The sequence below is a fragment of the Perissodus microlepis genome, chromosome 7 (assembly GCF_051167445.1).
Source record: "Perissodus microlepis isolate ML-2025 ecotype Zambia chromosome 7, ASM5116744v1, whole genome shotgun sequence".
In the NCBI taxonomy this organism is placed as follows: Eukaryota; Metazoa; Chordata; class Actinopteri; order Cichliformes; family Cichlidae; genus Perissodus; species Perissodus microlepis.
The window spans coordinates 19,423,462-19,711,819 of NC_140467.1; the positions used below are offsets into that span (position 1 = coordinate 19,423,462).

General features: G+C 40.1%; 6 protein-coding genes across 10 annotated transcripts in view; all 6 read right to left on the bottom strand.

Moving 5' to 3' along the window:
- The window catches only part of LOC146382976 (catalase), a 9,175-nt gene extending 2,748 nt beyond the window's left edge, over window positions 1–6,427 (bottom strand). Inside the window, exons 1-9 of the mRNA XM_084934017.1 lie at window positions 6,246–6,427; window positions 5,193–5,364; window positions 3,765–3,875; window positions 1,858–1,988; window positions 1,441–1,545; window positions 1,091–1,216; window positions 810–1,001; window positions 471–623; window positions 244–382 (exon numbers count right to left, since the gene is read on the bottom strand). Coding sequence (XP_084790143.1) covers window positions 244–382; window positions 471–623; window positions 810–1,001; window positions 1,091–1,216; window positions 1,441–1,545; window positions 1,858–1,988; window positions 3,765–3,875; window positions 5,193–5,364; window positions 6,246–6,311 — 1,195 coding nt within the window. The 5' untranslated portion in view covers window positions 6,312–6,427. The remainder of the gene's footprint in view (window positions 1–243; window positions 383–470; window positions 624–809; window positions 1,002–1,090; window positions 1,217–1,440; window positions 1,546–1,857; window positions 1,989–3,764; window positions 3,876–5,192; window positions 5,365–6,245) is intronic.
- Window positions 6,428–11,263: 4,836 nt separating this feature from the next.
- Window positions 11,264–16,204, bottom strand: LOC146382977 (catalase-like). Its single transcript, XM_084934018.1, has 8 exons — window positions 16,093–16,204; window positions 15,819–16,010; window positions 15,480–15,632; window positions 15,253–15,391; window positions 14,637–14,767; window positions 14,108–14,215; window positions 13,795–13,878; window positions 11,264–12,777 (listed from the first exon to the last, which is right to left on the bottom strand). The coding sequence occupies exons 1-8, from the start codon at window positions 16,168–16,170 to the stop codon at window positions 12,712–12,714; spliced, it is 951 nt and encodes a 316-aa protein (XP_084790144.1). The 5' UTR covers window positions 16,171–16,204; the 3' UTR covers window positions 11,264–12,711.
- On the bottom strand, window positions 16,106–21,340 carry LOC146382978 (catalase-like). The gene is made up of 6 exons (XM_084934019.1): window positions 20,886–21,340; window positions 19,144–19,315; window positions 18,092–18,202; window positions 16,937–17,067; window positions 16,443–16,547; window positions 16,106–16,218 (listed from the first exon to the last, which is right to left on the bottom strand). Exons 1-5 carry the CDS (start codon window positions 20,955–20,957, stop codon window positions 16,509–16,511), a joined length of 525 nt encoding a protein of 174 aa, XP_084790145.1. The 5' UTR covers window positions 20,958–21,340; the 3' UTR covers window positions 16,106–16,218; window positions 16,443–16,508.
- Window positions 21,341–26,598: 5,258 nt separating this feature from the next.
- Window positions 26,599–61,808, bottom strand: syt12 (synaptotagmin XII). The gene is made up of 8 exons (XM_084934020.1): window positions 61,119–61,808; window positions 48,990–49,050; window positions 48,242–48,435; window positions 46,942–47,346; window positions 32,553–32,768; window positions 31,073–31,193; window positions 30,481–30,614; window positions 26,599–28,350 (listed from the first exon to the last, which is right to left on the bottom strand). Exons 2-8 carry the CDS (start codon window positions 49,033–49,035, stop codon window positions 28,177–28,179), a joined length of 1,290 nt encoding a protein of 429 aa, XP_084790146.1. The 5' UTR covers window positions 49,036–49,050; window positions 61,119–61,808; the 3' UTR covers window positions 26,599–28,176.
- A 3,114-nt stretch (window positions 61,809–64,922) lies between these two features.
- peak1 (pseudopodium-enriched atypical kinase 1) lies at window positions 64,923–169,459 on the bottom strand. Of its 3 annotated transcripts, XM_084934022.1 has the most exons (8): window positions 169,130–169,459; window positions 151,902–151,999; window positions 126,519–126,981; window positions 119,602–119,678; window positions 93,292–96,829; window positions 79,478–79,722; window positions 72,729–73,546; window positions 64,923–69,581 (listed from the first exon to the last, which is right to left on the bottom strand). In XM_084934022.1, exons 5-8 carry the CDS (start codon window positions 96,699–96,701, stop codon window positions 68,226–68,228), a joined length of 5,829 nt encoding a protein of 1,942 aa, XP_084790148.1. In that variant the 5' UTR covers window positions 96,702–96,829; window positions 119,602–119,678; window positions 126,519–126,981; window positions 151,902–151,999; window positions 169,130–169,459; the 3' UTR covers window positions 64,923–68,225. The 3 variants fall into 3 exon arrangements, with proteins under 3 accessions (XP_084790148.1, XP_084790147.1, XP_084790149.1); XM_084934021.1 differs by lacking the exon at window positions 126,519–126,981; XM_084934023.1 differs by lacking the exons at window positions 119,602–119,678; window positions 126,519–126,981.
- A 6,495-nt stretch (window positions 169,460–175,954) lies between these two features.
- hmg20a (high mobility group 20A) lies at window positions 175,955–185,851 on the bottom strand. Of its 3 annotated transcripts, none has more exons than XM_084934027.1 (9): window positions 185,732–185,851; window positions 183,699–183,788; window positions 183,328–183,537; window positions 182,067–182,199; window positions 180,755–180,792; window positions 179,642–179,714; window positions 179,149–179,364; window positions 176,667–176,799; window positions 175,955–176,483 (listed from the first exon to the last, which is right to left on the bottom strand). In XM_084934027.1, exons 2-9 carry the CDS (start codon window positions 183,762–183,764, stop codon window positions 176,480–176,482), a joined length of 873 nt encoding a protein of 290 aa, XP_084790153.1. In that variant the 5' UTR covers window positions 183,765–183,788; window positions 185,732–185,851; the 3' UTR covers window positions 175,955–176,479. The 3 variants fall into 3 exon arrangements, with proteins under 3 accessions (XP_084790153.1, XP_084790150.1, XP_084790151.1); XM_084934024.1 differs by having other exon boundaries at window positions 179,642–179,717; XM_084934025.1 differs by lacking the exon at window positions 175,955–176,483 and having other exon boundaries at window positions 176,663–176,799; window positions 179,642–179,717.
- Between the last annotated feature and the right edge of the window lie 102,507 nt (window positions 185,852–288,358).

Consider the following 288,358-nt stretch of genomic DNA (forward strand, 5'->3'; position numbering starts at 1 on the left):
TATTTCTAATTATTTTATATAATAAGGGTATTTTTGGATGACTAAGATTTTTTTAAAACACCCTCACTGATCGTCTACTTCAAAGGTTTTATGCACTTGTGTATATGTCACATGTATAATAACAGTTAAAAATAACGGTTAAGAACTCAGTATAAATAAACTGTAACACTACCTGGATTAAAATTACAGGATTACTCAAGATTCATTTCTGAGCCACAGGTACCAGACCTGATCACGTCTCACCTTGGTTGTCATGCATGCACATCGGACCATCACGCTGGTAGTTGGCCACACGAGCCCTGAAGGGGCAGTTGACAGGGATCTGCAGGTAGTTTGCTCCCAGCCGGTGACGATGCGTGTCTGGGTAGGAGAAGAGGCGACCCTAGACAAAGAACATGGAGGACAGAGCTCAATACCAACCTAGCTTTTCTTCATTCCCCCCTAGCTTGTCAAATCTGCCATAATGTCACCTGCAGCATCTTGTCAGGGCTGGGCTCGATGCCTGGTGGCATGTTGCTTGGGTCAAAGGCCGCCTGCTCCACCTCTGCAAAGTAGTTGACTGGGTTCCTGTTCAGAACCAGTTTGCCCACAGGGATCAGCGGGTATTCTTTATGTGACCAAACCTGCATCGTGAATAAAATTTACAAATCACAAAAGTCATCTGTGATTTTCAAATGAGCACGTCATTATTTAGAGACATCCTGTGACAATATGGACGTTTTTGGAAAACAAGTTACCAAGTCACTGCACATTTATGTCACGTATTACTTTATAACTCAGATGTTTTCTGTTGTGCAGAACTGCAGTACCTTTGTAAGATCAAACGGGTTGAACCGGAACTTCTCAGCCTGCTCAAAGGTCATGACCTGGATGTAAAAGGTCCAGGATGGGTAGTTTCCATTAGCAATAGCATTGAACAGGTCTGCAATTCCATAATCTGGGTTGGTGGCTGCCAGGCGGTCTGCCTCTTCCACCGTCAAATTCTTTATTCCTTGATCAGTCTAAAAAAATTAATTTAAAAAAAAAAAAATGAAGTCAGAGATGGCAGAACACACAACATAACAGCTAATAAAGCTGACCTCAGGCAGACCTTATAGTGGAATTTGCAGTAGACACGTTCACCATCGGCATTGACCAGTTTGAAGGTGTGAGAGCCGTAGCCATTCATGTGACGGTGGCCATCAGGCAAACCTCGATCGCTGAACAAGAAAGACACCTGCACAGGAGACAAGAGAAGACAAGACCATGAAAACAACTACAAGAGTTTCTGTGCCAATCACTGTCGATGATGACTACAAGTATAAAGACAGCGAGCAACAGTGCACAGAAAGACTTAATTACTTGAAAATATTCTTTATCCTAAATGTGTATTTTAGAAACACCTCAGGTGACATGACATAATATACTAGACTTTTCAGTATCAGGCTCAGCAGCATCTACCTGATGCAGACTCTCGGGCCTCAAACTCCAGAAGTCCCACACCATGTCAGGGTCTTTCATGTGGGTTTGGGGATTGCGCTTCTGGGAATGGATGAAGGATGGGAACTGCACGAGATTAACGAGATATCAATATAAAACAATGTACACTTGACTGATATTAGCACAAGTGTTGTGAGGAATGTGTCTCTGGTCTTAAATATCTTACATTAGGAATAACAAGCTTGGTTTATATCATACGCCTTCGGGTTAGATACTTAATGTTAAAAAAAGAGACACAAAACTGAAAAAGCATCCACACTTAACTATTTCCATGTTAGAAAAAAAATGTACTGCTGTAATACTGCAACTGATGCAAATTTTATACAAATCTGTAACATTACGGTCTGCCCAGACACATGCGTCCCTACACCCACTCACCAGCATGGCATCCCTGATGAAGAAAATTGGGGTATTGTTGCCCGTCAGGTCCCAGTTGCCATCTTCAGTGTAAAACTTGACTGCAAAACCTCGAGGGTCACGCACAGTGTCTGCAGACCCAGACTCTCCAGCTGGGAAAATAAAAAAAAGTTAAATTGATATTTTACCGACAAATCATGAATTAGTATCATTATCTACTAACTTAGTCTAAAAGACAATGTCCAGCATCTACAGCATACAAATCGACTGAAAGTTCACCGTTAATGTCCTTTCTAATGTCACCCAAGTCGAGATATTAAGAGCACCACTTCCCAACACAGGGCCAGCCTGCTTATAGGCATCAATCCTTTACCAAATACTCACATTTCCATTTTCAAGGGATGGTTTATGACTCATACAAGCACCAGAATGTCTAATACAGTCACACTTTCATGAAACACTCAATATAATGTTTTAATTGTCCATATTATTCTCCTATGACAGCATTTCAAAACTGTTTAGCACACAAGCATTTTCTCCCCATATTTTCACAAGCTCGTTATCTGTCTTCAGCAGACATGAACATGCTGTGAGAAGATTAAGGCTTCATATAATTGAGGGGGTAATTTTTTTTATATATATTCCTGTCAGTTGAAATATAAAAAATAAACAGGATGTTTTTAAGTCAAGTCCAAGTTCTGAGGCAAATTCCATCCTATGCAAAATTCAAAATAATAAATGCAAATTATTATTATTTTTTTTTAAAAATATGAAATATGCTAAAGGAAGATGGGAAGAGGCTGAATGGTTTTGTGATGTAGCAGCTGCTCAGTGCAGTCCAGAGGTGCCACTACAGATGTTAAAAGCAATAGATTATGTGCACGTTAGCATATGCTACTTCCGGTGTGGAAACTCCTGTGGGAAGCTTTGTTTCCGGTGTCCTATTCGCACCTTGTTTACGGTCCAAAACAAGTTAAGCAAATGAATGAATCAAGCGGCGATTTACATTTCTATAGATGTCTTGGGCATTTACCCAATAGATCTGTAAAGGATGTTCATCGACTTGTTTATATATTTTCCCCCGCACCTCAGAGCAAAAAAAAAAAAAAAAAAAAAAAAAAAAGCATGCAAACTTGCACTAAAAAAAAAAAAAAAAAAAAATCTGTGAAACAGCGAGGTGAAAGGTGAACCGCGTTATAGCAAGGGACCACTGTAATTTTGAAGGTAAGTCACAACATACCCTTCGTAAATACTAATGTATAGAAACCCTTACCAGCAATCATTCATTTTTTTGTGTGGCTTTTTTCACGGTTTGTTAACATGCTGTGTACCTGACTAGCTGATATCGACATAACGGGGGAAACGTCTGGTTGGACTATTCTTCACCTGTAGTTTGAATGCTGAACATTTGCCTGTTTAAATCATAAGACCAGTCACTATACAGAGATGTGCTTCTGAATGTGGACGATGTGTCTTCTGCTGCAGTAATGCAGTTCTGCTTGTGTTGAGTGATGTAAACAACTGATCGATCTAAACTCTTTAAACGTCAAAATTGATCATTAGATTTTTTATGACACAACAGTGGTGAGTGTTCCCACCTTCTGCTCTTTGTAACTTAACGCGATCTTTCCGTTTTCGAGTTTTGGACATGATTTTGGAGTATATCCTCGCAGTAGCGATTGACCGCAAAGTAAAGCTACCGGAAATGTACAACCCTACATCCGGTCTCAAACCAGGAAGTTAGCATTTTCTCGTGCACAGGGTCTATAGTCCAAACAATCACACCAAAACTGTAAACAAGAAAAAAAAAAAACAAAAAAAAAACCCACACAACACACCACCAACAACAACAAAGACAGCCCCCCCAATAAGCAAATCTGTAACCATTAACAAGGCGAACCCATGAAATCCTTTATGGTCGTTCTTACCCACAGTGGAGAAGCGGACAGCAATTGGTGTAGTCTTGCCGACATGCTCAAACACTTTGGCTTTGCAGTAGCGAGTGATGTCATGAGTGACCTCAAAGTAGCCAAACGCCCCTGAATAATGGAGAAAAAAATGAAAATAAATACAAATTTTAAAAGACATGTCTGCTAATATAAGCGTCACAAATTTTGAGTTCTAGTTTTTACTGCATTTATCATGGGAACAAATCTAAGACTCTTGAAAGTAGGCCAACAAATAACTCGTTCAATGTCTGTCCAAAGTCTGAAGCCCTGATCTGTAAAGCCTGTAAAGATTAACAATTGTTTGGAGTTAATCCACAAATAAGCTGGATCCACATTTCCTTTTATACTTATTTTTTGATTGTCTTGTTTAACTTTGTAATTTAATGCAGTCATTTGTAGCCATCTGCCTGCACCAGAATACAATTCTTTACTAAATTTGCGCATAAATTTGAACACTTTCCAATGTTAAGGATCAGGCCACTGCTTTATCTCAGACATAAGTGCACCACATGCCTGCTGTTAAGACCTTTTAAACACTGGGAGTCTTTGGTGCCAGGTGCTGAATATGTACCTTAGTAACTCTGTATCTGTGGCATTCTAGTGCATGTTAAATGGCCAGTGTTGAGAATACACTGCACAGTGTACAAAGTGTTGTCACCAACAAATTGAAAAGTTGTCCTATCCATTAAACTTTATCATTTTGAATAATGCATTGTCGATGTCTAGATCGCAAGCTATGGTTTACCTACTACTTCAGGCATTAGAACTGAGAAATGATTAATGTCTGAAGACTTTATAAATAGAGCTAATCCCACAGTGAGTCATTTAACATTGTATTTGTGGAATGTTACACCTGATCTAGGTGGAAATAACCAAAAGGCACAAGACTAACAATATTGTGTAACAAAAAGCATGGCAGCAGTCATAACTGCTACAAAAACAATGATGTCAGAAATTACACAAACATTTTGAATGATGTTGACCATAGATAATGAATAAATTAATTGAAGCCTTTAATTTTTTTACTGCCAGCAGGAAGACTTAAAAGAGTGTTACTTACCAAAACTGTGTGCGAGAACCATTGAGGGGCTCAAAATGAAATATAGTGGGACATCATTTCTGGCCATACTGCTTAGCCCTAAGTGTTGGCATAAAATGTCTAGCCATCCTATTGACCTGAATGGCAGCAATTTTTACGTTTGGCTTTCTTTACTTAATTACAAATATTCCTTTAAGAACGCAAAGCGTGTTTGTTAGCCTGTTAGTCAGCGAATACAAATAACCATTTTTTTTTTAACCTTTTCTTACACACGATCAGCAGTAGTTTGTGTGCACTTTTGTACTGCTATAACAAAGGGACAGCAAATCAGATAAAAAGAGCATCATGACTACAGCACAATGCCTTACCTGCCCCTTTGGCATGGACCACTCTCTCTGGGATTCGCTCACGGTCAAAGTGGGCCATCTCGTCTGTGAAGACAACATCTTGAACCAGCAGCGGCCCTCTTGGCCCTGCAGTCTGCAAGTTCAATTTGTCTCCCACTGGATGGCCACCGCCTGTGGTCAGCACATCTGGTTTCTGATAACAGACGGATAATAAAAAAACAAAACAAAACGACAAAAAAAACCCCCCCACAAAAACAGAAAGCATTAAATAGATCTTGATGTAAGACTAAAAAAAGACTAATGCAATACAGCTGGTCTTTCTTTAATGCAATTTTAACCTTATGATTACAATGAAGAAACAAAATCAGTGCAAAATACTAAGTTGCTTAATATATTAATCAATGAAATCATCTTCAGTGTTTGACATTCCTCCTGCACGAGCCTTAAACTGTTATAATAACTCATTGTCTAAACGAATGCCCTTAAAACTGGCACTTTTGAAAGCAAGTATCTATGAAACTAACAAAGATATTGACAATGTAGCACAAGCAGTTAAAAAAGGCAGCCTGCGGTAAGCATAAAAAAGTGACACGTGTATACAATGGTGCAGTTTCGCAGGTGTACTATCATAACAATAACGCTGAAACTTGAAGCTGCTATGACGGCATGCTTTTTGTCTTTACATGACTCTCAAACATGCTCAAAACAGCACGAATAAAAAACATTCTGCGACATGAACTTGGTTACTTTACAACGGCAATTTGCTCTAATATGCCCTAGTTATATATAGATAGGAGGGTTGAAGTTCAAACAAATGCCCCTGGACCCACTTCTTATCTTCATGGTTAAAGTCTCTTTCACGGCTGTGAAAAAGTATAAAGGACTAAATACGACTGTATGATAAATACTTAAGACTAAAACTACACTAAAAACATTAATGTAGAGACTACAGGACATGAGCTACAAGCTAGCTCTTAGTTAGCCTGTTACCCCTGGACGACCTTTCACCCATTTCCAACTGTGGTAGCCACCGCGGAGTAAAATCACTTGATATAACCCAATGCATATACAGACCTGAAAACCTCGATTCGCCTTCCATGTCTTCATTTGGTCAGTAGCTTTATCTCTGTCGTCAGCCATCTTCACAATTCGGTGTTTAGACCACACACTGTGCAGAATATGTTGCGCACAAAACACTGCTATCGTTTTATACCTACGCCAGAATTTCTTCCTGGACAGTGCCCGACGTTGCTCCGCCCCCCTGCGCCCCTATATTCTGATTGGCTCATGTACGAATCCTGACCCACTTATGAGACTGAAGAGAAAGCACCAAACCAAAAACAGGCTGCTGATCATACATAAATCTTTATGCAATGTTTAAGTGTGAAAAACCTTTATCTTTCTAACCTACTCACTAAATATTCACTTTTAAACTCAAAATGCCGTCCTTTATTTGTAAGACAAAAACAAAATAGCATGCATAAAATAGATACCTTATCTGAGGACACGCCTTAATGTTTACCGTTAACGCAAGCAAATCACCGAACAGCATATTTCCTTATTAACCTTATTATTATTATTATAATACTGCAGCATAACTAAATTGTAAAAGAGTAGAGGAAAAAGGTGGAAAATGGCAAAAAAACAAAAAAACAAAACAAAACAATTTCTGATCTTTGAATTAATGTCAAAATTATTGAAATGTTCACTTGCACTGTACTGTTTATTGTACTTTCATTGTAGTTTACATGTTAGTACTTTTGCTTTTAGCATCTCACAACCTCAGTTAAGAAATTATTGCAATGATTTACAAATCTTAAACACATATTTTATTCACACATAGAATAATATATATTTGCCATTTTAAGAAATATACGTAACACATCTGAAACAAACAAGCAAAGCAAGAGCAGGGCCATGTTCCACGCTGTAGCTTCCCCTTTTTTTTAACAACAGTCCATAACAGGGCTTTGCAGAGATGTTTGAAGGGGCGGGTGCTGAAAGTTAGAAAGGGGCACATAGAACCAGACAGAATAACAACAACCCACGTTCATCAAGAATCCAATGTGGAATCGAGTCATACTGTATCACTGTCATCAGGTGGGGACAATGCAAAACGTAGCCTATGTTTACCTGATAGGGTACAATGCTGTGAATGATTTGCTGCAGCTCCAGCTGCTGATAGAGCTGGGGAGCAGGGTTATGTTGATCTGAGGCTGTAGACATTAAAAAGTCCATAGGAGAGATGGTAGCTGATTAAACAAGTGTTATGAGATAATCATAAAATGTAAAGATTGATGACAGTGCTCGGAACCATAAGGCACCATTAAAAAAAACTGTGGGAAATAAAGTGACACTGAAATATTAGTAAGGCAAAAGACAGGGGTTGTTCTGGTCGGGTAAGAATGCAACAATACAAAAAATGTAACAGAATAATTTGGCCATAATTTGCTAGAATATGTTTTTGTCATATTTGAAATATAAATCTAATACGATCTGTTTTTAAATGTATTTTCTTTAAAACAAAGTGTGTGTTTTGAATATCGTAATCCATAATTATGTGGATATGCATATTAGATAGTTTTTAGTGAAATATAAGCCCCCTATAAAGGCAGGGAAAAGCCCTGTTACTCACTTTAAAACAAAATTTGTTCCCTAAAATGGTGGACAATGCTACAGACACATGACCTCTTTACCCAGTTATCTAGTGGCTAATTACCACCACCACTTGTGCAATTAATGAAAGGACAGGTCATGTTTTGTTGTGCAAAACAGGACAAAAAGACAGGGCAGGAGAGGAAGAAGAGAGGTTAGAGTTAAAGGTAAGGACTGCTCATTTAAAACTTACATGTGAGTCCTAATGTTTTTAAGTTAGATATTTGGTTTGTACATGTGATATTATGTTTTTTCATATTGTGAAATCTGCTGCAAATCAAACTGAGGTAGACTAACTATGCTATTTAAAGGCTGCATGTCAACGTCTCCCCAGACACCAAAGAAAACATTAAATAATCCAGCTGTGATACCTGTGACTGTTCTTGGTCAGTTGTTTTTATAGTCACTATCTAAACTTTTGTTTCTATATGAGGTCATCACATTTTTTATTTCACTATTTTTTTATATCTTATAAGCACAAAAGAGCACCGTTTTAATTTCAATTGTTATATTTTGTGTAGTGAATTCTTGCTTGATATATCTTTTTTGTTGCTATGTTCTTTTGTTTGTTAAAGGTCTAGCATTGACCACAGAAAGAGGCTTCTGTCACAGTACTGTCATTTTATGAAAAACCTCTGTGTGCAACTGCGGCTTCACACATTTACTTTGTGGGTGTAGAGCTCTTTGTTTGTTTGGGTCTCCTAAGCGAAGCAGAGATACACGGCAGCCGTTTTAAACTCAAACCTCTGATTGCTTGAATAAAGAAAAGATAAAGTTGTAGTTTGAGTTTGGAATGTCTTCTCTTATAAAAGAACCCAACAAATGTTGTTTTATTTTCTGGCACTCAAAGAGCAGCCTGAAACACTGATACAAGGCCACATCACGCTTTGCCTCTACAAAACCTGAAATGGACATACATGCAGAAGTTTTAGTAACTTGCAAACATCTGCAACAACGGTAGAGGGAGATATTTTATTGAAATTCAACATGAAAATAATCACAGGAAAGCGTTTTAAAGAGAGATTTACACATTTATATGTATATACACATTAGCAACCTAGTTTAATCGTTTCTGATTACTAAGGACCTTGAAATGTACTTTATGTTTTTGTGGTCACTACCGACCGATGAACTCCTGCATGCGTATTCCTTTCAGTTTGGAGAGGCAAAGCATAAAATGCAAAGAGTGGGCCAGAGTGTCTATTATATGTTTTGCCATGATATCAGGTTGAACTGGTGGTTATTTGCAATACCTTACTGTTGCCTTTCTATCAGCTTAAAGCAGTCTTGGCCATTCTCCTCTCACCTCTGACATGAACAAGGCTGTTTCACCCAGACAACAGCTGCTAACAGGATGTTTTACCTTTTTAAGGTAAGATCTGTGCACCCCACAGATGGTTGTATTGGGAAATGTCAATAGATCCGCAGTTTCTAAAATAAACAGACCAGAGTTCAGAGTCCTTTGAATCACCTTTTTTCCCCCATTCTGATGCTCAGTTTGAACTTCAGCAGGACATCTTGTATATGTGTCTAAATGCACTGATTGGCTGATTAGATACAGTTAAACATCTACCGTTTAAACTGGCTGGTAAGTGTATGTTACACTTCAACAGAAGTTGTGTACTCCATTAAATGACAAAAAAGTTATTTGAGAAAAAGAAAACAGTGCAGAATGTGTCATCGTATTATCTTGCTCATCAAATGACACAATGACTTTAAAGCACTATTCTTAAGAGTGAGATAATTATTGTACATCTGTTGTGGTAACTGCTTGTTTAAAAAAACACTTGCCCATTGGAGACACTAAAGACAGTAAAAGATGTGAAATCAACCTTCCGACTGCAGCTCTCAGGGGACTCTCCATTTAAGCACATGAAAGGGGCTCTTCCGACGGACAGGAAAGAACTGGTTTGTCAAGCTGCAGGATCGAGTGTCTCCTCTGGAGGGGCGTATCACTGTCTCGGTCTAAAATTCATACAGGTCTGAGATCTTAAAAACATTTCAAGTAATCCAAACCTGCCCTCACTGAGCAGGAAGGCTTCCAATGCCACGTTATTCCTTCTTGAAAATAAGCAACTTTTATCTTAAGTTCAGCCATCTCAGCACTAAGTGCTAATTAGCCATCTGACTAGCTGTGCTTTCATGTTTCGTTTAGTTTCAGTCCTCCAGCTAACTCGCTCTTTTAGCAGTCAAAAAGCATGAATCAAAAAAGACCCCATCACACGGTTACACTTTATAGCCAGCTAATGAGGAACATCTCAGCTTTCATGATACAGTAAAAAAAAAACAAAAAACAAAACAACAACGTGTTCTCTACATTACATTAACACAGCTATGGCTGCTGCTTGCTTTGTCATCTGTATACACAAGATCCTCACATCTGTCCTGTCTTTCCACTTTTGCATCTGATGTTTCACATCCCACTGTCCACTATGACCAAGCCAGATTTTTGCTTCGAGCTTTGGATCATTTTTTTTTCTAGTTTTGCTCCTGCCTGCTTTTGGCCTTTCACAAAAACCTGAATTCTGCTCCCTTTTGCTTTGCTTGTTTGCCTAATTCGTTTTTTAGGAAAAGTCTTTTAGATGACTAATAAGTCAAAATTATTTTCTCAAAATTTCGACTTATCAACTCAAAATCTTGAGGAAAAGTAACTTGAAATTTTGAGTTAGCGCTGCCAATCTACGTGAATGACATCATTTCCTTGTTACCCAGAAGCTGAAGCCCTCAGCTACAAATGCTACAGCTAAGCTACCAGTCATGAATGCACAGATTGCTGAGTATTTTCAGCGTGACTTCAAAAATGATGAAATCCTTGTGTTATTAGCTGAATCCCATGGCGTTACTATCAGCAAACGTACTCGCGAAAGCGCCAATTTGTTGATCGGTTTTGAGTTATTAACTAGAAATTTTGAGAAAAGTAACTTGAAATTTTGAGTTATGTTTCTCCAAATGTCGAGTTAATAAGTCAAAATTTCAAAAAAAAACATAACTCGAACATAACTCACTCCACCTAAGTTACTACTTCACACCCTCACACACTGTTTTAAGTTGGAATCTCAAACAGCTTACAGGTCTTGTCAATTTACACCAAGTAGTGGCTTTGGGAGACAGTGGTAACCAAATCTGACAAAGATATGAGAGCCAAATTGAAATGCCAGTTTGGATTAAATGCTACAGCATCTCATGCACTGCCTTGTATAAAGGGATTGGAAGCCTGCACTAAGTTGTCTAATTGAAAAATTGAATTGAAATTTGTTATTGACTTTTCCAGCTTTATCTGTACAGAACAATGTAATTTACCTTCTAACATCACAACCTCCATGTGAGATAATGTAAAATAATGAGTCTGAACATAACTGTTTCCAACTAAAGGTTGTACATAGCATGGAAATCAAATGATCACTTGCCATTTCTTTAAAGAATGGAAAACAAAAGTAGAAAAATGATAAACTTTTAATTACAAATTCCTTACTACAGGCACAGAATAGATTTCAGATAAAGTTCAACTCCATTGTTAGTTGTAGGCTTTGCATATGAAAGCCACAAAAGACTGTCTTAGTTAATATTACTTCTTGGTTGCATATTGCCACATACCACAATAACATTCACCAGTGGTTCAGCCAAATATGAGGAAGTAGTAACTAGGGCTGTTCAATATAACGATATATATTGGATGACGATATAAAAACGTCTATCATTTCCTATTACGCTATCGTTTGTTTCGTGGTGTCGTAAAATAAACTGTTTACAGCAATATTTTTCATCGTTTTGATGGTGACTGTAGTGGCTATATTCATTTCTTAAAGTTCTCTCTTTCTCTTATATTTAATATAACCACACTATGGACGGACAAGAGCCTGTTTTTACATGTTGTCGTTAGCAACAATGACGGTAAAACCATCGCGTGGCTCCGCTGTCCGCTTGTTTGTTTTCCACATAAACCTTTCACAATAAAGCTCAACATCCTGTTGAGACTTTTCAAAATAAACTGAATCACGGGAAAGAGTCTGCAGATAGTTTACGGATGAAAAGCAAAAAAGAGCCGTCAAGCGCTAAAAACTAAACCTTAGACTCAAACTATGAAAGAAAATGGTGGCTGTTACAACTTATGTCTAAAAATGTATAGTTTCATATGTCGGTTAAAACACTCGACTCCATTTGGAAACACTTCATGCAAGATGAGTTGCCCGAGATTCACAGAATTTACAAAAAATGTTACATTTTTGTGATTTATATCGTTATCAGGACGATAAATGTCTTATATCGGGATATGAGATTTTGGTCATATCGAACAGCCCTACTAGTAACCACAACAGATCATTGCTCATTCTGGGAAATAAAGCAGCAGCAAACCTGTGGTTCATAAAAAATCCAGATGTTTTACCAGCTTAAACTGAGATTTGACATTAAAGCAGATACCAAACACAATTTTTAACAAGTGAACAGATTTATTTTATTTTAAGTTACAATGCTTTTTACATTTTCAAGCATTGTAGTTTAGTAGTATACACACTCCGAGGAATTAGCTAAGACGGGTTTAGTAAATTAACTTAATGCAATCAAATCAAAATTAAATGGAATAAAATGCTCTTAAATGTATATTAAACTTGACTGATCTAACAATAACAATTCAAAGCTCAAAAACACTGCAGTAGAATCATGGCGACTTTATCTCAACCTTGTTGTGTTGTAGATAACAAGAAAAATGCAAGTGCTGCTGAGAATTATTAGAAATAAACTGCCTGGAAAAACTAAATTAAAAACCAATTAGCCAAAACATTTAAAAACTGGACTGCTAGTATTCTGAACCTTTTCTGATGGCTCGAATAATGGTCCATTTTAGTTAACAGTTATCACACAGGTGCATCTTTTGAAATTTAAGGCATCACATCTTAGATGAGGCAGTGATGGCTGAGGCTCCAGGACGGCTGTAAACGTGCAAAGTGGCATCCTGAAAAGGGACAGAGTAAATGAGATCAGATACAAAAAAAAACAAACAAAAAAAACAACAGGAGAAGGACACAACACATAACAACAATGCTCAGTAGCCAGTGTATCTAAGAGCAGACTAGAGCAACCTCCCTGAACAGGGTCCAGTATTCATTGCAGTGGTAGACATCCAAGAAAGAGACTCCAGTATGAAAAGTTGGACAGCACCAAGCCCTGACACGATTCATGCCTACTGGCTAAAGAAGCCGACTACATGAGTGTCTAGCAGCACAAATGAACCAGCTACTATACTAGTCAATGAGAGAGACCCAGAATAGCTAACGAAGGCTGGACAGTGCTGATCCCCAAGGACCTCCAGAAGGTAACAGTCCCATACAACTACCAACTAATAACCAGGCTCAGTACCACATGGAAGCTCCTGTCAGGCATCATCGCAGCTAACATGAAAAGGCACATGGGTTAGAGCGTCAAGCAAGTCATGAGGAGTCAGCTGAACGTTAAGAACAACACCTATGCCCTGTCCGTGATCAGGTACCCTGCTGGGATAATAAGAGTTAAAGCACTTTATTGTCATTGTAGTTATACAACGAAATTTGTTTGGTGGCTCACAGAGGCCAGCAGCAATAAAACAAGATGAAGAATAGTAACATAATAACCAAGTAAACGTAGTAAAAGAATAAAATATAAAGTAAAAAGAAGACACTTAGCACAGTAAGTAAAAAAGAAAAAAAAAATACTAGTAGCTGGCCAAAGGAGGAGATAGAAGCCACTGACATCAAGACCAGGAAGCTCCTGACCATGCATGGAGGGTTTCACCCCAAGTCCAGCACCCTGATACTGTATGCTAAGCGGAGGAGGCCGGGGACTAGTGACTGCCATCACCATAGTCCAGGATGAACACGAGAAGCTCGAGAAATACCAAGGGCTCAGAGAAGAGCTCGAGAAAATGTGAAGGGTGAAGATAACAGTGGTCCCAGTGGTAATCGGAGCACATGTATACAAACATATACACACATACCTTCTTGGCCTCCGCATTGTACTTCTTGAGAAGAGTCTCAACTCTGTTTCCATAGTCTGGATGCACAGCCTTCAAATTCTCGACCTGCAAGACACAGAAGAAAAATATTACAGTCCTGGAGGATAGCAGGTTCTTTAAAAACACATTCTCTCCATCTCCTATAAGCCATGAAAAATAAACATTCAGTAAATGCTATTGTAGCGTTTTAGATTACATTTATCAATAAGCACAACATGTTTCCTGAAACCTCATATTCCAAAAAGCACAAACTATGAGCAACAGCTAAGTGAGAGACTGTAGTGCTTGGACTCACCATGCGTTTCTGGATGAAGAGCTGGGCTCCTTTTAGAAACCCTGCCATGTTCTGGCAAAGTCTCTGTCGCTCCTCCTCATTCAGGACCTGAGTGTAGAAGGTGCGAACCTGCAAGAAACACACAAGTTTATTCTCCAGAGGAAAAAGGAACTAATCTGAAACAGATTTTGACTCAGAAGCATCAACTTGATTTCAAGTCTTTTAAAAAAAAAAAAAAAAAAAAAAACCCATCCTATTACACTTTCTGTTTATTACTAGTAAGAATTAGCTTTGACTATAGTTCCTTCCAAGATGAGGCCGAATAAACCAGAAACCAGAGTGCAGTAACAGGAAGAAAAAGCCACTAAAACTAAATCTACATATTTCCATTACCCTTTAAAAAATGAGCAACAATTTCATCTTATCATTCGATCCACTGTTCATATTAAATACAGATTTATGCAGCTTTTTAATATGATCAAATCTGAAAATGCCTGGGCCTCAGACACTCTGTGTCACACGCCTACAGATCCTGTTAAATCATCATTACCTGTGTGACATTGTCTTCATCTGAGCTGTTGTAACGAGCAACATCTGCAGACACTTGGAACTTGGACTCCATAAACTGAGGCTGAGTCTCTGGGGCACTGAAGCTGTTAGGGTAGTAGTTTGGAGCGCCACCTGGTGGTCAAACAAAAACACTGGTGAGGCAGTGAAGGAAAGAAAGAAAAAAATGAACAAAGACGAGATGTTTGTGGAAAACCATAATCAGTGACTATAGTGATGACATACGTTATTCACACATCTACCACTGTACAATACATGAAATGTAGCGATAAAATTAATGTTTTATCGCTAGTTTTTACATTTTGTGCACAATGTAGATGACTGTGGTTATGCATGTAATGTCCATGTTATAAAATTATTTCTAATTATTTTATATAATAAGGGTATTTTTGGATGACTAAGATTTTTTTAAAACACCCTCACTGATCGTCTACTTCAAAGGTTTTATGCACTTGTGTATATGTCACATGTATAATAACAGTTAAAAATAACGGTTAAGAACTCAGTATAAATAAACTGTAACACTACCTGGATTAAAATTACAGGATTACTCAAGATTCATTTCTGAGCCACAGGTACCAGACCTGATCACGTCTCACCTTGGTTGTCATGCATGCACATCGGACCATCACGCTGGTAGTTGGCCACACGAGCCCTGAAGGGGCAGTTGACAGGGATCTGCAGGTAGTTTGCTCCCAGCCGGTGACGATGCGTGTCTGGGTAGGAGAAGAGGCGACCCTAGACAAAGAACATGGAGGACAGAGCTCAATACCAACCTAGCTTTTCTTCATTCCCCCCTAGCTTGTCAAATCTGCCATAATGTCACCTGCAGCATCTTGTCAGGGCTGGGCTCGATGCCTGGTGGCATGTTGCTTGGGTCAAAGGCCGCCTGCTCCACCTCTGCAAAGTAGTTGACTGGGTTCCTGTTCAGAACCAGTTTGCCCACAGGGATCAGTGGGTATTCTTTATGTGACCAAACCTGCATCGTGAATAAAATTTACAAATCACAAAAGTCATCTGTGATTTTCAAATGAGCACGTCATTATTTAGAGACATCCTGTGACAATATGGACGTTTTTGGAAAACAAGTTACCAAGTCACTGCACATTTATGTCACGTATTACTTTATAACTCAGATGTTTTCTGTTGTGCAGAACTGCAGTACCTTTGTAAGATCAAACGGGTTGAACCGGAACTTCTCAGCCTGCTCAAAGGTCATGACCTGGATGTAAAAGGTCCAGGATGGGTAGTTTCCATTAGCAATAGCATTGAACAGGTCTGCAATTCCATAATCTGGGTTGGTGGCTGCCAGGCGGTCTGCCTCTTCCACCGTCAAATTCTTTATTCCTTGATCCGTCTAAAAAATTAATTTAAAAAAATGAAGTCAGAGATGGCAGAACACACAACATAACAGCTAATAAAGCTGACCTCAGGCAGACCTTATAGTGGAATTTGCAGTAGACACGTTCACCATCGGCATTGACCAGTCTGAAGGTGTGAGAGCCGTAGCCATTCATGTGACGGTGGCCATCAGGCAAACCTCGATCGCTGAACAAGAAAGACACCTGCACAGGAGACAAGAGAAGACAAGACCATGAAAACAACTACAAGAGTTTCTGTGCCAACCACTGTCAATGATGACTACAAGTATAAAGACAGCGAGCAACAGTGCACAGAAAGACTTAATTACTTGTAAATATTCTTTATCCTAAATGTGTATTTTAGAAAAACCTCAGGTGACATGACATAATATACTAGACTTTTCAGTATCAGGCTCAGCAGCATCTACCTGATGCAGACTCTCGGGCCTCAAACTCCAGAAGTCCCACACCATGTCAGGGTCTTTCATGTGGGTTTAGGGATTGCGCTTCTGGGAATGGACGAAGGATGGGAACTGCACGAGATTAACGAGATACCAATATAAAACAATGTACACTTGACTGATATTAGCACAAGTGTTGTGAGGAATGTGTCGCTGGTCTTAAATATCTTACATTAGGAATAACAAGCTTGGCTTTCATAAACTTTGAGTTAAACTAAGAGTGTAAACACCCCCATGTTAGATATTTAATGTAAAAACAAAAAAAACAAGATGCAAAACTGAAAAATCATCCACTTATGAAACTAGATCTACAATCTGTTCCTGGAGGAATTATTTACATGTTAAAAAATAAATAAATTTAAAAAAATAAAGTACTGCTGTAACACTACAACTCTCTGACACATAATTATACAAATCTGAACCATTACGGTCTGCCCAGACACATCCCTACACCCACTCACCAGCATGGCATCCCTGATGAAGAAAATTGGGGTATTGTTGCCCGTCAGGTCCCAGTTGCCATCTTCAGTGTAGAACTTGACTGCAAAACCTCGAGGGTCACGCACAGTGTCTGCAGATCCAGCTTCTCCAGCTGGGATATTAAAAAACAAACAAACAAACCAAAAGACAGCAACTCCTCAAAAATCAATGATGTAATATGGTTAACTATTTTAAACTAAATTTGGAGGCAGTGTGTACCATCTGCACCTTACAGCCAATAGCATTGTTGAAAGTTACCTTTAATGTCCCTTCCGGTGTCACACAAATCAAGATGTTAAGTACACCACTTACCATCACATGGCCAGCTTCTTACAATGAACACTCCTTTAACAAATAACCACTTTTACTCACACTTTGCATTTAAAAGTTTGTTTTGCAACTCATACCAAAAACATTTTCAGCAGTAAATCATTATCATCATCTTCTATTGTTGCATCTTTCTGAAACATTCAATATAATGTTTTAATTGTCCATATTATTTTCCTATGAAAGCATTTCATAACTGTCTTCAGCAGACACGAACATGTTGTGAGAAGATTAAGGGCTCATATAATCCAGGAGTATATTTTTAAACATTCTGTCCTGACAGTTTAAATATAAGTACAGTCAAAGTTCTGAGGCAAACTCCATCCCATGCACAATTCTGAATAATATATATTGTTTTTTTAATTGAAATATAAAATATGCTGAAAGCAGATTGAGGACTGTGAAGAAGTGGTGTACATTTGTGATGTAGCAAATCCTCGGTGATCCCCAGGCCACAAAAACATGGAAAGCAACACAATCTTTAGGCCACTATGTCAGAGCTCTGTGGATATGGAACATTTTTTCCCCCTTAAGAATCGCCTGAAAGCCACTGATGGTCCTTAGTTACATCAATTTAAGCTGCTAGCTAAAACCCCAGCACTGTCCGAAACTGAGCTGTCCCTCTCCTGCTACCTGCAAATATCAATGAGTCATACGAGTGTAAGGACCTAGAGTGCAGTCCAGTGGTGCTACTATAGATTTCAATAGCAAGTCCAAACTATCACATCAAAAACTGTGTAAAAAGGGAAGAATAAACCCCCCCCCCCCTCCAAGCAAATGTGTAACCAAGGCGAACAAGGCGTTCTTACCCACAGTGGAGAAGCAGACAGCAATTGGTGTAGTCTTGCCAACATGCTCAAACACTTTGGCTTTGCAGTAGCGAGTGATGTCATGAGTGACCTCAAAGTAGCCAAACGCCCCTGAATAATGGAGAAAAAATGAAAATAAATACAGATTTTAAAAGACATGTCTGCTAATATAAGCTTCACAAATTTCGAGTTCTTGTATTTACTTTATTATCATGAGGACAAATCTAAGACCCAAGTTGTTTGGGTCTTAGTTTGCTCGTAGGCCAACAAACAACTCGTTCAATGTCTGTCCGAAGTCTGAAGCCCTGATCTGTAAAGCCTGTAAAGATTAACAATTGTTCAGAGTTAATCCACAAATAAGCAGGATCCACATTTCCTTTTAGACCACTTTATTGGTTGTTTTGTTTAACTTTGTACTTTAATGCAGTCATTTGTAGCCATCTGCCTGCACCAGAATACAATTCTTGACTAAATTTGCACATAAATTTGAACACTTTCCAATGTTAAGGATCAGGCCCTTGCTTTGTCTCAGACATAAGTGCACCACATAGCTGCTGTTAATACCTTTTAAACACTGACAATCTTTGGTGTCAGGAGCTGAATACACAACTTAGTAACTCTGTATTTGTGGCATTCTAGTTCATGTTAAATGTCCAAATACTCAAAACTCGTGACCATAGGTGCGGGTGACAACGCAGATCAACGGGTACGCACAGCTCTCTCTTCACCACGACGAATGGGTACAGTGTCTGCTTTACTGCAGCCGCAGCACCAATCTGTCTGCTTAGCTCTTGCTCCCTTCTCCCCTCACTAATGAACAAGACCCCAAGATACTTAAACTCGTCCACTTGAGGCAGGTACACGCCCTGACACGGGCACTCCACCGTTTTCCATATTTGAGTATTATTATTGGATCAAAATTAAATAAATATATTGTGATTGTATATCTGGCCACAATCCTTAGTTCTAAGTGTGGGCATGAAATGTCTTGCTGTCTTACTGACCTCAAAGCAAAAAGATGTTGAGTGCATGATTGCAGCATAATGCCTTACCTGCCCCTTTGGCATGGACCACTCTCTCTGGGATTTGCTCACGGTCAAAGTGGGCCATCTCGTCTGTGAAGACAACATCTTGAACCAGCAGCGGCCCTCTTGGCCCTGCAGTCTGCAAGTTCAATTTGTCTCCCACTGGATGGCCACCGCCTGTGGTCAGCACATCTGGTTTCTAATAATAGACACATTAAAAACAAAACAAACAAAAAACACAACACACATACAAAAAAACAGAAAAAGCATTAAATATATACATCTTGAAGAAAGACTACAAGAACACTAATACACGACAGGACAACTGTCCTTTTCTGCTACTTTAACCTGATGATTGGTTAATTACTAAATTAATCAAACTAACACCACATGATGGCGATTTTGAATGAGGAGTTAAAAAATGCAAACTGTGTTAAGCATAAAAAAATAAGACGTGTATACAACGGTGCAGTTTGGCATGTGTCTATCTTACTATTATCTTACTATCATAACAATTACTATGTGCTGTTCAGACGACATCTCTTTCACAGCTGGTTCGCGTGTTTGTTTTTTTTAGTGCCTAAAAGGTCTCAGATGTGTAGTCACCTACTCGATTTCTTTGAAGGATGTTGGCTAAAAACAATTAAACAGTAATGCTAGCAAGTAAGCCCTTTACGAAACAAAGTTATATGTCTGAATATAATCGTCTACTGAACGATAGGTCTCTCGAAAAACTAGCTTAAATCGCCCAAATCGAATCAAACCGAATGCATAGACCTGAGAGCCTCTATTCGCCTTCCATGTCTTCATTTGGTCGGTAGCTTTATCTCTGTTGTCAGTACTGATTTGCTCACGGAGTAGCAAACAAAGTTGGTCAGGGGTATGTTTACTAGTGATGGGCAAATGAAGCTTCATAAAGCACTGAAGCTTTTCATCCAATTGGTTCACCCCAGCGCAAAGCGTCTTGAAGCTTCATTTGCTCTAGTAGGACATCTACTGGACGGAAAAATATTAGTTGGCATGAATTTGAAGAGTGTGGCATTTTGCACACAGCCTGTAAATGTCAACAACAAAAGGAGCGTGTAAAACATGTATATTGTAGTGATGGCAGTATACTGTGTATATTTATACTGGCAGTATGGAAAATGATTATTTGGAAATGCTTAAAATGGAAATGATCATTTACTGTGAGGTGAGGTGTGGTTGGGGTATGGACAGCTACACACTGAGGCTTTGAGCCTCAGTCCTGCCTGTTCACATTTTATTCTGTAAAAACTAAATTTTCACTTCTTTTATGACCTTTTTAGTGGGGAGAACATAGCTAGGATTTAATGATTTAACAAATCTTTTAAATCCTTTGTCCTCCACAATGCTAAATGGCTGGGAGTCCTCAATCACCATGCTAACCAGGTCTTCATCTATTTGAGATTGTTCTCTTGAGGAAAGACAATAAAAACAAAGCACAAATATAAATATCACACGTAACTTATTACAGTTGTATAATATTGTTATATCATTTAGTAACATTACAGCATGCTATATTATCATGGCATTTGATGGCTCCCCTGGTCTTGCTCCACAATCGGTGTTCCCCTTATTCTCATGCAAAGCTCTGTAGTGCCTAAGCATGGATGAGGTGTTGTTGTTATATCCCAGCTCCCTGGCACATAGCAAACACTTCACCTTGTACAAAAGTCAAGACAGCTTAACATAAATTGTATTGCACCATCAGTATTATGAAAATACATCTTCCGTAGAAATTTACATACCTTGTTGGGAGGAATAAGATCAAAATGTTCCCACACAGGGGTGGACATCCTCCTCTTCTTAGCTGGCTCCATTCTCTCCTGACTTTCTCTCCTCACTCTCCTAAACCTTCAAACTCTCTCCAAACTCTCACTAACCGCAACTCTCCACCAAACACCCACATTTTGAATGAAGTCTGAGGGGTTTATATTGCTGTCATAGCTCGCGGCAAAGTTCGAACCACTTCCTGAACCAGTCACGTGGTACAGCCGGGCAGCGAGGCTTCGGACGTCATCATTTTCAGCTCCTCCCATAAATGAAGCAAGCCTCGTTACGCGCATCGCGGAAACGCCCCCTCAATTACTCGACACAAGCTTTGAAGCCTCGATACAGAACGTCACATCACTAATGTTTACCACCAACCACTGTAGAAATCATAAACGACATAACAGAGACCCCAAAATAAAGCCAAAACGTCTCTATCGCCCCCTGGTGTGTGGCTGCAGTACAGATAATAAACCCTACCTCCTCCACCTAGCGGACGTACGGGACTGGGCCAGACTAAAATAAATATTTTTTCCCCAAAGATGCTTCCCCCCCCCCCCCCCCCCCCCCCCCCCTCATTTCTCATAATTTGATTCTTATAACTATCATAATAGAGTTAAATTACACGTCATCATAACGGCTTTGACAATTCAGCTGAAGTCAAGGAGAAATTGCGCATCTCTGTTCGGGAATGGCAAAGAGAGGCGGACGCTGAGAGGAGATGCAGCGTTTACGTTCCAAAACCAAACTGATTGTAAAGTGCAGACACTACCCGACATAAGGACCCCAAGCCCTGCCGCATTTGTGATGTGTGTTGATGATGTGTGTTTGTAAGGTAACCCGTAAATAACGTCCTTAGGGGATAAATAAAGTCTTTCTGATTAGCTAGTGTATCACTTAGCTAGCTAGCTAAGTGAGACAGTAGCGAGTAGTGATGGGATTTCCGGCTCTTTTTAGAGACCCGGCTCTTTCGGCTCGGCTCACTAAAAAGAGCCGGCTCTTTCGGCTCCGAACCGGCTCTTCAGGTTGTTTTGTTTTTTAATTAATTTATCATTAACAATAATATAAAATTATGCAGAAAAGGAATTACTAATGTAAAAAAAGTGGTTTTATTTATATATGTTTATATATGGCCCCTAGAGACAAAGCACGTACAAACTCTAAAGCATATACAAACTCCAAAACACATTTCTAGCGTTAACTGAACTTCCAAAACAGAGCTACCCAGATCACTTAAATTACACAATTGAAAGCATGTGTGTATTGTTTGTGTATTTATAGACAAGCACTCATATGTATTCAAATAATTTAAAAAAAAGTTCATTTACCTGTTACTACCACACACCAAATCCGGTTGTTGATACTTCCTGGCTTGTGTAGCCACTAGGTAACAAAAGCTCAACACTGCGCCTAGCATTCTGGAACACTTCTGTTGTCTTTTGTACGTGATTCTGAGTTTGTACGTGCTTCTGAGTTTTTACGTGTTTTGGAGTTTGTATGTGTTTTGGAGTTCGTACGTGTTTTGGAGTTTTTACGTGCTTCAGGGTTTGTACATGCTTAGGAGTTTGTATGTGTTTTGGAGTTCGTACGTGTTTTGGAGTTTGTACGTGCTTTGTCTCTAAGGGCCACCATAAATATACTTTATTTATTCACTCCACATAAAATGTAATAGATAAATCATATAATACAAAAAACAACTATTTACATTTTAAACTTTTAACTATTTAAATTTTCAGCTTTTTCCTTTTAAACAAATTTAACGTGAAACAACACAAAACACTGCAAACCACAACACAATTAAATATAAATTAAAATATTAAAACAAAAAGAAGATGCACATTCTCTGTCATATGGGCCTGCATGATTTCTGAATCCTTTATCATCTGCAACTGAAAATAGTGGATGATTACTATACCTTTCTAATGTGACATTGTTGTCCCTCGCTCTCTTTCTCTCTGGCTCTGTTCCTGTGCTACTGCGAGTGTAACTAACGCCCCTCCCCCCTCTTCCCAGCGCAAAGTACAGGCCGCGCGAGCGGATTTAGCCGAAAAAAGGGCGAGACAGAGGGTGAGAGAAAAAAAACAAACCTCACGGCTCTCAATAAGGAGCCGGCTCGCGTCGTTCACTTCAAAGAGTCGGCTCTAAGAGCCGTTTCGTTCGCGAACGACACATCACTAGTAGCGAGTTTCAACACCTTTATTTGCAAGGAGGCAAAAGCATACACAATGAACATACATTTCCTCAGCTTACTGTAAAGAGTTGCGTAGCTTTACTTTCAGAACGTGTTGCATAACTTTAATAATTTTTCTATCAAATCCCTTGTGTTTATGCTACACTCTAATATAATATTTAAAAAAAAAATAGTGTACTGTTTTTCTCCTAATATATCAGGCTTATGTCTCGCCTGTCTAGGTTTTCAACATAGTCATTATTGTATTTAACTTAAGTACTGTCCGTAGAGTCATCATGGGCTGTAGGTCGTCTTGTTAGGTGTTCTCTTTCTGCTCTATTTAGCGATACAGATAGATGGTCCTGGACAGAGCAGTGTAAAAAATTTTCTCATGCATGCAATGAAGCAGCATCCACAGACAGTCAGGAAGGCCACTGCAACATGATTAAAAGAAAAGACACACTACCACTCCATCTACCAAATCACTGTTCCATGAAAGGTTTGAATGGATCACTTGCCCCTGAGTGCTAGGCCAATTCGTCAGCAAGGGTGATGAGCTACTTTAATGCTTGAATCACAGTGCCATCAGGTGCAGTGTTGTTAGGGATAAACATGAAAGAACTAGCCTCAAATATCAGTAGAAATCAGGGGCAGGAGCAGTGAAGTGCTTCTAAACAACTTCAGCATACATGCTAAGCTGCTTACCTGATGTCAGTTGAAATGGTGATGTGGCCCGAGTTGGCATAGCAGGTGCCTACGCCACACACCTAGAAACATTAGCTTGGGAGAGAGACCAAAACACACACAGTTTATTTTTGTAACACAAGGGCTGCCACGATAAGTCAACTAGTCACGATTACGTCGAGATCGTCGACGACTAATTTAATAGTCCACGCATCTTTCAGGACGCAGAATAAGTACTAGGATTTAAGGGTGTAATAACGGACTGAAACAGAAGATGGCAGTAATGCATGTACAAGGATGCCAGCTGCTGTTAAACACCAAAGAATGGTAAATGGCCTGTATTTGTATAGCGCTTTACTTAGTCCCTAAGGACCCCAAAGCGCTTTACACTACATTCAGTCATTCACCCATTCTCACATACATTCACACACTGGTGATGGCAAGCTACACTGTAGCCACAGCTGCCCTGGAGCGCACTGACTGAAGAAGAAGAAGAAGCAGCAGCAGCAATCTCAGGTATCGTGTCCAAATTTAGGGGCCACATCCTTCGGAGGTCGCATTTGTAGGCAGATTACGTTACAGCGACGCAACGCAGGCTGTCCAAATTCGAAGACTCCTCCAAATGCGGCTGGACAAATGTGTCCTCCTTTTCCCTAGATGTGAAGGATGGGTTGGGTGTATCCAGAATTCATAGCACGACCCAGCCAATTCCAGTTTACAACAATGGCGGCAGCTACTTAGTTTTAATATTACTCTTTCTGGGTCAGAAAATAAACTTTTAAGATATTTTCAGGCGAGAATGTAACTGTGTAACCTTAAAATATCTGCTCGATTTATCAAGACGTCCCATATTTGCAAAAGTGCTCTGACGTTTTTGGAGATGTCTGTTACCCACCAGCTTGAAAGCTAGTCGGGGGTTCAAGGCTCACTAGAGCAGGTGAGAACAGCGAACTCCCGGCACATCGTTTTCAGACCCCCGCGGTCTTTCGCTACATGATAAACATGATATGTAGGTCACTTAGATAACTTAAAAATGTTATTGTTTGGCTTTTTTCAGTATTTTATTTGTTTGTGAGTAAATCATTTTGGCTGAGAATAAAGTTATAGTTTCCACACAGCTGAATAAACGTCAAACAGAAAACTGATTAAGCGAAAGTGTGAGATGGTAAAGAATTTACTCAAGTGTCCTGTTATATTTTAGATAGCAAGGAGCAGACGGCTGAGTTTATTAAACTCCACCGGGACAATCTGCTAATTTCATTAAAAGTTTAATAAACTATCATCTTGTCTTTATTTTTAGTTAGCACATACCTTAAACACTAGCTGTAAGCTAATGATAGTTAAATAAGAGCAGATGCATGCTAGTGCAATAAGCTGTACGTTTTACGTCCAATGGATGGATGATCTGATTAGTCGAACAATCACACAAATAATCTGTGAGTAGTCGACTATCAAAATAACAATTTGTGGCAGCCCCTGTATCGTGTCTCCATCTTTTCAGCATTATTATGTTTAAGGTCATTACTTTTGTGATGTTTGTGCTATGCGTTCGAGTGTTAGCTTGGTGTGCAGATGGAGAGGCTGTGTCAGTGAATAGTATTTTAAATGAAAGAATGAAAATGGGTCATTGCCTGATGTCCACATGCATCCCACCCTGTGTCCTTTATTTCAGAAATTTGCCACACTGCTATCAAACCTAATGTTATAGTCAGTAGCATCGCTACTCATTTCTTGATACCTTCCTTTTCCCTCCCTAATGTGGACAGCCTTCAATAGAAAACTTTGCCATCTTCGCCAACATTTTCAGGGTTTTCCATTAGGTCATGGTACGTGGGTCCTTACTATGCAGATTACAGATTTTTGACCCTTTTCAGTCTGCTTTTCAAAAGCAGCACTCCACTGAGACCGCTCTCTTAAGGTTCTATAAGGATCTGTTAATGGCCTCTGATGCAGGAAATTGTTCTGTGATCATTTTGCTTGATCTTAGCGCAGCCTTCGATACCATCCATCCATTCGCTACCGCTTAGCCTTTTTCAAGGATATATATATATATATATATATATATATATATATTCCAGCTGTCTTAGGGCGATAGGCAGGGTACACCCTGGACAGGTTGCCAGCCTGTCGCAGGGCTAACACATAGAGACAGACAACCATTCGCACTCACACCTTTTCACAATTCAGAGTTAACCTAACCCCATTAACTGCATGTCTTTGGACTATGGGAGGAAACCAGAGTACCCGGAGAGAACCCACACAAACTCCAAACACGAAGACCCCAGTCTGATGGTGGATTTGAACTCAGGGCCTTCTTGCTGTGAGGCAACAGTGCTAACCACCGTGACACCATGCTGCCTTATAAAAAAACAAAACAAAAATTATGTGTGAAAAATTATATTGGTGCAGACCAGTCTTGCGCCTCAGAATCCTAGTAGATGCACCTGTGGTATGAATTTAAAAATCCAGTTTTGATTGTTTCTCAAATCACCAAATTAGAATATTCTAGATGACATGTTTCTTGCATTCAGTCTAGATATAGATTTTTTAGATGCACCAATGGGATCACTTTTTACCAATCAACTCATCACTGTAACCAGTAAAACAAATAGAAATTGTGTTTTCTTAATCTCATTAAACCTGTTCTCGGAAGTACTCAGAAAAACACAAGAACAGCAATGGCATCTCAATCTCCTGATGAAGAACAGGATACTGATACAATTCTATAGCCAAGATGAGCATATTAAGATGCAACTTCTACAGATGCATTATAGAGGTTTCTCACAAAAATTTGCAATTTAAAGTCATGACGATAAAGTGGTCAAGTGGCTCATGAGTAACTGTTGAATCACTTTTTATTTCAAACGGCATTCACACAATACATTTTATTAATGAGGCACATTCACATCAAATGCTAAATAACTTCATGCATGGCTGAATGTTAGTTACAACTTCATCAAACTGAATGCCAATGTTGACTGTAAATGAAAATATTGCTTCATTATTTGGCACAGTAGGAAACTTTTGCCCATTACATGACCACAGGTGTGTTCAAAGTGAGGTTATAAATCATAATTTGACCTAAAACGTGTCTGAAAAAAGAAAGAAATCCAAAAGATTGTTAGCGGCTATGTCACATGATAATTCACATTCAGAAGCACTGTTGCACAATGTTGTAGAGAATGTCTGAGACTGATCAAAAGCCATCTTGACATCCTGACCTTCACGAGGTTCTTGTCACGCTGTCTTCATTTGAATGTTTCGGCATTATTTCCACTTAACACCCAGCCCCACCCACCACCACCACCTGCTTTTGGCCAGGGATGTTTCTGGGCAGTTTTAACAACAACAGCTACAATGAATGTAACAAGTGGCCAGTGAAAACCACGCAGGATATCAAGATGTTTCCTCTAATGTAAAAGAAACTTTAAACCCATTTCAGGGGGTTAGTACACTCCACATCAAAGGTTAAATTCCCAGAGGTGTTTTAATAACAATAATTCATCAATCACCAATGACATGGGTGTTTAATATAGAGTTGTACAAATGGTGTTCAGCATTTTATTAGTAGTCATAATATGAAAAACATGTCTTTTACACCCAGAAGAGAAAAAGTTTAAATGAAAACAATGTTATACTGCAGTATTTACACCTCCTAATATGCTTATACAACTAGTATTGCGTTAATCGTGGTAAAAGTAGAACAACATAGCATGATATTTATATGCTGATTACCTCTGATTTTACCACCCTGTAACCACTGCTACAAATTACAGTTATTTCACCTGGATAAGAGTACCTGGATTTAAGCATGATTAATACAGAACATACCAAAACCGCTAATGTTAATCAACCACACTATTAACAAATATAAGATAATCAAATCCAAGAGCGCTAACCCATCTCAATTCTAGAACCGATTCAATTAAGAAGGTACAATCAGTGAATGATGGGAAAAGACAAATGGGTCCTTTTCCTGAAAGAGAAACAAGTTCACCTCTCATCCAGTAGCTCATTCTCCAAACATTTACAATCGGCTTCTACCAGCGCACGCACCATGCAGAGGGAGGGAGTGCATCTGCCAAGGCCGGGCTCCTTTTCAAATTTGAAAATAAAACATTTGATCACGACTTTTAAGGCAGCAATATATACATCCACATACTCGAGTCCTCTCACTGGAGGAGAGTCGGATTTCAGACCAATTCCCTTTCGAGGTGAGAGAATGAAGACAAAATAATGAAAGTGAGAGGTGACTAAACTCATTTATAATATACACAACCCAGGGTGATAATGTCTCTGTTACAGAGACATATAACTTATGCAATGTAAAAATGGCAACAAACAAAGGGAGAGTTCAAAGGAATTTGAAGAAGTGAGTGTTGTACTCGAATCGGGTCAGGTATGTTCTGAGGTGACTAGATCCTGCGCAGAGGGTGCCACATGGACACAGGCTTCCTCAGAGTTGCCAGCATCTGGTTCCAGTGAGTGATTCCCATCCCGCTGGCCTCAGGGCCGATGATCACATGACCAAGGTTCTCACCCCGGCCATCGTCTGTGGCCTCTGCCACCGTCACCCTCAGAGAGAGCTCCTGCAGAGCACAAACGTGGTTACATAACCTTCTCTCTAAGCAGGATTCAGCTGGGTTTTTTTTCTTCATCTAAATCTTTATGGAATTAGTTAAATACATGTGTCACAACAACAATTTTGACCATATCTCGATACGCTTTTGCACTTTTTCTAACAGATTATTTTTGTGGGGGTTGAATGATCCATGCATTTTAAAGGCATAGTTTCCACTACAGGATTTCAATTATGTCACCATCATATATATAGACCATTTAACAATGTACCTTTCAGTTTGTTGGTTATTCCAGCACTTGAGAACCAACGACTGAAAGATTTAAAGAACCACACCAACATACAGTAATGTGCAAAAGTCTAAAGCCACCCTTCATGGTTTTATTGTTTGCTAGTAAAATTGGAAATGGATGCAAAGATTTATTAAAACTAGTGCTGTCAGCGTTAATCTTGTTAAAATGACGTTAACGGCATAACCGCAATAACGGCATAACCGCAATAACGCTGCAGATCCCCGTTAGCGAGTTAGCGCCGATCGCCCCGTGCGTAGGGCTGCACGGCATCAACGCGTTATGGCGTTATGACAGCGCTAATTAAAACATATACAAACAACAATATTTGGTATGACAACCTTTATTCTTCAAAACATTCTGAACACTCTAAGGCAAGCTTTCCTTTAATTTAAGGAGTCTTCAGGTGTTGGAGTCTGCTTAGGATCACTGCCAATCAGACGCTTCAATAAATGGTCAGCTGGGATAACTATATTTACTCAGGGTTTTTTTGATGTGATGTTCTTCTGCTTCCCTGGCCCTAGTCAAACCTTAAATACTGATCTGTATGGGTAGGTTTACGGTACACATCAACTTTTAAATGCCCACCATTAGCGATAGAAATCTCACAGTCTAAGAAGGCTAACCTGCCACTTTTCATTTGCTCCCTGGTGAATTTGATGTGTTGGTCCACCAAGGAAATGTGAATTGTGGTACATCCTGAGATTACATTTTCACCCAGGTGTCATCCACATACCTGAATAGGTGGAATTAAGACACAGTTCCAAAAGCAAACACACTTGGTGGGTGCTGAAAGTGGTGCTGTTGCTGAGGTTGGGGTCATCCTGTAATCTCTTATGAACTACCTCTAATGCTTCAGTGACTTGAACACAAGTGATGCTAGTGCCTTCCTCTCCTCCACGCTGATGTTGGATGCTGGGGTATTTGCATTGCTGAGACAGGCCGAAACCTTCGTCTGTAGTTGCCCTGCTGCTACGTCTGCAATTTTGTTGTTTCAATTTGCTGTTTCTGTGGCTGCGATCAGTTCCACTTGCTGGATTTGTCTCTGCGTCAACCCTTTTGAAGCGCAACCCTTTTGAAAGGATATTTTTCTCTGCTTGGGTGAGTTGTCTGTCAGGCAGATTTTTAACCCACTTGTCCACATGCCCGGTGTGGCATCCTTTTCTCTTCTGGCCGCTGAGGACACTCTCCGTATTTTGCTGTGGTTTCCCATGCACAACAAGTAAGTCAAACTTCCTTTGTTGCCTGGTCTTAGACTTCTCATACTGTACGAATGAGCCTTCTCAGTGAATTTAAACACGTTTTTAAGAGTATTCTCATCTAGAATCATTGTAAGGTTGGGGAAACCTGCAGTCAGCTGAGACTGAAGAAGTCACTTGGATGACTGATGAAACGTTTCTCCCTCTGAAAACACTATTTCCTGATGAACAGAATTAGCTTTTGGGATTTACTAACGTGAATGATTGAGCATGCATCAAGATAAGTCAACATCGTAGCCATCGGCCTCAAGTTAGCATGCTAATATTTCCCTTGTGAGTGTGTTAGTAAGCTAATAATAATGGCCTTTCTAGACTTGCTACCACCTTTGCATATACATATTAACTTTTGCTTTATTTTATTTGTATACTTATAATTTATTGCACATTTACTTGAAAGCCCTTATCACTTTTACAAGAGGGCACATACAGGATCATAAAACACAGATTGAGATAGATAATAGTGTAACGCCAAAAAGAAGTCTAAGTCCTGCAAAACTTGTGGGGCTTTTTTTATTTTCCCTCCTAGTAATTTATGTTTCCTATTAGCATTTTCTTATTCTGGAAAAGAATAAATCATGGTCTGAAACATACCTGCAGAACGATCGACGGCACAGAGAAGATCATGGCTTCATTGAAAATGGGGTTTGTGTCATCCCTCTTGGTGGAAGTCTTCTTCTTACTGATTTTCCTGCCATCTTGCAGCAGATAGACTTTGACAAATGGATCTGATGAAGGAGAAGGAGTGAAGGTAGAGTGAATAGTTTGTAGAACATCCACTAAATTCCTCATTGGAGACTAATCAGGTAGACTCACAGCTCTGTACACAGAATTAGCTCTGGAGGCGGTGTTTCAGTGTGGTTCGCTGTCTCAGGCAGTGTGACCATTATCAGTTGACACACTATTTAAAGAAATTCCATAAAGTTTCTGGGCTGCCTTTCCTCATAACAGCCATCCCTCAAGATTTTCTTCATTTAAAGCAATGCATTATCAGGGACTATAACATCTAGTCCTTTTACTGAATAAAAATAGACAGGCTGCTGTTATTAAATCAATAAGCATTTTGTTCATTCGCAAGATGCACTGCACAGCTGACACGAAAAAAAAAACGCCCATGCACACATTTCAGGTTAACTTCTAATGATGGAAAGGAAACACAACCCTGCAGACAAAAAGCATCCCTGACCTGCGGTGTTCTTGCCATTGGTCCACACCAGGTTCTTGCACTTAGCCACAACCACAGTGAGACGCTCTGCTGTTGGCAAATAGCTGAGAGACAACAAGATCTCCCCGACTGCATCCACTGCCTGTGGGGTCAAACCAGAGCATGGCAGCCATTAAATACAACATCATACATTTCCAGTCAAGGCGATGCGCCGACAGAATGACTGTAACGTGTTGACTGGAGTATGGCGAATCAGAACTCCTACTACTGTGGATTTTATTTAATTTTAAGGAGCTACACAGAATCTTTAAATTCATTTCTAGTTCAATTAAGAATATATGAAAATGAAAGTCTAAATTACTAAAATTATATATTTATTGCATAGTGTTAGTGCATAATGTATAGAGTTTTGAAACATTTAATTTTTAATTCATCATTTTGTCAAAATGAGTAAATCACGTTTAACAGTCAGTCATGCGTTTATTCCTTCTAAGCTGAACTATTGTAATTTCTTTGTAATCGGATTGTTGTAAAGGTTTCCTGAATACCTTTCGTTTGATCCAAAACACCCCGAGATAGTGCTGACTAGAAAGAGAGATCATATTTCTCTCATGCTGACTTCTCTCTGTTGGCTGAATTGAATTTAAAATCTTTCTCCTCAAATAAAAAGCATTAAATAATCAACCGGAGCCCCTCCCTGAACCTGGTTCTGCTGCATGCCTCTTCCTTTAAAGGGGAGTTTGTCGTTCCCCCAGTCGCCAAGTGCTTGCTCATAGCAGATCATCGCATAGTTGGGATTTTCTATCAAATATTGTAGGGTCTTTATCTTGCAATGCGAAGCTACTGGAGGTGACTGCTGTTATGAATAGTTTTATAAATAAAACAGAAATGAAGTGTACTCAACTGAATATTAATTATTCATAATTAAATATCTTTAATATATGTGATTATTGCAGCGCCTCACTCCAGGCTCTGTGGATACTGTTCATCGTTTTTTTCCACAGCATGAGGCTTCTCTGATCATCTCACTGAGGACACAGTTTTGCTGAGAATAAATTATATAATATATGTGCTTTACATCACATTTGTTTTTAAATGTTATTGAAAAATATTACACATGTTGAATTCTAAATAAAAAAAATAACGCTGTTAGATTTAGTTTTAGACAAGATTTGATCCAGTGATGAGGTAACAATGATTCTCCCATCCCGTTAAACTGTCGCCACTTAACCTATCATGGTAAATTATATCTATTAGTTTTATGTTGATATTGTCACATAGTTTTCACAATAGAATAAAAAAAAAATCTGTACGCTTCTTCCATTTAGGAAGCACCCTCACTGACCTGACCTTGATTCTGTTTGGATCTGACATGTAGTTTTGTTAAATGTCCAGCAGATGGTGTCAGACACCGCTGTGCTTCCTGAAACGTTGCAAGGACAGAACTTAGATGTTCCAGTTCCAGCATTATTTTTCTGTCTCTCTCTCTGTATCAACACACCTTATTGACATCCTGAAGATAGAGCCAGGCGTTGAATGGTCTGATGGTCAGGTCCAAGTCTGACAGCTTGAGCTCTGCTACGCCTGCGCTGATATTTCTCTCGTCAGCATCGATACCAAAAGCTGCAAAGCGAAGACTGTACTCCTCCAGGCTGGAAGAATCCATGGGGATGGAGAAGCGCTCATCGAAGATCACGGTGAATGCATTTGTCTGGACCTGTAGGAGGCGGTGGACAATTTGCAGGATTGTATATTCCAATCTCAAAACACACAATGATGCAACAACAATGGAAAATAAACCAAACAGAATGTGCAACTGCACCATACTTCTCAGAGGAATGTGTAATATGTTTGACTAGTCTTAAATACCACTTTTGTAATCTACTTGAGCACTCAATGTGCTTTCTACATCTTCATGCCTCATTCAAACAAGCAGCTTTTTCTACACTAAGTGCTTTCTATCTAATATTCACGCTTGGATAGACACATCAGGGAGCAACTTGAAGTTCAGCATCTTGCCCAAGGATCTGATGACATGCAAACTGGAGCAGGCAGGAATCAAACCCCCAACCTTGCAATTGGTAGATGACATGCTCTACCACCTGAGCTACAGCTACCTGTAGTGTTGCTGTTAAAGAAGCTTACGTGATGAGAACACAAGGTCTGTTTTTTGTTGATATACCAGAAAGAAATGCTACAAAACCACTATTTATTTCCTTTTCTTGTCATCCAGAGCACATTTTAATGTGGAAAACAGCCTCTGACAAGCAAACCACACCATGACTACTTAAGATCAAAGACAGAGGCTGCCAGAGCTACAGTTGTAATGGTAATTTCAAGTCATCAGGCCTTGAGGGGATGTGTGGAAACCGATGCGGTCAGAAGTTACCAGGCAACTAGTAACATAGCAGATTTAATAATAGCTAACCCCAACTCTCTCACACACACACACACACACACACACACACACACACACACACACACACACACACACACACCAGTGTTTGTTCTCGAAGTATGAGATCCAGCATGAATATTTTTGCTAAATGTGTCTGAAATAAAAACACTGCAGCTTTCTCACAAACACATCGTAACCGAGATCGCGAGGTCACCTGGGGTTTCCAGTGATGAACAGCAAAACGACAACGCGCTGCGGCGTGGAGGACATGTGAATTTAGAGCAGAGCAAATGGTCTACAAATCAGCTTGTGCGGCTTGACCTTGGATTGTGCTTCATATCAACCAACTGAATAGCATCATAACTGCTCAGCACCTGCGGGATCCAGAGAAAAAAGTAGCAACATACAACATACAAAGCATCTTGAGCAGCCTTCCACCACCGTGTGAGACTGCCTGCTTGCAGTATTAGCTTTATCACTTTTGGGGGCTTACAATGGAGATGTAAGCCCCCAATAAAAAGAGAGAAAGAAAGAGAGGCGTGTGTGCACGTTGTTACATGCAACACGACAGGCAAGAAGAACTGACAGCAAATAAATGAGAGGAAAAGAGGGAGAAAACGGGGGATTTGGGTGGGTGGGTGCTTGGAGGTTTTGACAGAAGGCAAAACAAAAGTAGTAACAGCATAGAGAGGCACTGGAGAAGAAAAAAAAGCAAAAGGAAGCATAGATGCAAGGGGTGGGGGGAGGCCTGCGTGGCCATTGGAGCGAGTAAAGCTGATGTCAGCATTTCCTTTGGTCTTCCCTTGACATTAAAGAGGGAGACACTAAAGCTGCTGCAATCGGCGGCTGCTCCCGTTATGATCACCGTCAGATCAAACCCCTCCGAACGGCACGGCAACTAAAACTGGGGCACCGACGAGTCCCCGCGGCATCCCGTGTAAGCCTGCACAAAACCACAGCCCCACAATGGAGCGATGACTCACAGCAAGGAAGAAATGTGTGAATATTCTGGCAGCGTTAGTGCCAAGAGCAGAAGGCGAGCGCCAGGTGTAGCAGATGGCGGGAACGACGCCTTGTTTCTTCTCTTGTCAGAACAGTTGCTTCTTACTAAGAGCGTGATGAAATTGTTCTAGTGGTGAATTTAAAGGAAAGCTAAAAATGAAGTAGATTATCAGCAAGCAAATGCACCACAAAAGCTATAATGGAATGCAGTACAAGTAAATGTTTTGTTAATGCTCTTAATGAAGCAAGTGAGCAGCTGAAATGATTTAACTTGATTTACTCAGACTGTTTTGGGTTAAGATCTAGTGACTGTGGAGGCTATTTGACTACAGCAGGCTCACTGTCATGTTCTACAAACCAATTTGAGATGATTCTTTGTAACACAGCACATTATCTTTATGAAAGCAGCTATCATATGATGTTTGAACTGCGACTGCGGTGTTTAAATTTTATTGATAATATTAATAATATTGATTATATTTGTTCTAAGGACATTTTTATTTCTGACCATTATTGTGTCTTTTTTAATATGTCTTTTTATGAGCCTATGTCTCCTGTTCATCGGACAGTTATTTCCCGCACCTTAAACTCCTCCTCAGCACAGAAGTTCTCTGATGCTTTTAATTTAACATTATCCCCACAAAACGATGTTGATTTTTCTATAGATCTATTCAATTATCATTGTCTTTCGATCTTAGATGAAATCTGTCCGATTAAAATGAGACCTGTGCCTGTTTCCAAGTCTGTACCCTGGTTAAATGACAACATTCGTCTTATAAAACGTAATTGTCGTAAAGCTGAGCGGTTATGGAGGAAAACCCACTTAAATGTTCATCTCCTTTATTTAAAGGATCTTTTAGCCTCCTTTAACAATGCTATTAGAGTTGCGAGGGCTGCTTACTTTTCTCAGTTGGTTGCAAAGAGCAGAGGTAATCCTAAAGTTTTATTTGATACTATTACTAATATTATTACTCCTGCTCCACCTGCTGCCATTATTTCTTCTGTTGAAGATTGTGAAACTTTTCTTGCTTTCTTTTTAGAAAAAATTAACAACATAAGGAAAAACTTGTCTTTTTCAGCGTCTGCGCTGTCAGTTCCCACTCCAGCTCGGCCTGTTGTTTTAGAAGGTTTTTCACCTGTTTCACTACCAGAGCTGGGAAAAATAGTTAGTGCAACAAAATTATCCTCTTGCTCTCTTGATTTCTTACCTGCATCATTATTCAAAAATGTCTTTTACTCTACTGGTCCCTGTATTCTTACTATAATTAATACCTCCTTGGCCTCGGGCATAGTCCCTGCCTTTTTTAAAACTGCTGTTATACATCCCTTGTTAAGAAAGCCTATGCTGGACCCATCTCTCACTAGCAATTATAGACCGATCTCAAAAATTCCGTTAATTGCTAAGATTCTAGAGAAGATCGTGGCTAAGCAGCTTACAGCAGTTTTAGATAAATATAGTATTTTCGACAAATTTCAATCTGGCTTTCGTAAAGTTCATTCCACTGAAACAGCCCTTCTTAGAGTTTCTAATGACATTTTGTTACAAAGTGATGCAGGTAAATGTTCTGTTCTCTTAATGTTGGATCTTACGTCGGCCTTTGATACTGTTGACCACCATATTTTACTTAACAGGCTGAAATACTGGGTTGGTGTCTCTGGGACTGCATTGAAATGGTTCTCCTCTTATCTCTCTGAACGATATTCTTCTGTGGCAGTTTCTAAGTATAGGTCATCTTCTGTGTCCTTGTCTTTTGGTGTGCCACAAGGCTCTGTGCTGGGGCCTTTATTATTTCTAGTTTATTTACTCCCTCTCCAGCACATTTTGAGCCCTTTTGAGGATATTTGTTACCATTGTTATGCGGACGATATCCAACTCTATATATCTTTTAAACCGGAAGAGGCTTCTAAGCTGCGGCTTTTAAATGTGTGCTTGGAAACCATTAAAGGCTGGATGGCTGAAAACTTCCTCCAACTAAATGAAAATAAAACCGAAGTCCTCTTATGTGCCCCAGATAGACATATACCCAGTATAATAAATGCTCTTGGTCCTTTTTCAATGTTTGTAAAACCATCTGTCAGGAACTTAGGGATTATCCTTGATCCTGCTCTTACGTTAGATAGTCATGTTAAATCTCTTGTTCGGTCTTGCTTTTATCATTTAAGAAATATTTCTAAATTGAGCTCTATAATATCCTATACCGAACTGGAGATTGTTATTCATGCTTTTATCTCATCACGACTGGACTATTGCAATTCCCTGTTTACTTGTTTAAACAAAGGTTCTTTGGAGCGTCTGCAGATCGTTCAGAATGCTGCAGCAAGACTTTTGACGAAAGCTTCTAAATTTTCACATATAACACCGTTGCTTATGCAGTTACATTGGCTTCCTGTCGAATTTAGAGTCCATTTTAAGATTTTGGTTTTAACTTTTAAGGCTCTTCAACAACAAGCACCACCATATATTATTGAACTTTTACAGCCCTATGCCCCTAGTAGGTCTCTGAGGTCGAGTAGTCAGGGCCTACTTGTCACTCAGTATATGAGACTGAAAACTAGGGGTGATAGAGCTTTTGCTACTGTGGCCGCCAGACTGTGGAATTCCCTTCCTCAGGACTTACGATCCGCTGATTCATTGATTACTTTTAAAAAACAGCTAAAAACACATCTTTTTAAAATTGCTTTTTGCTAACTTTGTTTGTATCTTGTTTGTTTTTGTTTTTTTCTTTTTATAATCTGTTATATCTTGTGAAGCACTTTGTGATTTCTATCTAGAAATGTGCTATATAAATAAAATTTTACTTACTTACTTACTTTAGATTATGCTCAGTTGGTACTAAGAAGCCCAAAGTATGCCATATCATCAAACCACCAACAACAGCCTGAAACACTGATACAAGATAGGACGGGTTCATGCTTTCCTCTTGTTTATGCTGACTTCTGACTTGCAGCAGCAATCGAGGCAACGTTTTGCTAACCCTCTGTTGTCTAATTTGTCTGTGAATGTGCCAACTGTAACCTCAGTTTTCTGTTCTTAGCTGGCAGGATTTGCACCTGGTCTGGTCTTCTGCTTCTGTAGCCCATCTGCTTCAAGGTTCAGCGTGTTGTCCATTCAGATGCTCTTCTGCATAACTTGGGTGTAGCGACTGGTTATTTGCATCACTGTTGGCTTTCTATCAGCTCAAAGCAGTCTGGCCATTCTCGTCTGACCTCTGACATCAACGAGCCATTTCCACCTAGACAACAGCTGCTCACAGGATATTTTCTCTTTTTCAGAACATCTGTAAAGCGTACAGATGGTTGTGCTGGGAAATGTCAGTAGATCAGCAGTTTCTAAAATACACAGACCAGCACTTCTGGGTCACAAGCATGCCACGTTTAGAGTCACTTGAATCACCGTTCTTCCCCATTCTGATGCTCAGTTTGAACTTCAGCGGGTCATCTTGTCTTGTCTAAATGCACTAATTGACTGATTAAACAATAGATGTTCAACTGTATCTAAACTGGCTGGTAAGTGTTCCACTCCAATAGAAGTCATTATGTACTCCATTAAATGACAAAATGAAAAGTTAATTGAGAAAAAAGAAAACACTGCAGAATGTGCCATCGCATTGTCTTGCTCATCAAATTACAGTGTCTTTAAAGCACTATTCTTCCGAGTGAGATAATTAATGTACTTTTATAATTGTTGGGGTTACTGCTCGTTGTAAGAAAGGCTTGCCCATTGGAGAAATTAAAGGCATCCTTGATCCAGTAAAAGATGTGAAATAACCCTCCTGCAGCTCTCGGGGGATTGTCCACTCAAGCAAATGAAATGGGCTCTTCTGACGGACAGGAAAGAACTGGCTTGTCGAGCTGCAGGATCGAGCATCTCCTCCTGAGGGACGTATCACTGTCTCTGTCTAAAATTCAGCCAGGTCTGAAATCCAGCCCAAACTGCCCTCACTGAGCAGGAAGGCTTTCAATGCCACGTTATTCCTCCACGAATTTATCAGAAGCAACTTTTATCTTAAGTTCAGTCATCTCAGCACTAAGTGCTAATTAGCCATCCGACTAGCTGTGCTTTCATGTTTCGTTTAGTTTCAGCCCTCCAGCATCACAAACCCGCTCTTTTAGCAGTCAAAAGCATGAATAAAAAAAGGCCCCCATCACATTTTTACACTTTATAGCAAGCTAACGAGGAACACCGCAGCTGTCATGATACATGTGTTCGCTACATTACATTAACACAGCTATGTATGATGCTTGCTTTCACGCTTTGATTAACTTGTTAATAAATAATGTTTTTATCTCAAATTTAAGGTTTGGCTGTTATTGTCCTTTTTTATATCTGTGAAACATTATATTACTTGTAATGGTCATTTTTAGCCATGGCAGCCGGTTTGTTCTAAGGATCTTCATCAACTTTGCCACCGTGTAAAATATCTCACCAGTGAGTCATGGTTTTACTTATATCATTCATCTGTGGGTCATCTGCCTCCTCTGCTGTAACTCTGTCATCACACAAGGTCCTCACATCTGTCCTGCCTCCCCACCTGCTGCATCACTTGATGTTCCACATCCCTGTTCCCACTCTGCTCATTAGTTCTTCAGTACTCCTGCTCCACCCTGAACAACTTGACAGATTTTCGCTTTGGAGCCTTTTTGCCTGTTTGTACTCTGCCTGCTTTTGGCCTTGCACAAAAACCTGAATTCTGTTTTTGTCTGCTTTATTTAGCTTTGTTTGCTTGCCTTGTTCCTTTGTAGGAAAACTCTTCTTGATTTTTCCAGATTTTCCTGACTTGCCTAATTTAAACTTGTTTTAAATTTTAGATGCTGAATTTTTGTGTCATGTGTTGCGGGAATTGCCGTCTTGTGTGTGACTGGGTGCAGTAAGGAGTGTATGTGATGTGTGTGAGCATGCGCGTGAAGAAAACGCGGGGAGCAAAAAAGGAAAAAGAGAGAGAGAGTGTGTCATGGGTAGAGAAGGCGACCGGGAGCAGCGTTCTAACGGGCTACAGCCTAGGCAGTGTGTTTTTCGAAGTGTGCAGTACTGTTATTAAAGCCTCATCTCTTCAGTACTCTCCGGTGCCTCGGCTGATTTCTGTCTGCCTCACTACTCCACAAAAGTGAAGGGAGTTAACCCCGAAGGAGGACAAACTTCGGCCCTGGAGGAAGCATCTCCCCTCGCGTCTCCCGACCACGGTCAGGGGACTGACGGCGAGGAATGGTTAACACTGGCGACCACGAAGGGACCCTCTCACGTTGTTAAAGGAGTGGTGAGCACTGAGAAAAACCGACAGGCTAAAGCGGCTAACGATAAAGCCGAGTGACCGTAATTACAAGTGTATTAGCCCGTAGCTAAGCTAACTCGCGATGGCTGCTGCTCGCCATTCACGTGAAAACTACGGACTCGAGACCAATTATTTCAACCCGTTCATGTCGCTGACCAGTGTCTCCGAGGGTGCCGCGAGCATTAGGGAAGCTAACAGAGACAGAGCTGTGACTAAATGTGAACATATGAACCCATTCCTGTGTGGCGAAAGTTGTGCTAACACACACGCTAATGGAGAGGGTGTATTCGCGCCGCCCGATGGTCCTGCCCAGCCGCAGTTTTCCCGCACGAATCCCTTCGTTGATGCTGAATGCCGCAGCTACGGCCGTGAGAGAAACACAGGCAGCAGCATGAACTATTATCCAGCTCCTACTCCCCAAATGAAAATCCACTATCCAGACTCAAACCCATTTTCCTCCGCTCACATGGACAGTTTTGTACACAGCACACCGGCTCAATTTAACGCAATGTTAAATACACCCATGCAATGTATGCCTTCCAGTAGCCTTAATGAAGCCATAAGCTATGGGCGAACCACTGCACAGCATAAACCCCGCTCCAAACCAGGCAAGACCCGCTGTGTGCCCCGTCAGCCCCCATCTGACAGTGAAGAGGACGGTGATCCTAGAGAGAGAGTCCCCACCCTACGTCCGGGCCAATATGACGGCACCACACCGTGGAAGGAATTTCTGCACAGGTTTGAGAGCTGCGCTGAAGCCAACTATTGGTCAGAAAAAACAATGACAACTCAGCTTAAATTCTGCCTAGTTGGAGCAGCAGGGGCCATTATCCACAGAAATCCCCGCTCATCCAAATGGGATTACCGCCGCCTGGTGGACGAACTGGAAACTGCATATGGCCCTTCTTCTGACCATGCAGCCGCTGTTGCTGTAGAACTGAGGCAGCGAGTGCGTAAACCTGGTGAGCCCCTGCATGTTTTCAGAGATGACATTTATGGGAAAGTGGCTGTTGCATATGGTGATAGAGCAGAGATTGAACAAGACTCTATAGCTGTTGAAGTTTTCACCAATGGGCTGGGTGATGCAGAAATAGTACAGAAGTTGCTAGAGAGGCACCCAGCCACACTTGCCTGTGCATACGAAATAGCTCACCGACACGAAACCACTAAAAGGGCTGCATCTTATGTAACCAGTGCCATGCAGCAAGGAGCCCGTAACGCAGCTGAACGCCGGCCCCGAGCTGCCGTCGTCAGAGAAAAAGACAAAGATGAGACTGTTGCTGAGCATGCACCTGCAGCTAGCCCCTCACCGAATCGTTTTGTCCCACACACACCCTCAACTACACCGAACAATCACCGAAACTTTAAAAGGAGTGGGGTTCGCTGCCATAACTGTCAAGGTTGGGGCCATGTCCAAAAGCAGTGCCCTTCCCCTCACAAAACCACCAAGGCCTTAACATTGAACAGTAGCCCTTGGGACAGCCCAAAACCCACCGTGCTCCACCTTAAGTGCCAAAGCCAAGAAATGAGTATCCCCATGCGCCTCTACGAAGTGGAGGTATGTGCTGTTTTGGACAGTGGGGCCCGGAGGAGCGTGCTGCCGCTGCCCTACTACAACTCCATCCACCCAGACGTGAGGCCACCACTACAGCCCTCAGTTGTTGAGACCTTGCTTGGTGTGGGACCTGGGGACGTGCCGGTGCTAGGTGAAGCCCAGATACCTGTCAATATCAACAATCGACAGGTGGATGTTGACTTCCTGGTGGCAGATATAGCAGGAAATGAGGTGCTGCTTGGGCATCCCTTCCTCACTCAAGCTGAAGCACGTCTTGATTTCGGCAAACGCCGCATCATTCTGTTCGGTGAAGAGGTGCTCTACTACCAAACCGAAGCCAGTACAAAGTCACACGCAGTGAGAATAGCTAGAACTGTGGTGGTGGAACCGGGGCAAGAGTATATGGTGAAAGGCAATGTGCATCCTGGTGCAGCAGCTCGAGGTGACATGATGCTTAGTCCCACCAAAGGTTTTGTTGAGAAGCATAAAGTACTTATCGCCAGAGTCCTAGTCAACACACAGCCTTCCAAAGCTGTCCCACTTTGCCTTTTTAACCTTGGCAATAAAGCAGTAACAATTAAGGACGGATCCATTGCCGGGCTCCTCCAGCCAGCTGAGGCCGTGGAACCCTCCATGGTCTCCCCAGCTGCAGACTCTCTGACCAGCCCTCCTGTGGTTCCTCTGCATCTGCAGGAGCTCTATGCCCAGAGCTCCACAGACCTCAATGACTATGAACAGCTCCAACTGAAACGCTTGCTTTGCACTTATGGACATGTGTTTTCTACAGGGCCTGCTGACCTGGGCCGAACCAGCCTTGTGCAGCATGACATCATAACCCGTCCTGGTGCCCCAGTCAAACAAAATCCACGAAGAATGGCAGGGGAAAAGCAGCAAAATGCTGATCAGCAGATCTACGACAGTCTACAGAGCGGTCTCGCCCAACGCAGCTGCAGCAGTTGGGCCTCGCCCATCGTTATGGTGCGTAAGAAAGATGGGACATACCGCCTCTGCATTGACTACAGGGCTCTCAACGACCGCACCATAACAGACGCCTACCCGCTGCCCCGCATCCAGGACACGCTGGACACACTCTCAACTGCCACATGGTTCAGCACATTAGACCTCGCATCAGGCTACTGGCAGGTTGAGCTGACGCCTAGAGCACGCAGGGCCGCCGCTTTCTGCACTAGGACAGGCCTCTTTGAGTGGAACGTCATGCCATTTGGACTATGCAATGCCCCGGCGACGTTCCAGCGGCTGATGGACCGCGTCCTGGCTGGCATGCAGTGGGAGACCTGCCTGGTCTACTTGGACGACATCATCGTGCTGGCTAAGGACGTGTCGGGGATGCTGCAACGGCTTGGCCAGGTATTTTATAGACTTCAACAAGCTAACTTGAAACTGAAACCTGGCAAATGCTGCCTCTTTCGCCGCGAAGTTGCTTATCTTGGCCATGTGGTATCCGAGCATGGTGTGGCTACCGACCCCAGCAAAGTTCAAAAAGTTCAGATGTGGCCCACACCTACGTCCATCCAGGAGGTCAGACGCTTCATCGGCCTGGCCTCATATTATCGCCGGTTCGTGAAAGATTTTGCCTCTATAGCCGAACCCCTGCACAACCTGACCAAGAAGAACGCACATTTTCAGTGGCATGCTGAGCACCAAGCAGCTTTCGACAAGCTGAAGTGTCGACTCACCTCTGCCCCTGTTCTTGGCTATCCACTTGACCATGGAGAAATGACACTAGACACTGATGCCAGCAACACTGGCATCGGCGCGGTGCTGTCACAGATGCAACAGGGCGTGGAACGTGTGCTGGCATATGGCAGTCGTAAGCTATCAAGAACTGAACAAAACTACTGCACCACACGACGTGAACTACTAGCCGTCGTGGATTTCACGTCCCATTTTCGCCAGTACCTCCTCGGACGGCCTTTCAAAGTGCGCACAGACCACAGCAGCCTGCGCTGGCTAACAAAAATGAAAGAGCCAGAAGGACAGTTAGCGCGATGGCTCGAGAAGCTTGCCGAGTACAACTTTGAGATCATCCACCGTCCAGGTCGAGTGCACACCAATGCTGATAGCCTCTCCAGAAGACCCTGTCGCCAGTCCTGTCCATGCAGAGTGCAGGACCCCCCCAAGCATCTCGGGGGGACCAGTCATCGGGCAGTCCAATGCGAGTTGGACTCTGACACCAGCTCCCTGTTGCTGAGTCCGGTGAGGGTGGAGGGACAACCGGCTACTACAGCGGTGTGTCTAGTGGGGGTAAGTCATAACACCACTACACCAGAAACAAAGACTTTAGACCAAACTGCTCTTACAAAGTCAGACATTTTATGTCAAAACACTCCTACCAACACAGACATCTCAGAACAGATAATTCACACTAGAACAGACATATCACACCAGAACATTTCCACTAATACACACACTGTAAAGCTGACTGAGAAAGTATATGTGGCTAAAATCCTTGATACTGCTTCTCTGTTTCACGGCTGGACCATGGGGGAGCTGAGCCAAGCCCAGGACGCTGATGCAGACATTGCACCCATACGCGCCTGGATGGAGGCCAGCAGTGAGCGCCCCCCATGGACTATTGTTTCACCATGCAGCCCAGCCACTAAGACATACTGGGCTCAATGGAAACGGCTCTACTTCAGAGATGGAGTTCTGGTCCGTCGCTTCTACTGCCTTGACGAGACCCAATTCTATCCCCAAATCGTACTGCCACGCAAGCTACAACCAGAAGTGATGGGCCAGATGCACGAAGGGCCAGTGGGTGGACATTTTGGTGTCGAGAGGACTGTGGCCAGACTACGAACCCGATTCTATTGGTATCACATGAGGGAAGACGTCGCTCTTTGGTGCCGTACTTGTACCAGCTGTGCATCCAGGGCCCGACCCCAGAAGACACCGCAAGCTCCGATGGGAACTGTCCGGGTAGGAGCCCCAATGGAGCGCGTTGCGCTGGACATTATGGGACCACTGAATGAGACGGAGCGCAGAAACCGATATGTGCTTGTGATACAAGACTATTTTACAAAGTGGACTGAAGCCTTTCCTATCCCAGATGAACGGGCTGCAACCGTTGCCGAGGTCGTTGCATCTGAGTGGGTGTGCCGCTACGGGATACCTCAAGCACTGCACAGTGACCAGGGACGCAATTTTGAATCTGATGTGTTCCAGGGGGTGTGCAGTTTGTTTGGCATAGACAAGACTCATACAACGCCATTCTGACCCCAGTCAGATGGCCAGGTTGAACGTTTCAATGCCACTCTCCAGAAGATCCTGGCCTCCACAGCAGAGCGTTGCCATTGGGACTGGGACCTGATGATCCCGTACGCTGTTATGGCCTACAGGGCGACCAAACACAGTGCTACAGGTTTCACCCCAAACTTCATGATGTTTGGCCGAGAACTGAGTGAGCCGGTGGACCTTATCGCAGGTCTACCTCCTGATCCAGACAACCAACCCTCAGCTCCAGAGTATGTGCAGCAAATGCGTGAGCGGCTGGAGCTGGCCCACCTCATCGCCAGGGAAGCCCTGGGTGAGTCAGTCAAGCGCGCAAAAAGGCAATATGACAAGAACTGTTGCCACACACAGTATAAGACTGGAGATCCTGTGTGGTATCTCATCAAAGGAACACGTCACATCAAGAACAAGGTCAGAAAGTTCCTCCCATCGTATGAAGGACCATTCTTTGTCCTGGGGCAATTGGATGACCTAGTTTATCGGATCCAGAAAAACCCAAGGTCTAAAGTGAAAGTTGTCCACCATGACCAGCTAAAGCATTATTGCTGCCGCGAACCACTGGACAATACCTGGGTCCTTGATCAAGCTCATCAGTGGTCACCTACAGAGGTCCCACCACCAGCTTTAGAGGATGACCCAGCAGACCGTGATCTGGGTCTGCACAGTCTGTTCTCTACTGCAACTGGCAATGGCCCCAGCTCCTCTCAGCCTTCCGTCTCAGTTGCAGCTGATCCCGCTCTGGTTGTGGTTGTCCCATCGTCCCCTTCCCATGTAGACCATGAGAATGGTGGGGGTGTGGTGGGTGAGCCAGACCACCTGGGCCAGCAGTTTCAGCGACCAACTCGTCGGCGCAGAGCTCCAGACCGGTATGGAGTGTGGATCACTTAGCTTGGTTTACCTACCATGGACAGTTCCAAGTAGGACTGAAGATTCAGTTCAAGTTTAAATCGTTTCAGCCTCCTACACTGTTAGCTACAATGGTTTAAGAGAGCTATATTTTTCATTGTTCCAGTGTTTACATTTAAAAAAAAAAAGTGAGTAAAGTATCTGAAGGACCTACGGGGTTATCTACATGCACTTATCCATTTGTATTTGTGCCTTCCTAGATGCTAGGATAAGTTAATTATTCCCGGTCGCCATGTAATAGTTACAATTGTGTAATTTCTTTTCTACTTAACAACCCTTGAAATGCTTTATTTTGCACATGTATGTACACCTTACTAGAGTCAACGTCTTTGTCACTGAAGTGCACTAGTTGATACTATACCTCACCTTATATGCAGTAATGGCTAACACTTTTATCTCCTGTAGGCTCCAAGTGGTAAAGGGGATTGTGTACCAGTTTTATGCATTACAATGCTGGAGTGGAATTATTGTTTAATTGCCATCCAGAGTGGGGGTAGTGTTGCGGGAATTGCCGTCTTGTGTGTGACTGGGTGCAGTAAGGAGTGTATGTGATGTGTGTGAGCATGCGCGTGAAGAAAACGCGGGGAGCAAAAAAGGAAAAAGAGAGAGAGAGTGTGTCATGGGTAGAGAAGGCGACCGGGAGCAGCGTTCTAACGGGCTACAGCCTAGGCAGTGTGTTTTTCGAAGTGTGCAGTACTGTTATTAAAGCCTCATCTCTTCAGTACTCTCCGGTGCCTCGGCTGATTTCTGTCTGCCTCACTACTCCACAAAAGTGAAGGGAGTTAACCCCGAAGGAGGACAAACTTCGGCCCTGGAGGAAGCATCTCCCCTCGCGTCTCCCGACCACGGTCAGGGGACTGACGGCGAGGAATGGTTAACACATGTTTCTTAAGCATTAGGAGTTTAAGCATTCATGTTGCCTTCCAAACTGCAAAAACCCACCATGAGTATTGATGAGGTTAATCATGAGGGTGGGGTTTTTGTCCTGTATTTGAGTAAAGACTAAATACTATAGTCCCAAAACAGGGGAAATGCCAGGCATCCTTAGCTACTACTTTCTGTTTAATGCTAATTAGCAAATGCAAAAAAGTAAGTATTTAGAAAACATTAAAAAAAAAACCATAACAGGGAAAGCCATTCCCCTTAAAAAACAGAGTCCCACTTGAATTATAATTATGAGGTACTGAAAAACAAAAATAACCATTAGTACCTTCTACAAGTGAAACTCCATTGAAAGCCATTATTATTTATTATATAAAACAAGTACTGTGAAGACCTTTACTGTCCTTTTTTGACATTTTTACATTCTAGATGAATTAAACACAGCATCTTCAGGTCTGTCATATTTTTCCTCAAACCTTTTGCAAAGCAAATTACCTTGAAATGAAACCTACATTTTGTATTCATTTATTTAAACATAAGAAATTCTAAAATTTATCTTTCTACCACACAGATTCCATGAGGTCTCCCATAGTATGAAAATACCAGAAGGCAGAGGTTTCCTTACCCTTGTCACTCCCACATTAATCTCCTCTGGCCCCAGTGAGACTCTGATGAAGCAGCCAGGGAAGTCGCCTTCCTCCTTCTCCAGCAGGTCTTTGCCCTGGTGCAGGGTGATGTGGAGCAATCCCATCCCCTGGCCCGGGTGCTTGGATGGTTCAAATTCCAGGGTCACCTCCAGCTGGCCAACAGTGAAGTCATTACCGAAGTTGTTGGCAATAGAGGAGATTGAGCTGAGTGAGTCGGTAGAGATGGATCGGTTGAGCTGAGCTATGCCTGACGGGTCCAACTCTCTACTCATTAGCTCCAAATGGCCCAGGTCCCTGAAGCCATCTGGGGTGTCGCCAAGGGCCAGACTAGGCTTACGGCTGGATGTGGTGGAGGTTCGCCGGTGGTTATTGGCTGCCACTCTCTTTGAGTAGAGGATAAAGAAATTGACAAAACAACATTTTAAAACCTCAAGGATTTTTTTCACTTGAGAAACAGGACATGGAAACATCTGATGGCAACTTTTAGGTTGACAACATGAACTTGTCAGCAAAGAATGGATTCAGGGAGCGGCTATACTTGTATTAATTCTAATAATTCATCTGTTATGGTCTTTTAGCTCTGTTACTGGTCTCTACCAACTCTTCAGAGGAATAGCTCGCTGTTTAGCAACTTTAATGCACTTTTGTTTGTATGCTAGTTGTTACATATGCATCATGAATAAATTAGTTTTTCCACAAAACTGCGTTTAAGAAAAAAACTAACGAGTATTGGACATAACCTTTGTTGACATCAGCTGCTACAGAAGAACAAAGTTTATTTGATAGTTAGCTAGTGAGATAGCTATATAGGTAGCTAGCTATCTAATAAACTTTGTTCTAGCAATTAGATACATAGTAGTGGTCCTGATTTTAAAAAAGTGATGAAAAACAAAGAAAATAAAAAATAAGGTAAAGTTAGATTAAAAAGTAGACTGAGACTGGGCAAATTAATTCAAATTGTATTCATTTTCACAGAGTTACACTATAATGCTAAGAAACAACTGCAAAAAGTTGTAACACAGAAATATGTGTGTGTTACTGTTGATAAAACTAATATTATTAGTGTATTATTCTTAGTTTTGTCAAGTGAAATAATTTATCTTTAATAATCACTGCAGAATGTACCTGTAATAGAAACTGACATTCAGCTTTTTTTATGCTCAGTTATATAACTAATCTCAAAAAATCAGATTCTTACTTGTAATTGACACCAAAGTTGCCTCTGCTTCGGCGTGAATCTGCAGGTATTTTTTCTAGTTTTTGATATTGTACGGGTACCTTTTGTCTGACTTCCGAGAAGGAGGTTCCATATTTTTCTTGCAGATATCGATAATCAAAATTGGGGAAAGGAGACGGCGTTGGAAAAGTTCCAGATTTCCACAGCTTCCAGATATTAAGCCCAGCCAGGCCCAGCAGTACGAAAAAGCCCACCAGGTAGATCCCAACCTCCCAGCCCGGCGGGTTACGCACCACTAAAACAGATACAAAAAACAAATGCTTAAAGAATTCCTTATAAACTTCTGTTTCATCTGTAGTTACATAAAGTCATAGTTTGATCATGGCAAACAGACTGGGAGAACACCAGGTTGAGTAGGAATCTTGAACAGCTCCCAGTGACTGAGCACAGTCACCACTGTTACAGGTCTTGTCATTTAATGCCAAGTGGTGGCTTTGGGAGTCAGTCGGAGCACATAAAGTTTTATGTAAATCAGATGGTTGGGAACCAAATCTCACAAAAATCTGACAAACAAATTGAAATGCCGGTTTGAATTAAATGCTACAACATCTATAAAGGCACTGGAAGCCTGCACAGAGCTGGACTCCTAAAAATTGAATTGAAACTTCTTGAGGATTTTGCCAGCGTTATCTCTACTTGTGGTAAGCCAGTTACAGAACAATGTAAACTGCTTTCTAACAGCACTACCTCCATGTGAGATCAGGTCTGTGCAAATATAACAGTGCGGTTGTCAAACACTAATCCACACAAAGGTATTCAAACAAAGTAAGTATAGAAGCAATTACTCACCACTCAGATGGTAGCCTGATATATCTCCACTCTGAGCCGAGGACATGGTGCTGCAGCCAGCCTGCAAGAAACCAACCAAACAATAAGTTCCTTTTTTTTCTTTTTCTTTTTTTTTTTTTTTTACATCTAATATGATTTCGCAAACTGTAACTTAAATGACCTTTTTACCGTGATGGCAATAACCGTCAAGCAAATGTGGTTACATAAACCTGATTTGTGCCACAAGAAACACTACACTATTTATCCTTAATAACTCTTGACATCTGCTGCCATTTCAAAATGCATAAACAGGGTGCATGCTTGGTAACACTGGTGCATAACTAGGTTTGGTGTTCATGACCAATGATATATTGCAAAAATTCTACAGTGTTTTCTCATCTGGTCATCAGCAGGAAAACATCCCTTCACAAGTGCCTTCCGGATCCAACACAATAACAAAACAAACAAAAAAAAAAGATGAAAGGGGATTATTTTCTGATGAGCTGAAGGGAAATGAAGTGACTTGGTTACAGTTTGGTTGGAGTATGGGACATCTCGTGCTGTTAGTGGTTAGCTTTAAGCCACTAGCCTCAAGGAGAGAAGATGGTAGGCTGCAGAGGTCTGGCAATTTTATATCATTTCAATCAACATTTCCAGACCTGGATTTTTTTTCAGCCTGTTATCAGGTTTAAATTCTCCCTGAAATTACAGCACTTGACACTCCTCTCACAACATAGGAAAACCTTTGTATAACAATGTTCATATATATATATTATTTGCAGTACTCAGAAGAAAATGCTTGAACTATGAGACATAAATCTGTGACTTTTGTTGTTGTGTGAAACGTGGGAATTTCAAAAAATAAAAAAATAAACACATGTTCTTTTCAAATGAATGGCAAAAACCTCAGGGCTCAGACTTCTGAATGTTAGTGCACTATAATTGTATGTGCACACAGGGAAGTTTCTTTAACTCTTCTTGTTCTGCTTTCTGCTGCACCATTTATCCATTATTTTCTGTCATGCCAAACCTCTGCATGTCCTCTTTCACTATGTCCATGAATCTTCTCTGATATCTTCCAATTTTCCTCCTGCCCAGAGCTGCCAGACAGGAGGAAAAATCCTTTGTCCAGTTAACAATAAAAATATATTACATTTAAATGCTTTTGTTTTTCCTCTAAATAGCAGTAGGCGTTGTTGTCAAAGGACAAAACAACATTTTCTTGCACCCCTCTCTTCCTCTGCAAACTGAAAAAAACCCCAACATTGTCACTGGTGCGTGACTCATCCCCCCCCCCCTCCTCCTTCCGAGTTTGTTGGAATCTCCCCCATATCTGAGCAGCACTGGGGAAATGGGAGCATTACACTAATGATATAGAAAAAAGGCCTGGAGGGGGTGGGGCTGCAGGATGTGTGTGTGTGTGTGTGTGTGTCAGTTCTGCTGAGCGCTTTGCAGACCACAGTCATGCTGGCTGACGCAGTGCAGGGTCCACTGACAGCTGCTGATGTGCCATTAGCAAAGCACACGGAATCTCTGGCTGAGAAGGAAGCTCCAAGCACCACCTCCCTATCAGGGCCCAGCATGATTCAGATCAGCTCAGCTCTGCTTAAGGTAACGTGTGAGTGTAGAAGAGGTCCAGAAGCAGCATAAAAGAGGAAGAAGGGTCAGAGAGTGTGGAAGGGAATAAGAGCGAGAGCAAGACAAGGTCTCAGACAGATTTCGTAAATAACAATAAGGCAGCGTTGGCGTTCCGACGCCTCAGTGGGCTTAAGGCGGCAGAATACCAACAATGATGTCCAGCTTCCTGGGAACAGAAATAGACTACAAAACATGCTCACTGCATTTCTGTGGCGTACGTTCACAGGATAAAGTCCAATTATCATCCAACACAGTGGCTCAAAGTTGTTTTTAACCTTTATACACTTAGTAGTCTTTCCTCCTTACCCTAAGGTAAGTAATATCCTTATTATATAAATACCCAAACTGGGGACAGCTAGTGAGCGATGTGAATGTGAAATGACTCAAAAGTTAAACAGCAAGAGAGCACAGTGGCAGAAACTAGAGAAAAACTTTCCAAACCAAAGTCCCCCAGAGTTTTACGCTGAGGTCTCTCTTCACCACAACAAACAGATGCAGTATCCGCATCACTGCATCCAGGACCCCAATCCGTCTGTCAATCTCCCACTCATCTCTGCCCTCATTCATGAACAACACCGTAAGATACTTAAACTTCTCCACTCGGGGAAGCAGCTTCTCCCTGACCCTGGAGTAGGCACTCCACGCTTTTCTAACTGAGGACCACGGCCTCAGACTTTGAGGTGCTGATTTTCATTCCCGCCACTTCACCCTATTATGGTGATAAGCTCTTGGTAGTGATCGAAAGAATGACACTGCGGATACAAGGGTGAAAATGAGTTTTCTCCAAAGGCTGGCTGGCCTCTCCCTTAGAGATAGGATGAGGAGTTCAGTCATCTGAGAGGGGCTCAGAGTAGAGTTGCTACTCCTCCACATCAAAAGGAGCCAGCGGCGGTCACCTGGGTGAGGTGTTTGAAGCATGTCCCACCAGGAGGAATCCCCGTGGTAGATATGCTGGAGAGATTAAGCTGGAGGAGATAGCTGGGGAGAGGGACATCTTGCTTGGGCTGCTTCCCTGCAAAAATTGATGTGTGGATGAACGGAAGGATGGATGGAAGCTAAAAGGGAAAAAAAGTTTTTAACTGAGCCAATGTGTTTCTTCAATAAGTACAAAACAAATAGTATTGCACTGATCACCAAATGTTCCTGCAACTGGCAGTTCAAGTCTTTGAATTGTGCTTCCTCAGATGTGCACAGACAGGACTGAGTCATGAGTAGCAATAGATTAAGGAGGACCACAGAGGAGCTACAGCACACTGTGCAACTATATGTCTGATACTATATCTTGCTGGAAGGTAGGTTTGAACCCATGTCCTAAAAAGTATGAAAGAAATAATCTGTGCCCATGCGCATTCATTGATACGTGTCTACCACAGAAGCAGTCTTCAGCTCAAAGGTGGAATTCACATGCATCGTCCTCAACAGAAGAGAATATATTCTGGCTTGCGACATTTGTTGCTTTTAAAACCACTCATTCCCGGTTTCCTTGTCTCTGTTCCAGCACATAAAATCAAGGACGACGATCTGATGAGGAAGGAATCTATGCGATAAAGCTGAGTAGCTAGAAAGAGGAAAACAGAAGAAGAGATGGCAGCATATTTTAAAATTGCAGCCTGAACCACGATGTCTTCTTCTCGTTATCAGATGTGCTGCTGTTTCCTCTTTTCGATTTGAGCTGACAGCTTATTAGCACACGGCTGTGAAGGGAAAGGTGAAAGTGTGCATTACAGCTTTCCCGCCGATGTGTCATCTTCATGCCCACATAATCTCGATTCTCCCACTTGTTAAGATTTATTTCACCACTGCTGCAGAGATTTTGCAATCTCATAACTTTCCTCAAACAGCCAAAAGCCATATTCTCTTTCTTTACTGCACACAGAGCACAGCTGCTCTGCTCTGCTGAGAGGACTTTAATTACTACAAAAGGCATGGAATGAGTATCTTGTCATAATGTCAGCTTGCAAAAAAATAATTGTTAAGCGGCACGAGACTAATGCGATGGAACAGTGAAAAATTGCGAAATATAATTTACTGAAACAGTAATGAGGTTGTAATGAGAAGAATTAAAACAAGCAGAAGTTTGGAGTTAAGCATAATGCATGCTTGTCACTATAACAACATATTATTAAGCTTCATATCTCACAGTGTTTGGATTTCTTAGGAAAGAGTGAAGATTTGATTTTCCTCCAGGCACTAAGACTGCAGTCCTGATCGGACCCTTATCATTTGTGACAAGAGAATTTGTGCACATGGTCTTGTCACCCACATATTATTGCTCAGGCTGTATGTGATTGAAACTCACAGCAGTATAACAGCTTTTTGTCAGCCTGGTTACAGTGCTTAAGAAAAACATAGGGTTACTCTTATTTTCCTCAATCAGTGATGAAAGGCTTTTTTATAAAGCAGCAAACCAGGCTAAATGATGACCTTCTAAATTGGCGAGATGCCATTTCCTCCCTAGCTTGCGAGTTATCTGCTTTAAGTTGCACATTTGAGAGTTATACCAGGGAGTCAACCTCTTCTGATTTGAGGCTTTCTTTTCCAGTGGAGCTACTGTTTCCAGAATCGTACACAGTGGAGATGTAAAATTATTGACAAGATAATCGACCTCTGTGGGAGTAGCATTCAGGCAGCTGCTCTGCGCTGTGTCGGCATCTGGCACTGAAGAAGATTCAGTGCCAGATGAATTCTTTTTTTTGATTGATCTTTCTGAGTTAACTTAAGTAATTACATCATCCAAATCATTAACATGTATTTTAGACCCCACTCCTACAAGACTGTTCAAAGAAATCCTACCATTAATTAATGCTTCAATCTTAAATTTGATCAACCTATCTCAGTCACATACCACAGGCCTTCCAGCTGGCAGTAGTAATTTGGAGACTTTCAGTCAGGTTTCAGTGCAGTGGTTTGTATCATAGCTCTCTATCATAGCAGTTTGTTTAAATAAATACAGAGTCCTCTTTGAAAACTAAAGTTAATTATGGAGTTCCACAGATATATTTTCACTCCTATGCAGATGACACCCAACTTTATTTCTTCATGAAGGTAACACACACCAATTAGTTAAACTGTCTAAAGACATAAAGACCTGGATGACCTCTAATATTCTGCTTCTAAATTCACTTAAATTTTAGGTTATTGTACTCTCTCCTAAAAGTCTTAGAAATATGGTATCTATCCATTTCTTCTTGTTAAAATGGAGTTTTTCCTTCTCACTGTCACCAAAGTGCTTTCTCATAGTGGTTCGTATGATTGTTGGGGTTTTCTCTGTTTTCTTTGCATTATTGTATGATAGTTACTTTACAGTATAAAGTGCCTTAAGGCAACTCTTGTTGTGATTTGGTGCTATATAAATAAAACTGAATTGAATTGAATTATATTTAATAAAAACTAGGCCTACAGGTCATTGGCGCTTGTTAGCTTCAGTAATGAAAACACTTATTTAAAGATATGCATGACAATGCCTTCCAGTGACCCCTGAAGTGCCACTAAAGACTAAACTAAAACATATTCACAAAAAACAACGTACACAAAACATCAACATCACACATGTACATCTAGCGTAGACGCTATGTTAACAACATAAACGTACAAATAATTTAGACGTAATGTCAACAATGTACACATGCATGTAACTTAGACGTAATGTCGCCATTCGTCTTCAGATCAGCTACTACACATAATATATATAATTTGCAGGATTTTAGTGTTATAAAACTTATTCCCAAAAGCGATATAGATGTTAATAATCGCGGTACCCTAAGTACTTTATATAGTAAGTTTTATCCAAGTTAATAAATGCATCTAGGAAGAGCTAGGAAACAAAGATATATAGATATGCTACGACCATTGTAGTAACATAGTGTTTATAATAATAAAATAAAAATAATAATAATAATTTTTGATTTCTTATGTTATATTGGAAGTATTTTAGGTTCTTGTGTACAATTTGGTTGAGTTTTATTCTAGTTTTGTTTCCCACGTCTCCTGAGTCATGTCCTTTCCTGTCCTCTATGTCATCTGTCTTGTCCTCGGTGTTTTACTTTCAGTTCTGCCTGTGCGTTAGTCTCTCCCCATTCCATGTTTTAATTGTCAAGCTTGTGTTGTCATGTCTGCGTCTCTCCATGTTTCCTGCTTTATTTTGAAGAGTCTAGTGTTTCCATGTTCAGTGTGTTTTGTTTTACTTCCCTTTGTGGTGTCATGTTCATTTGTGTCAGCTGTGTCTCTCCAGGTGTTTCCACTTCCTTCATTACCCTCCTGTGTATTTAAGTCCTCTGTCTCTTACTCTTCTTTGTCGGGTCGTCTGTTGTCTTCATGTTAAGTCTCGTCAGGTTCTGCTTCTGCGCAGGTTCATGCTCACCCATCTCTTTTTTTTGGATCCGTTCCATAAATACACCTGTGTGTCCCACTGTGACAAAATCACTATGTAGTTTGTAATTTACATTTTTGGGGGCTTGAAAAACACACAATTACGGTCCTCAAAACAAAAACAAAAAAAATTATAGCACATCCTAGAAACTGTAAAACATACATGAACCGATATCATGAAGCTTACCTACAATAAGAAAAATACTCAGTTACGAATAATTTCCATAAGAGTGCCCACACTTTAAAAGCATGAAAACCTCACTTTGTTATTTTGGTTTCTTTGCGGTCTGACCTAGAGCCAGAAACACACACTGTAGCTGCTGCATACAAACCAGGCAGCCTCTTCTATATCTGTATCTGACCCACAAATTCAGCACAGACACAAAGAAGTAACACACCTGCTCACAGAGATGAAGAATTTACACACTGGATATAACTACGGCACAGCTGCTGCTGCTGCAAACAACAAGGAAGAAAGGAAATGATGGCTTCTCTTAGACGCATATTAAAACAGGCGTGATCAATAAGAACATGGATTTATGATCTCCCTCTCCCACACAGGAACACACACACAGAGGAATACAAAAAAAGAAGAGGCGAGAGTATAGATAAACAGTGAAGTAAGATAACTGGGTAAAACAATGAGATAACAGAAGAGGTGATGCTTCAACATAACGAATGAATGTCTGGTTGGAGAAACCAATAGGAAACAGATGAGCATTGGAAGGGATAAAAGAAGAAGGGGGAGGGGATCGCAGGCCTGTCAGACTCTCCGGTACTCTCTCACTCCCTGGCTCTCCCAATAACTGATCAATCAATTCTGCTTTTAATCTTGCCCAGTGGCTCATAATCAAATTAACTTCCTCCCTGCCGCTTTCTGTGAAACAGTGTGATGTAACCCAACACAGCAGCCTGTGTGGAGTCAGCAAAGTAATATTTGTCCATTCAGTTCCTTCTGTCCTGCCTCCTCGCATCAGTCTGCTTCCAAGCTGGCTGCACTTTGACTTTCTGGTTTGGACGGCACAGTAAAGTAAAAGTAGCCGGTGCCACTTTTTAAAAGTCAGCACTGGCCGTTGCCAGTGGAGGCAAGAAGACTCTGCGTGTTGGAGCCAGTCAACTCCATCACTCACTGAGTTTAAAGAACAAAACACCAAACTCAAAACTTTTACAGTACAAAAGCACAGGAGGTCATGGTCATCATACTGCAGATTTATTATGTGAAAAGTGGAGCTGCATAGGAATTTAAACTTGATCTTGTGAGGGATACTTCTTTTTTTTCCCCAAAGTAGCTTTTTAAAAATGATAATGCTACTTAAGTAGCTTAATAGGTCACAAGTTGTATAGTCAAATATATAAAAGTATCCAAACTCAATGTACTCATGTGTAATTATGCTTCAGAATCATATACATATTATTGGAGGTACATCAAACATTACATCAAACATAAGGCCCGGGGGCTAGAATCAGCCCAGCAAAGACTCCAATCCGGCCCATTGGACATTATTAGAAAATATGAAGGAGTGCATAGATTTTGAACTTTTAACTGTACTTTCATAATTTGTACAGTTTTTCCTATTGATAAAGACGGCCCGCACATGTTACCATTTATACTACATCAAAATAATTAACTCATAGATAAACGATTGACAGGAAAGTTCTTATTTTTCTACAGTTAGTGAGTCCAAAGTAAATTAACAAAATCTTTATATTTTATAATTACGAAGTCCAATAATGGCATTCAGAATATACATGTAGTAGAGTGAAATCAAAAAGCAACATAGTACTAGTACAAGTACTCTTGTGGATTAAAAAAAATGATGTATCTCTAGTCAAATGACTTTTGTGAGGTGGCACCAGGAATGGGGGTCAATCATATTTTAGATGGGGCTGGTGTCACCCCATGCCCCCCTTCTTGACACGCCCTTTTTTTTATGTCTATCGTCATCCAGTTAGACATACTCAGACTCCATTGTCTTGGACTGTAACTGGTGACAGTGGTCATTGTTGTTCTTCAGGTGCAAACTTGGGGCTCACACTAACAGACCCTGCAGCAAGCACTACTAACAGTTTGCCTGCATGTATTCTCTCCAGGTACTCAGACTTCCCCCAACAATCCAAAGTTAATCATGTTAGGTTATTTGGGGATTCTAAATTCACAAATTCAAGCATGAATGGATGGATGTCTCTTCTGTGCTGGGCCTGAGATGGACTGGCAATCTGTCAAATGAGTATGCTGTGTGCCATGATGTCCCAGTGACTGATCAAGAGAGTGTCAAGATGTCTGCAAATCAATTTTAATCCAAAATATGATGATGGGAGGGAGAAGAAAATTTTTTTTTTGCAAAAGTAGAATGCAGAGAGCTGTTTGCTTTTCATCTAATGTGATTACCCAGCGGAGAGCTGCTTAAACAACTCTCACAACCGGAATTTGATTTGTCCCCAGAAATTTGGAGGTTAAATATTTTCTCTCACTCTTTGCCAGAGAGAGAAAAAGCTGTGGCTGTTTTGCGATGAAGAACAATCCTGCAGTCAAATGTCCAAAAGGCCGATATACAGCACAGAGTGGATAAACAGAAGCACTACTCCTGTTTGGTTGAGTTAATGATGGAGTAACGTTTGTTAGGATTTTGCCTTCTGTCACAGGACGACAGAACATGCTGTTATTACAGAATCAGCTCAATCATGGACGCATCACAACATAACCACGGCCCTTAAAATTATAGCCTGTTAGAATTTGCTGACTGTTTGCATTTATTCCTGCACCTGAAATTAGTTTTTCCATGCCAACAGTTTTTCATCAGTTTTGTAATCAAACCTGCTGCCCTCAGATTAAAACAGAAAAGCTAATGTGCTTATGTGTGATGTTTTGCTCTCTGTCCCTGTAATTAATTATACCCACTACTTATGAGATTAACCACTTCACAATTTGACTAATAAGGACAGGGAAAGCACTTAGAAAGTGTCTGCTGGACCTGCCTTAATGTCTCGGATAAAGGTTTGCTTCATTTCAGTAATGTGAAAGTGGGTGGAAGCTTAAATTCTCCAAAGAGGTTAAAGGCTTTGAGCACAGATTTATTGATTAACTCTTAAGGAACTGCACTCAAGTGCAAAATTATTTGGGCAGAAATAGGTACTTACTTTGAACACCTTTAGCTTTAAACCTAAAGAATAGCCCAATGCTGGACTTCCTGTTTATTAGCATCAATGTTGTATCGCTTCAAGATAACAGTGAAGTTAAGCAGCCACTTTTATACTGTGTCAACACTGCTCACTGCTCTTAGAGCTGAAGTCTCCTAAATGTGATTCATCTCGGGACACTTTATGATTCTCTCTGTAGCCTTGCTGCCTTTTGAGGCATCTCTGGGAGAGGTGAGCTCTAGTTACATTTGGCAGCAAAACTGCTCTGACCACAGGCATTCGCCATAAAAAACGAGTCAATCCATTACACGGTCTGGTCTGAAAATATTAGATGTGATACATTAAGGGAAACCCAGTCCTTGTTGTTAAGAAATACCATTTTGATAATGGCTGTGGGCCTCGGGTGTTACCGTAGCCTCGCAGAGCCGGTGTTCGTCTGAGTGCTCTCAGTTTCCTTAATGTAATAACACTTTTTTCCCGAGGAGTTCAACACGGACAACGGGGGGTGAAGAGAGTGTGTTAAGGCTGAAAGAGAGAGAGAGTGTGTGTATGTGAGAGAGAGAGAGAGAGAGAGAGACAGGGAAAGCCCATGACAGAGAGGGAGAAAGAGGAGTAGGTGTTAAACGAATGGCTGAGATGATTGCGAGTGCTGGTGGAGGAATCAAATTCTGAGGATCTCATATTTCAACTCAGTGACGGGGCAAAACTCCCAGCGACACACACGTCGCTTCGCACAGACTTTCGGCACGATTAGAAAAGTGCAGGAAAACACTCATGGAGGAAGCCAGACTAACGAGATGAATCCCCTCATTTCAAATGTCAAAATAAAAGTAAAAAAGAAAACAGGTATTTTAAATCCTCTTTAGATGTTAAGTTCATTTCGTCTTTACTAAAAACACCTCTGAAGTACAGAGAGTCTGCTCCTACACATCCTTTGACTGATACAAAAAGGTTCCCAGGGAGACGGTACAAACAGTCCTCTTAAGAGTAAAAGCGAGGCCCCTAAAGTCACAAATATCACTGCAGAAAACACCGAGCAGGAAGGAGCATTAACTAAATTACTATCTTTAAGGCATAATTATCTACATCATTTAATAGCGTTATGGTGGAAAACATTCAAATTAAAAGCTCAACTTGTATAATTTTCCTCTCTGTGAGATCCTGACATTGTTTCCCAGCCTTTAGTGTGTATCTGTTACCTCCGTGTTTCCCTAAGGATGGGTAATGTTTAAGCTGCTGCCACTTTAGCCAAGTGGTGACATCATGTTTCATTTGAACTACACTATCTGTTTTTTCATGATAATAATTAAAAAAAAACATTTGGAGGAAAACCTGAAAGATTAAAGAAAAAATAAACTGTATATAGAAGATGGACATGGCCACTACGACATCACCCACTGGTTTGTAAAGTCCTCGTTTGAATTCTTGGTTTCAGCTTTAGCTGTTTCCATGTTATTGTTTTTTGGGCCAAAAGTGACTCTACTAGCCTGAGATGGTTGAGTGCAAGGTTATCAGCTAACACTTGGCAGCATGAGGAGAATCCATACAGTATGGCTGCATCACAAACAGGTACCTGCTAATGACTTTCATGAAAAAATTTAATGAACACAAATAAAATTACAAAATTTCACTCACCAACAATAGAAGCTAAGATGTCTTGTATGCGTTCTTTGTCAGACAGTTGTATTACAAAATGTTCTAAACTGAAAAACAATAAATGAAAATTCATAGGAAACAGTGAAAAAAGAGCATTTTCTTTGATTTAAATGTTTATGTAACACTATGAGTGACCATGGGGACGATTTTTCTTAGTAGGAAAAGCTAATATCATAGAAAATACAATTAGAAGTCCAAACTCTATGTGTTCCTTCAAAGGTTATTGTAGTTAACTAAACTAAAAACTAGACGTGAAAAAATAAAAATGAACTGAAAACTATTTTGTGAACTTGGAAAATGAACCAAAAGAAAATAAAAATATCCTTAGCTTACGTAATGAGTCACTGATGTATGTGTGAAGTGCTGTATTGAGACAAAACTGTGAGTCCTGCCTCTTACATACGGCCCCATACAATAACAATAAAAGGACTAAAACACTGAGACTAATAACAAATAAAACATAAACCAACATAAGAAAATCTACCTTGGAAACTAAACTGAATTTTTTAAAAAGTCAAAATGAAATACAAATTTAAAACTAATATGAAAATTAAAAACTACAATAAACTCTTGTTCCTTCACATTTTCCAGTGGGCCATATTGGAGTCCTGGGCGGGTGATTCTGGACCCCGAACCTTATATTTGACACCCCTGCTATAGAGTAGTAAAATTAAACACAAACTGTCAGCCTACTAAGTAAAAAGGTTACTTACTAGGTTAATAACTTTAATCCACCTCTGTGAAAGTGAGCTAGAAGGTTTTACAACAATACTCAACTCCAAAGTATCCCGAACTTTCCAATGATGCCAACGTTTTTATCCCTGCTTTAAATCCTTAACAACAAACGTCTGTCTTAAAGCAACTTTTAGCCGTCTCCATATTTCCACAGCATCCTCACTGCTGCCCTTCAGACCTGCACCTGTTTTGTTTTTTATTTGACTCAGATGGAGTTCGGCAAAAGTGGTGCTGCACGGACAGCTCCCGCTTCTCGCAGTGCCGTTTCTTATTAATTTTAATCTGTGCAGCCGTGAGCATCTAACCAGTCTCACGTGCCCTGCGCCTGCACTTCAGTCGACTTGCAACGCAAATCAATATTTGGATCAAAAAGCCAGGCAGAGACACACACGCACACACACACACAGAGAAGCGAAGCATATCCCGCCATCCCGTCTGCTGGAATGTATTCACAGGCGTTTCTAATGAATTTAAATGAATCCCCTCATGCCAGCAAGGAAGCCCGGGAGCAAGGTCCCGGGTCTGGGTTGCATGTTTATGCTCAGCGGGAGCGCACGGAGCTGCTGGCAGGTGGTTGACCGAGCCAGCCGGCCGGAGTTAGCATGCATTTCTTACCGGGAGTTTTCTTTTGGCGCAGTGGAGAGGAAGGAGGAAGAGGAGGTGGGGGGTAGACCAACTCCACCGCTCTCCCTTCTTCAGGCGACTCTCTCCATCCGATGACAGCGGTGCCGGTCGGGTTTATCTACCCCGGGGAGGTGGAGGGAGGGACACGGCGTTCACGCTGATGATGGTGCTGATGGTGGAGGAGCTGCTGCTGGGTCAGCGCATCCGGAAGCGTTCAGACACGGCCAACCGGAGGAGGAAGAAGAGGGAGGAGAAGAAGAAGAGGAGGAGGGTTTGATGTTTAACTCAGAGGGGTCCGTGTGTTTCCGTCACTGAGGTCTGCAGAAAGCTGCAGCCAGAGCCGCAGATGAACCTCCGACCGACTGCACAAATAAAGTCCCACCCCTGCAGCGCAACTTCTACCTTCGGGCTGCTCGATAGACTCGACCACCGCCTCCTCCTCCTTCAAGGCTTCACAACAGCAGCAGTGGGGAGGACCTGCCTGCTCTACGTGCACACACTGTTGTTACACAACCCCGCGCACGAGGAGGAGGTGTGTGTGTGTTTGAGAGAGAGAGGTACACAGGTACACCCAAACTTTTGAAGTCACCCTCAGCATCCCTCCACAAATCTGACGCCTGTGAAAACTCTCCTGCACCCCCCACCTCAAATGATCAAAATCTGTCTGCTGAACAAACCTCCACCACCACCACCCTGATTCATCTGAGATTTGGGCTGTTAGGGATGATTCAGTGTGAAATTGCATAACTGTCTGTGCTGGAGGCTGGCATGGTGCAGTAATGAAACCTCTGATAAGAAAAACATGCATCAGTCCTCATTTCCCCCAAATAATTCTAATTAAACTATTTCTAACTAGTGTGCACTCACTACATGCTGCAGTCGGTTTTAATGAGTGAAATGCTGCAAAGACACAGCTCATATTATATGTGATTTTTTTTTTTTTTTTTTAAATGTTACTTTACAAGCCCAACATTGTAATTACAAACCATCAGCTGGTCTTTAAAACATTATTAGACACAAATAAAAGTAATTTTAATAACTGAGCTGAAAACTAACACAGACAGTTCTTGCTGGAAATAGTTTTCATTCATCTCAGGAGGGCATACTGTTGACAACAGTTTTGCATATAAAATGCTTGAAATATGAAATAAGATCAAAGTCTGAATCTTAAAGGGGACATGCTTCACTCAATCCCAAATCCTTGAGTCCCATGCTCCACAGTTCAGACTACATTTTACTCATACTGGGCCTTGGCAAAGCTGTATATCTACTGTCAGCATTCCAAAAAAATAATTTTAGTCTTTTAAGCAAGCTTTATTCTGATTGGCTGCCCCTCACAGCAGTTGCCCAGAGCTGTGTGTGCTAAAACCAACACATAAGGTGTGAAATTAAATGTTTTTGTTTTACATGTGTTAAAGTGTGTAACAACACATTCTTTTCATTTTTTTTTAAAGATTCTAAGAGTGCGGGATATTAAGGCTCTCTGTTCTAATCAACATCATAGAGCGCCACAATTAGAAAACTATGTTTAAAGCAGCTTGAAGCCATGACATCCAGCTTATGCGAGTTACTATGCTCATGGCCACGTTTAATATGAACATCCATCACTGGAACACACGTGACAAAAAGAGAATAGCATAAAAGATCCTTTTTAATGCACACACGATCACCTCGAGGACCTTCTATTTGCAAAAAGTTGCAAAATCCACTTTTGAATTTGCAAAAAGTTGTGGAAAAACTGTGCAAATTCCAGCTAACATCGTATAAAATAATAGCTATAAAACCTTTAAACAAATAACAAAACCCATAAAGGACAATTTAGGTGTTTATTCAGCAGTTTGGACAGCTACACTTTCCCAATCGTATAATAACTCTCAATTCTGGAGGTGTTGTCATAGCTCACCTGAATGATCGACCAAACGCATGCCAAAGGCCATCGCCGCAGGATCCTCTGAGCACCAGACTGACCTCTTTGATCTCATTCAACTTGATTCAAATGAGCCAAAACTGTGGTTCAAAAATCAGGCGGAAATGCTATGTTTTGATTTGACCACCCACAGGACACACAAACACATGCACCCACATCTTTTGTGATTATTCACTGATACAGATTAGACACTGTGAGGGACCAAGCAGCCAAGGCATAGAGGACACAGGCAAAATCTTCAAAAAAGTTTTCTTTATTTTAACCCTCAAAAAGTTCAAAAATGACAAAATTCAAAAACATAATTAGCAGGCCCATAAAAGAGGTCAACTAAATATAACTCTACAAAAAGTAATTTCCAGAAACTTAAACAAACAAAGTGGACACAACTTAACTCACAAACTGACCTAATTACAAAGACACATGAAGGTAGCTTTTATAATGTAAACCTAAAACACCCCTGTTCCTGATAAGCACATGGTTGGTCCTGCTGAGCAGGCATTTTGTTCTCAGAGTCCTCAGCCAGGCCTTTTGCCCAGACCAGGAAACAGCCACCGCCCAAAACCAGGTAACTCAAAGAAAGAGAAACATAATTAATATAACAAAACATTTTTAGTAAAACCACACAATATTATGTGCGCGCCTCATAATATCAGTTGGTTTAACCAAATGATTAATGAATTATATTAATGAAGAAAACTGCAAACCAAACTCATAAAGTGAACAAATGGACTGATTTACCCATGTGTGGCTGATGCCATCACAGACACTCAGCGGTGTGTTGATGAAGAACTGCAAAGTTGTTATTTTGGCCCAAAGAGGTGATTTAATTTGTTTATGTAATATAAATACATGTACTTGCAGGTATTTACTCCTTTTCACAGATGCTTGAATGTGGTACACACTACTAAACAGAGTCAGCCAGTAAAGAGATTTTGAAAACAGGAGAGCGGTGCATGTTGTTTTTCTTTAGCATGCCGCCATCTGGTGGCGAACATTGGCAGAGAACTACATCTTTTTATCAGCTGGTTCCTTCAGGGGTCGCCATAGCAGATCATCTTGCTCCGTCACACCAACCCTCTGCATGTCAATACAATCTTCACTCCATCCATCAATCTACTCTGAGGTCTTCCACCTTACTTCCTGCATCCTTCCAAACATCCACCATCCCTGCTCTGCACGTGTCCAACCATCTCAGCCTTGCCTCTTTAACTTTGTCTCCAAGCTGCTCGACCTCAGTTGTCCCTCTGATGTCCATTGGAAAAACTTAGCATCTTTAACTCTGAAACTTCGAGCTCGCCCTTCTGTCTGTGTTTGTCGGTTTCACATTCTTTACACTATACATCATAGCAGGTCTCACTGCCATGTTACACACCTTCCCAGTCACTCTTGTTATATCATATTACAATAAAAGCAAAAATTGGAGGGGATTTTGCTTTAATTTATTCTGAAAGCTATCACGGAGGCAAGCAGACAGTACCAATACAGGCATTTGGGATAAACAGAAACTTGTTTAAAAAGAAATGTGTTTATTCCTTAAAACCACTTTCAATGTGGTTTTTAAGTATCAAAAACCTCATTTAAACAGAAACTGCTGAGTACTTTACAAAGTTAAAAAAAACCCAAAAAAACCATGTTTCCAGTTTTATAATGCCCACTGTAAATAATTTAAAGGCTCCTTATCAGCATTGAGCTTGAGGGCAATTCTTATTTTGCTGATGTGGCTGTATCAGTTCAGGTCAAGAATGACCTGAAATAACTATTCTGATTTCCAAGAAAAAAAAAAGTAATAAAAACTTTAGCAAAACGGACTGAAATCCTTCCTTTTCTAAACAGTTAAATCAAGCAAAAATGACACAGAGCACAAAGAGTATATATAAAAAACATATATTTATTGTTCTGTTACTGTTGGTTAAATTGAACAACAATAAATGGCTGCAGGCCAGGAGACATACTGTACACATACTTAGAAAGCCCTGGAGAGCTTCCGTTTTTAGATTCAGTGGCAGTTAACAACGCAAAAGAGAAAGCCAGAGCAGAAAGAGGAACAGAAAACAACATCTGCCGTATTCCAAACGGCGGATGAATATTATGGTTCAGCGGTGCGTTCAAAAGTCATCCTTCAGCCAAAGTGGTTTTTCTCCTACGCAGGTAACTTTACAAGAGGGGTAAAAATACTGTACATTGTTCTTTGCGTGGATGCACTGAATGATTGGGATCTTTTACAATTGATTCTTTGTGTAGGACAGTGATAACTACTCACCTTGTTCTTCCTCCAAAACATGCAAGGTGGAAGAAAATCAAGTAAAGCTTTTAAAAGATAAAATGATTATTAGACTCTTGTGACAGAAATAGAAGTGCTCCGTACGCCACAAAATAGAGTGTGGATTAAAATAGATAAAGGTTATATATATATATTTATACTATATTTAATATATAAAGGCTTAACTCTGAATATGAGGACAGCCACCAGTGCTGTCCCACACACATCAGTACACAAACCCTTGAACACAGTAACAAACTTTAAACCTGCTTTGTCTCGTTTTTTGCTCCAAGGACCACTAAGTTTTTGCACATCTGAAATAAAGTAAATTTGCAGCACCAGTCCTCCAAGTATTACATTCTGGGATAAAGATATCATTCGGGGTGTTTTGTTCGACACATTAAATTCAATGGTAACACTTTATAATACAGCCGCCGACTGTCATTGTAATTGAATGGAATTGTAATGTATTTATTTGAAATGACAATGTAATTATATTTAGATACAAATACTTCAAGATAGGTGTACTGGAATAATGCTGTAACAAGTTAGGTTTTTATAGGAAACAAGGAAATAATTACACTCTAAGTACTGCATAATTTCTTGGTACTTTAATAGCAAAACATTATCTTACATTGTAAGTACACTGCACTTTCTGGGTCATGGGAGTGGCTTAACCACGCCCAACTTCTAAGTATTTTACAGCGAAGGAGATACATGTTTTACTGTAATTAGAGTCATTTTAAGTAAAACGCTGAATAACTGGACAATCAACATGCACGTCGGCATAATGAACATTAAATAAGGGTGTAAAAGGCGAGGTTAAGTCACTCCATAATACAGATACACACCGAGAAGTAGAGCATACTTATGATGTAGAAAAAGAAAATATTGTTTGTCTGCAAAATTCACAGTTAATTACATATTGCCTAAAATTGTTTCTCCTGTCCTGTAAAAATATCTGGAAATTAAGCAAGGTCAAGGCACTCCATAATTGGGCCATGCCCTGAAAAGTACAGAGCACCTACGGTGTAAGAAAGAGAAATATTGTTTGTTTTTACAATTACTTACAGTATGAATACTTCTTTGTTTCCAGTAAAAATCAAACTTTTTACCCCGTTATTCTATTATACGACCTTTTAAATATTTGTATGTGGATATAATTACATTGCAATTTCAAATAAAATATGTTAAAATTCCACTTAATTACAGGAGAATTACAGTCTTAGTTATGGACTGTGTTATAAAGTGTTACTAGTTGAGGCTTCTGTACATGTCTTGGTTTTACTGACTCCAGACTGGAAAGTCAATAACACAGAGCTCGTTTAATTCAGAGTGACAAGCTGGAAGCATCAATACAGGATTTACTCTCCTACTGGTAGAGCAAAGGGGGAAAAGAGAAGAGGGGAAACAAACAATATAGGAGGAATGGAAGCAAGTGTCAGTGGTTGTGTAATTAGTTTCTCTCCAAGATAGAATTTATATATGAAACTAAGTGGTTGAACTAAAAAAAGCACATTTGTAGAGCAGATGAGAACAAATGTCCGTTTCAGTCCACGCAAACGTTTACATTCCACACGCTGCAAAACACATCAGATCCAGCTCCTCAGATTCACAGGAACTTTATTCAGCCTCACCGTGTGCTCCGGGCTCCACCGAGGGGCACCAGCGTTCCAAATGTAAATGTGCAAATGTCATCCGTAACGCAGAACCGTTCAAAAACAACTCGACAAAAAGATAAAACGATCGACAAAGAATAACTTTTTTGCAGTCCCTGAAATATCCCATCCACTATAAGAAGTACTTTCCACTGAACTTTACCTTGCTTCTTAAGTTGCAGGATTGAAATGAAACTGATCAGTTTATGTGCCACAAAACAAAAACAAAGGAAGAGAGTATTAGTAAAAGACTGCATAATGCTGTTACCTCAAAAAGAAATAACAAAAGACAGGTATTAATTGCACATACGCCGACAAGAACCCAAACCAGCAGCCAGGGCGGTCGAGCCTTTTCCAACTTCGAAGCGTAAAAAAAACATTAAATGAAAAGCCAAGTTTAGCTCAGTGTTCGTCACCCACCTCTACAAAGCTCTGTGCAGAAATGTGTTTTGATAATTATTTAGTTTCTAAGTTTTTTTTGTTAATTTCAACTTCATACTGGCTTTTGAATTTCTAAAAGCACAATGAGTAAATGGATAAGTCTCAGCTGTGCAAATGTCAAGACTAAAATATATTAAATTCAATGTTCAGCCATGTCCTCATGTCTGGCAAAAGCTTGTTTTTCCTCCACTCCCTTCATTTCAAATCCTCCCTACACTCCACTTTTTTCTGATTCAAATAAAACTTGCTTATAATACAACACTGCGTAAAAAAAAAAAAAAAAGAGTCAAATTATTGGGATGAAACTCCAAATTCTCAGTTTCCTTTCTAAATTCTGACCGTGGTGTCCCTTTAGATGTCAGACAAAACTTGCAGAATATCAATATGCATCACCGTAGAAGCTTAGTTATTTCATTTCACACTCCCTCAAACCCTGTAGACAGATGGCGTGAAAATGATATCTAACACGGAGTACTCACAACTCTCCAAGTCTGGAGACTTGTCTCAGAAACACAAAATCTTAAAATAATTCCTCACACGTTTGGTAAAATCCTCAGTTTAGTACTGGTGGAGTGATAAACTCATGATATGTGAAGACGCGGGGCATTGATGACGAGAGCCAAAATGATTTCAATTAGCACGGCCGATTCAGTCCAAGAAGAAAACACAGACACAGCACAAGCAGTTGTTTTGTTTTAGGTGAGCACTGTGGAGCTGACTATTAGCTTACATCACACTTTTAACATCAGCAGAGGGACCACACAGGGGGATATGTTGGCTCTGTTGCCATAGTAACAGTTGGGCAGAGAAACTCAGAGTGGCTGCGAAGGAGTCAAGTGAAAGGTGTGTGCTGGATGTATTTGAGTTTGGTTCTGTGCTGGGTGCACTGGCTGGTTCTCATTCGGAGATGGGGGATGCTGTTGGGGCTGCTGCAGGATGTGCACCACCCGGCCGAGGGTCTCTGTGGTGGCGAACGCCAGGTACTGGCAGCACAGCCAGTCCTCCAGGCTCACGCCACAGGCGTTGTCCAGCGAGCGCTCTGCGAACTTGATCATCATCAGTGTCCGCTTGAGGTCCAGCCAGTTCTGCAGGGTGGCCTCGCGCTGGCTCGAAGTGGCCCCGGACATAGGCCCGGTGCTGCTGCAGCCCAGCGCCTGAAACAAGTCCTCCCGAGGTCCCCAGAGGAGGCACTGGAGGCAGGCCCGCGCCTCGGCCATCCGGATTCTTTCGGAGGGGTTAACGGTGAGCAGCAAGCGCGCCAGCTGCTGCAGCCCCTGTGAGTAAAGCGATCTCACGGGCAGCGGTGGAAGGTCGGCCCAGGTGTACTCCCGCTCCTTCAACTCCGGCGTCTCCTCAAAGGGGTTGGGTCTGTGCAGCATCTCATAGATCAGAATCCCGGTCTGGAACTCATCACACTTGCGGTACTGGGTGGCTGTGATGATTTCGGGTGCCAGCCTCGACTGGTCGCGCAGCGTGCCGGGGTCAGTGGCCATGAGAGTAGTCTTTTGTTTCGCTTGGGAGAAGTTGCTGATGATGAGGCGTGCGGGGCAGGTGGAGTTGGCGGCAGCAGTGGCTGCGGCGCTTGCCCCCGAGCTGCTGCCGTTGCTGTTATTGTTGGGCTCAAGTAAGTCCAGATTCCAGGGGTTGCCAGGTTGGCATTGGACCAGCAGCAGGTTTTCGAGTCGCAGGTCACAGTGGGTCACGTGGAAAGGTTTCATGTGCTCCAGCCCGGAGCAAAGCTGCAGCAGCAGCAGACAGACCTGACGCTCATACAGCTCCGGGTTTTGAGTGTGCCGGCTCATGCCTTCCCTGACAAAGTCGGCCACTGTCTGGAAGGGCACCTCACGTGTGATCACCACCACTCGGCTCCTCAAGCGGCCAGCTGTGTTCATGTGACCCGCAGCCGGGACTTCATCTAGCTTCCCATTTGGAGAAGGCGATTTTGAATCTGCCATCTTAGCCTCTTTGTCCTTTACTATCGGCCCCCCTTCCTCCTTATCTGCTTCTTCCTCCTCTTCTTCCTCTTCCCAGGGCAGCAGGCGGGCAGGAACATCAGCCAGGAAGTGTCCACAGTCCTGCTGGATGTTGAAGTGCACTGGCAGGCTCTGCCTCACTGCGAGGCTGTGGAAAAACTGCTGCTGGGTCTCCTTCACCTGGCTCCGGCAGATCTGAAGAAGTACAAATAAATGTCAGAGAAAAATCACCGTCAGTCCAATGTCTTGAGCTGAAGATGAAAATTCAATCACCCTAAAGCCATTTTCTGATCTTATTTGTCCATTTACCAGCAATGAAACATCGGGGAAACTTTAATGATATTCTAGTTTTCTTACTGTCACGAAACAACCCGACAATTCTGTGACACACAGCAGAAACGACACAAATGAGCCACACTGTTACCCTTAGTGTCGGCAAAAACGTCGGCATCGTTCCTTTATTTTGAGTCTCTGTCACATACACTGTCCTGCTGTCAGAAACGCTTACAGAAGCATCGGATGTGTATCGATCCATGGCTAAAAATACACCTCGAAATGCACCCTTACCCCTGTCAGTGCACAGTTTGGTTAAAAAAAACAAGATGCTTAGCTGCTTTAGGAAATAACTTCGAGGTTTTAAACATGAACCCTGTCACAGGCGGGGACAGGGTTGTATATTTTAAGAACAAACACTTGGTTGGTTTCAGTCTTTTCATGAGATGGTTTTACTGGGATTTATTTTTAAAGTAAATCCGTCAATACCTGACCTTTTACCCATCTTCCTGTAATTCCTATATACTGTGTTTTCATATGGTCGCTGGTAACTAAATTAGATTCATCTCAATGAAATAAAGCGGGGTCTACTGGCAGCAGAATTGGCCTTTTGGCTGCTGTGGGCGACCTCCAAACAAACAGCGAACTTCTGCAACACCAGGAAAAAACACAGAACATTTCAGTGGAGAACTCAAAAACATTTTCTGTTTCTTTCGAAACTCTCTGTCCTGCTCGGTTTCTCTCAAACAATGCAGCTAATGATACACAGCTGAAAGGGCAGAAAGCCGAGCTGAGGCTGTTACAGACAGCACTGAGAGTGTGTCTCTGTCTCCTAAAGCAGTTACAGCCTCCATAGCTCTCATTCTCAATCTTTGATCACAGCACAGTGAGAGGTGAAGCCGAGTCAGAGACAGAATCAGTCTGTGCAGAAAGCATGATGTATTAGATGTCTGGGGTTGAACAACATTCTGTCCCCTTGAAAATGAATAGTGTGGTTTCATTAATAATGATCGAATTTAACCTGTTTGTCTTCACTGATGTGCAACGTTTGCAGAAATTACTGTCAGAAATTTAATAAATGTCCCCAAAATACAAAATGACTTAAAGATGTTGTGAGGACAAAAATCACAAAGTGAGTTTGCTGTAATGCATAAGACTAAACAGTGAGTTGTAAAGATGCTGTAATGAGAAACCTCTGGCAGGTGTCTAACATTATGAAGTGTTGTTTACTATTGTAGAATCTGATTGTAGTGTATGTATGGATATATATGTCTGTATAAATCTCCTCCTCAACGGGAGGGCAAACCTGGATGAGATTTGTATGAACACCATCAGACATACAGCGATTAACATATATATATTAATATCTTTAAAAATATATACTATAAATCCCAATTGTTTTCATTTTCCTCCAATATATTATGCAAATTTCATCATCCCCCTGTGATTGTGACATAAGTTCTTTGTTTGTGTTTCCTGTGTCACTTTCAATGTATGTTTTAAACAATAAAAACAATAAAAATCTACATGTAAAGACGAGATGCTGATTTCTCAAAGTGGCCAAATAGTAACACTCTAACGTTGCTGTAAGATGGAGCTTGAAAAGTTTTTCATCTTGATAAAGAATATGTAAAAATATTGCAGCCTTTTATTAACTGTATATAGCTGCAAAGTAGCTAATAATTATAGTACTTAGCAACTGAGTCACCCTTGATATAAATCAAGACATGGATTATGAATTAAAACCTGAACATGTTTTTATAACAACGACAACCTCAGTCATTTCACTTTATTACTTCTATTAAAAGTTTAAAGTGTTTGTTGTGATTTATGTAGATTTGATTAAACTCTCATACAGCATGAATAACCGCATCAGTGCACTCCTTTCAGACGCACCCTGTAATTGTTCAGGAATGTGCAGCTTCACTTGATGTTTGTTTGAGCATGATGGCTCATGATGACTAGACCTGCCTACTTCACTTTCTTTGAAGACATCTGCAGATTTTCAAAACTCTGACACCGTACTCGTGTTTCTGGTTGTAACATAATCCTGCAAGTTAGCAGAAACTCACTGCTTTTATTACCACCTCTTGTCTCCTTAATGTCGACTCTTCAGTGATACGGTAGAGCTTTAAAGCACAGTGAGGCGCTCACTGAATTCTTTGGAGAGCTAAAGTGAGTAATTAGCACAGAAGTAAAATATGAAAGGGTTAAAGGAAGGCAGGGGCATAGCTGGGCTGCATTCAGACAGAGTTGGGGAAGGTTTAATTGGGAAGTCGGGGCTTGTTTCTACTGCTTCTGGTTGCCTTATTTATAGATGAGCGTCTTTAAAAAAAACAAGAGTTTCTCTTAAGCCTGCTGCTAATACGAAGGCAAGGCTTTGAAGTGGTGTGGTGCACAGTGTTTCATATCCTGTGAATAATTTAACCTTCATCCATATCTGCTTTGTGTTTAGCGTCAGAACTCTTTCGGCAAGCTGTGCCCTCAAACCACCACATGCATCTCCATACACACTGAAGACAAAGCTGCTCCTCTCGCACAATCGCACAGAGGGGAAGAAAAAAAACAAACACAACAACGCTCTGGTTTTTATTGCACAAGGTCATGCCCTAAGGGATCAAAGTTTAAGTGCCAATATTTCACAGCACTTCAGGAAAAGAGCGGAGGAGATTCGTCGGCATAAACACAAGGATTTTATGAATCTACTGCAAAGACAGCAGCTACCGGAGAAAAATATCTACAATACTTTTGATGTAGCAAGAAATCAAACCAATCCCCCACAACAAATAAACACACTAATTAAGAGAAAACTAAGAACAAGCTGAACAAAGAGATGCTGAAATATTTTACTGAGATCAGAAAACATCACTTCTTTTGGGGGGGGGGGGGGGGGGGGGGGGGGGAGAAACAGCTTTGACTGTAAAATAGGACAAACCTTGTTTTTCTCTTTTTTCCCACAAGTCAATGCTTAAGGTTCTTTCGAGGTTTTAGGGTTTAAATATTCAACAGAATATGTAACACAAAAGAAGCTGTATTCATTTAACACCAAACTAAAAGAAAGAATCTCACCTTGATGGCATAATTGACCAGTGGGTCCTTGGCATAAGATGCAGTGTAGTAAACGGCGTCCCCCGCCTCACAGCAGGGTTTCCCAGTGGTCAGCCTGAAGTGGGACCAGCTTTCAGTGCCAAACCTCAAATGATCTTTCTGGCCAGCCATGAAACGGTCCTCGCATTTTGCTGCCAGTTTCCGTAGAGTGTCTGTGTGGAGCCCGCGGATCCTCCCCACCACCTCATCCCAGCTGTCCAACCCCCTGTAAAGAGCAGGTCTCTGGGGTTTGGAGGCTGCGCCGCCCCCGGCAGCTCCGCGACCCGCTGTCCGACCCCTTCCAGCCAGGGATTCTGAACTTGGGTAGACTCTCTTCTCTTTGCCGGGGGTTGCGCTGGATGTAGCAGGTGAAGGCTGAGGGACCAGAGAGGACACGCTATTGGTCATGCGGGCCTTGTTGGTAGCTGTGGCAGCTGATGACCTCTCTAAGGAGTCACCGCTCTCATGGTCGTGGCCTCGATGCGGTTCGGAGCTCAGAGAGGAGCTCTGACTAGCTGTTTCCCAGGTGGAGTCCAAGTCATAAAGAGGGTTGGCTACACTAAGGTTGGTGCCCCCCGGTTTAGCTTCAGCTCGAGGCCTAAGGCCTCCCACTGGCTCTTTGCCTCCCAGGATGGGTTCAGTACTGGAACGAGGAACTGCTTTTTTGGGTAATGGCGGTGGTGTGGCTTTAGGGGCTGGCTGCTCAGCGAGGTCTTCGATTTCGATGGAGGCCAGTGTGTCATTGGATGCTTTCATGTTTCTTGGCTGTTTAAGTGGAATCATGCTGGCTCGAGATTTACCTGAAGGAAAGAAAACAGAAAACATTCATACTGCATAAAAAAGATCCAGTGAAACTAAAAGACTGTTGGGACCCTTCAAATTGAACGGAGGGCGTAATGATATCCAGTTCAATAAGCAGGAAGAACAGCTCCTTCAATTTCCTTGAATTAAATTCACACAATAATCTAATGTTAGTATACAACAGACTTTATATGAAAAAATTAGCCCGTTAACTCCACAACAATGATTTGACAGCACAGTTATTACCTTAAATAACCTGCAGACTGAAATTTTATAACCAAAACCTAATCACAGTCAATGAAAGCATTTGCACAGATTCAATATTTCACGTATATGTATACCTTTAAATACTCATCCAAATACATTCGATAGTTTGTCGACACCGTTTCTGTGTTGTTGTTTTTTTAACTCCACACTCTGATCAGTTAAAACACCAAAAGAAACATCGCTCTCAAGTTGTTTTGGTTTGGAAGGGAGGTGGGGAATCTTTGCCGTGGAAAAAAAACGAATAACTTAAAGACCCAGATATCAGTAAAGGATACATGAAAAAAATAAAACGACACAAAAGCTGCAATTCGATAAAACTAACGAAAAATCCCTCGCCACAAAAACATCGACACACCCTTACAGCTAGGGCTTGCCCTTTTCTCTCTGGCGTTTCCAGAGAACCACTAGCTTGTTGCTTCTCTTGAGGACAAAATGATGACATGATGATGTGTGCAACAGCACGTGATAGAGCTGGTGGCCCTGAGGCCACAAGCTGTTTCTCCAACCATCCAGCTGCCCGACTCAATCTGCAGTCCTGTTCTGTAGTGAGGCTTAAAGAGGCAGCATGGAGAGCAAATTTAGAAGTGGCTTGATGTGACCTTATTTTTTTTTGCTTGGATGGTGGAAGGAAGAATCCAGAAGGTTGGGAGGCTGATTGGATTCCCTCAACGTTCTGTGAGGTTAATGACCACCGAGGCACACGGGTCAGAGGCAAGTGTGATAAAAGGAAAAGGCGGCAGGGGTCGTGCTGTTTGCATGATGGGAACAAAGCTCCCTGGTTTTTCTAACAAAGTGTGCACGTAGGGTTACGGATAACTTAACGTCACGGCTTTAACTCACCAGGGAGATCTGAGTTCATGTCTTTCAAAGTCACCTCCTTCTACCAAATTACTTTGACCGTCCCTGAGGCAAATGCATGTTCGTGAACAAATCATTCCTCTTTGTGCAGCACAAATACTACTGATTATACATCGTTAAAAAGTATGGGCGACTCCCCATGTGCAAGTCACGCTGACATCATCCTAAGAATGCAGGAAAAGCCTTAAGATAGAGCAGTCAGGATGAAGTAAATGAGTCTTGGTAATCCTCCGTAGAGCGAATATATTAAATGTGTTCCTCCACCAATCTGCAGTAATCCATCCAAGAAAGCAGCCGTCTCCCACTTCCAGTCGTAGGGATCTTTTATTGCAGTGTGGCTGTGACTTAACTCAATTACATAAGACTGGGATTTTTTTTTTTTTTGCATGTGTATGATTAAGAAAATAAATCTTTAAAACTACATAAAAACAATAAAAAACACACTGTTATGACACAGTTAATGTTTGCAGCTATTAGCAAAGTAGCAACTCTAAATCCCAGAATGTCGTACACCTACTGTAAAGGAACAGGGTAAATAGTTATTTGTGCATTGCAATTCAATTAAACCAAGGCCTGTTACAGTGCTCAACAGCATGCTTGAAGCAAAACCACAATTTGAAAAAAAGGGGGAACAGAAAAAAGCTGTGCACAAACATGACAACAAAGTTGATTTTTAATCATTTAAAGTCCACTGCTGTTAAACTAAACTTCTTTTACAGCAACACAAAGAACCTGATGTGTCTGAGCCAACTGCTCTGTTACTGCTCTCAGTCCAAATCTGAGTACCAGCAGATGTCAGTTCAGAGTCTCTGCTGCATCACATCACACTGTCAACAATCAGTCTGAAAACAGCTCAACAAGTGATAAATATATACACGCAAATTAGAGCAATAAAGCTAACAGTTAATATTTGTAATATAATGTGAAAACTCACAAATGCAGCGACTGATCCAACCGTTGTTCTTAAAATATCATGTCAGAGCCATGCAGTCAAATTTCCAGGGAACAGCATTCGTCAACATTTTATTCTGACTGGTTGAGGGAACTTGTTGCCATAGCAGAGCGATTGCTGCTCAGCTGCCTCCGAACTAACTCTGACACGTTAACAAGAGGCAAGCGATGGATGGAGGAGGTGGGTAGAATAAAGTAGAATAAAGAGGACCGGGGGGGTGGAATGGAGTGAGAGCGGTGGAGTAGGCGGTTAGAGGTGGTAGAAGTGGCGGTTGGGGTGGGGGGAGAATTTCAAAAAAATAAATAAATAAATGAATAGGTGAGGGGGCTGATGAACAGAGAAAAATAAATATATGACAGAGATAAACACTGAGGAAAACGAATGAAACAAGCTTACCTCAATTCCACTAACACCTCAAAGTTTTTAGAGAAACGTGGTGCAGTTGCAGCAGCAGCAGCAGCAGCAGCGCCCGGAGGCAGAATAAAACGCTGTTCTCTGCTTCCATCCCTGAGAGTCTGTGAGGAGTCGCTGGTGCCAACAGACAGGCTCAGCGCTCCCACCAATAATGGAGATTTCTCACTTAAAGGCAGCGAGCACTCTGCCTCCTACCGCCTGATGCTCTGATTAAAACCCGAGCGAGACTATACTACATGACAGTGAGTGAGTGAGAGAGCGAGAGCACGCGAGAGAGAGACACTTTCATTTAAAAAGTGAACCTGATTCCTCACAAAAAAAAAGAAACGTGTGAACAGTAAATGTAGCCCACAGTAGTGAAAAGCAAAGCGATGCTACGGTAACAGCAGGAAAAACAGGAAACTCAAAGCAGGCGTTACACTGAGCGGCTGTGTGTCTTAGGTCAACACTTGTTTGTGTGTGTCTCAGTGTGTGGAAGGCCACACACCTCCTCCTCCCAAACAGAAACGACACGCTGTTCTGTGCGATGTTTGACAACACGGATACACAAACTTCTATCTAGCCCCTCATTAGCAGTATGCAGCAAAGTTAAATTAGGCTGCAGGCAGCTCGCTGCGTGCGTCATCTAGGGAGCTTTTAACACAACCCATCCACAGGGCCCGTGTGCATTTCAAGCTTCACAAACAAACGCGTGCAAATGCTGCATTCCCAGTTTGCACATGCCTTCTGAAAAGAGAGGAAAAAAAGGCCTAATTAGTACAACAGTGCCAGAGCAACACAAATATTTTGTCACTGCTGAATCCTTAAACAGGAAGTTGTATAGTTTAATTCTCTTAAACATCACACGTCCACATGTGCGACGACGCAGCGAGGCACCTCAGTTGCACAGCTGCTCTGCAAACCCACACTCTCTAACCCTTTCGCTTTGTGTTTCTATTTCTTGTTCTCTCACATGCCACTTGATCACGGACAGATCCGTTTCCCACACAGAGAGCTTCGTGTGTTAAGTGCCCCGACAGTGCTCGACAGCTGTGCCTACCTCTCTGCTATAGAAGCCTGGTTGTATGCGCTTATTGTCAAAGTGAGAGAAAACCTGTAAAGCGGAGCAGCTAGCAAAGTTGAAATGAAACCTGTCCATCAGCAAGACACTTTATTATCATGGAGTTACAGGAATGTGATGGACAAAGAACCTATTCAACTTCCTGTTAACACAGATATCAGCCAATCACATAGCAGCAACTGAGTACATTTAGGCATGCAGACAGGGTCAAGATGACCTGGTGAAGTTTAAACTAAGTAACAGAATGGAGAAAACAGTCCTGAGAACCTCAGAGATGGTTGATGTCGTGGGATTTTCCCACACAAGCATCTCTGAGGTTTACAGAGAACCTTCTGAGGTCACAGAAGAATGGCCAGGCTGCTTCGAGGTGATAGGAAGGCAAAAGTAACTCAAACAGCTGCTTGTTACAACCAAGCTACGCAGAAGAGCATCTCTGAATCTACAGCAGCAGAAGGCCACACCGAGTGCCACTCCTGTCTGCCAAGAACAAGAAACTGAGGCTACAATTCACACAGGCTCACCAAAATTGAGCAACAGAAGATTGGAAAAGTGTTGCATGGTCTGAATTTCTACTGCAGCATTCAGATGGTCAAAATTCTGAAACATTACAACTTGAAAGCAGGGATTCAGTCTGCACCACTGATACAATAGCTCAGGCTGGGGGATATTTTTCCTTGGAAGATTTTGGGGTCCTTAATACCAACAGCATCGTTTAAACGCCACAGCCGACCTGAGAATTGCTGCTGCTGATCAAGAACGACCATTTCTGATGCACAGAGTGTGTGTATCTAATATGTCAAAATAAAAAATTAGTAATCAATATTCTTTTCTTTTTACATTTTTTCTTTTTTAAATTTGAATTTTCTGGCACTTATTTCATGGTTCGGGCTTTAAAGGGTTTATGCCCACAGTGTGCCCATCCTCTGATGGCTTCTTCCAGCAGGATAATGCTCCATGGCACAAATCTCAAACTGATTTCTTGAATATCACAGTGAGTTCATTACACTCATTACACTGTGGCGTCCACAGGCAGTCTGCAGCAACTGTGTGATGCTTCAAGTCAATATGGATTTAAAAGTGGAATCTATGCTACCAAGAATTAAAGCAGTTCTGGAGGTAAAAGTTCAAAACAGTACTAGAAAGGAGTACCTAAGTGAATGTATGTTGTCTTGTTCATGCAGAATAACTTTATTTATTTATTTTTAAGTATCAGGGAGCAAATCTGCAATGTGCTGGCTGAATTTTTTTTCTGCGAAAAGAACATCAAGGCCTCAAAGAATTTGTTCTTGTGCCTCCCAATTGTTTACCAATGTCTTTCTGTTTCTAGGAAATGGGACAATTTTCAGAGAAAAAATATCCAAAGATATTTTTATGCCGTTTCTTGGCTACAAGAAATGCGATTTAAAAAAGAAAACATAAAAACTCCCCACAATATTTATCCTATTAACAGTACTGTGGTTAGCCATGTAGTCTATGCTCTTATACTGTGTGAAAGCAGCAAGGCAGGTAAGCCCTATTACAATCTTATCAGTCACTCATGATATAGTTTCAAGACAGAGACACAGGATATGAGAAAAGAAAACAAAGAGGAGGATTGTGATTAAAATGGGATTTATGCAGGTCCTCAGGGTTCTTAGTTTTGATCACCATCAGGAACTGAACCAGCTTCATGAGTAGGATCAATAACCCCAGGGCAAAGATTCTTCCACCTCCAACGAAAAAAAAAAACATATTTTTTTGTAATATGTTATTTTAGGCACCGAGCTGCGGGCTGTGTGTGAAAAGATGTGTCAAGATTTCGGGCTCCAGCTGTTTTTGCAGAGAATAAATTATGCCCTGTCACATGAGAAAGTGTGCTGATACAGGAAGAAAGTAAAATCAGCCACTCAGGAGTGAAAGAACTGCCAAAACTGCCAAAAAACCCAACTTCACCGGTTTGGCAAGCTTACAGCGACAGCAAAGGAGGGTCTTATACACTGACATGTCATACTTTCCTGTTTTTGTATTTTTTTATATATACTAATTAGTGCAAACAATGTTGAATTCAATAATTTTGGTGTATAATCCATATTTTATTTGCAGATTATCTTTCCTCATTACGTTATCTTCAGTTTTTGTGAGCATTGTGATGTGACAAATCCAGAATAAAAATCAGTTGAAGAATGCAATAGATGGATGTGTCTTAAGACATCAGGCAGAAAAATCTGTCACACACAGTCAAAACCTACTTATGTAGACAATTCAACCATCCTGACTAAGCCTACGCACCACAGAAGGCATCATCTTAAATTTCAGGTTTCTCCAGCACTAATATAAACACGAGATAAAAAAACCAAAACAAAAATCCTTCTCTATCCATCTTTCATATTTCCCTCTTACCCAGATTGCTGTAGGTGGCACTGCACTGGCTGGAGGCAGGAGAGTGAGAATAATGAGAGTGAATCCCGTCGTCCTCAGGCTCTCCCAGGCTGGCGCTGCCCTCACTGGCCGCGGCTGTACTAGTAACCTGGTTGGCATGGCCCTCCGCGGCCTCCCCAAGCACCAGCCCCAGATTCACTTTGGCAGGCAAGGAGGTCGCGCTGGGCAGCTCCCGATCCCTGGCGCTGGCACTGACTGGTACCTGGCTGCACATGACAGAGAGAGGCATGGCTCATTTAGTTTCTTCATCTACTGGTCTGCCTACACGTGGCTGCACTTGCTGACAGTATTTTTCCCAGTGCTTCCATTGCCAGACTCGACAGAGTAGCTGGTATTGTTTTAACCTTGTAAGTCTGTAAGTGCTTTTGTGTGAGCTCATGGCGCGCTCTGGTTCTTTCACATTATGCTGTAACAGTGGATCAAAATGGAGCCCAAAGTCCTGAGATGGAGGTGTACTCAGTTATAACTCTGTTATAAAAATACCAGAATAAATACGATGATGAAGTTTAAAACAAAAAAATCTTAAAATTAGTTTTACTGTCACAACAAGTGGAGGATCACTCTGTTTGAATCAGCTGGTTGTGTTTGGGGTGTTCCGAACACACATGTTGCCAACAGGGAAGCTACAGAGCGCCCTCTGCAGGACGAGCAAAGCAACATTAACACTGGCTGAAGGGCGTTTCTCCCTCCTTACTTTTTACATTTTTATTTATCGACAGTTACAAATAATTATATCAATACACTAACAATATATCAGAAAATAGCTTAAATCAGGCGAGATATTGGCTGCACTAATAAAGCTGTATTACAGAGTACTGATAGCATGACTATATTAACTCCTACTGAGTACTAAAGGGTTGAGACATCAATATGTTGATGGGTGTGGCAGCTGATCTGATCCTGTTGCCAGACTGCCTCGACTTTTATTAATCTTTTCATGACAAGCTTTTGCTCTTCAAAGAAATATCAGCAAAACAACTCATAAAAGAAGCAATATAATAATAGAAGGCTCATATTGGAAAGACACTAGTGCTGCAGAATGATGAATGAGTTGCTTATGATAGGGACTTTAATCTGTCATTCATTCCGTCTATGAAACTGTATCTAACATCTCAGGATATAAACAAAAACACATACGACATTGGTTTTATCTGGTCAGTCTTTTTGTCCATCTCTGATATCAGTATGTGCCTCACTCTATCAGCAAACTTCATCTTCCTCAGCAAGTGATAAATTGGAGCCAGTGCAGCTGTCAGTGGGAGGCTTTTGAAGCTTGATGCGTTTTATATGTAGCTACACATACGGCGCCTAAGGGAAGGTGTAAGAAAAAGGCAAAGCAAGTCACAGCACAGTATGATGACATGTTTTGAAGAACCATTCATTAGTAGGTGGCTCTGATTTGAGGTGTTTAAGGAGGTGAGATCAGAATATTTTGCAGATATAAATGCCATTATTAACCTTTTTCATTATTATTATTATTACTAAATTATTAAATTATTATTTTTTTTTTTAGCTTTTTTTCTTTAAACATGTCTTCACTAGGACTGTAACATTCGAATGTGTTGAAAAATACGCTAATGAATCCATCCTTCAATTTAAAAAAAAAACAACTTTCTGGAACATATCCCAGCTGACATGGAGCTAGAAGCGAGTTATACCCTGGACAGGCCTTTGGTTCATCAGGCACACAGGGAGAGACAAGTACGCACTCTCACATCAACACTTACAGGTCATTTAACACCAATTAACCTGTCGAAGGAAACAGAAGGAAACTCACGCAGGCACAGGAAAAACACGCAAATTTCACAAAGAGTTAAGGTAAAAGGTAAAAAAGGTAAGACTAAAGAATTGCAAAAAAAGGTAACGCTCAAGCTCAAGAACTTTAAAGATACGGTGTGCAAACTCAATGTCAGTAGATTGCAGTTTGCAGTCGACTGAGTTTTGTTATAGGGCTGTTACAGGAAAAACAACTCTGAGTGCTGTTCATCTCCAGTGAGTATAGGCTGTCAGTTTGCTGTTTACCTCAGCTGTCAATATGTATCCTCATCTATTTACTCTCAAGGAGGCTGTAAAATTCAGATGTGAGTGGATGAGTCAGTGAAGCTCACTTCTGACCGATCACAGTGATACTGAGGTGAGCTGCTGAGGATATCCTGAACTTTTCTGTCAGTAATCACTGCTGTTCCTGCTGCTGTTAGTGAAACTGTGTTACTGTCTTTGAAGTGGATCTAACATCGTAGTACTCGGACTGAAGCATATGAAGCTTGAGGGAGGAAGAAGAGAAAAGGTGGAAGTGAGGGAAAAGAGAGCAGTGGTGACATAATGAGAAAGAGATGATGAAAATGTACCTGTTCAAATGCTTTTTGCGATTTGTAAATGAAAATTCACTTATAATCCTTACTGGGGAAGTGGCTGGGCTCTTGCCACGTACACAAAACACGATTAGGTTTAACAACGATGTCCATCTATCACACTTGTACTTTTAATGGATTAATTTTAAGTTTATAACAATGAATTTGTTGGAAGGCTTATTTACACACTAATCAAAGTATATTTCTTGGCACAACATTTTTTTTTTTATTCATTCAAAAGAAATGACTGTATCTTTGAGCACAACGGCTTTCCTTGTAATGGTGTGTTGCTGTGTGCTTTAACACTATGTAATAGTCTTCATTACAACACCAGACAATGACTTCATCATGTGCTAACCCCATTGAACTGCGGGTGTGAGAATTCTGGGCCACATCTGAAATTCACCCATACTGTGTAATAACTGTGATAACTCCACTCACCAAAGCATATTTGGAAGCATACTAGTGCATGTTGTTGACAAAGATGCAAGTTGTACAGGCAATGTGCCGTGTATGTGTCTTCTTAAGAAGAAGAAGAAGAAGAAAACTTTATTTGTCAATTTCTTCAAATGTACTTGCCACACAACGGAATTGAAATTACGTTTCACACTGTCCCATGCGTAGACATTGACAACAATAAGTGCAGATGCACAACAAAAACAGCCCTAACAATAAGGTAATATTAAATAGGTAACAGGATAGACTAAAAATAAATAAAATAAAGTGTTCCAACAGTGTTCCCTGGAAAATAGTATACTAGTCTACTTGAGGTAGTCCCAGGTTGTGGTTGGTAGGGGTTTTTGTTTTAATGCAGCATAAGACTATAGCAGCAGTAATAGTAATATAATAATATAAATAGTGCTAAAAGAAATACTAAAAATATATAGCAGCAGGTGTGTGCAATTGCAATGCAGAGGTAGTTGTTTCCAGTCAGGAATGTTTTCCAGTTCTTGGTTCAGAGAGTGTTTTCTTGTTGGAGAGTGTGGGGGGGTGGGAGGGGTAGAGTCCAGTCTGTCTTCCTATACTTCTGCCAATCTGGTGATTCTGCTGGCTGGGAGCCGGGAGGGAAGAGAGTTCAGCAGTCTCACAGCCTGGTGGATGAAGCTGTTGGTGAGCCTGGTAGTGCGGGAGCGGAGACTTCTGTATCTCTTTCCAGAGGGCAGGAGGCTGAACAGACAGTGCGCGGGGTGGGTTGCATCGTTGACAATTGTGATGGCTTTGCGGGTGAGGCGAGTGGTGTAAATGTCTTGCAGGGAGGGGAGTGGTACACCAACTATCCTCTCAGCTGTTCTCACAATGCGTTGTAGAGCTTTCCTGTTATAGTCAGTGCAGCTACCGCCCCACACAGTGATGCAGCTGGAGAGGATACTTTCAATAGTTCCTCTGTAGAATGTGGTCAGGATGGGTGGTGGAGCACTTGCCCGCTTGAGTTTGCGCAGGAAGTAGAGGCTTTCTTAAGTAAATAACAACACAGTACTGGGTACTACGGACAGTATTGCCTTTTCTGGCATAGCAGACAGAAACCAGAAACCATTTGAATGAATTAAAATGTTTTATTTAAACTTCATGAACCCAAGAGTTAAAAGGACTTATATTATTAACCAGTTAATAGATTAATGAGTAGCAATAGTTTTCCTTCTTCTGATTGGAAATTACGGTGTCAAATATTTACAGCTGCTTGACATACTATCATCGTATTTATCACTTTACAAGAGAGGAAGAGGAATAACGGCTTTTTTTTTTGGGGGGGGGGGGGGGGGGGGGTAGTAGTGCACACTGAAATAATTAGTTTCACTACAGCCGAAATCAGTACGTTAGCTATATCTATAAAGTAGATCAGCAACCAACCCAAACAGGTTTATGACACTTTTTCGTGCAATAAGGAACTGCAATAACCATGCACAAAACAAGGCTTGTACAATGCTTTGCATTTTAGATATTATGGTGGTGGGGGTATATGTCAAATTTGATCTTGCGTTTAAATGTAATGCATGAAAAAGATCCACTGTCAAAAACTATTTAAAAAAAAACTTTAAAGGTCATGAAAAGTTCACACTTGTTTTCACAGCCGCGGGCAATGTCATGGGTGGGACCGGCTGGCAGTAATGTTTGTATTATGCTAAATCAGATGTGTCATTTCCTTTAACTGTAATGTTGATTGCACACTGGCATGACTAATGATTTGTGTGATCATGAGCAAAAGTCCCTAAAGTACAGCTCAAGGGACAAAGCTCATCATGGGATTTGAGCTGCTTGATACACTGTAGGACACTTTTTCCTGAAACTAAAACAAACTTCAAGAGAACAAGTTGAAATCGTTCTGTCAACAACTAGCCAGCCACTTACTCACAGCTGCTCACAGTTACTCATATTCTTTGTGTGTGCGAAAGTATAGCATGACTTAAGGCCCATGTGTGGCAGGAATAATAAATTAGCTTTAAATTACACAAAACCACACTATGTAGTTTTATATTTAACAAATGTAAAAACAAAAAAATCAAGATAAAAACAAAGGTTTCATTTCAAAGAAGACAGTAATAATTGTAAAAGTTAAATGCTTTCATGAAATGGGTAAGAAGGAAAAAAAAAAAGCAAATGAGTGAAGCAAAGTCTGACACGCTTTTCACCGGGCTGATCAATTAAATTTTAGGTCTAAAATAAAACATATAAAACAAAATTGCCATGGCAGTCCAAGGTCAACCACCTTAACATTAAAAATATTTGATATTTTGAGGGAAAAAAAGGAATTAAACTATTACATGATTTCCTAACAGAATGGCATGCTGTGTTATCTTGCATCTCGCTACAGCCAAATGCACTGGACATTAGTCTGTTTCTTTCTAATTGCCATTCCCCTTGTGTTTTGGTGCAGACTCATTGTTCATTTGGAAAACTATTGCAATAGCTGACCGTTACATGAAAGAAAAGAGTCATCAAGACAACACCTAGCGGCTCGCGTTTCTGTCTCCACCCTGGAGCGCTGTGTTGAGGAAAACATCAGACGTGACACATTTATGATCTGTCTCAGCTGTCTCTTAAGGCTATAAACCGTCCATGTCTCTTTTAAGAGTTGATCGATAGTTCCCAAGGTACTATCGTGCATTACTTCTGCACTTACCAGCGGCTGACAGTTAAAATAAAAACATAACACAATGTTGTCGGCTAACAAGGAATCAAAAAGTAAATAAACTGTGAAAAGATGAAGCAATCAAAACTGCACCCTGAAAACTGAGTAAGCCAAGACAGCATATAGAACATTGTCGAGGCAAAAAATCTTCTGTTCTGCCTGTACACGCCAGCGTATTCTTATTCTTCCCCGTTTTTTGCTTTGCACAAAGCTGACACTGATTTCACTCAGATCCGGTCTATTATTAGCTAACAACTAGCTATAATGCTGCTCAAAAGAGCACTAAATCACAAAGAGCCCAATCTCCACTTCAAAATCCCGTATGAACAAAACATCCAGGGTAAACTTTGAGAGGCCTTGATACAAATACCTTTATGGCTGCTACATGTTCCAGCGGTCAGGACCTGACTTGTTTAGACATCGCAAAACTGCCTGGGTGCATTTTCACTCCTCTGCTGCGAGAGAAGAATAACGCCTCATCCAAAATGCAAATCAAATTAAATTCAAACCTCTCTTCCCGCTGTGTCAATGTGACTTCAAATGACCAGGCTGGTCGTAGGTTACAAAGGTGTGCGGCAGAAGAGAGTTTAAAGTTCTTACCCGCTGTACTGGCTCACACAGCTTCCCATCTAGAAACCCTGAACACAAACGTGTAGATGGAATCACATTCTAGGTACAGCAAACCGCGCTGTTGAGAAGAATAAAGAAAGTCTTTTTCTGCATGTGTTCTTTCCTCGTTCTCTCGCCTGCTGCTTCCTCTTTGAACGCTGTTACCTGTCTAAGGTAATGTGTGTTTGCCAAAGCTGAAGAGCACACCCACTGTTCACCAATAAAACTGATTCAAAACCCTTCCAGGCTTAACCCCTCATCTGCCAAGCAATATGAAAGCTGTTAAAATGAACTCTGGAACTGGTTCATAATATGTGAGTTTGTTTGTGTATGTGTTGTATAGGTTTATAAGAAGACTACAAAAACATGTTACACCTTTTCTGTCAAATGGGTCTTGTGTTTCTAGGTAAGTAATTAGTAAGTGATTAGTCGCAAAGGTTGCTGTTTTTAAAACCAAACATTAAATTTGGTGTTGGGTGTCTGTATACAAGACTTTTAAATCTATTACCCTGCAGAAGCAATCATTTAAACAATAAAATTGAACTGGGATCTTTATGAATACTTCCCATCCTTTTATTATCCGTCACTAAAACACGGTGACACATTTTTATTATTTTTTTTTTACACATTTTCACAACATGAAAGTAATCTCAGGCGCTTATTGAACCATTAAATGCTGACCTAGGTTGTGTTGTGTCTACACACAACGAGAACCAATTAATCAGAATCAGAATACTTTATTGATCCATAGAGGAAATTATTTTTCGTTACAGTGCTCCATTATAAACAAACATTAACAGAGACAGACAATACACTAGCTAAGAATAGTAATATTGCTATTCTTAGAATAGCAATTATTAAAGCAGTGTGGGATCATCTTGATGTAGAAAGGAACAACACTAGCCAACACCAAAGAAAGAGCATTGGGATGCCCGTCAAGACCCCTGGAGAACTATTCCTGAGAACTACTTCAAGAAATTACGAGAAAGCTTGCCAAAAGGAGTTCTGGCTGTGTTAAAGAATAGAGGTGATCAGACCAAATACTGACTTTCAAACTTGTTAGAATTATTTTTGCCTTATATACTGTATTGCCATGACAAGTGTTTCAATAAAACACTGCAGTTATTTTCCATTTTCCTACAAAAATATAAAGAAATGGGGGATAGCTCAAAACCTTTGCACTGTACTGTAATAATAAGTATATCGTCTGGATTTCTGGACTTATTATCTGGACACTCATTGTAGGGAGCAGGAGTGGAAAGCCTTCTCACTTCATTTGAGTAATCCTTTGTGCTCTGTGCAAGCTTTGCTTGGACTAATTACTAGTAGGTATTGGCAACATGTACTGGGTGCTCTCAGTGGGTATATAGAGCACACCCCAATATAGCCCACTGCTGTAAAGCACTCCGCAGACGTGCAATAATATTATCAGAAGCAGTGCACATTTGATTCTTGCACATGTTGTTATAAGGTTAGGCGAGAGATAGGAGCTTGAGCAGCAGAAAGAAAAGAGACAGAATGGGGCTGAGCTTTTGACAAGATGGAGGAGTGAAATCTTTAGGAGTTCACAGTGCTTCGGGCTCGAAAGAGAAGATTTTTGAAAGGAAAGCATAGAAGAGGAGTGAAAAACTACACTAAACAGAGAAAAGAATGGTGGGAAAACATTTTCTTTTCTTGGAGGAAAAGAAAAACAAAACAGGACATGGACAATATGAGGGTGGCACAGATATAAAGGGACTAAGCAGGAGGTGAGAGATAAGGTGAGAAAAAGATATAAACTGTGTCTAGATGTGATGCATCTTCGGTAACACTTATGGGAAGTTATTCCTAATAATGTGGGTAGCTGTGGGTTACAGTACATGAAACATATCAAAATGCTCAGAAAGTACAGTAAACAGGAGAGGGAACAGTGCTGTTGTCAGTAAGTCTCCAGTAACAGGTCCAATCCAATTAACCATCCATTCTCTGGACCCTATCTCAGCCACCATAGAGCCCTATGGACCCTATGGTAGCAGGTCCAATTATGCAAAATAATTTTGAATGTGCTTTTTTTTACTCAGTATTTAAACACAGAAGAAAGCAACCTTGGGAAGCAAGGAGGTCATTCAAATCAATTCAAGAGTATTTTCTACTATATTACAAAACATTTTTATAAAATATTTTCTAATATATGGTGTTTGATAGGTTGAAAAAAAGAAAGAAAAACAAATCATAGACAAATCACTGTAGCTGGTGAACTTCAAGCTCAAAAGCATTTTCATTTTCCGTCTGTCAACAAATAGTAAAGAAATATGAAACTTTGACATAATTGCTTTTTAATATCTCCAAAGTCCAAGCCACATTTAGCTGATTTGACTATTTATCATCCCTACATTAAATGTAAAATTATACAATGCTTCAATTCTGAGTCACAAACAAGCTCACAGTTTAGTGCAGAACATACGATGCATCTGATAATATCTGGGTTATCATTTTTCAGCACCATTAGTCACACTGCAGGAAAATTGCCTCAAGATATACTGAGGGCAATGGCAGGTCAAAGAAAAATCGTGAAATTAGAATACAAGAACACCGCACCTACACTGCGAGGGCTAATTAGTGTGAAAGAGTGCATATAAATGTGGTTGAAGCTTTGATACAGCCGCAGCTTTAACTAGCTGCAGGGAAAACTCAGTCTAAAGTTGGGTTTAATAAATGTGTTATTGAACGACTTGTAGGAAACGGAGGGCTACTCTTAAAGAATGCACTGTGCGCAAAGCCTGCTGTGCAGGTAATAGAGGATATTACAGAAGAGATCACACCACAGTGGGCTGGGTAAGTAGGAAAGTAGACATGCCCGATTGAGATCAAATACCTCTCAAATCTGTGATGACTGATATGTATGACGGGGAGAGTAGCAACTATGACACTTGAAGCAGCAGCTGATAAAGGCTGAGCATGTTCATATTAAGCTGGCTCCCATGAGTACAATGAAGGAAACCTGTGTAGGTAATGGTAATACTGGCATAGCACTGCAAAATCATTCATTAATTCGCTGGAGGTAACAGAGGAAAAACGTGTGAACATGAGTGATAGATTCCTAGTAGTTCTACTCTGAGTCTTACACAAAAATGGACATCTACAACTAATTGGGTAAAAAATATTAATTTTGCTTTTAATATTTTTATTTTTATTTTCTTTTTTTTTGTTTCACACATGGTACAGCAGTAATGCATTCCCATACACAACCTTCCTTTCAATTAAAGTAACACTGTTTCCATGCATGAAAAGGAGCAGGAAGAAGAATAAATTCTTATTGATACCTGCCCCCTATCTGTGATAATACAAGTAGGCAACCAAAATTACACTATGACAATTTTCTGCACATAACAAAACAAAACAAAGCAAACAGAACAATATACTCAACAATGAGCAATACCACTAAATATCAAACTAAAAGGATCATTTTTCTACAATTAAATTCTATTCTTTTCAACTTCTTCATATTGGTTTATCATTTTATTCTTATAGCAGATTTTAAATTGAGAAACATTTATACAACACTTAAGATGATCACTGAGAGAATTCCAGTTTCTTATGCCTATGACTGTTGGACACATTTGCCTTTGTGTGGTTCGAGCAAACCGGTGCTTAAAATAAAACTTCCTTCTGCCGTCCCCATTTTCTGAACACAGTATAAATAAACTTTGTAACTTAAGAGGTAGTGTTTTATTTTTCGCCCTAAACATAATAGTTAAAGTCTGTAATTTCACTATGTCTTCTAGTTTTAACAATTTCGATTTTATAAACAAATTATTGGTGTGTTCTCTATATTTAACATTATGCATAATTCGAAGCGCTCTCTTCTGTAATAAATATAATGGTTTCATATTAGTCACGTATGTATTCCCCCATACTTCAACACAATAGCTCAGATAGGGTAGAAACAATGAAAAATATAATATTCTCATTGTCTTGTAATCTAATATATATCTAACATTACCCAGGATATAAATACTTTTAGCCAACTTTTTTTTAACATGTTCAATATGTGATTTCCATGTTAACTTGTCATCCACTATTACACCCAGAAAACGGAATTCTGTCACTCTTTCAATTAATACTCCCTCTATAGATAATACTATCTCTTCCTCCTTTACACGGTTTCCGAATATCATAAACTTTGTTTTTTCCAAATTCAGTGATAACTCATTTACATCAAACCATTTTTTAATTTTTTCCATTTCAATAACCATAATTTTAGCCAATTCTTTCAAGTTCTCTCCGGAACAATAAAAATTTGTATCGTCTGCAAACAAAACAAAATTCAACATTTTTGACACATCACAAATGTCATTTATATATAAATTAAAAAGTTTTGGTCCTAAAACAGAACCTTGAGGGACCCCACATTCTATTTTCATTCTATCAGATGAATGGCCTAAACACTGCACATACTGAAACCTATTATCTAAATAGCTGCTTAACCAGTTCAATACTATTCCTCTCACACCATAAGTTCTTAACTTAGAAATCAAGATGGAGTGTTGCAGAGTGTCAAAAGCTTTTCTTAAATCAATGAATACCCCTATAGTATATTTATTATGATGTGTTGCTGATGAAATGTCTTCAATAGTATTCATTAATGCTATTGCTGTTGATCTGTTCCGTCGAAATCCGTACTGACTTTCGCTTAGCAGTTGATGTTTTTCAATGAAACTATCAAATCTTTGTGCAAAGAGTTTTTCAAGCACTTTAGAAAACTGTGATAGCAATGACACTGGTCTATAATTATTAAAACTATGTCTGTCTCCCGATTTATAAAGAGGGATAACTTTTGCCACTTTCATTCGGTCAGGAAATACACCCGAATAAAATGAAAGATTAAAAATATAACAGAGAGGTTTGATTATACAATCCAAGGTCTTTTTTACAATGACCATGTCTAACCCATCACAGTCAGTGGATGTCTTGTTTTTAGATTCTGCTACAATAGCTATGATTTCTTTTTCAGTGATTTCCCCTAAAAACATAGACTGTACCACTCTGCTATCTCCTTTCCATTCTGAATCATCCTGTTTTCTAATTAAGTTTGCCAGGTTAGGCCCAATATTTACAAAAAAAGAATTAAATTCATTTACCACTTCATTCATATCACGTACAACCTTATTTTTCTTATTAAAGTAAGTAGGTACATTTAAAGATGTATATTTATTACCCAATACGTTTTTTAAGATATTCCACGTACCCTTAACATTATTTTTGTTTTTGTAAAATAATTTATTATAATACTCTTTCTTAGCCTTTCTGATAATTAATACTAACTTATTTTTATAAACTTTATATTTCATTTCAGCAGGCTTTGTTCTAAGTTTTATATAATCTCTATACAATTTATTTTTCTTTTTACATGCATTTTCTAATCCTTTTGTTATCCATGGTTTACCAGTAGTTTTCTTTTTCTTTTGCTTATATAATACCAGTGGACAGTGATTTTCATACAAAACCAAATAAGTTTTTAAGAATGCCTCGTATGCAGCATTGACGTCATTTACATAAACCTCATTCCAATCTTCTTTCATAAGATCTTGCCTGAACTCATTTATTGCATCATCATTTCTAATTCTTATATATCTGTCCACACACACTTCCTCCTTTCGTGTCATTTTATAATCTAAAGTAACAAAAACAGGTAAATGATCACTTATGTCATTTATGACAAGACCACTTATAATGCTGCTATCCAAGCAATTAATGAAAATATGATCAATTGAAGTAGCTGACTTTTCAGTTATTCTACTAGGTTTAGTAATCAGAGGGTAGAACCCTCTTCCAAATAATAACTCAAAAAAATCTGATGATGCCTTATGATTGGACATTTTTAAAAAATCAATATTATAATCACCGCAAATACAGAATGTCTTATTTCCCTTTACCTTGCTCAATAAATCTTCTACTACATCTGTGAATGTTTCTATCAGTGTTCCAGGCCTTCTATACATACAAGTAACAATTATATTACTCTTTCTTTCCCTTTCTATTTCTACTGTCACACACTCCATTAAATCATCAATAGCCACAGACATATATTCAACCTGTTTACATTTCAAATCACTATCAACAAAAAGTGCCACACCTCCTGCCTTCTTATTAGATCTATTTATATGATGTAATTCATACCCATCAATGTGAAAGTCCCAACCCCTTTCCTCATCTATCCATGTTTCTGATAGTGCTATCACTTTAAACTTGCCTTTCAGATTATTCAAAAAAATCATAGATCAGAACAAAACTTTTATAGAGGCTTCTACAGTTGAAATGAATTAATGAAAATGTATTGCCTAAGTCAACATTATCCCTAAATTGTTTCTCAGTATAATACTCGCATGTAACATTAATTGCATTAAGCACATTCCTTTCTGGATCGATATTATTTTCAAAATCATGTAATTTGTAATCCGAATCTTCAGTCATTATGATTGAGTATTCTTTAAATGTCTGTTATCCTTATGACATACCCAAGTATTTCACAACATATTTTGAAAAACCACTCATAGCTATACAGTTCTTTCCGATCCATAAATAACTGCGGCTCAGATCTATATCTCGTCTTCGCGCATAATTGTAACACCGTCGGTCCCAGTTCCATATCCACCTGCAGCTTCACAGTAATACTCTTCCAGTCTACTGTCTCATACCTTGCCATTTTCCCCCTCCTACAGTCGGAAATAGTGTCTTTCATTGAATAAGTTCGGCTAGTTGTTAGCAAACACATCATAACAGACCTTCTGCCGTCCGACCGCAACAGTGTAATATGTCCCAAGGGTTGAAATCTGTTTGTTTTCTGGTGGAACAATTTATCCTATATTGTTATCCTGTATTAAAAAATCCCACATTCTGTCATAACCCCCACAATGCTGGTATTATTTCTGTTTTTGTACTTTAAGTAAAGAATATACTGTACACCACAACTGTATTAGTTTTTGGTTTTGAAATTATCACATATTGTATAACAGTTGTTAGCAACACAATTCAACTCAAGGTTTAGTTTAGCTTAAAGTTAAAAAGGTACAATCAGTAGGTTTTTTTAGGTTATTTAGTACAAAAAAAGGATATTGCACTCAGCTAAACAATGACAGCATGTTATAAGCTAACATTATCCAAGCTAATTTTAGGCCTGAGTGTCCTAAAAAAAATTCACATTCCCTCTGACAGTTTAAACTCTCATACAATGTGAAAATGCAATTATTTGCTATGTGTAAAGGTCTAACAATGTTAGATCCACTTCAAAGAAAGTTTCATTAACACTGGCTAACAGCAGCTAACTGTGCCTAACAGCAGCAAAAACAACTGATCTTACTGACAGAAAGGGTCAGGATATTCATCACAACTCACCTCAGTATTGCTGTCATCGGTCAGAAGTGAGCTTCACTGACTCATATCGACATGTATCGGGCTCATTTGACAAAGTTTTAAAGCTGTTTGTCAGCACGCACCGTAGCTAGGATTATGCAGCTGAATTGAGAGGGGTAAGACAATAGAACTCAACACTGCAATCTGCAAACCTACTAAAATCTAGTGGTGAGATTTTATAGAACATGTTTCATGTTCTGACAGTATTCTTATTGAAAACCGAAACTACAATTAAATAACTGCATTTTTTAGGGCATTTTCTGGCTTCGGAAGACTAAACAAAAATTTTAAAATACCTTAAATCCTTGCAATTTTCTCCTCCAGCCTTGGGTGAGGATGTTGTTTTGCCTGGACTCAAAGGCCTAGGATCTTTGTTTCCGTCAGGTTTCAGTAGTGTAGTTTCTCTGCACTCCTCTACCCGTAGTTCTCCTTCATCACCGTGGCTACTGCCAGTGTCTGGTTTATAGGTGAAGATAATGGTTGGTTTCTGGGTGGGATCTTCTGCTTTTGCCTCAGTGAACCAGTGCTGATTTTGAGCTGGTGGTGGTGGAAGCATGTGAATGACTGTTCCATCAAGCCCGACAAGCTTGCCCTTCTCCTTCTCTCTCTCCAGCTTCTCCCTCTGCTCATCCTCGTCTTTCCGCCTACGAAAAAAGCTCTTGAAGGAGATCCAGCGTTTAGGTTTGGAGCTTTCTGCTAAACTACGTCTCCCTTCCCCTCCAGGACTCGCTTCACCTTCGCCAGGTCGCACTGGTGAACTGGAGGCAGAGCTCTTGGTCCAGTTTCCAAAATGTCTCTGGAGTATGTTAGAAGCATGATAAGGAGAGGATGTAGATCTTGGAGGAGGGAAGGGGGCAGTGGGCTCAGGCTGGGGGCTTGAGAGTGGGGCAGCAGCAGAGGCACTCTGAGACTTAGACAAAACTTTTGAGGGTGTGTCTTTCTTTGACTTGGAAAGACAGCCATCAGTTGGGGAAAAGAGAGACTTGGGCCGAAGAAGGGTCTCCTTAATGGCATCAGGTGGGAGGGCATATAACTCCTCGGAATTAAAAGATTTGGTTTGTGCTGATGGGGACTCCGGAGGAGATTGAGGAGGCTGGATGGAGGCCACAATCTGTGAAAGCACAGCACTGGCTTCCTCCCTATGGCTTACAGCTGTCCCAGCAGATAAAGCTAAGCTTGTATTATCATCTTTATTGCAAGCAGCATCTCCACTTGTCTTATAAGTGTGTGTAACAATACTGGCAGTAGTGCTGGCTGCAGGTACGTTTGCATTTGCAGTAATGGCAGGATTGGCGGGAGAATTTGTTGATGTAGTGGGTGAGAATGCCCCACTTGTGGAGCCCATTACAGTGCTTGTCACAGTGCAAGAGTCTGTAGTGGTTCTAGGTTGTAGATTTGGTGCTTTTGACACTGCTTCAAGTGGAACCTTTGTCTCCTCAAAGGAGGCTCGCTCTGATGTTCCTCTACCAGAGAGAGTTTTCTCTGTTGAGGCGGACTGGACACTCTCAGAGGATCCAATCTCTTCATAAGTATGGCTGGCTACCCTATTACCCATCCCTTTTGTCTGTGGTAGCTCCCCACTGAGTCCCAGAAAGCTCTTATACACAGCTAGGTTATCATATGCACTTGGATTAATAACAATAGGTACCTTGACAGCATTCTTGGCACTGCGGGCATAAGCAGGCTCATCTCGGATAATAATGGGAAAAGGAGGCATGCCTGCATTATTGAAACTGTTAAATTTGATCTCTGATAAATTGGGGGATTTCACAGGTACAGTTCGAGAAGAAGATAGCCCAGCAATGGGAGAAGTGGGAGCTGACTTGTGACTGCAGTGCTGAGTGGTCAGGGCAGGGACAGGATTATTCCCAACCCCTGAATCTATTTTAGGTATTTTTTGGCGAGGGCTTGTGCTTGATGTCCACACTTCTTGGTAACGTATGCTGCTAATCTTTTTTTGGGATGAACCTGACAGAGCAAAAGAAGTAGGTGATGTTGGCATCACAGGAGAAGACACAGATATTGGGGACGTTGGAGCTACGGCCTGGGCTGAAGGAGTGCTACTAGATGTTGTAGGGCTTGAAGGCATCGATTGGTTTTTGGGTTTTTGAGAATCTGGAATCTGTTCATCTTTATTGGCCATGGATGCTGAGACATCTACTACAGTGTAAGGCTTACAGATCAATGACTTTTCCAAATTTACTACACGGTAAGGTTTAGCTTGCTCCTCTGTGGGACTAAAACTTATAGTGACTGGCTGACCAGGAAGCGCTTGGGGCATTGGCATCCCTTCTCTGCCATCCTGATCCTCTAATCTGATAGCCAGGACAGCCTTGTGTGTTTCAGCTACCTTTAGTGGACTCAGTGCCCTGTTGACAGATTCCTTCTTAGGAGGAGAAGTGCAGGTGATAGGTGGCTTACAAAATGTGGGAGAATGCAAGCCATTTCGAAGGACACAGTTAGCACTGCTACCGCTGCTGGATGTTGTTCGAGAATCCTCCGGTATTGATGACGATGATTCAGGAGAAGTGGCAGACTCAGAATTTGACAGGAAGCCGCTGCCTAGCATATCGTGAGGTCCGTAGGAAATCAGCCCTCCATTGGAATCCATGGAAGGATAGCCATTTAAGATCTCATCATAGCTATCATCATAGTCCACCGCACAAATTCGCTGTAGTGAGCGGTTGCGAAGCGGCACAGTATTCCACTTTTTCCCCGCAGCAAAGGGAACGGGAGACAACGTGGCAGCACGGAAATTAGCAAATCGTGGTTGTCCTCGCATACGGATTTCCATGGCTACCAACTCTTCATCGCTTTCATCCCAGCTCTCATGCTCTTCATCATCATCCCTTTCAGTGTCTTCCTCATCATCATCATCTTCATCCTCCTCATCTTCACTTTCACTTGTAAAGTCCGGATAACAAAAGCGACCACCTTCTGTGCTGATGATCTTGGTACTATCGCTCAGGGATACCCGTTTTTGAGCAGTGCTCCCAACCCCACCACCACCACCACCACTACTACTACTTCCCATAGCCAGACAGCTTGAAGCTGGTATGCCTCTTTCTAAGGATCGTCGGTATGAACTACTGATCCGACCCCAAAACAAGTCCTTTGAGCCAGAAAGTTGCGTGGGACTAGAACCAGGGCCCAACCCAGCAATCTCTTTAAGTACATCTGTCAATCCACTGTTGTTGTTATTTCCACTAGGTGTCCTCGGGCTAAGTGGTCCATAACCCTCAATCTCATCATTGTCATCCTCTCCTTCATTGTTGTTGCTGGGCCCACCAGGTCTTTTGCGGTTCAGTCCATTGCGATTCCAGACTGTGAAGGCTGATGTTTTCCCCTGCTCTATTACATTTGGTGGTTGCTGGAGATTGCCATCTGAATCAAGTCCTGCAGAGGAGCAGGGCAGCATCATAGTGGGCTTAACAGCGATGGTTGGCTTCTTGGCCACAGGTGGACGAAAGTGTCCTGAGCGAGCAGATCCACTGCCAGTCCGCTGGGAGTTGGTGGTGGTATGGTTAGGATTGGCTCTGGCACCAGCAGCTGGAAGGTTCTGTTGCTGGGATGTTTGAGGTCTTTGCTCAGAAGGAGGCTTCCCTCCACTACTCTGAGCTAGACAGTGCAAACTCTTTGGTTTAAAGCAGTTCTTGCACTCGCCTGGTTTCCACACGTGCTCTGTGAAGGTGCTGCAGGCCGACATGGCTGCGGGTCCAGTAAGTCAGCCCTTTAGGTCAGTGGACAGGAAATCCCTCCATGAAGCTCCAAACTACAGTGAGTATCTGTAGATGAATAATGACTGAAACAATTCAAACGTGGAGGACCTCAGACCTGAAAAACACAACAGGAGAGAAAAGAATACATTAAACTTAGTTCAGTTAGTTGTACATTTAGATTTATTCATGCAACACTTGTAACATTGACTTAACTAAGGCAAAGAGTAGGATGAGGCAGAAAGGCAGAAGCAAAAACACAACAAAAAATAATCATCTGTGGGAGGGAGAGAATGATTCAGAAAGGCAGTATTTCAATTTCTCCATTAGGTGGCAAACTTTCTCTACTACCTCAGTCCATCCTACAGGGAGCTGATCTGTTTTCTAACCCAAAATGGTCCTACAAGACTCAGAAAGGCAAGGGGCAGAAGCAGTGGGAACTGAAACAGGTTATTTCTGTATTATTATGGACTGTTTGAGTCAAGCTTAAGTAAAATGAAGTCACTGATGTTGTTACTGAATCAAAATCCAAAATCCTGTGAACTTTTACTCAGATGGAAAATGTGATTCAGCAGAGTTCACACATGATCGGTGTGACCAGTGGCTCTTGTGATACATCCATCCTTCCATTTTCTTCTGCTTATCCAATTCAGGGGTGCAGGGGGGGGGGGGGGGGGGGGGGGCTATCCCAGCTTCACAAAGTGAGCGGTGGAGTACACCCTGGAGAGGTTGCCTATCTGTCACGGGGCCAACACAAGAGACAGACAACCATTCACTCTCACATTCACACCTATTCACAATTTAGGTTTACCAACTAACTGAACCTCATGCATGTTTTTGGACTGTGGGATGAAGTCCGAGTGTGCAGAAAGAACCCAAGCAGGAAAAACGGGGAAAACATGCAAACTCCACACAGAAAAGCCCCAGACTGGACTTTACCAGGACCTTTTTGCTGTGAGGGAACAGTTCTAACCACTTTACTATGTGCAGGGCTTCTTCCAATACATATTCACATAAAATTTGATGACAATGAGGGAAGACTGAAGGCTATGGAAAATGCGTTATCAGGCCAGTGAGTGATTTGCTCTTAACTGTCAACATTTGATGTTTCACTGCTGGAAATTAGACTGAAATCCACAAAATATCAAAGTGTACAGCCTCAAGGCAAAACCAAGTAAAAATAAAACTATACAAGAAACCCAAGAACATACATAGTTCACAGACTTTGGGGTGTGACTGAAACTTATTTTCAAAATCAGCATTCAATAAGACACCTCAGTCTGTTCAATATTAAATCACCTGTTGAAATTGGGTCATTTAATATTCTCTTCCTGCTGGACTGAATGCAAACAACCAAAGACCTGAAAACTGGCACCCAACCACACAGTTACTGTTTTAAGTAAAATAAACTCTAAAAACAATGGCACCTATTAAAAAACACAACCCACTTAAAAAAAAAAAGATCAGTGGTGAAAAATCCACACCATTCAATCTGTAAAATGACAAAGGCTGACATTTAAAACTCTGGTTATCAGCACCAGTCCAATTATCCGGTCATATTTATGTACTTCTGTAATTATACAACGCTAACAAAAAGTACCAGAGTGATAAAGGCCCTACCCTAGTTGTTTACTAAATACATTCAAAGAAGGAAAGATGGGATTAAACATTTTTCTGGAACCCTTCTTATATCCGGTTAAGCCCCACTTCAATGCAAATCATGAATCTAATGGAGGAAGAAGAAGAAAGACAAAGAAAAAGCCATTAGCATTTAGATGTGCTTTATCCTGATTGACCAGTCCAGCTTCTCACAGCCAATTATAACAAGCTCTGAAATACCACATTAACATCAAATCCATGGATAATAAGTGAAGTGTAACTCAAATAGCCAATTAAATTCAAGCTCAGTCCATGTTTAAATATTACACAGGAATGGTAGGTTACATAATCTGACACAGTTTATGCACCATTTCTAAAACTAGCCTGCCATCAACAGATTATTTTCAAGGAAAAAATAAAATACAATAAAACAGTTAACTACAAGAGAAGGTGCATAAAAAAAAAAAATCAATAAAAGGCAATGAATTTAGTTTTGAACTTTTGAACTTACTACCCTTACTTAACAGTGTAAGTAGGTAGCATGATTTATCTGACATGGTCTGCGAGTTGACAATGTGAAACCTTAAAAAATATGTTATTAAGACACACTTGAGCATGACCTAAGAAAAAACTATTTGAGTTTTGGCTTTCATATCCACATTGATGTACATTTGTGTTTAAAATACAGCTATTACTAATGCTATGGATTAGTTCCACAGCCTGCTTCACCTTAGCACTGCTGATATAAACAGGATTGTGTGTCTTTGCAAAAATGTTTGCAGGAAATAACATGCAGACCTGCAACTGGTCTTCACTACAGTCCTTGATGATGATAATATTGATGATGATGATAATGGGGAATCTTTTGTATTTTTAACCATGGAAATCAATCAATATAGTTTGAAGCCCCCTCAGCCAGCAACACCTGAGTAAGTGTCGTTTTCTAAACCAATATTATGTCTTTGGCTGGGATTTAAGAGCTTATTCAGCTTTGCTTGACATATAGGGTCCACCAATGGACTATTTTAAAACACTTGGGCTGGTCTCACAAGTGAATATGCTTTATAGGTAAAAAGACATCCAAACACAGATTTTCAGATGCCTTTTGTTTGGGACAGAATGTTTTTTTAAGGCAACCAAATAACAATCATGCAGACATTCTACAATGACCACCTGTGCAACTTAAAATGCAATATTAACAGAACAATGTTAAGAGAACCTTGGCTTTTCTTCTCTTCTGACAGTTTATCACAAAAGCATTAGCAAATTAATATTTACCTAATTAAATATTTGAGTATTTTGCACTTTTATGACTGAACTTAGCAGTTAACCAAATAAAGCTGTGGGATGACTCATAGCAGAGCTGATATCAGCAGGGTTAGGTGAATCATGGACGTCAGGTCCCGTACGGAAGGATGTTACAATGACAACACCCCGCCCAGGGCCAGACACAATAAAAGAGGAACTCCTGAATCAAACTCTGCTGACCGAGTCACATTGGGCGGGAGAAGATTTATGCTGTTACACCGAACAGGCTGCATCCACACAGGAAACAGTGGCTGCAATTCACACAATATTATTCCAAAGCTGTCACAGTGTGACACGTAGGCACTGTGGCAGACTTTCAAAAAGTAACTTTCTAAAGCCCAAGAAAGCCCAGTGTGTCTGTGAAAGGACCATAACAGTATTTCTGCTCGTTTACAGTGACGGCACGTATCATTGTTTTGTCCAATTCTGACCCTTACAGGACAACATTATTAGGACTTTGTTTTTTCACATGTGCTTAAAAATCGAAAGGACGCCCACCTTATCTTTAAAGGAGAGCCCAAACACCCCACACAGGAAGGTTATTCATGCCACTGGCATTCAGTACCCACAGGTTGTTGCCATACATGAGGGTGGGAATGTAGATCGATCAGTAAATCAACAGCTTCACTTTCATACTTAGACCAGTACAGCATCCGCAATACTGCAGATACTGCACCAATCCGCCTGCCACTCTTCCACTCCCTTCTTCCCTCACTTGTGAACAAAACCCTGAGGCACTTGAGATCCTCCAGCAACTCATTCCCAACCCTGATTTAGCATGCCACTCTTTTCAGACTCAGAACCATGGCCTCAGACTCAGAGGTGCCACTTCTCATCCTAGCTGCTTTACAACTGGCTGCAAACTACCCCAGCGCAAACTGTAGGTCATTGCTCCATGAACATCCACGAGATCCTGAGACTTAAGGATCTCACTTTTTTCAACAATGCTTTGCACACTAAGAAAATGGAGCTGTTTTTAATAAGATGTAGACCTGGCAGACTTTGTAAGTGCATTATTTCTTCCCTGACAGACAGCAGATGGAGGGGAGGAAGTGAGCAGTTTTCTGTGGAAATCAGGAAAAAAAGACTCCTTATTGTGTTTATTGACTCCAAATCAGTTTGATGGAATTATGAGCAGCAGCTATCAGGGTGCTTTCTAATAAGATACTTCACTTTTCATTGTTGCCATAATTCTGATCACACTTGTGAGAATTGGGAAATATCAGATATTTAATGTGTCACATCCACAAATCCACCAGTAGAAACCACCCGTGATGGATGTGACAACATATTTTACTTTTCTCTTCTCCCTCATTAAAATTCTGCTGCTGTTTGATTTTATTTTCAAATCCTGTCACAGTGGGAGCTAATATGACACTGCACCCAGCAACAAGTAAAACATATTTGTATATTATAGATTTTTTCTGAGCAAAACTAGTTCCATGATGTAACTTACAAGACCTCCCACCACCTGTTCTTGCATGACTGCAGCACACTGCAACACTTTTGGTCAAAACCCTTAAGATTTACTATAAATGTAACACTAACAATCACAGATTATTTACATTTAATGATCAGAGCATCTACAATAATAAATCAAACTGCTTGGAAAGAAGCATTTCTCTAAACTGTTCGCTCATTTTCATCATAAATAAAAGCTGATGCACAAGAACAAAAATTATAATGAAAAGTATTGACTCCTTCATCAACGAGTAAAAACGAGATGAAAATATTCTAGAGAGATGAGATCCAATCAGAACTGAATAAGTTTTGTAGAAAGGTGGGAAGAGTTTGATCCAATCAGAATTAATCTCCTTGTTTAGTAAAGTTGGAGGAACACATTTCAGGAGCCCTCGGGGAACAGTACAGCTAGCTCCCACACTTGTTTCTCATGAATACGTAACATGTTAACACTTAGGAAGAAAAGAAGAGTCAAGGGAAAATAATATTTAACCCATTAGAGCAACGTTCTCCAGTAAAAACACGATTGTTGTCGGCCAAACCGATTGTTGTCGGTTTGGCCGACAACAATCTTATATTCTATAATGTTTAGTTGACTAAAACCAAAAGAACCTAGATGCCAAAACTAAATGACATTTTAGTCAAAAGTCAAATTTAAAATTTGCTTTTAGAATTAACACTGGGAAAAAAAGAAAGACTGGACCGATAACACCAAGAATACATAATAAGTATTAACAAGTCTTTGCAGATATTTGAGAAAAGGGGATGAAATAATCAAATATGTAGATACCAGGACAATCTAGGACAACCCAGGACAAATGAAGCCCCGGATGACTTCTCTTATACCAATTAATCTTTTCGTAAACCACGAAAAGCAGCTCACACAGCTCAACATGAGGGACACAGTCATTAAACTATAATACATCCGACTTGATGCAGAAAGAAAGAGAAAACCATCGTGACACAAGAAATCCCTCTGGCTTATGCCATCGACTTTGTTTCAACATTAACATGATCCTAAATGCAGTTCTCCTTTTTTTGCAATAAAAGTGTTCCTACTTATGGCCATCAGCCAAATTATAGACATCTATTTTTGTGATGCTTTCATTATGTAACAGATATTACGCAACACAGCGGAAATGTGATGAATAACAATACAGCAAATTGGATCCAATACTAATAAAAACAATGATAAACAGACATTTTGCTCACTAACACAGGAATGCTTTTTCCCCCTCGCTTTGTTTGGGATTATTTTATCATAGACATTGCTTTATTGATCCCGTCTTTGTGCGTTTCTACTCTCTGAATCTGCAGCATTTCCATTAGTGTGGACAGTCGTATTTTCTCTTTCTTAGAAGCTGCTTTTCCATTTATCCAGAATAAAGGAAATAACCACCTTTTCTACCAAACATAAATACTGATTAATAAACGCATAATTTATCTACAGTCTACTGCTGTCTACTCAGTTATTCTCCCCCATCTTGTGTTTTTGTTTATCACCGACTATCCTTTCATGCATATTTGATGAGGCCAAGGCATTAGTGACAATTTAAACGGATCCCTTTATGTCAGTAAAGACAGATAATACAGGTAATGAAATGCTCTTCATCAAAATTGTAATGGCATCCTAGAAAATTGGATTTTTTTGTGCCTAGAAAGATAAGTGAATAATCAACATAAAGTTGAGACATCTTCTATCTCTAACAAATTGCCACGAGGACACGGGACATCCCTCACTGCTTGTTCGAAATTAGGTTACAGCATTACGAAAATGTTGCCATTTAATGAAGTAGCAATGAATGAAGGAAATCTGGCTAATCTATAGGATGGCTTCATGACTATTTTCATTAGCATAGTTATCAAACAGAACCAAGCATTTCATTAGGAATTTTAACCCAGCAACTCAAACTGGAATTGGAGCACGGTGTGGGTGGGAACAAGCTAACGCCGGGTGTTATGTGCTGTCTCAGCTCAGCAGAAAACTTTGTCAGCTGTACGACTGTTATTTTGTTTTGGAAACGGTCACTTACATGTATCAGCTTACTGTTCCCTGCTTCACAAATTATCTATTGGCACCACATATTGCAGCCACTATTGCTATGACTGTAATCTACCAGTTGCCTGCCACTTCCAATGAAACTCAGAAGCGCACTCGGGTCACCTTTTCAAAGAATTTAGGATTCACTGTGAACTGCACATCAGCTTAGATTGCAATGATTTGGAAATCACTTAAATCTTATTTCCACTTCTAAATGGCACAGATGCAACATCACATGTTGAAACTGTTTTTTTTTTATATTGTTTTAGCAAAAATATATGAATTCACTTTTTATCTACATTTCACACAGTGTCCCAAATTTTCTGGAAAGGATTTGAGGTTGTGTTACATGTAAATAAAGAATAGATTATTACATAATTACATAGGGAAATATGTGTTTGAGCCAAATCCCCAAATCAAACTCAGATAATGCTCTTTGTGTCTTATAATTATCTTATAATTATGTTGCATCTCATAAGAATTATAATGTTTGTTGTGCACGAGCAGCTGCCCCAAAGTCTCCTCTCCACTCATTTCGAAAAGCTCTTCTGTCTCATCTGCATTTCTTCCTCCTCCATTCTTTTCCCTCGCAAAGTTTTTTTTCTTTGTTGTTTTGTCTTTTTCCCTGTGGCTCAAAAATTTCCCACTCTTTCTCCCTACCCACTCTCTTCTTATTCAGGCCGTTTACTGAAGGCTTTCTTTTTTTCCCACTGTTGCTTTGTCTTCTGAGATATGCAAATCTGTCTCTCTCCTGCCCCGCTTTATTTCAAACAGCACTTCAAGCAGAAGCTGTGAGACTTAAATTATGCAAACCACCACCACCAAACACCAGAGCTACAAGGTGTCCCACACGCAATCACACCATCCAACCCATTGCCAACAAAGACACCTTTACACTTTTACTGTGAACACCAACAACATACCATGACTTGCATGTGAACCCCAAATCTGTGACAAAATGATTATGCATTCACTTGGTAAACTACATCTGTGATTACATAACATGTTTTGATCCTCGACTCCACCTGTCTACATGTCTGGAACCAGATGCTGAACACCAAATTGCTCCAACTGGGAAGGCCACCAACTTGCTAAAGAGCTGCAATGAGCTTTTGAACCTATGTGTTAATGTTAGGTCATTGTTTTAAAGTGGTCTTTCTGAAAGCCTTTCAAAGTTTTTGTTTGGACATTGGCTGCTTTTTCACTCACTTTCAGTCCAGACCTTGTGCCTAGACTGAGAGATGCATCTGGCTCTGCAGATGAATCCACCGTCTTCTGAAGCCTCATCAAAAATTGTCCCCATGGAAGGGTGGCTGTCAAGAAGCCATTCTAAAAGAAGGGAAAAACGAGGTATCCCAATTTACATATGAACAGGACTGAAAATCCGTGGTGACAGGTTTTATGGAGTGACAAATCCAAACTTAGAAATTTCTAGTTCAAATTGTTGTTAACGCAAGGGCAGGAGAGAGCTGCAATAGTGAGTATCTACAATCATCAGTAAAACAGGATGTGTCATGGCTTAGGGATGTATTTCAGCCAGCGGTGTTGGGGATCTCAGCAAAACTGATAGAATTATGAAGACAGAAAAACACAGTCTGATTTGGACCCACCATGCAATACCATCTGCAAAGTGTCTGGTAAAGTGATCTCAACCACACTGCCAATGCAAACAAAACAAGACTGCCTCCAACACACAACGAAACACTACCAGTCATGGGTTGGCCTCTCCAGAACCTGGACCTCAACGTTATTCAGGTAGTGTGGGATCATCCTGAGTGGAACGAAAGGCAGCCAACATCCAAAGAAAAGCTTTAAATGTCCTTCAAGAAGCCTGGAGAACTATTCCTGAAGATTAAAGAAATGGTAAGAAATCTTGCCTGAGAGAGTTCTCACACTGTGTTGAATACTAAAGGTGGTCATCCCAAATATTGACTTTCAAGGTCATTAGAATTGTACAAACTCTGTGTTTGCCTTATATACTATATCAACAATAAATATGTTTGCAAACGACTCATTAAATTCCTGCAGCCAACAAAATATAAAGAAACTGGGGAGACTCAAGACTTTTTTCACAGTACTGTAACATGATGCGACTCCCCTATTCTTCTTGCTCAAAAATAAAAGGTTGCAGAGTGAATCATGGCTAAGAGCAACATATAAACAACAAACAAAAGCCTAATTATCAAGCCTATTGTCCAGTGAAAATAACGCCAAACAAACAAATGATATTTAAGAGTATTAGTTCACAACAATGAAGATTTAAAATTTCCACAGCTTACTCTACACTATGAAGATCTCTGAAGACAACACACAATGTAGAAGTCAGCTGGATTTCTGGAAAAACAAAACAAAAACAACAACAACAAAAATGGTCCAATGCAGAAGCAACTAGGATGAACAAGGATTCACTTGCATCAGCTCACCTACACACACTCTGAAGGATAAGACAGGGATTCACAAACACCCCCACAAACAATCAAAAAGGAGTAGAGGGACAGCTGCCAAAAAATGTAAGCAAATATGATCCAAGGTCACAGCAATTTTAGTTTCTTTATAAAAGAAATGTTTTTTATACAGCCTGTCAGAAAATGTAAAAGCTACATAAGGAAATGCATTGTGGGGTTTTTTGTTAAGTTTTTTGTGGTACACAATCCAAATCTTAGCCTAATTAAGACTCGTGTGTGTTTCTTTTAATTGTTATTATTTTGTCCACCATATAAAGTTGACTTCATCTCAAAGGGACTTGTGCTGTCAGTGATTCCTGTCAGCGAGTAGGCCGCAAGACAGTATATCAAAATCTGACAGCTCTATGAAGACAACCGTGGCTGCTGTCATAATGAGCATTCACAAGACAAAAAAAAAAAACACACACAAACACACACACACACACCCACACACACACACACACACACACACACACACCCATGCCTAAATGCATAATTCAATCCCATATTCCCACAAAAATGTAGAAACTTTGGTGGTGCCACTTGTGGCTTTCCCTCAATGACAAAAATCTGAAAACAACAAACTACTCATACCGATGATAAACATCACACAAACCAACAAAGCTTTGTCTCATTAAAAACAAAGACAGTCAAATAAGATGAGGACTTTGAGGGCAGGTTTCTGCTTTACCCTTCATTTTTTTTATTTTTTCCCCCCAATCAAATCAGTGCAAGGTAGTCGTTCATATGAGATGCAGTGCTGACCGATGATCTGTGACCATCTGCTCCTCATTTGATAGCAGCAAACACTGTCTGGTTTTGTGCCAGGCGAGATATCACACAGCACCTGCTGCTTGGTGCCACTACCACCAAGTCACAAGCCCCCGTGGGACTGCCAAGTGAGACCCAGATTTGTACTGGGATAAGAATAACTTCTCTAGAGGGTCTGGTGGGATAGAACTTTATTTACTGAAATCTACTCTAGGAATGCCTAAAACAGTCATCTCAATGTGTGGCCTTTTAAAAAAACAAAAACAAAAAAGCAATAGTTCAAGGAGTCAGTTAAATGTGCAGCAAACCAACACAGATGTTAGCAAAAAGATGAAAACTGATTAGAAAGAAAACCTCTCTCTGGGACTCCTACTTCTTACACTTGAAAGCCCATTTTTTAAACTCCTATCTCACCACATCTCCCCGTATTTATTTATTTATTTTTTATTCACCCAATACACCTGAGGCTTCCTCATCATTGCCCTCCATCAGTCACAGCTGAGTGAACTGACGCACCAGAGATATACTCATTCTAAAGAAGATAAAGCATGTGGGACCTGTCGGAGGCAGTCTGCAAGGATGTCACTATGTGTTTAGCAACCAGTACATCTAAACCAGAGCGGAGCCCAACCGGCCCAACCTCATCGCTCTTCCTGTTACCACCTGCTTGAGACTGACTCAGGTAGACACTGGTGTCTAGTTGTGTGGCTGGGCTAGCTGAAGAGAAGAGGATGCAACAATTCTGTCTGTCTGAATGTGAGACACTAAGATAGAAAACCTACTGTTTGTTAGAAGAACAGTTTAGTTTGATAACATTTATGTTGAACAGTCTGTAGGCAAAAGTACACAGGCTCTGGGCTCTGGTTAGAATCAGTGATTTGTTTGATTCATGACAAGATAAAATACTGCCAGAGGTCTTTCAACAAAAACCCTTGTGGGTGGAGAATGTAGAGAATCCATTTTCTTAAAGATATTTTGCCTCAATTTAAAATGTATTTCTTGCCATTTTCTTCACTGCTTATTCAATATATGCTTTTGATAACACATCATTACATCATCCTGTACTGGAGGCAATAATGCTGTTGCTTTTTACTCCTCAAACAGAGGTTTGAGGAACTCCGACGTCTGTTCATACCTGGGCTGACGACCAAATATCAAACTAAGGGTAGATGATTTATAAAAACGGAAACAGAATCCACCCATTCAAAGGCTGAGCAAGGCATTCCAGACATCTTTCTACCCAGTAACACTTTCCACTTCCTCCTGGGGGATCCTGAGGCGTTCGAAGGCCAGATGAGATATATAATCTCTCCAGTGAGTTCTGGGTGTACCCTGGGGTCTCCTTCCAGTTGGACGACTGAGACCTTTCAACACCGAGCAGCAGCTCTACTCCGATATCCTTTTAGACATCCAAGCTCCTCACCCTATCTCTAAGGCAGAGCCTAGCCACGTTATGGAGGGAACTCATTTCAGTCCCTTGTATTTGTGCCCTTGATGTCTCAGTCATTACCCAGATCTCACAACCAGGGGTAAAAGCTGGTACATAGATGCATTGGCAAATCAAGTTTTTCATGCCTTTCAGCTTGGTTCTTTCTTCATCACAAGAGTGGATGAGATGTCTGCATTAATGCTGACACTGCATCAATCAAATAAACACATAGCAGGAGAATTTTTAACTTCCAGGTAAGAAACAATATGACTGTAAACAAGACACAAGAATTTACCACCAACACAAATGTAAAGATCTACCTCATATTGTTATATCGTTCACATGAAAAGTCTTCACACATTTAAAGAATATCATGTACATATAGGGCAATCTGTTGAGTCAAAAAGGCTTAATTGGGGGATATGGAGACACAGAGAGCCACAGCATAGTAGTGAGACTGTTAAAAAACAGACAAACCAGTCAAACATGTGAAACCGTGACCAATGAATGGGAGATGAGCGCTTGAGATGTAGAGAAGCAAGGCACCAGAACCACAAGCAGGAAACTCGTGTTAAATTTCTAAATCAGATTCTGCTACACTTACCTCTCCACAGAGAGGCAATGTTTTTCCCTTGAGAAAAATCAGAATACTGAGGACAGGAGCTCATTTCCCACCCAGAGCACGTTTATTGAGAGGGAGTGGAAGCTCGCTGAGCCTGGTACATAATAGCAGAATAACCAAGGCTGAAAGCTGAAGCCATGAGGAGATGGGATATGGGATTTTCTGCTGCTTTATGGCAGAGGGCTTGAATGATAAGACAGCCGTAGCAGTGGGATAGACAAGAGCAGAATAGATATGAAATAGGGATGGAACTGCAGAGCTCGATGCCAGGAAGTGTGAGAAAGCAGGGCACGCTGTTGTTTGTTAAGCCGAGAAAAAGTCGTTGTCTTCTACCACAAGTTCATTAGAGAAGAAAACCACTGTCATATATTCTTTGAGTGCAACATCAAAAGCTTTCAAGATGTTATTTTGGAGGGAAGGAAAATAGGCCACGAAGCACACAGAGCATTACTGTTAGTGATGCTGCAGTGAGCCAATGTCACTTTTTACCAGGCTTCATGTTTTCGAGGGCCCATCAACCAGCCAGCTGCAAGGACAAAAAGCTTTATAATATGACTTATTTCTTGAGGTCAGAGATGGCTGACAAATGAAAGAAAAAATGTGAAACTTGTGGGAATCAGGTGACTCAGTTTTGCTGTGTTTGTCTCCTGCTGGGAGTGGTTTGTTCATTCACAGGGCCCAGAGTCACTGAATGTTTTGATAAGAAATGACGATGAAAATGACATCATACGTTATGTTTTGAGGAAATGATCAGCCAAAACACAACTGCATGTCTATGGGAAATTTTAGGCCACCATGTTAGACACCACTCTCACAACATAAATGATCAAATAAAAGAATATTTCTTTTGGAGGAAGGGTGTTTTATCACTCCCTTAGAGCTCTAGAGACTTAAGGAGTCATCACTAAGGATCACTGAAGCAGAACTTGATGGATCAACACTTTATATTGATTTTCTTTTTCTTCGAGATCCATCGGAGATGAGTCCCTGGAACTCTACTGGACGGATAATCACTTCTCCAACATTAGTAGTTGGCTCTTCGGCTGCCTTTTGCCAGATGTTGAAGTTTTTAAGTTTATGAGTTCAAAACAAGTTGGTTTTTCATGACACTTTAATTGCACTAGCCTGGCAACTGCTAGACTGTTGGAGCTGCACCAATATTATTTTTTCTCTCTGACAAGCGTACACATCCATTTGCTTTGTTTCAGTCTTTGCTTCAACCAGTGTAAAGCTAACCTGCCTAAAGTGTTTTGCTGTATTGTACTGAAATCTGCTATTATTAGGCAGCTAACATATAAACTGACATATTCAGTCCTACAGTCCTGCAAATCGGAAACTTTATTGGTTGGTTCTTGTATAAATAATTTTGACAGCGTGTCATAAGCTATATTAAACATGTCCGTTTGGTGTACAGATAGTGAAAGTAATGGTTCTGAGCAGCAGTTTCAGCACATTGATGAAGTGCTTTCAAAGAGCAGCAAATGAAGTTCAGGCTTCACTTATTGCCTCCTTTCCTCAGATTTTCTCTGCTCATCCAGGGATTTAAAGTGATGCCCTTCAAGCATTTCTCAGAGTTATCTAAGTACTGGCTCCTTAAATAACAGTAGTATCCAAGACTAATTTATTCACTTAGTCAAGGGTCCTGCTGCTATGTAACAAGTTTCTCTACAATTATCTTTGGTTAAAAAAATAGAACAAAAATATTTACATTGCAGGCCCACTAATATGGACTCATGTTACTTCTGTGCCAACAGTGGTTTAAGCCGTGTCCTGTAGATGTAGATGAGCGTGCACACAAGTGTTGGTACACGGCAGCCTTGTTTCAATTTCTCAAGCAAGTCCACTCCAAGTTATGGCTGACTCGCTCCCCAGTTCTGACCAAATTTCAGCTCGTTTTCAGCAATGCGATGCTGCCAAAATGACTTCACAGTCCGTATCTCCAGTTTTAAGGAGTTTTTCCAGGAAGCATGCCTCTCATTAGCTGCCCAATTGAACTTGTGTCCTAAGTACAGTCAACCATTCATTTTACTGCACAACTGAGATGCAATTTTTCACCTCTCTTTGTTAACTTAAAAATCAGCTTCAGTCCCCATTACATCTCCTCTGGCATTAATGAGCTGAAATAAACATTAATGATCTCATTGGAAATGGAGGAGTTCCAAAGAAGCATTAGCAATATCACTAGCTGGATCTTACAGTGTCTTTATGAGGGATGTTTATGTTCACAAGTGCTGACTCCAAGAAGGCAGGTCGAACAAAAAGATGGATTTTCACAGCAACTGGTGAATCCCATTAAAAAGACACAAGTTTCACATAAAAGGATGAATGGCCGAACATTAAAAGCAACCAGTTTAGGATTTATTAGCTAAAAAGATTTGTGTGTCTTAAGTGCACTAATTTGGTTACACACCAGTAAGAGATAAATCATTCAACTGATGTTGACATGACCTGCAGAGCAGGCAACAGGGAGAAAACAGCCACTAAGAAAATACAACTCAGACACAGCTAAGTAAAAAACAAAGCTCAATTACAGGCTTAACTATAAGAGTTATGTTCCAACAAATGAGCAGTACTGAGAGACATGGTATGTAACCTACAGAATGTTCAATAGTCACTTTCACAATCCAAACAAGTTACAGAGCCAACAATATGCAGACCACCAAGGAAGCCAGACAACAGAAAGGAGCAGAGAGGAAGCACAGGCCTCAGTTTATCCACATAATTTCAACCGCAGCTTTATCACAACTGATCCGGAATACCAGCAAATTTAACATCCCGTGACTGCCTTTCATCCTTTATGATTTACTGCAGCATTGAAGATGAACATTAATGAATGTAAATATAAATTTGACAGTCAAGAAATAACATTATTCTAGCTAACTGCAGACAACGGAAGTGTTAACATAAATCATAACATAAAACATTAAAAAAAAAAACCCTTGCATGAAAAAAGGCTGATATTGCCTTTCATCCAACCCTCGCATAAGAGAGAGAACGAAACAGCAACATGGAAAAGATCACAAACAGGAAGACGCAAAAAACATTTACGTCTAACAGCATTACATCGTTGTTGAATATATGAAAACCCCGTTTTTTTCACATGTGGCAACTGCAAAAACACTTTAACAGGCAAAACACTAAGACTCACTGGCTGACAAACAACCGTACTGAACTCTACATAAAAATATTGTGTACGGTGCAATGATTAAAGTTTAAAGGGAAATGAATGGCTTTTACTGTGCATCTCCTTTATGGGATTCACGATGCATCAAGGCCCCATTCATGTGGATGTAACTCAAGATGGACTGAGTGTAATGGACTGAGTCCACTTGTAATGTACTAAGCGGCCAGACGGCTCACTCTCTCTGTGAGTTTTGCAGCTGCTACTCTGTGTTTGTGTGAAACTGTCTGCTGCAGCTGGTCTGCTCGCATGAAGACAAGTCGAGTTGGTGAGGCACTCGCACAGCTTTGAAAGAGTGACAATAACAATGTGTATAAATAACACAGATACTGATCCAGAAGCTGCAACCTCCAGGGATGTGTATGTGTGTGTGGGGAGGATGATAATAATAAAAATGTAAAAAAAGAAATTCCAGTTTCTCTTATGGCCACTTGAAGCTGAATGACCAACTTCAACAATGTAAAATAACATGTTTACTGCCTTGTACAGAAAACTGTTTTGGTCTTTACAGCCAATAATAACTCCATAACAACTCATTCAAAGCCACAACTCATCCACCTGGTTACTGTTAAGACCTAAAATTAGGGGCGTGGCTACTTTGAGTGACGGCTGACAATTTACGAGCTCATCCATGAAGTAGCAAAGCTGTGGATTTAGTGTACTAGTATTATTTCACCCACAATCTCTTATTAGCAACTATCTGTGAGTGGTTAGCTTGTTAGTTTTGATACCTTAGCACTCCACACTTTGATTCAAACATTGGCTTTACGTTCAGCTTTTAGATACAGTCTGTGTGTGATCCTACACTAGACTGCGACAGTGCCATGCCTCTAGTCTAATGAGTTGTGGCATCGGCAACAATTCAAGCTTCCACTGGGATTTGTTGTTTTTTTGTTTTATGCTGGAAAAACAGACAGTTGTGGCCATGTTTCACAGATGCATCTAAGCTTTAAATAAATGGCAGGACACAATCAGGTATTTTCATGTGTTCTTTGACATAATAAACATAATGCAAGCAGGAGAAAAACTGCAACAAGAACTGCATTTTCAAATCATTAATTGTGAAAAGTCAATCTCTAAGAACATGATTTACTTGGAACATGAGCACACATTTTATTTGAAAATTTACTCAGGAGTTTCTTCAAGGCTAAAGTCTTCACCAGACAGTAAACATGGGCCACATGAGCCCTTTAGTGGTAGGTGCTGACAAATAGATATGAGCAGTGTGACAAGTTCACCTCATTATGAGCTCACCTCCCATTGCTTACTTAGTGACAGATTTGACTAGGAACAGTCGATGCAAAACGAAATGACAGTGTCAAAACAAAGTCCTCACTGCAAGTAGCAAGGCTCAGTCATTATCTCTTAGCAGTTCCAACTGTCTCAAGTCTCAGTTGCTGTTGTTTACCTTCAATATAGCCACTGGTGACAGGACTAAAGTATTCCAAGTTAGCTGTCAATGTCAGCAGGTTGCTTTTCTATAACAAACGTTTGAGTGTTCCCCCCCAAATAAAGCACAATTTTTTCTGATTCTTGTATAACTATTTTTATGTTTTTAATTCATAACTACTAATGATATTTTTGTATTTTTTTTTGGTTCCTATGGGAAAAAGTCAAAACACTGGCAATGAAAATTGTAAATCAGTGCATTAATTACACTGGAATATTAGTCAACTGAAATCTGTAGAAAACTGAAACAAACAGAATAAATTCAGGAGAGAAAAGTAATATAAAAAAAACAAGCAAACAAGCCAAAAAAGCAAAAGCACAAGACAAAAACACAGAAAAGGAGACAAAAAACAAAAGGGGAGAAGGAAAAAAATGAAGCCAACAACATTCCAGTGCAGTGTTTGGTATTGTGCAAGCTCTGGGAGAGTAGCTGCAGTCTGGCCTGGGAAAGAGCCACTGCAGGTCCCCTTGGGAGACCAACCCACTGGCCTCCAGACAAACACCAGTGGAGTGGCAGAGCAGACATAGCCAGATGTGTGGGAGTGCACAATACAAACAAAAAGAACACATGCATTTAATGGCACGCACACACACACAAATATACACCCACGTCCACTCACATCCACTAAATTCTATTGTAAATAAATAAAGCTGAGGGTTTTTTTTTTCTTTTAAAATAAAAAAGGGAATCATAAAAAAAATATGGCGATGATTAGCTATTTGGAAATTGTTAAACAGAAGTAAAATTAATTGTGCAAGAAAGCTGCTGATTATCATAAAAGCTGTGAAAAAACAAATAATGACTCAGAACAGCCAGACCAGCAGGAAGCTGCTATGTACATACAGCACATGAAGCTTACATAGAAGACTGTAACTGTTTTACTCTAATGCACTAGGGCCAAATAAATATTAATTAATGTTGTTAAATATTATGTGTTCATGTCATGTGCTTCAAGTAGAATACAGAAAAGATACACGCCCCTAACCATCTAAAACTAATAGCAATAACTTCAATAGGTCATTGAACATTGTTAATATAGATACGGCTGCTTCTGTATCACTAATTGACTGCTTTCACATAGTTGTACTTCCAGAACTTCTACCTGATCACATGAATTCTGAACTGGAAAAATTCTTCTTAGCTTATGAAAAAATTCAGCAGTATGAATTCTGTATGCAAGTTCCATATGAGATTCATACTATTTCTCTGTATAATCCCAGTGGAGGCAAAACAATAGAGGACAATGAAAAATAAGTTTATCTCATTGACTTTTCACTTGTGCTCATCAACAATTAAATATGTTTTTATATTTATCTTTGTTTAATCAATGTCTAAGTGCCAGCTGAGACTGAAAAGGTACAAAAATGTAAACTTACATTTCACATAGTGCTTCTACAAAAAATACACAAAAAATGACAGCCTGAATCAGTTGCACACAAGCGTAACACTGCAGCTGATTTCTATTAACACAAAAATCCACTGTAGGTCTATAAATAACAAGCGTCGCATTGGATGATTTCTCCGTTTCACCCACACTGCCACACCAACACGCACATATTCTCTCATACTCACTCACACTCTCCACACTCTGGTGTAAAACTGATACAGTTATTAGCCAGGGGCAGGCTGGTGATAACTGTGGAGAGCTCATGAAGGCTTTCTTTCCCCCTCTGACTAAAATGCTCCGCCTGCTTCCACTACCTCCACCGTGTGAAACAGAGGCTTGTTGGCACCAGGAAGCAGTGAGGGTAGTATCGTGCTGAGAGCTGGATATCCCTCGGGTGCTAGTGGGGGGGTGAACAGCAATCTGTTAGGATCACAGCAAATTCTTTTGGCTTCAAGACTGTAACATCACACTTACACATGCTTGCTAAAAGTGCCTTCAATAGTTGCAGCATTTTGTGGCAAGGCGAGTAGTGAGAGGCAGACAGGCAGCCACACAGCCCCTCCCTGGCTAGCAGGTGAACTCATTTGCAGTAGCACAACTATGGAGTCTTATTTGTGTCGAAATAGGCGCAGAAGACAAAACACAATAATGAGCAATTCATTTCACAGCTGCACGTATTCAAATTCAACAATCTGCACGCGTACAACTCAGCACAGCTCAGCACAAAGATGCATCACACATTCGAGGGGGTGCTGTGGCAGATTCACACTCACGCAGGCGGCTCTAATCTCAAAGATGAATTCTGCTTGCTCGACTCAATCTGACTTTTGGTAGCTTGGAGGGCAGAGCCCAAAGGAAGAAGGGCTTAATGTGATTGGTGGCTTTCAAAGCAGTGACACTGCAAGTTCTGTGATTGACAGGTTCAATTAACAGTGTTAAACCAAGTTACACTGTGGAAGTAAATTCAGTGCTATTTTAACCCGTATAAGAATCTGCCGAAATAGCTATCATCAGATATTACCACTGCTACATAGCAACTATCACTGGATTACCTTGGTGCTGCAAAAACCTTGAGGATTCAAAGCCAAGTCATGCAGCCTCTTCCCTCCTGTCCTATTACTCTGCTACAAAATTCTGAAACTAGTAAGAAACTTTGAAACCAGGTCAGTAAAGCTTTCATTTCAATAGCCACTTCTGAGGCTGCATTGAACAGCAGCTGGCTTTTTTAGGCCTGGCACTTCTGCTCTCCACTTGTCCAGTTTCCTAAGTTTAAAAAAAACCAAACTACACACTGCACAGTATGCCGAGATATACCAAGTTTTCGATAGTTTCAGTAAATCTTTGGCACCTTGTTGGCAAAAAAAGGCTGTGTTATACCTGTCAAACTATGTTCTCTGACATTTTTCATAGATTAAACAGCAGGAATGGGAATTAATCTATTTTAGTGACAGGCTGGTAGTAACAAAGGATACAAACTGGTTCTTTCTGAAGTTGCCTGTTATGTGTAGACAAAACACTGAACAGTCAGGTGCTATTGCTCAAGACCACTTTCAAAAATTATAAAAACGACTGAATCATTGGAAGAGAAATATAAAGAAATGAGGGATGCCATCAAAGCTTCTAGAGAGTACTGTATGTCCTTTTCAACTGCTTTCAAAAGCAGCTAGATGTTATACGCAATACATCTGTTAAACTCTTTCTGTGGCGTCCCCATTAAAAAACAGTAATTAATAATAACTACTAAATATTCTGGTGATACAATTGTGTGAGACAAATAATGTATATACAGCAAAATACTAACAAAAAAGGAGGAAGATATAAAAAAGCTTACATAAAGTACATATACATTACATGTATGTAAAATACAGCACTGATTAAAAATGGTTACTCTTGCACAACTTGCCTATCCAGGCTTTAGTCTTTCTGGAGGACAAGCATTTCCATGTATAGGCTGAATATATAGGAAGCTCCAAGAGACAGAAACAGCCTCAAGACAGAACTGAAGCTCCTGGAAAAAATGTGTCCTACTTTCTTCAAAGAACAATCGCCTGTTTCTTCTACAGTGCTCAACTCTGGGAGAAATGAGAAGTGGGGGACAGATTTGATAACAGCTCCCAATTACCATCAATAAAAAGAAACTGTGTTTCTTTGAGTGAAGAAATTCTCCCTCTCTCTTCCCATGGTGGTTTTGGACTGTGTTAGGCTGATGGTAATGGGGGCCAGGCTTATTTCACTAATGATTTAACCATGCCTTTGTCTGTTTCTCTGCCTGCTAACTGTGTCCTCTGGAGAACGGCTATGCTAATCCAAAAATCTGGCTTCAGTTTAGAAAGCACTCACAGCTGTTTTCATGTGTTGTGTGAAATCCAGGAGTATTTTTGACAGACATTGGTGCAGAAAATAAATTAATTTAAAAAAAAATCAGGAAAGTAAAAGTTAGAGAAGGAAAAGAGAAAATATATCTCTTTTCAACATTTTTCAACATTTTCTAGCTTTTGAGGGACAGAGACCTTCGTTTTTTGCAATGTGAGCAATAATCTCTTTCTGTAGCTTTGAGGATGGTGATAAGGCACGGGCCAAGAAATGACGCTGGCATCTAGAGCTTGGAAGAGAATACCACATCATCCAATTAAACTGAACATAACACCATCCCAGCTCTCAACTGCCAAGTGCAAAACAAACTAACAGCAGCAGAAACTAATGGACGCTGGAGAAGGCGGAGGCATCAAGAGAGGGCTAATGCCATCCTGGGCCACTAGCTTGTCCAGGTAAAATGCACACAGGAAAAAGACAAGAAGATCCCTATGGGTGGAAAGTTTTGAAAGAGACAGTCTGTGTTTGCTTTGTACAACACCTTTGCCTTCGCCTGAACAAGCATTTCCTCCCCCTTGCTTCCTCCGACCAGCCACGAATAGTTTGAATTGGTGCAGTGTGTGAAATTAAGCCTGACGGGTCTCATTAACAAAAGCCAGTCAGTATTTTTTCCCCCTTGACATAGCTGAGATTTGGAAAAAGTGTCATTTCAGCAGCAATACTGGAATTTTTGCATTTGCCACATGATTCACTTTTTCTAAGCAGATTTAGGAATTAAGGTCAACAGCAAAAATTATGAGAATTTTTTTTACTGCGATTTCTTTTTCTGCTAAAACATGGGGAGGATATTTGTTATTTTACTTGGCTTCAAGCCCACGCCTCGTTTCAAGAAAAGTGACCCAACACAGTGCACAGCCTTAAGGTCTCAGTACAATGCACCAAATAAAAGCAAGTGTTGCAGAGAAGATAGGACTAGTGGTTCTTTGTGAAAGGTCAAGTACAGCACATGAAGTATCTATTGTCATTATCCACACAAACAGTAACATCTGTGGTGGGAGCTGTGGAGATGGAGGCACATGCAAACAGACCAGGACCTAAACCTGCTGAGACACAGCAGCACAGATGGCTTCTTTTTATCCAGCTGGCACTGAGACATATGGAAACAGAGATCATTAGTGAGGTAATAAGTGCATGACAGTGTTAGCAAAGGTAAGTTAGTCATCAACAAAAGGCTTTTAACTAGCAGAAAAAAATTGGATCAGCATGGATTACTAAGAAAAACGCTGTTTCTGAATTTAAGCACTTCCCTGATCAGTCCCGTCCCTTTGATATTTGCAGTTGGTCAAAAGACTCTGTGTGTTTTACCATCTTTAAGCTCACGTAACAGTTGTTATGAATAGATTTTTATGAGACCTTACTAAGATAATATTTTTATTGCCACAAGTCATAGATTACTCAGTTACTCTGACTCTGCTCGGATCACCTGGTTGTCGTGTTTATGGCTTTCCAAACACATGTTGCAGGGAAGTTCTCTCTGGTGGGCAAAATACACAACATCAACAGTAGCAACATGAGCTCCTAATTTTTCTGTTTAGGTGTTCATTCATCTGCTGTACTGGCACTTGTCAGCAAATAGCTAAAATTGGCTGATCTATCGGATGAGCTCTAGTGCCAAGCACAGGAAATACATACCCATGTGTTTGCAAAGGTACAGCTGTGAAAAATATGTTGAGACCAAATGAATGAATGAAAGAGAGGGTGAATCAGGAATTAACATTTAACATATATAACCCCTATAAAATCTAATGTTTACTTTGTAGGAAATCTAGTTTTCATTGTTCTTTTTCAAAACATATGTGCAAAACATAATGTCACAGAGCTGTCGGATAATCACTATTTAATTTTTACTGCAAGTATCAAACTCATCCTAAACAATATACACATTAAATACAATCAATTTACTATCAAATCAATTCAAAACTATCACAATGTTCCTCCATTTAAAAGGTAATCGGATGCATGAATGCAAAAACGAGTGGTACTGAAAGGAAAAAGTAAGCTCATCTCCCATCCAACACCGGACTAATTGAAAAAGTGTGTCTAGCATAAAAAAATACTGCTGCATTCATGGCTTCTGAATTTATATAGGCGGAGGAGGTGATGGCTATATTTTAAGTACTATATACTAGGAGATTTAATTTACCACAGGGAGGAAAAACAGCATACATGAGTTATTAAAGCAGAGTATTTGCATCTTCAAGTATGCCCAGAGACGATCTATATGCCTTCACTTCCTATACATGATTCCAATAATCTAATATTCCACTGCGCGCATTGGCTGCTGCTTCAGTTATTCAGGTCAGTTTTCACAAAGCCAGTTATGAAAGGAAAAAGTGCTACAGTAGCTGTTATAGATATCTTACATGCCATAATATGGATAGAGTATTGCACTAATAGGCAAACTGCAATGCTAGGAGCTGTAATATGACAACCAGTAAGTCATCAAGTTGTGAACAGTGGCAGTGTGTATACAGTTTCTGCTTTGAAGAGAGACAGTATTTCAGTACAAATGCAGCACAGGGAACAGAAATAGCAAAACGGTGAAAGAAAAGTAACAGACTAATCACAGAAAGACTTCAATCCGTGGGGAGAAATCAGACTCCTTGGATATCGACTTGAAGAAGTGACAAAACAGAACCGTAAATAAAACACTGGAGAGGCACACACTACAAAGGACAAGTCGAGACTTTGGCTTTTGATGAGTTAAAGTGTATTATTCTGTATGGACTCACCTAACAACCAAGAAAAGTGCATGAGAAAAACACAGAGAGACAAACAGACCAACACACGCAGTCATTCTCAGACAAACCAGAAGCAAACTCACAGTGCAATGAATCAAGCAGCACCACTGCCAGCCATGGAGTCCCAGTTGGTGAAGCAGAGAACAGCTACTGCTGGAACCTGCAGATGACAGAGACACAGAAGGCAGAGAAGGACAAGATAAACAAAATGCACGACAGTGTGACGAAGGGAATAATAAGGGGTGGGCGACGGGAAGGGAAGACAGACAAAGTCAAACAAAGATGGAGGAAAAGAAGGGGAGAGAGCATTTTGTTGCTTTGCCTAAAGCAGATCTCTAAACATTGAGGCTCATTTTCGGAGCAAGTCATTGTTCTGGCACAGTGTTACAGAGCAGATATCAGATTTACTGGTACACTGATCACCCAGGCAAAGTCATCCAAAAGCCATAGACGACAATCTATTAAACAAATGAAGAAAACACAGTGAATATCAACTCATTTGAGTTTCAAGTCGCCCCGATGGCTTGTTCTTAGCATCAGTCTCTCGTGTTCATCCTACAGTTGGATAAACACTTTTTAATTAATCTTCTTGTTAAACAGTACATAAAAGTATGCTGTTGGCATTAAGCTAACCTGTTTTACTGGGGTTTTACAGATATACTGTATGTACTTGACTTTGTAAGCGCTTCAACATGCATGTACAAGTTCATCAAAATATTAAAACTGTGGAATCATTTCACTGTTTTTTTCTGTTATGATTATTTATGTAGTTTACAATAAAGCTCTTACATACTTTTTCCTTTCTCCACGCACCTTGAACTGAATATGATACCTCCATTTCTTCATTCTAACGCCCCTATTTAACTGTACAATCTGTTCAAGGTGTTGTATTAGGTGCAATATATGTGGCTGTACTATTTGTTGCTATGCGACTAAGGAAAATTTAGGAAAATAATGCAAAAGCATCCCCCCGTATTAAGAATTCAATCACTATAAACCGCTCTGCACCAATGCATCCGAGGACAATGCGTCTCTTTTAGGAGGATAAAAATAACAGCAGTCATCTCAGGGGCTCCGCTTTTTTTGTTCATTTATTCACTTTACAACGGAAAAAAAAGATCTGTCAAAAATTGAATGAGGAGACAAGATGGAGAAAATATCCTCAGATGTTATGCTGTGAAAAAACAGCTAGCATACATGTTTGGTATCAGAGGCAAACCTTTGAGGTCACACTACTTTGAACTTAGATGTTTTTCCAGAATCGTAACTGCAGAAACCTCTGAATTGTTTCTACTATGAGGTCCAGTACAACTAAAGACACTGGCAAACTTCAGTATGCTCACTTGTTAGAAAAAAAAAAGCCCAAAAGTTACGACCCAAACTGCTGCATGGGTCTGGGAGTTGAAATGTGGTTCACATATTTCTGCCCATTACCAGAGTCAGGATGTCAAATTAAATAATCCAGCAGACTCATTTCTATGGTTTTAGAAAAGACTTGGTCACAACTACTGTTGTTTGTTTACTACTACTTGTTTACTATTTTTGTGGTCTTTCTCTCCCTTGTGTTACGCTGTCTCTGGTACTGACTGCATTACTGGAGATAGACCAGATGACTGCAATTAGTCTGGTAAGTAAAATAGAAAAACAAAACAGATGGAATTTGCAGGGATTCAACTTTCAGTCAATCCCATGAATTTTGGGTCAGCCAGCAGCCAATCAGTTATGTCATGTGTGCATGTAAAACAGCTAGAGACAGTCCAGTAAAAGAAGAAATTTCAATAAATCTCCAGGCTTTCGGAAAGACATTTAAAGCTCTTCTTTGGATGTTGGCTGCCTTTTGTTCTGTTCTCTATCCACACGATCCCGCACGTCTTCAATAATATTGACGTCCGGGCTCTGGGGAGCCCAATCCATGACCGATAGTGTTCCACTGTGAGTTTTTCTATCCAGATAGTGTTTTACTGCATTGGCAGCGTGTTTGGCTTGTCAAGATATGCCAAGGTTATAGTTAATAGCTGCTTGGGAATTCATCTGTTTGGGAATTCATTTAGTAATTTTTGTCATTTTAACAAAAGAAACGGGAACAAATTGTTGGTTTTTGTAACAGGCAGTCGGTAACAAAGTGTCTAAACATACAACACTGGTTGATGCCTTGAAGTCTGGGTCTCTTTTATATTTCAATGACTCACAGGAAAGTAGCGGAAGATGGCCCTGGAGAACTACTGCTCAAAACCACCTTAAAAATTACATGAAATCTGGTTAATTAATTGAAAGCAAAATATAAAGAAAACGGGTGACTCTAGATTTTTGCATAGTAGTACATATTGAGCATCTCATATGCTCATATGACCCTTGCTTGTTTTTATATCCAACATGCTGTTAAACTTCTCCTGTGTCACCACTGAACAAACGCATCAACAAATTATTTGCTGACAGGTCAAAAGATTCTCAGTTAATCAGACTCGGATATATCTGGCACAGAACATAGTGTTTTATTACCTGACCGCCCAGATCCCCTTCACCCTTTTTGAGCCTACAATCAAGTTCTGAAAGCACAGTTTGCTGACTCACTCTCATTAACACTGTCTGCAGCGAGGCTGGGCTACAGGTCCCAACTGAACCACTAAAAATCAGCAGGACAACAATATATATGTTGGTAGCAAGATTAAAAAAAAATCTCGAGTAAACAATATAGTGCTTAAGTTATTTAATCTCAACTGTGCCATGAAGCTGGGATTAAGGTGTAAGAGGGTAATCAATGTCGGCACAACATGATGACAACTGTCAACTCTTCTGTCTTGCTCAATCACATTACAACAGAGCCTTATGAACCAGCGCACTCGTTTTGTTAAGAAAATATCCCAAACAACAACACTAGAAACTAAAGTACAAAACTGCTAGGTTTGATGGTTATGCTCCACTTAATTTAAGGGATTGCGACATAAGCCTGCATTAAAATGTAAGGCCTGTGTTTTTCTTAAATATGGTGTGTTCAATATAGTATAAGTCTGTGGTTGAGTACAAAGAAACACAGGAAGCTTTTACACAACAACATGGCTCAGTGGAACACCACAGACAAGTCGCCACTTAAATCCTGAGCTTAGCGGCACAGTTGACGCCACACGGGCTGAGAAATTTGCAACTGACACTAAACACGCAGGTCAGTCCGGCTAGCAGATTCAGTCATGTGAACAGTCAGTATAAAGCATTGTATGGTCCCCGGTATCATCTTTACTCTTTTGTTCTGTCATCCGGCTCTATGTTGCCTATATTTCCATAACAACTATCCACAAGTTACTCTGCATCTTGAGCGACAGGGCTGACTGGTCTTGAGCAGATCCCCACAGTGAACAGCCAGTGCTATTCCCTATTTAGGTGAATGGTAACAAGTGAGCTAGAGCTGAAAAAAAATTAAGAGTTCTCATATCAATCATGTAAGAAAACCCAACGGTATTTGTGTTTTTCCTCAAATGTTTTCACAGATTTTATTACAATGTCAAAGACACACCAAATAATTAGTGCAACCAGTGTACAAGCAATTACTGAAACCTGTCAGAACAGTTTCTGGTTACATTCACAGATCTTTCTTGTAAGATGTCTGCTACTGACTGGCCTTTAACCGTTGAATAAGTAACAAAAAGTATTTCTAAAGACTGCAGCTTGAAGAAAGGAAGGTCTGAAACTCTCAATATGACAGTTTCTGTGAAAAATCCTAATCTTTTCAGACTGGCTCCCTTTCAAAAGTTGTCTAAAAAGAATCGCTCAAGATAAACATGTGGATTTTATGAATAAAACCTCAGTGTTTAGAGGTCATTATGCAGCTGAGCTGTTCTCCTGAAGATAATGACTGATTTTCTGCCATCAGCCGATGCTCAAAGAATTTCTGATCTGGTCTTCTTAAAGAGCATGGCAGCACTTGACACAGCAGAAAGAAAGAAAAAACCCTCCTTGTTGGCTAGCGCTCACTGAAAAGCACTGGCACAGCTCGAGATGGCTCAAGGCAAGACTTTGGGTGGGAGTTAAAATCACTGAAGTTTGTTTTTTTGAGTCTAAAATCATTCTGTATGATTTTTTTACAAATAAAAATAAGTATTTAGACTGTTTTTGCTCTGAATGTGCGCATATCAAGATGACCTCAAAACTGGAAGGCTTATCAGGTCAAAGACTACTAGATTTATTTCACAGTCCAGATCCAGCAAGCAGGATAATGTGTTCATCATCAATTTCTCAATATTGTAGCAGTCCATGTGCAAACCATTACTCACGTCGATTATACGTGCAGTGTTTTAGCACATAACTATCAAAACGCAACTTGAGTATTTGTGGAAATCTCCACATACAGAAAAGGGTCACCCGGAACATTTTACTACTCTTTGTTCCCCCAAGTAAACTTTGTCTTCTGTAGTTTTATTCATCAAATGACTTGCAAATTGAGTAGAAAATATAGTTAATACAAAGCAAAGTTTGTGAATGACTGATTTTCTCCTTTAAGCTTTGGTGTCCCCAAATTGCTCATTTGGAGCAATTACAGACTTGCAGACCTTTGGCATTCCAGCTGTCAATTCACCCCTGAGAAAGTTTCTCCTACACTTCCTGCAGCGCCTCCAGCCAGTTGGATTGGTTGGATGGGCTGTTCTAATGTACCATAGCATAGAGCTGTTCCCACAGCAGCTCAGCTAATGTCAAACTACAGGTCAGTGCTAGCAATTTTATTACAGGCATAATACCAGCTAACTGTTTCTTCTCAGAACAGTTTGTGTACAGTTTAAAGACACGCTGTGGGCCACAGTCCTGATGTAAGCGCCAACCAAAGGACATGGGAGTGTATTACAAAATGCCTTTGCTGTTTGAGGTCAATTTAATCTCATACAAATTTCTCACTTTACCACCACCCAAAGTCAACACGTCAACATCACCATCACCATATTTTTTTTCTGTTTCTTTAATGTTTATAAATTCACCAGATAACAGGACATTGGACCCTTTTCTCTGCTTTTCACTCATCTCTATGATTTTCCTCCTAACGTCTGAGATCCTTTGCTCAAACCATGGCTGTGGCTGGCCCTGAGCTCTGGATAGCTTTAGTTTTAGCCACTTTGCCTTTGTTAGCCTCTTTAAAATGAGTTATTTAGGTGTCGGTTTAGGTCTGTTGTTAGAGGCTAAAGTAAACCCCCCCCCCCCCCACACACACTGACAACATGTTAACGTGTGGCTGGAGAACACTGGAAATCATCCGATTCCAGTCAATGGCCATTAAGTCAGGCATTTCTGTACTGATTAGGGACTTGTGAGAAACATTGCTGCCCTTGCTAGTTGGCACAAGAATTCTTAGTTGATTAATAAAATAAGAAAAATTAAATTAAAGTGCAACAATTGGAGGTTATTTTAAAAATATTACAATGCCACCAGACAGTAACCCAGCCATGACAAACAACTGAACTTTTCTCTGGCAGGAAGCTGTAAATAACTTTGATGGAAAAGTATGCAGATGACAGTTATGCAAGAAGAAAGAAGGGCTGCTGGTGCTAGCACTGCTAAGGTTAGCTCCACACTCCAAACTAATCTGACACTGTGCATGCAATGCAATACATGATGTGAAGAAATGCAAATTTCAGCACCTTTTAAAACACCTCTTGGTTATTAAGGAATATTAATCATGTTCCTTAATAATCCTTAATAATAATCTTAAGCACACATGCAGTATTACTATGAGCAGTGTTTAATGTTCTTATTATACTGGCTTCAATTTGCAATACTTCTTTTTGATTCGTCCTTTTACTGGTGACAAAATGAGTTTGACAGTAAATTTCCATCTTGTGCACATAAGATGCTTTCATGTTATAAAATAAAGGAAGCTTCCTCTGCTCAATCTTGACAGTCACATCAGGTAAAACATTAGCCTTTAATTCACCTGCGAGCCAGATGAAAATTTTGAGGTTGAATAACTTGTAATGTAAAGGGATGTGGACTGAATTATAAACAAAATTACATTTCTTTGGGGTCAGGCTGTGCAACATCAGCTAAGACACAGATTTCTTCCTTAATAGAAAGAAATCTGCTAGAGGAGGACTGTGATTATCCAATACACATAGAGCAGAAATAGTGACCAATAAACCACCAAACAAACATCAATCAGACAGAATTAGCAGCATGACTCTCCTCCAAACACAGCTGAGCAAGTACTTTTATTCTTCACATTTGAGCAAATGGTTATTGAATCAGTCATTTCTCCACTTGGCTTTTTATTTAAAGTTTCATTAAAACTTCATTCATGCTAAAGAAAAAAAACAAAACTTTTACTACAGATGCCACTCCCAAGCAGACAGCAGAGCACTCTGATAAATAAAGAGGAGGGGACCCAAGGAGCAAAAAGCTCATGCACTTTAATTTGAATTATTTAATGAATTACTGAAATTTGTTTTCAATCAGTATATTGGCACTAATATTAAAATCAATTTTACAAGATAAATTCAACACTCATACGGATCAGAAAAAAAAAATATCAGGAAGCAGAATATCAACCTTAATTTTTGACTTGTAAAGCTTACGTTACATGAACAGAAAAATGTAAAGCAGAACAGCAATGAGACACTGAAACTGTGTCTCATTGTGCAACTAAGAAGGCTGCAGCTATTCCAGTGTATAAAGAGCTCTCATTAAAATGTGACCCAGCTTGTCCAAAGCCACACTTCCTTGCTTAATTAGAGGGTGTCCCGTCAAGCACCCAAACTCTCTTTTTTTCCAAAAGCTTGACACTCAAGACGGGAGACGGTAATGATGCGTGCTCTGGCTCCCTGCCTTTACTTCATCCGATCTGTCCCTTTGCTCACCCTCCTCTGTGGATCACCCTGTCCATCTGTGTTTCTGAGCACATCAGCATGCTAGCAAGCCTCTGCCATGCTGAGCAGACAGCAACAGTTGCTGAAGCCTTGGAGGATATGAAGAGGAGAGAGTTGGGAGTGAACAACACCAACAACAAGAAAAACTGAGAACTACTTACAAAGCAGTGGTGTTTATCCGGTCAGTGGATGGGCAGACGAGTGAGAGGGAGAGAGAGAGAGAGCTGCATAGCTAATGGAGCAGAGATGAAGCCAGTGTATGAATGAGAGAGAAGGGAGGGACGCAGAGAGGAAAAGCTGGAGCGTAATGTGAGGAGCGAGGGAGGGAAGAGGTATGGGGGGTTATGATGTGGGAGCCAAAACAGAACAGAAGAGAGGCAGAGAAAAGGAGACTGGTAGAGGAAAAAGAGAGGACACATATATGACAGTGAGAATGTAATCAGCTTGGCTTTTTACATTTAAAGAAGAGAAGGTGGAAAATAGAAAAAATGTGTAGGGTAAAAAAAAAAAATGAAGAGGATGACAGCTAGAGGCAAGATAGACTCGGCCTTTCCCCCTTTTCTTTGAAGAAGTAATTCATATTCAGTCCCCAACGGTCCCGTTTTCCAGGCCAGCAAAGAACTCCTCGTGTTGTTCAGGAAGATGAAAAAAAAAGGGAAGAAATTAGAGAATGAGGCTGAGCTGGATCCTCCCAGCAGAGTTGAATTCCCAAAGAGGCCTATCAAATTCATGATGCCTCTTAACCTTTACATTTTGCAGGCAGGGACAGAGTCGAGCAGCTGTCATCTTCCCCCCCCCACATTGATATTGATTCCTTCATAGGCAACCTCTGGTCTGTTTTACAAATGTAATAGATGTTTCAGTAGCCAAACGGTTTGTAAAGTGAATGAGTCTAGACTGTGAAAGTGATCTCCCCACTCTAAACAAGTACTATAAAATATTAAAAGGCATGAACCAGTGAAGGAAATCAGTAACGCAGAAGAGTACGACAGTTTCCTGAGAATTTGGCGACCTCCAGTCGCCTCAGTTTCTATAAAATGTATTAATAGGTCAGTTAAATAAGCCATATTGAAACAAAATAACAACGAACAAAAAGAACTTAGGACAAAAAGTGAGGGAATCGGTGTTTGACTATTTCTTTAGTGTTTGGAGCCTGAAGAAACACTGGCAATTTATAGTTTATGTATTTAACAAACGCAAGCCTCAGCAGCATGTGGAAGAACCATACATAGCCACAACAGCCTGGCACCACCTCCTCATGCTGGTCACCAGCTTGGTCAACACACGATCACGCTGCCTCCACCAAAAACTGTCACCCTATCAGTGCAGGAATGAGTATAATGATCTCTGCGTCTTCTCTACACTTTGATCCTATGATCCGGCTGCTGTAGGCAGAGTCTGGACTCATTGCTGAGCATAACTTTCCTTCATGTTTTCAGTTTGCCGACACCACCGCAAATGGGACTGACAGTGAAGGGCAGTTGTGGCAGATTCCTACATGCTGACAGGGTGAGGAAACTGTCCTTTTCTGATGTCTCATTCTTAGGACATGCACTTTGTCTGACAGGATCCTATATGGAACTTGGAGACGGTACTAGGACTTACTCCAACAAAACAACTTGGTTTTGCAGATAATCAGCTTGAAGTTTTCCTGTGGCACAGGCCCTGTCTGGATCATAGCATGACATGCCTGGAGCAGACACCAACTGACAGCTGTAGTACGGCCCATGCTCACAGGCACCTGATTAGCAGCACCTGGGGCACCAGGAGCTCAGAACAAGAGTCGGTAGCATAATAAGCTGTTTGGGATTGGCAGAGAAGATTTGGCAAGTTTTTCATGAGTGCTACCCACATACTCAACTCTGCTGCTCAACCCATAAATGCATTTTCGTTCCAAATATGGCACAATTTAAGGGGAAAAAAGGCTTTGCAACAGGATAAGATTTATTTTCTTACCAAGTTTATATTTCATCGGTGGATTAGAGTACAGAGGACAGCAAATGTGTCCCAAGGTTTCAGAAGCCTACTAAAAATGTTCTGCCAAAGTATGAGCAACTTTTTTTTTTGTTATATTACTTGCAATAAAACTATAGCAAACTGTCTTCCTTACATTGACTAAAAATAAAATAACTTCTGATGATTCAGCAAAGCTATGGATAATTATTCGATGTCAAACTTGAAACCCATTTCCTCACAAGCAGTAGCCTTAAGTACATCAGGCCCTTTGGCCAAGACCTCAAACTTGATATATACATGACATACAATATCTGCCTGCTTTTATTCGAAAATTCATTTCTAGGTCCAGAAAAGCGATTATCCACCCGACAGCTATGACAGGGGTGTCAAACTCATTTTAGTTTACAGGCTACATACAGTGCAATTCAATTTCAAGTGGGTTAAACCAGCACACCATTGCATAACATTTAAAAATAATATCTATATTTTTAAAGAAACTCTCTTTATAGTGTATAAAGCAGGTGATAAACAGTCTGAGAAGCTTTAAGAAAAATAAATGCTAAGAACATGTTTCAGTTTTTCTCACATTCAATCATAATAAAGAAAATCTGTCATAACTCAAAGAAATGCATCAGCATGGCTCCTCGGCCTAACAACGTTCCTCCAAAGTACCATGGCATGTCTTGAGTAATGGAAAACTGTAAAACTGAACATGTGTCAGACCTCTGGCTGATGAAATTAACCAATGCACCCACTGCAAAATACAGCAAAAAGTAAAAAAAAAAAATTATGCCTCAACTTTGCAAGGCCATAACCACTGACCCTGCCTCAGCGCAGTGAACTCCCCTCAATCTTCAAGTAATACACAAAATGTCTACTCAATCAGCAAAAAGCAAACACCCACGCTAAGATCATGTTACCACTGGTTTCTCTTTAGGGGTTGTGACAAGGTAACCAGTTGCTTTTACTTCAACATTCCTTGCCAAGTCAAATATTGTCAAAAGAATGGGAAGTCTTCAGCACGGCCATCAACACGTCAGCGACTCAAGAGTCCCAACCCATCAGTATATTCCATCGCCCAAATCCCTAGTTTGCAGTGCTGCCTCCACAGTAACTCATTTTTGTGAGACTTGCAAGACAGTTTAAATAAAATGGACGCTATGACTGTTTTAAAAGCAAAAACAGCTGAGAATTCTGACTGAACGTCCCTCACCATTTATACGATGTTTGTAAGAGACAGTTTCCTACCAGCTTTTTCCAGTGTTTAGTCTCAATGGCACAGCGCTACTAATTTAGCTTAAAGAGGCCATTTCCCATTGACCACAAAAGGTACTCTGCATGCAGATGTCAGTGAAGTTGGCAGCTGATGTGGTGAGGTCTACAGGGACCCATCATCTGTGCTCACATCTGGACTTTATGCCTTTTATATTCAAGGGCCAGGGTGAATTTTTAGATCAATCTAAGGACCAACAAGGGCATTGTTTGTAAAGAGAGACAAAAACTGGAACGTATTTTATGAAATTAGAACAGCTGTAGACATTTTTACAATGGGTTACAGTGTGGATGGGATTTAAGCTGTCACTGAAATATGTACTTTATGGCATGCACTTTATCATGAGATTAATAATCCGTAAATATTAAAACTGAAAGTGGAAAGGAGGAAACCCAAGTGAAACTCAGCCTTGGCAATTCTTAGGCTTTATTTCAAAGGTTGATCGCTGAAGTAATGGTGTGCAGAGAAGGCAAATAAAAAACAAAATGATAAATCCAGGAATGGAGCCAGTAGGACAGAAGATTATAAATGAAATTGAGCCACAGAGTTGTCAGTAATTAACCACTCTCACAAAAAAAAGAAGAAAAAGAGAAAAAAAGAAAAAAATCTGAATCGAGCAGGAGGCCTTTGAAGCCTTTAAGGTCACTGATGCTCCTCTATCTCATGCATTAGATTAAAGATATCTCTAAGAAAGTATTGCTGATCTAAGAACTAAAATATGACTAAGAAAACACTTGGTGATATTTTGTTTTTCAATTGCTCTTCATTGTAGCCGATAAAGTCACTCATTATCCCTTGAAAGCCTACTAGGACTAACTTTTGAAGGTTTCTTCTGAACCAAGTGTTCAAACACCGAGTGCTTCTATCACATTTCAGGCCTGTTTACTAAATAAAATGACTGAGTTTCCATCAGAAGTTGTCTTTGGCCATTTCATCATTATAGGTACAAGGGAGGTCATCAAATGTCATCCTGACGAATGCTTGTTCGATTAATACTTATAAGGGAATCTGACCTGCCTTTACATTTACTTTATAAAGCTTCCAATGACCTCCTTTTTTCTTTTCTTTCAAATGTTACAGAAACTAAAACAACAAAGTTCTAATATGCTGGATTTTTTTGTTTCTATATTTTAAAGCAGATGTACTCCCAAGTTCAGAATATCAAGTGACTCTTGAATTTCACTGTTATACTCTAAAATACTTTATAGTATAAGTTTTAAGGAACACCTCATTTCTTTACATTTTCCTTCCAAGGAGGCAGACTTTGTCATTTGCTAAAGTGCTTCTGAGCAATAGTTCTCGAGGCTTTCTGAAAGTCTATTTTTCTTTGGACATTGACTGCTTCTTCTCTCTTTTTCCATGTTTTTTTTTTAATATTTTGAGCAACTTAACCTTACCCTATGAATCATTCAAACATAAAAAAGGCACCTTATTCTCGGGATGAAACCAGTGTTGTCTCTATGTATAACAGGCAACTCGGTAATGAACCATTTTTAAATGGTATCTTTAGGCACTTTGTTTCTAGCAGGTAGCAGTTACTAGCATTGTGGGATCATCTCGACAGGGAGCCGCACAAACGGGAGCCAACATCCAAAGAAGAGCTCTGGGATATCCTTCAAGAAGTCTGAAAAACTTTTCCTGAAGACACTAGAAACTACAAGAAAGCTTGTCAAAGAGAGTTTGGAGTGTATTGAAGAATAAGGGTGGTTCTACCAAATATTGATTTTTCAAGCATGTTTGAATTGTACAAAGTCTGTTTCACCTTATATGCTGCATTTCCATTTTTGTTTGCACGTTTCAGTAAATCCTATTTTCAAATTGAAACATTAAGAAAGAAGGAGTGGTTCAAGACTTTTGCAAAGTCCTGTAAACCAGCCTGTGAGCATATTTGATGTTAAACGGTTTCCAAGAAAAATGCCTGTGGTTAGACACCATTATATGTATGGCCAACCTGCCATTAAGGTTTACCGCCTTTCATCTGCGAACATTGTGTTTGTATGTGAGGAGCTGCTACTTGCATAAATATTGCTGTCATGTGTGTATTCACACGCAAACACCGTCCTCCCCTAACAGCTGTTTTTCATCACCACCCTCGCAAGTTTGCACATCTCCCGCTTCGTCATCCTCATATATCTTCGTGTTTGTGTGCGTTTATCAGAGAGACTGAAGGGGGGGGGGGGGGGGGGGGGGGGGGGGCAAAACTGGATCATCCATCGCTCTGTCCTTCACCATCAGCTGCCCAGTTTCCAGACACGAAGACTAAAGCGATCACAGATTTGTCACTATAATGACTTCATTTTTACATGTTGTGTTGCAGCAATAAAAGAGGTGATGGATGTGTGCCATGACCCATTCTTTTTTCTCAATGGCAACTTACCCACCACCTGAATAAATCAGTTTTTTTTTTTTTTATTGAGTTGTTGGATCATAAAGTCTATTTTAACGGCACAGTGAATAACAAGGTTTAGCTATCAATCAATAATTTCAGGGAAAAAAGAGGAAGGGGCTAAGGCATGGCTCGGCTCTGTTAGTTATGTGTACAAGTTTCTCTTGAGGGTATAGAAGGAAGGGTGGACTGAATCTCATAATCTCTCTTATTTATTTTTTTGGCAATTTCTGACATTCCAGAGTCATGATTTGATGGGATTTGGTGAGGCAGTGATGTATTCCCAGGCCTGCTGAAAATTCACATCTCCATCCAATGGAGTGTGAGATGCTGTTATAGATTAGTGTGTCCCACTGCATTACAGTCTCGTCAATCAACAGTGGCAGCGAGGGGAATCTGTGGGGGTACCCACTCTGTGAATAACAGGTTCAGCTCTTTGTCTTATTGTGGTGTATTTCACCAAAGAATTCCTGTATAAAATAATTCTGTCTCAGTAAAAACATGAAGACCTTTAGTTTTTTTTCCAATCATGGCCCCAGTAAAGGTTTGAGGAATACTAAAAAAATATAAAAGGGGGGCCAGAGTCGACTTCCTCTACTGAGAAGGCTAGAACCTTCAACCCCAGCAGGATCATGTTGCATATGATGTATTACTCCGTGGAGACGAGTGTGGCCTTTCATGCAGCTGTGTGCTCAGACAGGGGGCCGTAAGTATTTGATGCCAACAGACTTTAACACATCAGGAAGGCTGGTTCTTTTCTTGGAGCTTAACTAGAGACTCTGGTGGATGTGTCTGAGGGGAGCATACTCAAGAGACTTCTCAGCATCAGGCACAGTTCCTCTCATCCTATTCATGGCTCCCTGGTAAGACACAATGAACACGAGGAAAAAGACTCATCACCCTAACACTACAGGAGATGTTTTCTCCCTGTGGCTAACAGGCTCTATAATCCCTCCAATTTCTGTAGGGGGGGATTTTATAATATAACATCAGGACAGAAATAGCACTACTTTCTTGTAGTACTATAGACTAAAAAAAAAGCACAGCAGTCTTGTAGTTTATAGTATTTTAACCATCTTTTTTATTATTATTTAAAGTATCAGATTAATTGTACTGTATCCTTGCACTGAGCATGATATGGCACAGGAACTACACGCTGAAGTGATGTTATAAGATACAAATGAGTATCAACAGTCTGGTATGAATTGCAGTAACTATGGAGGAATGGAAAAATGTTCCAACCCCAGTAGAGCGAGAAGGACGAAGAAACAGTTGAGCTTCTTGGCTTGCTCTCACCCCCCTGTGCTTTCCTTTCTCACTGCTGCCAGTAGGCCAGTAGGGATCTTCATTCCAGTTCTGTTCTGAGCCCATCCAGAGCCACTCCAGATAGGGAACCAGCCCAGGAGGCAAACATCTTCCAACAATGATGGACGGCGTGGATGAGATAAAGCAAGGCCACTAAGAATTCATCCAAAAACAACATGAGCGATAGGAGAATATGTATGGTACGGAGGGCGTATTTAAGCATCAGCAACAGTATTCTTTTTTCTACACTGTATGTGAAAACAGGAAAAATATGTTTCAAGTTCCACAGCTGTTTATCTGTGGCAGGAATGTCACCCTTTGGCATAGGATCACGTCAGATGACGTCTTTGAGCCGTTCTCTGCTTTTTCATAATCGCTGAAAATGTCTGCGAAAGGAAAACGCAGGGCTGAAACTCCAATCCCTGAAAACATTCCCAGCCTCACCCACCCCCTCCCGAAACCCTCGTATGTGCCTATCAGTTTGCAACATTCTTTGCTCTTCCATTCTGCTTTTCTTCTTCAGCTCCATGGCTAATAATTATTAACAGGATCAAAGCATATGAAAGGGCTTCTGCATCAGAGAGGTTGAGCTCGGGGAGCTGGGTGACTAAAAGCGATAGCAGCAAAGCACTGAATTGTTTTTGCCACTATATGCAACCCTGAAAGATTTCATTAATACTTGTTTAAGTCAGAAATGGTTTAGATTTTTCTAAGGAAAATCAATTCCTACTTGTGCTTTGATTCTCATAATTTGAATTACCACACCATGTCTCATATAAAATTATCTGATAATCTTAGGGAAGACGATTTTTTTTTTCTGAACTGAGAAAATTATTATATTGCATTACATTTCATATAGGCCACTAGTACATCATTTTTGAGGTAATTCAACTCCACACAAGCCACTGTACAGTAGTACTGAAAAGTAGTAAGAGTACTGAAAATTAATTGAAATGAATATTTCACATGGCCATTGGCAACAAAACCCACTGAATCCCTCGTGCTTTAAGGGGGAAGGACAGTGTTAGAAGGCAACGACTACAGATTAGCTCAGATGACACATTTCCCTGAGCAAGAGGAAGGCATCGTGTCATAAAATATTCAAGACAGGGGGATATTTGATAGCCTAACCTGAGTACAGAACATAAAGCTCTAAGAGTGATTAAATGGTGCAATACAAATCTGTGACCATAAAGTCAGAGTTTAAGTACGCATAAATGGGAAACAGCTTAAAACCCCATTATCTTTCAAGGAAACAATGAGAGCCTATGAGAAAAGGAGGGGGAATCCAAAGGGTACAGAGTAACTTTGAAAAGATTAAGCTAGAGGAGAGATTGTTTCAAAAATATAAATTCAATATTGTCTTAATGCATGCTCAATCATCCAGGTAAGGAAATCCCCAAAAGTTGATTCTGTTCATCTGGATGCAGCGTTTTCAGTGGGAGAAACGTTTCGTCACTCATCCAGGTGACTTCTTCAGTCTCAGCTGACTGCAGGTTTCCCAACCTTATGAACAGTACCTTGACACAATTACTGAAACTAACACCACTGACGAACAACATGCTGTGAGGTCAGTTTCTTGATCATTAAATATGCTAATTGTCAGTGCATTGATCAACAACCACTGTTCATAGACCTTTGATCATTGGCCATGAGTAGCATTAACAGAGAGATTGGAAATGGCAACAATAACAGCATTATAAGATATTGAAAGATTTAAACTTAGGCCCTCTCTGCAATTCAGAGATGGTCTCTGTACGCTGTTAAGTTCAAGAAGGATTGGCGTGATTTATACATCAGCGAAACCAAACAACCTTGGGTAATCGGATGGCACAACTCAGAAGAGCTAACTCGTCAGGCCAGGACTCTGCAGTCTATTTACACCTACAGGCCAGTGGACACTCTTTCAATGATGAGGATGTGCACATCCTGGACAGGGAGGAACGCTGGTTTGAGCGCGGAGTCAAGGAGGCCATTTACGTGAAAAGGTAAGACAATTTCTGAAGTCTTGGATGAGTGATGAAAAATTTCTCCCACTGAAAACGCTACGTCCAGATAACCAGAATCAACTTTTTGGTAAATTGAATATTAAGCATTTTGTGAAGCTTGTCTCCTCTGTCATATTACCATTGTTTACTGGAATTTGATCAATTATCTGGTTAGAAAAAAATCTATACCCTCCTCTCTCATGGAATACAATATAGAACCTGCCAAATGCAATCCAATAAACATGGAAACAGTCTATCATGTCACTGCACATTCTGCAAAACACCCAAAAGTAAGTCTTGAGTGAAGGTTTATTCAAATTTTATTTAGTATATTTTTATCTCCATGTCTGGTTATAATTCACTTTCCAAAATAGTGCAGGACAAAACATTTTCCAAATCTGCGAGGTGAAGTCTGTCTGTCTGCTATTCAAGATCTCATCTGTTCTGTGTGGAAAGAAACTTGTGAAGTGTGTTAGAGCTGACTCTCAATCAAAGAGTCAGCTCAACTGCTAGAAACAGAATAGCATTAGAAATGGATATTAGCACTGATCTCCCAATCTGATTTAATATGCATTTAAAAAGTGCAGAATCCGTACAATCCAATGCAATTCAATTACATAAAATAAATGACAATAAATAACAATGTTGCATAAAGTATTTACATGTAGAATCAATTTCTTCCACAGGTGACAATGTTCACTAAACTTCCACAGCCTTATATCTTAAAAACAGAAGTAATATCTTTCAATCAAAGACACTCTGATCAGTGACCAGAGCCTTTTTTTTTTGGTGTATCTCTCAACAGTAATTGCAATATCTGGACCGGCTGTGAGAAAGCGAATCATCTTGGACCAGGACAATTATAGTCAGATACTAGATACAAGTCTACCCATCAAGACTGACTGACAAACTGAAAAAGTGACGGAGAAGTAGGCACCCAGGAAAATGGAAGCAAGTGGCCTGGTCTGAAAAAGCACTATGTGGAAGGTGGGAAACATTTGCATAGCTTAGGCTGGGAAAAGATCACATCGTTATTCACTGTGGGGAAAAAGGCAAGTCAGTGACACGCTTAGCAGTATTTTTACCTTAGTTCATGACATTCATGTGGATTTTACTTTACCATGCAGGATCTTACATTTTTGGACATCACATACAGTACACTCCTTTTATGGCACCAGCATTACCTGATTGCAGCAGCAACCTCTTTTAGCAAGATAATACACCCCGTCACACCATAAAAACTGTTCACGAAGGGCTGGAGGAGCATGACAAAAAGTGCAAAGTGTTGACTTCACCTTAAAATTCCCCTGATCATTGACATCTGCGGGATAGGTTTGAATAACAAGTCAGATCCATGCAGAATCCACCTTGCAAACTTCAGGACTTGTAGCATCTGCTGCTAATGACTTGGTACAAGATAATGGACAAAGAGAGACAGAGACGGACCTACAAAATACAAGGATGGTAGGCCTATTGTTGTGACAATAACAGAGGCTTTGAAACCCATGTTATCATCATAGTCATGTGACATTATTCAGTGTTACAAAAAGCCAGCAACATGCTGTCACAAAAAAACAGCACATGCTTTGTTGTCTGTACTTGCTGACAAGCCCATGCTAAAGATGCACATGCACAGAGTATTGTTATTCACAAAAAACTTCAGAACAGAAAAGTGTAAACGAGCTGTCATTATCTGAAGTCAAACCCTCCTGATTTGTTTAGATCTCCCTCCCACAGAATTTCTCATTTCTGCGCATTAGTAAAACACTTTGTTTTCCTACATGCCGTTACTTTTCAGAGAAATCAGTCACTGGAAATGCATCCTTCTTCTCAACTTCCACAACAAGGGCACATTTCACACTGATACTAACACTCAAAGCAACAACAGTCGGGAGAGGTGAACGAGAGGAAGAGGGGAGGGAGGGATAACAGGAAAGGGGAAGAATAGGTCATGATTGTTAAGTGCAGAATAATGCTCTCTGCAGAGCAGGCTCATGTTGGCTTCCTGCTCTAGCTGATTGCAGCAGGTCTCTGAGGACCTGTGTTAGACCAAATACGTGATAAGAACTTCTGAAGGGCCCACTAAGATAGACAAACGCACACATGGAGCAAGAGATTCAAAAAAGGCAGACAGACATAGGGCAGAAAGCTAATCGACATAAAGATTAGAAAAATACAAAGAAATGGCAAACGGGGGAATGAAGAAACGAGGGGGGAGTAGTAAAACATAGCACAGTACAGTGCAGACATTTAAGAACAAGAGCCTTGTTTCATATTATTTAGCCTGTATTGCACCATGTGTCTTCTTCAATTTCCTAATTACACATAGTCTTCCCTCTGGAACTTGAGGATGGGTGGCAGTGAACCTCCATAGTTTCACTGCAAGGCTTTGTTAGGTACACCTTGCTGCTTCTGAGCTATTTCAGAAGTGTCTTAATTCTTTGCGGCACAGACTCAACAACGTGCTGGAAGCATTCCTCAGAGATTTTGATACCATTTCACACGATAGCATCACACAGTTGCTGCAGATTTCCTGGCTGCACGTCCATCAGGCGAATCTCCCGTTCCACCACATCCTGGATATTTTTTTTGTTTCTGACCATTCTCTGTGAACCCTAGAGATGGGTCTGTGGGAAAATCCCAGAAGATCAGCAGTTTCTGAAATACTTAGACCAGCCCGTCTGGAACCAACAATGAAAAAAAAAGTAAACAAAAAACCCCCAAACCTAAAAATGTCCCCTAAATCTCTTTTCTTGCCCATTCTGATGCTCGGTTTAAACTTCAGCACATCATCTTGACCATGCCTAAATGCACTGAGTTACAGTCATGTGATTGGCTAATTTTTTACTTGAGTTAACAAGCAGTTGAACAGATGTACTGAAAGTGGAACTGTTATATGCGCCATAAAAGACATATTGTCCTAGATGTGCAGATCTTTGGCCTCTATTATAAAACTGGTTGTAGGATCCATATTAAAGTAACACATGGCAAAAAGAAAATGAAATGAAATCTGCATCAATAAACTACTCAATGCAAATTTTGTGATGGTTTAGCAAATTGTACCTGGCACACCTGCACAACTGACCGCAAATGCTCAATTCAAACTCCTCAGAAGTGCTGGAGTGCATATTTTCCCAGTAGGAGAAAAGAAAATTCCACTTTAATTCCACCATGCAGTGTAATGGTGTTTCACTTTTAGGTGGCTAGAAAAGGCAGAGACACCACAACACACCTGTAGCCTCTGGAAAATGCCATGTTCTGTCAAAAGTTCTTCTAAAAACTGCTTCAAATTACAGTGAGAGAAATATTCATATTCACGAAAGTTACCACTAACGACTATTATTTATTACTCTTAAGAAACTGACACAGATTGAACATCACAGTATCAGTTTGTGTTTGATCAAAAATGATTCGGGACATTTAAGTTTCATAACTGGAGAAAGGTAAGCCAGACTTCCCTCATGTCATCATTTGGCCAGACTTCCTCCTCTGAGTGTCTGGAAATGTGGGGTTGAGACAACACTTTCACAATAGTCAAATATTCATCCATCCATCCATTCTCTTCCGCTTATGCTTATCAGGGTCGTGGGGGGGTGCTTGAGCCTATCCCAGCTACCATTGGGCAGGAGGGCAGGATGCAGCCTGGACAGGTTGCCAATCTGACGCAGGGCTAACACAGAGACTCAGACAACCATTTGCACTCACATTCACACCTATGGGAAATTTAGAATCACTGGTTCCACAATAGTCAAATAATGAATCACAAAAATAAATGGTTAAGATTAGAGCGGGTCTGCTAAAACAGAGAGGTAATTGTGGAAATACAAATGTTCCAAAGCACAAACAAACTCAAACTAATCTTGCTGAAAAGTGCCAAGTCTGCAGTGTGAGTTTAATAAATGGAGTAATGCATAATCTCTGCTATCACTCTGAATTTTTCATACCATAAAAACTCGGTCTGCCTGTGACATTTAAACAGGAATGGATATTTATTCCATAAAAGGGAGAAGGACGACAGCTGAGGTAAAAAGCACTGAGAAGGCGCGTCATTATGTCACTTTCTGAATGCTCATTAAAAAGTCACATGGCTGCCTTCAAGCAGAATACTTCACCCTTATGATGAGCGCTAGAAATGTGATGACTGAGCCCTCACAAGAAGCAGCAAGACATCAAAATCCATCAGTGCTGCTTCCAATGCATAGAAATGAAGTCATTATAAGAGTGAGCAAAGGCAAGCCCTGCTGTGTTTTTATAGCCCTGTGCTGCTCACTTCTATTTTTAGGATGTCAGGCCCAAATTAGCTCTTTGAAGTGTAATTCGTAACACTCACAAGGTACCAAATAACGAGACAAGTAAGTAGTAGTTATGCTGCTGATCAGCAAGAGCAGGATCATGAATTTGAGCCGTGCTGTAGGCAAACAGAGTAAAAGAAAATCGCATTACATGTGTTTACGTCAAGACGGTAGACAGGCTAGCTAAGAACGCTGTCTTCTCATTCATTTTTAGTATTACATTAGTATAAAAAGGATAAGAACTTTAAAAATACTGCCTCAGATCATTATATTATCCAACTTATAAGTCTAAAGTTGGATAAGTTGCAAACAACTTATACCACTACCTTTGTGAGAACATTGCTAAAGCCCCTGTATATGCTCATTCTGAGCCTGGAGTGATGCACTCTGATGCTGCTCACACATGAATGCCAGTCTGCAGAGAAAATATTTCAACTCTACCAGCCTTGCATTCCATCAACAGCTGAGCTTGTAAGAAACATGCAGCAACAGGACGCCACAGCCTGAACCACGGATCAGGCGATGAAGGCTTTAAAAGCCAGATCACATTGCAACCTGACAGGTTTTTGGTGGGGGGATTCATAACAACGCCGCCGTGGACTGCGGTAAATTTTTACCCATTTAAAAGTCATGATGAGTTTAAGAGCTGTCATATGACCATAATCGTTTGAAATCGACTCTTTAATAGGTGAGTCACACTTTTAGATGCCGCATTGGCACTTTACTCCTGACAAAAATGTGAGAAAATACAGCAAAGCGCTACAAGCCACAAATACTAAGTCAAATGCGTATCTGCGTGAAGAAAACAAAGCTGGCGAGTGAGCTGCTGCTTCTACATTTAGCACAGAACTGCGACTAATGATCCTTGAACTGAATTAATGAGGAAATTAGGCATGCCCCATGCACCACGACATCTCTCAAATATAAGCCTGCCGCTATTTTTGATGTTAGTTTTCCCATTTAGTCTTCCTTGTTAAACCCTCAAAATACTGATCCTTACGGTATGGTGTTCTTGACAAGTTCAACCTGGGCTATCCAAACAGTAGCAGGTGGGTAAACGGAGTGGGAGTAGGGGGTATTTCTATTAAACTAGGACAGGGTGAAGAAAAAGTTGGTAAATAGGGGAGGAAAGCTTGTCACAGTCATGCTTATTTACTGTTCTACTTACTAGATGTAATATCACCATCAAAATCAGACTTGCATTAATCTATATCATAGACACAATCTATGGCAGTATCATTTGTGTAAGCTACTTTTCTTTATGCCTCATCTTCCTTCATGAAAGCGTTCTCCATGAATACAACAGCAATCATTCCTGCTCTGCTCTATAGACTGGTCATAGTTCTGAAATCACTTTCACTTTTTTGTAACGCTTACTCTAGACTATATCTTATTTCACTCAAAGTTATTTATATTTATATCAAAGTTATAGTTATTTTTTTCACCTTGATGGGATACTGAATGAGATATTATATTTCTGGTCAATTTTTTTAACCCTGTCCCACTTTTCTCTTCTAAAATAGTTTCTCCCCTGCATCCCTGCCAAGCTCTAAAATCTAATTTCACTTTGGCCATTTGGCATGAGAAGACAGATTTGGCTCTGTGGGCCTCCTGGCAAGAGGTAACACACACCATTTCTAAAGAAAGGGGACAGACTATCAATCCACGGAGGGAAAGTTATTACCTTGTGACACGCGAAGGAAACAATCATAATATTAGCATTTATGAGGTGCAACAGAGGAATTTACTTCTTTCACAGCAGACGTGGAACCTTCTTTCACGATCAATGAGAATTTGTGATCAATGCAGCAGCTTTTATCACTCTGACAAAAGTTTCATATTCATTTAAATACTTTAGTTTGCCTCTGGCTATTCACTTAAATTGCCAGCGTGGCCTGCAGTTACAAATCTTAACACTGACAGTTAACTTTGCAGAGAGAATCAATGATCTCCAAACTATCTGCTTTGTGTAAATCTCTTTAATAAAGATTTTTCGACTGGAAGCATTAATGGTGGAGGTCGACCCTCAGTCAATATTATTTCGATGGCAATCATTATTATGACAACAATGTTGCTTTCCCTCGTCAGTTGGAGATCAAAGAAGTTTGCAGTTATTGATCTTAAAGAGACAGGCCTATATTTTACATCACTTTAAACTGACTTCATGCCTAAGCTGCATCTCAACCAAAATATAAAACACACTGTATGTATTTGACATCAAGACGTTTATATTTTTTCTCACAGATCAGGGATAACATCATGATCATTGACAGGTGAAGTGAATAACACTGATACATCAGGGAGCAAATAAACATTTTGTTCTCACAGTTGATGTGTTAGAAGGAGGAAAAATGGACATATGAAGGATTTGTTCAAGTTTAAAAAGAGTCAAACTGTGATGGCTAGTTGACTGGGTCAGAACATCTTCAAAGCTGCAGCTCTTGTGAGGTGTTCCTAGTCTGTAGTGGTTAGTATCTATCAAAAGTGCTCTAAGGAAGGAATAGTGTTGAACCAGGGACAGGGTCATGGGCAGGCAAGAAAAACAGACGCATTTTGGGAGTAAAGGCTGGCCCATGTGGTCCGATCCAAAAAAACGAGCTACTGTACCTCAAATTGATAAAAAAAAGTTCATGCTGGTTCTGACAGAAAGGTGTCAGAATTCACAGAGCATCACATTTTGTTGTGTGTGGGGCCGCAGACCAGTCGGGGTTCCCATGTTGGGCCCTGTGTACCGCTGAAACCACCAACAATGGCAGGTGAGTATTAGTGCTAAACCATGGAACAACAGAAGAAGATGGCTTGGTCTGATGAATCTCATTTTCTTTTACATCACATGGATGGCACCAGGTAGTTAGATGCTTTGGGGAATGTTCTGCTGGGAAACCTTGGATTCTGCCATCCATGTGGATGTTACACATACCACCTGCCAAAGAATCTTGCAGAGCATGGGAATAAGTATTCCCTGATGGCTGAGGACAATGGACCCTGCCACACAGCATTAGTGGTTTGAGAACCACAACAAGAACTTTGAGGTGTTGACTTGGCCCCCAAATTCCCCAGATCTCAATCCAGTCGAGCATCTGTGGGATGTGCTGGACAAACAAGTCTCATTCATGGAGGCCCCACCTCACAACTTAAAGGACCTATTGCTAAACTCTTGGTGCCAGATACCATCTAGTGCCTAGCATGCTGCAACGTGTTATGGCTGTTTTGGCCGCAAAAAGGTGGACCAACACACTATTGAACCACATTATTGAGGGATGATTATGTTATCTGGGTAAAACGGGTGTCTTAAAACAAAAAAATCAAAACAAAAAAAGCGTTACAGAAGCAAAATATGTAGACTTGTAACAAAAAAAAAAATCTATTTGGCTAATCCTCCTGTCTCAATCATCTTTCATTGTTTCCCAGTGACACAGCTTGACTGCTAACATCTTGATGACTACATTACCCATCTGGTCCCCGTCTTTGTCAGCGACATCAGCGACACTCATTTTTCACAGCTGTCCCTCTTTATTATACAAATAACTGGCCATGTCATAATTGCTTAATCGAAATGGCTGTACTAAACTATGATTGATGAACAGAATTTACCTGATGTGATATTCTTTTATCAGTTCTTCCACCCAAGCTAATCACTCTACGTATTCCATTAGCTTGCTTTAAACACTGCCTCTAGCTTATTGAATTGCTAATGCATTGCAGTACATCCAATTAATATTCAGAACAGCTCCTCAATGACTGCATTACTCCACGCAGAGCTGAAATTTCAATCTAAATGAAACTACAGTGACTAAATGCCTAATGAATCTCTGCAACAGTCTGCTACTTTTATTGACAAACAATATAAGTAGTAATTAAATTATACAGTGAACAGTGTGACAGAAAAAAAATTATACTGAGGCAAAATTTACATTTCAACCCATACACACATAAAGGTACTGTCAGTTTTTTTTTTGTTTTGTTTTTTGAGTATGAAGAGAGAAAAATTGTCTCCCAATAAACTGAAGCATTCTCATAAACAAAAGATTTAAATGATTAAAAGTACTTGGGAGCTGGTGCTGGTCTGTGGAAGCTGCCATGTTGCCTAGCCATCTTGAATACATCGGCTTAGATGGACATTGCCGCCAAATCCCAATTTTTTGTATGTGGAATTACCCATGAAACACATTTACAGAGAAAAGCTGCACTTTAACATAAATGTGTCTCTAATGTTTAAATCAGCTTAAGACCAGCTTTTGTAGACTATGTAGAAGCTATGTGAGGTTGATTCTGAAGTCAGGACATATGCAAAAAGTCATGTACAGAGAAAGGCATTCACCCCTCACTTTCAATTTTCACAGAGCTGTCATGCAATCACAGCTGAAAAAACATGCGACAGAGGATGGGATCACTAGGATCTGGCTGCCTGTAGGGCAACTACAGCAACACAAGCAAATATAGAGAAAGTCCTGTTTCTTCACTCTCAGCACTGCCCATGACAATAACAGTCAGAAGTTACAGCCGCTGATATGAACCAGTATTTTAGTCTTTGTAGTCTGAAAAGAAATGCCTATAAAGTGTGAGAGAGCTTGCCTCTTCCTTTTTCTGAAAATCCATGCAAGCTCTCGTTTGCCAGGTTTACGTCTTATAGACCAATTTAGCAAAGCCGCTAGCATCTCAGAACAATGTTCCCGGAAAACAAGATTATATGCTTTTAGCAATTTAACTTGATTGCATAACTCTTGGTTGTCAAACTTTGTGTGCCATAACATGCGTTTAGGTCCCACTTAGAGAAATACTGTGTTACTAATAGCTGCTAAATCCCTTCAGACCTGACAGGATGATAGAACACCCTTGAAGGCAGTGCTGTAGCCATAACCTTGCACATCAATCCCAGTACAGAGTAAATATCAATCATGTATAAGTTTACGTGTGCACACCAGTCCTATGGTAAAATTACGATTCTGTTAACATGTCTTTCAATAATAGCTGGGGGAAATAATTTGAAAAGTGCATGCTGAAAAATTCAAAAGGCAAACTTTTAAAGTTGTTCTGCACTGCATGCTTCAAAGTTTGCTTTTATTGGCAGTCTTTCTAAACTTTGCCAAAGGCAAATAAAATGTGTGAGTCTCAAAGGCCCAGGAGTAAGAAAGAGATGTTAGCTTGAATCCAACAGATTTAACACTTGGGCAGGTTGCACAGCAAGAACACATCTAAAGTGTTGAAAACAAGGTTAAGCAGGCCTTTACAAAATGTCAAAATGCCCTCATGTTGAAAGTCTGAATGTGTTAAAATCTCTACAAATTTCAAGTAGTGTAGTGCAGTGTTTTTTGATTAATACCACCTTATATAGTCATACAATGAAATGCTGCTCAGGTACACTCAAAGGTATGTTTTAGTTTATAAGCAGTAAGACTCCAAGAGAAATTCAATGCTGGTATTTGATAGGAAGGGATTTTGAGAACAGTGATTATTTTATCTTTTTCTACTTTACGTTTGGTATGAACTTGTCAGTCCAGAGTACAGTTTCCCCATCTTTAAAACACAAACCAGAAAAAGAGGACAAACAGCTGAAACCTCAGCCTACGTAAAAAGCCATGCGAGACAAGCTTGACTAAACAGTGAAACAATAGGTGGCCAGACTAAAGCCTTCAAACAGATCAAGTTAAAAGTCTTTGGGTAGATTAGAGGATAATAAATCTGAAATATAGATGCCATAACAACACGTGCAGTAACTAGATATGTATGCAATAGTCAGGGGCTTCCTTAGTTTATAAAGCAATTTTCATGGCAGATGAGTTTTCAATGTTAATTCTAATAATTTGAATGTTACTTTGTGAGTATATTTTATCCGACCCTGTAAACATGATCAATAAATCTAACCACACAGCTTGTTGTAATAATTAGAGAAATAAGCTGTCAACTGGAGAGTTGGCATTTGAAGTCCCTTAACTGTGAGTATTAAAAACAAGTCACGTATAGAGCTGAGGTTTTCTAGCTGACCCTGTACTTTGGCTTTTCAGAGTTTCCAGCAGAAATGTTGGAGCCATGCAATGAGGTGGTCATACTGTGTGGCACAGATGGAATAACAGAATGAACACTGTCCAGTTCCTGCTACTTCAGCTGATGGTGATAGTGCAGCAAGGCGACAGTTTATAAGATGAGTTTACTTTCCAATGCCAACATAAAATGAAAACATGACTGTTAATGAATATGAATGTTGATTAGCAATAAAAATTTTAGCTTGGGGTAATTGGTGAATATTGGCAGACCAAAAATAAGATTCACTATATTTAAATAGCATTAATTATATGCCAGATTATTTTTTTCTTACATTTTTATTCTACATTTCCGAGCTGTTTTTATGTCTGCAAAATGGTTCACAGGGACAGTAAGCTAATGACACATTTCTTGATATTACCAAAAAACTCATGTTGCCAGCACTTAGGTGGATCAGCTTGCTTACTGATGGATTTATTAATCACTTTCTTTGGTTTACTTTCAGGTGCAAAAATTAGCATGTAATACAAACAGAAACGCAGAGTAGCCAAAATAACATTATCTTTGTGGGTATACCCTACTGCCTCTTTATGCATTAGCATAACTTACTCTTTCCATTAAAAAGACGCATAAAAGGTCAGGCGTCAGTCTTTAAACTGCTTTGATTCCACCTACTCTTTGATTTTACATCGTGGCAGCCAAACATTTGACAGCAACCTATTTACTGGTTAAGATGTGGACAAATCAATGTATCTGGGAAAAAATGTGACTTGTTAAGGGTAAACTAATAACAGTGTGGCTCATAGAAATGAAACAAGTTTATTTATGATATCTAAAAAAAACCAAAACGTGATTAGTAGTTTCATTGTGTCTGCACATGATCCAGGTTTGAAATCCTGAGTGAATCATGCTATTCAGTTGGTTTCATATTCGTCAAGGTTTAGCACCCAATTTGTTCATTTTTTACTTGTGTGTACTAAACTATTCTACTACAGAATATCTAAGAAAAGACATGTTTGATTGTGAAATGGTTAGGAGATCAAGTAACACTTTCTGCAGACAAAGAAAAGTGGGGAGCAGACTAAGAACCCAAAACAAGCATTGAAGCAATGAGATACAAGTCTTCACTTCTGGCCAAACTGGCCACTTCTAAACTGATGTAGAGATTGATTCAGAAATTGGACTGAATTTGCAAGTAGAACTTTGAGGATATTAATGAGCACCAGTATCTGGACAGAGCAAAGTTAAGATCACTAGATAAGAATTATTTAAGTTTTTCATTGATGAAAGGGAATGTGATTCAGTGTGTGGGAAAACCTGTTTAAGATCTTGGCAACCTTGACTAAGAACTGCGGAGAGCCGTGGCAGGCCGTGAGGAATGATGACCTGTTCTCATGCAATGGCACATTCCTGCCATAACTAAGCTGGAACAGGCCTGGGATAACTATAGCAGGCAGCTTGGAGTAACAGCTTAGTGGAATTTATGGGAACCTACCACCCACTCCTCTTTGACCAGCCCAGTCCATCTAAATGAATCAAAGTGTCACTGGGACTTAAAGGTTCAAAAGCCAATCTGACGTCATTTCAAGGTGAGGAAGAAAGATTTCACAACACGTGGCAAGTTTACTTGGAATGCCAATTAATGGACTGATTTATTAGCTGAGAGATCACTATGTTTTGTGCTTTATTACTGTAGGAATTTAACTCCGGTTGACAATTTCAAGATCCCAAAAACTACTAAAAAAAACCCCCCAAAACAAGCAAAAAAAGACAATAATGAGCGACTTAAGAGAAAAAGGCAAAAAAAATGGTTTAGGATTTGGTTATCCCTTTGTTATCAGTTTTTACAGATTATTGATAATGATGACATAAACTCGACAATGAAATTGTTTGACAAAAAATTCGATCCCACTGTACAATGGACAATACTGTTATACTGTTTTAATATAAATGTGAAACAGCTTTTAACTTTGAGTATGTGATTTATTTCTTACTCAAATGTGCAAACAAATGGAGTTAAAACACTGTGTGGTAGAATTATATCTGCATTTTCAAGTTTACTTTACATTCTTAATATTGACCCTCAAAAGACTTTCATACTCACTTAATAATAGATAAAGAAATGGAGTAGAGAGCTGACCCACAGATCATTTAATATTAATGTTTCAGACATCTGTGAATCCCTTTGTGAAATTCATTCGTGCTCCCTTTTGTGCACTGATGGGAACTCCAACAGCTGCCTGCTTCCAAGGTCTACTTAGTGAGGTAGAGTGAGGGACTGAAAGAGAGGCAGGGAGGAGTGTGATGGGAATAAATGTTCTAGAGGCCTATTAATTTATTGATCTCTGTTGACCTCGACTCCAGTGACATGGTGGACTTAAAGGACAGAATAGCTTTAGCTTCTTCGCCTCTGCTTCCTCAATACATTTCCTGGAAGTTAGATCATTTTGGTGGCTTAATGGATTTAAACCTTATCAAGGAAGACCTAATGGGAAAACTTGACATTGTTTACTTTGAAAGATGGTGGAAGGGCACTTTAGTGAATATTGTTGAGTGGTAAGTCCAGAGTAAAAAAAGTGCAGAATACATTCTAATCCATTTATCAAGAAACCTCAGTGCGGAAATGCAACAATCAATAAGGCGAGCAACTTGAGAGCATCCACGACTCAGCCACTGGATCTATACATGTGTACTCCAAGCCAATGTAGATTTACTTTCAGAGAGCTCAGAAACTCCTCAGGGACTCAAAACGACACTTGGCCTCTGTTCACTACAGGATAATCGAACATTCAAAAGTGTTAGCATGAACCCAAATCTTTTTTTTTTTCAGGTCAGCACTGATACCAGTCATGTCTTCAGATGGAGATACTGTATGCAATTTCATAAGCGTTATGCAACAGATAGAGCTAAAATTAATCTCACATAGTTAATTGACTTACCAACTAAAAACGGGATCTAACTTCTTTTAATTTGTAGCTGTCTTATTTATATATTTGCTTGATTTGGGTTTACAATTTGTTTCTTAAAGCTTTAATGTCTTTTTAATTAACTAATTTTAACTGCTGCCAGGATAGGCATAAAAACAAAATACCTATCCTCTGGATAGCAGGTCTTGTTGGGGGAAAACTAAAGAATTTCAAAGATTACATCTATGGAGAGTTTGTATCAAGATGCCATTACAAAATCTGTATTATAATTCACCTGTGTTCACAGCTTCTGAGACCATACTTTATACTTGTGTATACTTGTTTTCATTTCTTTAAACTTTTAAACTTTAAAAAGTTGAACATTTTTATATTTTTCATGCCCAGTTCCTACTACTGAGCACGCTTTATTAATTGGAAATAAACATTATCTCCAGCAGCTCTGCCAACGCTCAGAGAATAACAAATCTGTAGAACCCCAGAAAAATCACGTTAGCGTGCAATTCCCAGTTAACTCCTCTGCTATAGCTAGACTAGGAAAAGCTTTCACTCTTTGGGGAACTAACAAAACTTCACAAGGAATATTATAGCTATAGCTTTTTTTTAATTGTACTTGTGGCACACACAAACCTCTTGGAGATGAGAAATTGAGGCAAGTAAGCCAGCAGGATGGAGTCAAAGTCAGATTGAGGGTGTTGCAGTTGATTTTTCACTAAATGTTGAAGTTCTGAATCTACAAGAGTATACCTTGTACCTGGCTATTTTCAAAGGAATGTTTTTTTTAATTTGTTGTATTACTTAACACTGTCCTATGAATTGTTCAAGCATAAAAAAGGCATTTATCTCAATAGATGAACCAGTGTTGTGTCTACACATAAGAGACAACTGAGTAAAGAACCAGTTGTCTCCTTAGGCACCTTATTACTAGCAGCCTGTTGCAAAAAACACATTTACCCCCCATCTTTAGTTGAATGCATTAAAAATATAAAATAAATTTGTTTGACAGAAATAGCACTGACAAGGTGATCCTTGTTGAGCTGTTAGCCAAAAATGTTGAATTGTGTGGAGTGTGTCCTTAAAAATATGGACAAAAAGAAGTGAGAGGCCTAAAAAGCCATTTACAGCAGATGCAGACCTAACACAGACCTGAGAGATACATCTCATTATATACTGTATTTCCATGCATGTTTGCACATCTTTCAATAAATCACTGCTTCTATTTTTCCCAGCAAAATGACCAAGTGGCGATTCAGACATGCATAAATGCATAAGTTGTAATATCCAGCAGACTTATCTGTTGCTACATATTCATGGATAATCATTATCGTACACAACCCCCCATTTTCCTCAAAAACTACTAATGAAGTTCCCCACAGGAAGTCCAGTGTGTGTCCCTCATTTAGATACTTCATTCAGATTAATGGCCACATTATCAGCGAATCAGCGTTTAGAAGACAATTATGTAAAATCCAAGCCTCTCAACTTTCCCCTCCCTAAAGATTCTCTGATCCTCTGTTAGACTAGATGATTTGGGATCTACTGATGAGATCCTGAGTCGTGACTAGCCTAGACAGAGACAAAGGACTGTCAAGACATTTCAAAATGGACACTAATCTTCTGCAAAAAAATAAATAAATCTAAATTCAAAACAAATGTAGAATTTTGCTAAGGCATCCATTAAGACCTGGCACTATGGCAGGACATTTTAGATTCATTTACTATAACAGGTGAACAAAAAGTACCCTGATTTTCTAAAATCTGCCACCATTAAACAATGAAACACTCAGTTTCAAAAATAATGGTGCAAAGAGAAAACTGAACTGCTGTTGCAGTTAACGGAAGAATTTATGTTTGTAAGACACACCAGACAATTTGTATCAAATCACAAAGCTCAGAAAAAAAGGACATGGAAAAATATATATGGCTAATGTGGAAATCCAAAACAGAAAGAACAAGTAAGAGCCTTATTATGACAACACAACAATAGTCCAAGTTGTCAAAGTAGAGATGGCAATAGGTACCAAAGAACAAAAACACAATGTCCAAAAATAGCTGCCAGAGCTTTGTTGATGATGTGAAGCTACAATTTTGAAATACCAACACTCATGAAGTCATGAAGTCAGGAAGGATGAAATCACTTCCCAAAAAAAGGAAAATGAGCCAATGCTGAAAGGAATGGCTGTATATCAATTGAATAACTTGGACACAGCTCGAATTAAACTCCAAGGGAGACAATCTTTAACACATAGGTCAACTACTAATAAAAATTTTCCAAAACTTCTTGAACTTGAAAACTTCGTCACCGTCACACTCAAAATAACACCGATTTTCAGTGTAGCCCTGGGAATCGGTGGGAAAAAAAAAGAAATATGCCCGGACATGTTCTTGACCTTTTCCCTTGGTCATGTGTACAATCACAGTGTGATGCATGCCGGGCCTCTCAGTAAGACTTGGGATGGGCGTGTTTCACTCAAATACAGCTGTGTTGTGGATAGACTTACACCAAGCTACACATAAGCACACCCATACTCATAGGAGCCGAGTTACCAGGGTCAGAATGTTACACAGTTTGAAAAATTTGTGTTTTATGTGGCACTTCTGTGTCAGCATGAGAATACTGGCCACAGAAGAGACGTTTTATGGTGGGGCCACACACAAAGACACTATTAAACATCAGCCCAGGCACTGAGTGCAAAAACTGAAGCACACAATATGGCGTACCTGTTTGAGCACGTCTAACCCCACTTATAATGATCCACGTTTGCTCGAGATCAGGGATGTCAAACCCATTTGATATTGTGGGCTACACACAGTCTACTTTGATCTTAAGTGGGTCGGACCAGTGAAACTCCCCTTTCTGTCAGGGTAAGGAAGTTTAACTACACATTTAATCCGTGAGATATCCTAATATAAGCAAAAGAGTTACAGTATCAACATTATGTCTCAGTTTTTGAACATGATAAAGAAATGCTGTTGTAGTAAATGAAAGAAATCTGTTAGCACGACTACAGAGAAAAGTCCTGGCATGCTTTTGCCCAGACTGTCCTTCAATTGTAAAACAGGAAGTTTTGTTTTTATTTTCCCAAAGCCACCCAGTGGGCTGGATTGGTGTCTGTTTCAGGCCGATTCTGGCCCTGAGGCCTTATGTTTGACCCCCCTGCTCTAGATACAGTGTTGAGTCAGAGCTATCAGAAAGATTATTACATCAATACAACTCTCTCCAGGTGGGCTGGAGATGATAATTCTAAGTCAATAAGGAATTCTTACCAGACTTGGTGATATTTAAGCTCTACTCTTGCTACATTGATCTGCTACAATTTATTTGTACAGCCCAACATAATGCATGTATAAATGGTATTTACAGTTCCAATATAATCAATAATGGAGTCCAGCAGATGACAGTAAGTAAAAAAAACAACAACTTAAGACTTAGCTTACCTGCCGCGCTATGTGGCTCCGCGTGGGCTGAATGTTCTGAGGCTGACAAAAGCAGTGGTGTTTCAGAAAAAGGCAAAGGTCGTCTGGAAGCAATTTTCCTGCACAAAGGAAAAGCAAGAGAAAAGAAGACAGGTGTCAGCTTAATGTCATCATCACGCAGCCCAGTAAGCTCCTTTGACAAGTCAGATCCTGTATATAGGCTCGTGAAATTGATTTCTGTTTCAAAATGACAAAAAACTAAGGGGAAAAAAACCACAAGTTGACAACAAAAACTTTATTTTGATAAAGTCTGAGTTCCACTAGAAAGAAACGACAATTGTGCAGTTTGAAAAGTTTGGAAATCAAGAGTTCACAGACAATTTTTTCTCTTCAAGAGAACGGTACGGCGCTGAGCGACGGCACGGTTAATAATGCTGGGGGAGGGAACGCGGAGCGCGAGCTGCTCCATCATCTTAACTACAGATAAAACTAACCTAAAAAAATCTCTTAAGAGGAGGCAGGACTCTCGCCGCTATCCTGCTTTTTCACTAAAAGCACCAACACACAATCTAAGGCAAGAAATAAAGAAGTGCTCTACTCAACAAGGGAAAATATAATTAATAACAGCAATAGTAGGAGCAATCAGACATAGTAATAAAATATCTTCTTTGTGCTTTGTGGTCAGTGCCTGTCCACAAAGCACCAAGCTTGGAATGAGGCTGGCAAAACACCGCTCCCTCTTGGTGTGTCATAATCTCCATATGCATTCATATCAACCAGTCACAAACCTCAGCTCGCATTAATTATGCCAACAGACTAAGCCAATCCAAACCCATTCTCCACAACACATCACGTCCTGATTTCTCTTTAAAAGCCATGACTCAACAGAAATTAGACATGAACCACTCCCCTGCCCTAAATTCATCCCTGTAGGCATGGCATTCTGGATTTGCCCACTTATAATGTAGTCTGCTCAGGCAAGAAACCAAGCTATATAAGGAATTGTTAGGGCAGACCTCTGCTAGTGGCTCTAAACTGTTAGAGTCGGGGGCTGGGGAGTCTACACTGAAAGCTTTTTTTTGTTTGTTTTGTTTTGTTTTAAGAGGGCCAACTTGCTAAACATGACTAGGCTCTTAATGTATAATCCAACACTAATATTGGCAGAGGGTGGGGGAGGTCGGCCTGTGAGAGCACATGCAGGTGTGAGTACCGGGAATGTGTCAATATTGGGGAGTACCCACAAGTATTTGGTGAACATTTATACTAGGAATTAAGCCACTTTTTTTTAATAGTCATTACTCTTTGCAGTATTTTTAAACTGTAAGGTATGAGAGGGACAATGAAGGAGAAACTGAGTCTGAGATGCCACAAGTCTCAATAAGCATGTCAAGTTGCATAAGAAGTCAGGGTGAAGTGCTCCACATATGAATTTAAAAAGGTCAGTTCTCCCCGGGTTTATGCTCGAACACTTCTTTCCTCTGGCTCTAATCGGCAGGGCACTACAGTGTTTCTACAAGGCAGACAGACACAAGGAGCTGCACAACTCTTTATGGCAGTTAAGCAATGGTAATGAGGCAAGATACAGAGCTGAGCACACTAGGCTACTGCTACTGCAAAGTGTTTTATTGCATCCCAACAGCACTACTGCACCCACTGCTTGTTCTGTGCCTATATTGTAATGGCTCCGCAAACTTTGATGAATTACTAGCGGCTGATTGCGCTATGGACATCTTTCATGTATAACGTTTGGGAAATCGTTACTCTAAGATCAAAACCGAAAGGCTGAATCGACCTGCTGTGTCGAGAGTAGGATTTGTAACAGGTTCTGACATGACAACTCGCATGTTCAGCAGCCCGTTTGATCAAAAGAAATCTCTATGGGAACGAAACATGCCAAACTCAACAGAACCCGAATCAAGGGCTTAGCGTGTTACTACCCCCCATATCACACATGACATTATGGTCTCTGAACAGAAATGCAAAGTTTTAAAGACACATGCATGATAGCTTACAACAATCCTGTGAACAGGATCACTGCAAAAGTATTTGATTTACAGAGACACGGAGTGTAAAGCTATGAGGGTTGCCATGATGCTAAAATACCGATACGCAGGAAAATACTAAAAACCATTTTCAGTACCACGGGGAAGATTCTGATCCCACCCTGCAACAACAGAAGTAATGATGAAGTCACATCTCGAAAAAGTCGACTTGTTAATTTTCAATGAATTTGCCTATTTTTCCCAAGTTTAGCTCGTCCCCACTCTTAGGTTTACTGCTAGAAGAATAAACAAGGCTGAAGGGAGTTGGGTTTGATTTTTTGTAGTATAAGAGGAAACCCCAGTGCTTATTCCTAAACTGCAAGGTGACAGAATTCACAGAATGTACTCACAGTTAGAAAAAAGACAACTTTCATTGTGTAAATTGTGGTGGGAAACTTGAGAAACTTCAAAAGGATTTTATCATCATGAGGCTCCTCTGCTCTGCTCAGCTTGCTGTTTCTGTGAGAAACTCATGCATCCCAAGGTTTGTTATACATAAAAACCCTACCTTCTTTATCTGTGTTTAACAGGTATTAATTACCCTTCACTTTATGCTGAACAAAGAACCCTGTGTGCATTGTCACTCCTCACAAAACACCTATCCCGGGGAACAGGGTGGACTCAAATATCATACAAATAAAACACCAAAGGACATGTTAAAGCCTTGATTTCAGTTTTAAGGAGTTTAACATTCAAAATAAGGTTCTGTTGTCTTCATGGGATGTGCAGATGTTTGTCCCTTTCTTGCATGTGTTTCCATTAGCTGTATGTCCAGGGTAAATAGGCGAGGAAGTCACAGGACGGGCAGCTGACTGCTATGGTCCACAGAGCATGTCTTCAGGCCAAGACCCTGTTCATAAGATAACAACTTTACCATGACCCTCAGAGGAAATATTTAAGCAAAAAGAGGCTCAAATCCAGTCAGTGGATAGTGCTAAATGCATTCACCAGGAATAAAAAACAAAAACAAAACAAAAAAAACCTCCACTCCAACCTCATTCAGCATCAGCCAGCCACTCCGTCTCTCTGGTAAATGGATTATGTCATGACTCAAGCATCTTGTAACCTAAGCAGACTGTGACAAGTGACTGAGTAGATGTAATACGTGTGAAAGAATAACCATGCAATGCAAAACAATGAGCTGGAATGGAGTGCTACCAAGTAGTACATTAACCATGATGTCATTAATGGGCATATTAGAGCCAGGGCAGAAAAAGCACCAGATCCGATCCAAGAGTCAGGGCCTTGCATTGCATTTAGATGGCATCGGTCACTATATTTAAATGCGATTCTGCAGGAGGACAGAAAGGGAGCCTGACGTCTTCCATGCTGCTTAATAAAATCCTGTTATCACAGGCCTAATGTGAGATGTTTCAATTGTCTTGCTTTCGTAGTATTTATACATTTTTCTCGATCTATGTTCCTTCTAAACTCCCCGGCTTTCTTTTCCCTTTCTCTAAATACAGTGGGCCCACTGTTCAACTCCCAGGGTGGGAAGCTGGCTCTACATCTGACACATCCAAGGACAAAAGGGAAACTCCAGATTGCCGTGGTGAGGGCAGCCACCCGTGGCAGTGCTCAGCAGGATTCCAGTTGTTTATGGTTGGCGCTAATTACAGATTGGGAGACTCACCAAGCTCTAGAAACTTCAGTTGGCACAAAGAAAGAAGAAAACGCGCTTTGACAAGAAAAAACACAGGGTAACCATTAAGACTGTCTCCCCTTGCAGCAAGCCAGATAAAACATGGAGTGATGTAAACTCATTAGGATGGCTGAAAGGCATCACCCAGGATCGAATTGAAACTCCAAGGCAAACGTTCCCTTCTGCATGAGCACAATGTTTTTACATTATTGCTACCGTTATGTAAAGAGCATGCACGTGTGAAGTTGAATTTAGACTATAAGGTGTTGCTAATCAGAGCCTGACTGATACTCTGTTTCAGACGACTTTTGTTATGTGTAGTTATGACTCAATAAAAAAATAATATGACAACGCAGTTTAAAAATAATCTTGTTTTGTTGTCAACTTTCTCCCATATCTGCTTTTTAGATTCTCATTTATGGATGCAGATACCAAATAGCCAACTGTGGTTGATATATCAGCCACGCTGATACGTATATGAGACTAAGTATCTCATCCAATAGGAGATGAATTCCTCCTTTTTTCAAAGACACCTGTCTTTAAAGAGCTCTCCAAAGATGTCTTCATCTTTCTCACTAAATATGGTTTTCTGCCCAAAATTCACCAGCGACAATTTGTCTCCTGCACCAACACTTTAACAGCATACAGCATCTTGTTAACTGTGCGAACATATTTTCTTTTCCTTTCAAAGACTTGACTTACAAGCTAATAGCCCATTAGGCCCCAAAAGGTGAGCAAGTTTAAAAATAGAATAAAGTTCAGACATAATAATTTAAAGGTACAGCTTATATTAAGTCAGAATAAAAACTTCAAAGAAAGAAATACAATTGTTGAACATAGCTGTTTGTTTGAGCTGACAAGAAAGGTATCGGGAGTCAGAGAAAGAAATTAGCAAATCAAACGGAGCGCTGAGTAAAATCCAGCCGACAGTCCCTTTGAAATGTACACTGCAGAGGAATGCTTTATCCAAACAGAGTAGCTCACTGCTGTGCAATTAAACACTCAAGTATGTTACACTACCCTAAGCTTAGTGCTAGTTAGTTTCCCTTGTTTCAAATGAAACTAACTAACAGCTTTTAAATAAAAAAAGAAAAAAGAAATTGTAAACATAAAATAATCTTAAAAAATCTGAAAGTCTTCTTTGTTCTATCCAAATCTTTGATCACATCTATGATGAGCCCTGGAAGGTGAAACATTTGCTTTTAAGTGTTTTCATCCATTCATTTGGATTCTGGAAATTTGTTTGTTGAGCTCTTAATCAAGAAAATTAGTCTGATTTCTAACTAAGCTGGATACTATATGGAAGATGGAGCATATTTTTTCATGCACAGACTTAACTTGAGTGAGCTGGCTGGAAATATCTATTGTCAAAGTACATTTGGTGACTAACTTTAGCACTTTTTGAATAAAGTAGTATGAATAAATATGAATACGTTGGTATGACTGTGTCAGTAAAATAATTCTTGATTTCTAAATGTATTGAAGTCATGTTTATTTTAAATGAGATTTAAATAAAGATTTTGATTTATATCTACTATTAATAACATTATTGCCTAATAACAACTTGTGTCCCACATCATTACTCATCGCAAATGAAACTTTCCTTTTATCTCTGATCTCCTATGCTACCATTAGCAGAGACTCTGTCACATGTTGGTGCAGGTGCTCTACTCTTGTATTTGGAGAGAAAAAGATGCGCTGGCAAAAAAAGAGAAATTTGCAAGCCAGATACGCGTGTATGCTCTATTTTTACATCTTTACATCTTATTTCCTCTTCAGCGAAGCGAAGAAAACAAACACTCAACATTTCTAATGAAACTCCTCCTTAATATGCCAAAGAAAACCCGAGGGAGGAACGAACCCTTATGTCTGAGCATCATATTTTTACTTTGATCTCACAATATGCCATCCCAGGACTGAATCCAGACATAAAAAAATAGCTGCATAATGGAGCTTGTGCTGCTGTATCCTGTTTGCCAGCCACGTGCTTATTGGCCAGTTTGTGCACAACCTCTGTTCCTGTCAGTCAACAGTCCTCTGGATCATAGCACTCCCAGCTCCTCCTCCTCCTCCTCCTCCTCCTTCTTCTTCTTCTGTTCCTGGCCCAAATCTAGTGGCTGAATGCCAAAACCTGGGCTGGACACCTACCTGCTATCATGATCACCATGAAATTTCACAAGCAACGAGTCAGTTCAAACACAAAATCTGCAAACTTGTTTCTCTCATCCACCACTTATTCTTTCCCAACATTCTCAGACAGACACGTCACACTCGTCTCATCCCCTGCAGACATTTTGCCAGGGGTCCCCGATGAGCTGCTAGCCTGATATAGCTGTGGTATGGGCTGGGGTGCGGGCCAGAGTCTGAAGGAATGGGAGTGTTTGTTTTCTTCCCATTCGATCTTCATGCGATCAAGATCATATCACGCACCATGATCTTCATCAAGCCCTTGCACCACCAGGAAGGAGTTACAGAGATATGACATGCACTGTTATTGCTAATGAGATCACAGTGTGGATAGGCTGTGTGTGTGTACCCAGTGTGACAGAGAATGAAGCGGGGGGGCTTCGATGAGTTAAAAATGTAATTTGAGATGTTCCCTCGCTCTGCTGGGCAACTTAAAAAAGGGGTGAGTCTGCAAATTTAATTTGAGCAGCACCAACAGGATTATTTGTGGGAAAGAGTCTTGCTGTGTCAGGCAAGGTCAGGCAGGAGATGTTTGTTTACAAGTGGGGAGGTGGTGAATGCTGGGAGGCTTTTTTGTGAATGTTGTGTAACGTCGACGAAATGCCAGGTGACAGAATAAGGTACGATTGCTCTTCTCGCTGTAAAGTGCACAGCTTTTGAAATGCTATTCTGTTCAGTCCAAATGTAGATTTAACTCACAGGACTAAGGAAGGACAAAAGATGAATCATTTATGGGCCAAAGCCAACTTTTACTACCGAGCTTGACCTTAATTTGAAAATTTCTACTTCTCGGATCTGTGAGCGAGCGGTCACTCGCCACTTTACGAGGTTTACAGAGTCAAAAACAGTACCATCCACTGCAAAAGTCCTGCTATAAATCCAATGCTGCTTCAACTCTATGATGATGATTCTTCTAGATGTGGTTTGTGGTGCTTATTTCACATTTACTGCACTGCGGTATAATACATGCAGGATGTTAGGGTTGTGCTGATGGACGATGATGCCGTTGATCGATGATGGACAAAGTGCGCAGTAACAGCTCGCCAGTCAAGGCGATGTTTAGCTCATCTCCACACTGATGCATTAAACAGACATTATCATTATTATGACAATCATAATAAATTGTGCCTTCCTTTTATCTCGCTTCTGAACTTGCGCACCCACACACCCCTAAATATATCTGTGCTGCATCACAAGTTCACGTCCCAGACTTCAGGACACTTTGAAATTAATGTTTTGTGTAGAGCGACTATACTGATTGATGGACAACATTAAATGACAGAAAACAGAAGGATATTTTTGACTGATGCAACTGTGCTCCTTGATCACATCTCCTTATTTTTGCCCCCATCCACTGTGAAAAACTCCAAGAACAGCAGAAGAGAGACAAGTAAGTAATCTTACACATTTAACAATTGTCCACTTGTGTTCACGAATTACAATAAAGATAATTAATTCAAGGCTGTATGTCTTTCATTTGTTTTTCCTCCTGCCCACAGAATCATTTATGCCACTATAAGTGCAAACATCAATGCCAACGAGCTATATGATCACTACATGTAAAAACAGCAGTGAGATGCCAAATAATGTTGTTCTTTTATTTCTGTTTTATGATGTAACTAAAGTGCTTTATATTTCATATACAGCTAATAAGGAGGCTGTGTCTGTTTATCCACCTTCACTCTACGATTTCATGTGATAGCAAATGTAGTTTTCATGTTACTGAAATCTCACCAATACTGTAATATTGGGCATATTAACGGCCCAGCTATAAATTTTACTACACCGTCCACACCCAAATGGGTCTCTATTTTTGCCAGTAATTTATGTGCCAACTCTACACTATTCACTTTATGATGTGAAAATTGGGTTCGCTGACATTAAGTCTCCTTGATGGTCTATGCTGAACAAAACAGTAATAAAACAGTGATTAGATCGTAGAAACGCGACACTGCCAGCATACATTTCGGTCACCCGCTACAGTTCAAGACAGCACTTAACACAATGTTCCCAAAGCCCAAATCAGCTAAAGCCGAAGCAACTGAAGACAAATGTTCAAGTCAGTCGGGTTCATTAGTGAATTAGAACAAGATTAGAAACAGCCCATCTGACTCTAAGAGCAAAAGATAAAAAACAGACAATTTCTACATTTCACATTTGAATGGGAACAATTGAGTCATGATGACCTAGTTAAGCATTTAGAAAGCTGAAAGAAGGTTTAATGCATTTGCAATGTTAGAAAAAGAAACCATTACATAGTGTGGATTTGTAAAGAACCATGCTCAACGCCCCAGTTCGTCTCATCTGTCATTTATGAGACTAAATAATAGGAAGAACCTTAAAGCAACTATGAAACTCTACAAAACCCTGCATCAAAAAGCACTGTTTATAAGACGTTTCTTTCTACAGGCAAAGCTGTATCACTGACAGCCTTTTTGATATCCAACAAAACCAACTGCAGTTCACCCTGAAAAGTTAACTTTCAGGTTCACTGCTATGGTAAACGAGTCCAACAGCCTCGAGTTATGTCTGAGAGATCTTAGCACGACGTGGAGCAAGTTATTTTGAGATGCAAGGTGAGTCCACAAGAGTTACTGAGGTTAAAGGCTGGCCAAAAGTGCTCTCAACACATTCCAGCAGGCCAGAATTGTTTTGGCATCGCTGCAGCTACAACCCCTCACCGAGGCTTTGTCCTAACTCAAACAAATACTTGTGCAGATACATCACCGCAGATTGATGCCCGAAGAGGAGATTATCCTGCCATATATGGAGTTCAATACAGCTCATGTAACACTTCCTTTAAATCTACACTACTTGGAGCTATTCTCCAAAATTCAACATGAAAAAAAAAAAAAACACTTAAAAAAAGGAAAACTACAGACATGGAGACAGAGAGAGCATTTTCCCCCTCCCCTTAGACAGGTTTTGTCAGGGGGCTTTCTGTTTCCCTGTTCGGTAACGCTGGTCCAGTGTAAAACTCAAAGTATCTGTCAGAGCAAATCCCCTAAATCAGTCACTAGGCCAGCCTGATGCCAACACTGTCCTAGATCAAAAGCCAGCGCTGAGAAACACTGGTGATGCAGGGGATATTGTTCACCTGCTCCAGAGATGTATGATGACTGTGCAGGTGTACAGCACACACATGAGCAGGGTGGCCTCAGATGTATGAGCACGTCTGTATAGTTAGGAACGTCAGGTTTACGTTTAAAACATCTTTACTTCAGTTATTTGCATTACCCCTTATTACCCGTCCTATTATAGGTAGGTGACAGAAAGAGGAAAATGATATATTTGCAGTAACACCAGCAATCTTCTATCTTATAGATCACATTCAAACAAGCCAAATGCCAGACTGCATTTTTGATTTATTGGCACAATAAATATGTGACACAAAGAGATTCAAGGAACTCTAGCGAGGTGAAGAAAAAAAGCCCTTAGTCTATTAGTCTGTGTCCAAAAAAACAAACAAACATGTCCTAATCAAGATCTTCGATCAATGATCAAAGAGTACTTGAATATGGCAGAGTGTCTTTCCTTCATCCTGCCACCCCTAATCTTGAATGTCAGTTAAGTGCAACCTGTAGCTCAGTGGGCAAAGAAGAGGAATGATTCGACATCATGAGAACTGGAGGGAGAATAAATTTACATTTCTGGATTTAATCGTCACACAGAGAACCTGAACTGAATTGAGAGATTGCCAAAGCCAGCGCTATAATTCATCTCAGATTTAATCACCAGAAATGCAGAACTGTGGGACCGAGCCTGGAGGCACTCAGCTTCTAAATGAAATTGGAAACCAGATTCGCCCTGATTTTGATCTCCCACTACATATTGTTAGCTTTTATTTGGCCGTCTTCCGTCCCAGCCTTAGGCAGCAATTTGTGTTAGTTCTCACAGTGAGGGAGGCATAAGGAGCTCAGACAGCAAAGAAGTTTAAAGAATACTTTATTGAGCTTCCTGGTTTGTTTCTCAGCATTTCCTTTATTATTACACTTTAAACAAAAAGTGCATGTGACATCCCGCACATTTCTCTGACTTAATATAGCCCAGTTAGTATATAACACAAAGATGAACGTGGTCAACCAGTCACCAGTATCAAGACATGGTTGCTGGTCCATATAATTCCATAATCACTGCAGAAATACGTGGTAATTCCAGAGGGTTCACAAACTTCTTGCCAATGTAAATGGCACTACCCTTCAGCCTAGAGCTATCTGACACACAGGAGTGAATTTAAAATCAAAACGGGTATAGCTTTCAGCCTCCATACTGCTCAATTATCATCCATCCACTTTCCACTAACCACCAAAAGCAATAGCTAATGTAATATTTGACATGACGCACATCAATCAGCTGTTAACTAGACATTAATGAGCCCCTGCATTAGTTTTTACAAGCAGTCAAACCAGTGAAAGGTCTGGAAGACGTCAATAATAAAAAGGGGCTTTACGTCACCACTAGCCCTGGTTTTATGGACCCAACAAGACAATAATGATGATGATGATGACAGGAATAGTCTATCTCACGCTCACTAGTGAGATCAAAAGGAGAATATCTGACACCATTAAATCACTGGTGGAGCAGCTTTAGCCCAATAAGCCAGTTTGGGATGTGCTAAAAAGCCAAACATTTGCTGCTCTGTGAAGAGGAGACACACTTTTGAATCACACACTTTAGCGAAAGGGCAAAGTTTGACACGGGGCGAGCAGCATTATGTTTTAGGCCAAAGTTATATGGGTCATAACTTAATATAATAGGAAAATCTACAGTAAACTCTTTGTCTGACTGCACCTGTCTCATATTACTCGTCTAATGGATGAATTAAAAAATGCAAGTAATGTGCGTCTGTACAACAAGCAAACATCGATGTCGGTGAAATCTATTTTATATGCACCACCGCTTTATAATAACACAAGCTCGGCTGATAGCTCGTTAGACTTACATTCTCAAGGTCAGCACTTGAGCTAACAGCTTATCAACAAAGCCACAGCCTTGAGTTTCCCAGATAATCACAAATGTTTGCAAAGTCAACATTCTTCTAAAGGTTAAACTAAACATTTCAACAGTGAGTGAATGGGACCTCAAAATAGAAAACAAAGCCAGTGCAGTAAAGATTAGCAACATTAACATTGCGAATTACCGTTTGAATAATAAATCCTGGAGCAGATTTTGCTAGGTATTTGGATTGAGGCCCAACACAGAAACAAATCTTATTAGCTTTTTTAAGGCTTTGTCCCACTGCTTTAATGCATGTTTGAGCACATAAATAACACATGTATGAGGACACCAACTTTCACACAGACCCACACAAATTGGCTGTGGGTGAGACTTGAATGTCCCATTTCTAAATGATCCAACACCCAGGCAGAAGTAGAAGCCTTGTGGCTGACATACGATCCAAATGCTGCTGTGATCTTAATTATCCACAGTCTTCCAAGCACTGACTCAAAAAGTGGTGACACTTGAGCCAGCTGGAATGATGACATGTCAGGTCACAGAAATCAGAGAAAAAACTGAAAAATGTCAGTTGTATTTCCAGCTACTAACACTGTATTACTGAATACATGAAATATCTCTGATTTCATGAATGACTAAAAAAATAACAATAGTCAACAATAACAATAGTTCTGCCGTTCATCCAGTAAATTCATTTGAACTTCTTCTGACATTTTCCTACCTGGATGACTTGGATGACATTACACTGACTTTTGGTAAGCGCTGTGTTATTGCCTGATAGCTGCAAAATGTACTCAGAAGTCGCGACCTGGAGCTGCCAGCATGAATTACACCGAGACCAGACTTCCCAAACAAAACACAATCGGGCTCCAGCTTTGCCTCGATCATAGACAGAGCTGAAGATTTGGAGATGGCTTCTAGCCCACACTGCACTTTATCAGGATCCAATGACCTTCTAAAATCAGGAGTGTTTTTGCTGTGAAACAGCAACATGGCCAAATGCCTCACACTGTAACAAGGTGAACAAGGACTGTGACATTTAATAAATAAAAAAATAAAAAAAGAGGTATGTGTGAATTTTAAACAAGTTTGCTACTTATACTGAAATAATACATTTTGACCAAAAAAACAAAGATATAAAACTAGATTGTTTCTGTCAACTGGTAGAAGTCTTGACAGCTAAACTTCAGTCCATGCAATCCTGGTAGCAACATGTACTTTCAACTAGTTTTCTTGATTGTGTCCACAACAAACACTACACATGCCCGGTCACAGGAAGCGTGACTGCTTCATGGCTCCATTACTCGACTGTTGCCAGGCTAACTTCACCACAGCTGCCTGTAATGTGTGTTGGACTTCTAAGTTAGCAGCATAGAGAAGAATTACATTAGTTGTTTCAAGTTTGCGTTTTGTTTTTTTCCAGGAATTAGATGAACTACACACATTGTATACTAAAATGTTACCAGTATGAAATCCTGAGAATGTCACTGATTCTCATTCTGATACTGATGTTTTTCCCATAAATTCTGTGTGCTTCAGCTAGGCTTTATTTGTGTATGCACGGACAACTGAGTGTGGAATATTGAAATAAATGTTAACGACAGTGGTGGGGGTTTCCAGATCCATTGTGTGAGGCTCAACTTTGGTCACAGAGGCACTGTGGGGGCATCCATGTGCCATCCATGTGACCGCAGAGCACAGTCACTGCAAAGCACATGTGGATCTTGTAAGCAGGCTCAGAAATAGTATAACAACTACTCCTTCATGGTGTGCCTGTCTACAAGAAAGTACTAAGCAAAATTACTTATGAGAAAAAAAATATTTACATCCTTATGGTAATCTGTATAAAGATAATCAATGCAGGAAAATAGTCCCAATCACTGATAGACTGTATCATTATTAATACTGATACATGAGTAAATCTTTCACCGTTGTAGCTATATTTGCGCTGGACTGCACTAACTGCTCATCATCAGTCCAAAGTAACTGTAGTGGCACTGAAGTACAAAATGGCAATAAAGTAAATATTCACATGAACCACAAGGAGTTTAAAGTACTTAAGTCAAAAGCCTACTGCCCCCAATCTCAACGTATATCAGGAATGCAAAGATGAACCTGATAGAGAGTGAAAGACATAAAATATAAACCTCACTTTGACGTAAAATCCAGGTTAAAAGCTGCAGTAATAAGATCTGAATCTGGTACCACTGCTACTTTTATACAACAGGAATGCCTTTGAGCAGTTGTATGTGTGTACATCTCATAACCCCTGGGTCACACCTGTTACCTTGCTAAACCTTTGTCCCAGAGCAAGCTCAGGGGTCAAGGATCAAAGGTCATGGTGTCACATGACACTTCCTTGACAGATTTGTTTCAGTCCAGTCATACTTATACCTTCTACCATCTGAGAAATTACCTTTTTTTAGGTTGCTGAATTTTCTGCAAAGCAAACACCTTTATAATAACACCAATTATCAGCATTATTTCTTGTAAACTGAAACAAAAACAAACACAGGTTCTAATGAAATGACAGACTAAGGGTGTGAGAATAACTTTCAATTCATGACGGGTTTTCTGCAGTTAAGCAAGGATGATGCATACTGCAAATCTCTAACACAGACTTAACCATGCAGTCCCACATAACGCACTTCAATAACCTCCAAACAGCAGCACTAAAAGATCAAGTTGCCAGAAAATACGTGAGCTCAATTAAGTCCCACCCACACCGGAGGAAAACGACTTTGTATTGCATAAATGTGCCTCCGTGTCAATTCTGGCTGATAAATGCCTAAAAGCTGCAGCAGAGTGGGATGCACTAACAAAATCGTATAGAACCTCGAGGTAGACAGAGGCAGAAAGAAATGAGCGATCAGCAGGAAGAATAAGAAAGCTGTGGGACTGTAAGAAAGTTATTTTCTTACTGCTCAGACATCTAAATTTTGTGCACACAGCTAACTGAGTTTAAAAATTCCAACCCTAAACCCCTATGCTCCAACTGGACACAACATGGGCGCTCCCATATTGATTTGCTGTTCGACTTTGTGTTTTCACTTAAATATGAAAAACCTCATTAAAGGTATAGGTAATATTGCAATTATGCAGCAGTGTATCTCAGGACGTGCTATGAAGTAACACCAGAGTAATGCAGCACCTGTGTAAGTAACAAGTAATGTGTAATAAACTGACTTTTTTCGAATAATATCCAACATTAGGCACCAGGCACTGACATCAATAAAGCTTCATCAATATACCGACCTCATCATGAGACTCAGATTAATCCATAACATATTTTACTTTAATGTGTTCAGCGCTGTCACGCTGCTCTGTACCAGAGTAACGATGTTTAAACACAAAGCTCATTAGCTCAAACTACAGTAATTTATGGAGAGCGAAATCATGTTTGTATGTTTTCAATTTCATAAAACATTCAAAAAACAACACTGTAAACTTCCTATCCAGAGGGATAATATTACTGACCCCGTGAAATGAACAATAAGGCAACAAATAATCTACTGATGAAGATTCTTCAGCCATTGTGAGTCATATTCTTGGTTACACCTGACTAAAGTTTGCACTGTTAAGTTTTCATACAACAACTTTTTTTTGCAAATCCACAGGCTGTTTTATTTATTGAGAAAAAAAACTGTACCAGGATCCACTTTAAAAACAAACAAACAAATAGTATTTGACAAACAAATAGGAATGACGCCCTGTTCAGGCAAAACTCTGAGTCACTGAACTAACCAGCTAACAAAGACAACTTTAATTCCAGTTCACAACACAAAAACATTCTGAGACATGTCACCGAGCCAACGCATCATCCAAGGCATTTACAAAAAGGAGCCCAGTATAACGTAAAAGGTCATTTAGATCCCATTTATATCATTTACAGTTTGGTAGCATAGATCAGCACCACACCTGACAATCTGTGATGGGCAAACAGCAAGGTCAAAGGCAAAAAAAAAAAGAAAGAAAGAAAATGCTATTATATCTTGCTCCAATCACCTCAGCATATAGCCCTACTGCCAGACTGCACCTCCATCAGTCAAACAGCGAATCACAAAACCTCTTGCAGCTCCGTCAACCAGAGAAAACACTATCTTCTTGTTGCTCACCACAAAGAATGTCAGGTATGTGTGCAACTTTGAGATACTGCAAACAATCCAACAATTTTTGTGTTCGCACACTTCAGGACGGGGGATAAGCATCCACAGGGCACTTATCAGAAGGGAAATCTGAGATCGGCAACTTGGCCTCCCTCTCGTCTGCCTCCACCGGGTGAGGTAACAATCCCAGATGCCCACCTTTGTTGACATTGTAATCAAAACAAAAGAAAGGAGCAAGTAAAAACAAGGACCGACAACCTCAATCCCACATGAACGCACAAAGCAGAGCTCGTTTATCAAGAGCTCAGCGTCCGCTTCTGTCAACTTTTGCTGGCAGTGACTCGTAACACTGAAACAGAAGAAAGTTTTACTTTTACAATCAGCGATAAAAAAATCAAAACAAAACACCAGACCAATTGATACTTAATTAGACCAAAGTAAAGGGTATTTTAAGAAATCTGGCAATTCTTGTTTTTCCTCCTCTTTAAAAGTAATGCAGAATCCATGACGATCTTCAAAAACAACGGGACAGACAGTTGACTACAGATAACACACCTGGCTCGACAGATGGAGTATCACTTTTTTTAAAAAAGGGTGCTCGAGCTCAGTTTTTAGGTAGCAATTTAAGGAAGGGTTTTTTTTGTTTTGTTTTTTTTCTTTTCTTTTTTTTTTTTGTGTGTCCCGTTTGGATCTTTAGCCATCAGAATTGTTGTCTTAAGGCCAAGAAAGATGCCAAACGGATTTATTTTACCACGTGGATCATCATGGCCTTGCCATATTGGTCCATTTGATTGACCTTTATTATAATTATGAATTTATTTTATTTTCGGTTGCTACAAACGGGACAGACATGACTGGGGGATAGGACAAGGAGAAAGAATGAAAGAAAGAGAGGGACAGAAAGAAAACCAAAGGGGAGAAGAGACGGTGAGAAGGGGGGGAAGAAAGAAAAAAAAAACAAAACACCTGGATCACCTGTATGGAGAAAAAAAAACAGAAGAGAAAGAAAACAACAAAGAGCAACATAAAAAAAACAAAAAACAGCACCATCACAATAAACTAGCTAGCAGTAGATAACAGTAGATACTAAGGAAGGTTTTCACAACACTAGTGGTGAATTCTGTATTATATTTAAAGCTGTAGATTATGATTTCAGCCTTGTGATTAGGCCATATTAAAGAAACAAAACAGAAAAAAACAAGCTGACACAACAAACAGATGCATTTGAAAAGCAGTCCCAGTGAAATGCAGGACAACAGCATCTATTTTATGCAACACAGGTCCCACTGTGGGGTTTGATTTAAATGGCTAGTTGAGTGGGATACAGGAGGATCGGGTTCTCTTTTCTTTCTTTTGGGTTTTTTTTTTTTTTTGTAAGATGATCATGTGATCATGAAGCCCAGTGTTAACAATCAGTTGAATCTCTGAGTGGGAAGAATGACACCTGTTTATCAGTATTGCAAGGAGGACTCTAGCAACCCACTCACTCCAAACAACCAGGAGGTGATCTTTAAATACATGCAGTTTATGCATTAAAACAGTACAATCTATAGGGGTACTACATGCATGTGACAGAAAGTTGATTTTTTTTTTAGTTTTGTTGCATATAATCTGCACATAAATGCACGAGTGTTCGGCGGGGAGGAAAGTAACAGTGCTGAGAATAGCGAAACATCCTCTTTCCACTGTGTTTGTTATCCCCATTCAGGGTGGTGACTTCTCTCTCTCTCTTTCTCCCTCGCTCTCTCTCACACGCACACACACGATCCCATTTCCCACTAAAAGACCCCTGGTGTTCCCTGGACCCCTGTTTGGTCAGCAGTTTAAAGCTGAGCTCTGCCTATCCTGTTCTGTAAACACGGCCAAGCTGTGTTTTGGGGACGGGCTCAATTCCACACCAGGTGTACGCAAAACCACACACGAGTGGCATCTTTTTGTTTGTGCGTTTGTTCTTAAACAAACTGATCTGTAGCCCTCCACTTCAGCCTTCACTCACTCAACTTATGACAGCAGCAGCAGCTATGTTACAAAGTCAGCACGCAGTCACTGATTAGCTCTCAGTTCGCTGACGCAGAGCACGGCTAGCAAACTTCTCCGCTGGCTTCTCCTCACATCTCTATCCTGCTCAAATCTGACATTACAACAAGGAACCGCTAGTTTTTGGGGGGGGTGGTTTCCCTCCTCAAAGACACGACATACCCTCGCTGACAACCTGGAACTTGGGCAGCCGCAAGAAACTAGCGAGACTTGTGGCTGAGACACTTTCAATTTTGCGAAGGGGGGCGAAAAATGAACCCATAGCTAACTTTTCCATACCTTTTTTGAACGGCGAAGAGCTCCTCGTCGATACTATCACTTCTTGGCAGCCATGAACCCCGCTTCTGACAGCGTCGCCCTCGGCAGGAATAACGACTAAATCTGCCTGTGTTGTGCGACTGTGTGAGTGTGTGCCGCTCAACTCTTGCCAGTGCCCGTGATTTCTCCCACACCGCTCCTCTCTGCGTGGCTCCAGCAACAGCCGCTGCAGTTTTTTCCACCAGCCTGGCGCGGGAGCGAGCGCCCGGGATACTGGGCTGGCCTGAGAAGCGCGTGAACGCGCAGTTTGCAGGAGAGACGCCGAAGTGGGAAAAGTGGCCTTAAGAGATAAACAGGTCCGTGCGCTGTGACAAGGTAGTACAGATGCACACAGGGTAGTGTGTTAGCGACTGTGTAAAGGTTTTACTTGCCCTTGCGGTTTGTGTTTAGCTTAACCCAAATACACATATGTAGTCTTCAGGAAATCTGACTTTACTTTTACCATTTCTATATCGAGTGCGTGCATTTAAAATAAAGGTTATCTGAATACTGAGCGACTTCACTATATATGAACTGAAAGAGTTATTTTCAGTAAAGCGATAAAAAAAAAACACCGATGCACTCTGCGAGTCTATTCTCATACATTATTTGTAGTCCTGCTGTTGTGACATTTGTACAGCGCCATGTCCTTTCTGTTAATGGCAAACACGGTCATTATCGGTGACAGTAAATTATGACGTTACACTTCAAAGCACAAATTCATTTCCAATACTTCATAATCAAAAACTAATTATTCAAAATCTCATCTGTCTTGGAACGACAGTTTGAAAGGAGGCAAACAGATGGATTCAAAGGCGCCCTGAGTGCGTGTGTGTGTGTGTGTATGTATATGTGTGTGCATATGTCTGTTTGTGTGTAATAGTTATTGAAACGCGTTGAGTGCAGTTATTGAGTCTTTCGTTGACGTCATGCTTCTCTTAAGGGATGGTGACCAATGGAAAAAAAGAAATCCCCTCCTCCTGCTGCCTTCAGGCCCCTGCAGCCAACTGAGTGTTAAAAACTAAACAGATATGAAAACACATGTAAGGAAAAATGTGTCATTTTTTTCTAACAGTTTGTACACTTGGCAACCGAGTGTGTGTGTGTGTTTAGGTTAGAGTATCAAACTTTGGTGTGATAGATTACAGATTAAGGGTTTTGGTTTGTGCCTAATAGAAAGGAAATACTGGGTTTTGACAGGGGGTAACATTTGTGGCTTCAGTTTCACCTTGGAGGAAAAACGGTCAATTAACATAACACATAAATAATATCCTGGGTGGCAGCAACCTTGGTTTAATAGTACAGATCACATATTCTACCAGAGAATTTGGGAATAAGAGGAGAACCTGAAGGCAACATACTTGGGAAAAGGAGGAGGAACTGAGCCAGAAGTTGACATGTGGGAATGACTCAAGTTTTTTTTTTTTTCCTCATCACATTCCAGGCATTGTTTCCTCCTCTTTACTGCCCAGGTCCTGGGCACCGAGGCCAAGGACTTTCCAGGGCTGGAGGAGAGTGAGTATGAATGAATGATGGATAAAAGGAAGCGGAAGGATGACTCTGATTTTCTTCTTTTGGCATGTGCAGAGTCACTTTCTCCTTCTCCAATTAAATAAATACAATGAAGCGGCATTGTTTCATCCTTTGTTGCCCCAGGCCTTCTCTATGAGTGTCATGCTTGTCTGAGTAATTTGAAGAATATGAGCCTGTAAAATTACAAAAAATATTTTGGTATCGCAGTCACATGCAGCTCAAAAGTGTCTAAATGCAAGAAAAAAAAAGAGACATTTCTATATTTTTTGGACAGCTTTTTATGTTGTAAGCAAAGAACATTTCATCACAGTGGGAGCCGGGTTCAATGAGAGAGTGAGGCAGAAACAGGGAGATGTGAGTCAGGGTCGGCCGGCAAAAGAAAAGCGGTGAAGTTTGGACTGACTCATTGAAAGTAAGTGCACTGTCCCTGATAATAAAGCAGCAGAAAAATGACATGCAACTTTTTTCTTTATTTTCCCTATTATGGAACTAAGAGAAGCTGACAGACCACCAGTGTTGGTCAAGTTACTTGAAAAAAGTAATCAGTAACTAATTACTGATTACTTCCCCAAAAAAGTAATCCCGTTACTTTACTGATTACTTATTTTCAAAAGTAATTAATTACTTAGTTACTTTTTAAAAACACAATTTACAACCTGAATAGGTGATAAAGCGATAGATCTGTCAACCCAATTCTACTTTTTCTGCATAATCCATCATACAAAATGTAATCAAATGGAAAAGTCTCTTTTTTTTAAACTTGTTTTATCCGTTTTAATCTTTTAACTTTATGCATCAAGCAAAAATTAAATTATATGCACCATTCTCTCACTTGAAGAAATTAGTTTAACATTTAAACCTATTTTCTGCACATTCCAGCACATAAAATAAAATATTTTTTGTGTTTACACTCAGACTTTCAAATAGATGCAAGTAAAACACAGCAGAAAGTAAATAAAATCAAAGACTAGTGGTCCTGTTGCTCTATTTTCACCTGTAAAGCAGGAGTGGGGTAGGCGGAGGTGTGCTCTGGTGCAGGTGTGGCGCAGCGGTCAGTGAAAGAATCCGCGAGTTTCTCTGTGAATTTCCCATTACGTCGTTGCGCACTTGGAGCTTGTTTAGGGTTTTTTTTCGCTGTAAAAAGAAGTTTTCTTGGACGCTAATGTTTTTGTCACTTTTTATGGAATCAAACTCAAAGTAAGGTCAGTACTTCCACGCTTTAAACGCTGCACCTCATACTCTCTCCCGCACTCGATATATGATCCACTGTTGATCTGCACACAGCTGTTGTCACGAATGTCGCACCCGCTTACGTCACTGTCGTGAGACATTCTCGCAAAAAATTCACGGTTTTAGTAACGCAGTAACGCAGCGTTCCTACGGGAAAGTAAGGGTAATCTAATTACCGTTTTTGCAATAGTAATCCCTTACTTTACTCGTTACTTGAAAAAAGTAATCAGATTACAGTAACGCGTTACTGCCCATCTCTGCAGACCACACAGGAGAACATCCATCATCGCTGTGAACCTCAGACACCATTTATCTTGCTACATTTCTGTCTCATACGTTTGCTCGTTATAATGTGTTATTCAAGTAAACCCTCCAGAAAAACCTTTTCCTTTGAAATTTGAGGTGTTATCCATCCCCCGTTACTGTAAACCTCTTACTTCCAGACATAATGAGAATCTGCATCAGCAGATCAGAAACAGACCTTACAGAATGCGTCGGTTCAACTTTTTTTGGCACAAGACGACCGAGACCACAGCTGCAGAGAAGCTGCTCTGCAGCTGACCATAATAAAAGATCTTAATCTCCAATCTGGGAAATCAGCAGCCGAACATAAAAGTGATGCCAATGAACCGGTTTGATCATCTGAGCCCGTTTAAAGATAATGAGTAGTATTAGAAGTAAGGCAGTGCATACAAGCATTTCCATAAATGCATACCAGCTCGTGTAATTAAGCCAACACCAGTTTAGCTCAAGCCTGACTGACTGACAAAAGGTAGGCTCAATCTGACCATAATAGTGCATGTTATTATGGGAACAGAAGCCATTCAGGACACTGAGAGCGTCAAGTGCCAGTTCAGCACATGACGCCTGACTCATCCTCTCTCCTCTGAGTCACTCCCTCCTCCTTTTGGTCCAGGATCAGTGGCTCTCTGCTCCTCTCTCCTAATGTCAACCATTCTACGGACTGGATACCGGCCAGCGATGCAGGCACTGCCCCGCTGAGGAAGAAGACTTTTTTTTATTTAATTGTTTTGTATTCCACCGGGTGTTTCTCTGTTAAGACAAAAGACTGGGTGTGATGACGGCGTGGCAAGAAGAGGGCAAAAAGAGACGTCACGAGGGACCGAAGTGCTGCTTATCTGTCCCAACAATTCTGTCATGTCCTAAAACAGAGGTTATCACACAAGGCAGACTGGCTGCTTGGAAATAAGAGGGCAACATGTGAACCTCAAGGGAAAACGTGATAACAAGGTATCACAGGAGCCGCTACCGTCTGCAGTGTATTCCTTTTCCTTGTTGCTTTTACAGCTTTGGCCTAATATCAAAGAGAGAAAAAAAGCTGTAGTTAAGCCCATTATACAAATGAGCTTTATGACCTACTGCACACACTGATGCCATGTACATGAAAGGTGATCCTCGAAGCTAAAAAGGCAAGCAACTCTATTAACATATGAGATCTCAATGTTAACAGAGCTCTGCAAGATAACGTTTCTCACCCGTAGTATTTGGCATTGCGAATCAGTTGATCATGTTTGTTGACGCTAGCAGGCGTGAATGTACACGTGGGTCAACAGGGCTGAAGCTGAAGCCAAGTGAGGTGGGAATGTGGATGTTTCCTGAGTTATCTCTTTGGGGAGTTTTCATCAAGGAGAGGACTGAAGAGAAGACCAAAGCTATACTGGAGAACTCATAAAGGAAGACCTTGCTGTTAAATGGATAGGTAGACGGTAACTTTGGGGACCATGAGTCTTTTTATCTATCACCACCAGCAGCTCAAGCTTTTCACTTGACAACTGGGAAATCTCAGGATTCAAATTTTGTAAACATTGTTTTATCTTGCGCGATCCTGAATTCTCCTCTAGCACTTGTAGAAACCTGCAATCAGCTGGGATCAGGTTATCTTCCAGTTTGCAAATGTTATCTGGAAACAGAATCTGCTAAGCATCAGTACCTTAACACGGTCACTGTGAACACGTTTATTCTAACATCGCTCTAGTCATAGTCAGGTTAATGTACAGATTGCTTATGTGCATAAACAACATAAGGTCTTTAACAGTAAATATTACCCCCAAAAGCTGGCGTTTGATCGGCTTCTGGGCTGTAAAACGTCCGACTTTCACAATGCCCTGTTTCCAGAGGTCTCTTCACCAGTGCTGTATAGTGTACAGGAGCCGGGAGCTGGACTTTTGCAATGCAGTGGTCAGCAGCTCACTAGTTCACTGTATGAAATGACATATTGTCTCTGGGAACAGGACATCTGTTAGGAAAAATGCTGGCTGTGCTGCCATGACACATTATGAAGAGGAAGTGTCAGTTGGCACAAAAGGAAACGGGCATCAGTGAAAGGAAACAGGAAGGGCTCACAATGTAAAGTCAAAAGCTAATATAGTACTAACTTAGCAACTTTAGACTTCATATCCAGGCCAGCTTCACATCAGAGAACAGAAACACTTGCGTTCAATTTCTATAAAAATCGCAATATAAAAGTGTTTTACTAAAAAGGATTTATGGCACAGCCTTCTCCTGCGGCTTAATATGATTATGAGAGGGTAAATTCACAAACACGATACTGATGTGAGCCATTGCCGGTGAATGTGTTGCAGATTGCAATGTAATTGTATTTCTCTCTCTGCAAATTACAACAGATCTGCTCAGTTCGCTTCAGCAATCCAAATCTTTTTGACTTCACATATCAGCTGCAAGTAAATAGGCTCAGGTGCCAGCCAAGTAGATTATAGCAGATTAGCTTCTTGGTTTTATGTGTACAGTACACCTACTAAAATCTAGGCTTTTAGACAATGCCAAAGTCAAAGATCCAGAGTAATAAAACCAGCTGCTTTACCATCTACAGTTGTCTAAAGAGTGAGTGTCTTCACATTTGACAGAGTCGGTGTTATGCAGCAGGTAAACAAAAAAATTATTCAGAACTCTGACTTGTTGTCTGTTTTCCACTTGCCCACTAATCATAATTTAAGGACAAAAAGAAGTGCTTTTTCTAAATACTGCATTTGTTATTTTAAATCTAAAATCCAAAACTGAGAGACATATTCACTCCTTGATGGAGCACTCCAAGTGTGATCAGAGGCATCCTGCTTGCCTAATTATCCCACAGATGTGTCTACAACTTGATTAGTGTGCAACTGTAGCAAATTAATGGGTTGGATATAATTAAATAAGGCACAGAGTATTCCCAGAAGCACTCTGGCCTCAGTAATTATTAGGTCTGAGACAAAAACTCTACCGAACTGAACTCCAAGCAGTCTAGCAACATCCAGGCAGTGCTCTTTATCTGGATAATAAAGTCCCCAGCAGAAAAGCATGGTGGTGGTAGTATCACGCTATTGTGGCATTTCCCTGTTGTAACTTTCTGAAGAATGAATGCAGCCAAAAATGCAGACGCCCTTGAAAGAAGATGAACTGCTCTTGAACCTAGAGGGCAAAGGGAAGACAACAATGACTCGATACTTACAACCAAGACAATGCCAAAGTGGGTAAAGGATAGTGTTTAAACACCACAAAACGACTGTGGGACACCTGAAGACAGAAATTCAGTTTATAGACTTTCTACATTCATTCTGATCTGCAAGACCTGTCAGTAATAATTTAAACAAGATAATGTATACAGAGCTTTTAGAGACTTGCATTAAAATTTAAGCAGCTATAGCCTCTTAATATTATTATAATAATAATACTTTCATGATATTATTGGAAAACAGGAGAAAGATTTCAGTGACACTTGTGTTTGCATTAGGATTAACAAAGTTCTTTCTTATCTTAAATATTTCTAAACATGCATTTTCACGCTTCATGTTGGTTTATTAAATACAGATTGCCCCATTTCTAAACAATGTGTACAAAAAGTAAGTGGTCTGAATATTTTCTAAATCCACTGTATAAACTACACTAATGCTAAAAGATACTTGAAAAGCTTGAAGTTGGAAATCTAGGGCAATGGTGTCTTGTGTATTTAGCTCTGATTTCAGAGCAAACATATGGTATTCCCCATCATATCACGAACCTCTCCAAACAAACTTAAGGCTTACGTGATGTAAATGCATTTATTGAAAACACAAACACTTTTCACACAGAAAAAAAAGAAAACAAGAATGGCACATTTTTCACCTCAACAGAGCATGAAAGAAAGACAGTCTCTTCAACAGTATGTCCTGGGTATGTAAATACAAATCCACTGACAACACATCTGATAATGACTTAGATATTGTTCTGGAGGTTGCTATAAACAGACAGTGAAGACCGAACAGGAGCAATAACAACAGAAAAGTGTTGTAAATATTCTCTGATTACTTTATAAAACAAACTATGGCTATGTTAATAGTGTGTGAACAGGTTTTCAAAAAAAACAGAAGTAAAAAATTATAAATAAATATGAGACGCTACATTACCCTCGCTTGTATCACTTTAGCAGAGTAACAAAAGTTGTTTTAAACTCGGCTGAAATGAGAGATCAACAAAAAGACTGGACGTAAAGAGGAAGGGCATAAACCAGGAAGGAGCGTCTGTTTAATGTCCTGTGAGTCAGTCCATTGCATCAGCTGAACTTGAATCCAATTATCTGAGTCAAACAGCAGTAAAACACATGATTAAAATTCTTCACAGATGAAACAGGAAAAACATTCAACTATGGTGAAGCAGAAGCATAAGAGTGGCCTGTACATGAACTAGGAGAGTAAAGTGAAAATTGCATCAAGTAATATGTAGAAAAATCTAAATTGGAGTGGATGGAGGTATCTCTTACCTGTCCAAGCGGTTGACCACCTCTCTCACAGTGTTGATGAGATTCTCGTGTTCTTGAGGGTTACTGACAATGATGCTATGGAGCTTCTTCATGTAGGAATCAATGGTTTCAAGAGTGGGCGTCTCTCCACTGCCTGCAGGCCCACAAGTGTGTGTTTTTCAGGTCAAATATGTTCACAGAAAAGCACAGATATGACCAAATATGGCTCTCAAGCAAGAATAGATAACACAAGCAAGATTTATCACATCGTAGTAGGACGACTCATACGACACGGTCATGCTGGACACTGTTGACTTTTCCAAAGTAATGTCAAAAATGCTTCTGAACGGATTCCTGCATTTCCAGACACATGCTAACCTACAATTCCCCAAAGCGACCCTCATACTAAATCATAAATTTGGCTCTGTTACAACCAGAGTCCCAACTACTGCCACTAGCAGAGGTGCAACAAACAACAGTAAAATCTACAAACATGAATTGAGCAAGTTCTCGTCCAAGAGACCTTACAGTCTTTGTTGAGCTTCTCAGAGACTAGACTTGAGAGCGTTTTGCAATCAACTTTCAGTGCGAAGCTCTTAGGAAATAATTCCAGGAGTGTTCTGACTATTTCTGCTGTTTGCAGACTCAGTGTCTCTGCTATGAGAAAGACATTCAAACAGGTGTGGGAGAAAATTGCCAGGAAAACATCACAGCTGTGAACTCAGCATAGACTTTAAATGTAGATGAAACAAGAGTAAAGACAGTGGGAGCAAATTCCATTTCAACAATAAATTACATTAAAATAAAGAATTCCCTGATTCCCAGGCTCATTACAAAATGGTCTACAAACAAAAAAATTGAGTTAGCCGTGTTTAAATGTGTGGATTAATAGAAGATTCTGGAGCTCAAGGAATAAATAAATACTTTGTCTATGTGTATGTATGGCTCACCATCTTCAACCGTGACTGTAGAACTAATATCTTACTACACTGGTTCGTGTGTGTCGAGGGATGAAATACTGTTAGTGGATCTTAAGTCGATACCAGTTTATGATGTGCATTCATCAGCATCACACTGAGCCCAAAAGTGCAATTGCACAATTTAAGAAATAAAAGCAGTGGATTTCTATCTTGTTTTTTTGCAGGGTTTTCCATTAGGTACCAGCTACTTTTTTATTACCGTAACTGTCGGGCTATAAGCCGCTACTTTTTGCACAAGCTTTGAACCCTGCGGCTTTTAGTCAGGTGCGGCTTTTCTATGGATTGTCCATGATTTTTGTGATATCGTAAGAGGATTTGTTTTGTTTGTTCCGCTGTTCTACGGCACTACATTGCCTGGCGGAAGGATCGGGGTTCAAGAGTGGTATGTTGGTCACATGTCCGTCCGCCAGGCAACGTAGTGCTGTACGAAGTAGCGCGAAAAACAAACTTCAAAGTAGCGCTACGCGTTCAGCAGGAGGTGTGGATGATGAGCGGCGATAAACTTGCGAAAAGCAAGTTATGCCCAACTCCACCAGTGGATTCTGACAGCGTGGAAAAGTGTGAAAACATCCATGATCACCAACGGATTTCGAAGGGCTGGACTGCTGCATGATGGAAAGGAGGACACCGCCACGGCCCTTCTGAGGGTGTTCGACTCTGACACTGACAACGAGGATTTCTTTGGTTTTGAAAGTGACAACGAAGGAGAGAAGCGGAGAGTGGATGACGTAGCCATCCTGAGCCTGTTCGTATCCGACACTGGAGAAGAGGACTTTGGTGGTTTTAGTGCGCAGGAAGATGGTGGTGAATGACTGACTTTTCTTCTTGTTAAAGCCGTGTCACAGCACCTGAGCCTAAAAGGTAGGCCGAATCTATTTTTCTGGTGTGCTGTAGGTTATTGTTATGTACTACATTTGTTACTCATTTATGAAGCACAGTACATGTTTCGTACATGTAATTACCGGTACTTGTACATATACCTAAAAAGTTATGCAAATATGTACCCGTAACTTGTTTTTCAAAATATTAATAAAAGGGGTGTGTCTCCAAACAGCCATCTCTTTCCTGACAATTCCCTTTGTGCATATTCTCTTACATATGATAAGTCAACATTGAAACACCTGCGGCTTTTAGTCAGGTGCGGCCAATGTATGTACAAAACAGGATTTTCCCCTGATTTTAGCTTGTGCGGCTAATATTCAGGTGCGCTTTGTAGTCCGGGAAATACGGTACCTGCTCGGCCGGGGTTCCAAGCAATCCAAACAGGTACTAAATACTAGGTATATATTCGGTTCGACGTCCACCTTTGTTGTAGCGTTCGTGTCGCATTTTAATTATGCTGCTATGACAACAAGCATGCAAACAAGGTACTACTGGGTTGTGATGGAAAACCAGCCGATCCAAGTCAATCCGTGGCGACTCGACCCAAGTAGGTACTAATGGAAAAAGAGCTTTATTAACGCGATCTTTGTTTGACACCTTTGTGAATGCAGGATCCACAGAATAGTGCTGGGTGCTCTCACCAGGCAGGGGTATAGTGGAGAAGCTAGAGCTGAGAGCCTGGCGCAGGGTCTCCAGGTGTTGGTGAAGGAGCCCGTTGCGTCCCCGCTCCTGCATGACGTCCCCTTCCAGCCTCTCTACAGCGCCGCGCATGCTCTCCACGTGCTTCTGCAGGGCTGCGTTACGCTCCTCATACTCCATGTTTGTCTTACGCAGCTGCCGCAGCTCAGCTTCACGTGCTGTTCAGGGAAACGTATGCAGAAGAAAGAGAACAGTGGTAGATCACAGGGGGAGCTCTGGGGCAGATGACACATCTACACATCAATTTTTCATTTGCTCTGAGAGTTTAGGACATCAGTGAGTTGCAAGCGGAGCTATTTTAGGACAGTGCCCATAAAGTGTGGTGGTCCTTAAAGTAGCAGAAGAATGTGTTTAGAAACTAGACAAATGGACACAAAGTTTAAAAACAAATAATCATTTTTAAGAAGACAGCAGGTTGGGATCGAGCTCTTTTACCTTTGCTGTGGTTTAGAAACTCCTCTGTGAAGATCGGTATGTCAAACACAGTTCTGTCCTTTCCCTCTGCATCCTTCTGTTTATAACCGGAGACAACGAGACAGAAGGAGATAAGCTCAACTGTGAAAACACTTGGCCACGCAGACTGACAGCAAAGAGGTGGTCATTTATCTAGCTGGGCTGTGTGCGGGTGGGTAATTGATTTTATACCTAGCCACCGGGGAAATACAGTGATACAGTATAAGAAATGAGGAGGTAGACGTAATCTCATCAGCGGTGCTTCTACAATATCAAAGGCTCTGAAATGGTTTGCAATAAATTTGCAATAAAATACATTTTGAAACAGAAGCGCAAGACGCAGCACAGCTTTAATCCCCTCCTCTAAAAGAATGCATCATCTTTCCTCACATCTTAACATAATGACATTAATGCTGAATCCTCATTAAATTCAAAACACTGGTATTCCCTCAGGAATCTGTGATTCCAAGTCAAGTCACCTTGGCTATAACCCTTCAGAGTGTGCTAAAAGACTTACAAAGGAAACCTCTTAAACACACGCAGAACTTAATAAAAACGAATTACACAGTTAGTACAAGGCAAGCGTTTGGATCAAAAAACACAGCACCAAAGAGGATTAAGCCCGCTTTAGTCATGCAACAATAGGCACTTAACACACAGAGCAAGATGAGGGCAAACAACCCAACAAGTTTCCTGGGTGACAGAAGCCAGAAAACACACACATATTAAGAAAACTTTCAACTAATGACTAATTCTCTTTCATTTCATGCTATTACAGCTTCCTCATAAATACTAATAAAGAGACCATGATGGAAAAATTACATTAGCACCAATATAGATGTGATTCACAAAATGCCACATTTGCTTTGTTTTTCTGTAAATACACCATGACCCCAACATTTCTTCTGTTTGCTTTACAACCGCTAAAATGCTGACTAAGTACATAAAGTGCTCATGTCTTCCTCTTTACTCGACAATGATATCCCCCTCAACATAATGAGTGATCTTATCTCATTATTAACTTTGTGTTTGAAGTGTTTTAAAAGATAGAGTCAGAGTACGTGTGAACGAGCAGGGACGGAAAGAGTCACTGACCTCGTGAAGGGCCTCGTTGGCTACCTGGTGTCCGACATCTGGAGTGGAAGGAAAGAAGCAAAGAGGACAGCCGATGATTCATTTATCTGGAGAGGTGTGTCTTTACCACAACACAAACTGACAGAGTGAGCAAAAGTAGTTCAAGTAAGGACAAAATAAATCCCCTCAGTGCACTTTGTATTGTGAATCATCGGGAACAAAGCAGGGCATCAAGTTCAGATCACGTTCTCGTATTTTTTTTCAAGAGCACAGCTGTTTGTGTCGTTAACATTTCTGGGATTTAAAAGAAGAGAGCTGAAGGAGAGGTAATGCCGACCTTATGTCGAGCAAGCAAAGCAACGGCCTCTTGGCCTTAACTTGAACTGTTACTCATGAGCTCAACTAAGAAGTTGCAAAGTATCGTTTTCGATTTTTCCGCTGAATGAAGAAAAAACAAAGAATTTGTTGTGATTTATGTTTTACTAAATACTGAAATATGTTCAATTACTAAACTGTAAGCAGAAATATGTTAGGGGTCTCTGTTAATCAGAAAAGATTTGATAGTTTTGTTTTGTCACAATCGACTTAATGTGTATGCATTATTAGTATTTTTATTCATTTAAGCAGAAAATCACAAAAGTATTGATGAGAATTAGTGTCCGACTGATATTAGCCATTTACTGGTATATCTGCATTTGTATTTTTAACGTCCAATAAATATAATACATTTAAAATTTTAAAAAGAAGACGGGAAAAACACACTTGGAGCATGTTACGAGTCTTAATGTTACGTATTTTGGCTAGGGAGTGTTAGGGAAATCTTTTTATTTTCCTCTGTATGTGTGTGGAAAAAAAAAATATCAGCCAAAAATCAGTATTGATATCAGTCTTATAAATCCTGTATTGGTCAAAAAATATATATTGACTCTAATGAGATATGATTTTACAGGAAAGCTCTAAATGATCATTTGGTTCCCTGTTCGAGGACTCCTTCAAAACTCAACATTTTCCTCTCCTGAAGAGAGATTTCAAACTTCCATTTTGTGTGATAATGATTTGAAAAGACAAACAGGAACCACAAGAACACACTGACTGCTCACTGTACGGTATGATTTTCATTAGATACACGTTTATGTGAGTCATCCTGTCTGGAAGGGATTTGCGCACCAAAGAAAGGCTGGATTATCCAAATATCATCAGACAAAGGAAGTAACTCACTTGCCAAAAGCTTTCAAACGGCAGACCCTAATGGATGGTGGGCCACGAGCCAAACTTTTGATTTTCAGCATTCGATGCCAACCAGCCACCCTGCTGTTTTCTGACCAGATCTCACCTCCTCTGTGCCTCTTGCCCTTCTGCTTCTCCTGGACCTTCCTGGTGAAATGTTTGTAGGCCTCCGTCTTCTGGTACTTCTCCAGCTCTCGCATGTAGCGCTCCTTATCGCGCTCTGCCTCGTCCAAGTATCGCTGCAGAGACGAGAAACAAAGGTGAGAAAAGCCGGGGAGACTTAGATGCAAAGGCTGGAAATAAGATTTGTGCAAAATATGATGGAGGATGATTGTGGGTTAGATTGTGAGATGAGTGGGAGTAATTATTCCTAATCAGTATGAATTCTTTTCAACAAACTAAAAAAAAAAAAACCCTGCAATTTTCCAATATTAATAACCTACATTCGCTCAATTCACAGAAGGGAGAAAAAGCATCTTGTAATATAATTAGTAGAAAAGCTTATTAAACCATCTCCATTCAGAGGTCTCGTCCCAGCGTACCGCCTAATCAGTCTGAGCTTTTGACTCTGTGTGAAACACATCGGCAGCAAAGTTGCACATGCTCTTTGCCAACTTTGGAAAACAAAACATGTCCAGACATTTCAAATATTCTCTGTAAAAATAGCAAGAAGAAAAACTCCCACACTGAATAGTATAAATACTAGATTAAGAATGAGGATTTTTCTTCTCTTTTGCTAGCATTTGTGAGCTGTTCAAGAGCTAAAGGGACTCCAAAATGATTACGTTTCTGCTGGATCTTTAAATGTGCATCTTAAGCTCAGTGGTCCATCTATAGATTGGGACTGGAATAAAAAAGTTAATCTGTTAGAACAAAACTCCAAATGCTTCAATCATAAGACGATGCTCGTTTCTGCTGTTCTTGTATTGCATCTGAGGGCATCAAGCTTCGACAATACAATCTGTTAGAGGCCGTCAGAGATTCTTTGTCAGCTGCAAACACACGGTTGCTATGGATTCTAAGGGAACTTTTTCCCTAAGCCATTTTTGTGCAAAGTGAAAAATTACATGACGCTTTGCTGGTTTGAGGTATTGTTAAATCTGGCAAGGGATACTCTGTGTTGGCATGTTCCAGATGAATATTGCTTGCTTCTGCTGTCTTCATGTTCTTCCACTGCTTTCTCAAAAGCTGCACTCCATAGTTGGATGTGAGTGAAAACATAGAGATTTGTTTTTAATCCTTTTGCAGGTAATCTTAAAACAGACTCGCAATCAACTGGAAAGAAATGCCAACAGAAATGTTTTGACACATGTCTCTCCACCACTGTGGGCTCACTGTGTAATCCTGTCTCGAACTTCTCTGCTGACCTGCTTCTCCTCGGGGGGCAGCTTGCTCCACTCGTTGCCCAGCATCCTTGTAATCTCTGGAAAGGGCACGTCTGGACGCTCTGCCCGTAGCTGCTCCCGTCTGTCGTTCATGAAGCGAACGTAGCCCGTCAGGGGGGCCTTGGGAGCGTTGCTGTCCTTCATTGGCTTCTTCCTCTTCCTCCCCTTGGTCCAGCTGCCACGTCGGGGTTTCTGCCAGAAAACAAAAACAAACATGTTTTAAAGGTTCACGTAGGGGTTCTACCCTGACGTGTACTGGCAAGACTTTCTTTTAGTGTGAACTGGAATTTTTATTAATTTATATATGTATTTTTTTAAACGTGTCATTCGATATCTGTGTGTTCACCTCTTACCTCATCTCCGTTTCTCTGGCTGTTGTTGTCAGCATTGGCTCCAGGTGAGCCTGTCTGCTCATCCATGACTCTTACGAGGGAAGATTAGATCTGGAGGAAAACACTAGATGTTAGAACAAAAAACATTTCACAGCAGAAACAGCCAATAAACTATTTTTTAAAAATGAATATACGATCTCAAAAGGCCAATGTTTAGTTAACCTAAAGATTGCCATAGATTGCTGCCTAAAGGTGGGTTAAGCATTTTGAGACTGATCGGCTTCTTGTCCAAACTCCACCCAGGTTTGGCTGCAAAACAGTCTCTTGGCCAGCCACATTTCCTCTAATAGAAATGTCTTGCTGCTATCAATCACAATTGAGCAAGTAAATGAAAAAAGAAAAACATAACACATTCACTTCTCAAGCACTAACGCAGCCTATTTTTAACAGCAGCAGCGTGGCAGTATTGCCTTAAACTTGGAGATAAGAGAACACCACTCAACGTGCTAAAACACTCTCTCAATAAAACCGCACTCACTGAATATCAGTGCTTAAAAAAAATGAGATTAACTTGGAATCGCCATATTTTGGGAGCCTCTAACCCACTTGAAAACAATACAAAGCATTGGTGCAAAAAAACACCAAATGAATGGCGATAGCACGGAATTAAAACCTGTGCTGATTCAGGCAGCTGCAGCCCAGGTTGAGCTCTATATATAGGAGCAACACTGTGCATTTTAACCTTTGACCTCTCCTTTGACAACATGGGAAATACACCTCTTTAGCCTGGATGTGGTTTCTGCCCTCTGCCATTAAATACTGTGGGAAAAGTCACAGAGGAATTAGTCAGTCGACCTCAAAAAGCTCTTATGGAAAGCCCCCCCCCCCCAAGAAGAGAGGGGTAAGCCAGGGTTTTCTTTCTTAGACTTTTTTTTAAGACCCTGAAAAAGTGATAATAAAATCCAGTCGTTCTGCAAACTTATCCCCTGTCTGTCATCCAAGGAAGCTTATTTGATTTTACTTTAGGAGTTCTGGGTTAGGTTGTAAGACTCCGGGTTTGACTAAAAAAAAAAATCTCACAAAGAAGAAAAAAAGAGCACAGAAAAGACTAAACGATGCTCTGTGTAGCAGAAAAAGGCTATGCCACAGTGCCCTCTGCTGGACCTTAGCACATGATGCATGACTCAAAGCTCTTTTCTCCAGATAAAATGGTCCACTATCACAATCTGTGAGATAAAATATGATGTTTAATAGTTTCACCTTTTTACACGGTGGCATATTCAAGCAGCATGTGATCACCATAAGGCATATACCAGAGTGCGCTTTGTCCTTTATTATAGTATACAGCTTTACCTTGGTACAAGGAGGTACCTAGGCCAACTGATGTTCCTATGTTTTACACAGCAGCAGCTATAAATTATTAGACACCACAGGATGCTGTTAGGTTTAGGAGCTCTCTGTCAGTCGTTACGACGTTTATGTATGTGTATGTGGGATCTTCTCTGTGTGATAATCAACCATTAGCGTTTAGCCATTAGCGGCCTAACCCCTGAAGCAGTATGTTTAAACAGTAACACGCTAGGCCAGATAGTTATTAAACTTACATTTAACTTACTGTAGATAGATGTTTATGTGGGCTATTATACTGATGTATCGCTAAAATTAAATGAATAAACAATAATCCATTTGGCCAACAGGAATAGCGAACTATACTGGCTGCTACATGATGCTAACATACACTTGCTAAGCAAAGCTAACAGCTGCGACAGGCAAACTGCACTCTTGGGCTGTGTGTCAGCTGAATGGCAATCAATCGACTAAAAAAAAAGGAGACATATTCAAATGATAATTATCAGAAGTAACAAGCTAACACCAATACATTAAACTTCTTAGCTGATTGCGAAGTGTGCTCCTAGCTAGCGTTAGCAATCCATTAGCATGAAGATGGGTCATCGAAAGCCTTTGTTTTCATTTAACCTTGACATGTGATTTGATACATCAGGAATCTAAATATTTTATATGGATATAACGGAAGCCACTGTGTGGAAACTAACCTTAGATAACGCACCCTCTAGCTGGAGCTGCCCAGAATATTTTCCTAATCAAAACAATAAAAATGTCCACTCAGATAGAATCGCACCGGATAGACAGAAAGCATGGGGGCTCCTGATCTACTTTGTCCTACTACAGACGGTTTTCCCTACGCGTATGATTTGATGTTTCATAATATCAATGCTTTTTTGGCAGTTATGAGAAAAGCAATGTATTTATAGCGCAATGCGACTTTTCTGAATATATATATATAATAGGCAATAAATTTATGCATTTGACTGTAACTGGGTGGTCTCTGATTCCACCCATGCAAAACAAGCAAGAGAAAAAAACAGCATAAGAAACGAAAATTAGAAAATATTTTCTACGTGATGTCTTTAAAACCCACAAAAGCTGATTTTCTTTGATTCTATACAGCGACCTGCTCTATGCTTTCTAATTCTTGGCCTCATTTTTCTTCGTGTACCCAACAGACCACCCTCATTTAGAGCGCTACCTCCCCCTACTGTTGAGCATAAGCATTACATGTCTTAAATTGATACGTTTTTCAAAGTCAAATCTCTTGAGAAATTTCAAGCCTTAAGCCTTACTAATCAAACACGGGAACAAGCTACAAACCAGAGCTTGTTAGAAGTATTTAATAGATGAGATGAAAATCTTTCTTCTGATTTGGATTTCAGTTAGGAGTCTTTAGTCTTTTTGTAATTTATAAGACAATCCACATTAATTCAAGTACCACTGTTATTTATTTTATTTAGCCTTTATTTAACTGGGAAATCCCTCAAGATTATTCTCTCTTTTGCAAGGGAGGCCTGTCCAAGATGGTGCACCATTGCAAAATTACAAATTATAAATGAATTATAACTCAGTACACATAAGAGGAAATAAAGCAGGCCAAAGTTAACATAACAGGAACATAATATAAAAATAGAATGAATAAATACATAGAGTCCAGCTTATGAATAACACTTGCGCTCTTCAAACACAGAAGACTTTATAATAGCTCTGAACTCTCCAAGGGGGACTAACACATTAAAAAAAAGAGAAGTCTGCACTACCAAGTTCAGAAGAAATCCTACAGAGGAGTGCAAATTAGTAGCTGCTGTTTTAGGAGTTTACACAGACAAGAAAGGGTGTACAAATATACCAGTGCTGTTGTCTCCTTACAACGGCACAGCTTAATGAGGGACACGAAACCAGATTATAAAATGATATTATTATGAAATGTAAAGTGCAGAGAAGGCAGCATGTATGTAAATATGTGAAAGGTAAAGGTGAGCATAATCAAGAGAATTTAAGAATGCACTAGGTGCTCTCTTACTAGGTGCATAAATACCTAAATATTTGTTGGTTGATACTCTTTCAATAAAGTCTATGCCTAGCAAATAAAAACAAACATTTTGTAAGAGATCTGGACGTGCTTTCTGGAAAGCAGCATTATGCAATGATGCAATGATAACTGTGGGTGGCTGTAGCTCATGAGGTAGAACAGGTCACCTACTGATCGGAAGGTTAGTGGTTTCCTGACTCCTGGATTTCAAGTATCCTTGCTTTATCCTTGTTCTGAAGGATACTATCAAGATATTAACCCCACGTTGCTCTCCGATTCATCCATCGAAGTATGAATGTAGTTTAGAAGAAAGTGCTTGTGTGATTGGGTGAATGTGACATATTGTATAGAGCGCTTTGAGTACTCCAAGAGAGTAGAAAAGCGCTATATAAGAATCAGTCCGTTTACCATCTGATCCAGACTGAAGCCAGCTGAGTAAAGTATTGTGTCACCTGCATAAAGTTCCACTTTAGCTTCCCAATGTTATTAATAAAAAACAGAAAATTAAACAGAGCCATTATCAAAACAAACTAAAACTGAACTTTAGGGGATTCCTTTTGAAATTTTGACATGTATCCATCTGTATAAACATAGTGTTAATACAGATGGCTGGTTCAAGTAGCTCCTGAGGCGTGCAATAGCCCCGTCACTGAAAGCAACATCACTGAGCCTAACAACAGCTTGGTCTACAGAATCAAATGCCTTTGATAGATTAGCAACTGAGGCGGCACAGATGCTTCCTGTCCAAGGAATTAATGATATTAATATAATTTGTCACCGACCTATTTGTTGTTACGGTAATATGACCTAGTCTAAAGCCAGACTGGGTTTCACCTACAGTCTTACTGTCAACCAAGCACTCTTTCAACTGAGAGTTGGATCCACATTGAAAGTGTGGATGCAGGGGAATAATTGTTTAAATCTGCGAGGCCCCCCAAATTTTAATAAGGAGCAAACACAGGCTGCTTTCCAGGTATTAGGGATCATATTATTCTAGGGACTCAGATTAAAAACAGCCGTAACAGGCTCAATAATAAAATCAGCTGCATGCTTGAAAAGATAAGTATTTAGACTGTCAGGTCTAGATAACCCTTTTTGGATCAGTGGATTTCAAAGCTTTGCAAGTCACCACAGTCAAAACAGGTCTAAAGACAAAAAGGTTCTTTGAAAAGGCTAGATGACATTCAAATCAGAACACAGGCACTTTGTCACATTTGTATTAAAAAAAGAACTAGCTGTTCATTAAAATGTCCAACAATATCAGCTTTACTCTTAATCTCAACTCAGTTAATTAATATATAGTCAGGCAGGACTGGAGCAGAACTGGGAACATGACAGTAATTTTATCTGATTCCAAAATTTAGAGGGTTTATTCAGGTTTTATGGCGTTGTGACTTTGACTTTTGAGTCTTAGACTTGAAAAAAGTTGCATGTAAAGTTTTTACATTACACTAACTGCTGATATAATTACTGTATAGATCATGTAAAAATACCTGTTCAAGATGATTAAAAATACATTTGAAAAGCATAACAAGGTTGTGTTTTTTCTTTGTAACTAATGGTGGATTTGAGTACACATCCACGTAGGTGTAGATAAAATCACAACTCTCTCTGTGGGTTAATGTGGGGTGTTCAAACAGTTTTGGTGTGAGAAACAGAACTAAAACCTTCGCTAAGATGCAAGATAAAAGCGTGTGCTTCCGAGAGGGAGAGCGAAACAGGGAAGGCTAATGCGCTAATTCTTAATTAACAGATCGTAAATCGACACCCAGGCAGGAGTAAACCAACTGTAGCTGCAGTCTAATTAAAACTTTGATTGTAATCTCACTGCAATTATCCTGAGGTAATCCAACCCAGTTCTTTGGCACAGATTGGGTGCATCAAGCCACCCGTTAGAGTTTAGAAAAGAGAGTCTTTATTTATTTATTTATTTATTTTACAATATCTTGTTCACACAATCACAATTTCAAATTCCAGGCAATATGAGATCTCTAACATTTAAACACTATGACGTTTAGAATCTATTTGCTGGTATTATTTCAAAAAGAAGTTTTTACATTAAACAGAGCTACCTTGATTTCTAGTGTAGCTGTTGGTTATCCTGTTGGTACCCATAGAGGTGCTGGAGCAGCAGTTACACTGAGAAAGTGAGCTTGTCTTGGCAGGTAAAAAGGGGAGTAACAGCCCTAAGTCAAGTGTCTTGTGGGTATATCTCATTCAGAGTCTGCTGCCTGTGGCAAAATTAACATTTTTGGGTTTTTCTGCAGTGGAATTTTTCTCTGCAGGAGAATATTGAACACTAGTGCAAAAACTCAAAGTCCATGCATCTCAAACCAAACTTTGACAAGCTACACTAAAGTGGTCGATGCAACACGGCCAGAAAAGTTGTTTACGATATGAGGCTGTATTTTTTTCTCTCCACTCTGGGATTTAAAATAATAATGACAACGGGCACACAAAAAGAACCTGATATTGGCGAGGTTGGCAAAAGCATCCGGCAATAAAAATGGCAACTCTACCAGCAGATATTTCGTATTCTAGGTCTCTAACAGTAATGAATTTTATAAGAGGTAGCCTTGCTATGTAGAATCGTGTTTGTCACTAATTGGCTGACTTGGAACACAAAAGTGTTGCTTTCTGACTGTTCGGCTCCAAGCAGTGTCTGCTTCATTATTGTGTTATTTTCTCCATTTCTTTCATTTCTTTTCTTTTTTCTTTCTTTTTTCAAATAATTAAACATCTGCGGCCACTGCATCGTGGGCAGCGGCACAGCAAACAATGCTTGGGAAATGGCAAGCTAGGTTCAATCAGTTCTCAAGTGAAGACTCTTCAGATCCCAGCAGGCCTCGGGGCACAACATCACAGCTGTCCCCTGCGCTGTTATTCACTTGTCATGCCATGCCGAATCATCTGGTCCCAGCCTGAGACATTTCAAGCAAAGGAAAGGTTTCCGGCAGCCACTGGCCCATCTGTGTGCCGGTCATATGCTCTTCCCAGCCGGCCTGGAAAGTGACAACGCTGTGGCGCCCACATTGCATGAACAAAGCCCCTCTTAACCCTCAGGATGTCAAGGATGGTAGTGACACATGATGTGCCAGTGATGTGAAAATAACTGGCCAAGCTGGTAACTCCATGGATCAAACATCTAAAAATGTATGCATGACTAAACAGCGAGACCAGAAATAGCCGCAATTCTAAAGCACATTAATCTGCAATGAGTGTAACCAGTGTACTTAACCCATATGGCAATTTCCCCAGTACACGAGTCCTCGCTAAACCGTGAGACACTGTACTATTAAAAGACATCTGCCTGTATGCTGGAGAGAATGTGTAATTCCTTTTGTTTATCTCTATTTTGAATCAGCCTTAAATGAAATAATAAAAAAACAGCATCCAAACTGAAAAAAAAAAAGCATTTTGCTTCCTAATGTTTAATGGTAATGAATAATAAAATGAAGGAACCCAGCAAGTTACCCAGCATTACACACTGATAACACTGTGTAGTCACAGTGCCGTCAAGTGTGCGTACATGTAGACGCGCGAGTGGCGCATTGATTTAAACATGGACACAAACAGCACGCAGAATAACGTTGATCCCTGCACCACAGCCGGCCCCATTGGGCAGATAATTGGCTTCGATTTTTCAGCTACTTGCTGCATACATTTGGATATTAATGAGAATTAATGTGCTGCGGTTCCTTCATGCCTTCACGCTTTAAGATATGCAGTTAATATTGATGCTGCCGTGTGTTGTTTGAAAACAAGTGTGCCAACATATGCTAAGTAATGCATTCATTAGCTTAGTTAATGACCTCATCAGCATAACTGGTTATGCTTCAGTGTGATGGCGAGTGTGGCAGGATATTGGGCAGCTCAAGGGCCACTTGCCTCTTATGCACAAACACAAAGCACAGCTGCAAGCATCGCTAATAAGAAAGAAACCAAGTGCTCAAAGGACATTGGGGCTGTTGCATCGTCCTGTTGCTATGCAACCATCTAATTAGTCTTAGGTAGCTATCCTGAAGAATCAAAGTGGTATAATGTTGAAAATAAGAATGGCTTATATGGAAGGGAGTGGGCCCGTGTTGACCTCACTCTGAGAACAGAGCATGGGGAGGTTTCTTATCGCTTTCACTGCTGGCGAGCTGGGCAGGATTTCATAGCAGCCGAACGGATGCACCGGGTGATCAGTGATTAGCACCTCCCTCCCTTCCCCCTCGTTAAGCTAACCAGGGAAACTACCTGAAAAAAGACCTAGATCCTTATAAGAAAAAATCGTATGCAATCATGAGCACCAATCATGATCACAAAGGTATCTCTATACTGTCATTATCATCATCCCCAGACCCCTCTTCATCAGAACGTGTTTGTTCCTCTTTCAGGACGTATTTCCTGGCCTTCGTGAAGAGAAGGTAGAAAAAGTTGACTTTCTCCCCTTGGAACTATTTTCACAACTTCTGAAAACATTTTACAGGAATGCTAATTTTACCTGAGCCAGGAAGGTTATTAAAAGGATGCAAATGATGGACTTCACAGTAGTATGCTTTCATAGAGTGGTGGGCAGTCGCTCTCATAGGAAGAGCTCAACATTTTTGGGACGCTTATTTATTTTCTTCCCAAAAGTGAGATGTCACTTTCATGGCCATGTGTCAACTGAAGCTGACAGTGATTAGCTTAGTCCAGTGGAGACACTTCACAGAAGTACCCCGTGGACCCATTTAGTCCTGTTTATGAAGAAAGTTCCAGCTTATAAATTCTAACCTTAAGCCATAAATAATCATTTTCTTGTCTTTAAAAAAAAAGATGTTAACCAGTAAGTTTTAGACAGACAGACCTTTTTTTTTTAACCTTTGAGACTGTGAGGTTAGCGTTTGCTATACTAACCCTCTGTAATCAGCACACAACCTTTTTTTATTCCTTAAAGTGTGAAACTATTACGTTAAAAAACAGCTTTTTAGTAACAGGTCAGCTTATACTTTGACCTTTTCTACATTTTCTCTTTTATAATAAGATCTTTCAGCTGTTTTGAGGATACCGCTTAAAAGGAAGAAGCTAGAAGTCCATGCAGTTTAAAAACCCTTCACTTTCCACTTAAATATAAGTCTTACACTGGACTCCACCAATCTCTTTCTTAACTGTACACCTACCTGACCTACCTGTTATGATGATATTCCCGATAGAAACACACATTTTTATTATGATTTAGCATTGTAGCATCTTCTTTTGAATGCTCAGAACACTTCTTAAAATTTAAATTTGAATCTGCTGCCCTGCAAATCACCACTGCAATCAATTTGCATTTCAAACAAGTGCACAAGTTCAGCCGAGATACTACATAAGAAGAGCTACAGTACAATACTTCAGCGCATTTCTGAGAAAGGAAGGGGAAAAGAGCTTCTTGGAGAGAATTTAATTGGATTTTTTTATCACAATAAATGAAATATAAACAGAACCTATCTTGTAAAAACCATCTGCATGCAAATTTGAAATGCACACATGTCAAATTATCACGCCTTGATGATTAACACAAAGATGATCTCTGCACTTTACTTATAAGAAATTTATTCCAGCTCGCTTAATCGCGTGCATTCCAAGCACCACGCATTTCATAGAAATACACAGAAGCAAATGAAATAAGCCAGATAAGACCTTTGCTGCGAAGCAACCCAGAATTCAAATGATGGCTTCAAAGCGACTAGACTGCCCTTTGTAAAGAGCTAAAGAGGGGAGAAGAGGTGACAGTGGATAATAACTTGATGTATGACGCTTCTGCTGCGAGCTTTAAATGTCTTATCTAAATTCATACACAATGCTTCTCCCCGGCCATGTCGCGTTTATCATTTTCGTTGCGCCACCTGGCAGATAATGGACAAAAGAAAATCAATAAGTAAAAAAATGTTATTGAATGAACACTGATGAATGCATTTTGCTCTCACACATACTGTAGAGACCTTGGGGGAGTCTTTTGCCTTTTTCACAGCCCTGTTCACAGGGCACGTGCAATATTAAATGCATTGCTGCTCATTGGATTAGGAAAAAAAGGATGTTATGCACAAAAGAATACAATACTCTTTACTTAGATGCACAACCTCTCGTGTAAGATGTGAAAAAACTGCCCAAAATCTTCATTTAAACATAAAAGAAGGTGTGAAAAGCTAAGTGTATGATTGTCATTTTGAAAAAGGGCATGCCGTTCTTTACAAGTAAGCTTTTGCAGTGTTAATGTGAAAGGCACTATATTCAAACAAGAGTCTTAGCCTTTAATTACAACAAGAACACTGCTGCTCCCCTGACTGACATGTAACCGTGAAGTGCTTTTCAATCTTGTACGAGAGAGAGAAAAGCTTGGTGGTGAGGTACCATTTATTTTTTTTTCCTTCTGCCTGGAACACAATGTACATGAAACGAAGAACTGGCAAAAGACACGTCACCGTGCTTTGTTTTATTCATTTCATTAAAAAAAGAACGCAGGCTGGAAAAAAATACGAAGTAGCACCGCTACTAAAATTCAGTCAGCGCGTTACCTTTGATTATTGTTTTTCAGCTTAATTATATGAGAGACCTTTGAAAAGGACTCGCGTGAAACGTGTTAGTTCAATAAATGCGTAACATTCTTAGAGAAACAGTTTTTTTTTGTTCATATGTTCAGCACCAAGCTGCATATTGTGACTTTGACAGTTTCCAGTCATGGGTGTCACATTGGATCAAAGACATGATTACATTCATAGAGCGTTGCTATGTGTACCATTCTGCATTCGCTGCATAATCTGAACTCTCATAGTTCAGTTTTTATTGACACAGCTGTTCCAAAATGTGTGGCCCTCACTGACTTCCCTCTCTTGTGTGACAGTGATGGACAGGTCGTGATGAGGAAGGTCAGCAGCTGTGTACTTTTGTCATACATGTGTCTGCACTTTGTTGTGTTACAGGCATTTGTACTCAAACAGCACAGACATAACATACTTTTCTTTTGGGATCAGCTGCACATATTCATCACATCCTTTAATGTACACGATGGACATGGAACACAGGTTTTCTTAGCACCTGATGTGGCTAAACACACTCCTGCTGAGATGCCTGTGACAGTGTTTGATGTACATCCAGTGCACTGACATGGAATCAGGTCTGCATGGATGAATGCACAGTTCGTCTGTTTCGGGATCGTGATGCGCAAGTTAACAATAATGTGTGTTTGAAACGGCACCTTAACATGGGATAAAATGTGGCTGTTTAAAAGGCTCCAGAATCAGGTAATGAGTCTCTCTGTGTGAATGACAAGTGCTAGCTTCCAGTCCTGAAAAACAAAAATGAAGCCAGTGCAAAGAGCCAGAAACTGTAGTTTCCTGGCAGGGCCACTTAAGGCTGGCTCCAAAGATTTCCATGTTAAAAAGCCCAGCTTAACAGTACTGAAAAGCATGTTAAAGGCCTGGTACAAAAATGGTTTTAGCCTTTCTTAACAACAGTATGGTAGGGGATTTTTTCAAGTTAGACTGACAGTGGTATGCAGACACAGGTGTATAGCTGGTAGCTGATTCCTGTCATGCCACTCCTTTAAATCAAGTTACAAATGTTTGTAGAAGTATTTTCTTACTCTAATAGTTTGCACTGATTAGCATGGTTGTGTTGAACCTATAGAATTTATGATTGCAGTTTGCAGCATAGCTGCTAACTTAGCATTAGCACTCCACCTGCTCATCAAAATGAAAAAAAAGAAAAAGAAAAGATGGCAGCCAAAACTGTAGTGATGGTTGTGGCAAACACCAGTTTGCATCATGTTGACTATTTATATTTATAGAGTCTATAGTTACTGTAAGGGATTCCTCATGCTTCATTTCATGATTATAATGTCATAACAATAATAGGAGCAACTAGGCACTCAAGCTGGGAGTGCAATTCCTCTAAGGAATTTAAATGTATTTTATTTGAGATTATAATGTAATTATATTTACATATTAATACTCAAAGTAAGCTAGAATACTAGCATACGGGGGTGACAAGTCAAGTGTTTACAGGAAACAAAGAAATAATCAAACCGTAAGTAAATTTAAGTATTGTAAGTAATAAGCATGTGCATATAATTTTGGAGAAGAACAAACAACATTTCCCCATCATACTTTGTAAGTATACTTTTTGGGGTGTGAGACATATGAAGTAATCAGGTGGATTAATCTTGCCTTTTTGCATCTTGTCGCGGGGTGTGGTCTGCGGTGCCGCTGCAGGGGAGGCAGAACCACCTGAGGGGCATCCGCAATCACGCCTCGCCGGCTTAAAGTCTGTACTGGGTCCTGCTGTAGTTGTTGCTGTTAGTGTGTGTGACTGCGAGCTTAAAAGCTGCAACCGTGAGTGTGAGAACAGCAACCAAACAAAGTGTGCTGAAAAGCATTGGAATGTAGTTGGGTCTGGTGTGGATCTTTCACACATCTTTTTTTTTTTTGATGTACATGTTGGATGTTTTATTATTCAAGTGCCCAATTTTTTTTAATTTTACCAAAGATTCATTTCGGCGACAGTGGGAAGGAAAAACTTTTTAACAGCAGAACCAGGCTCAGGGAGGGGCGGCATCTGCCGCGACCGGTTAGGGTGAGAGAAGGAAGACAGGATAAAAGACACACTGTGGAAGAGAGCCAGAGATTAATAACAAGTATGATAAATACCATCAAAATGCCCAGGCATAAGTGACCTTAAAATGACGTAGCCAAAGTTAAGCTACTCCACAATATAGCCCACACTGTGTACTTACCATGCAAAAATGACCATGAAATTATGCAGCAATTAAAATGATTTTTATAGTACTTAAAATGACTTAATTTCTCTAATTTCTTTTAAAATATCTGACGTTATGCAACACTTAGTTACTACTAGTGCTACTATGTGCACTACTTAAAATGACTTACAGACTACTTAAATTCACTTAAAGTGTAAATATTTCTTTGTTTCCCGTAAAAGTCTGGGTTGTTACCCCCTTATTCTACTATGCCTACCTTGGAGTATTTATATGTAAATATAATTAAATAATAATTTTAAATAAATTACATTTTATTGTAGGTGAATTGTGTCCTTAGCAGTCGGCTGTGTCATAAAGTGTTGCCAAAAAAATGCATATTCTTTGCAAGGCATTTGAGCACACAAACCTTAAAATCAGAAAAATAAAAGATGCACACAGAAATGTCTGACCTGAAGTCAGTTTCAGTTCTTTTCAGAGAACATGACTTCAGTTAAACTAATTGGATGTTACATGTGCATGAGAACGCTCGACTTCTGCAACTTGTGGCATTACAACGGGGGTGGGATCAGTAACACTGTGTGGCTGGGCATGTGTTTCTTCCCCGCTTTAATCTCTTTCTCTTTTCCCTCTCCATCTCTTTGACCTCACTACCAGGCTCACTTTTGTCTCTTACTCAACCTTTCTTCGCATCATCCCCTCTTCTTTCTTTCCCCCGTCTCCTCTTGCCTGCAGCAAAATCTTTCACTCCACGCCTCGCTCAAGGCTTTGTGCAGTTACGTGTTAGGCTGGCTGGTTGAAGATGCAATTTAATTAGCAAGTCAGGCGATAAATTACCTCTGCAATTAAAAGGCAGGCCCTCTTTTTTTGTTTATGCCTATAGGGAGAGCTCTCTAAACAAACCACGGCTCTCTGTGTGCAGACACGACACTTCACTGATGAGCACACACGCGGGTTTAGTGTGGCCGAGCGCTTCTCCAAGATGATGTAAATACAGTTGTGAGTGGCCTTCTCCAAAGAGCCAAGCTCCATTTCCTCCTGTCTTGGTAACAGACGAGCTTTATCTTGTATTACAGAGCCCTGGCTTTGGCTGAGGCCCAGGAAGCACCAGGGAGAGAACACAGAGTTGACTTCAATAGCACACACACACACACACACACACACACACACACACACACACACACACACACACACACAACAAATGTTCATGTAGAAACTCACAGAATACACATCAATGCAAAGCAGTCCAAAGATCCTTGGTCTTTTACTTTCTGCTGATCAGAGAAGACTTTCAAAGGTCAACAGTTCTTCACAGGCCTTTTGTCTATGAAGTAGGTACTTTGAGAAGACTGCTGAGTGGATCTCAAACAATTGTTTTCTTTTAGAATGCTTCTTGTGAATTAATAATGATGATGATTCATGCTCCAAGCACTCCTTTTGAAACCAACTGCAAAACATAGAATTATTTCCTATGAAATGTGCTTCGTGAATACTGCATTAACACTTCTCTTAAACCAAAGTACCTTTGTCTAAACCTCAGCAGAGACTAAAAGACGTTTGCTTTAAGATTAGTCAGTTCAAAGCTGCCAGGTACTGAAAGGTTCTCTGTGTAGACGGATCCAACAAATGACTAATGAACACCGAGATCAATGGCAGGGTTCCTTACTTCAGTCATTGAACCTGCTTAAAGAAGCTCTAATTTTTATAATGATGTATCAAGTGACAATATAAAACCAGTGTCGGTGTTAACGGGGTCAGATTTGTTGAACCCAGAGAGTTAACACACAAACCTGACACTCCCACTCAGCTTTACTGAGCTTCCTAAACAGTCTTAGCTTGTTGTTTAGCTGTCCAGACAGCCACCGTACGGCTCTGTTTGGCTCTCACTTCTCTTGTAAGGTAATTTGGGACCATAGCAAGGTGCTGTTTTCATCAAAAAAACAAAACCCCCCACTGTAGACTACCTGTCCAGGACTAAGTGGCAAGCAGACACAGACAGTAACAAAGTGGTGAACACAGTGTAGCATTCAGAAACTAAAGAGCCAGCTATTTCACTCAGGAGTTGGCACAGACCAAAAAAGAGAGCTCGGGGGAAAAATGAAAGCTGGGCTGAAGTCATGTCAGGTGGCCGCTGACGTGACTAAATAATTGCTGGATGTTTAAATATGTGACCGTTTTCCAAGAAGTTTGTCACACTAACTTAAAAGGTCATGACATGGTAATATTTTCTTGTCAACTTATTTCTGTTTCTCCCACCCGACCGAAAAGATAACTGCTGGCTAATAACTTGTTGCTCTTTTTAACCAACGAACCAAACTGTCAGGACTAGACAGGAAGGAAGGCTTAAGTTGATTAATGGGTTCAATAACAAAACGAAATCCAGCCCTGGAATAGTCTTAGCCATATGCAAAACATCTAGTAAATTCCCTTCAGTTTTATTCAGCTGATGGCTGAATTCCTTGATTTTCATTTACTACACTACTAATACTTCTTTTTGCCATTATGTCATTATGTTATTCTTGAAGCATTTTTTCTGGACAGCAGTACATAATTAAATTTTAATGTCTTTTTTAAGGCCGTAACACTTTAAAATACAGTTTGTGATTAAGGATATATCTCCCCTATAATACAAAGGAATTTCAGTGTATTGTATTTGAAACCACAATTATATTTACCTACAAATACTTAAAGGTAAGTAGACTACACTAAGGGGTAACAAATCTTTAAAATAAAAGTAATTTTAAGTACTGAGTAATTTCTACATCTTTAAATCTTAGTACACTGTACTTTTTGAAAAAAAAAAAGCAAGTTAGACTTGCCTTCAGCATTATAGGTCTGCACATTTGAATGGTATTTATTTTTTCTTGTAAGTTGTTGAGGAAGAAAAGTATTTACTACCAATAGTATCTTTAATCAAATCCATAAAAAGGTCAGCGTTGTAAAGAAAATACAGTTTATTGTCTCATGAGCCCAGGATAACCACAAGCTGAAGATCAGCATTATGGTAAAGCAATCCCTATGAAATGAGTAGTTAGAGTTATTTCAGACAGATGGGTAAAACTAAATGTTCATAGTTTTGAGATTTGAGATTACATTAGAGTGTTGCTGGATATCACAGTTTTGGAAAAGTCAGTCTTTTCACATGATGCAGTCCTTAGATTAACTAAGTACACCCTATGATTGAGTAGCTTGCAGAATCACCTTCATACAGAAATAACATGACATAAGTGTTTTCTGTATGAATCTGTCATTTTTCAGATGTTTTGGAGGAATTTTGTGCTAGCCTTCTTTCTGATCATTGAGGTTTGGGGAGCATTTGTTTATGCAAGTCTCTTTTAAGGTACCACTACAGCCTTTTAATCAAGTAGAGCTGCAGATGCTTCTTGCCTTTTTCAGCCATTCTGCTGTAGATTTGCATAGTTTTGGCCAAGCTGTAGCTGTCAGACAGACGGCCATTTGAATCTAGAATTCTCCAACACTGTGCTTAATGGCTTATATGTGTCTTTGTCCTAATATGCTATGTCTGGTTGTGCATTATCCCCAAATATCCCAATCCCAATTGTGTGGTTTGTTCAGATGAAAATCTAAGCTGTGCTGCCATGTTCTTTTTAGAAAGAAGAAGAAGTTTTCTTCAGGCAGCCCTTCCAAACAAGTTCTACTTGTTCAGTCTTTTTCTAATTGTACTGTCACAAACTTAACTTTTAACATGCTAACTGAGGCCTGTTGAGATATAGCTCAAAGAGTTTGCAGTTTGCCTGAGCATTGTGTGATCTGACCCTGGGGTGACATTGCTGGGCTGTCCTGTCCTTGGAAAATTGTGGCATTGTGCCAACACACACCTGAAAACTCCTGAAAACATCCAAGCTTCTGCTTAAAGATTGTGTATTCAATTAGCCATGCAAGTGTGAGCACCTCTATCTAAGGGATGCAGTAAAGGTTTACTTACTTAATTTTTTAAGTAAGTTAAGATGGTAAAGTTTCACAGAACGGTACTATTATTGTAATTAATTGTTGTCTACAGAGAGCCGACCTCTAATTGTAATGAAGCGTTATACTGGGAGGCATATCACTGATTTTGAACACAAAATCAAATAAACATTTTTCTAAAAGGACTCCTTGGTGCTTACACAAAGTCAAAGAAAGCAGGAGAAGAGCCAACACAGAACTGAGATCAGCACTTTAGCGCCCTGTAGTGCTTCACAATGCTGTATTGAATGGAGGCCTTAAGACTCAACATCTGTCATCTCATATATGGCCAGTAGCTATTTAAATCATCTCCCAATTGCGAGCATTTGCTTTAGATGGAGATTTGCGGAAAATATAGCCAGTCATTATGAGTTTGACTATAGGGCCGCCATTATGTCGAGTATCATGACCGGTGTTCTCACACTTTCTTCTGTAGCTCCGAGGAAATCATGTCAGACTTATCGCTGAACAATTAATGAGCGGGAGATACAGCGTCCAGGCACACGTGACGGCTGCACGATGAAAGAAATAAGGCACTAAAAAGACTGGGGTTTGTTCAACAGAGTGGGAGAGCTGAGGGTAGCGGAGGGCAACTGGAAAAATGAGGCAGCCTTTACGAAATAAGTCTGGGTAATCCATCAGATGCCAGGGCTCATTATGGCTGTGGGTACACCATGAAAGAGAGCCCTTTATCTGGACTTCCTGTTCTTATTAGCAACACTCAAGGAAAGGATTGTAGCAGACCCTCCTTCATCCCCCACCTCTGTTCTGCGGGTGGAGGAGGGGGGCACTGCTGACACAGAGAAGCAAAGTCATTCTCTGGCCTGCGTTCCCTGGCCGGCTCTGTGGGCAGGCCTGCCAAGTTGTGAGGATAAGTGTGTCTGTGTACGTGTGTTGCGGTACAAGTGTGTATGTGTGCAAACACGTATCCGGGGAGGCTCGGTAGTCACTGTCGGAAACCTTTTTGCCAGCTGCAGCACATCCTCCCCTTCACTGACGGTAACTGAATCCAAAATAGTCAGAGCTATTTCGAGCCACTCGTTTTCAATGTGGTGACACAGAAATTACCGCTGTGGTTGTGGGTAACTCAAACACAGCCATCTGCAGATTGTTACATTCAAATGAGTGCATTGTGATCTGAAATTTTGCAGAGCATAAAAAAACTGAAAACGGCCACAAATCTCGGCTCTGCTTTGTAGTCACTGCAGAGATTTCTTTTTTTTAAGGGTGAAAAGGCAAACTCGTTCAATATTTAGGGTTCTTCCTCGTCCACCGTGACTCGCAAAAACTGCTGAGTACATACGAATACGTTGATCCAGGATGCTAGGACACATCACAAGCGTTGCGAGAATGACACCTGTTACACGGCGAGGGTATTGGACCCTTGAGAAGTCAAATTGCTCACGGGGTAGTCAGTCGGGAAGTACTGACAAACTTATGAGATGACTGCATGAAAGATTACAACCAAGTGAAAGCCAAACTATTACTGCTTAATCAACCATTATGTTTAATCTCCTTCTCATTGAAAGTGCTCCATACCAGTGGGGCTGCGAGCTGATGCAGTACTTTGTGAGTCCAGTGGGGGACAGTAGGTGACAGTGGTGGTGGTGGCAATTGACTGTCAGCGCTGTCCAGCTGAAGGGCGAGGGCTGTGAAACATCAAGGAATTCTGAAGTATGGCAGGTGGAGCGAATAATACAATGAAAGGGGAAGAGAACAAAACGGTACAAAGACAGCAAATTAGCCCATCTCCAAAGATGAGGGGCTTCAATTATCACAGTTAGAGACTGGCTGACACTGTATGAGGGGAGCTGGATTGAACTTTTCAAAGAAGTAGAGACACAGCGTGAGGGTCATTAAAAAGAGGGGCCGCCACTTGACAGAATGAAAGGTGGCAAACAGGAACGGGCTCGTGCACGCTGGACATTGAGGGCTCTTTAGTGGCACACAAGAAGAGTGGGAGAGAGAGACAGATAGATGCCTGAGTATGCAAGCATAGCAGCAAGTCTTTTGACAACCCTGTGCTGCCCCCCACCCCCCTTCTCTCCAGCCTCTCTGCAGGCTCTTGGATTGTGCTTTAATCAAAGTGGCGGCCTGCAGAGGAGTATTTGGATTATTTGGACACAAGGACACTGTGTTCAGGTCTCTGCAAAAGCAGGAACAGCCTGAGCTTTCACTATAAGCAAGGAAGAAAAAAATAATAACACACAAATAAGCACAGCAGCCTTCTGTATATAATTATATGGATATAAATGAGGCTTTTTTTTGTGAGTGCGTGTGTGGGTGTTCTGTTTACATTCAAACTCGGTAAACACCTGCCATGGCGTACGCTCCTGTCAATACGGTCTCATCATCTGCATGTCAAAGGTTACCAAACAAGCTCACGGCTGAGCAAGCAGTGGGATCAAACAGAGGAGAGCAGGAGGCAAATCAGTTGACTTCTCCCTCCCCATACACCCCCCCCCCAGACGGGATGACTAGTGACAGCAGCTCACAGCCTCCATGCAAAACACTCACAACGAAGGACCACGCCGGAGCAGACGCACAGAGTGACATGCGCATTTCCGTGCACCGTGCGGCTAATTGGGGCCCGATGAAGAAGCCCACTTCATCTGAGGAAACAATGAATCGGCAGCTGAGGATACCGCCAGCCAACACAAACGGAGTCAAAGAATGGCCCTACAGATGAAATCTCCGCCAGAGCCTCTGAAACCCCACAGGAGCCTTTTCTTCAGGTGCTGGCACAGATGAACATGAAGGGCTCTAATTAAGGGTCATTTCCTGCAGGGGGGGCTGGTGATTGTGTGGGGGGTGGGCGAGTCAGTTTTATTCTTTACCCAGTTCAACAAGCAGCCAGGCGGCTTCATTTCCATTCCTTTCTGTGCCTCGGGCCTACGTGCTTGCCCTACTTCACTCCACAAGGTGCTCTCAGTCTGGTTAAAGTGGATGGGCAAGCCTGGAGGACACGAGCTGGGAGAGGGACAGGGAGACTCTCCTTCCGCATGACATTGGGAGCGTGTTCGAATTTAGCATTTTGGACTTTGGGAATTGGTTTTATTATAGTAGAATTGAATGCATTAGCAGCAGTTCATTGTCAGTTCAGGGCTTTGGTGTCTTTTGATGCTCGAGCAACAAATGTGAAAGCGATAGCTTTGTTGACTCCCCTTAGAGCTGGAATGTCCTTTGCACCGCAGCGCGACCTCAAAATCATTTTGGATGACCTAATTTAAAAAAATAAATTGCACACATACTGAAAAAAAAGGCTTTGTTATCTGGGTGAGTGGCCTTCACAGCTCAGACATTGATATCCACGCAACCCTGAATTTATCCCTTCTATTTTCTCGGCACTCACCATTCTTCCGAGCACAAAGCTAATATGAGGCGGGCCTGACAGTCACTACAGCGCGTGGAGGCATTTACATAAGCTTGTGTATACGACCATTGTGATGATAATAAGCATGTGATCTCCTGTGTCAGCGAATGAGAAAAACATCTCATCCATTCAAATAGATATGTCAGCCAAAGCATTAGCCTCCCCTATAATTGGCCACAGAGGTCATCCTGGCAAAGCCGAGAGGCGACATTTAGTGTGGCACAAGAATTTGTTGTGCTCATTCACCCACCCTCTCTCTCCCCGACAGACAAAACTGCTTGGTTGCTCGGTGCGAGTCGCAGTGTCTCGTCCAAGGGTCGCGTTTCCGTGCAAGATTTCTTTAATGGCTTCCATTAATATCACTCATGTCTACTGCCTCTGTGGAGAGAGATGCATGCGGCCCGTCTCCTTTTAATGCATTGTTTGTGCACTCTGTGGGAAAAGGGTGTGACAGTTGGTCCAGAGGATTACAAACTGACATCAAAACTGGACCTTGCAGGGATGACACTGCCATTTATTCTAGCTCAGATTATTATTAATATTATTTTTTTTGGGACACGTGTGGCTTCCTCTTTTTCACACATTTGTTTGGAAGTGAACAAACAAAGAATAGAAACTGAGAGAATGAACTGACGCTGAGATCAACTGTACCAAACAAACCGAGCCATCCATCCATCCATCCATCCATCCAGAATCAGTTGTTAACATAATGCTATTAACTACAAGTCTTTGGAACCCAGAGTACCTCAAGAGAATGCAGTTCTCAGTTGCAAATATGGGTAGAGCATGCAAACTCCACATAGAAAGGCCCTGGCCAAATGGGACCTTCTTGCAACAGTGTCAACCACCACACTACCATTGCACTGTTCCACCCCAGACTCTACAATAATACTGAGAAAACCCCAACAATCAGATGACCCCCCATAACCAAGCCTTTGGTGAAAGCGGAAAGGAAAAACTCCCTTTTAACAAGAAGAAGATCTCAGGCAGAACCAGACTCAGAGAGGGGCGGTCATCTGCCACGACTGGTTGGTGATGAGGAGACAAAGGAGACACTGTGGAAATGCAGAGTGGTTCATAAACACAGAGACAGTGTAAAGAGAAGAAATACGAAGAAGAAATACGCAATGCGTCATTTGAAGCCTCCAGCAGCCCAAACTGGGAGCTGGTTCCACTGGCTGATTTGGGAGACAGAGGGGCCTGAAGGTCGAAGACTCTGCCTCCCATTCTACTTTTAATAACTATAGGACCACAAGTAAACCCGCAGTCTGAAAGGAAAGTGCTCTGTTAGGGTGATATGATACTGTCAGGTCTTTAAGATTAGATGGGGCCTGATTATTCAAGATCCTGTACAGTATGTGAGGAGAAGGATTTTAAATTCAATTCTGGATTTAACAGGAAGCCAACAGGGAGCTTGCTGAACTTTTCCCATAGAATCTTTCCATATTTTACAACGGAATAGCTTCTTTCCTTTGAGGTCTTCAGATCTTGTCATTTGATTTTTGAAATAATGGAAGTGTTGTTATCAACACTAGAAAAACTTCAAGTAGTGACCTGCAAATTAAAATTTGTAAGATTATAGTCTGGTAATAGCAAGTGTTCCGTTACACATTTCCTTTAGAAGCACAGCTGAGGAGTCAGTGACGTATCTGTTTACTGTGCAACAAAATGAACTCCCATTGTTTTATCAAAGAGCGAGGGTGTAATTGCATGACAGGATTTCATGCTGTGCACAGCACAAATAGTTTTATTCACAAAAGCAGAGCTTAGTGCTTCCAACAGGAGTTGGTTACCTTGCTGAAAAGTTGGCACTGGCTTACAGCAGCTCACTGTGGCTAATGCTGCTTCCTGCTGCATTTGTCCCTTAAAAACGAGTAAAATAAATAACAAACAAAAACAAAACATAAAATCAAATGCAGTGCACATGGAAAAATAACAAATAAATATATAATGTTCAGACATGATCATGGTTAAACTTGGTGCCAAGAACTTTTTTCTCTACGAGTTTGGTCAGTCTGTGGTTCACCGGTTGAATGAGTTTTTATCAGAAACTGGTCTTCTGTAGCAATAACTTCATTTTGTTCTGGTATGGCAGCAGGTAAGTCAACACTAAAACTGATATAAATCCACTATACTTTTTTATATGGATCTGTGATGTGTTGGTACTGCGGTTGCACAATAACATATTTGCATTACCAATAAAATAGTGCATGTAAAAGTGCTTTTATATTGCCTAATGTTGGAAATGCTAAAAGTAATTCCAACTAAAATTGGATTTATTTGAAAGTCATAAGAACTATTACAACATGTAAAAAGAAGCACTCCAACAGCGTAAACCTCCACCAAGGCAGCTCAGTCTCTGGGCAGTGTTTACTTTTAAGGGCCCTGGGTTGTATTTTGTATATTATTTTTTATATTATCCATTACCCACACCGACATATAAAATTATGTAGGAGTGGGTAATAGATAATAGGTAATATTTGTAAATAACTGGGCATGAATGACTTGAGCTTATTGTATAACATATAAGTAGGCAGCTCATATGCTTTTATACTTCATAATTAATACTTTTTTTTAAGATATGTGATATTTAGAATCCCCATAAAGTGTTATCATTTCCTAAATGTTGCCAATACAAACAATGTCAGCAGCATTTTGAGCATAGTTTTAATGAAAATAGACGTTTTATGAAACTTTGACCTCATTTAACCTTGAAGAAGAGGTCAGGGGTTCAATGTAATGTGATATTGAGAATCTCTGTATATCATTCCTTATGTGCCTATGTGTTGTCTATACAAGAAATGGCAGCAGGAAGCATAGTTTTAAATGGCTCTGTATCGCATTATTAGTACTTTAACACTCAGATTGACTTTAAAGGAGAATTTAGAGGTCAGATGTGATGCAATTGAAATCTTTTTATGGTACTTTCTGTATGTTGACTATACACAATAGATTTGGAAGAATCATGGTTTCTAAGTTAAAAGACTTTTTTTTGTCAAATTTTTTTTGAGAAATAAATCATTAAGTTGACCTTGAAAATTGTGAGGAATACATTTAAAAAAATTTGATCTGTTGTGTTTGCAGACTGAATGACACGCACAAATGCACAAAAACCCTACCAAGAACAGAACCTCCACAGCAGAGGTATTACACCGCTACTGAATAATCTGTTGAATGATTTTTCAATAAATGAGACTTATAGATTTTTCCATCCTCTGTCTTTCTGTTACAGCATCTCAACCCTAGTAGAGAGATACTACATACTAGTGGAGACTAATTATCCAAACTCACTACAGTTGCACTGATTACATTTCATCTTCTTCATTAAATCAAGTGTCCAGTTTTTCTTCTGGCACATATATACATGTGAATTTTGTACTCTCTTTATCCTTCAGATGCAGTACCTCAGGCCTCACTGACTGCTATTTGACAAAACTTTGTGGACTTTTCAGGCAGTTCCAAAATTACACTTCTTGACCAACAACTGGTGCTGCAATTACAGGTCAAAAGAAAGTGACTTATTTGCTGCTGATTTCGTCAGTGGGGGAGTATAACATTTGCAGAGGACAAATGTTACTGTCGGCTGTTGCCTTGTCACTTTTTTTTTTTTTGTCCTTTTTTTTCTCCACAATCATCCCACGGTGTAATGCACCCAACTGTCATCATCTGCTCTCAGCACTTTAAACCAAACAGCAAGCGGAAAAAGTGTGTGTGTGTGTGTGTGTGCGGACACATCTAAAAGAGAATATTTATGCTTCCAAAGCAGAAATGAAACTCAGTGCACTCTCAGTGCTTCTAAAACTCTGTATTAATTCACGTTTTATATATTTTTTGTGCTCAGGATTATAAATTTTTAAAAAGTATTAAACGGAACAATTCAGCATATGTTTGCGGTTGTTTGTGAAGGGATCAGGCAACCTAGCCGATGAGTAATTAGGATAAACACTGTTCTCGTGTCACAAACCAGAGCCTGACTCACTCACTCCTTACTTTTTCTTATGCAAGAATACACACAAGTGTTTATTACTTCTCAGTAGGAGTTATAACAACCTCCACAAAGGTGACAAGAAAAAGTAAAGTCACACATATTCTAATTATACTGGAAGTGAATGCACAACTGTGGCATACAGTGATTACTGCTGTTCAGCCGGTTCCGGTTCACTGTGATATACATCGATACAATTCTACTCTGAGCCTTTGTATTGCTTCATCCTCTTTATGTAGCAATCAAATCACCTCCGAGTCTTCTCTCCCAGCATGAGTAAGGAAGAACATGGGACTAAGATTGGCCTCCTCGCGCGTTAATGTTACACCTCATCTCTGGGCATGGCTGGAGGCAACAACATGTTTTCTACACGAGACGATGAGAAGGGAATGTTGATTTTTATGCAGATGAAGGGGGAGCACAGACAGACCTTTCCCTAACCTGCCTTCTAATGGCATTAGCATATTTGCCCAGGGCTCTTTTATTTATCTTTGATAGAGTGTTATATCAACTTCTCCCTCACGTCCAACATTATATACACATACCTCTAAACAGTGGGGATATTACTAACTGATTGCTCCTAGTACTGGGTGAAGTTGCATTGTTTCTTGGCGTACTGTGGCGTTTGAAATGACTGTTTGTGGTTGTCACATTTGTCCTTCAGAGCAGGATGAACCGTATTGGCAGTATCCATCAGGAAGTAAACTTGTTTGATGCAAAAATGGCAGATTTGCAATACTAGACGGAAAACAACTATTTAACATGTAGTAGAAATCTCACGAGCAGCCATCCAAAGTAGTTAAAATATTTAAATACTTAAAAAATTATGGCAGAACTTTCTTGGCATTTCATCACAAGATGTTTTTAAATACGCCTTGCAGTTAAGATGTTCTTAAATGAAGAACTCAGTCATATTCAGCTCATTTCAGAGAAATCTGGTTTAATTAAATTAATCATGTTTTTTTCATTTTCTCCTCTAAAATAAGAAAATGATGGCTTAAGTTCAGTCTGGACCACTATAATCAACAGAAGATTATTATTTCTAGCTTTGTTTAATCTCCAATTGGTTATGCTTTGCTGGGACTTCACCACCATTTCATATGTGTATGTGACTTAGATTAGATTAAATTAGATTAGATATGGCAAGACCACATTACAGGTCAGAGAACAGGCATCTCTGACAACAGAGGAGTTGGGGAAGAGGCGGGTTGCAAAGTGGTTTGCACTTGCAGAGAAACATTGGACAAGCTAAAGGAGGTTAAATAGTTTCCTCACTCAATGTGTTAGCTATGCTAAGTTAGCTAAGCACAGCTAAGCTAAACAAGCAAAAAGATTTATCGCAAGCATTTATTTAAATAGGACTTCGGTAACAAAATCACAAAGTACTCCAGAGAAAAAAAGAGAAATACTAAAAATAGTTTAAAACGCCGATGCCACAGTTTGTGTAATGGTCCCTGTTCGGGCGCCACTCTGTCTGGCGGGGAAGCAGCAGCTAGTAGGTCCAGCGTAGGTCCAGCGGGCATGTGGTGTGGAGGTAAGCAGGACAACTCGGAGGCCAGTCAGTTAAATAGAACAACAGACTTTTATTTAGCGTTAACAGAACAAGATCATGCAAGCCAGGTCTCCAAAGCTCTATCCTATTAGTACATACATGTTCCGGGGTTAGGTAGTTGCCGGCACCAGCCCGTTACTATGGTACGGTCTCTCTAAACAGATACACGGTGAGCAGCATTCACAGCTGTAATGGCTGCCGCTGCACTTACAGTAGGAGACTCTCCAACTACTACAATATTAGGACAACAACCCCTAGTGGTGCTATACCATAATAAGGGTTGTTACAACAGTCAGGACCCAAATACCGGACACAAGCAGACTGAGTAACAAACAATGAGCCCTTTATTTAAAGCTGATGATAAACCTGAACCATTACCAAAGTGCAAAAGACAAAAACAAGACCAAAACACAAACAGACATGAGAAGCACAGACACAGAGGACGACTATGGAGTATAACAGATGGACTCATAACGACAAAGAGGAAGACATGAATATTTATACACAGAGGGCTGATTAGGGAAGGCAGCAACACACAGGTGAAAAAAATCAGGACGATCACAAATACGGATGTAAAAGTGAAAGAAGTCATGACAGAAAAACACCCTTCAATTTAAAACTGGAAACAACCTACAGACAACCAGTAACCACAGACAAGACTCTCAGTAGAAACGACAAAGAGAGAGGTACACTTGATGACGACAGCATAAACACAGAAAAATGAGACAGGAAGGAACAGATGGGGTAATACGGAGGGAATTAATCACACAGGAAATAACTAAATCAAAATAGAAGCTGGAACTGGATAAAGACAGAGGACCCAAAACAGACTAGAACAGTAGACCATCTAAACTCATCAGTATTTCATTACGAGAATGGAATTGCATTACAATAGGAATCAAACCTGTAAACTATAAGAATGAAAGAAAAAAATCTAACACAAGAACACAAAAAGACCTAAATGGAAGCCCAGCTCATTAAGACATCAAAATTTCACTCACCAAAACTGGAGACTTTTGGTGGCCTTTGGTCCAGAGACAGCTGTGTTTATCACTATTCTTTTAACACTGACATCTGATAGTGATTTTCATCCTGGTCCCATGGACACAGAGATTTCCATAAATTCTCAGAACTGTTTGACGATACTATTAAAGACGATGAGATGTTCAGAATTGTCACAGTTTTGCACTGATGAACATTATTCTTTACCTCTGAGAAGCTCTGACGCACTGAGATATTCTTTTTATACTCAATCATGTTACTGACCTGTTGCTATTTAATCTAATTAGTTGCTAAATATTCCTCCAACCTTTCTTTTTTTAGTACCGTTTCCTTCCCCAGCCTTTAGTCAACCCATCCCACATTACTAAAGCTTGAATATTTGATATTTTTGGAAACCATTGCATTCTACTTTTATTTACATTATACACAGAATCCCAACTGTTCTGAAACTGAAGTTGGAAGTTGCTGTTCTGATCCCAATGTGCAGACTGTTCTACAGTTTGGGAGCTCTGAAGGAAAAAACTCAGCCCTTCATTTAGTAGTTGAGACCCTTGAATAGTCAACAGATTAATATTTACCAGTCTAAGTAAATGCCAAGGCAAATAAAATATTACTAAGTTGTTGATGCACATTGAAGCAAAGCCATCTAATGCTTTAAAATGTACTATTAAGATTGTAAAATCAGTAGAGAAGATATTCAGCTGACCTGCTGGGACTGTAGGGTAGTATTATAATATGATAAGGAAGTCCTTAGAAATATCTAGAAAGATGACCAGATATTCTTAATATGTGAAACAAATAAAGTTCTGTTTGTGCCTATACCAGTCAAAGCTTATTCAGAATGTTGTCAGATTATAAAACGGTTATAACACTTTTGGAAGCGCAGAGAAGCAACACCTTCTTTTTGAAGGTTGCGTCAAATCACACAAGGTTTCTGTTTGCTCTTTTAGAGCACATTCTGAGGGACCTGTGTGAATCTTTGTTACTTTGCTCAGGCTCAACCTTAAAAACATCCTGATTATCTTTGACATGCTACCTCAGACTAAAACCTTTGCGCTTGTGTGTTAAAAGGAACAAACCAAGGCCTCCCTTTATCAGCTTTCTGGGTCCATCTGTGCAAAGGCTCACAACATACCATTACATATCAACCCAGTGGAGGTAAATGGAGTTTGAGCAGACCAGGACAAGACATATTGATTTTTCTTTTCAAAACAAGTTTACTAAAAATCACTTGGTCAAGGGTAAAATCTCATTTGTCATCTATAGCCTGCATTTAAAAAAAAATAAAAATCAAAGATAGATAGAAAACAAAGATACTGGTAAGAAAAATTAGAAAAACAGAAACATGACATTTGCATGCTGGAATCCCAGTGGATAGGAGCCACTGTCCCTATTAAATCTGGTTAACTCCATCATGTTTATGTTAAACACGACCAAGCTTTGAGAATAAAGACTTCTTTACTGTTGTTTAAAAGGTTTTGACATGAGTCCCTGTGCACATACTGTTTACTGACTGAAATGTTGAATTGTTGAACCTTAAATTAAGCTGGGCTCCAATATTGGAAAAAAAAACTGTTAGATGACCTAAAAGTCTTACATTAAGAATATGGAATTCAGGAGTTCAGCTGCGTGACACAATAAGAGAAAATACCACACTCCTTCATACAATATTATGTAGACGGCAGCATAATCCAACTGTGGTAATGAGATTCTTGCAGCAACAGGGTGCGTCTGAATGTCAGGCTGACATATTACTGAATGGGGGTGATATCCACTGAAGGTTACTGAATGCTAAACAAAATTTCCAACGCTCAGCATGGCTTACTCATCATGCTGTTACAGTTGTTCAGCTACTCACACGGTTGATCCCAACACACCATCTGCCACAGTTGTCAGGGAGACCGGCGTGTCTCCCTATATACCTGGCATTACCATGCATCCCTTATCTTGATTGTGTCTGGATGTGATTTATCCAGATTACCCTTGGACCTGACATTAATATCTGACTGCAGCATTCTGACCAAAATCAGATTGCTCTTTTCCTTCACAACACTCTAATTCCTCTTTTTTTCTTCTCCCTCTTCTAATAACATTTAACCCTTTGCAAAGCTGTTAAATCTTTACATATATATGGTTTCTTTCAGCTCGCAAAACTTCTAAACTAAAAGATATTTTTTGGTATGTTTGGATAAAGTTGAGGGAAAAAGCAATTTTATGCAATATTATCTGCAGACAAACTTATTTTCTGAAAATAAAATTGCACCATAAATATAATATAATTTAATAAGAGCCAGTAGACCGTATATTTAAAAAGGCCACAGCCTCCTTGGTGAGACCCTTGGTCATGTCAGTGTTTTGACGCTGAGGATGCCACACGCTCATTGATTAACAGCTTCAGTGATTGTAAGTCAAGTCAATGAGAATAACTAGTAATAATAATAATAATAATAATAATAATAATAATAATAATAATAATTTTCCTTTGTAATAGTTTATAAAATGAGCATCATGTTATTTATTAAGACCTTTAAGTGAGACCATACAGTCTTTAGGAAAGTGTTGACTGAGGTCACAGAGTGTGGGAGCCAAAAGGAGACTTATATGCTTTTTTAGACCTGGAAGTTGCGTCCTAGAGCACAAAAACCAACAGAAATACTCTTTGTGCTCTAGGACCAAATAACACCACAATACACACACCAGAGAACACAGCAGTTAACCCCACGCCACACTCTGAACTTGTAATGAAATGCATTGCTACTGTGTTAGCAAGCTACTTACTGTTTATAGCCAGTGTTGGGAAGGTTACTTTTAAAATGCATTCCACTACAGATTACAGAATACATGCCCCAACATGTATTCTGTAACGTATTCCGTTACGTTACTCAATGAGAGTAACGTATTCTGAATGCTTTGGATTACTTGATATATTATCATGCTGTTTACAACTACATGAATGTGATTTATTATTATTACTGAAGCTCCGCGGCTCCGTACCGTAGTAAAGGGACCTCTGGCTAATAAGTCGGGTTCCGTGTCGGGCTCGTAGCCGAAAAATAGCTTTACTTTGTTGTCTGGGTCACGTTTGCTAGCGAGAGACAGAGAGAGGCGTTGAAAGTAGTGATGGTAAATTTGATTCTTTTTACTGAATCGAGTGTTAATGAGTCACTCACCAAAGTGAATCGGGTTTTTTGAGTCATTTGATTCACTGAGTCAGTTGACCAGAGAGTGCAAAAATTTTACATTTTCACTCAAACTTAATTTGTTTCCCTTTTCATGTAAATCCCACTGCTAAGATGAATGATTCAAAAAAAAAAAAAAACAACAACTATTTTATAGAGAAAAAAAAGAGCAAAAACATTTCTAAAATTAAGCAATTTCCTATCAAAATTGCTTAATAAACATTTATTTTGTTTATTTGTATTTTAATAATATATTCCTTAAGTGTGTCAAATATATATTTTCTCATCTAAATGTCCACTGCGCTGTGAGCCAGGGGGCGGTAATGCGCCTTAACATTGGTTGCCAACCAAGAAGAAGAAGAAGCTGTGAGTCAGGAGGGAGGGGGTGAGTGAGTGAGTGATTCGTTCACTCGCTCTATGATTCAGCACAGGAGGGAGGGGGTTAGTGAGTCCTGAGTGATTCGTTCGCTCTTTGATTCAGCACAGGAGGGAGGGGGTTAGTGAGTCCTGAGTGATTCGTTCGCTCTTTGATTCAGCACAGGAGGGAGGGGGTTAGTGAGTGAGTGAGTGATTCGTTCACTCTATGATTCAGCACAGGAGGGAGGAGCGAGTCCTGAGTGATTCGCTTATGCTTACGATTCAGCACAGGAAGGGAGGGGGTGAGTAGCTCAAATGTGTTGTTAGCATGTTAGCAGCGCAATGCTACTCTGAACCGAGGAGCTATTTTCTTGATGTGAGCTTCTACTCAGGGTTTTTTCTTCCAGTTCAGAGCAGAAATGCTTTTGTTACGAAACTGGCTGTTGTTTTTTTCCCCCACAATTTTAATTATAAGCTAGATATATTTCTACTAATGGAATTAGTTTGCTAACAGCAATAGGGATGAGTCAGTGAGTCAGTTGGGCTTGTGAATCATGATTCACGAGTCAGTAAAGTGATTCTCGAGTATTGAACGATTCGTTCACGAATCGAACATCACTAGTTGAAAGGCTGCTCCAACAGAACTTATTGTTTCGGAGGAAAACACGAACACGGTGTACAGTCGAGTCTTAATAGCTTACTTACAACTGGGCTCGTCAGGAACTCTTCTTGGCTGCAGTGGTTATTATTATATTTACATGCTTCCAGCTCCCGTTTCTGCTAGGTGACAACTCGTACTTTTTCACTCACCTTTTTCTCCCTCCTCGCGCTCACAGACACATAACGGGTATCGCAGTCCATTCTCCCTGCAGCACGGACTACACTGCCCATGAGGCTACATTCTTTAGGGCTATGCCTGTAGCATTCTGCCTATTAGCTTAGCACAACAACAACAACAAAAAGGCGCTCTCTCACCCAGGAAACACACAGTCAGTGTTGCCAACTTAACGACTTTGTCGCTATATTCAGCGAGTTTTCAGACCCCCTTAGCGACTTTTTTTCTAAAAAGCGACTAGCGACAAATCTGGCAACTTTTTCTGGTGTTATTGGAGACTTATTTATGACGACTTTTTGACGTGAAAGCGCGTATCGCTTTTACTCTCAACAAGCAGCGGTGCTGCCGTGGGCACCTCACCCATGCCAAAACGCTCACAGGCGCTATCAGCTGCTATCAGGGCAGAAGATGTTCACACCTATGCGTCCAAACTGCAAATGAATCGCGCATGAGCGAAGCCGCTGCTCCCGCACTGACTGCAACGCAGTCAGTTCTTCTTTTACTGTTATGCTGTTTTGTGGATCACAAGGTTTAAAACTACTTATAAACACACACACACACACACACACACACACACAAATTAACTCCTCCAGAGTGCCAATCTCGGGTCACTTTTGCCAGTCCAGGCCCGGATAAAGGAGCAAGGTTGGAATTGTGACATTAAAAAATAATAATTGCTAAAAGAAATTTAATTTGTAGTTCTAAATAAATTCTAAATTCATTTAAGACGTTTTTTACTCACTCTATGTCTCTTCCACGATGCTATTTCTCTCTCCAACAGCGTAGGTTACAATTACATTAGCATGAGCAATTATGAAAATTAGGCGATGACGTCATTTAGCGACTTCTAGCGACTTTTAGGACAGCCAATTGCGATTTTCCTTACTGAGGAGTTGGCAACACTGCACACAGTAACCCTGGCAACCGTAACGCTGCCGCCTGGAACAACAGAACATAACTGTCAAACAAAACCCAAACAATCCTGACCCGCGACAATATGAAACAGGAAAATACCGCCGTGTAATCCATTTATTTCAACAAAGTAACTGTATTCTAAATACCACCTTTTTAAACGGTAACTGTAACGGAATTCAGTTACTCATATTTTGTATTTTAAATACGTAACGGCGGTACATGTATTCGTTACTCACCAACACTGTTTATAGCTAAGAGACTTCCTCAGATTTCGGAATCATTCAGAATCCACTAGGAGATATTGAATGTCAAAATGCTTTAACTAACTTTAAGACATTTGAATATTTCACTGATAATGGTATATACAGGCATATTTAAACCTAACAGAGGATTTATACTGTGTTAAAACTGAGCAGTAGGTATGCTGTAACAGCAGACTCTTCTGAGACAATTCAATTTCAATTCAATTCAATTTTATTTATATAGCGCCAAATCACAACAAAAGTCGCCTCAAGGCGCTTCATAGATACAGAGAAAAACCCAACAATCATATGACCCCCTATGAGCAAGCACTTTGGCGACAGTGGGAAGGAAAAACTCCCTTTTAACAGGAAGAAACCTCCGGCAGAACCAGGCTCAGGGAGGGGCGAGGCCATCTGCTGCGACCGGTTGGGGTGAGAGAAGGAAGACAGGATAAAAGACATGCTGTGGAAGAGAGACAGAGGTTAATAACAGATATGATTCAATGCAGAGAGGTCTATTAATACATAGTGAGTGAGAAAGGTGACTGGAAAGGAAAAACTCAATGCATCATGGGAATCCCCCGGCAGCCTACGTCTATTGCAGCATAACTAAGGGAGGATTCAGGGTCACCTGGTCCAGCCCTAACTATATGCTTTAGCAAAAAGGAAAGTTTTAAGCCTAATCTTAAAAGTAGAGATAGTTTCTGTCTCCCGAATCCAAACTGGAAGCTGGTTCCACAGAAGAGGGGCCTGAAAACTGAAGGCTCTGCCTCCCATTCTACTTTTAAATACTCTAGGAACAACAAGTAGGCCTGCAGAGCGAGAGCGAAGTGCTCTAATAGGGTGATATGGTACTACAAGGTCATTAAGATAAGATGGGGCCTGATTATTTAAGACCTTGTATGTGAGGAGCAGTATTTTGAATTCAATTCTGGACTTAACAGGAAGCCAATGAAGGGAAGCCAAAACAGGAGAAATATGCTCTCTCCTTCTAGTCCCTGTCAGTACTCTTGCTGCAGCATTTTGGATTAGCTGAAGGCTTTTCAGTGAGTTTTTAGGACATCCTGATAATAATGAATTACAGTAGTCCAGCCTGGAACACAAGACACTGTGTTGTAGCTCATTCAATAACCTGATGTGCATCTCCCTCAGGTATACATGCTTGCAATGGCATTAGCTACCTGTGTAAGGCACACCACATTCTTTAAATAGAATAGAATAGAATAGAATAGAAAACTTTATTTGTCAATTTCTTCAAATGTACTTGCCATACAAAGGAATTGAAATTACGTTTCACACTGTCCCATGCGTAGACATTGACAACAATAAAGTGCAGATGCACAACAAAAAAACAGCCCTAACAATAAGGTAATATTGAATAGGGACCTAAAAATAAATAAAATAAAGTGTTCCAACAGTGTTCTCTGGAAAATAGTATACTAGTCTACTATATAATAATATAAATAATGCTAAAAGAAATACTAAAAATATGTAGCAGCAGGTGTGTGCAATTGCAATGCAGAGGTAGTTGTTTCCAGTCAGGAATGTTTCCAGTTCTTGGTTCAGAGAGTGTTTTCTTGTTGGAGAGTGTGGGGGGGGTGGGGGGGTGGGTGGGAGGGGTAGAGTCCAGTCTGTCTTCCTATACTTCTGCCAATCTGGTGATTCTGCTGGCTGGGAGCCGGGAGGGAAGAGAGTTCAGCAGTCTCACAGCCTGGTGGATGAAGCTGTTGGTGAGCCTGGTAGTGCGGGAGCGGAGACTTCTGTATCTCTTTCCAGAGGGCAGGAGGCTGAACAGACAGTGCGCGGGGTGGGTTGCATCGTTGACAATTGTGATGGCTTTGCGGGTGAGGCGAGTGGTGTAAATGTCTTGCAGGGAGGGGAGTGGTACACCAACTATCCTCTCAGCTGTTCTCACAATGCGTTGTAGAGCTTTCCTGTTATAGTCAGTGCAGCTACCGCCCCACACAGTGATGCAGCTGGAGAGGATACTTTCAATAGTTCCTCTGTAGAATGTAGTCAGGATGGGTGGTGGAGCACTTGCCCGCTTGAGTTTGCGCAGGAAGTAGAGGCGCTGTTGTGCTTTCTTGGCCAGTGATGCTGTGTTGGTTGTCCAGGAGAGGTCCTCACTGATGTGCACCCCCAGGAACTTGGTGCTGCTCACCCTCTCCACCGCAGCGCCGTCGATGGTCAATGGGGGGTGACAGGCGTGGCCTCTCTGGAAGTTGACAATAATCTCCTTGGTCTTACTAACATTTAGCAGGAGGTTGTTGTCTCTGCACCACGTGGTCAGGAGCTCAACCTCTTTCCTGTAGTGGGTCTCATCGCCCTTGGTGATGAGCCCCACCAGCGTTGTGTCGTCCGCAAACTTCACAAGATGGTTGGAGCTGTAGGTTGGTGTGCAGTCATGTGTCAACAGGGTGAAGAGCAGAGGACTGAGCACACAGCCTTGTGGAGCCCCCGTGCTCAGGGTAATGCTGTTTGAGACCTTGTTGCCCACATGCACCGCTTGAGGCCTCTGGCTGAGGAAATCCAGCAGCCAGTTGCAGAGGGAGATGCTGAGGCCCAGTCTGTCCAGTTTACAGATGAGTTGTTGTGGTATTATGGTGTTGAATGCTGAGCTAAAGTCTATGAACAGCATTCTCACATATGAGTCTTTCTTGTCCAGATGAGTTAGGGCTGGGTGGAGGGCAGAGCAGATTGCATCCTCTGTGGATCGTTTCGCTCTGTATGCGAACTGGTGTGGGTCCAGGGTGGGAGGTAGGGTGGATTTGATGTGTGACATGACTAGTCGTTCAAAGCACTTCATAATAATGGGTGTCAGTGCCACGGGGCGGTAGTCATTGAAACAGGCTGGGGATGGTTTCTTTGGCACAGGTATGATAGTGGCAGTCTTGAAGCATGATGGGACAGTGGCTTGCCTCAGAGAGGTATTAAAGATGTCTGTGAAGACATTCTTCAGCTCCTCTGCGCAGTCTTTCAGCACCCTACCAGGGATGTTATCTGGACCCGCTGCTTTCCGGGCGTTGATGGTGATGAGTGTTCTCTTCACGCTGGCAGCAGACAGGCACAGAGGCTGGTCGTGTGGAGGTGGTGGTGTTTTCTGTGGGCGTGTGTTGTTCTGTGCTTCAAATCGTGCAAAGAAGCTGTTCAGGTTGTTGAGCAGAGTGGTGTCGCTCTCACAGCTACGCGCTACAGGCTTGTAGTCTGTAATAGCCTGGATGCCTTGCCATAGGCTTCTTGCGTCCTTGCTATCATTGAAGTGGGAGGTTATCTTGTGTGTGTAGTCCTGTTTCGCTTTCCTGATGCCACGGGACAGGTTGGCTCTCGCTGTTCTCAGGCCTATTTCATCCCCAGCTCTGAAGGAGCTGATTATAAACTTCACGAAAACTTAATTCTGGATCCCAAGAAAAAGAAAAAGAATATTTTTGTTATTTTTACTTTTTTTTGGAAGCAGATGAAAATAACAAGGAGTCCTGTTCACATGTATAGGAAATCATTTTCATCCGGGGGGGACACAGAATCATTTCCAAGAGATATATATAATCTCTTCAGCGAGTCCTGGATCTGCCGTGGCTCCCCATCTAGGTACGTTCAGAAAGCATCATAATCAGATGCCTAAACCACCTTGACCGGCTCCTTTCCAGGGTCTCTTTTCTGCCGCTTGTATCTGCGACCTCATTCTTTTGGTCGCTACTCCGAGCCACAGGTGAGGGTTGGAATATAGACTGACAGGTTAGTCAACATAAATTGTCTGTACAATTTTATGTTGACGCTATAGGCTGTAAACATTTCTGCTGTAAACTTGGGTTTTTTAACATTGGAGACTATGTTGCTTGACTCTATTCAGGGAAATACAAAATGCTAAACATTAGTAAGATTATATTAATTATTGATGCTTGACCCCTACTGTGTGTTTACAGCAACTCTATTTCTTTTAAGAAATCAGTGTCATACAACAAATGAAACAAAGCTGAATGACATTGCAAAAACATAGAGCTCACTGACTGCTTCTGTGAGAAAAGCTACTCCTACACACTGTTTCCCTTGCAGTGAATATATACATACTGGACATTGAGTTACTTTTAAAGCGTGGGCGAATCAAAACAAGAGGTGGAAGTCTTTCTTTATGGTCAAATCAAACAGTCGCTCTTCCTTTCTATCTGGTGTGACACAAACCACAACAACAATGAGACATAGATGAATTATTTTCAGCATAATGAGAGGTGATACTACACAATGTGCCTTGGTGGACATTCTGTTAAGTGTCCATATCGTGACAGTTTTTATTTGAGTCTATAGGGAATTTCCATTTAAATAGCATCATTAAAAATGAAAGGAAAGAAGCAGGAACAAATGTAGAAAAACCAAAACACTCTCTTTAATGTTGAGCTTAAAATAATTTTATACCAAGCATATGCACGACCTGGCATCAAATACAGAAAGAAATGCATCCTGGTAATTTAATTGGACATTCTTTTAGTTGAGTTGCTCCACAAGGATCACCGCATGTGGATACAATTTATGAAACGGCTCACAAGCGTAACCCTTCTGATAAAGGAACACATTCGACAGCTAATGAGTTGAGCTGAGTTAATGAATCTCTCTAAGATGTATTGTTCACACAACCATGTAAGTGCACACGTGCAAAAGACACATTTTTGTAGTTGATGTTTATGTATAAACAACAAGAATTCCAAAGAGGGAAAAGGAAAATACGAACAACCCATTGCTTTCAAAGAATAAGTAATGTTATTGACGGCTTTAGATGTACATAAATAAACAGGACAGCATGCAGAGTAGGTGATGAACAGAGGAGTAGACGTAATCTAACATGCAGATACAGTCTTTCTGAGCTCTGTGCTTCTTCTCAGGCAACATTCTGCCTGATTTCTGCAAGGGATTATTTTGAGAAATGCTTTGAGAAGCAGTTGCATTGCAAGTGTATCTGCATTTGGAAATTTAATTAAAATAACTTTCAAAAACTCATCATGTCTTGTATTAGTTCAGACCAAATCTGTCTATTGATCTTTCTGCTTCAAATGCCAGTACACAGATTGGGTCAGTATTAGAAATCGTTGCATCTGGTATGAACTAGACTTCAAAATGTGCATATTTAAAGTTGTGGTAAAACAAGGGGGTATTTCAATTTTTTATTTTTGTTTTTTACAATTGCAGAATACACTACATTGCTAAAAGCATTTGCTCATCTGCCTTCACACGCACATGAATTTGACATTCCATTTTTAATCCACTGTTTCAACTCTTCTGGGAAGGCTTTTCACAAGGTTTAGAAGTGTCTTTATGGGAATTTCTGACTACTCTTTTTGAAACACAGTTGTGAGGTCAGACACTGACGTTGGACTAGAAGGTCCTGGCTCACAGTCTCCACTCTAATTATACTAAAGGTGTTCTGTCGGGTTGACAGAACTCTGTGCAGGCCAATCAAGTTCTTCCACACCAAACTCGCTCATTCACGTCTTTATGGACTTTCTGCACCGGTGTGCGGTCATGTTTGAACAAGAATCCCCAAACTGTTCTCACTAAGTTGGGAGCATGAAATTGTCCAAAGTGTCTTGGTAAGCTAAATCATTAAGAAACTAAGGGGAACCAAGGGGCTGAGCACAACTCTTGACAAACAACCCCTCACCTTGATGGCTGGCTAAGTGGCTGTTGCTCCCAATAGCCTCCCATACAGCTGACTGAGAAATATTTAATACTGAGGAAATCTGATGACTGGACTTGCTGCACTGGTGGCAACCTATCATGCTACCATGCTGGAATTCACTGACCTTCCTAGAGTGACCCATTCTTGCACAAATGTTGGTAGAAGCAGTCTGCATGCCTAGCTGCTTGATCCCATTATGCTGTGGCCATACAAGTGATTGAAACACCTGAATTCAACGATTTGGATCGGTGAGTGAATAATTTTGACATTATAGAAAGTTAAAGGGTTGCAACAACTATTTTTGATTTCTTGTAGTCATCAATGGATCATTACAGCGTCCATAGTGCTGATCCTGGAATTGTCCTGGATGTACAGTATAAAAGAAAATTCTTCTGCATTTCAAGTGAGTTGCTTCTTTAGAGTTATTCACCAACTTAACACAAATACACAAATAAGCCTGCAAATTCCAACCTCAAAAATTGGAGATCTTATAAACGGAGAGCTAAAAAATCAAAATCTGCTTCATTTGCCAAATCCATTTTTTAAAATAAAGTAAATAGTTTGCAATTGTTTAGGATGCACACTAGCTAGCACAAGGGAAGTCCTGTAAAACCTCCAAACTTTGCCGAAGTGTTTGTGGATTTGACCACTGTCGACTACCCCCTGATGTTTTTCCATCACAGATGCATTGTTGCCTTCAAATATAGGCTGCTGTTAAAGGGATCTGTTTGAAACTGTGTAGCAGAGGTCATATGGTCAGTGACCTCATGATAGCCTCCAGTTTTTTAGTCTTCCACCATTTTAATCGGTCATCCATTCAGGCTCGCACCTGCTGAGTGTTGTTAGGACTGAAATTCTGCCTCAAGGCCAGTGTTGTTGCAAAAGAAAAATCTGATGACCTGCTTACCTCTACATGCTGACAGGTTCTTAGCTGCAAATTGCATTTTAGCAAAGCACTGCTAGCGATTCTTGTTTTTAACACTGATTTTTAACAATGATTTCATTTCACTGGTGTATGTGTTAAAAGTAAACACTGCTACCCTTTATCCACCCACTTGTCAAACAGGAAAAGACAGCAGAATACATCAAACTTCAAAATTATGATTAGCCTTATTGAGTACTCCGAACTGTAGTAAATAGTAAAAAAGAGTTTCTCTGTAAAGACAGATAAGAATCATTATCTGAAGATAAAGAGATTTGTTGATGCAAGTAAGATAATAGCAATGATTAAAATCCTGCTGCAAAGTTTCTAGGATGTCTGTTTGCTGATGAAGAGCAAGACAAGTAGGAGGACCTGACAACAATAATTGCACAAGCACCCAAAAGACATTTACAAGGGTGGTAATTACCACCACTGTCATAGTTTTGCTGTTATTGTTAGTTCAGCCATTAATTTTAGTTCATGCTGCTCTGCCTTTATTTTCCCCACTAATTAGTTCTTAGCACACCTTTCTCAACTCGTCACACACAGAGAAATGGGCAGGAATTCACCTTTTAGAGAGATTTCTTAATATCCATGGTTAATCCTTACATACTGTTCATATTCCATTCCTTCATTGTATGGTTTGGGCCAATTTTGACCTGAACCATACTATTTTAACTTTAAACTACAGATATATTTAGAATGTATAAATAGCCTATCAACATTAATAAATGGTGATTGATCGTTAATACTGTTTCAGAGAGTAGGCAGAGTCTGCATTTGAGCAGTTCACAATGCATTATTTAAAATCGTATAGCACTAATTCTTAGAGAAAAAATATCTATTACTACCCAATATAATGCACTGTTACATAACAGTAATAATGATTTAATTGTACTGTATTTACTGAAGGTGAAAATGGCAAGAAGATTCTGAAACTGTTGGAATTTATTATATATTAATTCTTAATCATGAAACACTGTCCTCACTCTATGTATCCATCCAGTACCAATGTTTACTTAACATTAGTTAACACTTAGAATTAGAAAAAAAAAAAAAAATAATGGAAAAAGTCATTACAAACTAGTCTGTACATTCAAAGCAGTGGAAGGAAGTTTTGAATGAGTACGATTTGTACAGGTGTTTCCCACACTCACTGAAATAGCACCTCAGGTGCTATGATAATCCAACCCAACTCTTCTGATCTCTAATTTAATAATATAAGCTAGCTCAGGATAAATAGATTCCAGTGCCTTACATTTAGGTTATCTTATTACAATGCAAGTGCTTAATGCATTTATAGTAATATAGTGATTTTCTAGTCTTAATGACCACTTAAAGTGCTTTTAAGTGCAAGCCACATTATAGGTTCATACAGCACATTATCCACCTGACATTTATAGCCAGTTTAGAAATTCACAAATTAAGCTAACACACATATCTTTGGACAGTAGAAGAAGCCCAGATGTGGTTTGAACAAGGTACCACCTTGCTATGAGGTGACATTTCTAACCACTGCACCTCTGCCACCCTATATCAGATTTTATCTGTTTCAAGGCATAACTTTTCAAGGCACCATCTGACCTCTGAATGACCTCTGTTCCTTATGTGCACAACATATGATCACTCCTACACTGTTTTTACTATTTCAGACCATTAGCTGCCTATCTCTGTGGGAAATTGGGGAAATGTGGAGTGAACACAGGCAGTTCCCATGACAATGTCAAGGCCTCCCTTGAAGTCTGTCACCACTGCCCCATAAAGAATACACACAGACATGACATGTACAGCTTCACAGTGTCAAGATTCCCAATAAAAAACATTTTCCTTGTTTTTACCCACACTAAAAACCTACTTTTAGCCGTTTCTTTTATTCACAAGGGATTGCCACTTTGGTTAGCACTGCATGTTCGATATGGCAGACTTTGACAACCAGTGCCTTTCCTGACACAACCCTAAAGGGATTTCCCACATTGGTAGATCTTAAATCCATTTAAATAGATAGCACCTGCACAAAAGTATAAAATTTTATAATATTATAATTTTTGTGTATTTAGTTTCACTTTAGGAAAAGTCTTCAAATTAAAGTCTAAAAGAATGACATTATGCTATTTTTACTGCTGTGAAATGTTAAAATGGGTTAAATTTAACTTGGATTCAACCAGTTAGGTTAATAATTGCAACACATTACAGCTGGTTAACTCTCTCAATATAACTATATTGTCCCCAGCCACAAGATTTTGTACTTCCAACTTAGCACACTTGTGTTTTATACCCTGTTTATGTTAGCTTTTTCAGCCTTAATTAGATCAAAGCTATAATTTTTACTTTTTCTTTTGTTTTACTTTCATAAAAAAAAAAAAAAACTTTCAATAAAAGTGGTATCTGGTTTATCCTTCCTTGGTTTTTCTGTGTCCTGTATTTAAAACCCTGACAATTCTAAATGGAAGGTCATCAACATCCTTTAAAAATAAATTAAAGAAGTATTTTAAAGAGTAAAACAAGAATACATTCAGACAAAAGTTTTAGGATACAAGGGTACATTATAGAGATGTGCAACATGTCCCTTGCTAAAATATTACGAAACGAGAGGAAAAGTTAGGACAGAATAAAGCTGTGATTATAACTGGATCTGAAGAGGAAATTACATAAATTACAGTATATTACAGAAGATCATGCAAAAATTTAAACAGTATTAGATTTGGACTTATCAGATAGTGGGCACTGGCCTGTCTAGACCACAGGCGTCAAACAGACTTGCCCAGCTCCTCACTAGATAGCTCTGAAAAATTAAATAGCAATAGATGGTAAAATCTTGCAACCTTTCCTTGTATTTTGAATTGTGCTTTGATTCATTAAGACTGGATTGCAGGAGCACTGGTTCAAGATTCCAAAATGCTGATTTCATCTGAGCCAGTGGTCCTAATAATGAACTAACGCTAATAATGAAACTACCAATAACCTGTGGCACCACACCAAAGTACCAAGATGGTTAAGGCCATGCAAACGTCTCTCTTTGATTTTCCTGAGATATCTCATACTGTTTGTCAGCTTTGCAAAGGGCTAGCTCATTAAATGTGAACATATTTAGAATGTACTTCATTAATTTATGCTGTCACTTGAAGCGAAAAAATTAATCCTCAACACATTCCTTGCAATTGCTTCTCCCTAAAAAAAGTGATTAAAGGTTACCTTCAGGTAAGGTGTAGGTATGTGTAGGGGTATCTCCAGGTGAAATAAAGTTGCTCTACAATTTTTGTAACACTAATATTTACAACTAAACCTCCATTGTGTGTTTTGTACATATATTGCAAATGCATCACTCGATCAATCATAAACTCAGTTTTTAATTACCAAACCTGATGGAGATTCATCCGTGCTCTAGTTTTTACTTGAAAGATGTTCAGTGTGTGAGTACCTTAGAGTGCATTATTTAATTGGCTGGTATGTTGAGGTCAATGCGGTTTTGAGAGCTTCCAAATTAAAAATGTATCACAAGTGAAACTATGATTACTATGTTTACAGCAGTGAAAATCCTGCAAACCCACCAGTTCATTAAACCTCTTAACCCTCCGGGCAAAAAAAAAAAAAAAAAAAAAGATTTTTTTTTTTAGTGCTTTTAAAAAGGTCTGCTTATTGACGCCATGATTTTACATGTAGAGCCTCTGTAGCGTCAGAACGATCCCACGGTGAACTGTGTCGTTTCCAGGAATATTATCGTTAATATTTATAAATGCGATGCAAACAAGCACAGAAATGGGAATGTCTACCAAGTGAGTAAGAGAAGGTAGTTCAAGTGAGAAGTAGATATCTGGTGTTATGTGTTACTCTTACTCCATCAATGGTGACAATTAGAGAAGGATAAAACACATTCAGCTAAAAAGAAGTGTATTGAAACCAAAATGCAAAAAAAAACAAAAAAACAAACAAACCAAAAAAAAAAATGGATTAAAAATGCCTTCTTTTGAACACCAAAACAAAGGTTGAATTCAAAGATCTTTATGGAATTTACTGGTGTGTTGCAGTGTGATCCCAGTGCAAGATTTCACAATTTTGAGAGGTTAAAATTAACTAATTTCTTCAAATAAATTATAGAAACCTGGAGACACACATTGATGTAATATTGCAAACTAGTAGGGCATATAAACTGCATGAACATAGCACTTGTCAATATTATTGAGAGGTCTGAACTTTGAATGCGCAGTAGAACTGAATTACCCACAGCTAAATCGTTGGGATATTTCAGACACTGAGTATATGGCCTCATTTCTGGACTTAACCTACTAGGACCTGGTGTCCACATATGTGGACATCACATTTTGGGACATCTAGACCAAAATACTTAATTTTTCTCTACAAGGGTCTGATATCCACTTACGAGGACATTATATACACTGTTCTATCAAAATTTGAAACAAATGTCCTCATATGTGGATCTCATTTTTCTCAAAAAACAAAAATTAGGTAAAAAAAAAAAAAAATCTGGTAATTCTTTGTTTTTACATTTTTAAGTCCCAATCAACCCAAATAGCAAAGAAAAATTAAAAATGCATGCCATGAAAGAGTTCGGGTCTTAGGAGGTTAAATATATATCTGGAAGAAACCCCTCCTTGAAAAGTCTCTTGCATACCCTGCAGTCAGCCAATGTTTATTCTGTGGCAATGAGTTGGTGCTCCATATCTGTACATATCGACCTCCCCAGGAGGACTGCTCCTATCGTCTCAGCGACACGCCACTCCAAGTCAATTAAAAGTGGACTGGAAAGATGGTCCAAAGAAAGTGCAGAGTGACAGGAGTGACAGCTGGATCGAGAGAGTAAGAGAGAGGGAGAGAGAATGAAAAGAGTTGGATGGAGTGGTGGACGAGTAAAAAATATAGAAAGGAGATAAGGAAGAAATAGCAAGCATAGGAACTGGCTAAGGAAAAACACTGGAGGATGAAGAGGACACTTTGGAAAACAGAGGAAAGGAAGGCAGGGTAGGACACAGATGATGATGTGAAAAAAGGAGAGAGATGGCAGCGGGTGTGAATTCACAGAGAGTTTAGAGAGAGAGAGACTCTGTTCTTAGATTGAACACACACTGAAGCCTCAGTCTGCTCCATCAGAGAGGTCTTTCTCTGCTGGGGTAAAAAACTAGCCAGCTGCTGAAAAGTGGGAGAAGGGACAGGATGGAGGGGGAGGATGAAGGGAAGGATGGAGGGATCTGAGATGGACACTGGAGGCAGCGCTGGCACTCATCCTTTCCTGGCCCTCTCTTTGCCCCCAATCTCTGCATTCTCTCCTTTTAAGCTCCTTCCCTCTTGCTTGCCTTTCCATCTCTGTGCCTCAGTAATAAGCATTGCCCTGATCCAAAACACAGTTCTTTTTGTTTGTGGGACTCAGCCCGACGGATCACTGTGGGAAGGAGGAAGACGCTCCGGAGTCGCCAAATCCCTCTGAACAGTCTCGCCAGCTGTCATTTTCTCTCTCTCATCACGTATATAACTCAAAATGTGATGGTTAATGATCTAATATTTTGGCATTAATTAGCACTTGCCTGAAACACATCTCTTTCTGCAAATGTTTCTTCATGTTTCTTTGGATATTTGGTATATTTTGCCATTTTTGGTTTGTGGAAGGGCAGGAAATTAGTCTTAAGGAATAGTTTATCTTAAATACCTAATTTAGTTGTGTTAATTCACTTGTCTGACTTTCAGCTCTACATTACTTCTATCAATTATTCACGTCATTAACATTATTGCCAGTGAAAGCTGTTGATCATCTTGTTACAATGCAATACTGTGCTAGGAATCCTTTTGCTTTTATATATATGTTGCAAAATTCCCATCCCCCAAAACCTTAATGCAGCGGTCCCCAACCCCTGGGCCTCGGACCAGTACCGGTCCGTGAGTCGTTTGGTACCAGGCCGCGAGAGTTGAGGCTCAGGTGTGAAATGTGAGGTTTTCAGGGTTTTTATCGGTTTTCAGCGTTATTTTGTTATCGTTTTTATCGTTTTTTTATCGGTTTTCCTGGGTCGTTTCACGTGTGTTATGAATAAATCATCTTTTTTTCGGTACTGGTACTAGTTTTATTTTGTTGTATTTATCCGCGACACCTTAAAGGCCGGCCCGTGAAAATATTGTCGGGCATAAACCGGTCCGTGGCACAAAAAAGGTTGGGGACCGCTGCCTTAATGGGATTCCCTGATTTTCCCATTAGGACCACAAGTCCTTCTCTAATCTAACATTTGAATATGATTTTTTTTTTTTACATGCCTTTGTTTTTGTTTTTAATTTTCTCATCACCATGATGATTATCGGCCTCTTGAAATGCCTGATAATGTTTTCTTGCTCACTGCGATGTAAGCGAAGGTGTTTTGCAATACTTGAACAGTCAGGTTTTGCTAGTTCAACTTGCACTAATGACGACGTAGAATCTTCACAATCCCATTGCGCCAACATTTCCACTGCCCTGAGCGAGGCCTTCAGAGCAGCTGCTGAGGAAACATCAGGGTTTCAGAGCTGGGGCTGTTCCAGTGATCATCACGGGGAAGGTGCTTGAAAAAAATACTGACAACTCAGTGAACTGATTAACACCAGAGGGAACACAGTGAGTGTAGCTTGACATGCTTCATGGAGTGTTGCAAAGTTATAGTGAGATATTGTCATATTCACACTTTTTGGGACCACAGTGTGGTTTCAGCTTTATTGGTGGACAGGCACGTTAATCTGAATGGTAAGAAGAAATTTAGTGAGATTGCACTAGTTGTGACAGAAAAGTGGTATAATGCTGGATAGCTTTCTGTGAAGGAGTATTTCTCTAACCTGAATATTGAGCTGCCTGCTGGTGGAATGCATCCATATTATTCATATCAAAGAATTCCAGTTTGAATAACACTGTTTGGATTCCTCCATCAGCTGACACAGAGGTCATCCAAATAACTGTGGCTGAGGCGAATTGCGATAGATCCTGATGGTTAATGGTAATTAATTTATTTCAGATTTATGCTCCTTATTATCCATCCATACATCCATCTTCATCCGCTTTATCCGAGGCCGGGTCGCGGGGGCAGCAGCCTAAGCAAAGAGGCCCAGACCTCCCTCTCCCCAGCCACCTCCTCCAGCTTATCCGGGGGAACACCAAGGCGTTCCCAGGCCAGCCGAGAGATATAATCTCTCCAGCGTGTCCTGGGTCTGCCCCGGGGCCTCCTCCCGGTGGGACATGCCTGGAACACCTCACCCAGGAGGCGCCCAGGAGGCATCCTTGTCAGATGCCCGAACCACCTCAGCTGGCTCCTTTCGATGTGGAGCAGCAGCGGCTCTACTCTGAGCCCCTCCCGGATGGCCGAACTTCTCACCCTATCTCTAAGGGAGAGGCCAGCCACCCTTCAGAGGAAGCTCATTTCCGCCGCTTGTATCCGTGATCTTGTTCTTTTGGTCACTACCCACAGCTCGTGGCCATAGGTGAGGGTAGGGACGTAGATCAACCGGTAAATTGAGAGCTTCGCTTTTACACTCAGCTCCCTCTTCACCACGACGGACCGGTGCAGCGTCCGCATTACTGCAGCCGCAGCCCCAATCCGTCTGTCGATCTCCGGCTCCCTTCTCCCATCACTCGCAAACAAGACCCCGAGATACTTGAACTCCTCCACTTGGGGCAGGAACTCATCCCCGACCCGGAGTGGGCACTCCACCCTTTTCCGGCTGAGAACCATGGCCTCAGATTTGGAGGTGCTGATCCTCATTCCCGCTGCTTCACACTCGGCTGCGAACCGTTCCAGTGCGAGCTGGAGGCCCTCACCCGATGAAGCCAACAGAACCACGTCATCCGCAAAAATCAGAGATGAGATTCTGAGGCCACCAAAGCGAAAGCCCTCCGCCACTTGGCTGCGCCTAGAAATCCTATCCATAAAAATTATGAACAGAACCGGTGACAAAGGGCAGCCCTATTATACTTAAATTTGGATTCTTCACTTTTTGAACTTTTCTTTTTAATTGACCTGCTGCTTAAGAGTTGTATTATATATATATCTCTAAAAACTATTGTGTTCGATGATATTTTATTTATTTTATTGAGCTAAGTTCTTTTTCATGTTTTGGCTGCTGTGGCACAGACATTCCTAAACTTTTAGGGTGAATAAAGTATTTATTGTGTTAAATGAACTTTAAACAAGCCCAACATGCTGTCATTGTCTTTGCGCCAGACATCATGGAACATGACCAGAGACCATGCCCTGAAGCGTCAGAGCAGTTTTAGCAGCATAAGAGAGACCTACGTAATATTAGGAAAGGGGTTTGATTTTTGTGACTGATTATGAAAAGTATTTTTTCTTGATCATTTGTTTCATTTCAGAATTTCAGTGTAACCCATAACTGAACCCACAGCCCATATCCTCCAGCTTTGACAAGAGGGTTGTTTGGCTTCTCAGTTCAGGTTGTGTGGAGTGACAGCTCTCGCCACAGCTGCACCTTGCCTGCCTTGCGCACCTTGTTAGTTTTGTGGTGGGAGTTTCTGTGAATTTGTGTTCACACCAAGAGTTGCTTTACCCAAAGTGGCCCTAAGTTACCCTTCCTTCTGCCTTTCCTCCTGGCTTGGCAGGCTGCACTCCTCCAGGCGGGCACTATTAAAGGCTCTGGTGTTAAATATTTCATCATCCTTTTAGTGTATTTGTTTGATGATGTTTATGTTTACATATGCTTCTTGAATCTTTCAAGTGAATCTACTGAGAAAATCTTTCTTTTCTTAATGTCTCTTATTTGAAGCAACTTTCTAAAAGTCGATTTATTCCTTTTCTTGTTGCAAGAGGTTTGTATGGCAGGCTTTACATTTCGCCGTGAGTTATTGTAAGTCTGTGTATTGGTTATTAAGCCTAGTATTAATTAGTGCTTTATACTACATCCACATGAACTATTCATACTAACAGCTAAGAGTAAGTTATATTTTATTTTATGAACTGTTAGTCTTTAGTTATGAATAGCAATTATTTAGGAAACTTACAGTTAGTCATTAATAAGAATAACTATAGGGTCCCCCCCAAAACAAAACACATTACCATAATACTAACTGAAAGGGATTTCAGCTTTTGGGCATAATAGTAATAATAATCGTAAAATAATATGAAGTTTGTAACAACCCTTATTTTGATATAGCACCGCTAGGGAGTATCATCCTATTATTGTAGTAGTTGGAGAAAACTTTCACCAGAAGTCTTGGATTGTGGGCTTTTCTGTAAGTTCTTGTTACTTACAGAAATTTTTTCTACTCTTAGTGAGAACTGGAATTGCTTTTACACAACAAGACATTCCAAGACACATCCATACAGTCCCTTATTGGATTGGACTTGGACATGGATTGGACTGGTGCCCCACTGCTCTCACAATTTTTGCATGATTCTAAATGAGCTTTTGGTGTGGATGTGAGCATCAGTGTGTAAGCTCTGTAATTGGTTGGTGATCTATCTAGGGTTTACCTGTACCTCTCACCCAGTGACAGATGGGATGAGCTCCAACGCAGCACAACCCTGGTTAGGTAAGTGATTAGGATGAAACTTTTGTGTAAGCAAATGGATTGTAATTAACCCTTTACCATAGAACCAAGTCCGCCAGAGCTTACATTATATTTTTACATGCTGTAGTGCCATTTTTGGGAGCATTTCAAGTTGCTATACATCAATACAACCATTATAGCCCAAATTTTAAAAATATGTATGCATTGAGTGCATAGTAATTTCATAAATTGCAAAAAAAGTGCAATAAACTACAAAAAAATTGAAAATCATTTTTGTTTTTTTAACATATATTTTTAGTTAGAGAAATTTAAGAGGCTTATCCCTCAAAACTGTAAATACAAAAAGGTTGCACTAAATAGTTTCCCACCACAGGAAATTTATTTTGAGTGTCTTCATAGTTTTATTTTTTAAATACACCAATTTTTACATACTGCAGGAAAAACGAAAATAAATATTATAATGCAAATTTGCAAAAAAAAAAAACAGCATATGCATCAAAATAAACTATTTCCAGCAGTGCAATTTGAGTTTTAAGCATCCCAGAAACTATTCAGAAAGTCATAAAGTCAAACATAACTTTTAAAAACACCAGTATAGGCTTATATTTCTGCAAAAATGATGTCACTTCCGGTTTCGGGCAGGTAATGGCGGACATGCGATAGTTCGCGCCAGTGTTGCCAACTTAGTGACTTTGTCGCTATATTCAGTGAGTTTTCAGACCCCCTTAGCAACTTTTTTTCTAAAAAGCAACTAGCGACAAATCTGGCGACTTTTTCTGGTGTTATTGGAGACTTATTTATGACGACTTTTTGACGTGAAAACGCGTATCGCTTTTACTCTCAACAAGCAGCAGGTGCTGCCGTGGGCACCTCGCCCGTTCCAAAGCGCTCACGGGCAGAGGATAGTCCTCCCCCAGCTGCTATCAGGGCAGAAGATGTTCACACCTGTGCGTCCGAACTGCAAATGAATCGCGCATGAGCGAAGCCGCTGCTCCCGCACTGACTGTAACGCAGTCAGTTCTTCTTTTACTGTTATGCTGTTTTGTGGATCACAAGGTTTAAAACTACTTATAAACACACACACACACACACACACACACACACACACACACACACACAAAGTAACTCCCCCAGAGTGCCTATTTCGGGTCGCTTTTGCCGGTCCAAGCCCGGGTAAAGGAGCAGGGTTGGAATTGTGACATTAAAAAAAACAATAATTGCTAAAAGAAATTTAATTTGTAGTTCTAAATAAACTCTAAATGCATTTAGGACGTTTTTTACTCACTTTATGTCTCTTCCACAATGTTATTTCTCTCTCCAACAACGTAGGTTACAATTACATTAGCATGAGCAATTATGCAAATTAGGCGATAATGGCATTTAGCGACTTCTAGCGACTTTTAGGACAGCCAATAGCGATTTTCCTTACTGAGGAGTTGGCAACACTGGTTCGCGCTGATGTCTATTTCAACATAGGAAGTGTTACGAACAGCTGATCGGATCGCCAAAGCCTGTTTCTGGAATATTATGTTTTTGTTGCTGCAAGTGGTTTTTATGCAATTTTTGCAAAGCTATATGTGGAAGTAAACCCTGACCTAGGACAAGCTGATGGCATAAGATGTAAGTACAACTCCTCCGGTTTCATATGCAAAAAAGATTATTGCGCTAGCTTATGTGGTTGCAGTTCTACCGGGATTTAAAAATAGTTACGCAAAACGGAGCGTGCCTGCTCCGTCTGGCTTTAAAGGGTTAATAAAAGCAATAAATGTATCAGCCTTTAAGCTGTTAACTGATGGACAAATCTTCTGAGGGGAACAGATCAGCCCTCTTTAAGGATATGATGATGAATGATGACCTTTAACAATTAACTTCCAGTCTGGTGTTACCACAGCTTTATTTGAAGTGGCTCTAACATCATCAGATTTGGACGCAAGTGAATAAACTCTCATATGATGTGAGAATGTGATGAACCTGTTCATCAGTGGAAAGGTGTGATTTTAGGGCAAACTATCCTAATGTTAGCTTGCAAAGTGTTAGCTTATAACCAGATGTCATTGTTGTCTGTGAAGGTTCTAAGTCATCCAGGTCATCGTAGTCTAAGGAGCTTGGAAAGAAAAGCGTCTGGACTTCTTTAGGTTGCTTGAAGACGTTTCACCTCTCATCCAAGAAGCTTCTTCAGTTCTAGGGTCAAATGGTGGAGAGTCCCAGATTTAAACCCCGTGGAAGTATCCCCCCAAAGAGGGACGAAAGATGTCATTGTTGTTGCTGAATGGCTGTCAGCTGTCGGGAGATGAGAGGGCTGCATGTCTAATCGGTGACAATAAGCAACTGCAACAATATTGAGAATAAATAAGATTGTTTATGCCAGTTTTTCTTATTTTAGAGCCCAGACTTCAGTTCAGGTGATGAGGCTTCACGTGGGCAGGAAGACAAGGACAAGGTGGAAATGAGGAGGAGAGAGTCCCAAAAGGTTGGACGTAACGTTTTGAGTGGGAAAAACATTTTGTCACGCATCCAAGTGACTTCTTCAGTTTCAGCTGACTGCAGGTTTTCCCAACCTTATAAACAGGACGTTGCATAATGACTCAAACTAGCTCCACTGAATGAACAATGGGCTGTGACGTCAGTTCTTTGATCATTAGTATGCAAATTCTCATGACTATTGATGAACAACTACTGATCAAAGCCCATTGATCCTTGAGGAGGAGAGAGGAGTGGCAGAAGATAAAGATTAAGAAGAGAAGGCGAAAGACACAATGGCAAAGAAATAATGAAAATATTGATGTGATCTCTAAATTAAACTAACATCTAACTGACACTTTTCAACAGGTTTTAAGCAAAATTTAGGTGTTTTCAGATTTTTATGACAGGTGGTCCAATACATTTTTTAAATTTCCCATTAATTCTTACATTATTAAGAGTTTATTCAATGTTTCTGAATGTCCATGTGTTTTAAAGGCAACAGTACCTAACCTCTTTAAACTATACTTTGTTAGAATGTGATACCCAGTATGAATACATGGCTGACAATAGCAAAAGTGGCATTACTTTAAATCTGTAGTTGACTAAATTTGTCTCCTTACTTTCTCCCTCTGCAGGTAACTAACACATGACAACACATGAAAAACATGAATTGATTTCCTGCTTTCAAAACAGCATTGTTATGCTGAAAAGATTTCTAGCCACCTACTGAGCTGAAAATGTCAAGAACGAACAACCAGAGAGTGATGCATAAATCCTCAGCAACAGCAGCAGCAACGGTGATGGCGGCAATACGGTGTCACTTTTGACAAAATGCTGATCTCCTGAAGGCATGACCTTGATGTCATTGTGCTGGGCAATAATGGATGCCACAGTGTAGCACTGGGGGGAACCGTACAACTCATCGCATGTGTGTTTTGTTCAGTGCCTCACAAAACCAAATTCATGTGTGCAGCTGTGAATGATTGAGTGTGTATATCCCAGAAAAACAGACTAATACCTAGGAGGCAGAATGCAGTGTCGGAGGATTGCGTGTATGTGCACGTGAGTGTGAGCGGGTGTGCATGTGTGTCTTTATTGTGAAAGTGTGCTCAAGATGACAGAGCAGCGGTCCCCCAAGGAAACAAAGATACCAATAGCCATCACTGCAGAAGAATCCTCAGGGACACAAGCTTTCTCTGGCACTGTCCATTACAGCTTCTCTTTCTCTGGCTCCACCCCCCCATCTCTCTCACCCAAGAAAAATCTTGCCATAGTCTTTCCACATCACGCTCGCTCATTTACGATTGCCAGGCAGGTAGCTGCCGTTCTGAGACAATAGCTCACCAAACCTGATTACCTGTTCCCATGGAGCCAGTGGGAAACAGATGAAGTCTGAGGCACTGAACATGGGCACTGGCTCTTGTTGCTTAGGGTCTGTCTCGTTTATCAATATGGACACACACACATGCCTGTGTAGGGAAAAATACTAACATGCAATTTTGAATAATTTCTGTTCAAAGTTATTTTGAGAGAATTTCTGGTTTACAACACAGAGTTATGAGAGAGAACAATAAATAAATAAACTGGATTAAGAAGCATTATGAGTTGTGATGTGCCCCTTCTGCCTATGGCATATTGTAGTAGCTTTTTTTCCCCCAAGTGTTAATGAACAAAGGGACACGTTTGCAGAGAAAATGAAGCTCTACATTCACAGATGCTACATGCACATTCAACGTGTTTTCATTCCCAGGTCGTCAAATACTGCTGTTCTTTCAGAAAACCGAGATAAGCACAAGGTGTCCTTTGGGATCGGTTTCTATGCTGGGAGATAATAGTCCTGTTTTAAAGAGCAATGAAGCCCATATTTGCAGGCTAGGCAAGTGACAGTGGAGTCACAAGTTTAATTTCATTTTCACTCAATTTAGTTCATTTCTATTTTATTTTAAAAACTAAAAACCACAACAACTGTATACAACTTTTTATTGTATTTTCATGTACGTTTGCACATTTCTATAAATTGCTCCACCAATTTCCAAATTGTAAATAAAGGAGTGGAGTTTTAGAATTTTACATTTCAGGAATTTATGTGTGCATTGTGATGAGACTATTCAATTCATTTATATAATGTGAAATTACAACACCTTACAGCCACCTTAAGGCACGCTACATTGTAAGGTAAAGACCATACAACTATAGAGACAAAACCTCAACAATCAGACAGCCGTCTGATGAGCAAGCACTTGGTGACTGTGGGAAGGAAAAGCAACCTTTTAACAGGAGGAAACCTGGTAGAACCACATTGGTTGGGGGTGAGAGAGGACAAAAGACACAAACAGAGAGCTTAAAAACTTTGCTTTTAATTATTAGTAATTCATTTTAGAGTGGTTTATAAACACACAGTGAGTGAAAAGAGCTGAGTAAAGAAGAAACACTGGATGTTAGAGGCAATGTGTAAGCTCTGTTATTGACTGGTAATCTATCTAGGGTGTACCCTAAAATTAATCTGCAAGTACTTGGTACTTAGAGAACACTGTTCTACTCTTAGTGAACAGTGAATTTACTTTTACACAACAAGCCACATTCACCTCTATGTAATCCTGTAATCCTATTCTATGCTCTTAAATGTTTTTTAGTTATAGACACACACACCAACACACACACATAATGGATGCATTTGAAAGCAATTTGGAATTCAATATCTGGTCGACATGCAGACTGGAGCTGGAAAGCTGAACCACCAACCTTCCAGGTGACTACCACCTCCTCAACCACAGCTGCCACAATATTTGCAATTTTCTAAATCAGCTTTTAGTGTGGTTGTGAGCGTCAGCTTGTAAGCTCTGTTACTGATTTGTGATCCATCTAGGGTTTACCTATACCTCTCACCCAAGGTCCGAGGCAGCACAACCCTGGTTGATTAGGAATATAGATGGATGAATGTGAAATGTGAAGTGGAAAGTTTTGCAAAATGGCAAATTAATGTTGTACCTATAAGACAAAGTAAAAAATGATGGAAAATAAATTTTTATTTAAGCAAATAACTTGCAATAAAAAGCATAAATGTAGCAACCTTTAAGCTGTTAACTGATGGGCAAATCTTGTAAGGGCAACAGATCAGCCATCTTTCAATCTATGTGACCACTAACCATCCCCACCACCTGACTGACATGTGAGGTTTCATGGGAACCCTCTGAACCCCATAGCAGTTATGGCTGATAAGCAAAATTCTACTACTGGTTCTTTATTAAATATCTCTGTATACACTATATATATATATATATATATAATAGCAACACTTACCATAACGATAAATGGTGTCCTCATAAAAAACACATTTTGTTTCTTTTACAGAGAATTTCCCTTTACTGTTTACATCTCTGAATAAGCAAACAATGTCAATCTGCAACTTCCCTGTGATAAAAATTGCCTTCTTTCTGTTATGCCACCTGAAGATTCCAGCTCAGTGGCACATTTGGTGTAGTTTCAGACATGATACTACACAAGGTTTGGTGCCCTTTCCAAGTTAAAAACATATTTATGTATAGATTAAATGTAAACCAGTGTGAGTAGATGTGTGGCTAAGAGAAAGGGTTTCTATAGCAACCTTTAGAGCTATGATAGATTGCCAGCACACGTACACACACACAGTTACACACACTCTCCTCCAAAAAGCAGCATCCACACACACAGTTTCTTTGTTTGCACACAAACACTGCAACACATTGCCCGCGCGCGCGCACACACACACACACACACACACACACACACACACACACACACACACACACACACACACACACACACACACATTTTAGACTCAGCAGGAAGACCAGACTGTATTTGATGACCAAAAGCACTCATGTTGAACCAAAGAAGTGGCTCTTCTGTAGAGGCAAGAACAAAAAACACCTCAACAATGCCACAGTCTCATTCTATAGGCAGATATGGGGTACATCCCATAAGATAGTTACTGAAGTGAGAAGAGAGAAATAGACAGAAGGTGTGTTCTTCTTCTCCTAATTTGAAAACATGAGCCAGCAGCTGAGAATTGGACAGAAGCAAACAACACCATCTGCATCTGAGAAACACGTGTTTTCTCTTCCGCTCACTGATATTAACCCTCTCACTGAATCCTTAGTTATGACCAATAAACAGACTGTAGATTATTATGATTTTAAAAAAATATGCTCGTGCGGTCAGATTCAGACCTGTACTGATGCGCTTCATTAATATTGATGCCACCAATTCCACTTGGGTTCTCTAGGAGCAAGAACTCAAGGATATTCAGCTTTTACCTACCCTATCAAGTCAATGCACTTTGCCTGCTTGTCAAAGTATACACACATGCATAAACAGGCACAAGCAAAAAAACAAACACCCTTATCTCTCAAATATTGCACAAATCCCATAATTACAATGCTCATCACAGTTCCTCTGTGTTCCTTGCTGTTAATCATATGAATTATAATTGCTTCATGAATATTTTGAGGGGAAAAGCAACCTGTTTTAACCTAGGGTGAAATCTTCCTCTATTTCAAGGCCAATTTACCTGAACAACCCCCCACCCGCTCCTTCTCCTTTTTCTTCTTCTTTTTTTAAACCCCTGCAGCTTTGACTCAGAATAATAAAAAAAAAGTAACTATGAGAAGAACAAACACAACAATGGCTTTATCTATCACAGAATGAAGTAATGATGAATGAACAAAGGTGGTTAATATCACTTTTTTCTTTTATTTTATAAAACTGGAACTGAAACACTCTTTCATGTTTAGTCTCAGACAGAACGTGTCAGCCTTATATGCATACAAATTAGATGCTGAGCATGTACTGTACAATAATAAATACACTGTGCTAAACTCTTGAGTCAGTCCTCATTTCTTTATAATTTGGGAGGAAAATGGGAAATAGCTGCAGTGATTTAAATAAACGTGCAAACAAACACTGAAAAAAGTTTATAAGAAAACCACAGATCCTAACAAGCTTGAAAGTCAGTATTTGGTATGACCACCTTTACTCTTCAACACAGCCTGAACTCTCTGAGGCAAGTGTTCTTATAATTTCTTTAAGTAGTCTTCAAGAAGTTCTCCAGGCTCCTTGAAGAACCTTTCACAGCTCTTCTTTGGATATTTGGAGCCTTTTGTTCCACTTTCCGCCCACACTGCTTCAATAATGCTGAAGTCTGGGCTCTGGGGAAGTCAGTTCATAACTGATAGTGTTCTGCTGTTTTTCTATCCAGGTGTGATTTTACAGCATTGGCAGTGTGTTTGCAATCATTGTCAAGCTGAAAAATGAATTTTTTTCAGTAGAATTTTGAGAAGTTCTCCAACACCACTGGCTGAACTGCTGCCCCAAACCCTGACAGAGCCTCCACGGTGTTTTAAACTGTGTTTTCTGGTTATAGATACTGTTGCACTTCTCTCCTGACACCCTCCATGTTGAAATTGATTAGAGCCAAAATGTTCAAATTAGGATACATCACTCGACAAAATGCATTTCCACTGATTTTCAGTCCAGTTTTTGTGTAATGCCTAAGCCTTTTCTCTCTGTTCCCCATCCTTGGGAATGGCTTCTTGACTGCTGCGCTTCCAATGAGACCATTTCAGATAAAGATACAATTTAAAACTGCTTCTTTGCTAAGTTGTCTGTTAAGTGTAGACACAACACTTGTTCACCCATTGTAGAAGAAAAACCATTACTCTGATAATGGTCAGGCACAAGGGCCTTAGTGAGTGAAAACAGCAGTCAGTGTTCATAGAAAAGTTTGAAAGACCTACAGAAAGCCTGGAAAATTATTGCTCAAGACCACTTAAAAAAATTACAACAACGTCTAGCTCTTTGGAAACAGTATGCTACTCAGCACTGATTAGAAGGTGTCTGTGTCTGTGTGTTGCTCCCATACAGTTTATGCCTTCAGCTTGCTAGTCTTAGATAATAACTTAGCACTTCAACTTCCCTCCAAATCTGCTCACTATCAGACCAAAACACGAACATGGTACTGAAAAAAAAATCCTAACACTGTGGCTTCAAAATCCAGAGTTCACAAACCAGTGGGTGGAATTACAATGATTACAACTATATTTTATCTGCTGATTCAGAAGTCCCAGGGCCAGATTTACTGAACGGAGTAAAAGAGCAAGTGAGCATAAACCACTAATAGCGATGATACGTGTAGTTAGTTTAAAAGGTGGTTTACAAAGGGTTTGTTGTTTTCTAAAGACAGTCAGTTCATTTCAATATCACATACCCAATCTCCCAAGAACCATGGAACCAGGCAACACACACCTGTGTGTGTGTTTTCCTGTTTGTGATCTATATGTTACATATTGTCGAAGTGCATGCAGCTGAATTCATGTAAGTCCACCACTAACAACAGCCATGGGTTAGAGCACATTTGATGAGATTGTGGTGAGAACAAGTGAAAACAGGCAAAATAGGACCATGCACTGTCCATGGTTCTGAAATGATACCAAAATCCAATTTGAATGTATTAAAGATTTACTAAAAAGAAAGTTTATTAATGTAAATGAATTGATCCAAACAAAAAAGAAACAGCACCTTCAAACTACAAAAGCAATTAAAACATCAAAATAAATGATGGGCTGCTATTAAGACTTCTCATTGCAGACATATACTCAGAGCTGGAAGAAGTTTTGTTGCTGCTCTGACTACGTGACTCCTTTGGGTTGGAGGTTGCAGATCATCTCTGAGGCCACTAATTTAGATAGCTTGGTGATCTAATTTTTTTTAAATAAGATGTAGTAATCAGTTTGTACCCTTGAATTAAATATTCATTCCATATAATGTGCCTTGAGAAGGAAACTCCCAGAAGTTCCTGTCTCTCACATGAAATCTTCTCACTGCTCTGTCTATATAAATTCTGACACTTTTTTTTAACACCAAATCCCAGTCTGCACTGGTGCAACCTGTTAGTAAATGTGGCCCTTAATCACCACGATCACCTGAGCCAAACCGAGCTATAATATGGGATGAGGTGTGAAGGCAAAACAAGTTGTTCAGCATATGTGGCAAGCCTGCTGGAAAAACCTGGACTTGGCTATCTCACATAAACTGAGGTGATGACCTCAGCTTTTAAATTTACAAGAAAGAAAGCAAAAATGCTCAGGAGATGTTTAAGTGTTTTTCCTACAAAACTCAAAAGAGAAGACAGAGAAACTAACCCAGGAGACTGAAGACAGGGGTGGAGACGTGAGTAGTTTTCTGACAGGAACATAATTGGAGAGTGATTGGTTGGCAGAGCAGGGGAAAGGGTGAATTGGGAATGGCTGATGAGAGCGAGCGTGCAGGCAGGGTTGAGTGTGACCTGCAGGAAGGTGAGATGGTGATGTCTTTGTAGTGAGCGTAGCATAAGCTGAGTATGGCTGGTAGGCAAATAGCTTTTGAGCTGCCAGATGAAGGAAAATCTGAGGCACACGGAGAGATAGTGTAAGGAAAAGCACTAGGAACTAAACTTTAAACTAAGACTGACCTGAGAGCAATCTTAGGTGAGTGCAGGTGACGGAAACATTTGCCAAAGACTGAGGGAAAAGCTGGATTTCATATACTGCCGAAACAGATGAATAGATGATGTACATGTCTGCCAAATCAGCAGGCACACAAACAGAGAGAGACGGAGAGAATGCCAAGAGTATGCAGACTGTTGTCCAAAAAGGCCAATTTGAGTGATTTAAAATATAATTTGTCTCATTTACACCTTGTGTGAAATATGATAGGCACAATGCAGAATAACTTATAATAAGGGGGAAATGTATAGGTGTGCACTGATTAATTGAACTGACCAGTTAGGTTGAATAGAGTGTTTTATTTAAATTGATAGTCTGCATATCTGCAATTTGTATGTAATGTAGTGTGTTTTTTGCACCTATGTTATGTTTTTAGCCTGTATAATATTCATAAATGGCTTGCTCTTCCACATTAATAAAATTTCTTCTATGTCTCCATACATGCATATTTAGGGCTGAATGAGTTTTTCTAAGCATTCATATCCAGTCATGGCAAAAAGACAGTACACCTTTTTTCATTTCTGAGGTTATCTTAATAAACATGATTTAATCTTCTCCCTATAAACAGCATGGCACCACAGTTACAGAAACAATGTTTTTGGACAGCACTTTGTACAAACTTCCAAGCACGGCGGTGGAGGTGTGATGATTTGGACTTGTTTTCCAGACCTGCAGTCACTGCGTTGACCATGAATTTCTCTGTCAGCGAACAGATAATTTACAATTCGTCCAATATGCACAGATTTGCTTTTTCTTTGAACAGGTTTGTGCCTACCTTTTTAGACTGGTCTTCTGTTCGCCTCATATCAGATCCAACTTTCGGCCACATTTGTTCTCTCTGTTGCAAGGAGAACCGGGCGGAAACACCAAATATTAACCCCGATTCCCATGATAGAACAGAGAAAACTGACTCATAGTGTGTTAAAACATTTATATTTCTTTTATTCAATCATCTTCCGGAAGAGAGAGACCCCTGCACAGCCCAAAACGCCAGTTGCAGGATCTCTAACATTAGAATCTAAGAACGTCTCACATATAGGTGTTATTTTGGTACTTTACACGTCACACAATTTCGATACAAACATTCCTTATATGGTACAAGTTCCTCTTTTCTGTCTGATTTATTAATATGCCTGTGCACTAAAACTTCCTGTTCAGCTTGCAATAACTTCCCCTTTCTGAGGTCGGTTGCCAGGGCAACCTGTCTGAACTTAGTCTCACTCTGTCTGTTCCTCATATTCTGCAAAAACATGCAGTTTCTGGTCAGCCTGTGACCTAGTCAAGTCTGAGCCTCTCATAAAACACTATAATGAGCAGATATGCCTTAAAAAATATCTGTTTAATTCTTAACAAAGTACTCTGAAGTATTGTAGCGTGAGACCATCTCTTCCACAGCTCGGCCAAAACTGAGTCATGCAACAGGACAGTGAACCCAAACACAGCAGCTAATTTACAACAGAATGGCTGAAAAAGAAAAGAATCCAGATGAAGAAAATCAATGTCCCAGTCAGTACTCAGACCTCAACCACATTAAAATACTGTGGCAGGACTTTAAGAGGACTGTGCCGAAGGCCCACAAACCTTGCTGAACTAGAAGATTGCTGTAGACAGCCAAAATCCCTTTCTAGTGTAGATTTCTTGTGTTAAGACAACTTGCATCACTTCAAGGGATAAAACAAAGTTGAACTGCCTCAATGACAAAAGTTTATTTCTGGACTTTGTGACTGGTGGTTCTAACGGCAGCGCCACAATTTTTATATGCTGGATTTGTTAAAACAAATACATTTGTAGATTTTAATGGGAGAGTTTTGTATGGTTGTGTGAGTGTCTGTGATCTACATATATCACGTACAATGCTGTAAAGTCGACCAACATCCATCCACAATGATGTAAGAGGTGGACAAAGTCATAAAGGTGGTTTTGCAAGCTATTGAATCATGGGGTGGACTGAGTTTTTCACACGCCTTTTTGGCTTAGTTATCATAGTAAGTAATTAATATCACAGTGTAGCATGTCATGCTGTCCGTCTTTGAAGATTGTATTTACTTAATCATAAGACCTGTTAAGAACTAGATGATTTTTTTTACATTCTAATATATAAAACTATAAAATTTAAAGAGGTTGTACTTTGTTTTTATTGTTACTATATATGCTGTTTATATTCACAAAGGTATTTGGATACAATATGTATGCATATTGAAGGACAATAGTGGCAGATCTATCTTTGCCATGTATGTGGCGTATAAGATTTTGTTCTTAGTTCTGTACACAGCAAATCCAGCATGTCCAAATTAACACTGTCAGATTTGATTTCAACACTATTAAAGTGTCTATATGGGTCCACACCAGAGAGTGTTAATTTAACTCTTTTTGGAGAGTTGGTACGTTAACTCTGATTTAGTGTTAAACACCAAATCTGTCTGGAGTTGATAATTTAACACTTACTAATACTAACTAGGTGTTAAGAGTTTATATATTAACTCTCAAAGAGTATTTTAGTTTAACTACGTAAGAGTTATCTTCTAATTAATTCTAAAAAGCGGGAATTTTACTGTTCTGAACTTCTAGAAATTTCTTTTGGAAATAAACATTTACTAAAAAGATGCAATGGTTTTTGAAAAACATTTATTCTGAACTGTGCACCACAATTTCAAAACATTTTCTGAAAGATGTAACAGTGTACATGTTCTCACTTTCATTAGAATTTTGTTTATCAAAAGGTCTGACATAGGTGAGCTGGTAAATGCAAATAATAGCATTCTCATCACTTATTTCTTCAATACAATATGCATGTCCTTCATTCATCACTTTGTGGAACTTCAACGCACTTCTGCTCTCCCCCATATTCCATCTTCACAAGCATATCCTATGTGGAGATTGAATAAAAATTAGTTGACACTAATTAATGGCACAAATAATCCAGTAATCAATTGCAGCACAGTAAAAAAAAAAAGGAATCCTCTTTGAGCCATTACTTGTGTAAAGTATTTTCCCAAAAGACAAGGACACAGGCAACAGGTAATACTGAACTAAATGTAAAACCTCAACCTTTTTCATTTTTACCTAAACCGTGTGCACAAAACTCTGGAGGGATCTAAATGCTAGCGTAGAACCCAGTCAGGACATCTGCTACTGCAAGTAGAACCATTATACCAACTTTTCACATTCTAGACATTGTTTTAGGTGTATTTGACCAAAAATTTGCCTGAAAATTCACATGCAAGCTTTTTTTCAAGGCTGTAGTATTTGCCCGCAAACAATACCTTTCAGCTAGCTAAAACAGAATATTATGCTATCACCGAGCAACATGGCTAATGCCTTTCACACAGCTTTGTCTCAACTCCAAAGAGCCACAGAAGTAAAAGCTAATAATAATAATTGAAACAATCTTTGAAAAAATGACTTACCAAGCATGGCAAACAACTCAAATATGTAGAGCAAAATGTTCTGAAACGGCTTCACTTCAGCTTCGATTGGAGCCGCTGGGGGCGGAGTCTGTGAATTTACTCTATTGGTGTCATAGCCCCTGTAGGAGTTCAGAGTTAAGAGGTCAAGAGTTAATGTTTCCATTGTAACACCTCCAGATTTGACATAGAAACACTCATTTTTAACACTCGATTTTAACTACTATCATTTTACACCTCAGAGTTACATTAAAAGAATGTGACTCTACTTAGAGTAAAATTAACTCTACTTTTGCAAGAAGACTACTAACACCAAAACATTTAACACTTTTGAATTTGCTGTGTAGATACAAACAAATGTATATAAAACCTTTCTGCTGACACATCAATGTGAAAGACCTTCTTTGCTTTTGATCAGTCTGTTCCAACTTCATGCTCTGGCTTAATTCAGTTAAGAATATAATGAATTCAGTCTACCACCATCGCTTCAATATACAGTTTTCTTTCTTTGCACGAGGCCCTGCATGAGAAACAGCTTGCAACTTACTATTTCAACAGGGACATTTTCAAACCGTGGATGGATTCACTTGATACTAAACCGAACAGCAGGAGCTAAAGACACATAATGCTGTGGGTGAAGGGCATGGGAGGTAAAAATGAATCACACTCTCCTGATTATTCTGTGTATCATTCTCCAGATGAAGGAAACAAACGTGTATTAATAGAGGGCTGCAGATCCCTTCTTTGTATGTATCAAGTGGGGTGTACGTGTTTGTGTGTGATGTGTGATGTGTGGGGTTGGGGTGGGTGGGGCTGCAAGAGTCCTTTGAGTATTCAACACAGCTCTTCCCAATCAGTCAGCCATGCAGCACACGAAAATGCTCATCGAATAGTTTGAAGGTAGATATAAGCATGCAGACAAGTTTTGACTTTTACTTTGATGGTGTATGCCAGGGCCCTGCCCGTGTCCTGCACTGCACTGACAGACCACCACCAAACACCAGCAGGCACACAACCTGACAGTTACTCTCACTAGCTTTGCACCTCAGCTTGTGTGAAGCAGCACTCAGTCCAATGTGAGAGGTTAAAAGCAAGCTTTTTTGTACCCGTTGGCAGTCAGATTCAAACCATCTGTAAACACATACATATTGATGCGGCATTATATAATGTGATGACTGTGTATGTGCCTAAAAGGTTGGTAAAATTTACTATTTCTGCACTAAATGCTACATCACTACCCCTGCTTTTACAAAATACACAGTTTTGACAAAAAAAGGAATCACAAGCGACCTGTGAGAAAACTACAAATAGCATTGTTCTGCTTGGGACTGAAATCACAGAATTATGTTGCTAAAAACTGCATTACTCAACAGTGAGTAAAACTTATCCCAGAGGACCAGGCTTTAGACACACCAAGCAGGCAAGCACCCTGGCTTCCATATGGCTGTGTAGTGTAATGATGCACATGCAAACGGCAGGCTTTGCGGGTCATGGTGTTGGAGGCTCGGGGGGAAAAGATTTTATTCCAACCTGTATTTATTCAGGCTTTCACAGGTGCACTTTTCAACTCGCTCATCCTGCACATTCATGCAGCTCAAATCTGGACTGCTCTGCAGACACAGGCAAGTCAGACTATTGCCAAGTGACTGAGTTAGGGAGGGTTAACAACATGATAGTTAAAGGCAGGTCTGTGGCAGTTTTATAAAAGGATAATGTGCAAAATCTTTGCAAAGATTTAGAAGGGAGTGCTTTTAAACTTCTGCCTATGCTCTTCTCTGGGTGAAAGTGTGTCAACCGTGATCAATCCTAAGTACAAATGGTAATTTCATTAAAGTGCATCAGTTATTTTAGCAATGTGAAGTAATGTAGTGCATAATTTTGGTGCATTGTGTTTTATAGTGCATAATTTTATATTTAAAAAAGAAAATGAAATTAAGAATACATTTTAAAAATCAACATGTTACCGGGCTGCTAGAAGAAATCAAGCACAGGGCACTACATAAAAGGTTAATTTGGAATTAATGAGTGAACTTTCAAAAATAATTACAACAGTAAATAGAAGATGACAAGAACATGAACTTAGGTAAGTGAATCAACTTAGGTAAGTCTCTAAATTCCTCTCCTTTTCCTTTATAGGGTCACTTTCCCACAGCGTTCGGTATAATGCAATCCAAAGTAACACTTTACTGCTGTAAGGACATTACATTTTTCAGTAATGCAGTCATATAACAAGTTATTGTGCTAAAGTTAGTCATCACATTACAGTTACAATAATATCTTGCATTACAAAATTCTTTAATTACCTGGATCGAAATAAAAAAGTAACATCAAATGTACATTTTTTCCCTGCATATTTGTGCTAAAATCAGCTGATTTTGGTTCATGTTGAAGGAGGAAGAAAATGTAAAATGAAAATTCTACAACTTCTGAGGAGTGAAGATTCTGCACGACAGAAACAGCTGAATAATGCTGCTAAAATCAGCTCTATGCAAGCCTCTGGTTTCTTTGCTAGCTTTGTGTTATCCGTACAGACTCGTGATAATGCTGAGTGTATGCTGACCTCAGCCGAGGAGCCAGAGCTTGAACTTCAATAGATGACAAAAGTAGTGATGAGCAGTCAGACCTGCAGCTTTGTATCTTTCTATCTGTACATGTTTTTTTTTAACAGTAGAATCACTGAGTTCATATGTAAATACTAAAAGAAATGTCACACAGTTTCATTAGAACTGGGAATTAGGGAATTGTCTCATTGTGGCTAAGTTATTGTATTATTAACTGGTAATCATGTGACAATGCATTTCATGTCATTTTACGGATTAATGGGAAAGTATTGTAGTGTAACAATTAACTTTCCCCAGTGAGCAATTGAGCAATGTACTCCCATTACTTAAAAGTAATATAAAATGTTTGCTTACTACTTACTTATTTAATTTAATGTCCTCCAGTGGGTGCCAAGAGTGAGATCAGGTAGGTAGACAGATGTGATAATTGTCTGAAAAACATCTCTTTCTCTTCTCCTTCTGATGTTACAAGCCAATAAATCTAATCTGTTGTTTCTCATCAGTTTCAATATGTACATCAATGCCATCCCATTTTTAGGTGTTATTAATCATATGACTTACTTCATATTACTGTAAGAATATTTTGCAGGTTTTAGTGAGTTGATCTGCTCCACTCTATTAATAGCATAAAATCTGTGTGGAAACATTTACTAGGGAAGTAGTAGTATTCTAACCAGTGGTCACCTGTATGTGAAGTTGATACATATTTTTATTTTCTTTTGTTGTAAAATATCAGGAAAATGTATAAAAATTTGTAAAAATTGATCTTCTAGATGGCTTCACCTGAAATAAAAACAAAACAAAACATCTATACATATTTTAGTGTTTTTAATGATGGTCTGCAGGAATGTGTACACATCTGTGGACACTATAGATGTGTGCTACACTGATAAAAAAACAACAACCTTAATTTGGTGCCTAACCTTCTGATTCCATTCAACAGCAACAGCTCTTTCTGCCCCTGTGTTTATCCATTTGTCTCTTCTCTCTCCGAGTTTTCCTTCTCAGTAAATCCATCAGTGAAAACCTGTCTAAACTTTTCTTTTTCTCTCTGGTCTTATTTGTTCTATGGCGGATCAGACTCAATCTCATTGTTTCTTTCTATCAGCTCATTGGCTCAGCCTCTGATAGTCTGTCTCCCAGAATATTTCACATTACTTTTTTTTCTTTTCTTGAGTACCAAGGGCTCTCACTCTTGGCGGGATAAAAACAATCGCACTGAGTCTGGCTTTTTAAACGAACAAAAAGCAAGGCTTGAGGAAAATATCTTGATCTTGGGCAACAGTAGCTTAAAAATGCTGCGATGTAAACCATTTGGTGATTGGTAGTATTATTAGTTTGTTTCAGGAAAATGAGTCAGGCAGCTGGACCAGTTTGGTAAATTTGTCCTTGATTCTGGCCCTGCTTTATTCCAGATCACTGTTTTAAATCATGACAAATGAGTTGGTAGAAGCTGCATGACTGGACATATACACTTCAAGCCTCCTACTGCATCTAGGGCAGTTAGCTGTTCACAGTAAAGAAGCTAGAGGGAGCTGTGGGTGTTTAATACCCACAGTCAGACTTCTTCTCTGCCTTTCTCTCTCTCTTTTCAATGACACATAAACACATGCACTCAAATGTACACACACATTTACACACAGATGCTCAGGTGAGTTATTAATACCCTGTGAGCGGCTCACAGATTGGAGTCTTCCCGGGCTGTTCTGACATGTAAAATGCAGCGTCTGGAGTCCGCTGTTTGGGCACTGAACAGAACTAAATGGAAGCTTTTAAGTACACCCTTCAGCAGCATCTAACCAATGGAACGAGACATTATACCCACAGCCCAAAGCAGCGAGTGGCTCACTCAGAAGTGCATGTATTAACACTCTATGCACCAGGCGCCCTTGCCCGTGGTAGTGAAGGAAAACCCTCAGCGCTCTCATCTCAGACGGTGACTTACAGTTCAGCTTAGTTCAGGAGTATTGTATTCTGAGTTCATGCTCATGTGGAATTTCAATCCTGAGACAAATCAATTCAAGGCAGAGTAAATTAACATCCAATGTTCGCGGAAGCAGGCGTGTCAGAGCAACCTTTTTATCTGGGATTTTACAGGAGTTTTGGTCTTTCAGGCATCATGAAAAATAGCAAAAAAGTCTGTTTGGTCAGGTTTTTATGGCTCTTTTGTTATGTCTTGTGGCAGATTGAAAAATGATAGGGAAAAATCTGAAATGCAAATCCATTCTCCAGAGTTTCCACCAGTACAGCAGTCATTCTTTGTTTTTAAATCAGATAACTTTTCACTTTTTTCCCCATTCCCAAGCATGTCCAGACAAAATGGTGTGAACCTCTTTGAAAAGTAAATTCTTCTCCAGGAAGTGTCACAGAGGTTCCTCACATCCAGATAAATATATAGAACACACCAGACAGCCCTAAGCTTTGGCCATTGTCCTTGTGGCGCACGCCTACTCACCAACTGCCATTGCTCATTGAGCACACAAAATATTCCCTTACTTCCCAAAATCAAAATAAGAAAAGAAGAGGTTTCAAACCTAGCCATTATTTGTAAGAATAATGCATTATTTCCCCCCCCAAACAATTGTACACACTACATGTCACAGCAAACAATCGCCTCACCTCAACTATGAATGTGGCATTGATCCAATTATTTACATATGAACAGTCTCACATGTTTGATATTTTCTCTTTATCCCTTTTTTGCATGCTGCTGCTCATATGCCTTTTCTGCTCACATGTAACAACAACATGAGAGTTTTCAGTGTTATCCAATTAGAATCGAGTCAGATCTGTAAGTATATGGAAAATGAGTTTTAGTAGATTTGCCACAGTGGACCATAAATGAAGTTATGACTGAAGTGCAGACAGTTATCTGTAAAGCAAAGGCTTTAACAAAAGCTTACGATTTTAGTCATTACTGAACAGGCATTTGTATACACAGTCCCACATTTTCAGTGAGTGCTTTATACCACTTTGTAGACATCTCCATTCATGAACATATCTTTTCTAGACTTAATGGACTTGTAGGAAATAATATTACTTCCTCTTTGAGAGTGTTCTTGACTTGGCTAGATGTTGTAAAAAAGTTTTTGTTACCCAAGGTTAGTTAACTTTTGCAGTCTTTTAGGCCTTTTGGTTTTTCTACGCTGAACAACACCTTCCTTTTTTTTTTAAAGAATGTACCAAATTTCTGATATGACCAATCATAAAATTACTGCTATCTCTCTGATAGGTTTATTTTATTTCGTTTAAGCCTGATAATGGACTCCTTTGATTGTATCAGCATCTCTTTGTACCTCATTACTGAGTGTGGAACAGAAACCAAATGTAAATTCAGTACTTGGATTCAGGTTAATGACATAAAGTAACTGTAACGCAATTACTGGCATTAGTCCAGTAATGCATTACATTAGTGCAATACTGAAAAATGTAATGGGATTACAGTAAGACTATACAAAGTAGCTCATTACTTAGCATTACAAAATAATGCAGTACTTTGTAAGGCAATACTGTAATCATGTTTTAGTTACAAAATGTGTCAAAGTAACACCAAACACTGTTACTCTGACAAACACATAACACTTATGAACCTTACTGCATAACAGAGCATTCTGGCATATTCACTTGCTGACTACTATCAAAACATAAATATAAAATTAATTTGACAAACAGCGGTACTGTAGCTATTGCACGGGATCATAATTCCAAGGTTAGGAATAAAAACCACGTAAGGGGAAAAAAAAGGTTAATGTTCACTGTGCTGCTTCCAGGTCCTGCCCTCTGAGTTCCACCCCTCCCTCCTACTGGCTGCTGATGTCCCTGTGCTTCATGTCATTGGCTGAAGTCTGAGTCTGGACGCTTTATAAGCTGACTGAAACTACACTTTGGGAACTTTGGCCATTTTTGTGGTTGCTGAGATGTCAACTGTTTGAGTATACTGCTACCTTTGGTTTACTTGCCTGTTTTATTGTTATGTTTCTGGCTAGCTTGATTTTGGTTCTTAACTCAAATCAACCTATTTGACCCTTGTTTCTATACCTTTTGTTATACTGCCCAGAGGACGCTTGTAGGGGAGAGCTGCCGTTTTCTTTTGATATTCACCCTTTTCTCCTGTTTCTCCTTGATTGACAGGAAGCTGACTTGTAGGTCTGTAATCCTTTTGTTCGACCAAGTTATTCAGTGGACGGTTTCGTTTTAAGTTAGGGCTGTTTTGTTTGTTGTGTTGGCCTTGGCTCTCCCTGAAGTTAAGTACGCTTCCCTGTTAACCTGTCAGCAGTAAAACATTTTTTTCCACCTCATCCAAACAGCCTCCCTGCATTTCTCTTCCTAGTATTGTTACACCTCCTCACTCCTTCGACCTTCTCGGGATATAACAAACCAGCAACTTTTAACAAAATAACCACTGACCTAGGCAACCACAGAAAATCATGCCTAATAAATGAGTCCTGTCACCCACTCTGTTTGGATAGGAGGGAAAAAAGGGAATTTGTGTGATTGACTTGGATGGTTAGTTGTGAAATCTGTACATTATTTATCACTTCTAAAAAGGTTAAACTCTGTTGGATTGTTAATCTTTGGTCTGTTAATTTAATTATAATTTTAATTGTAAAGAAACAATTTCATGAGGGCTACAAAAAGACTTCTATTTACTATTAAATATGTCCCACATATTATATTTGCAGAAGCTTTTCCTGGGTTTTAGTCTATATAGTAAACTTTATGAAACATTTAGAAAGCTTCTCCTGACTTTGCAAAATTTGAGCTCTGACCAACAGCAACTGTGATTTGTCTCGGCACATTAGACACTTTAATGTTTCATACAGGCCCAAAAGAAGCAGCTCTGTTCTGTGGGAACACAATCTAAGCAGCATTTCTGCAGCAAACACACAAAGCAGCGTGAACAAGCTTTGAGTTATGTATTGTAGTAGAACTTTCTTCTTTATATATTTGAAAGCATTCTTTCTTTGCCAGGCAGCTCCTTTTTAAGACTTAAGAATGTTGTTTTTTCTGTGCCGCTACAGGCAGGATTAATGCAAAGCGTACAGCATGTGCCTTATGGACGGCACGTTCAGTCCATTCATCCACAAGTTGTTCAGATCAGGTTATGTTTAGGTAATGTTAGCATTTGTTTCTTGGGTTGAAATTCCATGCTTTTTAAAAAACTATCATTATTTTGTCTTTTTTTAAACGTTTGTATAGTAGTTTTAGTTCCCTGTGTAACAAGTTTTTATGAGTTTACTATTGTTTCATGTATTTTGACACCCCATCCAGTGACACTGTAGGTTAGAGTAAGGCATAAAGGTAACTGTAAATGTACAAATGAACAGAAAGCTATGAGTTTCAGCTTGGAATCAAGCCTTTTGACTCATTTACAACCTAAATGTTATTGATCAGTATGCCCTATAACGATGGTTATTTCAGTGCCCCAAATTCCACATCCATGTAAGATGGGTTTGGATGCTAGTGAAGTTTTCTTTATCCGAACAGTGAGACATTCACAGCTCTAATAGAGCCTGTTTGCTTTCTGTGTTATCTCTTGAGGCAGGTTGCTGCATGATGCAGTAAAATGTCACATTTCCTACAACTGAAATGACTGGATCTAAATCCGTTGAATGGGATTTCCACAGGTACCGCAGGTGTCCAGGGCTTTAAAAAATGTTGAGTCTGTTGCACCAATACATCCATGATAGCTCACAAAGGTTCCAGATACTGAGCTTAATTCAGAAATGATCTGTTTATTCTCACCTGCAGATTACTGACCCATTACACAAAACATATTTTACTAACATTCTGGGTGAATATAACGAACATACCGCATTTTAGCAACATTTCATCATAGTGTGACACCTAATAGGACACGGATGCTTGCATTTTTGTGGTCACATTGTGTAAATGGGGGGGATTTCAGTTTCCAGATACAGCAATCTTCTACTTAAAATCACCGTGGTCTTGGAAAATGAAAAAACAAGAAAAACACAAAACTGACAATACCATTTGTGCAAAACACAATGTAGAAAAAGAGCACAACACTTATTGTTGTCTTGGCTGAAAGGGGCTAACGACTTCTCACTATTGAAGCACCGTCAGACAACAGAACATAGTTAGGGAGCGCTATTTGTTTCATCTGTCCTCTCAGTTCACCGTCATTCATCATACGGAATAGACTGAACAACTATCAATGTATCTGTGAAGGTTCTCAGTCATCCAGGTCATCGTAGTCAAAGGAGCTTGCAAAGAAAAGCGTCTGGACTTCTTTAAGTTACTTGAAGACGTTTCACCTCTCATCCGAGAAGGTGAAACACAGACTTAACAATGTGGTGTATGCTGTACAGTGCAGCGAGGAATGCCCAGACCTCTACATTGGAGAGACCAAACAGCCACTTCACAAGCGCATGGCACAACACAGAAGAGCCACCTCCACAGGACAAGACTCAGCTGTCCATCTGCATCTTAAGGATAAAGGACACTCTTTCGAGGATGCCAATGTTCACATTTTGGACAGAGAGGACAGATGGTTTGAAAGAGGAGTGAAAGAAGCCATCTATGTCCACTGTGAGCGACCATCTTTGAACAGAGGCGGTGGTTTACGACACCAACTCTCTGCCATCTATAATCCAGTTTTGAGATCCCTTCCCAGACGCCTTAACGCCCACTCACATCCTGGGCCATCTGACCTCAGGAATTCGCATGATAAGGTGGGGCCAGGTTTCACAATGAACACACCCGAAACTCTGGCTGATTGGGACCCACACCCAGTTTCACACCTTGGCTCAGGCGATTAGAGGATCATCAGGGGGTCCTTTTGTCCCTCTGTGGGGGGATACTCCCACTAGGTTTATATCTGGGACTCTCCACCATTTGACCTTAGAACTGAAGAAGCTTCTCGGATGAGAGGTGAAACGTCTTCAAGTAACTTAAAGAAGTCCAGACGCTTTTCTTTGCAAGCTCCTTTGACAACTATCAATGTATTTTCAATAACAAGGAGCTGTAAGGCCACAACAGCACACAGCCACCTAGTTTTTATGTGTATTAAACAGAAACAGCACAGTACAGCGGCAACGCTGCATACAGGCACAGACACACTTTTCCTCTCGGGTATATGATCACCTTGCCATTGACCTTTCCACCTTCCCCTCCTTTCTCCCCGTATGTTTCCCTCAGTCACGACGGTTCACAGGGTCAAAACAATTGAACAAGCTGCAAGGCACATGTTGTGCCACTATATAACAATAATGTCAAGTGACAGAGCAAGGTAATATAAAAACTTCAGAGCTGCTAACAACCAATAATATAATGTTACTGCCCTGTTGAGAGCTGGAAAAGCAAACTCAAAATCCCTTTCTTGCGGCTCAACCTGGACACTGAAGCACTGATGTCAGATGTTTTCCATGACACAAAATCTTGTGTTTTTCTTCCAGTGCAACCTGGCTGGTCCTTTCTTTTTCAGGCTCATTTCCGAGTCTTTGAGGCAACATCAAAGAGGAAATTGTTGTGGAGTAAATAAGTCACATTGCATCAGTGGTGCAGTAATGTGTTTCTAATGACCGTCTAAAATGAGAAATGCTCTCGTATTAAGCTGAAGTAATTAATAATAGAAAAAAGAAAATGACAAGCAATGAATCAACACAGGATGTGATATAGATTGATATAGCAATATAGACTTATGCTGATGTTTTCCTATGAGACACTAAAGCATTAAAGGCTCCCCATTACGTATCATGTGTTCTGGTAACTAAAAATAACGGTGACGCCAAGTCACTTTTATTTCATTCTTCTATTTTGAACATAGATTTACTACCTAGAAACCTTGGATCCTACCTTAGCATTAAACATTTTTTGATGTTACTTTGACATTCATTAGCCACCTAAATACTTTTGCAGACCAAGTTAACCCCTGTGGCAGTGTCCCGATGCCAGGGGCATAGATCCCGAGGTGTTGACATGGCCTCCAAACTCTCCAGATCCCAATCCAATTTTTCTGGATTTCAGTGAATGAAGCTGGAACCACAGAGACCCCACCCTGCAACCCAAATGACCCATAGGACCCTCTGTCAGTGTTGCTGTGCCACATACCCCCCTAAGGTCCTGCTTCCATACATATATAGGTCAGAGACGTTTGAGTGACATAATTGAAACAAGTTAGACCTGCATAATTGGTATGGCATCTATCTTTTCATGCCTTCCTGGTATTTTACTGAGTTATATCATATTATTATTGATTAATATTTCAACAATGAAAAATTAGTGGTGATGACTGCACATCTAGGGCTGCAGCTCATGCAATGGAGCACCAACAACCAAAAGGGATATATAAGGCACTTGGCAAAACCACTGTAGTTTGGTTCTACGTAGTCATCTATCTATCTATCTATCTATCTATCTATCTATCTATCTATCTATCTATCTATCTATCTATCTATCTAGCTGCATTCACTACATGGAAAGCAGCATTGAAAGCAGGCTACTGGTACAAGAGCTGCTAGTGTTAGATCAGCTGATTAGTCTGAATTCAAAGTTCTGTTGAACAAATGAAGATAATACTTGCTAGGGATACAACTACCTTCTTCCATAGATTTAAAATGGGAATGGTTGGTGATATTAAAGTCCTGTTTGTGGCACATTAGTATATGTGAGGGGGCAAACTCCTCAAGATGGGTGGTAACCATGGTGGCCATTTAGAAGTCGGCCATCTTGGATACAACTTTTGTTTTTTCAATAGGAAGAGGGCCATGTGACACATCAAACTTATTGGTAATGTCACAAGAAAAACAATGGTGCGCTTGGTTTCAATGTAACTTTATTCTTTCACGAGTTATTTACAAGTTTCTGACCACTTATAAAATGTGTTCAATGTGCTGCCCATTGTGTTGGATTGTCAATGCAACCCTCTTCTCCCACTCTTCACACACCGATAGCAACACTGCAGGAGAAATGCCAGCACAGGCATCCAGTATCCGTAGTTTCAGGTGCTGCACATCACGTCTCTTCACACCATAGACAATTGCCTTCAGATGACCCCAAAGATAAAAAGTCTAAGGGGGTCAGATCGGGAGACCTTGGGGGCCATTCAGCTGGCCCACGACGACCAATCCACTTTCCAGGAAACTGTTCATCTAGGAATGCTCGGACCTGGCACCCATAATGTGGTGGTGCACCATCTTGCTGGAAAAACTCAGGGAACGTGCCAGCTTCAGTGCATAAAGAGGGAAACTCATCATCATGTAGCAATTTCAAATATCCAGTGGCCTTGAGGTTTCCATTGATGAAGAATGGACCCACTATCGTTGTACCCCATATACCCCCAAACCATCACTTTTGTTGTTCCAACAGTCTTGGAGGGATCCATCCAATGTGGGTTAGTGTCAGACCAATAGCAGTGGTTTTGTTTGTTAACTTCACCATTCACATAAAAGTTTGCCTCATCACTGAACAAAATCTTCTGCGTGAACTGAGGGTCCTGTTCCAATTTTTTGTTTTGCCCATTCTGCAAATTCTGTGCGCCGATCTGGGTCATCCTCGTTGAGATGCTGCAGTAGCTGGAGTTTGTAAGGGTGCCATTTGTGAGTAGCTAAGCCGAAGGGATGTTCGACTAATGCCACTCTCCAGTGACATGCGGCGAGTGCTCTTGCTGAATGAAGCTAGGACAGCCACTGATGTTTCTTCATTAGTGACACTTTTCTTGCGTCCACATTTTGGCAAATCCAACACTGAACCAATTTCACGAAACTTAGCAAGCAGTTTGCTAACTGTAGCATGGGAGATGGGTGGTCTCGTAGGGTGTCTTGCATTGAAATCTGCTGCAATGACCCGGTTACTGCATTCAACACATATCAACACAATTTCGATCCACTTCTCACGTGTTAACCTCTTCGCCATGTCAATGGCTGGGAACAAAGTGAAATTTGTAAATAACTCATGAAAGAATAAAGTTACGTTGAAACCAAGCACACCAATGTTTTTCTTGTGACATTACCAATAAGTTTGATGTGTCACATGGCCCTCTTCCTATTGAAAAAACAAAAGTTGTATCCAAGATGGCCGACTTCTAAATGGCCACCATGGTCACCACCCATCTTGAGGAGTTTGCCCCCTCACATATACTAATGTGCCACAAACAGGACTTTAATATCACCAACCATTCCCATTTTATTACGGTGTATCCATATAAATGGCCCACCCTGTAGTCTAAAGGTAAGTATAAATATATTCATGCAAGGATTCAGATATTTGTGTTTGCTGTGAGTGGTGGGGTCTGATTTTCCCCCCTTTTTTTCTCGGCTCAACAGTTAGTTTAACTGAGATGTTGGCTTTGATGTTGCCTTTGCATGGCTGGGCTTTAGACCTACTGTTTTTTATGCTTTCATGCTTTGCCTCCGCCTGCTCCTTATTTCATGGCCTCTGAATCTATGCCAACAACAAGCCTTTCAAAACCAATTGGGGCCAAGCATGGCACATATATCATATTCCACAACCTTATTTTAAACAAATAGCCTTGTGAGAGCTTTGTTGGCAGTATACCTAAAAAGTCCCTAATCTAATAATACGTGTGTAAAACTGGGCCATGTTATGTCAGGCAAGGGACAAAGCAATGCATACATGGTGGAAAATGACACGTGTACGTCAAAATTGCTTCGCAAGAATTTCATTTTAGTAGGAAAAACAACATAACCTACAGCTACAGCTACAGCTACAAGCTACAGCCTGGAGGTAGAGCAGGTCACCTCGTGGCAGAGCAGGTGTTTATAGTTTAGGCTTCAGTTACTTCTGTTGATATTGAGTTCTGTTTCCCTGTTTAGTTCTTGTCTGTCTAGGTTCCTCCCATGTCTCTCTTCCCCACTATGTTAGTTATAGTGTTGTGTCTTCAGTGTGGAAGTCTTTCATGTCCCCCGTGTTGGTCTCCCTTGCCTTTGTGTGTCTTTGTCCTCTTTGTCCCTGTCTGTGTGTCTGTGTTTATGTACATGTGTCCTATTCCTGTTTACATGTGTCCTCCCCGTGCCCTGTTTCATGCCTCCCCTGTCTGTCATGTGTGTCCATGTATGTTTCTAAAGCCCATCATGTCTAGTTTCCTCCTTCTTGTGTCTCCTGTGGTTACGTTTCCCTCTCCCTCGCTTTGTCTCGTGTCAAACTTGCACATCCAAGTTTAGGTCTCCATGTTTCCTGTTTTATTTTGAAAGTCTTGTATTCCATGATCAGTGTGTTTAGTTTTGATTCCCCTGTGGCGTCATGTTCATTTATATAAGCTGTGTTCCCCAGGTCTTTCCACTTCCCTGATTAAGTCCTCTGTGTCCCTCTGTTCAGTGTCCAGTTGTCTGTTATGTTCTCGCCATATTTATAGGTTTTCATGTATCCATGCCAGTTTAGGATGTTTCATGTTTTCTATGGGCAGAAATCTGTGCCATCAGAAACTGAATTTGAATAAGTTAAATTCAAATTTGAATTTAACTTGTGAATTTAATTTGAATAAATGCTTTTAAAAACTGAATATGAATAAGCCTAATTTGAAATTCAATTTATTGGTTTGAAAATGATCATCACTAAATTGAAATTAAATTTTATATTTTGAAAATGAATTCATTTGCTTTGAAACCGTATTTTATCCTTTAAAAATTTAGCTCTCGAATAATTTCAGATTCACTTCTCACCATTCAGTTTCAGTTCTACAATTCAATTTCAGTTCCAAAATTCAGTTTTTTGGGACTTACATCCGGTTCAAGAGTAATCGAGCGCAGATTAATAGAACTACGTTTTACTAGCGGACCGAAAGTGTTACTGACGGGAATCTACAGCATCTTGAGCTGAATTAAGATTTCAGAAGTCATTCGTCATGTCGAATGACCAGCGGATAAACTCTCAGGTTGGTAATAAATGTATTAGATGTATAAGAACAAGCGTCATGTTAACAAATGATAGCCATACAGTAACTTTTATGCTTATTGTAGCTGTTAGCTAAAAACGCTAATTTAGCGTAGTTTGCCCTGGATTCAGCTTTGACAAACAAATATGATCGACTGTTTCTAGTAGAATTCCAAAGTTGTCATCTTGTACCCTCTCAGAGCCCTGTATGCTTGCAGAGACCCCTACAGTAGGGAAACATGCAAAACAGTGTCCAAACCTTTGTATTTTAGCTTTATTTATGTCTTACACAGCATCCCAACTCTTTAGCTAACTTAATAACTTTAGCTAAAGTGAATAGTTAGTCTAATTCATTAGAGCAGCATTACTGGATCACCTCTGTTTTTAAGTGATATGATATGTAACTATCACTGTGTTTAACTACCATAATAATTCTTAGGGTACTGAGTGCATGCTTAATTAGTTTTTTTTTTAAACATACTGCTCCATTGCTATGTTTGACAGGCTGAAGTTGTCGGGTCACCTCCTAAGGTGACCCGACAACTAAGCAATAAGATGGCGCCCAGTATGGCAGCCTCGTCGCGAGCTCCCCCAAGCAACAGCTGTTTTTTGTGTTTGATTTTACTTTTCCTTTATTTTTTCAAGAGTAGCACATGTCTCCTTGTGTATGTCCGACAAACCTTACTGGACATAAAAGATGGACTTTCTCATCACTTTCCGGAGTTCAAGTTTTGCAACACGGACACTCCATTTGCAGACCCCCCATTCATCTCACCTGAGACGCCTTTGTTCTCTGGCCCTGGAGGCCGCAAACGCCGACACAGAGGGAGAAGATCTGGCGTTCTGGTTCGACTGAGACGGCGCACTAACAGACCACCGCTACCCAGTTTATTACTGGCTAATGTGCAGTCTCTGGAGAACAAGCTGTGCGAGCTTCGGGCACGAATCTCATGGTTGCGAGAGATGCGGGACTGCTGCGTGATCTGCCTCACAGAAACCTGGCTATTGGACAAGGTACCGGACTCTGCAATACAACTACCGGGGTTCTCTGTGCACCGCGCGGACAGGTCACAGGATCTTACTGGGAAAAGCAGAGGCAGTGGTGTGTGTTTCATGATCAACAACAGCTGGTGTGATTATGCGAAAGTGCACCCGTCAAATCCTTCTGCTCACCGGACCTGGAGTACCTGATGATTGCCGGCCATTCTGTTTACATTCCCCCACAAGCCGACACTGACCGAGCACTCAGGGAACTGTACAAGCGCGATCAGCAGTGAGGAAACCGCACACCCAGAGGCGGCGTTTATCACGACCGGAGACTTTAATAAGGGAAACCTGAAGAAAGTTTCACCAAAACTCCACCAACACATCCATTTCAACACTCGTGGAGACCGGCTACTTGACCACTGCTACACCTCTTTCCGGGATGTGTACAAAGCCCTCCCCCGCGCCCCATTCGGCCAATCAGATCACCGCTCCATCCTGCTCCTGCCCGCCTACAGGCAGAAGCTGAAACAGGAAGCTCCAACCCTGAGGGCGGTGCACCGGTGGTCGGACCAATCGGAGTCTACGCTGCGGGACTGTTTTGATCACGCGGACTGCGAAATGTTTCACGTGGCTGCTAATGACATCAATGAGTACACAGACTCAGTCTGCGGATTTGTCAGAAAATGTGTGGAAGATGTCGTCCCATCCAGAACAGTTAAATCCTTCCCAAATCAAAAACCCTGGATTAACAGAGATGTTCGCACGGCACTGGTGGCACGGAGCACCGCTTTTGCCTTTGCGAAAACATCGGATTACAAACATGCACATTACCAACTCCGGAAGACGATCAAAGCAGCCAAACGTGAATACAGGGACAGGGTGGAACAACAGTTTGACAACCCTCGGAGTATGTGGCAGGGACTAAACACAATCACAGACTTTAGAGGGAAAACCAGCACACCGCAGACCACGGCCTCTCTGGGGGAGGATCTGAACGTATTCTACGCTAGATTCGACACAGCAAACACCATGAGACTGGACAGTGTGCGCACCGTGGATGACGTCAGTGCGCACACTGTGTCTGAGGAGGATGTGCGGAAGAGCTTCAGGAAGGTGAACGCACGCAAAGCTACTGGTCCGGACGGGATTCCCGGCCACGTCCTCAAGTCATGCGCGGCTCAGCTGGCTGGAGTGTTTACACACATCTTCAACCTTTCCCTCTCTCTGTCTGTAGTCCCAGCCTGCTTCAAAATGGCCACCATCGTCCCTGTACCCAAATCCTCCACCATCTCCTTATTGAACAACTGGCGACCTGTAGCCCTGACCCCCATCGTGAGCAGATGCTTCGAGAAGCTTGTCAGGGACTTCGTTTGCTCTGCACTACCCGACTCACTGGACCCTCTACAGTTCGCATACCGCCACAACAGGTCCACTAATGATGCCATAGCCCTGACACTACATACTGCCCTTTCACACCTGGAGAAGAGAGACACGTATGTGAGAATGCTGTTTGTAGATTACAGCTCAGCATTCAATACCATCGTTCCCTCGAAGCTGGACAGGAAACTGCAGGATCTAGGACTGAGCAGCTCCCTCTGCAGCTGGATCCTTAGCTTCCTGTCTGACAGACGTCAAGTGGTCAGACTGGGCAGCATCACCTCATCCCCCATCACACTGAACACTGGTGCTCCACAGGGGTGTGTACTGAGCCCTCTCCTGTATTCACTCTACACCTACGACTGCACGGCCACTAACAACTCCAACATTATTGTGAAGTTTGCGGACGACACTACAGTGGTGGGTCTTATCACCAACGGTGATGAGACGGCTTACAGGGAGGAGGTCAGCGCCCTGACCCACTGGTGTCAAGACAACCATCTCACCCTCAACGTCGCAAAGACAAAGGAGTTGATAGTGGACTTCCGGAGGTGCAGAGAAGTACACACCCCCATCACCATCAACGGCGCTGCTGTGGAGAGAGTGAGCAGCTTCCGGTTCCTTGGTGTACATCTGGCTGAGGATCTTACGTGGTCAGGACACATAAACAAAACAGTGAAGAAGGCGCAACAGCGCCTCTTCTTTCTCAGGAGATTGAAAAGATTTGGCATGAGCCCCCGCATCCTCAGGACCTTCTATCACTGTGCCATTGAGAGCATCCTCACTGGATGCATCACCACCTGGTATGGCAACAGCACCGCTTACAACCGCAAAGCTCTCCAGAGAGTGTTCTGAACGGATAATTGGAGGTGAGCCTCCCTCCCTCCAGGACATCTACAGGAAGCGGTGCCTGAGGAAAGCGGGGAGGATCATCAAGGACTCCAGTCACCCCAGCCATAAACTGTTCAGACTACTTCCATCAGGAAGGAGGTTCTGCAGTATCCGGTCCCGTACCAGCAGACTAAGAGACAGCTTTTTCCACCAGGCCATCAGACTGCTGAAAACTTCATAGACACATCACCTTCACTACTGGAACTTCAACATTATGCACTCCATACTGTACATTAATGCCACTTGTTTTGCACAATATCCAACTACCAACCTCTGTATATTTTATATATTTTATTTTACTGTGTACTCTATTTAATTGGTAAAATATGTATACACACACACACACACACGTAGAAAAACATATTTAGTATATACATTCAGTAATGCATACACTCTTATACTGTACATATATATATACATATAACATACTAACCGAATTAATCTGCGCTCGATTACTCTCCAAAAAACTGAATTTTGGAACTGAAATTGAATTGTAGAACTGAAACTGAATGGTGAGAAGTGAATCTGAAATTATTCGAGAGCTAAATTTTTAAAGGATAAAATACGGTTTCAAAGCAAATGAATTCATTTTCAAAATATTAAATTTAATTTCAATTTAGTGATGATCATTTTCAAACCAATAAATTGAATTTCAAATTAGGCTAATTCATATACAGTTTTTAAAAGCATTTATTCAAATTACAATTCAGATTCAATCCGAGCAATTCAAATTTGAATTTAACTTATTCAAATTCAGTTTCTGATGGCACAGATTTCTGCCCATAGTTTTGTTTCTAGTCTTCCCATTTTAGGTTTTTGCTTAGCATTGCATTGGTTTTGCCTTTTCTTCTGTACCCTCTAATCAACCACAATAAACGGCTTGCTTTCTGTCAAGAATCAAGTTTTAATTTTGCCTGTCTGCATTTGGGTCCTCCTCCCTGCATACAGTCAGTGGAAGCTGACTGTGGCAAAAGCTCTGAACTGCAGTAAAATTAAAAACATCATGCTCACAGTTTGGAAAAAACAAGGTGCTTAAACTTTTAACTTCTTTTAAATTAAAAAATGCATGCTATGAACAAGTTTGGGTCTTAGGAGGTTAAATTTGGCCTTTCCACGAGTCCTTTTATAATTTCAGATCTGCTGTCAACATGACAGGGTTATGATGCCGATGTTATCTCAACCAACTAAATACCCACATGTGTTTACACTGCATCTAATGGACTGCAACAGCCAGAGGCTTCTGATATCAGCTGGTGCAGCTTTTTGTATGTGACAGCTGACATCAGTGGACTGACTCACAGACAGTTTGTGCAGTTGGTGATGTCACCATCAACACAACTAACTCAATGGCAAAGCAGCCCCTCGGAGCAATCTTGATTTCCACCATTTTCCTCTGTATTTCTGCTGTTTCTGTGAGCATCACATTGACTAGCAAAAAATTAAACCATTGCCTTCAACTGTATGGCATTTTGGGAGATTAGCCTGGGCACATGTAAAGTTGGTGTATTGTATGTAAATTCAATGAGTCCGTTTTTTGTGATGATGAAATTTGCAGGACTGGGATCCAAGTGGATATGAAAATTATTATACCTTCTTCTACCCACAGTTTTCTGTGACAGCCTATACACTCACATGCTTTATTTACATAAACATTATGAGATTTTTTTTTTGTGATAAGTTGTAAATATCAATTCTCTTGTGAATATTTTCCCTCTACATTTAAACATGCATATTTTTATTGTGTCTCTGTTTGATATATGGTTTAATAAGTTAATTTTGATTGCTGTTGTAATGTTTTTTTTTTTGTGTTGTTATTATTATCATTAACCTTATTATCATAAGGGCCAGGGTTTTGGGGAATTTCACACTCATACTCCTTGGCCACCATCTTCACTACTCTGCAATTACTTTTACACTTTCCAGGGTGATTTTGGACAAGTCATACATACCTAGAGCTAGATTTCTACTTAGGAAAGAAACATGACATGGAATGACATGATACAGTATGATGATACATACAGATGGCTGTGGCTGAGGAGTTAAAGTGTTATATTAGACAAGGTGCTTAGGTGTAGAAAAAAACACTTGTATAAATACATGTGTGATTGTGTGTACATGTGTGCATGAGGCTTGTAGTTAAAAAAGGTTTGAGTGGCCTGGTAACATGGAAAAGCACTATGTGTACCAGTCCATTTACTAATATGAAGCTATACATATGCTCCATGGTGTTTTGAGCTAAATTAAATGTCAACAAGCAAACATGGAAGTGCTGATGTTTAACAAGTAAAGTGTTTGCTATCTTAGTTTAGTGTGTCAGCATGCTAAAATGTGCAAATTTGTGTTAACTAAAAAGTAGAGCTAAGGAGAGCCATTTTGCACATCTCATATGATTCAAATTTAGGTATGATTGCAGTGGAATACTAAAAAAAGAGCAAAATTTGTCACAAGTTTTTATATGATTCCCATTTTGACTTAGACTAAAACTAGGTCTTACTAGGGATGGGTATTGTTTAGGTTTTATCCGATACCAGTACCAAACCAGTACTTTTGAAACGGTGCCTGTGCTTAAACGGTGCTCGAACCGGTGCTCGAACCGGTGCTTAAAGAATGGAGAACACAAAATTGGTCCAAAAACCTCTCATGTTCAGCTGGTTTTTTTGTAAAAAGATAACAATGTTAGCCTTTTCTGCAGCTATAGGGGATTTATGGTATCACTCTTGGCTGGAAGCAGTGCTTAATCAATGGAAAAAACACAAACTTTGTCTAAAAACCTCTCATGTTTAGCTGTTTTCCACTTTTTCTTTGGTCATTTTAGCCTTTTTGGCCAGGGTGAAGGGAGTATCTGCCATCAAACAAGAAGACAGCCGCTATAACTACGACGGTGTTTGCTGGTTCACCTTACATGCATTAATTTAATAACGTGGTTAGCTTACACACGAACAATATTAAGCTACAGAGAAGAACGGCTGCTGCTGCCATCATCATCCGTCATCATTTCTGCTACACTGGCAGGGCTAGGGGCCAGGCCTCTCCTCTTCGGGTTTTTGGGGGATGTTGCTAACTCCGGGTCCGATAACAGGCAACCCACCCGCAGTAGATGTGCACGGTGTGAGGTCTCGCAGCAAGCTATCAAATACGGCGCATTTCTTGGCTTTTAACAAAATGTTATACGTCGCCAGGTGTTTCATCAGATTTGAGGAGTTACCTCCTTTGCACAGTATCACCTTAAAGCACTTGTTGCAGGCTGCTGAGTTTGCATCTTTTGCTGTGAAGTACAGCCAGAATTTGACCGCTTCGCCTTGGGCATTTTTAATCTGTAGCTCTGCTCTAAAAGAATGTACGTACCTGGGCCCGCCTACTATCCTTGGAAAGGTAAAATGATTGGCTAGAATCCAAAGTGTATGACATCTCAGGAAAAAAAAGCACAGAAATAAAGCACCGAAATGTGCGCTGCTTTTCGGTCTGGTTACTACCGTTTATGTCAGAACCCGGTACCCATCCCTAGGTCTTACTAATAGATTTTTTTTTAGATCACTGAAACCATCCTATTATCCCATTAAATACAGTGTCAACACCAAACTCTTTTGGTCTGCTTTTGGTGATTAAATGAAACTGACTTTTCTTTACTGTATTTTTCAGACTATAAGGTACACTTAAAATCCTTTAATTTTCTCAAAAATCGAAAATTGTCAAAAAGTACGCCTTATAATCAGATGCGCCTTATGTATGAATTCTGGTTGTGCTTACTGACCTCGAGGCGATTTTATGTGGCACACGGTGCTCAAAAATCTGTCAAAAAATGTTTTAGTACGACTTTGGTAAGCTATGAAGCCGCACCGCTTGATGAATTGTCTGAGCATTACAGCTACCATATTCAGGAGCCTCGTGGAGGACTATGGGCTCTCTGTCCACTTCAGGTCCCAAACTCGAACGAACACTGCGGCATCGCTGAGAGTTAAAAACTGTCTTCTTTCATCTGTACTAAAATGATCAGCGTTGCTGCTTTACCAGGTGTAACAATTAAGTTTAACATCCAGGCATCCATGAAAACAGGATTTATTAAATCTAACAGAGTTAGAAGTTAGCAGGAAGTTAGCTCACTAGTTTCCACCTAAACATGATATAGCATGTTCTGACTGAGAGATTTCTGAAAAAATTAAAACGTACAGCTCTGCTATCACTTCCAACATAAAGGAAGACAGAAAACTAAACAGCAGTGTGTTTGCAGGGTTACTGAAGTTGGGCTAGCTGGTATATAATGATGTGCTACGTGATTGCTAGCAACTCAGGTATGCTAGTATAACATAAACACAGTGAAGCTGGAGGATGAATGCTAACTTTTTTTTTCACTCAATAAAAGTTAACGTGAGGGTTTCTGATGGTTAGGGACAAATGCAATCGCATGTTGGGATGCTGTAAACGGACCAAACTTCAGTCAGGAGAACAAGTGAGATAATCTATCCACAATGCGAGGTTAGTCATTAATATACTGCAACAACACAGGAATGGAGCAGCTGCAAGAGAATTCAACATTAATGAATCAATGGTACGGAAGTGGAGGAAGCAAGAAGAATGAGTTGAGTGAAGTTTGACTTATCTGACTGTTTTGTTTCGCTTAATGCGCCTTATAATCCGGTGCGCCTTATTTATGAAAACAGCCCCGTTCATCGACCATGCGTTTTATAATCCAGTGCCTCTTATGGTCCGAAAAATACAGTAGCTTTTTGCTTTCTTTTTCCTCTCTTTTTCTTTCTAAACTGTGATCTCACTATCTTATATAAATATATTCATTTTATTACTTAGTTATATTTTACTTTCTCATAGGCAACACAAAGTATTGTCTAAACATGGAAATGTGTTAATCTAAAAACTACTGATAGTGTTATGTTTTCTGCTGACACTAATGTGCATTAACTATTCTGTAATTACAACAGTACATATTTTTTTCCTTACACCTATTACAGCTTTTGATCAGTTTTCTCCCTTCTTTTATCTTTGCTTAAAACTTGTCACTGTATAGATCCGTGCAGACACCCTGCCATTATCTTTGTTTAATTTCTTATTGTTTTCATTTTTTTTAGATCTTATTATTTAATTTCTCATAACTACTCAAACTCATGTCAACATAATGAAAAATTATTGAATCATCATCACCCCCATATTTGTCATATTTCTGCCCACTGCTGCTACTGTGATCATTTGTTTATTCTATATTGATGGTTTGAATTTTTTATTGCCTAGAATTGCATTCCCTTTCACCACATTTTTCATTTACAGACACACACATACGCTTTTACACACACACACACACACACACACACACACACACACACACACACACACAAGCATACATATTTCTAAATTAAAGTAACTCAACTCTATCTGTCTTGTTGTGTTGTTTAAAGAAAAAAATATTATTTTTATGGCACATGGACAGCAGAGCAAATGGCCTTTATTTCTTTTATTGCCAGCTACCACAAATAAATCATCCAGCAACCAACCTGCACAGTGATCTGCAGGCTCCAGAATCTTGGTTTGCTGCAGTCTAGACTTGCATTTCTTGGGGTGACGTTGATAAGTGGTGTGTGGAAAACTAAAAGTTTTCAAAGAGCGCTGGAGTCTCTGCTGGACAAAGAAACTGGCTCTAAGTGGCTAGCTCTCCCATCCATGCTACTTTCCAGTGGTAGCTAGCAAAAAGCCTTAATCTTATCTTTATCTTTAAACATGACGTGGCATGCAAAACAATGTGGCTTGTATAGTTTTGCTTACTCTCTATGGAAAAACGAGAGGAGAGCAGTGTTGCCAACTTAGCGACTTTGTCGCTATATTTAGCGAGTTTTCAGACCCCTTAGCGACTTTTTGTCTAAAAAAAGTCGCTAAAAAAAGACGTGAAAACGCTTATCGCTTTTACTCTCAACAAGCAGCGGGTGCTGTAATGCAGTCAGTTCTTCTTTTACTCTTTTACTCTTATGCTGTTTTGTGGATCACAAGGTTTAAAACAACTTATAAACACACACACACAAAGTAACTCCACCAGAGTGCCTATTTCGGGTCACTTTTGCCGGTCCAAGCCCAGGTAAAGGAGCAGGGTTGGAATTGTGACATTAAAAAAAACAATAATTGCTAAAAGAATTTTAATTTGTAGTTCTAAATAAACTCTAAATGCATTTAGGACGTTTTTTACTCACTTTATGTCTCTTCCACGATGTTATTTGTCTCTCCAACAACATAGGTTACAATTAGATTAGCATGACCAATTATGGAAATTAGGCGATGACGTCATTTAGCGACTTCTAGCGACTTTTAGGACAATCAATAGCGATTTTCCTTACTGAGGAGTTGGCAACACTGGAGGAGAGGATACTACAGTCAAAGACTTACCTCTTGAGGTATAAAGTAGTAAAAAAAAGTTGTTATGTCGCTAGCTAGTTAGCCTGCTATCTTCAGTTACTTCAACCTCCTCAAAACAAGATGGCAGGCAAAAACACTAAAGCATTAGAAAAAAGCTCCACATTCAAACGGGTCCTAGTTGCTAAGTCCAACTTAGCAGCCTTTGGTTTGCAGCCTTCTTATCCTCACAAAGGTAAGTGCTTCTATTTGTGTTTTTGTTGCGATCCAGTATATTGTGTCTATGCTTTGGTTTTGGGTAAGTCAGTGTTTGTGTGCTTGGCACTATGACTGACAATGCACTGAGGGCATTTGTATGCTTCTTTTGTGCTTTTCGTCTTGTTATTAGGGTTGAGCTTCTGTTTATCTTGGCAGTTGAATTTTGATATATTCAGTGCAGTGAAAACAATTTTTCTTCACATATTTAGCTAAACAAAACATTTCAAACAAAACAAGGGCCCCTTGTGACATCTCGCTGCAACCTTATTTTTTCATTTCATTTTTTTCAGGGATGATCCCCTTGCCTTTTTTTTTCAGCCAGTGTTTGTGTGCTTAAAAACACAACTCCCAATTCACCACTGATGTTTTATAGCTTTTTATGTTTGGTCTCTGAGACCTCTGATTTGCCTTATGATGATGCGGTGCATATGGAAAAGCCAATGTAAAAGCTTTAATAGTAAAATGCCCATGTTTAATGCATACTGTAAGCCTAATGAGACATTTGTATCATGTGAGGATTTTGCACGCAAATGAGGCCCTTCCCACATTTGCCTCATGCAGTGCATTTTATACAAATGGTTTCTATTAAAAATGCTAAAATGATCACTGTAATGAGTCTTATGAGACACACACTGCATATAAAACATAAATAATTGCCATTATTTTTTTGTGTTTCATGTTCATTTCCCATGTTTCCATATCTGCTTATGAAGGAGTTAGCGTTTGACTTCTATGGATGCTACTTGCTGCATAAGTTTGTGAAAATATTTTTGTCATTGGCATTGTTTTTCTGAGGGGATATAATTGTCTCCTGGTCTCTTCACCCTCTCTGCACCCTTGAGAAGGCTGTAGGAAATGTAAATGTAAATCAGCGTAATCTTGTATGCAGCACATTCACATAATTATTTCTCTGTAATACTGCCTTCATGGATACTCAGAGCTTTTTTTTGACACATGGGGGAGGCCATCATACTCACATTTTCCCTACAGAAACATTGGAAAAATTTCACTCAGAGCAGCACATTGACTGCAACAGCTTATTTACTGCTGCGGCTCTGACACTTTTGAACCAGTGTACTGACATTCATCTTTGCTTTTTCACTTTTGTGTGCTTTATAGTATCGCTGCTGGACCTGTTTTACAAATCTTAAATGGACGGTTATTTCATCTCTTGCCTGTATAGTGCTGTATGTACACACACGCTGTATGCTTTCCCAGCTTTTTTTGATAGACGTATATTTGGCTGGTTGTTGCATTTATCCTTGCACATATGTACGTTGTAAATACAACACTTTACACACTTCATCTTGAATGCCAAAGGTTTAAACATTTAACTTTAGGATGGCTTTGAGCACAATGATGCCTGCAGCACCTCGATTGGGTAAGTGGCCATTTGATACTTTTGCAAACATGATTTATTTATTTTTTTAATTTGTTTTCACTCGTGTTCAAGCTTGCTGATGTACCTAATCTATGTAGTCATGCCTGAGTGTTAAACATTTCACCTGTGGTTGGTGGAGCATTCTTTTAGGTGGTGGAGGTATGACTTTTGTTCTCTGAAAGAGTTATATTGACAATGTGGCTTTGGGGACTGTAGTTTTGGATTAATTTAGTAATATATTCATATTATTTTACTGTGCAATTGACTTGACTACATAAACTCAGCACCTCAATCGAACTATTGTCACAGACAAGGTAATCTTCATATTTTTTTCCCTTAATACTTCATATTCAATTTGCTCAATGCTCCAATTGAAAATGTTGTTTTAGGAAGTATTTATCATCTGATATTAGCTGCCATGTGGAGTTTGCAGTGTGATGTTTGAAACAGCAGATACAAAGATATAACTTGATATCCAGAGTAACTGTGCATCTCACACTTTTGTTAATCTGCATGAGCTGATGTCATGGATTTGCTTTGTGTTTTGGATGCTTACAGCTTTAAGGCTGATGACACTGCTTTGCTTGCTTTTACGCTTTGCTTCGTGCTAAATTCTGCTGCTGTCGTATTTTTCACGATGTGTGTAGTGGTTTTAATTTTGGGGTTATTTGATGTTGTGGTTGAGCTTAATAATCTTTTGTTTGTTGTTTGGATTGTTCTGGTTGTGACTGGACTTGTATTTTGATAGTGCAGTGTGTTTGTATGAATATTCTTGTGTGAGTGTTAAGTACATATTTCCCCTGTGGTTGTTTCTAAGAGTGTTTATGTGTTCACTCAGCGGTTGCCTGTTGATTTCTGTTTCATATAAATTTTAAGGAATGGTAACATTGTTGATAATCTTTCAAACAGCTCATTCACATAAATGCTTCCTATAACACAGTCTTCTCTGAAAGTGAATACATGACTTATCGTATTAAACATGATAGGTTTTCATGTTTCCACACGCCTTTCCCAAGTTCCCATTCAACCAGCTATTAAACATTACTTCCGGTGGTGAATGCTGGCTTTGCTGTTTTCTCTGTATTTCTGTTCCATTTTACAACAGAAATCTGAGCCATGACATTAAAATCACCTGCCTGATATTGAGTAGATCCCCCTTATGTTGCTAGAACACCCCTGACCTGCTGAGGCATGGACAAGAGGATCCTTGCGGCTGTGCTGTGTTGTCTGTCAGTAGGCCAATTGCACAGCATCCTTTGGGTCTCATCGGTTGCACAATGAGGCCTCTGTGGATCGGCTTGTTCCTGCACATCCCACCGATGCTTGATTGTACTGGGATCTGGGGAGTTTGGATGCTGGCTCAATACGTTGGGCTGTTTGTTGCATTCTTTGAGCAGTTTTGTGTGGTATAACGCATTGTCATGCTGCGGGAGGCCACTGCCGTTGTGTATTGCCGTTGCTATGGAGCTGTGTGTTTAAGTAGGTTGAATGTGTCAAAATAACATCCACATAAATGTTGTGACCAGGATATTATTGCACTGTAAGAGATGTATTGAGATTGCTGATGTTATTCCACCTAACCATCAGTAGTTTCACAATGAGACTGAAGTAAAATTGAAGCACCAACGTGTGACATTTGTTGACATAGAGCAGGATTCCATGAGACGCACATGAACAGCAACCAACCCTGAAAACGACTCAGGCAAATAGATATTTAGATATATACAAATTTGTATGAAAAAAAAAAAGTAACACGTGTACTCTCTTTCCTCACCCCCGTCTGCATCTGGGAGTTAACCACACCCTCAGTTGCAGAGGAGGATCCCGCTTCAGTTCCCATTTCTTTGGTTTGCTTCCAGAGATAATGAACTCACCTGTTGGTAATTGTCTGATTTGCAGTCTGCTGTTTAAGATAAAGGAAAATCCTTCAGTTGTTGTTGGCGCCTTTGTGAGTATTTTTGGCATTATCTGGTTTTTGTCTTCACCTCACCTGTGTTTCTTTGCTATGCAGGAATCCTGGTTGTGCCTGAGTGGGTTACTGAGAGCGAGAGCATTCCCCTGTGGAGAGATTATTCTGTGGACCTGTTTGTGCTTTAGTCCTGGACCCTGTTCATTAGTTCACTGTAAATAAACACACCGTCTCCGATCCCCCTGAGTCCTGCACATTGAGTTCAATATGCACCATTGACTACGACGTTCTAATGTCCACAATTTAACTTTCACACCAAAATGGAACATCCGACTCTGTATGTTCCATGTATACAACCCATAATGCATTGTGTTGGTGACATCACAATCCCGAGCTCTGTACTTCTGTCTGTATTTTGCTGGGGTTTGCCCTAGGAGCAGAATGTTATATAGCAGAATATTGGGCTGTATTTTAATGACTGTTACTGATGCTGATATTTACATCTGACATATCAGTTGATGTACTTTTTCTTTCAGAAACATGAAACATAAGCAGATTTGCATAACATTTGTTATGTGTAGGTATTTATCTACTAAGATAATATCATAATGCAGTTTTAAAATATTTTAGTTTTATTATTGCAAAAATGGAGTCCTTGTTTACACTCTGCTCAGATCAGCTGTGTTGTGTTTGTTGCACTGCCTTTTGGTGGAAAAACCATGCAAAATCTATGATCATAACATGGTTGATGGATGTTTGTTTAGCTTTTAAATGTTTTATTTACTGTCCACTATAAATGCAGACACCAGTATATCTGAGAATTCCTAATATGTATATTGGTATAGCTAATAGCTAGCTAAAATATAGATTTCCTACAGATACAGATATAACCAGGAAGATGTGAGTACTGTTTATACTGTGTATAACTTAAACACATAGATGACTTTGCCAAACCAAACAACAAAGAATTCGACAGACAAAATAATAAGTAGTGAACACTTTTGAATATATTTTTTCCCCATAAATGTAGGCCAGTCCCTCTCAGCCTCCTCAATAGAGCTACCACTATAATATCAGCTCCCAAATATCAGCTAAACTCTAAAGAGTAAGTCCCATAAAAGTATATACTTATCAATTTTAGCTTGAAACATTAATTTGTCAGGAACTCATAAAGATACAGTATAAGGTAACAGATTGCCTGGTTTCCATTACAGTTTGTGACATGTTGTGAGTCTTTAACAGTTACAGATATGACACATTTATACTACTCATGTTTTTCATGTTTGCTAATATTATACAAGCATTTATTTTACTTGTTCAGATGAAGCCACGGCTGGAAATGGCACGATAACACCCAAGTGGGCCTTGTGTCCTGGGGAGCTGCAGGGGTGACACTGAGCAGATTCTGTGAGGCTCCAAAACGATACAGACTTACAACCACAGTGAAGTGCCCGAGCAAGGGGAAAGCAGAGGAAATCCTCTTTCTCCTTTTTCCCTAACACAGGACTGAGCTGGCAGTAGTACAAGGGTAGGATAAATGGAAGTACATCAGAGTGGAGGGATGAGATTACTCTGGTTGGGATTTGGATTGGGACTTTGAGGAAATGCTGAAGGTGGGAGTACAGAACTAAAGTTCTCACCTAAGCTACTGCATGCTGGAGGACCGAGGTCGGCTGAAGGATGAGAGAAAAGCCTGAAATATAGAAAGTTCCTATCTCTTTCTATGTAGTCTGTGTCGAGAAAAATGGTGAAAAGCATTAAATGTGTTCCAGTGTGCATGTGCACGTGCAGTATCCAGTTAAGTTGCTACGGTAAAGTGCTATATCTACAGTGTATGAAAAGATATTAAAAGCAATTATTTGTGCCCAATTACACATTTTGTTGGTTGCATTAGTTAGAATTCCCTTGCTGATACACACAATTAGAAACACTTTAGCAAACCATTTAGAGAGTGTGTGTCTGCGTGCGTGTTCAAATGAATACATCTTGGAATATTTCATAGAACAATTAAGCTGTCCTCTTAGCTTTTTGAGGTTTGGGTAGTTACAACAATAGCATGCCAGCCTCACTTTCTGACCTCACGACCCTGCTGTTGGTGCAGCGGAGATTAGCGAATGGTGAGCTTAACAATATTAAAAAGGCAACACTACAGCACTGTGCAGAATACTAACAGCAAGTCCTGTGCTACATTAGCACCCTCTCAAAGAGTGGGTATCATTAAATTTTTACAGCTCTTCAGCTTTTGTCTTGGCATTACAGCTTTTGTCATTTGAAGTAACAAAATACATCACAGAGCAGAATTTATGTGATGTTTTTTTTTTTGCTTTTGCTTTTTTGTACACAACTTCTTTTAACCACATCTGACCTTCTTCAGCAGCTACTGCAATAAGACTGCTTGTCATTTGTGTGTTTTGCTTAATGTTTTTGTATATGGTATCGATTTAGGGATTTTCTCCCTCCTGCTATGCTTAAAAACACAATTCAGCAAGATTCTTTTCACCTTAAATCAGCGGGTTGTTAAAAGTCGTTACAAAGACATGTTCTCAGCATCCTGTTGTCCACCCTCCTCTTTCCTTAATACGAAATGTTGTCTTGCCTGTTGTATTTGTAATCGCAAGTGCAATGCTCGGCTTGTCCTACTGTGATAAGACATTTTTTTTGCTGCTTTGGTCTCTAATCTACAGTACTAAGAACTTCACGCTGTGTCCTGAATTTTTGCAGGGAACATCATTTTACTCTAAGTATAAGAAGAGAATTACTACAACCGGCATGGTATTTACAAGGGAATGTGCTTGACATTTCATTGAGTCTTGAGTCAGTTAAGAGCAAACGTTTCATTCGTTTACTTTTCCTCTTTTACACTCATGTACTTTCTGCCGTCAGTAGGATGTGACAGTCTGTACAGACTGCCTAAAAGCAGACAGTCTGAAAAGTTATAAAGGGTAAATACTATGTCATCGCTCTACATTTAATTTTATGTTAACAAACAACAGAAAGCACGGCTATACACATAATACCATTAAACTCTATTGGAAACAATACCCATGTAGGGTGAAAAAATAAGGTTCTTGGAAGAATCCTTTCATTCAAGCTTAAAATCGGGGGTGTCCTAGTCAAGTTTGGGCCTGACCAGTGGAAAGTAGTTTAACTGCACGTTTAATTCCCGAGATTATCTCAATATAAGAAAAAGAAGTACAATTTCAAAAGTACATTGCAATTTTCTCTACATGATAAAGAACTGCTGCTGTAGTTAATGAAAGAAATTTGTCAGCACAACTTTTTGGGCTTAAATTGTAAGATATTATTATTATAACATATTAATGTGTAACTTCTGGTAACTTTTGTGAAATTATAAAGCAGACATTTTTGGTTAATTCACAGAATTGATAAAAATACAGGTTAAAGTCCAAAATGTATGCCCTCCTTCACATTTTCTAAAGCATTCAAATGGGCTTGGTTAGAGTCTTTGCTGATTTTTGCCCCTGCGTTTTATGTTTGACACTCCTGCTTTACGTGTTCTAAAACCTCAACTGTTTAGTAGAGAGCTATAAATAGTGAGGCGAGATTGTAGCCTTTATGAAAAAGCCAAAGTTAACTGCTGTCGTATTGTACCTTCATTTAATTTGCAGAACTGTAAACCAATGCATATTTATTAATTTACTCATTTGTGAACTCAGAATATTATCAGCTGTATGTCGGTGATGAATTTTCTAAGGGGAACAAAATGTTTTAAAATGATGGTGCTTTGATCTTTCAAGAGGGACCATTCGCAACTTGTCCCTCTCTTATCACTGACCAGATTGCATTGCAGAAATTTGTAGAAACAGAGACAAAAAGGCGAAGAAAGTGGCACAGAGGTGGCCTCCTAATTACCGAGGAAAAATGGTTATTTCATGGCTGACTTTAAACATTTATATGCTCCGTTCCTACTGTCAGCATGGGAGCGAGGAAACTACATTATGTAACAGCCTCAAAACGAACCTCAGTTTCTTTTCCTTTTCATGCTTAAGAGTTCGTAGATGCAATCAAATAAACACGGGGACTTTTACCATAACTTCTAGGAAAATAGGGCTTTGAGGAAGGATCTTGCAAGTGCATCAGGTGCCCATATAGTCATTAAGGATCCGTTTCCCTTTGGTCGTGAAAAACTCTCCATGAACCTAAAGTGGTCACGTTAAAAAAAGTAAACGACTGCATTTGAATTGTAGATACTTCTGATAAAGTAGAAAAATACCATGAATTATTTATTTCATCATGACAACGTTATAATTAAATGCATTAACACAAAATAGTCCTCTTTAATTATTCAACGCCAGTGTTTTTCGTGAAGGAATGTCATGTAGTTTGTTGAAAACGAGGAGGTTGCATGCATAACTGAGCAGCTGTATTTCCATAATAGGATCTAAACTGTATTCAGAGCAGTAGAAGGTTAAAAAAATACATAATACATAACATAATATCTGCTGCATATCCAAATTATTTTTTGCCAAAAAAAGGGAAATATTTCAAAGAGCCAGTCAAAAGTGGGAGCTCCAGGCTAAAGATTCTTGTGTCTGCTTTTGTAACAAGATAATTGTATTGTTTGGTATAGCCTTCAGTGTTATCCACATCATGGAAATATGCTTGTAGACAAACAGACACTTGTCTCTTTCAGTTTTACTCGTGCTTGGAATTATGCAAGGTGTTATTTTCAGTCTTGAAACATCCAGTTATTGAGTGATTACTTGACAATTATTGCACCCACAGTGAAGATATTCCCCTGATGAATAGCTCTCCCTCTGAGAAGGCAGATGCCATTGAATCTCATCCCTTTCCCAAAGATTTTGGCTTAAATTATGAGACAATAAAATCAATTACCTACATCAGAACATTCAATCATTGGCCTAATTGTGGTTAATTTAATGCCTCAGTTGAAACCGATTCTATTCATTGTGCAGCTGTGAATTAATCAAATGTAACTGGCCTAAAGGAAGAAGCCACACGAAATGTGTGTTTGGGGTGAAAATAGCTAAGTTGTCTGTACAGTGAACAGACCATTAAACTTAGATTCAGCCTAAACTTTCCCAGTAAGCCACAAGCCTTTGAGAAGGGTTATGTCCTGAAGTCGAATCATGATTTCTCCAATTCGATTGAGTTGTTAAATCGTTTATCCATATAATGTGAAATTTACCATCTGAGGCGCTAAAGTCTACATAGCAGTTTAGTTTAAGTTAGATGATCTAAGATATACGATTATGTGGGTGTCTGAATTAGGGCCGGTGTTGTGAGAAGTTGGTAACTCTAGTGCGTAAGAACTGGCGTCACCAGCACACAGCCACAGCATCTGTTACATAACTGTTACTGTAATCAGCTATAAGGTGTTTTACTGTACAGCTATTTAGATAGTGTGCACTATTTGCTGCACATAAGAAAGGGAATTACATAAGAGCCCATGTTTATATCTCTCTGCTTGCCACTCATTAGTTGGTTCACGCAGTGCAGCTTAGAAAACTTTGAAGGATTACTAGAGTGAAACACAGCAGCAATAAAAAAAAAAAAACTTCTTAAGAACCTTAAAAAATAACTGCAAACCCTCAGAGAAAGAAGTGCCATATCATTTTTATGGGGGAAAAAAAGGGTGAATATTTAAAATCTTTGTTCTGAATGGCTGGATCAGACTCCTAGACTATGAGAGGCATTCCTCCAACACACCTTAAAATGTTACAATCTGGATGATAGAGCACATGTAAAATGCAATCAACTTATCTTGTGGTAGTAGACCTTTTCTGGCGATATTACACTTAGAGTAACTGTGCTGTTGTTCCAGAGTCTTGTTCTTCCATTATTCAGTTTCAAGTGTTTAGATTCTAATCAGAGCAAACAGCAGGTATTGTATGGCACGTCTTGTTTGCTATATGAATGCAGCTTGTGTGTGAGACTTTGATGAAACATGCCCCAAACACAACATGTTACATCAGTCCTGGGTGTTTTACAACAAATGACAGGCCTGTCTAATTGTGCATCTGTAAAACCACATTTTCCTCCTCCAAATGTCTCAAGTCCCAAGTGTCTCTTTAATGATTTTTTCAAATTATGTACAGCTCAAAAATCTATGTACTCATATGTATATGTACATCATAGATAATTTAATAATAGGCAAACAACATCGACAACTAACTTATTCTCTTCCCTAAAAATGTCAGATAGAGTAAATAGTCTTTATTATATAAGGATTTGTTTAGTCCTGTCAATGTTGGAACTAAGCCACTGCCACCACAGCTGTGGCTCTACTGAAAGTTCAAACTGTCCATGATGAAGCACTATCTTCAGGTAAGATCACAGACTGCACTCATCTCACACTTACACCGAGGAACTAATGATAAAACAGCCATGACTATTTTGTATCCATCTATAATGCAGTAGAGTTGGCTAAAGTGTTTGCCTGACTCTTGCATGCTTTCAACTTAGATTGCAGAAGCTTTCAGAAAATCTGTAGCCTCCAGCATCTGTCTCATTGTTAGTCTGCCTCTATTTTAAGTGTTTTATGACACCAAGCAGTTGGCAGAGATGGAGGGAAGAAGAAATATCCTGCTGCAGAATAAATGCAGAAGATAGAGGAGCACCGTTAGTTATTGTCCACACAGAAATGGGATTTACACAGGCTTCAGTGACACTGAAGGAAAGAACTGTCATGAGTACGATAGCCACCGTTTGTGTTATTATATTCAAATTTAATAAATAAGTCTTTCTGTCTCAAGTTTAAGATGAGACCCAAACTGTGGTGAGAAATGATAAATAGATATAGATAAACAGCTCGATAGATCTACAGTACTGTATAAAAGTATTGAGACACCCATCCAATCTTTATGTCTACCTAGAGCCAGATTGCCTTGTAATTTTTTTTTTAAAGTGGTTTAGAGCAAAAGCTCTGCAGGCTTTCAGAAGGTCTTTCAAAACATATCTTTGGACATTGGCTGCTTTTTCATTTATTTTCAGTCCAGTCTTTGTACCTCTCCATTTTCAGAGGAATTATTTCTGTTTTTTATGCTACTTAACACTGCCCTATAAATCATTCAGTCTAACTAAGTCAAGGAAATGAACTGTACTATGTCTACACATAACAGACAGTTTAGCAAAGACTGTTACTGTTTTGCCTGTGGTAAGGCCACATAATTTATTTAGTTAAATCTACAAAAATTCCAAAGATAATAGAGTTTGTGTGAAGCGTGAATTAAAATTCACGATTCCAAAAGCACTATAAGCTGAAAACTCGGCATTTCTTGGAATGCTGCACAGTTTATCCTTAAAAATATTAAGCAAAAAGGATAAAAGAAGAAATGGTAGGCTTAAACATATCATCGGCAGCATCTGAAAGCCATATCCTTAGAATAGGAAACCAGCAGAGACCTGACACAGGACCTGAGATTTGCATCTGACCTTCAGTTGATCTGTCTGCTGTTTACCGAAGTCTCATCAAACATGGTCTCAGTGAAGGAGGCTGAGAGATGCCAAATTACACAAGAATTTGACTGAAAATCGGTGGTAATGTGTCTTACGCAGTGATAAAACTGAATTTGACATTTTTGGTTCAAATCAATTTCTGTGGAAGAGGTCAGGAGGGAGGTACAACAGCGTTTACATCGGTCTGTAAAACATGATGGAGGCTCTGTCATAGTCTGGTGTTTGATATCTTGTTAGAACTGATGGAATTATAAATACAGAAAATTACTGTCGTATTTTAATCTACCATGCAGTACCATGCTGAACATGTTTACTTTCATTTTTTGGCATCACAGTGGTCCCAAACACACTAGCCAATGCAGTAAAATGATACCTGGATATAAAAACTCAAATTGCAACACTATCAGTTATGGGCTTGCCTCCCCATAGTCCAGAACTCAACATTGTTGAAACAGTATGGGATCATCTTGACAGAGAATGGAATAAAAGGCAGCAATCATCCAAAGAAGAGCTCTGAAATATCCTTCAAGAAGTCTGGAGAACTATTCTTGAGGACTACTTAAAGAAATTACAAGAAAGCTTGCCTGGGAGAGTTCAGGCTGTGTTGAAGAATAGAGGTGGTTGTACCAAATATTGACTTTCAAGCTCATTTCAATTGTACCAACTCAGTTTTTGCCTTATATACTGTATTTCCATCTGCGTTTGCACGTTTCACTGCATTTATTCCCCATTTTCCTAGAGAATATAAAGAAATGAGGGGGTGATGCAAGACTTTCACACAGTGCTGTATATCTAGAACTTGATTTATTATAAACGGCACTTTAATCAGTTCAATATGGGGCTTCATAACTCAGGATACTCAAGGATTCTCTGCCAATCATGTTAGTCACTCAGAAAAATCACGCTGTTAACAGTTTGTGAGATCAGTGGAGCGATCGCTGAAGCAACTGAGCTCACTTTGGTTTGCACTTTGAGAACTGTCCCACTGAGGTGTCCCTCCTCCTATTACTTGTGACGCAAAACCCTTCTCAGAGGAGTAATGACTTTTTATGTGGCATATCAGCGTGACTGATACTTGAGTAACAGTGCTGACAAATACGGGCCAACATAAACACATAAAAGTTGAAAGAGTGACTTCCCAGCTGAGAGATGCGAAGAGGCTGCCTACGTCGTGGTGGACAGACAACATTAACAAACCCACAATGTGTCTGCCCCAAAACGTGACAGAGGGGTTGTCTCTGTTTTCTGCGGTGGTAGCAGTCATGTTGGTGCTGTAGGTGCCAGATGGCACAGTCAAATAGAATGCGTGGACTAGTGAGTAACGTAGGAGACTGGAAGTGTGGCATGATTGAATAAAAGAGTCTTAGATATTATATTGTTCTGCAGTGAAAGCAGAATGCAGCTGAGTCAGTACCTCCTCCTACTTTTAGACTACGTTTGCTACATTATACAATTATACAGTGAGGCTTACTATACCTTCTATGGGTAATACCTAAGTCTATAACTAACCATAATCCCTATGCCACAATGTGTCTTGCAGACCTATCATAAGCCATATACCACCAGATATTGTAAATATTACATTCTATAAAGAAATAAGGGATACTTTACTTACATTTTAATCTTGCAGCCTACAGCAAAAATCAAAAAATAAATCTGGGTTTGTTTTACTTGAAACAAACCTTATGTTGTGTGCTGACTGCAGTAAAATAAATCAATGATCTACAAATGGCAAACACTTTTTACAAATCTAAATGATGGGGTGGTGAGGAGTCCAGATTTTAATTAACTTTTGTTTCTTAGTTTGAAGCTTCATTCCTAACACTGAAAATAGGGTAGCTTGCCAAGGACAATCTTGTAGAAAGGTCATTTTAACCAACCAGTCAAAACTGGACCATCATCTAACATCATTTTTTGATGAGCTAAATTCTAACTAACTTAATTTCATATATAAAAAAAGAAGAAGAAGAAAGAAATGTGAACCTGAAATTGCAGATGGCTTAATTTTATGTTTCTTTAGACGCTTGTCTAAGTTGCACACTCAGGCTGAGGGGCATAAAATCATTCAAAATGAGTGAAGGTGCATGACGAGGTCAACATGTTGTTTTTCTGGCCTTTAAGAACTACATGAAAGAAAAAGGCAACGAGTTCATTATCTCAACAAGGATGCCTGCTCGTTAGTACAAGAACGCATAGCTTGCTATTAGCTCCAGCAATCTGGACAGAGTCATTAATTTCATGACTGTGTGGGTAATTTTGCACTGAAACTGGAAGAGTAAAGATGAAGCAAAGATGGCTCACACTGTGCTTTCCTGGATGTTAACAAAGGTTTGACAGGCTCCGTGTGTTTAGAGCTTTAGTGTGAAATTTGAGACAGCTGATGGAAAAGCTATTTTGAGGAGAAACTCACTCGTTTCGAATAGAAAGTGCATCATGTTATAAACTCCCATGTTGATTCTGTGTAGCTAATCTATGGTAAGCTAAAATTATTAAATAAATAATAGGTTAAAGCGGCTAATAAATAAATAGCTGCTTTGATGACTTCCATTAAAATTGCAGTACTCTAGCCCTTTTGATTTTTGTAAATGCTGATGCGCAGAGATGAGAGGAAAGGAAACAAAAAAAAATTAAAATAAACCAATGCTGAGCAGAAGGTCTCTGAGCCACAGGCAGATGTTAGTGCTGCTCAGGAGATTGATAAGGACATGGCAGTGATCAAACTATAGTATATTAGGAACTGTTGCTTCGTTTATCTGTTGACTTTTCCTACACCATTTGTATTGTTTTGCAGATATCTGCCTGTGTGACAGCACAAAAGCTTAGCTACTTTGGCAGATTCATTACAGATTCCCACAGCACATCACCATTTTTCCCACATACCATATTTAGTGTGATTTTTCTTTTGTTTTTTTTAGTTTGGCACAATTGGCCTGAAAGTGACTTTGCTTTGATATGAACTATAATCAAATATAATGCAATGTGCACTGCCAATGATGTGTGTATCCCACAGCTAAAAAAATAAAAATAAAAATCCTCTTTTGCCTCAGTGTTTGACTTTGATAGAAGGAAAAAAAAACTTTAGAAAAATGGTATGGTAGAACGCCTGAAGTCACTGGAGATTGTAGTTAAGAGTAAGTGAACCACATCATGACTTCAATGTGCTACTTTTATTAAACCACCCAGGACACTGCTGGCCCTGCGCCAGAGGAGGGCATAGAGAGGTGGTGGTAGTTGGGGATGGGGTGTTAGTTTAAAGCATTGATGGAAAGAGCAGCAAAGACAAAAATCAATATTTGCAGGGTGGATGAAAATTCCCTCAGCTTCCAAGCTGGTTGTCTGGAGGAGTTTGGCTGCTATTCTTCCCTGCTGTTTTCTTCTCTGGGTGTCCTTTATCTCTTGCCAGAATCCCTCATTCGCTGTGCTTATTGAAAACCAAGGGAATCCTTAAGAGGTGAATAACATGCATTTGGGAATTCTACATCCATCACATGGTTTGCAGCTACAGTTCTCCACACTCTGAGCAGTGACCTTTTCTATTGTACCTCATTAGTGCCATTGTGCATGTGAGTTTTAGCACTGTACGTGTGTACCTGTAGGTTATTGATGCGTCGGTGTCCCAGTCACTGCTTCTGTCACCCTGAGCTGATATATGAGCCCTACTTTACCTCCCGCTCCCAAGATCCTTTGCTGCCTCTGGCTAATTTTTCCGCTGTGTATTGATGTAGAGACCGAAAGACCAGTGTCGGTCATGCCCTTTAACCCCACCCTTTAAAGTATGGAAGCCAGTGAATTGGAAATTTGGTGGCTTGTTGTTTTTACTACTGCATGAAGCATAAGTCTACTTGGTATTAATCAATTAGACTATTAATAACAACGGATGCACAAGAAAATGTTACTGAGCCCCTAAGAATAAGCTTGTGAAACAAAATATATCTGTAAATCTGTTCCCAACGCTGTCATCTTTGTCACATGGAGGCTTAGCTAGACAGCACATGTTACACATCAGTCATGGCCCTCTGCTTCATTTGCAATGAGGCAATCAGTCAAGATGTCCCAGTGAGCACGTGTCAACTGGTGGCAGTGATGGTATAGGCTGGCGGGGGTGAATTCTGAGTTTTTGCTGGATAAATCGTCACTGGCAGCTCCCAGCAGTTTCTGCCAAAACACTTGGCCCAACAAGCCAGTGCATCTATGTAGGCCTCCTTATTGGATAAGTTAAAACATCCCAACATCTTAATTTCATATTGACACAAACTCAGCTGTGAGGATAATTGTGGATTTGTTGCTGTGCACACTGAAACCGAGAGAGCGGGAGAAGGCAAATGGAGAGTGCTGGAGTATTAAATCTGATTAACCAATCAGATAACCCCTGTAAAGCAACATTTGTGTCTGGATGCAATTGCCATTTTGTGCTGAATGTTTAGCCACATAAAACCTTCTCAAAGAGCAGTGCAGCATATTCTGATTGCATTGCATTCTGCCATGCATGTAACTGCACTTCCAATCTACATTATGGTATTAGCAGTTTTCATTATGTTACATTCTTCCATGCAGTTTTCTGGATGTAAGTAATAAGCGAGCAATTTGGTCACATCAGTGGAAATGAGTTAGAGCCATGATTTGTTTTAACTTTAAGCAAGCCTCTAGCTGAGGCCTGTACTACCAAGTAGAATGACACTTCAGATTTAATCCACACTGACCCTGTCACTGTGGCAACTTATGCTATAGACTTAACCTAATCCAGATTAGTTTAGGTAATGTTTAAAATAAGAGATTAAGAAGTATAAAACACCTACAGGCGAATCAATTAATGTTTCACTATTTCACGAGATGCCCTCTGACATCAGTGTATGAGGGACGTTTTTTTTTAAAGATCTAAAGTCTTTGACTTTCCCTGTTAACCATCAATAAGAAACATAGGTTATTAGTAGTGTTGTGGAAGGTCATACTACAGCAGAGAAGCAAGACATGAGCTGTCATAAAGACATATCTGATGACTGGAGGCACAGAGACAATTGTCACTTTTTATAAAGGAATCTTATCAAGTACCTTATTGGATAAGTCACCCTTACATTTGACGGCGTCCCATCTATTTATTATGACATAATGTCCCACATCCAGTGGAATTTCCTCCAAATCATATTTTCTGAGAAAGTGCTCCTGCCAGTACATTTCACCCTTGTTATTGCCAAGCTAAATATCATGAAAGGTGAATATGTCCAAAAACCAGCTGTTTTGCCAGATAAACTGTCTTTATAGCAAAAATGACCTTGGGAGTGCATCTTAGGGCGAATATGGCTAGGTGTGATAATACTTTGGGTATCAAATATGTAGGATGTAAGACAACTTGATTAAAAAAGGATAGAACCAATCAACTACATGTTTCATTAGATAAAAGACACCTTAAAAACACGTCCTGTCCTACTTTTTCGCTGTTTGCTTCAACAATTTTATTCTCCATTAATAGTAAGTATTAATAGAGTGATGTGATTAGAAAACAGAAGGTTAGGAGATACCAGCAGTTCTGTTTCTGATTGTGGTCCTATTAGTTTAGCGTAATTATATTAGTTTAGGGGAGAAGCCTGAACCTGACAGCTTATTGTGTGGTTCTTTGACCGTCTTCTCCCATCTGTCTTATTTGTGTTTAATCTTTATAAGTGATTATATTTGCATTATTAAAAGTTTCTTGAATTGCAGCAGCATTTTGACAGCTTGTTATAATGAATGTGCTATGTGTATGGTATGTTAGGATTCTTAGAGCCATGGATTTGGGGATGGTACTTTGTAAAATAAACTAGATTTAAACTAGATTTATAACCATCTTTGTGTTACAGCTCTGCCTGATTGCCAATGTTAGGTTACGTAACTCAAATAAGACAGATAGTTATGCTGAAGCAAGTTTAACATAATCAGGTAGGGTCTTGCTTCCAGTGTCTGAAGAGTAAAATGTCTTTCAACTTTTAGTGCAATAAGGGGACATCACTTGGAAGAATTGAACATGATGAAAAATGAATGTATTTGGTGATGGGACTCTGATGACCCATCATGGCCTAAAGGAATCCCAGTGGTGACAGGATTTAGGAGAAGACCCCCCGGAGTCTAGACGCTGGCGGTGGTGAAGATGAAGACTGAGGCTTGAATGGAGCTGTCGCTGAGGTGTCTGATGTGGAGATGGGGAGGCGGTGGGTTGCAAGAAAGACAGCCTGAAAGGGAGAATGACAGAGAGCAAAGATTTTAACCATGCAAAGTAGAGGCTGGTTAGTTCAAAGAAGGCGGGCGAGAGGATCATTGGACTAGAGTAATGGTGTCGGTATTGAGATTGACAGCATGGGAAAGCGCTAGACATGTAAGGAACGGAAAAGCAGCCGAACACCCAGAAGAGCAGGCAGAGGAGTGATTACAGATCTTCCTTATTGAACTTACGCAGAAGGTTCTTTTTTTTCCATTTAAAAGAGTCAACAGTTGTTGAATAGCTGCATTGGACTGGTATTAGAGAAAACCATGCTGAACAAGACAAAAAAATGTAAATTTGACAAGTTGAGGTGGATTCTGAGTGTGCCGTCACTCTTTTCGCAACAGAAGACTACAGTCTTGGCATTCAGCAGGTCTCCACAACTGAAACTGACTCACCGGACTTCTCGCCCTGATCGTGAGACATCACCTGATTCACAGTCCTTACTCTCTTACTTCTGCCATTTTCTCACAGACTGATTGAACCCATCTTCCTGCCTCCCTCCAGCTGGTGTCTCCACCACACACCAGATGGCTCAGATTGCCTGAAAAACATTTACCCTTTCAGTCTGAACGTGACAGAGTCTTTGCCAAGCATTCACATACTTATCACCAGTATGGAGGTGGCATAGTGGCTCAGTGGTTAGCACTGTCATTTCACAGCAACAAGGTTCAGAACTTGTTTCTGTGTGGACATTTTTAATCTTTGCCTTGTGTTTGTGCCGGTTTACTTACACCAATAAAAGTTGAAGATCAGACAAAATGTGCCAGCGCGTTTGCAACGATTGCCCTGGCCAAAATAGACTGGTACAAACCATCCCAACTTGTAAGTAACAACGAGAGCAAACGCTGACAAAAGGGCATTTGAGCACAGGGTATTTGTTGATTCTGACTGACACAGAGCAAGCATCCAGCATGCCCAAACAACCCGGATATCTATTGGCAGACAATGTCTCGTTGGTCATATTAAAAGAAGGAACAAAAAATATTGGTTCAGCTATGGTTCAGCATTGATTGAGTGATGCAGGAATCACTCAGCCAGAAAGGACAAACAAGGAGTTGTGTGTGTGTTTTTCCCTTACTAGCACAAAAAAACAATTCCACACGAAAAGGGTCAAAAGCAGCACAGTGATGGTACTGCAGTCAAACAATTTCATTGTATCTCTCTTTAAATTTGCACTTCAGCCATTTGGAATTGATTTACTATTGAATCTGAAAGTGAGCTGCTTAAAAGTTTGATCTTTTTTATCAGATCATATCATATCATATTTTAAGGTTGTCTTAGGTGGTAAAATTAGCCATAGGCCTTTGTTTGTTTCAGATTTTTTTCATATTGAGCAAGTTATATAATGACTAAATCAATACACGAGAAAAACTGAAATCATACTTGAAGAATATCAAATGAATGGATCAAATCAGTAAGAGAAGAATAGAAAATTAAGTGAATAATAATACAAATAATACAAAAATTATCTATGAGAAATTTTTGACTATTGTTGTATGTTTTTTTAAATTGCTTCTTGCAGGTTATTAAACTAGCAGACACTGGAACACCTAAGAGAAGATTACTTGAGAGCCCACAGTACCCTAAGGCCTAATTATTCTTCTATAAAACATTCTCTGTTTCAAATCCACTTTGGAAAATAAAGTAACAACAACAACAACACATGGTACACACTGTTGCATAGAAACAGACACAAAAATGGGGGACGACAGAGAAACATCCAAAAGTGTAACAGCTTTATTTACCCATGGCATGACACCGGCCGGTGCAGGACACATAGGTTAATTGTCTGACCTTCTCTTACTGTCAGGCCAATGGGTGAAACAGACACTCTACCAAGACCTAATCTGTGTCAGGATGGTAATGTTCAAGCTTCAAGCTTTTAATTACATCTGTGAGCTGCTGGAATAAGAAATACATTTAACAAACTTGGTTTAGCCTGCTACTCAGATAACTACCTTTACTAAACACAACTGGTTTTCAAATGGAAAAAAAAAAAAAAACCCAAGCAACCTCACATATTTAATCTAATCACAAAAAAGCAAAGTATACAGTGTAGCATCATAAGTGTGAAAAGAAATCAGTAAATTCCCCACTTTGCAGTAGGTAGATGGGAAAAATTATAAATTATATACAAATTGATTTTTTTTTTATATAAAAAAATTTTAAAAATAAATGATCATCATAATTTCTTTTTTATACATTATTATTTAAAAGTGGTTAATCTAAATTCTAAATTTCTATTACTAAAAACTTTCCAGTGTAGATGGCATTTGGAATTTGTTCATGCCAAGTTATACTACTACTGTTCAATATAGAAATTGTATTCTTAAATGCAACACTTAATTTGACGAATGCCTATTGTATATGGTAGCATTATTTATGCTATAAGCCCAATCTGTACTGCATGTATCTGAGAATATTTCTGATGATATAATCCACACATTTCCATGTACTTCTGTGGTCTATG

What these genes read in the sequence shown, in the direction of transcription:
- LOC146382977 (XM_084934018.1), bottom strand. Translation starts at nt 16,170, where the DNA reads ATGAATGGCTACGGCTCTCACACCTTCAGACTGGTCAATGCCGATGGT. An exon ending in GTGCATGCATGACAACCAAG is followed by an intron (nt 14,768 to 15,252) that starts GTGAGACGTGAT and finishes TTTGACCACCAG; the next exon opens with GTGGCGCTCCAAACTACTAC. An exon ending in ATGAAGACAATGTCACACAG is followed by an intron (nt 14,216 to 14,636) that starts GTAATGATGATT and finishes TGTTTCTTGCAG; the next exon opens with GTTCGCACCTTCTACACTCA.
- LOC146382978 (XM_084934019.1), bottom strand. Translation starts at nt 20,957, where the DNA reads ATGGAGCCAGCTAAGAAGAGGAGGATGTCCACCCCTGTGTGGGAACAT. An exon ending in ATCTTATTCCTCCCAACAAG is followed by an intron (nt 19,316 to 20,885) that starts GTATGTAAATTT and finishes GTCTATTATTAG; the next exon opens with AAACCAGATGTGCTGACCAC. An exon ending in TCATCAGGGATGCCATGCTG is followed by an intron (nt 16,548 to 16,936) that starts GTGAGTGGGTGT and finishes AATCTCGTGCAG; the next exon opens with TTCCCATCCTTCGTCCATTC.
- syt12 (XM_084934020.1), bottom strand. Translation starts at nt 49,035, where the DNA reads ATGTCCTCGGCTCAGAGTGGAGATATATCAGGCTACCATCTGAGTG. An exon ending in ATCTTCAGGATGTCAATAAG is followed by an intron (nt 31,194 to 32,552) that starts GTGTGTTGATAC and finishes TTGACCCCACAG; the next exon opens with GCAGTGGATGCAGTCGGGGA. An exon ending in CAATGGCAAGAACACCGCAG is followed by an intron (nt 30,615 to 31,072) that starts GTCAGGGATGCT and finishes CTCCTTCATCAG; the next exon opens with ATCCATTTGTCAAAGTCTAT.
- peak1 (XM_084934023.1), bottom strand. Translation starts at nt 96,701, where the DNA reads ATGTCGGCCTGCAGCACCTTCACAGAGCACGTGTGGAAACCAGGCGAG. An exon ending in GAAAATTGCAAGGATTTAAG is followed by an intron (nt 79,723 to 93,291) that starts GTATTTTAAAAT and finishes TGTCATGTGCAG; the next exon opens with CCAGGTACCAGTCAGTGCCA. An exon ending in TGCCACCTACAGCAATCTGG is followed by an intron (nt 73,547 to 79,477) that starts GTAAGAGGGAAA and finishes TCTTTCCTTCAG; the next exon opens with GTAAATCTCGAGCCAGCATG.
- hmg20a (XM_084934024.1), bottom strand. Translation starts at nt 183,764, where the DNA reads ATGGATGAGCAGACAGGCTCACCTGGAGCCAATGCTGACAACAACAGC. An exon ending in GGGCAAGAGGCACAGAGGAG is followed by an intron (nt 180,793 to 182,066) that starts GTGAGATCTGGT and finishes CTTCCACTCCAG; the next exon opens with ATGTCGGACACCAGGTAGCC. An exon ending in GTTTCTAAACCACAGCAAAG is followed by an intron (nt 179,365 to 179,641) that starts GTAAAAGAGCTC and finishes TTCCCTGAACAG; the next exon opens with CACGTGAAGCTGAGCTGCGG.